The sequence below is a fragment of the Hypanus sabinus genome, chromosome 22 (assembly GCF_030144855.1).
Source record: "Hypanus sabinus isolate sHypSab1 chromosome 22, sHypSab1.hap1, whole genome shotgun sequence".
Taxonomy (NCBI): domain Eukaryota; kingdom Metazoa; phylum Chordata; class Chondrichthyes; order Myliobatiformes; family Dasyatidae; genus Hypanus; species Hypanus sabinus.
In genome coordinates, this window is record NC_082727.1 from 52254635 (window position 1) to 52541781 (window position 287147).

At 40.6% G+C, this 287147-nt stretch overlaps 4 protein-coding genes and 1 long non-coding RNA gene across 16 annotated transcripts; 2 read left to right on the top strand and 3 right to left on the bottom strand.

The window, feature by feature from the left end:
* Positions 1–7681: 7681 nt before the first annotated feature.
* Positions 7682–21032, bottom strand: LOC132379614 (uncharacterized). Of its 2 annotated transcripts, none has more exons than XM_059947739.1 (2): positions 20874–21032; positions 7682–12438 (listed from the first exon to the last, which is right to left on the bottom strand). In XM_059947739.1, the coding sequence occupies exon 2, from the start codon at positions 10164–10166 to the stop codon at positions 8874–8876; it is 1293 nt and encodes a 430-aa protein (XP_059803722.1). In that variant the 5' UTR covers positions 10167–12438; positions 20874–21032; the 3' UTR covers positions 7682–8873. The 2 variants fall into 2 exon arrangements, with proteins under 2 accessions (XP_059803722.1, XP_059803721.1); XM_059947738.1 differs by lacking the exon at positions 20874–21032 and adding an exon at positions 14603–14812 and having other exon boundaries at positions 7682–12469.
* Positions 21033–26544: 5512 nt separating this feature from the next.
* Positions 26545–138151, bottom strand: lhpp (phospholysine phosphohistidine inorganic pyrophosphate phosphatase). 7 transcript variants are annotated; one of them, XR_009507490.1, is made up of 8 exons: positions 137994–138151; positions 110693–110880; positions 105667–105820; positions 103158–103221; positions 98532–98624; positions 72692–72783; positions 33695–33781; positions 26545–26985 (listed from the first exon to the last, which is right to left on the bottom strand). XR_009507490.1 is itself a non-coding variant. In XM_059947741.1 (8 exons), the coding sequence occupies exons 1-8, from the start codon at positions 138119–138121 to the stop codon at positions 26889–26891; spliced, it is 885 nt and encodes a 294-aa protein (XP_059803724.1). In that variant the 5' UTR covers positions 138122–138151; the 3' UTR covers positions 26545–26888. The 7 variants fall into 7 exon arrangements, 5 of the variants coding, with proteins under 5 accessions (XP_059803724.1, XP_059803725.1, XP_059803727.1 ...); XR_009507489.1 differs by having other exon boundaries at positions 33695–33802; XM_059947741.1 differs by lacking the exon at positions 33695–33781 and adding an exon at positions 70716–70784.
* A 4318-nt stretch (positions 138152–142469) lies between these two features.
* On the bottom strand, positions 142470–166673 carry LOC132379619 (uncharacterized). 4 transcript variants are annotated; one of them, XR_009507494.1, is made up of 4 exons: positions 166582–166673; positions 144107–144194; positions 142878–143929; positions 142470–142608 (listed from the first exon to the last, which is right to left on the bottom strand). It is a non-coding gene; the product is annotated as an uncharacterized LOC132379619 (long non-coding RNA). The 4 variants fall into 4 exon arrangements; XR_009507492.1 differs by lacking the exon at positions 142470–142608 and adding an exon at positions 146777–146890 and having other exon boundaries at positions 142729–143929; XR_009507493.1 differs by lacking the exon at positions 142470–142608 and adding an exon at positions 162563–162703 and having other exon boundaries at positions 142729–143929; positions 166582–166667.
* Positions 142495–158852, top strand: nkx1.2la (NK1 transcription factor related 2-like,a). The gene is made up of 2 exons (XM_059947748.1): positions 142495–142723; positions 148040–158852. The coding sequence occupies exons 1-2, from the start codon at positions 142495–142497 to the stop codon at positions 148654–148656; spliced, it is 846 nt and encodes a 281-aa protein (XP_059803731.1). The 3' UTR covers positions 148657–158852.
* Positions 166674–166891: 218 nt separating the features above from the next.
* oat (ornithine aminotransferase) lies at positions 166892–190026 on the top strand. Of its 2 annotated transcripts, XM_059947747.1 has the most exons (10): positions 166892–167111; positions 171160–171358; positions 172319–172543; positions 174429–174524; positions 174786–174913; positions 175006–175128; positions 176884–177012; positions 177552–177665; positions 178644–178788; positions 188209–190026. In XM_059947747.1, exons 2-10 carry the CDS (start codon positions 171160–171162, stop codon positions 188367–188369), a joined length of 1320 nt encoding a protein of 439 aa, XP_059803730.1. In that variant the 5' UTR covers positions 166892–167111; the 3' UTR covers positions 188370–190026. The 2 variants fall into 2 exon arrangements, with proteins under 2 accessions (XP_059803730.1, XP_059803729.1); XM_059947746.1 differs by lacking the exon at positions 166892–167111 and having other exon boundaries at positions 171154–171358.
* The last annotated feature ends 97121 nt before the right edge of the window (positions 190027–287147 follow it).

Genomic DNA, 287147 nt, shown 5'->3' on the forward strand with positions numbered 1-287147 from the left:
GTTGACGGGGTAAGAGCAGAATCGTGATGCAGACAAGTTGTAGAGATCATACAGTTGATGGGTTAGTCAGAGAGTAAAACCACTGTCCAATTAACTTAATTTCATAGCCTTTAGCTTTTCTCTTTCCACATGGTATTAACTTATTGTCTGGATGAGGGCCACAGCCTTGGTGCCAGAGGCCTGGATTCAATCGTGACCTCAAGAGCCATGTGAAGTTTGCTCATTCTCCCAACGGTCGTGTGAATTTTCTCCAGGTTTTCCTGTTTCCGCTCACATCTGAAAGAATCTTGGAAGAGATGATAGGAATGTAGGGAGAATAAATCAAATGGGATTTTAACAGTATGGTATCGCTCTGAGTTGTACTGACTGTGTTTGTGTCTTTGGAACGGCAATATCTTTGTGTTTGGAACATGATCTACTGGCTGTAAGGTGAGTGGTGTCACCAAGTAAGTTGCAGCTGAAGGAAATCAAAGATCTTCTAGAAAAGAAGATTTTTTTTAGAAAACAAGGTAAATATTCTTAACATGAAATGGGCTCTCGCTGGTTTTCTTGCTTGCTATACTTGAGTATCTCTTTGTTGGTTCTTAATTTGATTTAGTGTCTTGTAGGTTTTTTCCACTAGAGAGGTTCATGACAGAGAATACTCCCAGTGGTTCAGCTAAGGTTGGGAATTTGTTATGTGGTGTAACTGGGAGATCAAACCTGCAAGATAACCTAACTTTATTGGGGACTTTGAAGACCTATAATGGAAACTGAAATGGAAGGAGCTGTGTTTATAGAAACTGCATACCAGTCAACAGCTTCGTGGTCTCTTTTTTGAAACTACAAACTGGAACTTGACTCTCTAGTTTTACAGCTCTGTCTTATGCCAAGTAGAAACTATTATTTTGGTGTTACAGTAACTTAAAACTGAGCTGGAGAGCAAAGTGATTGGGTTGTCTGAATTTTATTTTTTATTTCTGGCTTCAGTAAATTTATAAATGACCCTTTTACAGTACAATGCAGAAGTCTTAGAAATACAAATATATATAGGGTGCCTAAGACTTTTGCATAGTACTATATTTATCAATGTGGAGCGGAGAGTGATTTTGTAAATCTGGTGGGAACAATTGATGTTGGGAATGGTGAGGGTGGAGTGCCCAGGAGGGATGTGGGTCAGGTGGCAGAGAAGGAGTGCCATGGTGAGGGGGCGGGTAGCACAGGTGCAGACACACCCAGCCCTGAGACACCAGGCAATGTCACTTGATTCCAAACAGTTGGTTTACTGATCATTAGAAAAGTCTTTCTGTTGCTTCCCACTCTCTCCCCTCTCCTTTGCCCTTTTCACAACCATGATTCCCCTCTCCCTGCTCCTTTCCCACTCTCTGTTCACAATAGAGAATATCAGAATCAGGTTTATCATCACTCACAAATGTCATGAAATTTATTCTTTTTGATGCAGCAACACAGCGCAATACATAAAATTACTACAGTACTGTGCCTAAGACTTTTGTACAGCAGTGTACATTGTGAAGCAATGTGATTGTGTAACTTCAATAGAATATAACCTGTTCAAAATCCTATTGAATTACTACCATAGTGAACTGAAGAACTGTATGCAAATAGTATTGCTGGACTTCATACCTTGTGATCACTGTATATGCTTGTGCAGAGCTTATTTTTAAAAATTCTTATTTTACCTTGCAGAGCAGATTCAATGGGCCAAATGGCCTGTGTCTTTTGGTCTTACATTAATTAGTAAAGTAAGAATGTAAATAATTAACTTATTTTCATTCACAGCTGTGCTTAAGTTTGTTACACAACCTAGAGATTGGTCTACCTACAGGCAGCCACGAAACAGAGAAAGCCCAAAAGAACCCAATAAAAGCAAAGAAACGTTCTGAACTGGTGCCACCTGAGCAAAGATTTATTTTCCGATATCTGGCTTCAAGTGGACAAAACTACTGGAACCATTCATTGTAAAATGGGAGGAAGTGTGCATGTATGGATTGGCCCTCACACAATAAGTTTCTCTATTCGGAAGGAAAGCAAACAGAAGAGATATGTTATCTCTTCAGAGGAAGGGGTGGATAGTCTTGGCTAGCAGGCATTCCTGAATCTTATAAAGCCTTCCCTTTGAGCAGAAGTGTCTGTTTAAGATTTCGCTCAGTGATTATTTTGCAGTAGGTCAACATCATTAGACGATTGAGAGTCACTCCACAGATTCTGACTGCATTATGTAATTAAGAGTGGTGGACAAAGCTAAGATATCCCACTGAATGATGGAACAGATTAGCATTAACACTAACATCAACCTGAATTCTTGCAGAAACAAGCCTGTGCACAGTAACATTCTGATAATTTGGGACTTTGGTGGTGCCAAGTGAGCTGATGTTCTGGACCATGGGATACTGTGGCTATTGATACACAAAACATTTTTATTTCTCTTTTTAACATTTTACACCTCAGTACAGTGTACTTCGTGGGAAGGCAGTGAGTTTGAATAGAGTGGCAAATAGACAGGCACCCTTGACCCCAGCTCCTGGAGCAGCCTAATCCACGATGATCCCGATTCAGACCGTGACCCTGACTCCAACTCATAGCCAGAGTCTAGGTCCCAGCACCGACTGTACCTCCCCTGTACTCTGGATCCCAGCCCACAAGCTGTACTAATGAGGGAGCCAGACTGCCTATCACCAGAATTTTTGAACAACTGCTTGTTAGATTATTATATTCTACTCTACTGTGTAATCTGAGAAAAGATACTTACAAAACACACTCTGTCTTGCTTGTGAAACAAAATCATAACAGTCTATTTGTAACAAGTAGATTTTCCCCAGGTATAATACTCTATCTGCGGCTGTTACATTTTCAAATTGTCCTTCTATTTCAGATTGCATCTTCTGTTTTCCTTGCCTATTTCTATAAGCTCGGTTAGGTGTTTTTCTCGACTGTGAGTGTCTATTTTGATTTTTCTTTCCACTTTTATTATTCTCTCACCTCAGGCCAGGTTTCCCTGCTTTTCAGTAATCCTCAACACTTCCCGGCTGAATCTCAATGAACATCACATTCCTGGTTCTCCCCATCGATAACTTCCTGCAATAATTCTTCCCTCTCCAGTCTCTTCCTGCTTGTATCCAAGGAGTTAACGGTAACTCTTTGAAGACAGAGTCTTGGACCTAAAGCATTCTATCTGCTTCTCTTTCCACACTTGCTGCTTGACCCAAATGAGCATTTTCAGAATTTTCTGATTCTATTACAAAAGTAAATCTTGCTTTCATGCCATCCTGCCTAAATGCATTTTTTGTTAAAGTTCATGTAGTGGAGATGCATAGGCACAAAACAAGTCTTTTGTTGGTTGTAAGAAAAACCTATTCTTCTGCAGGCGTTTGATCCTTGGCAGCATGGGATCACCTGGGAATTACAGGGGCTGACTCTCATGATGCTCCCTGCCTTGGAACTTGGATGGATACAATATACAGTACTGTGCAAAGTCTTAGGCACATATGTATGGCTAGGGTGCCTAAGATTTTTGCACAGTACTGTATTTGTCAGCACAGAGCAGAGAGTGAGTTTGTAAATCTGGAAGGAGCAAAGGATGTTGGGAATGGCAAGGGTGGAGCATCATGGGACAGGTGGTAGAGAAGGAGTGCCGGGGTGGGGGGGGGGGGGGGGAGTTGGCGCAGGTGCAGACACACCCAGTCCTGAGGCACCAGGCAAGGTCATTTGATTCCTAACAATTGGTTTATTAATCATTGCAGAATGTCTGTCTGGTGCTTCCTGCTTCCCATTTTCTGAACTATGATTCCCCTCTTGTAGTCCCCTTCCTTCTCTCAGTCAACAATAGAAACTCATATCAGAATCAGGTTTATCATCACCCACAAATGTCATGAAATTTGTTTTTTGTTGTGGCAGCAGTATAATGCAATACATAAAATTACTACAGCACTGTGCAAAAGGCTTGGGCACCCTAGCTATAGATATGTGCCTAAGAGTTTTGCACAGTACTGTACCTCAGGCAATGCAATGAACACTTTAAGGCACTGTAGGTGAGCCAATGCAAGTGACCCTTCCCGTTTTATACTCTACTGTTACCCAGTGAATTGATTATCCCTAACGACAAAGACTAGAAAAAATAACACCGAATTATTTTAATAGCTGTTGAATTCCTATGATTGCATATTGTGGCCATTATATTAAGTCTCTAAAGATCCAGTGTTAACAGCTTGAATATAGTTGGTGTTTAATAGTACCAAGTATGAACAAGACCAACTTGATTCTGTACAACAAAAGGACAAAGAACTGTTATCATTAAAAAGGTAAATTTCTGATTATTTTTTGAATATTTTTAATCCTAGAACATTACAGCACATTGAGCCTTTTGCCCATGATGCTGTGCTGACCTTTTAATCTACCCCAAGATCCATTTAGCCCTTTACAACCATATAACCCTGCATTTTCTTTATTGATGAATCATATTGGATACATTTCCACAGATAAATTGTTGGATTATATTTGGCTGTAAAACAAGTTACAAATGACTTAATTCCGAATTTGAAGTTTATTGAGTTTTCCTGACCTTACCCTGGCTTTGGAGGGGTTTGTATTTATTTCACCTATCCTGGAAAGAAAAGAAAAATTTGCAAAGTTTCAGAAAAGAATCGTGTATATAAAATGCCCATGTTCGAGTTCCTTTTTAATGGTTTTTTTTTATGTTTTAGGAAACAAAAAATCAATGATACCAATTTCTTTGGCAATATGTGATTTAGTCAAATAACCTACTTACCAGAAAAAGAAGTGCACAGTAGAAATGGTTCTAAGATTAATGGAAGAAAAGATGCCTCTGGAGTTACCCGGCTAAAGATTCGGATTTTTAAAAAAACGGAAGTGATCTCTAGTTTCACAATCAGATTTGTGAAAGGGAAGCTCAATATTATTACATTCCAAGCAATGGAAATTCTGTGATTGTAGTAACATCCTATGTATTTGGTTAACTTATTCTTCCCCTATGGGGAACTTATCCAACTGACAACAAAGCCCTAAGATAATGCCAACTCTTGTCAGGAAGTGGGCAGGTGTTGCCTTCCCAGTCCATGGGACTTTTCTAACACTTGTAGGGATCACTGGGTGAGCACCAGTGTGCCAATAGCTACTTCACACTTCAGCACAAATGCTTGATATATCTTGGCTCCTTTGGGTATTTCCATAGCAGGCAGGCTGAATGATTAATTCACTCAGTGTAGAATCTTAAGTTCAAGCCTTCATCCTGTGATTCTGTGGTACAGGGCAGCACGGAATAGCATTTCTGCTGCAAATTGTCAACAAACGCTGGTCTGTTATTTTTACAATTATTGACATTTAACTGAAAAGAACTGGCGAAAAACCTGCATTGGTATTAATTTCTATCTGTCATTTATTAAGAGTTGTTAATACCCTTGCTATATTCTTCTGTAATAAAGGTCATCTACCTTCCATTCTAAGTGAGTGAAAAGTATGATTAAAATCATATTCAAATCATGTGGTTTTGATGCAAATAGATTTTCATTGAATTGCATTCAAAAATACAGCTCTTAAATGTCAGCTGTTTGGCAGCTGATCTAGGTGTGTCCATGACAACTCGGCCTCTCCATGCTGAGAGAGCTGGAGTAGAAATATTTCTTTTACAATAGCTGTAGAATTGGACTTGGAACATCCAGCATAGGAAATTTCAATGAGAATTATTTTAAAATACATAATAAAAACTAAGATATCAAATTCATCCACAGATATCTGAGCCAAAGTGGAATCAAGGGGGAATAACGTAAAAACAAACATACAAATTAGAAGTGGGAATTTCAGTTCCTCAGGCTTGATCAGGTCTTTAATGGCTGCTCTTACTGTAACTGTTCCTGATGTTTACAGTTACTGTTCTATAGATTTGCTAAGTACGCCTGCAGAAAAAAGAATCTCGGTGGTACGTGGTGACATGTATGGAATCTGATAATAAATTTTACTTTGCACCTTTGAACTTCAACCACAATGTCACATTCCCATTTACCCACTGTAACCTTTCTCTTTTTTGCTAACAGTTAACTATCCGTTACATTTTTGAAATATTCAAAGACTGAGCACCTTCTGCACAAAGACTCACAGTCGTCTGAGAAAAAACAAAGATGCCACCAGCTCAGTAACAGATTGGTGATACCTTGTTTTTTAAAGCACCTAATTCCAGATTTTCCCACGAAAAAATCATCCTCTCCTGTCCATCCTCTGAGTGTTATTACTCAGGTCACTCGCAGCTTCTAAACTTTGCCATATATGAGTGTTTAATCTTTCCTGGTATGACAACCAATCTGTTTGTGGTATTTGTCCAGCAAACCCTCTCTGAGCTACTCTCAATGCAGTAATGCATTGTGATTGCTGGGGAATTGCTCAGCTACCAGAGAGGGCAAGACTGCCATTCGATCGCTGGAGGAATCAACCCCCTGCCGGAGAGGGAAAGTTCTGCCACTGTCCTCAGGGAATGCTCCCCAGGTTTTCTGCATTTTGGATCATGGGCTTGGACTATAAACTTTTTTAAAGTTTTTCTGTTAATATTCTGTTTTTTTTGCCACATCTTTCTCGTTTTTTGTGTGTTGCGGAGGGGGATTTGGGGGTCGATGCGCCTGTTCCATTTTTGTTCATTTTTTATGTGGGAAGGAGGGATTTGGAGGTTGATGATCATGTTGCCGTTCTTTTTCTTTCTTGGTTTTGTGGCTATCTGGAGAAGAAGAATTTCAGAGTTGTACACGTTGCTAATAAATGAACCTTTGGAAATACTAACCTTACATAAATTTAATGATATGCACACTAATGCAGATATACTCTATATAACTGATGCATAACTTGTCTAGCAATAAATGATAACCATTCTGTTTGGTGCAGCTTCATAGTAGTCTGCAGAAGCTGCTCAACCCACTGAGTTCCTCCTGCAGCTTGTCTGTTGCTCTAGAAAATTTGTGATTCATGCACGCAGATCTCAAGACTCCTGCAATCTCTCACCATTTAAATAATATTCTGAAACCACTTTGCCCACCAAAACAGGCACGTTCACGTTTTACACAGAGAATGAGTGCATGGAATGCCCTGCTGCAGGTGGTGGTAGAAGTAGATACATTAGGGAGATATAAGAAAATCTATGATATATACATGGATGATAGAAAATGGAGGACAGTGTAGGAAGAAAGGGTTAGATTGATCAAACCCTTGGATCTTAGGTTAAAAGGTGGGCACAACATTCATGTGCTGAAGGGCTTGTACTAAGCTCCAGTGTTCTATGTTCTAATGTAAATCAATTTCTGGAACAATATTGGAAGGCCATTTCTCAAGCTTCATTTCCAGACACTGGAAATATGGAGATGTTCAATTTTCTGATTTACTTGCTAAACATGCTTCAGAAATCGCTTTTTATGTAGCTCAGAGAAATTACTTCATGTGTAGTTGGGCTGTGCAGATTAGAAGGGTTCTTGTCAATCGATTTCAGCCAGTGCAGAAGTAAGGGCAATAAAAATGATTCCAGCGTTTCTAAGTTTAGTAAAGGGAAAAGTGGCCATAGGTTCTGCTTGTGTTTCTTATCAGTGTTGCGAATTCCCGTAATTGTATCACTTACCAGCAAAGATAGAGAGGTCCATTGAAGTCTGATGGTACTATTTTTAAAAGTATTTATTGATAAAGGGCACAAAAATAAGATTAATGCAAACATACAGGTAATATACGTCGTCAATACTAAATCTAAGCGCAGGTATAATAATAACCAATTAGAAATAGCTCTATCATTGTCTAGGGGTTAGTGTATTGTCCGATGGAAAGATAACAGTCACTATCAGTTCGTTCAAGCTGCAGCGTTGCTGGGTTTAAAAATGATGCGGTTTAAACTTGCCCCAGGTCTTTTAAGATGCTGATCCATTGAGTCAGGGGAGCGGGCTTCCCCGTTGTTAGCTAAAAGCTGTTTTCCCGTGGTTCCAGCCACCAATTCCAGCCACGGAATTGAATGCACGTGGCTTCCTTCAGATGACTTCCTGCTGGTACGTGGTCGCTTAACGTTTTTTTCTGGTGCATCTAAAGGAGTTGTTCCCCAGACCCTCTTTTATACTTCCTCACGGGGTCTCCGATGTCAATCAGGTTGGGATGATGCAAGCCCTCAACCAGCCCACTCTGGTCATCCCCTGAGGGGCTTCAATGAATAGTACAGTACTCAATACACAACTGGGACTTCCAGAGACAATAGCCATGTCCCGTAGCTTTACATCGCCGGGGAAATGAGGCATTTTGCACGTTCCGTTCTCATTTCTTGGGCCCCTTGACCCAACCCACCAGTGATCTTGCGATTCTCACAAAGGAGGGGGCTATGGACGTCACACCCCCTTTCTTCAAGGCGTTTTTTACCATCAGAAAAAAACGAATACAGAGTCTCACAGGGTGTTAGAATCTAACCAAAGTTTTTTTTTCTAGAGTAATACAGTGATACATTCAATTCAGTATCTAAACAGTTAACGAATACAGTGTCACTTTCTTCAATATCTTGACATCGTATACCGTACTAAAGTCTTGTAGCATCAGACTTCAATTTAATAACCGCCTATTTTTATTTCTTTCCTTCAGCAACAACTCTAAGGAGGTGTGATCTTAGCTTCCGTGCATCTACAAAAGTTTATGGAACTACACATTTTCGGTCATTTTCAAACTGAACAGGCATGCTTCAAGGGGGTTGTCTTTATTATTCACAGGCTGTGTCGAAATCCCGTACAACTGGCTTTGCTATTTAAAAATGGCATCCCCATTAACCGTCGCCTCTTTTCCGGGTACTTCCCATGTGGGGAGTTGGCGCACCCTGGCGAACTCGGCTTTCATCCGCTCCTTCCAGAGGAGTAATTTTATCAACAATGTGTTTGGAAACTTAGCCCATTTCCCGAATTTCCACCCAATTCCTTAATTTTACTCAAATTGCTAGTTTTCTCTTCAGGACCCCTGAGGCTATTGGGTCTCGATACTAGCGACCCCTCTTTGTTCAAACAGCATTTCGAATTCTGCCTCTTTACACCACATTTTGGAATAATAATAGCGTGGGGGGCCCCGTCACCTTCCGGCTGAATCGGTAAGCGATCGGCAGAGTTTAAAATTTCTTCATTCGATTTGGGAACTACAGATTTCCCGTTTCCTTCAATGATAATATTTATCTCCCCATTTGTGAACTCCGCATTAACTTTCAGCACACCTTCGAGCACAAACACCTGGAAACTCTCACTTCCCACTATTACCAAGGTTAACCCTTTCTTCACTGAACCAAGTCTATCTGATCCACCAGGACGGCCATTCCGTTCCACTGAATCAAATACCTCAGACTTTTTCTGAGCTCCGTTACTAGGTTCAGTACCACGTGCATCCCCATCTTGGACACACTCAAACGGGACATTGGCCTCTTCCAGGCTTTCAATACCCGTACCCTTTTCAAATTCTACGTTTTCCCGATCCTCCCAGGTACTCTCTGGGCAACTCCCTTCCGGAGTAAACTCAACCCCGCGGGCTGAAACAACCTCATCTGCCAACCCAGCAGACTTCTTCAAGGCCAGGGCACCCTTTTCATCTAGGACTGCCCTCTTTTCATTATCGGGAACACCTTTAGAATTTTCAGCTTCTTCAAACAGTTCTGCCAAACCAGACAGATCATCCCTGTCCAACTCTGGACCTCTTAAACGCTCTATTGGTTCCTCATCTTTATTTCCTTGCTCTAGGGCCTTTCTCCTCGCTAAGGGCAGGTCTACCTCCGCTCCCTTACCCTCTTCCACTTTACTACTCTTCGTTTTACCACCCTCTAAACCCTCCTGGTACAGGGTCGGTAGAAACGTCTCGGCCAAATCAAAACTGGCCGGATTTAAACTGCTCTCATTCTCAGCTGCCTCTCTCGACATGCTGCGAGTGACTGCGCATGCGGGGTAGATCTTGGAATCTAGGGGCAGGGCCACCGCACTCGCTGGTCGGCGGGTCGGCAGCATTGCCGACCAGACCTTACCACCTGCTAAATCGTTACCGAGAAGGACGTCCGCGTCAGTTCTCAGGAATTCTGATCGCACTCCTATTTCAACTGGTCCAGATAACAGCTCACAATCCATAATGACCTTATGTAAGGGAACCATTTCTGTTCCTTTACTTATTCCCTTCACAGCTACCATCTTCGTCTTGCGACCAAACTCTAGAACCTTACTGCTGATCAACAACAGCTCAGCCCCCCGTGTCTCTCCAGATCCGTACAGGAACTGGTGTGTCCCCCTCCCTCACTGACACGGTTCCGTGTGACAGACAAGTCTCAGACCCTTCTCGTACTCTTGTCTACCCGGGGCTCTCTTGACGATTTACTGATTACCACGACACATCTGATAGGGACTGCTGCTTTCCCTTTTCCTGTCTCTTTCCTCGGAGCAAAGAACCTAGATGCAATATGTCCCCCCTTTCCACAATTAAAACAGGTCAAGCCCAGAAATCTCTGGCCGTCTGGCCTCTCCCCCTCAACCTTACCACTAGCTTCCGGCGGGACCTCTGCCTCAGCCGGCGGACTTTCTTGATCGTTCCCATGGTCTCTCTGGGAGCTTTTATTCGAGGAAAACTTGGTCTTGTGGGTTAGGTCATATTCATCTGTGAACCTAGCAGATGAATATCTCCAGAGAATGGCCGCCTTTACTTTGTCATAACTCTTCTCCTCTCCCTCCTACTCGGCCAACGCCGTATATGTCCGCTGTGCCTTCCCCTTTAACACACTTTGTAACAGCGCCACCCACTGACCTCTGGGCCACTTCTGATTCATGGCCACCTTTTCAAAAAGCAAGAAATAACTATCAACATCCGTCTCCTCGAACGGAGGTACTAACCTCAACTCTTGACTAACATTGAACCGCTCCTCTCGGTCTGACCCTGGAACTCGTGGCTCCTGCCGTAACTTCTCCATCCCCCAGTCATGTTTCCTCTGTTTCTCTTTCTCAGCTGCTTCCAGCTGTTTTAACTGAATTTCATGCTCTCGTTTCACCTCTAACTCCTTCAGCTGGAGCACATGCTCCCTCTCTTTCTCTCTCTCAGCCCTTTCCCTCTCTTGCTCTCTCTCTCTCTCTCTCAGCTGCCTCCAGCTGCTTTAGCTTAATTGCATGTTCCAACTTTAATTTCTCCAACTCTAACTGAGCCGTCCCACTAGCTGGTGCCTCTTCAGGGATATTTTCCAATACCTCAGCTGTAAACACATTCTTCCCAATATAATACTGAGTTATTGCCCTTCGCACCTCCCGCTTTTTCATTGACAACCTCACCCCTGCGAGGTTTAACACCTTCGCCAATTTTATCAAGTCCGATTTTTAGGCCGCCTCCAGCGCCTCCAGATTTGGGTTTTCTATAAATTCACCCACGTCCATCTTTGCTGGTTTCCCGTCTGGCTACCCGCGTAACCAGATCCAAGTTTTGGACTTACAAGCCCGATTCACTGGCCTCCCAATTCGGTGTCAAATCCCGGACGAGCCCCCAACTTTGTTACGAATTCCGTAACTGGAATTCGTAACTGTTACGTAACTGGATCACTTACCAGCAAAGATAGAGAGGTCCGTTGATGTCTGATGGTACTATTTTTAAAAGTATTTATTGATAGAGGTCACAAAAATAAGATTAATGCAAACATACAGATAATATACGTCGTCAATACTAAATCTAAGCGAGGGTATAATAATAACCAATAAGAAATAGCTCTATCGTTGCCTAGGGGTTAATGTATTGTCTGATGGAAAGATAACAGTCACTATCAGTTCGTTCAAGCTGCAGCGTTGTTGGGTTTAAAAGTGATGCGGTTTAAACTTGCCCCAGATCTTTTAAGATGCCGATCCGTTGAGTCAGGGGAGCGGGCTTCCCCATTGTTAGCTAAAAGCTGTTTTCCCATGGTTCCAGCCACGGAATTGAACGCATGTGGCTTCCTTCAGATGATTTCCTGCTGTTACGTGGTTGCTTAATGTTTCTTCTGGTGCGTCTAAAGGGGTTGTTCCCCAGACCCTCTTTTATACTTCCTCATGGGGTCTCAGATGTCAATCAGGTTGGGATGATGCAATCCCTCAACCAGCCCACTCTGGTCATCCCCTGAGGGGCTTCAATGAATAGTACAGTACTCAATACACAACTGGGTCTTCCAGAGAAAATAGCCATGTCCCGTAGCTTTACATCGCCGGGGAAATGAGACATTTTGCACATCCTGTTCTCATTTCCTGGGCCCCTTGACCCAACCCACCGGTGATCTTATGATTCTCACAAAGGTGGGGGCTATGGACGTAACATCAGTTAACTCACTCTGGAAATATCCTCAGGTCAGTCTTATAGGATGAGAGGTTCAGGTTGAAATGTCATTCGTTTATTGTGGAATAGCATTGCCACTCACAAATCTTCATCTTCAAGTCAACATTGCCACTCACAAGTCAACATCTTCAGGAGAGGAGAAAGTTCATGAGCAGAACTGAAAAAACACACGCACACAGCTGTTCAGATTTTGTACTGGATGTTGTCTGAAGATAGAAGTACTTACAGTACTCAGTTTAGATCGTTATCACCTGAAATTTCCAACCCAACAAGTGGTTCTGTGGTTAGAAGCAACCCTAACCCTCTCGCAAGTAGAGGAGCATAGTTTCTGTTGACACATGGGTAGCATTTCCGCTGCTTTTGTACATTCTTTGGTCATGCTCCATGAAGGATATTTGTTTTTAAACGATTGCAACAAGGTCTACTGATTTTGGATCCCTGTGGACACACTGTTTGTCATCACAGGTGATCTATCACTCTGGCTTTTAAACCACGATTGTAATCAGAATCAGAATCAGATTTAATATCACTGGCATATGTTGTGAAATTTGTTAACTCTGTAGCAGCAATATATGGTAATCGAGAAAGAAAAGAAAACTTTGAATTACAATAAGTAAATATACACAGAGTTAAATTAAATAAGTAGTGCCAAAAATAGGAAATAAAAAAGTAGTGAGGGAGTGTTCATGGGTTCAATGTCCATCAAGAATGAGGTGGTAACTATGAATAAAAAGGTACTGTACTCTGTACAGGGGCTCACAGTTTCCAGAGGGCACCTTGCTCCAACTATTGATGTAGGCGGGAAGCACAGCAGTGGGCAGGACTGAGAATGGAATAAAATTACGGGAACATAATCAGCCAGTGAACGTAAAGGGCAGTGAGGGAGGTAAGAGAAGCTCTGAACGGAAAGTCAGCAGCTCTGTGCCATCTGGCATCACCACTAACGGAATAAAAGGCAAATGATATGTCTCAGGGTCACAAATACTTCAAATTTAAAGTCTTAAAGGCTGCTGACGGTGTCTCAGTGATAACCCGAGGACACCTAAGTCATTTTATTTCTCTCTGCTCCCAGAAGAACCAGATTCAACCAAGTCATCACACCAACAATACCACCTGAGCTCACACAGTTCTCTCGGATGGGATGAGCCAGTGTGTCTAGAAAGAAAGTTGACTATGAGGCTCATGTGATGTTGAATTTGAATGCATGAATTAGTAGACTCTTAATGCATTTAATTTGTTAGTTGTAGATCAGCTCCTCTGAATCTCTCCTGTGAATCAAAAGTTGTAAAAATGAGAAGGAAAATGTTGAAAGTAATAATGGACATTTGGGCTTTACTCAACACCCTTCTTTTGTCAACCACTGACCTGTCATTTAGTCTGCAATACCCTTTTGGACCTGGCTGGCCTGCACAGGTGCAGATAAGACCTTTATAAACCCCAACACAGAGAATCTCGGGCAAGAACATACTTCTCCCCCAGTTCCCTCTAGGATTGTTTCATTCCCCTTTCCTTCACTTCCATTGGACCAGTTGATCAGAAAGCGCAGGTTAGAAGAGCACAAGGGATGATGCAAATACTGGAAATTCAGAGCAAACCAAAGACAAAATGCTGGAGGAACTCAGTAGGTCAGGGAGCAGCTACAGAGAGGGATAAAGTGTAAATGTTTTGGGCCAAGACACTTCATTAGGACTGAAGGGTCCTGGCCTGAAACCTAGAAATCAAAAGCAACAGAAAGAAGTTATGGTTTGATGCCCTGCCTGGTGACTTAGAGTGCGTTGCACAGCATTTTGTGTGTGCTACAGCTTCTTATAGTTATAATTATTCCCTTAGAATTCATACATATGCTGTACTTTAGTGGGTTTTTTTTGGTTTCTTTGGTAAGACACTGAATGAACATCTGGCTTGCCCACAAAGGGAATCATTTTCACCTCCACTCTTGTGCGTGTATGAACAGAAGCCATTATGTGGTGTGGAATTTAGAGCTGCTGACAGAACTTAAGCTGCGTATCAGCGAGCAGGTTATTCAGAAGTACCATTAGTTGTTGCTTCTCTCACTCAAAAGGTTTGCCAATACTTAGTTTGAACCAACATGCTGCCTGAAAGCAGCTACCTTCCTATATTTTTGGAACTAACTTTACAGCACTGGATTAAAGAAACTTGATATTCTTAAGTAATATGTACAGCAGAACATCCTGCTGAAAACCAAGAAGCAACTGTCAAGATGGAAAGACTACTGTTACCCATTTTTTTCTCCTTATTATATTTTTCTGGAGCATTCTGAGTTTCTCACCTTGCCTACCTTGTTCTAACTATTGTATCTTTTTTGAGTCCTTGATATGACGTGTCGGTGAGCTATCTTCTGGGATGTAGCTACCTTCTTCCATAATGCTCTGTCAAACTTTTCCTATTTCTGCCACAGCAATGCTCATTCTCAGGAACTCAGCCTATAGGTCCTTGGTTCCCAATATTTGCAAACTTCTCTTCCAGTTCTTCTTAAAACATGCCCTGGAAGTGGGAAGGTAATGATATTAAACACTTTAAAAAATAATTTCCTACTAATTACAATATTAAATAATTGGAAATACAGTGCTGTGCAAAAGTCTTAGGGATATATATATATATATATATAGGTAAGGTGCCTCAGACTTGTGCATAGTACTGTAGTAATTTTATGTATTGCACTGGACTGTTGCCACAAAAAAAAATTCATGATGTGAGTGTTGATAAACCTGAGTCTGATATGGATATTGTGGAGTGACAGTAGGAAGAAAAAAGGGAGAAGGGAATCATGATTGGGAAAGAGGGAAGGGAGAGGGAAGCACCAGAGCGACATACTGTAATGATCAATAAACCAATTGATTGGAATCAAAAGACCTTGCCTGGTGCCTCAGGGCTGGGTGTGTCTGCACCTGTGCCACTCCTCTCCCCGGCACTCCTTCTCTGCCACCTGTCCTATACCCCTCCTGCGGCACTCCACCCGCACCATTCCCAACATCCTTATAGCCGAGGTATATGTGCCTAAGACCTTTGCACAGTACTGTAGTTTCAAGTTAGATTGAAAATTATCAACCATCAATTATCAATTAGTTGATCATCAGTTATCAACTTACAAATAATATGCTCTCCCTAGTGATCAGTTTGAGGTCTGTCAGAACCTCTAAACTCCATAGTACCTAATGACAATCAATTGGAAATTTGTCAGTATTTATGAAGGAGGCGAAAGATAATTGCTATAAGAATTGCTGCAAGACTATGTCTAAAAGGTATTATTAGGCACAGATGACTGAGCTTTAAGTCAGAAGTGACCTGGGAATGCTGACTGAGATTTGTAGAGGTTAAGTTCTGCCCAACTAACCCAATCTGAGTTTTTTTTTGAGAATTAAAGTCAGGTTATTAATTTCAAGTCTACAGGACCCAACCATTGTATAGTTTGGATCTTTGGGCTTGGATCAATGCAGGACAGTAAATGTTTATTTTATAAATGGATGTACTGTTCTTTCTCCAAACATCTCATTGTACGAAAGCCAATGCTGGAGGAACTGGACAGGCCAGGCAGCATCAGGACTGATGCAGCATCTCGACTGTTTACCCTTTTCCATAGATGCCACCTGACCTGCTGCGTTCCTCCTGCACCATTTGTGTGTTGCTTTGGATTTCCAGCATCTGCAGATTTTCTCGTGTTTTTGCTTCAAAGCCAAGTCTTTTACATTAAATAAAGTTATATCATGGTGATGCTTTGAGAGGGTTTGGTATGGACAGCATGAGGCAGTCCTTCAGGATAATGTACCTCTACTCCAGCCACACCTCCTAGAGGACCACAACCTCATCATGGTTTGGAGGCTTGCGTGCCTCAATGACCCGGAGAACTGTATTGGCTGGAGTCAGGGTTTTATGCTTTGGCTCTTGGTAGGGTCACCCATGCCAAACAAGTAAAAGGGTAGAGGTTTGACTAAGAGTGTTCCATGGGTCCTCCTGGTTCATGGGTTCATCTCAGGGCTAACAACCCTGACTGGTAAAACAAAATCATTACAGAAACAGCAATGAAGAATCTTTCTCTATCTGAATCCAATGGCATTCCTGAGTCTCTGCCATGGTCTTGCGTGACTGACAGATGTGTAAACAGAGAGGGAGCTACTGACACGATGAAGGAAGCCCTGAACACCACCAGAAGTGGAGAACCTTCATTGCTGCCCTTAACGCCAGCAGTGTAACAGGCAGTAAGTAAGTAGTACTCCAGACACAGACTAAATGTCTAATCAGGGGGAAAGATGTTGCTGACAGGGAGAAGGGACCTGGCTCAGACCCATGAGGACACTGGGATGAGGAGCTGATGACCCTGACTGGAAGAGAACGGGGGGGGGGGGGGGTAAAATTAACAAGCTCATGTTGAAGGGTTCTGCGTAGTGGCCAAGTTGTGAAGGCTGTACAAATATGGGAGCACGGCTCGACTGAATGGCTGGGATGTGCTTTGGCCCTACACCAAGACAGGATTCTTAGCAATGGTCCAGACTGGTATCAACTCCATGGGTTGGCTTCGGTTAGGGTTAAGTATAATTTTAAACCCAATCAAACCTCTAATCTCATTGGACAATATTTATTGGATTTTCAGAAACAATTTCACACAGAGGACTGTTAGAAGCTTTGTGGCAAAGTTTGCAGATGGAGGGGTAGGTAGTGCTGAGGAAGCAATGTGATTGCAGCAGGACCTAGACAAATTGGAAGAACGGGCAAAAAAGTAACAAGATGGAATACAGTGTTGAGAAACGTATGATAATGTATTTTGGTAAAGGGAACAATAGGGTGGACTATTAACTAAATGGGGAGAAGGTTCAAACTTCAGAGATGTAGGGGGACTTAAGAAACCTCGTGCAAGGCTCCCAGAAGGTTAATTTACAGGTTGATTCTGAGGTTAAGAAGGCAAATTCAGTTTGGCATTTATTTCAAGTGGAATAGAAAATAAAAGTAGGGAGATAATGCTGGGCCTTTATAAGACACTAGTCAGGCTGCACTTGGGAGTATTGTCAACAGCTTTGGGCCCCATATCTCAGAAAGGATGTGTTGTCATTGGACAGAGTCCAGAGAAGGTTCACGAGAATGATTTCAGGAAAGAAGGGGTTAACATATGAGGAGCATTTGGCAGCTTTGGGCCTGTACTCAGTGGAATTTAGAAGAATGCAGGGCAATCTCATTGAAACCTACCGAATGGTGTTAAGGACTAGATGGGATGAATGTGGAGAGGATGTTGGGCGTATCCGGAACTAGAGGGCATAGCCTCAAAATTGAGGGGTGAATTTTTAGAACAGAGGTAAGGAGGAAATTTTTTTAGGCAGAGAGTAGTGAATCTGTGGAATGCACTGCCATAGACTGCAGTGGAGGCCAAGTCCGTGGGTATATTTAAGGCAAAAGTTGATAGTTCTCTTATTGGTCAGGGCATCAAAGGATATGGCAAGAAGGCAGGTGTATAGAGTTGAATGGGATCCGGGATCAGCTACGATGAATTGGCAGAGCAGACTTGATGGGCTGAATAGCCTTATTCTGCTCTTATGTCTTATGGTTTAATCAATGGAAAAACAATGAACTAAAGGCAATCTTTTGACATAGATGAGGAAATAGGAGGGTAGCAGACCGAGAGCACAGACTCCATTGGTACCTTGTAGTTACTGGTATCTCCCAGGTGCGGGAAGTTGCTAATATACATTGATAAGTTAAGTGGGTGAGCAGACCAAAATTCAAAGTGCATTCTCTTTTGACCTGAAATAGATTGAGGAGCATGTTGAGTTGCTGAGAGGCTAAGAACTACAGAGAAGCAGAGAGATTTAAGAGTTCAGGGTCCAGCACCAGGCACAGATCGCCAAACACAGGAGAATAAGTACAAAAATAATTAGGTGACTTATGGCCTATTAACTTCCATCCACAGGGATTGCTGTTATAGCTCCTAATGTAAATCCTGTGCATTTACATTCCGCATGCTTTGCTTCAGGTAATTTTGTTAGCACCGAATCGTGAAGGCTAATTGAAGCCATTAACCACAAAAGTCATTCAGGAACAATTCCCTAGCACACTTTTTTTAAAGAGAAAAACAATTAGTAATCAAGGAGCTACAATCTTTCACACTTTTGAAAGAAAAATCACCGCATCCACCTCATTACCTCCTACCCACTTCTTTAGGGGTGGCCTTGCTTGAATAAGTGAATGATTTGGGATGATGTTGTACAAAGTTAATAAAACTAAAGTAGTAACAAGTTAATAATACTGAATGAGCATTAGGATTGATTCTAAATTACTTAATCAATTTTGCTCTTCCACCTATTTTAAACTGATATCACTTTAGCAACCTAAGGACAGTTACAAGCTCAGGCTATCAAATAAACTCTTCTCGGGCTTCCAGCTGGGTACAGATATCGATTTTAATTGATGTTTTAATGACAAACTCTGCCACCTTCATTAGGAATGATGGCTGATGAAGGTGGCAAAGTTTGTGATTGAACTGTTGGTTTAAATCAATACCTGTACCCAGCTGGAAGCCCAAGAAGAGTTTATTTGTCATATACATCGGGAAAGCACTAGATCCTTTTTTTTTAACTCAGTATATGTTTCCAGTCCGGATCTTCAATGGTCCTTGTATAAAGAAAACAAATTAAAACAGACACAGCAGTCTCTCTACTGTAACACTGCTCTTGATTCCTGTAAGAGTGAGTACAGTGGACAGATGAAGCTTAAAACATCAGAACATGCCAAATTTGGAAAAAGACCATAGGACAAAAATAAAACCACACACAAACATAATGTTACCATGTCAGTGTAGATGCAGATGTTTTTCCCTGAATATTCCCAGCATGGAGTGTCTAATGTGGTGAAAGGTCATTGTTGATTGGAATTTACTGAAACCCTTGATCATGTTTCTCATTGCTCACTAACTCAGAGACAGAGTTTGGCTTTGAAAGCACAAATAAAGCTGTGGTTTAACCATTACAATTGTATTACCTTTCCCAAAAATATTTGTTTATTGTTACAGTACCATGCAATGCAAGTACCCATCCACATGTTCCCAAGGGGACACTGACATTTTCAGCACTGGCAAGAAAATTCACTGTGGTTACTTTGACATTTAATCTTTGAATGCAGTTCTGGGAATTTCACTTTCTAGATTTCTAGCTTTATTAACTTAATCTAAATTTTATATACTTTAAACTAGATAACTTTAAAAAACATTAAAGCCATTTAACAGATGGAACACATAAGGGCAATGGTTAAATTTAGTCTTTCGGTTAAATTTTTTTAGGAATCCATCTTAACAGTAGGCTTAGAAAATTAATGACCACCATCCAGCATGGATAAAATTATTGCGGTGGCCCTGAAGTTCCAGATAGATGTCCAGAGGTCGACAAGCCTGGAAGTAGAGGCCTGAAGATTGAAGGCTGGATTTGAGGAATCCAGTGGTAGAGGCTCGAAGGTTGAAGCCCCTGGGTTGGGTTGAGAGGAGGTCAGAATCAATGTCTACGAGTCATCGGGCCAGGATTGGAGGTTTGAGACCCAATGTTTGCCAGTCTGAGGCCAAAGACTGGAGAGGGAGAGAGAGGAAGTGGGAGAGGGGGAGAGAGAGGAAGTGGGAGAGGGGGAGAGAGAGAGGGAGCAGGAGAGAGGGAGAGGGACAGGGAGAGGGAGAGGAGGGGCTGAGACCATAAGATGTCAGAGCAGAAATCGGCCATTCAGCACATCAAGTCTGTTCTGCCATTCCATAATGGCTGATCTTGCATCCCACTCAACCCCATACACCAGCCCTCTCACCATATCCTTTGAAACACTGACTGATCAGGAAACAATCAACTTCTGCTTTAAATATACCCACGGGATTGGCTTCCACCACTGTCTGTGGCAGAGCATTCCACAGATTCACTATTCTCTGGCTAAAACAATTCTTCCATTCCTCTGTTCTAAAAGGTCACCCCTCAATTTTGAGGCTGTGCCCTCTGGTTCCAGATACCCCCACCAAAGGAAACATCCCCTCCGCATCCACCCTATCTAATCCTTTCAACATTCGGTAGGTTTCAATGAGATCCTCCGCATTCTTCTAAATTCCAGTGAGTACAGTCAAAAACCTCCCAAATGCTCCTCATATGTTAATCCCTTCATTCCCAGAATCATCCTTGTGAACCTCCTCTGGACCCTCTCCAATGACAACGGATCCTTTCCGAGATACAGGGCCCAAAACTGTTGACAATACTCCAGGTGAGGCCCGACTAGTGTCTTATAAAGGCTTTTATATTCTATTTCCCTTAAAATTAATACCAAAATTGCATTTACCTTCTTAACCACAGAACCTGTAAATTAACATTCTGGAAGTCTTGCACGAGGATTGCTAAGTTCCTCTGCACTTTTGAAGTTTGCACCTTATCCCAATTTAAATAATAGTCTGCGCTATTGTTCCTTTCAGCAAAATACATTATCATACATTTCCCAACTCTGTATTCCATCTGCCACGTTTCTGCCCATTCTTCCACTTTGTCTAAGTCCAGCTGCAATTACATTGCTTCCTCAGCACCATCTACCCCTCCACCTACCTTTGTCATCCGCTAACTTTGCCACAATTCCATTATCCAAATCACTGACAAACAATGTGAAAAGGGCTTGTCATGCTGTTGTGTTGGTGTGAATTATTGTTTTGTTGTTGCTGCTGTTGAACATCGATGCTGAAATGTGTGGTGATCCTTGCGGGCTGCTCCCAGCACATCCTCAGGCTCTGTTGGTAACACAAGTGCTGCATTTCACTGTGTGTTTCACTGTACATGTGATAGTTAAAACTGAATCTGAGAAAGAGAGGAGCTAATGGGACAGGGATAGTAAGTGAAACCACGCATGATATAAGGGATATGGTAAAGATGCTGTCAGGTGAATGTTTCATAATTTTACAAATGACTGCAAGGGAAATAATTGGCCTTTCACTCACATTTGTAAATTGCCTGTTTAACATTAATAACAATTTTAATGACCTACAAGCATCATTCTGTGGTACCAATTAATCCGATTCATCTATTTTTTTGTTTTAGATTCCATTAACAACAAAATAATCAATAGTAAGGATCATTGTAGTTTTCAAATATAACTGGATATATGCATTAAACACTCAGAAGTTGGTGCAAAATAACAAATTTCACAACATATATAATAAAACTGATTCTGATTCAAATCTTGCATTTTCTGTTTTTATTTTAGATTTCCGGCTTGTGCAGTATTTTGCTTTTAGATGATTAGAAGATTGATCTGAGATACATCAAAGCATACTGGTTGGTGGGTAACTTGTCGTGTGATTAGGTGAGGGTTAAATCGGGGAATTGCTGGGCCGTGCCGCTCAAAGGGCTGGAGGACCTATTCTGCGCTGTATCTCAGTAAATAAATAATAGAAACGAGAGGCAAGTAAGTCCCCTGACAGAAAACATGTTAAAAGTTCACACGTCAAACAAACCAATGATTTCCCCTCAGTACACACTGTTGCACAAATGTTTTCGTGTTTGTCTTTCGTTATAGAGCTACGTTGTAAACAATATATGTAATAAAAAATTAACCTGTTGTCCACTAATTTGTCACCAAGCCTATAATTCAGGTACAAAAATTCAGCTCTTGTCCTGCATAACTATTACCCAAAAAAAATTAAATCAAAATAAAATGATTATCAGAAATCGACAAAGAATTAATTTGCATGGATGTGGTTCTCTGCTAGTTTCTTCCTTTGCGAAACTATTTACATTACCTTACACTTTACTGTAGCTCACCCAAGTATAGAAACTTAGACTAGGTTTGGGGAAGAGAAAATTACAATTGTAATGGAATCAGTTCAAATTTCATCCAATACAAACTCCAGTACGCCAATGCGAGGCATCAAACAACAGGGAACAAAGCAAGTAATTAATTTCTCTTAAAAGATGCCTAAATTTGAATGGAAAATTGGTTATGACTTTAAGAGCTTCATTTGTTAGCAGTGTTGTTTTGCCCTCCATTGCAATTTTCATGTGAATTTTAGTTGAATTACATATTACAGATCTCTTTACTGAGTGAAACAAAAAATCCTGCTAACTTTGGGGAAAATGACTTACTATGGGATAATTCAACCCAAATGTTAAGGATGACTGTAGAAAGCAATGCATTCACATTCATCACATTGAGGGAATTGTTCTTTATATAATTGCTATTGCTATAAGATGTTCTAGGAATTGGAAGGCACTTATGTTTGGTGCCTAAACTAGAAATCAGCTCCAAAAAAGATGAAGGTGCTATTCACAATCCATCGGAACTTCTCATATGAGTCGCTTTCTTAATGGAAGTAGCTAGTTGAGTGGTGTTGCTGCAACAACCTTGCACTAATTGTCAGTAAGAACAAAGAATTGATTGTTGAATTGAAATTGAAAATTATAAACTCGGTCAGCTTTATCATGGGGACTAGCCACTCCCCCTCCCCCCCAGAATCCAGGACTTCTTCAAGGAGCGATGCCAAAATTTTTTTTAGCTCTGAATCCTTGCCAGAAGGGTTTAGTAGCCACCATTTATAATATGATCATGAAAATACAGCCAGAGGTATCAGAAAAAATTAAGAAGGAATGGGAAAAAGAACTTCATCGTCTTATACCCACTGAGCAGTGGGAGAAAATTTTACAATTAGTCAATTCCTCTTCTATTTGTGCTAAACATGCCCTAATACAATTTAAGGTTGTACATAGGGCTCACATTTCCAAGGATAAACTTGCTCGATTTTACTCTCATGTTAATCCAACCTGTGACAGATGTCATTCTGAAGTAGCTTCATTGACCCACATGGTTTGGTCTTGCCCTTGTTTGCAAAATTATTGGAAAGATATTTTCAGTACTATTTCAACAGTTCTGAATATTAAATTGCAACCACATCCTATTACTGCAATTTTCGGTTTACCAATGGTGGATAATATTTGTTTATCCCCCTCAGCTCGACGGATGATTGCATTTGTTACATTAATGGTTAGAAGATCTATCTTATTGAATTGGAAAGAAATTAATCCTCCAACTATATTTCAGTGGTTTTCTCAAACTATCTCTTGTTTGAGTTTAGAAAAAATTAGAAGTGTCTTTGATTCTTCAGCTAAATTTGAAGAAACTTGGAGAACATTTATCCAACATTTTCATATCAGTTAAACTGACTTCTCCTAAACCCTGCTTCTATTATCCTTAATTATTTGGATGGAGGTGCGGAGTTATTGATGCTACTGTGTAAATTTGACATAATGCAATGGCCCATGTTAGTTAGGTTTTTTTTTCTTCTCTTTTCTTTTTTGGGGATTTCTTCTTCTTGTTATTTACTCCCTTTTTTCGCAATTACTATGTTTGGGAGGTTATTATATATGGATTATCATCTATATGAATGTATACTTAACCTATTAATTATGTCCTTCCAAATTCTCTGTATTGATGTTTCATTTATGTTTGTTTAAAATTAATAAAAAGATTTAAAAAGAGAAAAAGGAGCGATGCTTCAAAGAAGTGGCATCCATCATTAAGGACCCCGATCACCCAGGACATGTACTCTTCTTATTGCTAACATCAGGGAGGAGGTACATGAACAGCTTTTTTCCCTCTGCCACCAGATTTCTGAATTGACATTGAACCCATGAACACCACCTCACTACTTCTTTTACACTACTCATTTAATTTATATTTCACAGTTTTTATTATCATGTGTTGCAATGTACTGGTGCCACATAATATCAAGTTTCATGACGTGCTGGTGATATTAAGCCTCATTCTGACAATCTCAAAGTTCAAAGTTTATTATCAAAGTACAAATATGTTACTGTATACATTTTCTTGCAGGTAGTCACAGTAGAACAGAGAAATAGAATCAATGAAAAACTATAAGGACTGACAAACAACCAATATGCAAAAGACAAACTGCAAACAAAAAATAATAAGTAAATAATTCTGAGAACAAGAGTTGTAGCGTCCTTGAAAGTAAGTCCATAGATTGTGGAATCAGTTCAGAGTTGAGGTGAGTGAAATTATCCATGCTGGTTTAGGAGCCTGATAGTTGAAGCGTAATAACTGTTCCTGAACCAAGTGGTGTGGGACCTCAGGCTCCAGTACCTCCTTCACGATGGCTGCAGTGAGAAGAATGTTGGGGGGTCTTTGATGATGATTGCTTCTTTCTTGTGGCAGCATTCTTTGTAGATGTGCTCAGTGTTGGGATAGTGAGAAGGGCTTTGCCCATGATGGACAGGGCTGTCTCCTCCACTTTCTGGACACTTTTTCATTTATGGGCATTGAAGTTTCCATACCAATCTGTAATGCAACCAGTCTCGTTCAGCGCAAGATCATTTTATATGATGTTGACAAGGGAATTACTGACCCTCTCCATCTCCAATCCCCTAATGAGGACTGGCTCATGGACCTCTGTTTTCTTCCTCCCACAGTCAATAATCAGTTCTTTAGTTTTTAAAAATTTTACCTGCACTACTACCCCTAGCGGTGTGTCCCAGAAACATACCACTCCTCTGTGTAAAAAAATCTTTCCCACACTTATCGGTTGTACTTACTCTCTTTCCCTCTAGTACATTTCAACCTTGGGAAAAAGATATTGGTTGTCTCCTCCATCTAATGCCTCTCGTAACCTTATGAACATCCAACCCTCTGCCAATTCAGAAAAAAAAAACACAAGTTTGTCCAATCACAAACAAGAGAAAATCTGCAGATGCTGGGAATCCAAGCAACACACACAAGATGCTGGATGGGCAGCAGTCCTGCTGAAAGATCTCAGCATGAAACTTTGACTGTACTCTTTTCCATAGATGCTGCCGAGCCTGCTGAATTCCTCAACATTTTGTGTGCTTTACAAGCTTATCCACCAGGTAATGCCTTCTAACATCAACGGTATCATGGAAAATCTCTTCTACACTCTTTCCTCAACATCTCGACGTCTATCCTACAATGTAGTGACCAGAAATGTATACAAAACTCTAGATGCAGCCTATCTTGAGTTTCATAAAACTGCAGCATAACTTCTCAACTCTTGAATTCAGTGGCTCCAGTAATAAAGGCAAGCCTCCATTACTTCTTCACCACTTGGATTGTCCTATTTACACCACAAATGGAAACCTGTTAGTGATTTCTTCACTTCTGACTTCACCCCTCCCCCCAAAAAATTAATTTCAACAAAGTGAGGAAGGAGTAGCGGATCTGCCAGACACAACCAAATGAAGAAGTTTTGTTGTTTATCATAGAGTGTAAAAAGGAAATAGGTCCAAGAAAAATACCTCATTCTTTGTTATTTTCCAAATACAATTATGCTTAACATCAGTCTGTTGTTAATTTTGCACCATTGTAATCACAGAATATTTGAAAATACATTTTATTATGGGTTTAATCTGTAAATATGCTTAACTTCCTGTTTGGCAATCAAAGTAAATGGTGAAAATCCCATACAAGTTCCAGAGTGACTGAATCAGTACTAAAGTAATTTTAATCCAAAGTTTGCAATCTTGAATGTGAAGTAAATGAGAGTGCTTAAGTTTCACATCATGGGGTTTGATTATCGAAGTTAGCTGTGAACACAGGAGGTGTCAAGAAACTAATTTATCAGAATTTGCTGATGCCTTGTCCACACTAAACTAATTAAAAATCGCTCACAAAATTTCAAGCAAATGTTCTCAATACATTTATTTTCCTCTACAGAACTTTAAATCATCAATTCTGCACATGAACTTAATAGCACTAAAGTTTGTATTGTAGAGTTACTCTGAACAATGCCAGTTAATTCTGCAACTATTAGCTTTTAAGATCACACCAGATAAAATTACCATGTTGTAGTTTTACCTTGTATTTCTTAAGCTAAATATATGAAAATGAATCCAAGCTGTACTAAATTACTTACTCTAGCCCAGGGATATGGCTCACTGTGTGGATTTTTGTGCCAAATTTGCTCCAGTGATTTCTGAGTTCATGCTCCTTGGGAATTAGATTTTAACAGACTGAGAAACGATTATTTTCTCCATCAGGAGTGATTATTAGCATTAGGCACAATTCAAACTCAAATCTACAAATGAAATTATCTTATTCTGGGTTATACATTATCAATTAGCTCACAGTACCACCACATAATAGATATCTTCAAAATAAATTTATATGTTCTCATTACTTCAGCATTTGACCTGATCACGGTAAGCTCCAGTTAATGCTTGGTGTGAGAGAATTTGATTGAAGTGATAAACCTGAAACTCAGGTTCAAATTATATTTATTGAATATTGCAGTAAAATTTACAGATATCTTGATTTTAGCTATCTACTTGACTGTACACCGTACATCATTATGTACTGTGTAAACACTAAACCAATTTGTACACTATTTTAATTCAAGTATTCACTGCTTATTAACAAACATGTATATTATTTCATAAGTTAATATGGTATTCACAGTAAATGCCACAGAGTAGAGCTAATTCTGTAAGGTCATAAAACCTCAACAGTTAATGTTCATTTCAGCACCAGACAGTAGATGAATTTGTCCATTTCTAATGACTTCCCAACTCTTTGCCAGATGATTCTTTGAAACCAGATTCAAATTACTGTTGTAGGTGTTTGAGAAGGATTGTGACTGCTTGTGCTAAGTTGTCTACGTACCCATCTGCCTTCACTGTTGGGTGCTGTTCATCACATTGCCTGCAAATTAAACCACACAAAAAAATAATTCGGTACCTAGACATAGTAAAACAATTCATTAAAAATAATCCATCAAGCCTGAGTTTATCATATATTCAGCATGCAAAATAGGTTGTAATTGTTGATAAAGATAGATCACAGTTAAGACACAATTTCAGCCAGTTCTTCAAATTATTCAGAAAGTCAGAAGGCATGGGATCCAGGGAAGTTTGGCCAGGTGGATTCAGAATTGGCTTGCCTGCAGACGGCAGAGGGTCGTGGTGGAGGGAGTACATTCAGATTGGAGGGTTGTAACTAGTGGTGTCCCACAAGGATCTGTTCTGGGACCTCTACTTTTTGTGATTTTTATTAATGACCTGGATGTGGGGGTAGAAGGGTGGGTTGGCAAGTTTGCAGACGACACAAAGGTTGGTGGTGTTGTAGATAGTGTAGAGGATGGTTGAAGATTGCAGAGAGACATTTATAGGATGCAGAAGTGACAGATGGAGTTCAACCCGGAGAAGTGTGAGGTAGTACACTTTAGAAGGACAAACTCCAAGGCAGAGTACAAACTAAATGGCAGGATACTTGGTAGTGTGGAGGAGCAGAGGGATCTGGGGGTACATGTCCACAAATCCCTGAAAGTTGCCTCACAGGTAGATAGGGTAGTTAAGAAAGCTTATGGGGTGTTAGCTTTCATGAGTCAAGGGATAGAGTTTAAAAGACGCGATGTAATGATGCAGCTCTATAAAACCCTTGTTAGGCAACACTTGGAGTACTGTGTCCAGTTCTGGTCGCCTCAGTATAGGAAGGATGTGGAAGCATTGGAAAGGGTACAGAGGAGATTTACCAGGATGCTGCCAGGTTTAGAGAGTATGGATTATGATCGGAGATTAAGGGGGCTAGGGCTTTACTCTTTGGAGAGAAGGAGGATGAAAGGAGACATGATAGAGGTGTACAAGATATTAAGAGGAATAGACAGAGTGGACAGCCAGCGCCTCTTCCCCAGGACACCTTTGCCCAGTACAAGAGGACATGGCTTTAAGGGAAGGGGAGGGAAGTTTAAGGGGGATATTAGTGGAAGGTTTTTCCACTCAGAGAGTGGTTGGTGCGTGGAATGCACTGCCTGAGTCAGTGGTGGAGGCAGATATACTAGTGAAGTTTAAGAGACTACTAGTCAGGTATATGGAGGAATTTAAGGTGGGGGGTTATAAGGGAGGCAGGGTTTGAGGGTCGGCACAACATTGTGGGCCGAAGGGCCTGTAATGTGCTGTACTATTCTATGTTCTATTTAAATACTATTTTTCTTTGTTTGCTTCTGAGGATATCAATTTGTATTTATGCAACACTTTGATCCCTGGGCTATACAGCTAACAGTCATAGAGTCAGACAGCAAGGATACAGGCAACCATGCTGATTATGGTGCCCACCCAGCTAGTCCCAATTTATTGCGTTTGGCCCTATATCCCTCCAAGCCCCAGCCCTCCATGTACTAATACAAGTGCTTATTAAATGGTACTATATACTGCCTCAACCACTTACATTGGGAGCTCATTTCATATGCTTACCACTCTTCATGAAAAGGTTACCTCTCAGGTCCCTTTTAAATCTTTCCACTCTCACCTTATACCTATCTGCTTACTCTTGGACTCCTCAACCCTAGAGTAAACTCCAAGAGGACCACAATCTCGCCATTGGGTTTGGACACTTGTGTGGTTCAGTGACCCAGCAGCTACGTTGGCTGGAATCAGGGCTTTATACTTTAGCTCTTGATAGGGCCACTTATGCCAAACACGCAAAAGGGAAGAGGCCAGACTAAGAGTGGTCCAACAGTTCTCCAGGTCTGTGAGTTCAGCTCAGGGCTAAGAACTTTGGCTGGTAAAATAAAACTATTACTGAAACAGCAATGAAGAGTCTTTCTACATTTGAGTGGCCAAGGACAGACAGAGACAGAGGACCTTCATTGCTGCCCTAAACACCAGTGGCACAATGGGCAGTAACTAACTAACTGTGGGGAGAAGACTGGTACCATCCACCTTATCTAGGCTTCTCATAATTTCAGATGATTCTATAAATGATCTATAACTTTCTCCAAACAATATTGGGATATTGTGTGCAATTTTAGTGGCCACAGTACAAGAGGAATGTGGTATAAACAGAGAGAGTGCAGAAGAGATTCAACAGGATCCTGCCTGAAATAGAGGGCTGAGATTCTAGAGCAGGGGTTCACAATCTTTTTTATGCCACAGATCCCAACCGTTAACTGAGTGGTCCGTTCTTTCTATGTGTCTTGTTAGTTGGTTATTGAGTGATTGAAATACAATGCAGAGTAGGGCCTTCCGGCCCTTCGAGCCATGCCACCTAGCAATCTCTCAATTTAACCCTAGCCTAATCACGGGACAACTTACAATAACCAATTAACCTACCAACCAGTACATCTTTGGACTGTGGGAGGAAACCCATTCAGTCACAGGGAGAATGTACAATCTGCTTACAGGCAGAGGCGGGGATCGAACCAGGGTTGCTGGCACTGTAAAGTGTAGTGCTAACCACTACGCTCCCCTGCCGCCCCACTATAAAATTCGGTTAAATGGGAAAGCTTTATCCCCCTCTTTGATACTAGTCGTGAAAATTGTATGTTGAATTAATATTCTAAAGATTTAATAATTATCAGGGGTAGAGATAAGTCTGATAGTCAGAGTCTTTTTTTTTCCCCCGGGGCACCTCTATTTGGAACTATAGGGCATGGTTTAAAGTGAGATGGAGAAAATTTAAAAGAAGCTCTGAGGTGTTGGTTTTTCATGCAAAGGTGGTGAATATCTGGAATGAGCTGCTAGAAGCTGTGGTAGAGACAGTAAAGATTACAATGTTTTAAAGACACTTAGACAGGGACTTATATGAGAAAGATACAGAGGGATACAGCCTAATGCACGATTAGCATAGATAGACATCAGAGTCAGTTTGGACAAGGGAAGCCAAAATACCCCTACCATGTAGGTCGATGAAGTTAATGGGAATTTTGCCAGAATAAAATGAGATTAGTGTAGGATTAGTGTCATGGGTGCTTGATTTTCAGCCTGGGAAAAGCCTGCTTTGGTTCTGTATGACAATGGGTTGAGCATTGCCAAATGGAATTTAATATCTTCAAGTGTAATGTGACATATTTTGGGAAGTCAAATATACAGTAAATTGTAGGTCACTAAGGAATGCTGAACAGGGGATCCAAGTCGTTAGTTTCCTGAGAGTGGCAACACTGATTGATAAGGTGGTGAAGGCGCATGGCACGTTTGCCTTCATAAATCAGGCATTGAAAACAGAGAGTTGAGATGTTAAGATACAAAACACTTGTTAGGCTGTACTTAGCCTATTTGTCACACAATATAGGACTGATGTGATTATGTTGGAGGGAGTGCAGAGGAGATTTTTCTGGACTGGATGAGTTTAGTTATGGGGAGAAACTGGATAGAGTAGGCTTGATTTTCTTGGAGTTAAGGAGTCTGAGAAGTTGACTTGATAAAAGTATATAAAATTAGGAGAGACCATAAGACATAGGAGCAGAATTATACCATTTGGTTCATACATTTACTCCGCCATTCAATCATGGTGGATCCTTTTCTCCCCTCCTTAACCCCTCTGACCTTCTCCCCATAATCTTTGATGCTGTGTCCAATCAAGAATCTATCAAACTCTGCCTTAAATGCATCCAATGACCTGGCCCCCTCAGCTGCCTGAGATAATAAATTTCACAAAATCACCACTATCTGGCTAAAGTAATTTGTTCACATCTCTGTTTTAAATGGGTGCCTCTCTATCCTGAGGCTGTGCCCTCTTGTCCTAGACTTCCCCACCATGGGAAACATCATTTCCACACCTTCTCTGTCTAGGCCTTTTAACATTTGAAAGGTTTAAATAAGATTCCCCCCTCATTTGTCTAAATTCCAGCAAGCACATACCTAGAGCTGTCAAACGTTCCTTGTCTGGACCTTCATTCACCCCTGCAGAACACCAGTAGTCACTGGCAGACAACCAGAAAAGGATCCTTCTATTCCCACTTGCTGCCTCCTGCCAATCAGCCAATGGTCTAACCATGCCAGTAACTTTCCTGTAATAGCATGGGCTCTTAACTTGGTAAGCAGCCTCATGTGTGGCACGTTGTCAAAGGCCTTATGAAAGTCCAAATATACAACATCTACTACATCCCCTTAAGGAAATCATGCTCACTTTGTCCTATCTTGTCCTGTGTTACCAAGCACTCCATAAACTTATCCTTAACAATTGACTCCAACATCTTCCCAATCACTGAGATCAGGAGAGGATAACGAAGGTAGATAGTTCTATCCTTATGATATTAAAAATAGAGGGCATAACACTGAGGGTCAGAGGAAGGACCGATTGATATGTGATTGAGTGGTTGATTTGTAGAACATGCTGCCATGCTGATGGTGGAACCAAATACAATAGCTACATTTAAGAGGTATTAGATAGACACCTCAAATAGTAAGGCATACAAGAATGTGGTCCTAATGTGGGAAAATGGGATTCATATAGATCAGCAAAAGGTCAGAAGGCACTCAATAGACCAAGGGGCCCTTTTCTCTAAACAGGCTTTTACGAAATGAGTACATTCCCAGTATTAGCATAAGTCTAGACAATTTGTCTTGTATGTCCATTAGTCTGAGTTGGTAGTTGAAGTGAGGAACCTACAAGTGGATGAGTGTAGACAACATCAAAGAACATGAACAAAATTAACTTTCAAGCTGAACATTATGATAGGAGTTTTGTGGTAAAACTCTCTTATAAAAGGCAAGATTTTTTATAACTTTATCAGAAATGTCAACAGAGGCAAAACTGGTTTGTGGCTTACAAAAGCATTCACAGCAACACCATCACTTGATCCCCATTCCTGTCACTGTGAAGCAGTTTTCGGTGACATTGTACTGTTCAACCATGAATATGCAATGAGAACTGAGATTGAACCATTGCCAGCCAGATTAATTTTGCCCCTTTATTGATGTATTGAGTATCCTTGCTCAGTATTAAAGGACCAATACTTACAAACTTTCACACATTTAGTATTGATAATGGTGCACTTATTTCTAAAGAACCTGTTCCCACTTTTCATACACAATTATGGACTGAAATGGCTGAAAGCAAGAGAACTGCACAGAATGCATTACCCAGCAGCAACACATTGATGACCTGACTGATTTTGTACAGTCCTAGATATCTATTTCTTGAAAGAGTATAAGTTGTACAAAGAATATGAATAAATATCAGTTCTTGGTATAACTGATGTCCATGTTGAAGAACTCGGCACATCTGTAACTGTGGCACGTAACACAAGTTCAAGGGAGATCCTCACCACCCGGGCCATGCTCTTTTCTTGCTGCTGCCATCAGGTAGAAGGTACATGTGTCTCAGGACTTGCATCACCAGGTTCAACAACAGTTACTACCCCTCATCCATCCCACTCTTGCCAAAAGAGGATAATTACACTCATTCTATTTTTGGTGTTCCCACAACCAATGACCTAATTTTGAGGACTCTTTATCCTGCTATTTCATGCACTTTTTGTTTATTTATGTCTGCATTTGCACAGTTTGTTGTCTTCTGTGCTCTTTCATTGATCCTATTTACAGTTACTGTTCTACAGATTTGCTGAGTATGCTTGCAGGAAAAAGAATCTCAGGCTTGCATGTGGTGACATGTATGCACTTCGATAATAAAGTTTACTTTGAACTTTGAGGTTTCTGAAGAATGCACAGGGAACTGTATTGGATGTTTCACTACCTATCATCTTAAAATCAAAGCATGATCACACCCATTTGCAGTAAAATAATAGAAAATCTATCCTTAACTAAGGAGCAGAATTGTCAGCAAAGACAATTAAAAATATCATGGATACACAACTTGTTATATGGAATTAAGCCCTTAGTATAGAACTCAATCCAAACAAACCATTTTCTCTCTCTGAATCGGCGGGCGGCACAGTAAACGCTGACTGCTTTGAACAAAATGCTGACGTACTTCCCCCTCTCTGATGCACTAGCACTGTGCAACTACAGTGAGTGGTAAAGAGCTTGAGCTTGTTTCGACAACAACAAAAAAAAATTGGAGTAGGTGACAGTTTCAAGAAAACCAACCAGATGGTAAAGGAAACCGCAAAATGATATTATCTAAGAGCATATACGTACTCCTTTATAACTCTTAAACAGTTAAATCTTAGATTAACATTATCTTCCAAGCAGCACCATCTCACACAACTAACTATCAGATGAGCATTTCCAGTATGAATTATCCATGATCAATGCATTGGAAGAACTGAACTAGTTTTATGTGTCCCAATAATTAATGTTACATTGCTTTCATACTAAACACTGATATATCCGATCCCATTTGGAAAACAATTGCTGCTCCAGTTCTGTATCATCTCTTGCTATACTGTAGTTTTTTAACTAACAGGGCAGACCTGCAATCAAACGCATGATGGTGTCAGCATTTGACAAGGTTTTTGGAATGCTCGTGCCAAAAGTGTTCAAGAAATTTATTGTTAATCACCAGAGACTCCAGGGCAATCTTGTAATATTGGCAGACCCTCAGCATAATTCAGTGTTATGGCCCGGTAATTGGTGGGAGTGGGGTGGGGTGGTGGGGTGTTGGGATTGGTGTTAAAAGAGGATCAGAGATCATAAACCTCATTCATGTTAATTGCATAGATCGTATGTCACACCTCACTGGGATCATCTGTCTCTCACATTCATCGGCGTCCTGGTGAAGCTCCAGACCCACTGTCAAGTTCTCACTCCCTGGAATCTAGCTGTCTCCAAGAAAGACAGACCTGGTTTCAAATTTGGCGAGTAAATTTAATGAAATAAAAATCATACCACTTAGACAGTAAAACAAAGTTAGTCACCCCTGATGTGTAAATAACTAACAAATCTTATTAACACACTTTTCTTTCCTCTTATCCCACACCCAACAATTGGAAAATCGCACTTAATCTATTTGCAAGGTACCTATAGCAGTCCATTTCATTTAATTCAACCTAACCTTTTACTTTCTGCTCAACAAAATCCCCAATGCAACCAGGGTGGATTGAATGTAATATACTTTTATCACAAAGGATACTTAGAATTGTTACCAGTTTCCATAACTTTCTGTTATGAGTTATAGTGCATATCTAGCACATCAATACTGCAATGTCACTCCATTCAATATGAGGGAATACAACAGTAAATCCTCTGAGAATAGAGACTGGAGCAAAAAGGGAGATTGTGTTTTTAAATTGGACACAAATATGGAATGATAGCATAAGATATGAAAGCAAAGCAGAAAAACGGATAAACATAAAGTGAGTGGTAAAGGTGACTTGCATTAAGCATTAAAGGGACTTTATAATTTAATTTAAGGAATAAGAATGGACAGAGAAAGGTAGACCACAATAGCAAATGATGTCTTTTGGTATTTGTGGATGTGTGAATGGCAAAAACATTCAATCAGCACTCACAAAGGAATCCAACTGTAAGATTTTACATTATTAGGGTAACTAAGGTGAATGCACAAAAGCCTGTAGTGGAGACAAATATCTCCATCTACAACTGAATACTTGACTTCCTTTGGCCCTTCTACCAAGATGGTGCTGGTGAGACACAGTGACATTTTTCGGACAACTATTCAAACTACTAACAATTAAACAAAATATATTTATTCTGGCCTACAATCACTGCAATCTGAATCCTGTAATTTCCCTTTGGAAGATGTGCCTTTGAACCGTCTGTATGACTTGGCGTTTTTGTGGTATCCTGAAATATTTGGCAAACTGGACTCTCAAGAATGCAGGTACAGCTGCAGTGGCCATTGCTGGAGTGGACTCCAGGCCAGATTTAAACCTTGGGCCAGATTGATGGGGCGTGGTCCAGGCCCGAGAATGAAAAATGAATCAATGTTTAGGCAATTAAAATACTGAGCCAGACTAAAAAGATTAAGGCGTTGAGGCCGAGGGCGAAAGACTGACTGGCATTCAGCTCACTTACTGAACCAACTCTGCAGCTATGGCCTGCTGCCATTGGGTTCCTGGACCGGCTGCAGCACTGAACTGGCCCCATGGCTGTGAACTCACTTTTGGTGACTCTGTGGTTCATGTTCTGTGTATTACTTGTTAACTATTCTTTTTTTCACCGTTTTTTTGTTTCTTTTTTTTGCATATTGAATACTTGACTCTTTCGGCTGTGGGGTTTTTCATCAATTCTACTGTGTTTCTTTGTTTTTTGGCTGCCTGCAAGAAGACGGCTCTTCAGGTTGCCTATGGCATACATATTTTAATAATAAATGGACTTTGTAATTCATTAAAACAGTCAGTGTGGATTATTAATAACATTTCCTCCTCGCTGGCAATCAACAAGAGGCATCTCAAGGACGCATGTTTAGCCCACTACTCTACACACATGACTATGTGACTGGGCACAGATCAATGACCATCTATAAATTCACTGATGACTTGACTGTTGTTGGCAGAATCTCAGATGATGATGAGGAGGTGTATAGGAGTGAGATAGATTGACTGGTTGAGCAGTGGTGCAACAACAATCTCACACTCAATGTCAGCAAGATCAAGCAATTCATTGTGGGCTTCAGGAAGGGGATTTTGCGAGCAACATAATCCTCATTTAGGTGTCCGTGTTGGAAAGGGTGAGCCACTTTCAAGTTCCTGCACGCCAGCATCTCAGATGATGTATCCTGGGCCCAACACATCAATGCATTCACAAAGGCACACCTGCAGCTCTACTTCATTAGGAGTTTGAAGACATATGGTACATCACTAAAGTCTCTTGCAAATTTCTGCAGAGGTACTGTGGAGCGCATTCTGACTGGTTGCATTGTACAGAGGGAGCCTCCAATGCAGAGAATCACAAGAGGTGCAAAGGCCTGTAGACTCAATCACTTTCATCATGGCCACAAGCCTCTCTGCTACCGAGGACATTTTCAAGAGACTGTGCCTCAAGAAGACAGTGTCCATTATAAAGAACCCTCACCATCCAGGACATGAACTCTTTTCATTACTACCAGCAGGTAGGAGGTTTAGGAGCACTAAGACCCATGTTCAATGTTTTAAGAACAACTTCTTCCCCTCTGCCATTAGATTTCTGAATGGTACATGAACCCATTAAAATTACTTCATTGTACTTCCTTTGCACTTCTTATTTTAACATAGTAATTTTATGTATTGCACTGTACTGCTGTTGCCAAACAAAAAACCACGACATATGCCAGTGATACTAACCTGCTTGTGATACCGTACAAAATCAAGTGGAAATGAGAAAAGGCACTAGGTTCAGCTAGTATACATCACAGAACACAAAAAGAAGCATTGAGGAGATAATGATCTAAAAATACAGGGTTAGTGGAAAAATCAACTATATCAGAGTGAAGACTTGAGGAAATGAGATCATCGTGCACTTTTGCACTTTTGCACTTTTGAAGGGCTCCCACAAAGGTTTTGAGATTCTGAAAGGCAGTTGCTTCAGTACTCTGGAACAGAATTGTAGAGATAGGTTGCTGAGAACATGCATGTGGGGCCATCTCCGAAATTTCAAAGTTAAGGATAGTTAAACTTTTTTCAGAGTAGCATCCTCAGCTATGTAGGCCAGTTGCATGGTATCTTTAAGGTTCATAAACAACACATTTGGTTCCAGTAACAAAACAGCAGCTTGAGATTTTCATTTTTGCAGAAATATGCCAACATGTTTTTAGCTACCTTTAAGGCAAGTTAGAACTACTCAACATTACGTGAGAGAACCTCAAAGTCGGCTGAGCTCCTAACAAAACTTCAGGCTTCAACTAAGACCAAGACAGATGGCAAACCTACCTCGGCATTTGAAAATGCTAATTTGCTCCGTATGGGTGGTTGTTAACCTCTATAACTAGACAAGATTGATTGAATATATGTCTCCATGGCAAATGGTTAACCCTTTAAAGAATCAGACTTCAAACACCAACTTTCATATAATTTTATTAGGCACCTCTTGGTTTCTCATGGCTGAAGAGGCTTAGTAGAGATCTGGGGAGAACCTTAAAGAGCAAAAAAAGGCAACAGTATCTGACTTTGTTCACCTGGCAGCTTCTACCTTCCTTTCAGCTAAAAAATTTAATTGAAAAGGGAGGATGGAGGAGACAAAAAAATAAATGGGCCTTTCTTGATAGGAGGGATACTCTTTTGGAAGAGGACAGCGAGGCTTTGAGAGGAAGTGTGGCGGTGGCCATTTTCAAATTGTCCAATTGCGTCTCAGATCGGAGTTCTGAGAGGCGGGACTGCGCAGGCGCGTGAGGAGGCCTGGGAAGGCGGGAAGATATAAAAAGAGAGACTAGTGAGGTAGTTCTCTTTTGGAAGAGGACAGCGAGGCTTTGAGAGGAAGTGCGGCGGCGGCCATTTTCAAATTGTCCAATTGCTTCTCAGATCGGAGTTCTGAGAGGCGGGACTGTGCAGGCGCGTGAGGAGGCCTGGGAAGGCGGGAAGATATAAAAAGAGAGACTGAGTGAGGTAGTTCTCTTTTGGAAGAGGACAGCGAGGCTTTGAGAGGAAGTGCGGCGGCGGCCATTTTCAAATTGTCCAATTGCTTCTCAGATCGGAGTTCTGAGAGGCGGGACTGCGCAGGCACGTGAGGAGGCCTGGGAAGGCGGGAAGATATAAAAAGAACGCAGCCTTAAAAAGCGGGCAGCTTCGTTTGCGGGCAGCGGAGTGTGCCGGGAGCAGAGTGTAGGGCTTGGGCTCAGGGGGCTTAGGCAGAAGAGGGCACAGTAGGTTTATCTTTTAGTTCTTGTTATTTTTCAGGAAGTATGAGTGTGAGGGCAGCTTGTTGTTCTCAGTGTCGGATGTGGGAGGTCCTGGCGTCTCCGAGCCTCCCGGACGTCCACATCTGCGCCAGGTGCACCGAACTGCAGCTCCTGAAGGACCGAGTTAGGGAACTGGAGCTGCAGCTCAATGACCTTCGCCTGGTCAGGGAGAGTGAGGAGGTGATTGAGAGGAGTTACAGGCAGGTGGTCACTCCGGGGCCACGGGAGGCAGATAGGTGGGGGGAAGAGGCAGGTACTAGAGAGTACCCCAGTGGCTGTACCCCTTGACAATAAGTACTCATGTTTGAGTACTGTTGGGGGGGGACAGCCTACCTGGTGGAAGTGACAGTGGCCGGGCCTCCGGCACAGAGGACGGCCCTGTAGCTCAGAAGGGTAGGGATAGAAGAAATAGGACCATAGTAATAGGGGACTCGATGGTCAGGGGTTCAGACAGGCGGTTCTGTGGAGGTGATCGGGAGTCCCGGATGGTAATTTGCCTCCCTGGTGCCAGGGTTCGGGACGTTTCTGATCGCGTCCAAGATATCCTGAAGTGGGAGGGTGAGGAGCCAGAGGTCGTGGTACATGTAGGTACCTATGACATAGGTAGGAAAGGGGAAGAGGTCCTGAAATGAGAGTATAGGGAGTTAGGAAGGCAGTTAAGAAGAAGGACCGCAAAGGTAGTAATCTCGGGATTACTGCCTGTGCCACGCGACAGTGAGAGTAGAAATAGAATTAGGTGGAGGATGAATGCGTGGCTGTGGGATTGGAGCAGGGGGCAGGGATTCAAGTTTCTGGATCATTGGGACCTCTTCTGGGGCAGGCGTGACCTGTTCAAGAAGGACGGGTTACACTTGAATCCTGGGGGGACCAATATCCTAGTGGATATCCTAGGGCTACAGGGCAGAGTTTAAACAAGTAAGATGGGGGGGGGGGGCGGGAATCAATTTGAGGAAACTATGGGAGAGGAGGTTAGTTCACCAGTAGAGCAAGTAAAGAGACAGTGTGTGAGGGAGGAAAGGCAGGTGATGGAGAAGGGATGCGCTCAGTCTGAAGATGTTGGGGAGAAGAAAGAAAAGGATAATAAATTTGAATGCATTGTTAGGGATGAAAAGAGAGGAGGAGGTGGAGAGTATCTTAAATGTATCTATTTTAATGCTAGGAGCATTGTAAGAAAGGTGGATGAGCTTAAAGCGTGGATTGATACCTGGAATTATGATGTTGTAGCTATTAGTGAAACATGGTTGCAGGAAGGGTGTGATTGGGAACTAAATATTCCTGGATTTAGTTGCTTCAGGTGTGATAGAGTAGGAGGGGCCAGAGGAGGAGGTGTTGCATTGCTTGTCCGAGAAAATCTTATGGCGGTGCTTTGGAAGGATAGATTAGAGAGCTCCTCTAGGGAGACTATTGGGTGGAGTTGAGGAATGGGAAAGGTGTAGTAACACTGATAGGAGTGTATTATAGGCCACCTAATGGGGAGCGTGAGTTGGAAGAGCAAATGTGTAAGGAGATAGCAGATATTTGTAGTAAACACAAGGTGGTGATTGTGGGTGATTTTAACTTTCCACACGTAGACTGGGAAGCTCATTCTGTAAAAGGGCTGGATGGTTTAGAGTTTGTGAAATGTGTGCAGGATAGTTTTTTGCAACAATACATAGAAGTACCAACTAGAGATGGGGCAGTGTTGGATCTCCTGTTAGGGAATGCGATAGGTCAGCTGACAGATGTATGTGTTGGGGAGCACTTCGGGTCCAGTGATCACAATAGCATTAGCTTCAATATAATTATGGAGAAGGACAGGACAGGACCTAGAGTTGAGATTTTTGAATGGAGAAAGGCTAACTTTGAGGAGATGCGAAGGGATTTAGAGAGAGTGGATTGGGTCAAGTTGTTTTATGGGAAGGATGTAATAGAGAAATGGAGGTCATTTAAGGGTGAAATTATGAGGGTACAGAATCTTTATGTTCCTGTTAGGTTGAAAGGAAAGGTTAAAGGTTTGAAAGCACCATGGTTTTCAAGGGATATTAGAAATTTGGTTCGGAAAAAGAGGGATGTCTACAATAGATATAGGCAGCATGGAGTAAAGGAATTGCTTGAGGAATATAAAGAATGTAAAAGGAATCTTAAGAAAGAGATTAGAAAAGCTAAAAGAAGATACGAGGTTGGTTTGGCAAATAAGGTGAAAGTAAATCCGAAAGGTTTCTACAGTTATATTAAAAGCAAGAGGATAGTGAGGGATAAAATTGGCCCCTTAGAGAATCAGAGTGGTCAGCTATGTGTGGAGCCGAGGGAGACGGGAGAGATTTTGAACGATTTCTTCTCTTCGGTATTCACTAAGGAGAAGGATATCGAATTGAGTAAGGTGTGGGAAACAAGTAAGGAAGTTATGGAACCTATGACAATTAAAGAGGTGGAGGTACTGGCGCTTTTAAGAAATTTAAAAGTGGATAAATCTCCGGGTCCTGACAGGATATTCCCCAGGACCTTGAGGGAAGTTTGTGTAGAAATAGCAGGAGCTCTGACGGAGATCTTTAAGATGTCATTAGAAACGGGGATTGTGCCGGAGGATTGGCGTATTGCTCATGTGGTTCCATTGTTTAAAAAGGGTTCTAGACGTAAGCCTAGCAATTATAGACCTGTCAGTTTGACATCAGTGGTGGGTAAATTAATGGAAAGTATTCTTAGAGATAGTATTAATAATTATCTGGATAGACAGGATCTGATTAGGAGTAGCCAGCATAGATTTGTGCATGGAAGGTCATGTTTGACAAACCTTACTGAATTTTTTGAAGAAGTTACGAGGAATGTTGACGAGGGTAAGGCAGTGGATGTAGTCTATATGGACTTCAGCAAAGCCTTTGACAAAGTTCCACATGGAAGGTTAGTTAAGAAGGTTCAGTCGTTAGGTATTAATGCTGGAGTAATAAAATGGATTCAACAGTGGCTAGATGGGAGATGCCAGAGAGTAGTGGTGGATAATTGTTTATCGGGATGGAGGCCGGTGACTAGCGGGGTGCCTCAGGGATCTGTTTTGGGCCCAATGTTGTTTGTAATATACATAAATGATCTGGATGATGGGGTGGTAAATTGGATTAGTAAGTATGCCGATGATACTAAGGTAGGAGGTGTTGTGGATAATGAGATGGATTTTCAAAGCTTGCAGGGAGATTTATGCCGGTTAGAAGAATGGGCTGAACGTTGGCAGATGGAGTTTAATGCTGAGAAGTGAGGTTCTACATTTTGGCAGGAATAATCCAAATAGAACATACAGGGTAAATGGTAGGGCATTGAGGAATGCCGAGGAACAGAGAGATCTAGGAATAACAGTGCATAGTTCCCTGAAGGTGGAGTCTCATGTAGATAGGGTGGTGAAGAAGGCTTTTGGAACGCTGGCCTTTATAAATCAGAGCATTGAGTACAGAAGTTGGGATGTAATGTTAAAATTGTACAAGGCATTGGTAAGGCCAAATTTAGAATATTGTGTGCAGTTCTGGTCACCGAATTATAGGAGAGATATCAATAAATTAGAGAGAGTGCAGAGACGATTTACTAAGATGTTACCTGGGTTTCAGCACTTAAGTTACAGAGAAAGGTTGAACAAGTTAGGTCTCTATTCATTGGAGTGTAGAAGGTTGAGGGGGGATTTGATCGAGGTATTTAAAATTTTGAGAGGGATAGATAGAGTTGACGTGAATAGGCTGTTTCCATTGAGAGTAGGGGAGATTCAAACGAGAGGACATGATTTGAGAGTTAGGGGGCAGAAGTTTAAGGGAAACACGAGGGGGTATTTCCTTACTCAGAGAGTGATAGCTGTGTGGAATGAGCTTCCTGTAGAAGTAGTAGAAGCCAGTTCAATTGTGTCATTTAAGGTAAAATTGGACACGTATATGGACAGGAAAGGAGTGGAGGGTTATGGGCTGAGTGCGGGTAGGTGGGACTAGGTGAGATTAAGAGTTCGGCATGGACTAGGAGGGCTGAGATGGCCTGTTTCCGTGCTGTGATTGTTATATGTTATATATGTTATATGGAAGGCTTTGATTGCAAGGCTCAGCTCCTGCAAATGAGAAAGACTTTAATCTCTTCATTTCAAAAATTGTGAATTCAGGTCTCAGAACTGCAAAGATAACATTCCAACCCTCAGTGGTAATCACAAGAATTTGCTTATGCGACCCACTGGAATTACAAACCTACTCGCTGGGATTATAAATGATTATAGGCTGTGTGGAGATAAATGTACTGGTGAGCACACATTCCTTTACTTTTGTGACCAAGACGATTAATTTTGGGACTGATGTGGATTTGCACCCAACCTGCAGATAGCCAAATCAGCTATTGGGAAATGTAATATCTATTGCCTCCTAAATCACAACCACGAGACAACAAAATAGTAATGCTTTTCAATGCAGAGAGCTTGTTTCTACCGAGCAATGCCAGGTACACGAGGCACTGCAAATGGAACTGAGATCATAGCCATACCCACAGGAGTGTGCAGCTTCTGTCAGTTTCATTCCAAGCCCAAAGTAAGCTTTCCAATGGCTTTTGTTCAAAGCTGGATGTCAATACTTTTCATTTTGAGGCATCTTCAAGCAGCAGTACCTCAACAAAGCAGTGTCCATCATTAAGGACCCCACCACCACCCACTTCTCATTGCTACCAGTCAAGAAGGAGGTACAGAAGTCTGAAGGCATACACTCAGCGATTCAGGAACAGGTTCTTGTCCTCTGCCACCTGATTTAAGCTCATGAGCAATACCTCACTACTTTTTATTTCTGTTTTTGTACTACTTATTTAACTAGTTAATATACATATATGCTTACTGTAATTCACAGGATATTTTTCTATATTATCATGTACTGCTACTTCAAAGTTAACACATTTCACAACATATACAGGAGATATTAAACCTGATTCTGATCCTTTAAAAGCTTAATCATTTGACCAACCTTTAGACAGATTTACTTTACGTCCCAGATGTTCAAGAAAAACAAATTTCAATATATGACTGTAGTGTTTTCCATCTTGACTAGCACCTTCCATTCTGTATACATAAGAGAGTGGCACAATGCCCAGCTTTGTCAGCAGAGTGTAAGGTATTTGTGCCTGTACTCAATCATGGAGTGACATAACTGTTAACAGACCAACCAGTCAAATCATGGAGGCGAGCTTCATAGAAGTCAAGTTACACCAAGAACCAAGTTATCAGATGGAAAGAAGATGACAAGCTTTTCAAAACTAGAACAGGAGCTTTTCATCTAAACTTGGCTATTACTCCAATAAAAACAGATGGAAAACCGGACCATTTTTTAAAAAAGTGGAAATTAAAAGAGGAAAAGTGGCAAAATGCTCACACTTGACAACATTTTCCCTCCTGAGTTAAAAAGAAAAACCATGTTTATTGAATGTTTTAGCTTAGGTGAACAGTTTGCAAACTAGCTGAAACTTTTGTGCAAGATTTGAGGTTTGGGGAAGCATTCAGCATTCAGCGTGCAATGGACTTGCATGGAACTGCTGTAGTTAGACACTGGGTAGTAGATGTCAGTGCATCTAATTCTCGATCTGTTGTTGGACTGCTCCTGGAGTCAAGTGGCAACGCCTAACCCAGTTTCGATTCCTTTGCATTATTCTGTGGAATCCACTACTGTGATTCTGCGCCAATCAGAGCTTGAAAGCATGAGATAAAATTGTTATCTTTTACTTATTTTACCTTATGTTTTCAGCTAGGTCCTTACAGTTTCAGTGTGTCTTTATATTTCACTTATATTTCAATTATTTCCAGCAGTCCAAGCAGTTGTTAAATGTCTCTGTATAGCAAGGATTAGTTATATTTAAGGTAGTCAGAGATAAATCTTTGATAGAACAAGGAATTAAAGGTTAGAAAATTCAGAGAATTTATATTTGAGATGTATTGAAATACCTCAGACACATAAAGATCTTCACATACAAATCTTTATTTCCATTTATATCCAAGATATACTGAACTAAATTAATGGTATGATTGTTAGCCTCCCTTTATTAATCGAGGTCAATCTCTGTCCAGAATAAGTTACTAATAATCGTGTGCAATATCAGGTTCCATGCATTTGGCAGACTGCTTTCTGTGTTAATGCATGAAAGCAGCATGATGCTTTTTAAATTTGCTTGGCAAATTTGAACACTCTTTTCACTGGAGTCACAGCCTTTATAACTGGCACTAAGCCATGGAAAATCTAACTTCTATAAGTTCAAATGGTGGAAAGAAGTTTCTCCCCCCTTATACGAGGTTAATGGTAAATAGACTGGGCTGGAATAATGAAAGACATATCAGACCCAGCGTTTAAAGATTGCCTAAATTGTGTTCAGTGTACAAGTCTTTTCCATAAGGTTATTATTGCTCATCTAACTTACACCATCAAATCACTGTAAATGCTTGCTTACTAAAAAAACTCACATCTAAACCAATTTGTCCAGAGATTTCTCTAGATTCATTATCACCCATGGGAATAAAACGTAGTATTAGTGCAGCTTAATACAAAAATAAAATTTCAGGGTCAGAAGCAAAATAAATGAACAAAATAAGTTGCTTAAATTCTAGCTGAATGAACATTCCTGGTATGGGTTCAAGTGGAAATTATATACTGAAAATACAGGATAACAGCAGGTTCAAGCAAAATCACAAGCTTGGCAGTGTCATGGCTTCTCTGGTCTCTTTCATGCATTATCTGAAAGAGCTGGCAGGTTTTGGATCCACACCTAGCTGCCAGTGGCCAGAAGTTGCCAATGAAAAATGAGAATCTTTACAACACCCATTTCATTTCATCCATAACTTAAACAAGAGCTGATTGTCAGCAAGTTTAGTTTTTAGTAGTTAACAGTGATAATTTGCTGGATATTTAAGTGTCAGGAAATGCCTGGCTGTACTACGATAAAAATTTCCTATTTGTTATTCTGTGTCCTCTCCGCCAAAATGTTGACTTTGTATTACAGCTCACACTGAAAAGATATGAGCTCCTTTGGAGTCATACAGTAAAAGCTAACTTAGAGAACAATGGGAGGATTTTAGAGGAGGGAGAGGCAATTTCCAAGGTGAGGCTGGGGTTGTTCATGTGTTGGGACAGAGAGGCTGGGCTTGCACAAATGGCTGAATTCAGGAATACAGTACTGTGCATTAGTCTTAGGCACATATACTGTAGATAGCTAGGATGCCTAAGACTTTGCACAGTACTGTAGTATATGTAGTTCACGATGTATATGAGTGATGATAAATCTGATTCTGATATGGGTCTCTTATTGTGGACTGAGAGTAGGAAGGGGGCAGGGAGTTAGGAATCATGGTTGGGGAAAGGGGAAGGGAGAGGGGAGGAAGTGAGAAGCACCAGAGGACATTCTGTAAGGATCAAATTACCTTACCTGGTGACTCCGGGCTGGGTGTATCTGAATCTACACTACCTCCTCCCTGCCCCAACACTCATTCCCTGTCCCACACCCCACCGGTGGCACACCAACCTCGCCATTCCTGTCAGATTTACAAACTTGCCCTCCGCTCCACATTGACAAATACAGTACTGTGCAAAATTCTTAGGTGCCCTACCTATATATGTGTGCCTAAGACTTTGCACAGTAATGTACATAAATTTTGAGAGCTTTCGCAGGAGGCCAAAGATAAAGGGCAAAAATAACTCAAGAGATTTTGGATAAACTACAAAGCTATAGATGAAAAGTTATCCAAGAACACTTTTGGATAGTTATTAAAAAGGCTTAAATGAAGGTTCTGCAACAAAAAAGGAAATGTTTGTCACAGTTGAATTTGGAAACTCAGTTTTGAAATGCATTGGTGTCAAAGATTTGCACAGAGTTTGAGACAGCAGTCGAGGAAAGGGTGGGTTATTATGGAAGCTGATGACACATTGCTTTCTTAATGTTGAACTAGAAAAAGACAATAGATCTCTGAGGCAGCAGATAGACTACAACATCTCAACAGCCAGCAATTCATGCACAATCTCATACCTATCTCTACCTTAAGACTGTAAATAATACATTCACTTTGCTTGTCCCAAGCCACATACTCAAATCTATTGTTGTGACCAATTACGGCCATCCTTGCTCTACCAATTAAAAATTTGATTTGCAAATATATTACGGCCACAAATAAAGAGTCAGTTTCTAGTAAAACAACGACAAGTGTCTGTATATTATACTGCTACATGGTCATTTAGTTTGACTTGACAGCCACAAAGTAGGAGACAACCCAGATGCAGAGCAGTATAAAAATAAACAGTCTACAATACTTCCCAGTACTGGGACTGAAACATGTCATCATTTACAAAATATGGAAGTATGCCCCAAACTGAAACCACTGGATATCCACATTACAAAACAGCTGCTTTGAACCATTTCTGGAGAAGATTTAAACTATCGGAGCAGCTTCTATAATTTTCTTGTTGATGAGTCCTTGTAAAAAACTGCTTAGAAAAGGAAGCAACTGTTGGATTTTGCTTAAAATACATAGAGATTCCTAACAACAGAACTCTGTCCTGCTCTAGATCAGCTGCGGTAATCTCAAAACCATGCTTAAATTGTGCCACAAAGTGCTAGATTCTTTCTGATGAGAAAAAAAACAGCAAAACAGTTGTAGCCAGCTGTAACAAGTAATTTCTGGGATTAGAACATTGAAAATGATAGCCCTGCCTGTCATAAGAGATTCTAGTCAGCATGCACAAACTAGTTTCCTAATGCCCAGCACGACTAACAGGAGTAGGGCCAAGTGTCACTTTCACCAGTTGCATGCTGCATTTGCCTCTTCACTGTTCATTCTTACCTAATGATGTGGAACACCTTGAGGCATTTTGCTGTACTAAAAGTACAAACTGTTATTGTTGACATATTGGTAATTTTGCTGACAACTTTGAATACACAATGTAATTCTTTACTCTTTCAATAAGCCAAAACCCAATTCTCCCACACCCAATCCCCAACCCAGTGCCTTACTTCTCCCACCCACCACCACTGCTCAGTCACAAAAGATATATATAATTAACATACCTGCATCTCTGGCTATTCTACACAATACACCATTGTTTGGTTCCTAACAATTAACTCCTTTGGTGATTGCTGTTCTTGTAGCCCAGAACAGAATGAGACTCAGTTCGGTCAGATTAGGAGAAGGTAGTTTAAAGAGAAAGATGAAAAATTATAAACAGACAGTAACTGACAAGAGAGGAATTTACCTGAAACAGTTATGGAAAACAGCTGCAACTGGGTTTATACAAAAGTTTCAGTAACGACCATTTAGTATATGAAGAGGCACACCTGAAACATCAGCTCTTATTATTTTTTAAGTTGTTGAATGACCCACCATGGACCTCTTCTTTTTTTTATTATTGCTCTTGTTTACCAAAAGAAAAACTCTGGAGAATTAGTGCCTCTGCAGGCAAAAATGAGGCATTTTTGATGAAGATTCAATTTGGTATTGTGTTGTTGAATTCCATCTGGTACATAATGGAAGAATTTAGTGGGTTAAGCAGTATCTGTGAAGGTAAAGGGATATTCGAGATCCTGCAAAAGGATTGAGAGTGTAGTGGTAAGGCGGTCAGTATAGAGCAGGGGTTGGCAACGTTTACCACTGAAAGAGCCAATATGGACCTATTTCCCACAGAAAACACTGGGAGCCACAAAACCCGTTTGACATTTAAAATGAAATAACAGGGCATACAATGTTTTTTTTTGCCTTTATGCTATGTATAAACAAACTATAATGTGTTGCATTTATGAAATTGATGAACTCCTGCAGAGAAAACGAAATTACATTTCTGCATGCAACAAAAACATTTTGAACTCCGAAAAAAAGACGTTGGGTTGAAGGTTACTCCATAGTTAGCCTACCTTGGATCGAAGAATTAAAAGAAAGTGCGCACTGGCGGGTGTCAGGCATTGGCAGTGGTGATGTATATTAATAGCGATAAAAAAACACGTTGTAGCGGTGTGCTACACGCAGCGCTAAAATAACGACACTGCAGTCAAAGGTAACTTTATTCGAGCTAAACAGCTTTGCTTTAAAGCCTCCCTCAATCCGTCCCCATGGGCGCGGATGCTCCAAAAGACACGTACTCACAAACCCCCGTAGGCTATCTCCCTTAGCCGGAACGGTGGCTAATTGTGAGCCGGTTCGGATGTGCCTGGAAATGGGGTCTCCACAACGTTTTATTTAGATTGTACAAGATCACCATAATCTTCAAATTTCAAATTACATTTCAAAAACTAACAAACCATGGGGAGCCGCAGCACAGAGATGAAAGAGCCGCGGGTTGCCGACCCCTGGTATTGAGAAATGAGAGGGGGATGGGTGGATGAGACAGAGGTTGATAGACGATAGGTGGAACCTGATGAGCTGGGAGGTGGATCGGAGGAGTGTTGATGCAATGACTTGAAGGAGATAGGTGGAAACAAATAATGGGAGGGGTAAGGCAGATAGGTTAGACAAATGGAACTAGGTAAAGAGGGGAGAGGGAGAGAGGGAGTGGCTGGAGATGGAGACTGGTTGGACCAGAGAATGGTGGGTAGATAGAATCAAGTGGGGGGGGGCTGGGGTGTATTGAGGCAGAGGCTAGTAGGTGAGAGACGGAAAAAGATGGGGGCTGGTGGAGATTAAGCAGATGAAATTGCGTGGTGGGGGAGAGCAGAGAAAGAGACTGTTAGGTGATAGGTGGAACCAACAAATGAGGGATGATAGACAGATAGAACCAAGTGGGAGAAGGACTTGGTAATGAGTGTGCTGGGTGGGATGCAAAAAGGATAGAAAATCTGGATGGACTGGTGGAAGTGGGAAAGCACAACAAAAGGTGAATGTTACATGTGATTGGGAAATTCTATGTTCATACCCTTGGGTATTGACTGACCATGTGGAGTACAAGGTGTTGTTCTTCTATTTTTGCATTTAGCCTGGCTGTGGCAGTGGAGAGGCCAAGGACAGATGGGTAGGTGTGGGAATGGGAAGGGGAGCTGAAATGACATGAATTCAGAAGCTCGAGAAGGCCATTGTGGACAGAGCACAGGAGCTCTCTGTCCGCAGTAGCCTTTTCGAGTTTCTGTTTCTACCAATGTTACTTAACCAGCTGAGTTCTCCAACAATCTAATTTTTGCTCCTGATTACAGCATCTGCAATCTCTTGTGTCCTTTTGTATTGTACGTGAAAGGTTCAAAGCCAAATTGGCACACAAAGGAAAAAAGGTGGCACACTTGGATATGGAACTGGTGTTTGTATAAGCAATAGAGTGACAGGAGTTACTCAGTTGAAACAAATACATACACAGAGGATTCTGGTTAATTGGACCATCAGCTAATCAGGGTATCCACTTAATTGGGCCATAACGTACTGGTCCTGATTTGTCCCAATTAACCAGAATACATTGTATTCTCTGTAATTTCTCAGATATATGCTACAATATCAATACTCTGTGTTTCTTATTTAAATCCAGAAGCTTCTAGTAGAAGGCTTACTGTGAAGATCTGAAACATTAGTGAGTCTACCTGTCTAGACTAGAACTTGGGCATTCACTGCAGTAATTCTGTGTTCAGACTCAAGGGCAAAAAGTGAAGATGAAAACTGAAAAAACCACCTCATTAGAAAATTATTTTATGCCATAGTTTTGGTGCAGAAGTGTGAAATGATTACTTTCTATTTCATGAACATAAAGTGAAGATTATTAACTGCCACCAAAATATTGTGTTTCTGTTATTATTCAATTGCTCTATTGCAGATTAATTGCTAGATGATGGAGGAACCCACTACATGCTATTCAAAACCACACCATATGCTATTCAAAACAAACAGACCCTTGAAAGGAAAAGGGCAGAATCAGTAGCTACGAAAATGTTAAAAAGGGGATTATTACTCATTTTCCAGACATACTATGGTTTTCACCTAGTTATCAGGACAAGCGAAAACATTTCAAACAAATTGGATTCATTCACTGACAGATTCTGAATAAAGGTTAAAACTGCTTTACGAAGATGTAACAAATTCACTGCTATGAAATTATAAGGAGAATTTATAATTCCTCTGCTTTGTTGAAATTATTATTTTTACAATTTTAGCTCAAATAAACGGACAACATAAATGCACACTGAGCTAATGTTTAAGAAAGAACAGAGTAAATTAAAAGGCAATTCACCATAAGACTAGAAAATATAGAAGCAGAATTAGGCCATTTGGCCCATCGAGTTTGCTCTGCCATTTCATTGTGGCTGATCCATTTTCCCTCTCAACTCCATTCTCCTGCCTTCCCCCATAACATTTTACACCACAACTGATCAAGAAGCTATCAATCTCCGCCTTAAATATGCCCAATGACCTGGCCTCTACAGCCGCCTGTGGCAATGAAATCCACAGATTCACCACCCTCCGGCAAAAGATATTCCTTCTCATCTTTGTTGTGGCATTTCTATATATATAGAAGGAAGTAAGTCCATTGAGCTGGTTATAAGAAGCTGAAGCAAGTTAATAAGGTTCAGCATGTCAGAACTTGAACTCAACCTAGAATGAATTTATAGTATTGTCTTATGAAAGGAAGATTGTGCAAGTATGTACTGTGTTAATATATCAACTGATAGATGAACACATGTTGACTCCTTGTTAACGTCATCAGCTGCACCGTTCCATTTCTGAAACTATGCTTCAATTTTAATTTCAACCTCATAATTAATGTCAACCATGAGCAGCTACTAAAGCAGTATAACCAAACTCAGTTAACTGGAGACTCATTCCACCATTGGTACCATCAGGCAGGAGACTCCAACACATAAAAACAAGAACGGCTAGGATAGGAAACGGTTTCTTCCCTCAGGTCAATAGGCTTTTGAACTCCCTGCCACGTCACATTCAAAGTGTCACTGGTTCTGTACCTTACAATATTTGATATTAATGCAGTTTGTTTATTTGTATGTAATCCATCTGTAGGTTTTATCCTTACTTTCATAAGTTATTGTGTGTTATATATACTACAGTGCTTTACAGCCTGGTTCAGAGATAAGTTGTCTTGTTTGACAATATATATGTATATAATTAAATGACAATAAACTTGACTTGATGTGATGTGTGTATTGGTTTCCAAAATATAATGTATACAATCTATAGTATGGAGTGATTCATGAAAATATGTACAGTACAGGCAATAAACAGGCCTGTTGCCTGCAGACATAAACGGTATTTCCAGAACTCTGCAGCTTAAGTTTACTTTCCAAACCACATCAACTTAAGGCTTCTTTCAATAAAGAGGAACTGCAAATAGTTTGTACTTCTGTAGCAAGCGACAGTTTAAATGTTCTATCAACCCTGCACTTCTGGGAGCAACAAATACTTTAACGACTCAATAAAAAAAAAATGAAGACTGATGAAATTATTTTGGGGAAAATGATCCATCTCACATAGAATAAGTTTGATAACATCATCTTGTTGAAGCAAACCATGTGCACTGCAATAACTAACACAGAAAGAAAAACTACTTCTAGGACCACACTTTCTGCTGCTGTTTTTTTATGTAGTGAGATTTTATTAGCTGTTATACTGAATGCTTTAAAAGGTCTTTCCTCTAAATTTATTTGGCTGGATATTGGTATAGAGTAACAATGTGGCTTATGTTGCACACATTTATAACAGGGTAAATTGGACAGAAAGTATTTTATCTGCACATGTGAATTTAAACATGAAATCTGGTAAGTCACTGTTAGAGTACCCCCACTTCTCCAATGGCAACACGATAACACTGTTCTCTGGGAAACTCAGAGCCCAACACAAGACCCATTTACATTTCAAATTTATTTATCACATGTACATCAAAACATGGAGTGAAAAGCATTGCTTGCATTAACAACCAATATGTGCTGAGGCAGCCTGCGGTGTCACCACACACTCCAGCACTAACATTGCATGCTGACAATGTTCAGCAGAACAATACAAGCAGCAACAACAGAACAAAACAAGACCAAGAGCAAAACAAGTTCGTTTGTCGCCCTCCCACCCTGCTATCCCCTCACACACTTAGCCCCCTCTCCTACGTTCACTTGGATTCACCCACCAGCTCACACTCCCCCCCCTCCATCTTTTCACTCTGAATTTTGCCCTCTATCTTTCCAGTCAAAGCCAGTCGGCTCAAAATGTCAACTCAAAATTTCCCTCCATAGCTGTTGCCCGAACTACTGTCGAGCACTGCACTTGTCTGGCTAATCCCAAGCACTGGTAAGAAATTATATGTAGGAGAATGGAGTTTGGTGGTGGGGTGGTGGGAAACCAGGAATACCTTCAGTACACAGTGGAATTTGGTTAGTGGAGGTGGGGAAGATGTGTCCATGGCAGAGGAGAGACCAAAGGCTTCCTTAAGGCTCCAGAGGGAATGCTACTGTGTTCTGACCTTACTGACTGACCTCACTCAACCAGCAAATTCTGAAGTTCCAAGCGCAGCCGTGTAGTAACTGTTTAATTTACGTTAGGCTCACAGTTTCACTGCACGAATCTGTGTGAAATAAGTTAATGAACTGACGCTCTTCTCTCTGGCTGGCAATAAATAGGTGGATTGGGGAAATATTTCCATTTAAAAGCTTTTGATTCCAATCCTTTTCTGCCTGCGGTGCAAAAGCTAATATCAAGATCGCAATTACGTGAAGTCTTTTGCAGTTGTGCTAATATACAATACACAAAAAAGGTGCAAAAGGTGTTCAGGATGTGGCAAGCACCCCACACCAGCTTCCTCTATTCGTTTATTACCACAGAAGTGAGACAGTTTGCTAACTTACTTTATGCAATACGACCTCCCATTGAAATAATCCCAATAAAATTCTACAACTTTCCAAGCTCATTTGCATTGGCAATTTGAATCAGCACTTACAATTTATGATGTATTTCTGAAAAATAAAGCTGTATATCCCTGTAACTCATTCAACACTAAGATTTAGGGAACAGAAATAAGCATTTGAACTAGACACTAAACTTTCAAATGTTATTCTCAGTTTAATTAAACATGCAATATCTTTAAAAAAAAGCATTGATGAAAACAAAAGTACGAGCTTGGTTATAAAACAAACACAAACTATCTGCATATGATTCAAAATAGAGAGACCAATTCTCGGTTCCCAAATGTCAGAGTTCAAAACAAAGCTGCTGCTTAGTTTGTTAACTTATTGATGGTAATCCATATGTTTAACACTGTAAGCCTTTGTATGAGCAGCCAATCAGACTAAGGGTAGCTGCACAGCCTCAGGGTTAAAATCATCCTTTATTAAATTAAGTGGCACATGACCCCAGATCAGTGCTTTGGTGTTGATTACACGTGTTTTTACAAATCTGGAGTATGGGTAGGGAAGAACAATGAAAGGAAAGGAAAAGAAATGTCATGGCTTCTTATTTGACAATTATGGGAGGGAACTTTCAGAGATTTAATGCCTACAATCTTGAAACATCTAAAATGCATTGGAAAGTTACTGCTTTTGCTATTAATGTTGAGTGAATAACAGATGTTTCACATATTACACAATGCCTCACATTACAAGTTGGTTAAGTGAAAGTACTGGCAAAGTTTAAGCACAATTGCAGGATTACTGTAAGTTAATAGGAGAGTGCAACATATAGAAATATCTTATTCTATGGGATTCCCAGTAACCAAAACAGTTTTCTATTACATTATTATCTCTGTTCATTATGATTTTATTGAAAGTATCTTATATAATTCTCCCCATTATCTATACATAGTTCATGCAAGACATGAAGTTAAGCAGTATAGAGGAACAGACATTATGTGGATTGTATGTCCCCAGATGTTTGTAGACAGCAGGGCAGGTAGGCACATTGCAATGCTTAAGGTGGTATATACTGGCTAGAGAACAGATTACTAGCACAGGATGGTCATGCTGAAACTGTTTAAAACACTATTTAGACCACAGTTTGCTGCTCTAGCCATCATATTATTGGAAAGATCTGATGGCACCAAAGGATTTATCAGCATGTTGCCAAGTTTAGTTACAAGGGAAGTATGGCTCAGTTGGTGTTAATATTGCTTGTAGTACATGAAGCTAACAGGAGGGTTGAGAACCTATTTTCAGAGGGGTTGATAATTAGGCAATAGACATTTAAGGTTACAGCAGAAGACCAGCATGGTTGAGATATATAAAAAAAATCACCAAAGAGTAATAGTGCTCTGGAACTCACTACTTGAAAGGCTGGATGGGGCAGAAATATTCGTCATTAAGTGCTATAGCCTCCAAGTCTCTGGACTGAGAATTAGAAAGTGGGATAAGCAGTTTTTATTGTCCAGCATAAATACAATTGGCAGAATAGTCTCTTTCTCTGCCACAGATCTTGACAATTTCCCTAAATGTTTTTTTTTCTCATGTATCCTGTTTTATTCTGTATTTGTCTATGTCTATTTTCCTTTCCCTAGTCCCAACCCCTTTTAAAAGGGAATGAGGTTTGTAATTCAAAGGTCATTAAGTGGGGCAGGGATTGAACCAGAATTACACCATTTTATGGAAAGTAGTCAATTCCTTAATGATTATTCTTTCTATTGGAGTATCTTTATGAGACTGTAACATCTACACTTGCTAATCAAAGATGCCTCAAGCAAATAAAGTATGATAAGTTATGACCTGGCTAATATTTGCTTAGGAAAGCACTGGAACATGACATCAGCAAGTAATTTATCCCCATCGAACTGCTGTTAATGCATTCCATTTGAAAATACCTGGGAACATTGAAAGTGTGACCTTGTTTTATAAAATTTACTGTTGGATATATATGACAACTAACCTTGTAATTTTGAGAATAACTCATTACAACAGATTTATTCTGCTATATACTTGTGCTATGTAATGAAGCCCATATTCACAAGATCACAGAAATGCATGGCATTTTTCAAACATTCCGACAGAACAAATGGCACATAATACTTCAAAGAATTGTTAAATTTTAATGACCAAGACTAGCTCTCAATGTATTTGTAACATCTGGAATCTTCCCATGTAAGGGTATCATAATACTTTGGGTTTCAGTGTTATCATAAATTAAATCTCACAACACTCATTTCTCAAGTCACAACAGCTCATAGAAAAAAATGAAGATTAAAATTATAAAGAAACATTGAATACATGAATTAGAAATGATTGAAGAATATGAATATGATTCACATCTGTACTTTTCAATATTTTGTAAAGACTAGTATTTCTCAGGCTTAATATATGAGAAATATGTATAACCAATGCTAGCTGACTAAATTAGCTGCACAAGTTTGCTTTAATATTTTCTTTTTTTAAAAATCATAACAATCATAATCTAACCTGAGGTTTTTGAAAGTCAAAAGAAAATGCTGAGAAAAATAGAAGTGGTTTACATAACAAAATAGAGAGCAAAATTTGAAATATGGAAAAGTAAATTTAAATCCAGAAAAAAAAATAAATTTTACCCAGGAAGGTTTCCAAACTATTTGGTGAAAGGAGATAATTCTAGTTAGTAAATTATTCCACATAAAAGCATCAATCTCTTACTCTCAAAAACCGTAAAATATCATTTGAGATCAGAATATAACCTTAGTTCCTCCTCCACTGCAAAAGGCCACTTTCATTTTTAATCACATTGATAGCTGTATTATGTCACGCAAGAGGTATCATGGAGTAGGCTGGAGGTTTACTGATGAAACCCTGCTTCAAAATCTATTTTGAAAGCGTGATACAGAACAAATTTCAATTTGTCTCAGTAAATTTTGAGTATTAGGAGTTGTAGCCTTTTAGTAATTAGAAACAATAACTTATTCTTATATATCATTTACACTACCATATCACAAGGAAACTTATATGATCATATGGGAAACTGTAGACTCCATTCTATATCTGAGGTCAGGATTGAATGCTAACTGCTACAGCATCATGCAACATTTACATTCCAGAGATGTTGTGAAGTAAATGATTGAAAAAAAAACGTTTATTTTATCTTTCCCATTTGTCAAGATCAATCATTTCCTTGATAAAAGAGAAAATTTAGGTCTCATATTTGCTGATGGTGCGTGTGAATAGCATGCTCTGGAAAAAGAACCAAACTGCTTAATCTCTCCTGCACTAGTCTTCCCTCAACCTTCAGCGAAATGGTGGAAGTATCATCCAGAATTCTCTTTTGTCATTTACCGATGATTCTGAGTGAGTTCCTCCAGATCCACTTAGCCTTTGAGCTCATTACAACCTTGGTCTGACAAGAGCTCAGCTCCAGAGGTAACTGTTCTTAATGTTAGTACCAGGTGTCCTAAGTAAGACTGCAATATGTGGGGTTCAAAGAGGTCTCTCCAGCAGTTGACATCACACGTGTCATATTTTGGAGGTCCATGTTCTTAGCCTCAGGATATCACTACAGTAGCTCTTTAGGATTGTGGGCTTGCTTGTTCATAAATGCACAGGATTCTATTCTGTTCACAACTGCTCAGATGAAGAAACAATCTGTGCTTGTATGCATGAAGACCATGATAACCTTCAGACATGAGCTGGTAAAAAGCAAATTCCATTCACACCATTCAAGTGCCAGCAATAAGTGTCTCCAAAACAGAGTCAAACCACCTCTTTTGGACATTTAACCGGATTGCCATTGATGTCTCTACTGTCAGCTTCTTGAGAGTAATCATCCAGAGAAACATCACTGGACCAGCGACACAAATACTGTTCTTCAAAAAAAACTGATCCATCTGGTCGAGTATTTTGAAATGGGCTCATTATTATAATTTAGGAAATGTGACAGCTAATTTGGATGCTGAAAGCTCCCACCTACAGGAACATAATAATGACTCAAGTCAAAGTAAATTTTAATATCAGAGTACATATACGTCACCACATACAACTCCGAGATTCTTTCTTCCTGTGGGCATACTTAGTAACCATAACAGGATCAATGAAATATCAAGTAGGGCATAGAAGATAACAACCTCTACAAATGGAAATATAAATAAATAGCAATAAATAACAAGAACATGAAATAACAAGATAAAGAGTCCTTAAAGTTAAATCACTGGTTGGGAGAACATCTCAATAGATGAATGTAGCTATCCCCTTTTGTTCAGGAGCCTGATGGTTGAGGGGTAGTGGCTGTTCATGAAACTAGTGGTACAAGACCTGAGGCTCTTGCACTTTCTACCTGAAGGGGGCAATGAGAAAAGAGCATGGCCTGGGTGGTGAGGATCTTTGATGATGGAGAAGAGCATGGCCTGGGTGGAGAGATCTTCAGTGATGGACCATAAAATCTGCTTCGATGATGCAATGACAGACATCATTATGCTTATAATGCATGTTTAGTCTGATTTTCTGAATGTACTGATTTTCCTGTCAGCATTTTTCCACAAACTCATGCACTTAAAAAGCTTTATGAGCAGAAGGTATATGGAACATTATAGAGTATCTTACCCACCTGTCTGAATCTACAGCAATGCTGCAGGGAACCACACAACAATTCCACTTAGGTTAAAAACAAGTACATTGCATTGCCGACGACAATAAGTGCTTCAGGTGATTCTGTTGGGAATGTTCCTTCCATTATAGATATATTAATATTTACTAAAAATAGAACTTGCATAATTAAGTGATGTTATAGTTTACCAATAGATTGGGCTGCTACTTCACTAAATATTGATGGAATATTGCACTGACAGAGGTACTACCCTTCCAATGAGATACTGATCAAAAGCTCCATTTTCCTTTTTTATTGGCTCAGATGCTTGAAAAAATATCCCTAAGACACAAGCAATCTCACTCCCCAACTGGCAACAGAACAAATATAATCTCCATCCATGCTATCTGCTGCTTCTGTTATCTATCTGCATATAAGCCTCATCCAATATAAAAACATTCCTGATGGGAAGTAATTCATTGAAGTGAAGCTTATTGGGTGATTATGGTGATAAAAGTATGAGTTCCTCTTTTGCCTTTAAATTTTAGATCAAGGTTACCTTTATGTACCCTTGAAGTTATTTCCTTAAAATACTACACTCAGTGGCCACTTAATTAGGTGCAGCTGTACACCTGCTCATTAATGCAATTATTTAATCAGCCAATCACTTTGCAGCAACTCAATGCATAAAAGCATGCAAACATGCTCAAGAGGTTCAGTTGTAACTCAGACCAAATGTCAGAATGGGGAAGAAATGTGACCTTTGGCTGTGGAATGATTGTTGGTGCTAGTCGCAGTGGCTCGAGTATCTCAGAAAACTGCTGATTTCCTGGGATTTTTACACATTACAATCTCTAGAGATTACAGAGAATGGTGCAAAAAAACCCAAGTAAAAAACACAACCAGTAACCAGCAGTTCTGTGGGTGAAAATGGTGTGTTAATGCAAGAGGTCAGCGGAGACTGAGTCAAACTGACAGGAAGACAACAGTAACCATGCATTACAACAGTGCTGTGCACAAGAGCATCTCTGAATGCACAATATGTCAAGCTTTGCAGTGAATGAGCTATAGCGGTGGAAGACCATGAACATACACTCGGTGGCCACTTTATTAGGTACAGCAGGTACTTTATAAAGATTGTAATCTATTTAATAAAGGAGCAAACCATCCATACCTTAACCAGCTTCACTGGGTGTCACCGTGAAGGACAACATTGTGTATGTTTGTTTTTAAGTGTTGTATCTCTACCTATCCCCTTTTGTTTGGTGTATTTGAAAGTACTGGGACACTTCCACAAAGCCTCTACACAGTTCGTTCCCTCTTTAACTTATGTTTTTAAAAGTTTGAAGTTGCTCTTCCATTTTTTTTCATCCAAAGGTTAGAGTATGGTGCTGTAGCTACTTCCATTTTTGAAATACCACAAGCTCTTTTTAAATACTAGCAGCTGTCCACGTTAAATTTTGTTTTCAACCCTCAGTTCCCTTGAGGCTTAACAACATTAATGTTTTGAGAATCAGTCCTTACAGTTGCAGACCTTTAAAATTAGTCATTGAATCGAGCTTCTGTGATAACTTGCTGAATATTTATTGATGATAAATGCTGATCATAAAGATGTGTGCTTGCTCTCAATACTACCACCATAATCTTGCACTTTAGTCCATCTGAAATGCATAAACAGCAGATTATTCTACAACAGACAACATCACAGTAAAGCATTTTCTTTTTTGCTTTTATGATCTCTTAGCAGGAAAATCCACATGGGAGCAAAGACCTACAGAGATTTTATTTTTTTCTCATGTCTGAGACTAATAGACATTTCCCCTGATGAATCCAAATGACATGACACCAACCAGAACCAACCATGGATCCTTTGCAGGAAAACACTCTCCGAACACTAGATTCCTGTTAAGAAATCCATGCGGGTTGGATTAGTAGCACCTGACATTTAAAGCTGATTAACTTGTTCTGGGTGGCAGTGTGGAAATACATCTCTACTCAAAGAGGTGTATGGCACACCCTCCCACTAGTCTGCAGGTCACCCTTTCACATGGAGTAGCACTTGCCCCTGCCCCCGATCAGGGTCACATGAAGCTATGGGAGCAGGTGGGGGATGGTCACATGAGCAGCTGGTGTCCTGGTTATGTGACCATTGACACCAGGCAGACAATCTCTGAGAGTATTGATAATGGCTGGGGAGTCTTGAAAAGTCACTTCCCAGAGGAAGGCAATGGCCTGTAGAAAAATTTGCCAAGAACAATCACGGTGAAGACCATGATCACCCATGTCATATAACACAGCACATAAAGACGATGATGAGCTTGCTTACTTGGATGCCAAGATCTCTCTGTGACGGCATAGTGTGAATAAGTCAAAGTCATATGTGTGTTAAAAGAAATTCAACATTTTTAGTAATGAAAAATATCTAAAGTTTGTGCCAAAAGTCAATATCTGAATGGAAACATCAGTTTGCATCAAGTAATGCATCCATTGATTTCTATATTTCTGTGACATTGTGTGTGTGTGTGTGTGTGTGTGTGTGTGTGTATATATATATATATATATATATATATATATTTATGTATGTTTAAAACTTAAGTAAGGTAGTCACCAGAGAGACACAGCTGGCAGATAAAAAAATCATAAAAGTCTTTATTTGGGAGATACACAAGCTGGTGGCCTCTGGTGGGGGGGAGGAGGGGAACACCCCAAGTCCCAACATTACAGCACATTTTAATATGTTAAAGAACAAAGGACAATCTCTAGAGCTACAATGCCATCATAATGCTTCTTTTGACCTACATGTAACTTTTCAAACGCCTGGATCTTCTCACCAACACAGCCGAAATGAGGATTAATTACTGTGATCTCTGAGTCAGTCACGCAATGTGGTGTTGATGCAGACTTCTCAAGTTAATTGGCTAACTCTTGTTCCGAGGTGCATTTCCCACCACACCCTCATTTTAATTGTAATCCATATTCAGATCTGAAGGTTGGTTGCTGAAGTTTAATATTTGCTATACTGCATCTCCAAAATATGCCCTAACATTAGGGTCCTTTGTTCATTATACTTGATAACAATTGACCTTCTCTTCATTTGCTAACTTTTGATTCTAATGACTTTCAATATATTTTTCCACATATTCCTACACCAGTTTATTACTGCATATTAAACAGAGGAGGTGGATGCTTCTTCAGAAAGAAGTAACATTTCTTTTGTGAAACACATCAGATTCTGCAGATGCTGAAAACCCAGAGCAACACACAGACAAAGTGCTGGAAAAGCTCAACAGATCAGGCTGCATCTATGGGAATGAAAAAAAGTCGACGTTTCAAGCTGAGATCTTCTTCTGGAATCTTCACATTTCTTTAGGTAAAAGGATTGTACATCAAAAGTAATACAATGATGGAGGAGCAGGAGGAGATGGTGTGAGAAGAAAGCAAGGGGTACTTTGTTAATTTTTTTAGGTATCATGAACCACAACGTGGCACTTTTTCTAATGCTACATATTATTTCTATTCCTGGCATATACACTGATATTTAATTCAGCCTATAAAAATTCTAATTTGGCACTCAGATCCACTTAGTGTTGCAATATGAAGAGGTTGAAAAACTTCAACACCAGGAAGGGCACAGCAAGTAAGTTTATAGCAATCCTAAAGGGCATGTTGCCGTAAAGTTCTATTGCACGAGAGGCAAAAGGCACTGAGCATAATTGAAAAGGCATCAATATATTCAAATGTAGATTTGAAGTAGATCATAAAAGCATAGCTTCTGGTTGGGGAAGGGTGTGAAGTAGGGATGGAACATCGGTGGTGAGATGGTTGTGAAAATCTGATACATGCTGTTGGCAAGGAACTGTGATTGTGACCACTGGGAAGATCGGTGGCTTCAAAGAAAAGCTACTGCCTTTTAGAACAAACCAGATCTATTTGAAGTGGGCTTTTATGCACACTTCAACAACCTCTTAACCAATTACAGCAAGACCAAGGAGGAAACCAGAAGTCCACGAGCCAGCCTTCATCAGAGGATCAGAAATGGAGAGGGTCAGCAAATTTAATTTCCTCTGAATTATCATTTCAGAGGACCTGCCCTGGGCCCAGTACTTAAGTACAATTACAAAGAAAGCATGGCAGTGCTTCTACTTCCTTAGGAGTTTGCAAAGATTCGTGCTTGACATCTATAACTTCGATTAACTTCTATAGATGTGTGATGGAGAGTATACTGACAGGCTGCTTCACAGCCTGGAATAGAAAAACTAGTGCCCTTGAATGGAAACTCCTACAAAAAGTTGTCGATACGGCCCAGTCCATCATGCATAAAGTCCTCTCTGCTATTGAGCACATTTGCACAGAACTTTGTCGCAGGAAAGCAGCATCCATCATCAGGCACTCCCACCACCCAGGTCTTGGTTTCTTCTCACTGCTGCCATCAGGAAGGAAGATCAGGAGACTCAGGGCTCACACCACCAGGTTCAGGAAGTTATTACCCCTCAACCATCAGGCTCTTGACCCAGAGAGGATAACTTCATTAGGCTTCACTTGCCCCATCAATGAATTGTCCCCACAACCTTGGGCTCCGTTTCAAGGACTCTTCATCTTATACTCTTGATCCTTACTGCTTATTTATTTATTATTATTTCTTTATTTTCTTTCTTTTTGTATTTGCGCAGGTTGTTGTCTTTTGCACACCAGTTGTCTGCTCTTTCCAACATGCTTCAAGGCCTCCATCATCGTCCCCGTGCTGAAGAAGTCTTCAGTGTCCTGCCTCAATGACTACTGTCCCATTGCACTCACATCCATCATCATGAAGTGTTTCGAGAGGCTCGTCATGAAGCATATCAAGACCCTACCATCCCCCTCACTGGACCCCCTGCAGTTCACGTACCGTCCCAACCTTTCAACAGACAATGCCATTGCCATTACCCTCCACCTTGACCTAACCCACCTGGACAAAAAAGACATGTACATTCAAATGCTGTTCACAGACTTCAGTTCAGCATTCAACACCACCATTCCTCAGAAACTGATTGGAAAGCTGAGCCTACTGGGCCTGAACACCTCCCTCTGCAACTGGATACTAGATTTCCTGACTGGGAGACCTCAGTCAGTCCGGATCAGGAGCAGCATCTCCAACACCATCACACTGAGCACGGGGGCCCCCTAGGGCTGTGTGCCCAGTCCACTGCTGTTCACTCTGCTGACCCACGACTGTGCAGCAATACACAGCTCGAATCACATCATCAATTTCGCCGATGACAATACCATGTTGGGTCTCATCAGCAAGAGTCAGCATACAGAGAGGAGGGGCAGCAGCTAACAGACTGGTGCAGAGCCAACAACCTGCCTCTGAATGTGAACAAACCAAAAGAGATGGTTGTTGACTTCAGGAGGGCATGAAGCGACCACTCTCTGCTGAACATCGACGGCTCCTCCATAGAGATCGTTAAGAGCACCAAATTTCTTGGTGTTCACCTAGTGGAGAATCTCGTCTGGTCCCTCAACACCAGCTCCATAGCAAAGAAAGCCCAGCAGCGTCTCTACTTTCTGTGAAGGCTGAGAAAAGTCCATCTCCCACACCCCATCCTCACCACATTCTACAGGGGTTGTATTGAGAGCATCCAGAGCAGCTGCACCACTGCCTGGTTTGGAAATTGCACATCTCAGATTGCAAGACCCTGCAGCGGATAGTGAGGTCAGCTGAGAAGATCATCAGGGTCTCTCTTCCTGCTATTACAAACATTTACACCACATGCTGCATCCGCGAAGCAAACAGCATTATGAAGGACCCCACACACCCCTCATACAAACTCCTCTCCCTCCTGTCATCTGGCAAAAGGCACCAAAGCACTCGGGCTCTCATGACCAGACTGTGTAAGCCATCAGACTCCTCAATACCCAGAGCCTAGACTGACACCAGCCTACTGCCCTCTACTGTGCCTATTGTCTTTACAGCACTGCCTATTATTTATTGTACTGCCTGCATTATTTTGCGCACTTTATGTAGTCCTGTGTAGGTCTGTAGTCTAGTGTAGTTTTTGTGTTGTTTTACATAGTTTCAGTGTAGTTTTTGTATTGTTTCATGTAGCACCATGGTCCTGAAAAATGTCGTCTCATTTTTACTGTGTACTGTACCAGCAGTTATGGTCAAAATAACAATAAGAAGTGACTTGACTTGACTTTTGGTGTAGTCTTTTATTCACTCAACAATGGGTATTGGATTTATTTATTCTCAGGGTTGTATATAGTGACATATAATTATGTACTTTGATAATAAATTTACTTTGAACTTGAACTTCTATGTGATCAGGCTTGAAAGTCATGGAAGTGGTCTCCAAGAGTAAAATGCATGCAACACAATGCCATTGTTTAAATCCAAGAGGTGGTGGTATCCGTCGATCTCGAGAGACCATGGATCTGCGCCTGGAGCTTCCAGGGCGCGGGCCTGGGCAGGGTTGTATGGGAGACGGGCAGTTGCTGCAGGCCTTCCCCTCTCCACGCCACTGATGTTGTCCAAGGGAAGGGCACTAGGATCCCATGCAGCTTGGCACCGGTGAGCAATGTGTTGTTAAGTGCCTTGCTCAAGGACACAAACACACTGCCTCAGCTGAGGCTCGAACCAGTGACCTTCAGGTTACTAATCTGATGCCTTGCCCACTAGGCCATGCGCCAACACCTCTAAATCCAATAACCTCTAACCATTAGTGCATCTGAGCCACCAAGACCCCAAAGGAAAATTGTGGAGTGAACATTGAATCCTGACCAAACATAATGATTGATTTGTATCACAAAGCATACATAAGCAATGGAGTTGTTCCACTCAGTGCTTTGTGGTGCATCAGGCTATTTCTTTAGCATTTATCCTTTTTTTTAAAACAAGGCCAAATTGCTAGCTTAATGCTGAGCAATGGATTATATGTAGGCTAGAGTTTCTAAGAGGGAAACACTTAAGCATCTGCATTTCTAATCATTCTTTTTTTCCCAATTTTATTTGCACTTTTATTGTGGAGATAGAAGTTTTGACCCACTATCCAAAAATTGGAATAGATTGGAGAATTCCTTTTAGTGTGCTTGCCATTAAGGATTAGTGCTTTGCCTGCTGCCATTTGTATATTAAAGCCCAAGAGTCCCTACAGAGTTTGGGCTGTAATTATGATCAACTTCAGAAAGTGGAGAGAGGAAACAGAATGGAAAACGTGGGTTATTAAATGAAGCAACTTATATTTTACAAATTCATTTCATTTTTATTTATGTCTGAAATTAAAACAGAATTTGGGAAAGCTAACCAGAAAATATTACATTCAACTTTTAATGATTTCATTCAAAATATTTCATCGTAAACCATTTCAAATCAGTCTATTGGAAAGGCATTATATTAAAATTTCTAAGAATAATTTTCTGCAGAGGCCATTAATCTTCTGGCCACAGAGTCGGAATAAGAGTCTGAATCCATAAATCTATGACTTGTATACTTTAAGGGTGCTGACACTACTTGTTCCAAGTACAATTATAAAACTGATACAGAAGTACAAACAAGTTCCCATATTTTTTCAGGTAAAACAAAGCTCTGTTGTGTCAGAGAAACTACAAAACAAATGACTTGAAAAAAGTTACAGACATAGATTCTATTGTTTCGAACAGGAACTTGACCTCAAAATAGAAATAGAACTTAGGTCAATGACTGCATGGCAGATAACTATTTGGTGTTTATGTAATGAACTTAATGAATATTTTGTAATAGCTACAGATCAAGGGAGATCTAAGATCTTTTCATGACTTCACATTGCAACAGAACAATTAAGTTATATTATAAAGCTCTTCTATTTACTGAAGTTGAAGTTCTACTGTAAAAGCTGGGTCAGTGTCCAACTTTAGGAGAAAGTCTCATTTATTTTTACTGCAGAATAAGGCAAAACTACAGCTCTGATTTACACTACAAAACATTACTGCTGGTGTAAAGTGAAGCCAGATGCTCCTACTGCACTGTGAGAGTCCACTCAGTAACCAATCTATTTGCCTTCAGTTCATGGAAAGCAGCAATAATGACAATGAAGATCTATTATAAAGGATCCTTACGGAAACCACAAAATACAATGTGGAAGTTTGCGGCAGGCATTTTAAATAGAACAATATTTTCTGAATTTGGTTATAAAAATCATACCCACATTTCAAATCTGGAAGCTCTTTCACCTATTTGTATTCACATCAGTTACAACAATGAATCTTCTGTGCCAAAATAATCATTTGGAAAAAAAATAGAATTTTTCAGTTTTGCCATTATCTGCTGTAATTTATCTGGACGTTATAGTAGAAAAAAGATACTTAAATCACTGGGCAACTTCAATACTGTGCATAACAAATGGATGTCAGAAGAACAAATAAAGTCAATGATGTATGTAATCTTCCAGTGTTTTCAGATCAAAACATAAAATGAGATCCAAACAGCCAGAACCTTTGTAATGGACCACTGACTAACGACCACACACTTAACTATGTCAGTACACACTTGGAATACCTGGACTCAATAGAGATACTTGAAGCAAAACAAACAATTTCCATGCATATTTAGTTCTTGCTTTCAGAACAACTTGTACTTAGAACAACTATAGACTAACGTAGCACTGGCAGGAAGTGCAGCAATTATGGGGCCAGCTTTGTAGTCCTATGGTTCCAGCAAAGGTCAATACTCCAAATGAACTCATTAAGCATGTCACCAAACTAATAATTTCTCATCTAACTGCCTGGACTGAACAAGCCAGGAGAAGAATGAATGTAAACTTCAAACCACTTTTCCCAATTCACTGACTGGGTTTCCTTATTTAGTAACGGAAGAGTGATTTTAAACATGATTACAATGGCAAATACACAAGAATAGGAAAATTAGGAAAAAGGTTTATTCAATTATTTAATTAGACTTTTATTAGGCTATCTTTGACTATCTCATTTTAACCCAACTCTTACGATATAAGTCTGGCTATTTTTCATAACTAAAAATTAACTAAATTAATCAGCTAAAGAATAAAAACAGCTATGACCCATGAAGGCTTGAGCATTAACAATTAAGGGACAGATTTCAACAGAAAAACATTTTCACCAGAACTAACATTACATGAAAGTGACAGAAAGTAATTATTTCATAGCCTGATTTTTCAGTGCAACAGCATAGCTGAACTATTTGAGAATTAGCTGTTCATTTTCTAAATTGACACTGGAGATACACAGTCCTGAGAAAAGATTATGACCTAGTTTCTACAATCAAATAGAACGGCAAAGGAACACTACTTTCGTTATTTCAAACAAGGGGCGTTCTTTTGATCTATGAAAACACAAAATGCTGGCAGCACTCAGCTGGCCAGACAGCATCTATAGGAGGAGGTAGTGATGACATTTTGGGCCGAAACCCTTCATCAGGAGTGAAACACCGTCACTACCTCCTCCCATAGATGCTGTCTGTCCTGCTGCCAGCATTTTGTGTTTTTATTTATTTCCAGCATTTGCAGATTCACTCGTGTTGCTTTTGATCTATGTATTTTTTTTGGTAACTTTACAACTTTATAAAGTAAGCTTCATAAACTATGCCTAATGAATGTCACTTGATGCATGTACTGATGGCAAGCAGACATCAAAAGAAAATTCATCATCACCATCATTCAGCTTAAACAGCATAAGGACAATCTAAAAGATAATGGTCCTTGTCCCCTCCCCCTCCTGGACCACCATCGATAGAACATTAAAACATACCATGCTTTAGAACTGCAAAGACCACCTGATTTCAGAGTTTGATTTCCATTCTTACGTCAAATTAGGCAATTTCATTCCGGGCAAGTTTGGAACTACAAAATTATCCTACGTTTTCCTGAACTGGGAGGTGGGCTGGGGGCTGGGGGTGGGGAGGCAATTATGAGAGAAAGGGAAATGACTGCAATATGATCATTTGGTTATATAATCTGTGCAGGGTTTAAAATTGGTTAAAATTATGCATAATAACCATTTTTCTTAACGAACATTAGATCCATCATCACTGCAAGAATTATAAAATCTCACTTCCATTAATTCTCAAACACCTGAACAAAAGACAAATCAACATTAAATAAAAATAAATCAAGTAAAATAAAATCAAACCTTATTTCTTTATCAACTGCTATTTTGTCTTTTCCTCTTTGGGGAAGCTGCAATGGTTAAAGGAAATTACTTACATAAGGAGCTACAGATTTGAAATTAAGGATTCTGTTTAAATTATGCTTTCATATTTGATTCATTTTCTCTCTCTCAAATTGGCTATGCTATGAGCTAAAATGTTTTAATGTTTGCCTTTAATGTTGCAAATTCAGATTCATACCTCCTTGCAGACTAACCTTTGTGTGCAAAGTTGACTGAAGTTCTACCAAGAATCACAAAGCAATTGAATTGATTTTATTAGTTTGGGTAAGCGAAATGTCAAAAGCATTGCATGTTGGGATAATTTAGGCATGACTCCCACCTCATTCTCCACAGATAATGCAAACATCATCAATATCCTTCCTGGCTGCTCCAATTATTTATTTTCTATGCAAAAAAATATGATGCTCGTTTTATTTCCTCTGCGTTGGATAGTAATCTTGATTAATGTCAATGGAGTTACATTAGACAACCTAACTGAATGACAGCTAATGCACTCGTTATTAAAATCAACAGCTAATCAACAAAAAGGCCAAAACTAATTAAATGAGACATTCTGCACGTTCCTTTAAAAAAGAGAAAATGCTTTATAGCACAGAACCAGTTATTTGTTGTACTTTTCTCTTGGTCATTAAAATGTTGAGATACTCTAATTATTCCATTGTGCATGGAGATTTCCATTACTGTAGGATGTAAAATCTGCACATAATATGAAAACATATGATTCACATCACTTGGTGTAGACTGGCCCACTCACAAACTTGGAGCAGATGCCAGTGTTAATGAAAAGAATCAGGCACAGTGCTGGAGAATAAGGTACCACAGAGTCCTACAGTGTAATGTGTAATACAGTAAAAGTACCTCTTTCACTGATGTTCTCAGAAAGTGATGGAAGGCTGAGGCAGCAACAACAGATAATTCAAAGTCTTGGATAAGCACCATCAACTTTGCCCCTGCTAAATCCCCCAATCCTTTAGTACAATAGATGCACCAAAGACCAGAAACCTTCAGAAGCTCTGAGCATGTCCAACCAATTTCAATGTACGGGTTACATCAACGTGTGACCTGACACAAGGCACACAAAGCAAACACTCTATTCCATCACAAGACCAACAGAGAAAATACCGGATGTTCTCAAAGTTTCTCTGAAAATCATCACCGACGCGGGGGAATCCCCGGCCTGTGACCAGCAAAAAACAAGAAGCAGCATATGGGAAAGTGTGGGGAATCTCGAGTTTCAGCAATGGAGGTCAGACACAAACACTAGAGGAAGCATACAAAATCAACCAATGCGGCAAACCAGCTGCCCAACTGTCAAGTGCTTCCATCACCTCAAATCCATTGGACTGGAGTGGAAGCAATTTATCCCTCAATCCAGTGGGCATTGCCTAAAGAGTACACAGGAAGCCTAAGCCATGCCATAAGAGTTGTGGAAAAAGAAGGATTTATCAGATTAGGAAAGGGTATTAGTAAAGATGATAAATAACCTTTTTTAATGTTTACTTCGGCAGGAACTCTCCATAGTTACTGTGTAATTGATTAATGTAAAACAAGCCAAGAGAGCCATCTAGTGAGTGTAGTTTCAGCTCAATACCTCAGTGACAACCAGATGGCCACTATTATTAAATATGGAACAGTGACAAAAATGGAGACAAGGTCAAACAGAAATTAATATATTAGTAAAAGGATGGCTTTTAAATACCACGAATGAAAACCACTTCTCCTGGCACTTCCTAATATACTCAACTTTCTGGGAGTGAAGCTTATCTCAACAGTTACCTGCACCTTTGAAAGAAAATAGCACTAATGGTTTACTTTCCCTTCAGTGTGTTCAAAACAATCCAGCAGCATATTTTTCAAAATTGTCTTTAAAAATACCTGTAACTAATTCAAATCACCAAATTCACTGGACTCCAGGACAGCATTTCATATTCGACATCCTGACTGAATCACTAACAGAAACTGCCCCTCAGGGAGGGATTTTTCTGTAAAGCCTTCCAATCCCATGCCTTAATGGGAAAGAGTGGATGAATCAGATTATACTAGCTGGAAAAGCAGTAGGTAGCTTATTGGTGTTTTGTACTGATAGGTTGCAGTGTTCAAACCAAACTATAATCAAAGGATACACATCAGCATTAGTACCTGCATTATGGGCTTGCCTGACCTAAGAAAATGGACCAGATTCCTGCAGATCCTTTGCATAGCTTTGTGGAGCTTGGTTCAATGATGTTGCCACTTCAGAAAACAGAACTTTAGTAACAACTCGGGATAATGACTTTGTTAAACTGAAGCAGTAAACAAGAATGCTGATTTTACTTTAGCTGGCTATGAATTCAATCCAGCATCTACAAAGAGTGTATTTTTCTCTCAAAATACTAAATGCCATGTTAATGCCATTACTTCATTAAATTCTAAAAACCTTAGCTGTCAAGATACAAGTTTGAAGGATTACCCGAGTATCACACATGCATCATCTTTCAAATTCAAATTCAAAATTTGAAAAAATTCAAATGACTGATATGGTTAAAATGTAAAAGTTAATACAGCACTGACAGTTTAGGACATAAATAAAAGGTGACAGTTTAATTATGTAAAATGTCAAGGCTTTATCCATTTTTATAATTATTTAGGGAAGTTTCACAAGAGCATAAATGCAGTTCATAGCACCACCTAGAGGCATTCTAATGTCTCTGGGCAGCTGAAAAGTAACCCAGGAACATAATAATAAAGAAAGGGAAATGCTTAAAGAAGGGAAAGGGAAATACCCAACAAAATGATTAATCTGAAAAACAGAAGTCATATCAAATGGTTTGAAATATATGTCTATTGGACCCAAACACCCTCAAAAGCTGTAAAAGCAATAGCCCACGTTTGGCATAATGCGGATTTACAGCATAAAAGACTGAGAAATATTACAGCGATTTTAAAAAGTATGTTCGCATTTCCTCTGTTAGTTATAGTGTCACTGAACATTTTGAACATGCATCAGGATAAGGAATTAAAATATCAAAATCTTCCAAAATTTCATTTTCTTAAACATGTTGTGATTATTAAGCTAACATTAATTAAACCTAACTAACGTTTTGATGGATTGACTTCTCAAACTTAAAAACATGCATTCTCTCTTTTCCATGGGATCCTGGTTTATTGCACTGGTTCCTGTTTTCTTTAACTTCTATTGTTCTCTAACATAATTCTCAAGATACTTGACAACAGCAGAAGCAGTATAAGTTTCACAGTTCCATTATAGAAATTCCATTTCAATAGGACCAAAGAATTAAAATGCTGCTAGATTGTAGCCTGGCATCAGGAAATCAGTGGAGCAAAAGCCAAGTTTATGTTGCATGGCTTTTAAGAAGCAATGCCATTATACAAAAGTTCAATAGCTTACCATGATATTAATTGCTGCAAATGTGACTGATTGAAGAACTGGAAATTCCGCAGTCTTAATTCAAAGTAACTGTTTGAATGATCACAAAATTAAACTGAAATTTTGTGAAATCTATTCTATTATTTTCTTTATTTAATTTGTTTCATTCAACTTATTACATAATTAGATATTTATTCAATTTTAAATGATTCAATTAATATGAATAGAAGGTACATCCAAGTGATCATCATTCGATTTTAATGGGTCTTAATTATACTGTTCAATCTCGTCACATTTTTCTTTAGTGTTAAAGTCAAGGTGTGCAAAAAGATCATTCTTCAGAATGTCTGGTAAATCATGCTGCATACTTTCTTTGAATTAACTCTACATTTAAACTGATGGTATGCTTACATGCAAATTTAAAAAAAAATACAAATATAACACACACAAATTGCTGGAGGAACTCAGCAAGCCAAGCAGCATCTATGGAAAAAGAGTAAACAGTTGATTTTTCGAGCCAAGACCCTTCATCAGGACTGAGAAGAAAGGGGAAAGATGCTAGAACACCAAATGTGGCTATTGGGGAACTATAATTTCATGCTGCAGCTCATGCAAAATAAACTCATTTTAATACGATTGGCCTCCTGGTTTATAAAAAGGCCACATGCATAAAGACACTGTACATCCAGACACCACTGTGTACTGATCCTATAGCATTATCAAAAACTTCCAGGTTAGAACAGAACAGAAGGTGGTTAAAGATCTTGCCACTCTTCTCAGCATATGGGAGTTTGAAGAAGAGGATTGACAAGCCAAGGCACATTAGAACAAGAAATGGAAAATAAAAAGTGACATTTAGGAGGGATGAGTAAAGGTAAAAGATGGATGAGAAAGTGCCAATATAGACAGCTATTTCGGTCCAAGCCACACTGAAAGACAAGGGAATAAACCACTAGCAAAAGACAAACTGGGTATGAGAAAATTCAGAATCAGAATCAGATTTATTATCACCAGCATATGTTGTGAAATTTGTTGTCTTTGCAGCAGCTGTACTTTGCAATACATAATAATAGAAAAGGAAAAACTGTGAACTACAGTAAGTATACATATAAGGTAGTGAGGTAGTGCTCATGGGTTCAATGTCCATTTACAAATCGGATGGTAGAGGAAGAAGCTGTTCCTGAATCGTTAAGTGTGTGCCTTCAGGCTCCTGTGTACCCACTTGAGCAGGGCATGTCCTAGGTGATGGGGGTCTTTAATAATGGACGGCACATTTTTGAGGTGTTCCTTGAAGATGTCCTGGATACTACTGAGGCGAGTGCCCATGATGGAGCCAACTAAGTTTACAAGCCTCCGTAGCGGTATTTTGATCCTGTGCAGAAGCAAACCCCCACGTAACAGACGGTTAGAATGCTCCTCCACAATAAATAATGGTCATGACAGCCTCCTGCATTGTGAGTTGGAAGAATATTCTGCAGTTATTCAAGAAGCAGTTAAATGTAGTGATGATAGTGGGGCCATAAGTTGTAGGTTTTATTGGAGAATACGCTAGCTGGGTGAATGGTGTCTGTTATCTACATGACCTTTGGAAAGCATAAACCATCTATTGTCTGTGTGCAGTTCACAATGGACAATAATAATCACTAGAAAAACTGACAAGCACAGAACAGTGTTATCATTCTTCTAATCCACATAATGAGACTTCAGTGCAAGAAAGACTGCCAACCTTATAATATGTTGACAGATGATTACATGGGAATAAATATTAATAAAATGTTATTTCATTTGGTTGGCCCACATCTATGATGGTGTCACAGATTCACTTTTATGATGTGCTGTAATCTTTATGGAATGCACCATTGTTCTTTCCTGCTTTAAACAGATTCCAACCATTGGAGTGGCCTATGTGGGTGGCACTGCAGTGGTTCTTTGCTAGTATGAGACAACAGCTGCTCTTAGTAAGACACAGTGAACGACAGATTTGTAAATTTACTTACCTGTACTTGCCTGTCCTCACTTGGACAGCCTTCATACCACACTTCTGGGCTCCACCTACATCATACAGAATATCATCTCCTATCATGATGACCTGTCAGAGAAAAGAAATGAAGTAAATGATATCAGCTACGATTATTTTGATGCATTTGCATTCCTCAAAATATTAAATATGAACTGTCACCAAGATGAATGGGCTGACATTGAACACTGTCATTGTATAAGAGCACACTGGAATTTATAAGACCCAGAAAACGGCAGGTTGCAAAAGGTGGGCTGCAAATGGGCGACTATCAAATCAGCCAAATGTCATCCTCTCTTCAGAAATTAAATCACAGCTGTTTTGAAAGAATAAAAAACCATCGTCAAAAAAGTAAAGGCTAAAAGCATTATTTTTGCAGTAAATTAACCTAATGTTTAAAACAAACATACAAATTCAAAACAGTTTTTAACACCACAGAATATAGCAGTTTGAGAAAGTTTAATGTTTTTCCAGATATTTGCCAGACTGGAGTTAAATGCCGCAAGTTAAGAGATGACTTGCTGGAACAATCAGAGAACTCTTGGCTCCAGTGTGATTAGATACCAGGTTGCAAATTGACCAAGAGTTATACCTCTACTTTCTATATTTATAAAAATTTAAAACCACCAATGTAGTTTTTGTGTATGTAATTTGTATGGACAAGTCATCAGCATTTCATATCATAGCTACAAGTTTAGACTGCTTAACTCCAATTTTCTTCAAAAGGTTTCACAATAGGTACTGTGCTCACGGAGGCTCAGAATTCTTGAACATTTTCATCCCTCTATAATGGAAGGCTCCTAGGAAACAGCAGCATCAAGCAAACGTTTCATCCTATCATGAAACTTTGTTCAAATTCTTCAGGCTCTTGATTAAATCCCTTTCTCAGACCCACCCTAGCCAATTGACGGCACACTCTGGAACGCATGGCAGCGTGCCTGGGTGTTGCTCGTGGGCTGTTACAATAAGTGAACTGATGACCTTATGAAGGGACACATTTATGCACAGCAGGTTCTGGACATTGACAAAATTTAAGGCTGTCGGTAGGTGCCACAATGATCTCTTGTCGCTCGAATTTTCATAATACCTCTATTTCAACCACTCAGCTGGATTATAGGTACCTGGACCAAGCTGTCATTATTCTCTTCCCTGCCATCTGTCAGCGTAACATGAACAGGACTCTCTGCTCCTGATAAAGTGGTGTGGCAGTCATGGGGAGGTGGCGTACCACTGTTCCTGCTATCCAGGCCACATCTCGGAGAATAAAGAGAACGCTTAAAGAGTTCATCCTAGTGCTCATTGAGGACACCAATCTGCTCATGTGTGGCATTTCTCTGTTCATGGAGAACAGCCAGCAGCTTATAGGTAGCATCCTTCTGCTCCATCAGGATGTTAGGTTGGTCCCTGATGGCATGGCACTGTTCCCAAGGAATTTCAAGCTGCTCCCTTTGGCAGACACTGAATCTCAGCACAATCAGGGTGGCCTTGGGAAGTGCCTCGACACCAGCTGATGTTGTGTGATGCAACTGTTGCCGACTCTTCCCAAGAAATACAAAGACTTCCATTCTGGAAGTCAAAGTTCCTCAGCTTGCTTAAACCTGCTATAAGAGCATCAGAATCAGAATGTGGTGTATTATCATTGATATACATTGTGAACCTTGTTGCCTTGTCATAGCAGCTCAGCGTAAGGCAGAAAAAAATCACTATTTAGTTACAATAATAAATAAATAACTTGTGTGAAAGAAGATTAATGAGGTGGTGTTCATGGCCTGTTCAGAAATCTGAGAAGAAACTGTTCCTAAAACATTGAACGCGTATCTTCAGGCGTACCTCCTCCCTGAACATAAAGATGAATTTCCCCCATGCTCCTATTAATCTCCTGCGTTTCATCAGACAGGGCTGACAATGTATCAAGAGTGTATCAGACATGCAAAGATGGCATTCCAATTGTGTTCCTCGTTAAGAGTCCTCAAAAGCAGTGTGGATGTGTGGTCCCAGGCATCACACATAAAATGCCAGAGGAACTCAGCAGGACAGGCAGAATCCATGGGAAAGAGTAAACAGTTGACGCTTTGGGCTGAGACTCTTCATCAGGACATCATCAGGTCTCGGCCCAAAACGTTGACTGTTTACTTTTTTCCACAGATGTTGCCCGAGTTCCTCCAGCATTTTGAGTGTGTTGCTTTGGACTTCCAGCAACTGCAGATTTTCTCGTGTGGTACCAGACCATAGTGATTGTCTGCACCAGATTCCTGCATCTTGTGCCAGGCAACATTGTCCTAGTGCCTGGAGCACCTTGCCCAAAATATATCTCTCTAACTCAGTGGATCCAAAGCTAGTGTGCATTATCCAAAATGGAGAGGGGGAACTGCAAAGAGTAAGTTGGTCTGTGAAGTTCTGGTGAGGTAGTTAGAGATTTCCCAAAAAAAATAAACTCATCGTTGCCAATGTACCCTCACCCCATGCACACCTAGCAATCCATGGAAATCTCCAGGACAGCCAACCACATCATAAGGCACTTATTGGAGCACTGTTTCTTGTAAATATTGAGAAATAGTGCTCTGAATTATTTTGCATTTCACTAATGACAGCATTTTTTGAACTGGTGTGGTGTAGTGTCAGCTATCTTTCTCCTCCTATTATATACCTCCTGCACTTCTAGGAAGGGGTAAAGAGGGGACCTCTACTTCCTTCCCCAACCTACAAAGGCAAAGATGAAGTGAAATGCACTTCTAAGCTGCACCAAAACACTGCAGGTGGCAATGAATACTGCACAAAAAATGATGGAGCAGATGAAATATTGTTGACAAACACTGATAGCCACTCTCCTCGACCACAGAGTTGCACCTAGGTAACCTCTCTGCCCATGAAGAGAGGCAGTAGTAATCCAAATCAGAATTTCATTAGAAGGTGGAGGAGAATTGGTATGTCACCAAAGGCACTCACAAATTTTTATTGAAGTACTGTGGAGAGCATCACCGCCTGGTATGGAGGAGCAGATCTCTAACCCGTTGTTGGTGAGCCATTGCATTTGAGAGGACTCTTTCCCATTCCTTGCTTCCTTTAACTCAAATGTAGAAGAATAAGGAATGGGAGCAGATGTAATCATTCTATCATGTTCTCGATACCTATGTGGGATGCTGGACAGATGGACAGAGTGAAATGGCAATAGCACAGTGAGGAGTGATCAGAAGCAGAATAAGGTTTAACTTCACTGGCATGTGTTGTGAAATTTGTTAACTTAGCAGCAGCAGTACATTGCAATACATAATAACTAAATTACAATAAGTATAAATGAATAAAGAAAATTCAATTAAAGAAGTGCAAAAACAGAGGAAAAATATTAATGTAGTGTAAACAACACACACAAAATGCTGGTGGAACACAGCAGGGCAGGCAGCATCTATAAGAAGCACTGTCGACGCCTTCGTCCTGAAGGGTCTCGGCCCGAAACGTCAACAGTGCTTCTCATTATAGATGCTGCCAGGCCTGCTGTGTTCCACCAGCATTTTGTGTGTGTTGTTTGAATTTCCAGCATCTGCAGATTTCCTCATGTTTGATGTAGTGTACATGGGCTCATTGTCCATTCAGAAATCTGACAGTGGAGGGGAAGCTGTTCCTGAAACACTTTGGACTTTTGTACCTCTTCCTTAATGGTAGCAATGAGAAGATGACATTTCCCAGGTGATGAGGGTCTTTACTGATGAATGCCACCTTTTTGAGGCATCATCTTTTGAAGATGTCCTGGATGCTAGGGAGGCTAGTGTCCACGATAGAGCTGGCAGAGTTTACAACTTCCTACAACTATTTCTGAATTTTTGCAGTGGCCCCTCCATATCAGACAGAGATGCTCTCCAAAGTACATCTATGGAAATCTGTGAGCATCTTTGGTGACATACCAATTCTCCTCCAACTTCTCATGAAATTCTGATTCTGATTACTACTGCCCTTCCTCTGGCTGAGTTTATCCTCATCGTTTCTATGTATTTGTGCATGTAGTTTCTTGGCCAAATCGAAGACTTTGAGGGCTACTTGATTTGGCAACAGAAGCAAATGCAGCAGCAAAATACTGAGAGCTTTACAGAGATTTGCAGAGAGATTTAGGCCAGTTAGAAGAGTGGGCTGAAAGATGGCAGATGGAGTTTAATGCTGATAAGTGTGAGGTGCTACATTTTGATAGGACTAATCAAAATAGGACATTCGTGGTAAATGGTAGGGCATTGAGGAATGCAGTAGAACAGAGTGATCTAGAAATAACGGTGCATAGTTCCCTGAAGGTGGATAGGGTGGTGAAGAAAGCTTTTGGTATAAATCAGAGTATAGGAGGTGGGATGTAATGTTAAAATTGTACAAGGCACTGGTGAGGCCAAATTTGGAGTATTGTGTACAGTTCTGGTCACCGAATTATAGGAAAGATGTCAACAAAATAGAGAGAGGAAAGAGAAGATTTACTAGAAATTTACCTGGGTTTCAGCACCTTAGTTACAGAGAAAGGTTGAACAAGTTAGGTCTTTATTCTTTGGAGTGTAGAAGGTTGAGGGGGAACTTGATAGAGGTATTTAAAATTATGAGGGGGATAGATAGAGTTGAAGTGGATAGGTTTTTCCATTGAGAGTAGGGGAGATCCAAACAAGAGGACATGAGTTGAGAGGAGGCAAAAGTTTAGGGGTAACACGAGGGGGAACTTCTTTACTCAGAGAGTGGTAGCTGTGTGGAACAAGCTTCCAGTAGAAATGGTAGAGGCAGGTTCAATATTGTTATTTAAAAAAAAAAGATTGGATGGGTATATGGACAGGAAAGGAATGGAGGGTTATGGGCTGAGTGCAGGTCGGTGGGACGAGGTGAAAGTAAGCGTTCGGCGCGGACTAGAAGGGCGAAGATGGCATGTTTCCATGGTTATGGTTAAAATGTACATCAAAAAGTTGTGACACAAGTTCTCATCAGAGCAGCTTACCCTATGAAGAAATAAGATCTTTAGGTTTGAGTACTTACTTGGAAAGAATAAAGGAAAGTCTTTACACTTCAAGAACTAAAAAATGTTTCTTTATGGAATTGCTTTCAGAATGGCTTTGGAAACTTCCTCTTCTTAACAGGCAAAAAAAAATGTTAAATTTTGAAGAAGCAAATGTACAAAGACAGAACAATTTCTACTGCATCAGTTCTGCGTCAGTGAGATTTGATTTCAATGTTAGCAATTTTATTTAAAGTAATACACACAAAATGCTGAAGGAACTCAGCAGGCCAGTCAACATCTTTGGAAAAGGGTAAACAGTCGACATTTTGGGCCGAGACTCTTCATCAGGACTGAAACAGCTCACTATATTGGCTCTTTCTAATCCACCTTTTGTCTTCACTCATCCCTCCTAAATAATACTTTTTATTTTCCATTTCTTGTTCTGAAATGCCTTGGCTTATCAATTATTTTCTTCAAACTCCTATCTGCTAAGAAGAGTGGCAAGATCTTTAACCATTACCTATTCTAACCTCCAGAATTTTCTGTGTATTACTTTGATTTCTAGCATCTGCAGATTTTCCCTTGTTTGAGTTTTATTTAAGTAGCCGGTCTCAACAACAATGCCACAATAAGCAGAATTGAGAGGACAACTGTTAACTAGTTGGAAACTAGTTACATTTTTGCCCAGAATGGGGACCTGAAAAATTTGGAATTTCTGTTAATCTCCAGTGTTAGTTTGATGGACCATTTTTACCTGGTGAGAATGAACAAGAGGCAAACAATCTGATGGGAGGCTGTTCTGAGAACAGCTGATACCTCACTGGTTGTAAGGAAAGGCTTTATGATATGCATCCCCAAGCTATATTTAGCCTGTTTCTTAATTCTTTCTAGTTCTCCACAGAGCCACTAACATGAGGGGAAAGAAGTTTCTACTATGGTTTTCTGTTCAGCTGTAGATAGTTGAACACTACTTGAAGACTGCCCATGGATGGAAATCTTCAACTCCTCTTTCAGGCTTGCTGGACTACGCTAATAAAACTTATCTATAATTGCAATAGGAAACCCTGGAAATACTTAGGAGGTCAGGAAGCATCTGTGAAAAGATTACAAACTTGCACTAGAGGGTTGTTGATCTGACCTGTTAACTTTGTTCTTCTCTCCATAGGTCCTGCTCTAATTTTGAAGAATGTTGCCAGCATTTTTCGTTTTCATTACACATTTCCTGCATCTCTGTAGTATTTTGTTTTTCTAAGATACTGCAGAGGTGATAGGACCAAGGCATGTGGGGACAATTTGTGTAAAGCAAATCTGTTAAACAGAAATTCACCAGTTCTGATTTTCTAAATAGTTTAATTTGAAGAATCTTAAAATGACAGGTGTCAAACATCTGCTTGGCCAAGAAGAAGAAAACCTAACGTATATTGATGCTGAGGACCATGAGCAAGTTGGAAGCTTAAATTTTCATTTCAGAACCTTAATAAACATTCATCTCTATTAATGCTGCCTGAAATCATAAAACTCATATTAACTCAGAAACCTTTTTTCTATTTGATAAACTAATCTGAAGATTCTTCTTGAAAGCAAAAGATAGAAGACAGAAATTCATCAATACAAATTTTATGATTTGCAAGAACTAGAAACTAGACTCATAGTTCACAGCATTTTAAATAGGGAATCCATTATTGACTTCTTGTTGTTTGGTCGGAAACTGAACATAAACCAGCTGTTAATAAACTTTGGAATTTGTTTCTTTATATACATGTCAAAAAATGTCAGAACCTGTTTGAAGATTGGGCCTCAATATCAATTGTCAATTTGAATGTCTTCCATGAACAAAAAATTGAGCATCACTGCTCTAATGCATTTTGAGAAGAATATCACTGCAGAATATTTAAACTAATTTGGCAGGGGGATGGGAACTGGAGTGATAGTGCTGAGGATGAGGTAGTTAGTTTACAAACAAAGGCAATGTGTAGTGTGACTTCTAGCAAGGAGAGGCTGATGATGGAGCCTAGGAGGACGATGGCATCTAACGGCAACTCCTTTGCTTGCATCTTCGGAAACAGCTCTATTTCCATCTTTAATATCTTGATCTTTCCCTTTCAGGGTTCTTTTGAAGACCCTGACCTGGAGTTACACGCAGGCTTCGGTTCTTCACAAGAATGGGACCTGCTCTTGGGGTTCCATGACTGGCCATTATTCGACATGCTAAGGGTTTGACCTGAGAATCTCGATCGTGTTCATAAGCCTAAGATCTCGGGGCTCTGAAGACGGGCAGATCCAGAGTCAGTGTCACAGGAGATTCGTGTGTCGTCAGGGAGACCGGAAAATCTTTTGCTGTGGGCCCGAAGAAACATAGAAAACATATAGCACAATACAGGCCCACAAAGCTGTGCCGAACATGTCCCTACCTGAGAACTACCTAGGCTTTACCCATAGCCCTCTATTTTTCTAAGCTCCATGTAGCCATCCAGGAGTCTCTTAAAAGACCCTATCGTTTCCGGTTCCACCAGCAGCCCAATACATGCACTCACGCTCTCTGCAAAAAAAACCTACCCCTGACATCTCCTCTGTACCTTCTTCCAAGCACCATAAAACTACGCCCTCTTGTGCTAGCCGTCTCAGCCCTGGAGAGAAGCCTCTGACTATCCGTACGATCAATGCCTCTCATTATCTTATATACCTTTATCTGATCACCTCTCATCCTCCGTCGCAAGAAAAGGCCGAGTTCACTCAACCTCTTCTCATAAGGCATGCTCCCCAATCCAGGCAATGTCTTTGTAAATCTCCTCTACACCCTTCCTGTAGTGAGGAGACCAGAATTGAGCACAGTACTCCAAGTGGGGTCTGACCAGGGTCCTACATCGCTGCAACATTACCTCTCGGCTCTTAAACTCAATCCCGCGATTGATGAAGGCCAATGCACCGTGTGCTTTCTTAACCACAGAGTCAACCTGCGTAGCAGCTTTGAGTGTTCTATGGACTTGGACCCCAAGATCCCTCTAATCCTCACATTGCCAACAGTCTTACCATTAATGCTATATTCTGACCAGAGATCTTTGCGATCTTTGGACACAGAGCTCAAAAAAAGTGACGAAACAGACTTTTAACATCATAAACCAGTGGGTTGTTGTTATGTCTCCTGCTCACTGTGAAAATGGGGGGCACCTCCCTCTCCCTTGCCAGGGTGAGAGAGAAAGAGATCTCGTGGTTTGTTGAATTTCGGATGAAATGCGAATCCTTTGGGGTAACTTGGTCTGTGTCTTTGCTATTGCAAAGCACACGCTTGGGTTCGGTGATGGTAGCAATGCGCGTTTTTTTTGCTGGTGGGGGAGGGGGGATCGTTGCTCGCTGCCGCTTATGCGTGAGAGGGGAGCTGCGAGGGGGACTTTGGGGTTCTCACGTTTAACTGTCGTTCATTCTTTAGGGCACTTCTCTGTTTTTGTGTATGTTTGCGAAGAAAAAGCATTTCAGGATTTATATTGTATACATTTCTCTGACATTAAATTTGATCTTTGAATCTTGGATGGGGCAAAATTGCAGTCAACAGAATGAGTTGCAATGTTAAAGATGAGCGTAATCGAAAAGGGTGAACACAGGACAGAAGGTGTTATATTTAAATGGGTGCTGTCTGCAGAATAAGGTAGATGAACTGTAGATGAATAATACGGATTGACATGTATTAAGTTGTAGGAATCACTGAATCATGGCTGTAAGATTATAGCCTGGAGCTTAACATCCAAGGAAACACATTGTAGTGAAAGAACAGGCAGGAAGGCAGAGGGAGCGACATTGCTCTATTGGTAAAAAAATGAAATCAAATCATTAGAAAGAGGTAACATAAGGTCAGAAGGTGTTGAATCATTGTGGATAGAGCTAAGGCACTGCGAGAGTTAAAAGACCCTGATGGGAGTTGTATACGGACCCCGAAACAGCAGTAAGGATGTTGTCTACAAAGTACAAAGAGAAATAGAAAAATCATGCCAGAAGATCAATGTTACAATAGTCATGGGGGACTTCAATATGCGGGTAGATTGGGGAAAATCAGGTTGGTAAGGGATTACAGGTGGGGGAGTTTCTAGAATGCCTTAGGGATGGCTTTTTAAGAGTAGTTTGTGGTTGAGAAACCTATTCTGGATTGGGTATTGGGCAATAACAGAATTGATCTCAAGTAAAAGAACTTCAGGGAAAAATAATCATAATATGATCAAATTCATCCTGAAATTTGAGGAGAAGTTAAAGTCAGATGTATCTGTATTACAGTGGAGTAAAGGGAATTACAGAGACGTAAAAGAGTAGCTGACCAGAACTGATTGGAAAAGAACACTGGCAGGTAGGATGGCAGCGTAGCAATGACTGAAATTTCTGGAAGAAATTCGGAATGCATAGGATGTACACATTGCAAAGAGAAAGAAATATTCTAATGAAAAGATGGCACAACTATGTATAACAAGTAAAGTCAAAGCCAACATAAAAGCCAAAGAGAAGGCATATAATAGAGCAAACATTAGTGAGAAGTTAGAGGATTGGGAAGCTTTCAAAAAACAACAGAAGGCAACTAAAAAAGTCAATAAGAAGGTAAAGATGGAATATGAAAGTACACTAGCTAATAATACTAAAGAACAAACCAAAAATTTCTACAGATACAAAGTGTAAAAGAGAGGCGAGAATCGATATCAAACTACTGAAAAGCGAAGCTGAAGAAGCGGTAAAAGAGGACAAAGAAATGGCAAATGAACTGAATAAGTATATTGCATCCACCTTCACTGTGTAAGGTACTAGCAATATGGTGGAAGATCCAGATATTGGGGTCATGAAGTGAGTGAAGTTACTACTACTAGGGGCGTTCTTGGGATGGTATACACCTCAGGGTTCTGAAAGAGGTGGCTCAAGAGATTGTGGAGGTATTATTAATGACCTTTCAAGAATCACTAGATTACAGAATAGTACTGGAAGACCGGAAAATTGCAAATATCACTCCGGTCTTCAAGAAGGGAGAGAGGCAGAAGAAAGGAAATTATAGGCAAGTTAGTCTGATGTTAGTGGTTGGGAAGATATTGTTGATCTCGCCTATTGGAATTCTTTTAAGAAATAACAAGCAGGATAAACAAAAGAGAGTCAGTTGATGTTGTGTACTTCTGTAAGGCCCTGGTTCACATTTTTACTGCAATGCTGTAGGTATTTCATTTTAGCAGTTCGGTAAGAGCAGTCTGTTCTGCTTTCAGCCAGTATGAGATTGTTGAAGATAAGGGATGCTGAGTAATGTGAGTCATCCAATCAGTATGGTGGAACTGGGAGAAGCTTCGAGAGAACATTTGGGGGAGGTTTTGTGAGGGACACCAAGGTAGGTCTTGGTTGTTTTTGGTTCAGCAGGAGATGAAGAGAGAAGACACTGGAGAGAATCGGTCACAGAATTCGACCCAGTGGGGGACCGTGATTCAATGAAGCCAGGTGCTGAGATGACTAAGGATTGGTGAATATCGGTGAAGTGTTGAGCTCCAACTTGTGCACATTTGACCACTTAATTAAAATGGGACCTTTTTTGTTTTCTTTCTTTTCTTTACTTTACTAACCCTTTAGTTAAATTAAGATTTATAAATATAATTCCTTTAATCATATGCAGTGAGCTGTCTGTTATTTCGTGGCATAAAGTTGGATAAAGGGAACCTTTTCTGGTTGGCTGCCAGTAAGTAGTAGCGTTCCACATGAGTTGGTATTGTGACCAATTATTTTTATTTGGATGATGGAATTGATGGCTTTGTTGGAAAGTTTGTAAATGATACAAAGATAAGTGGAAGGGCAGGTAGTTCTGAGGAAGTAGAGAAGGTACAGAAAGTCTTAGACAGATTAAGAGAATGGACCAAGAAGTGGCAGATGGAATATAGGGTCGGGAAGTGAATGGTCATGCACTTTGATAGAAGAAATGAAAGGGTTAACTATTTTCTAAATGGAGAGAAAATACAAAAAAACTGGAACTAGGGAGTCCTTATGCAGGATTCCCTAAAGGTTAATTTGCAGGCTGAGTATGTGGTGAGGAAGGCAAATGCAATGTTAGCATTCAATAGACAATAGACAATAGGTGCAGAAGTAGACCATTCGGCCCCTCGAGTCTGCACCACCATTCTGAGATCATGGCTGATCATTCACTATCAATACCCAGTCCCTGCTTTGTCCCCATATCCCTTGATTCCCCTTATCCATCAGATATCTATCTAGCTGCTTCTTGAAAGCATCCAGAGAATTGGCCTCCACTGTCTTCCGAGGCAGTGCATTCCACACCTCCACAACTCTCTGGGAGAAGAAGTTTTTCCTCAACTCTACTTTAAATAGCTGACCTCTTATTCTCAATCCATGTCCTCTGGTACTGGACTCTCCCAACATCTGGAACATATTTCCTGCCTCAATCCTATCAAATCCTTTAATTATCTTAAACGTTTCAATCAGATCCCCTCTCAATCTCCTCAATTCCAGCGTGTACAAGCCCAATCTCTCTGCGTAAGACAGCCCTGCCATCCCAGGAATCAACCTAGTGAATCTACGCTGCACTTCCTCAATTGCCAGAATGTCCTTCCTTAAACCTGGAGACCAAAACTGTACACAATATTCCAGGTGTGGTCTCACCAGGGCCCTGTACAAATGCAAAAGGACATCCTTGCTCTTGTACTAAATTCCCCTTGTAATAAAGGCCAACATTCCATTTGCCCTCTTCACTGCCTGTTGCACTTGCTCATTCACCTTCATTGACTGATGAACTAGGACTCCTAGGTCTCTTTGCATTTCTCCCTTACCTAACTCTACACCGTTCAGACAATACTCTGCCCTCTTGTTCCTGCTTCCAAAGTGGATAACTTCACATTTATTCACATTGAATGACATCTGCCAAGTATCTGCCCATTCACCCAGCCTATCCAAGTCTCCCTGTATTCTCCCAACGTCCTCTTCACATGTCACACTGCCACCCAGTTTAGTATCATCAGCAAACTTGCTGATATAATTTTCAATGCCCTCATCTAAATCGTTGACATAAATCGTAAAGAGCTGTGGTCCCAATACAGAGCCCTGTGGTACCCCACTAGTCACCTCCAGCCAGTCCGAGAAACACCCATTCACTGCTACCTTTTGCTTTCTATCTGCCAACCAGTTTTCTATCCATGTTGAAACCCTGCCCCCAATGCCTTGAACTCTGATTTTACTCACCAATCTCCTATGTGGCACCTTATCGAATGCCTTCTGAAAATCTAGGTACACTACATCCACTGGCTTACCCTCGTCTAACATCCTTGTTACACCCTCAAAAAACTCCAACAGATTAGTCAAGCATGATTTGCCCTTGGTAAATCCATGCTGGCTCGGCCTAATCCTATTACTGCCATCAAGATATGCCACTATTTCGTCCTTAATAATGGACTCAAGCATCTTCCCCACGACTGACGTTAGGCTAGTTCTCCGTTTTCTCCTTCCCTTCCTTCTTGAAAAGTGGGATAACATTAGCCACTCTCCAATCTTCAGGAACTAATCCTGAATCTAAGGAACATTGGAAAATGATTACCAATGCATCCGCAATTTCCCGAGCCACCTCTTTTAGAACCCTCGGATGCAGACCATCTGGACCCGGGGATTTATTAACCTTCAGTCCTATCAGTCTACTCATCACAGTTTCTTTCCTAATGTCAATCTGTTTCAAGTCCTCTGATATCTTATGACCCTGGCCCATCCATACATCTGGGAGATTGCTTGTGTCCTCCCTGGTGAAGACAGATCTAAAGTACGCATTAAATTCTGTTGCCATTTCCCTGTTTCCCATAACAATTTCTCCCAATTCATTCTTCAAGGGGCCAACATTGTTCTTAACTATCTTCTTTCTCTTCACATAGCTAAAAAAGCTTTTGCTATCCCCTTTTATATTCCTGGCTACACTGAGCTCATACCTGATTTTTTCTCTCCGTATTGCTTTTTTAGTTAAGATCTGCTGTTCCTTAAAACTTTCCCAATCATCTGTATTCCCACTCATCTTAGCCCTGTCATACTTCTTTTTCTTTAATGCTATACAATCTCTGACTTCCTTTGTCAACCACTGTGGCCCCTTCCCCCTCTTTGAATCCTTCTTTCTCATTGGAATGAACTGCTTTTACATCTTCTGTATTATCCCCAAGAATATCTGCCACTGCTGATCCACTGTCTTTCCTGCCAGGGCATCCGCCCATTTAACTTTGGCCAGCTCTTCCCTCATGGCTCCGTAGTCTCCTTTATTTAATTGCAACACTGACACCTCTGATCTGCCCTTATCCCTCTCAAATTGTAGATAAAAACTTATCATGTTATGATCACTACTTCCTAATGGCTCCTCTACTTCAAGATCACTGATCAATTCCTGTTCATTACACATCACCAAGTCCAAAATAGCCTCGTTCCTGGTTGGCTCAAGCACAAGCTGTTCCAAAAATACATCCCTTAGACACTCCACAAACTCCCTATCCTGGGGTCCAGCACCTACTTGATTCTCCCAGTTCACCTGCATGTTGAAATCTCCCATAACGACTGCATTACCTTTAGCACATGCCAATGTTAACTCCCTAATCAACTTGTACCCAATATCCACGCTACTGTTTGGGGGCCTGTTCACAACACCCATTAGGTGTTCCTCAGCTCAATCCACACAGACCCTACTTCCCCTGTTCCTAAGTCACCCCTTGCTAAGGACTGAATCTCATTCCTCACCAACAGGGCCACCCCACCCGCTCTTCCCATAATTCTGTCTCTACCACAGCACATATACCCTGGTACACTCAATTCCCAAGCCTTATCCCCTTGCAGCCATGTCTCCGTTATCCCAACAATATTGTAGTTCCCCATTTTCATCTGAGCTTCAAGCTCATCTGTCTTATTTCTGACACTACGCGCATTCAAGTATAGAATTCTTAGCCCATTCCTCCTCTCTTTGCTTAAAACACTGTCTATTGTACCTAACCCAGCTCCTTGAACTTCCATCGGGCTAATTGCACCTTGAATTTTGATGACCTTCTCAAGATCACCCAAACCTTCTACACATTTAACCCCATGCTCCTTCTGACCAACCCTCTGTACATGTAACTTTTCCAACACATGTTCCGTCTCACCTTTCTCCTTTACACAATTAATATTTGGGAAATGTGTATTCCCCACCTGTCCCTTATCCTTCATCATATCATATTCTGGATCCCTGCCCCCTGCACATCTAGTTTAAACCCCCCCGAGCAGCACTGGCAAACATTCCTGCAAGAATGTTAGTACCCCTCCAGTTCAGATGTAGACCGTCCCTTCGAAACAGATCCCAACGTCCTTGGAACAAAGACCAATTATCCAAAAACCTGAACCCTTCCTTCCTGCACCATGCTCCCAGCCTCGTATTAATGTGCATAATCATTCTATTCTTCGCCTCACTCACACGTGGCACAGGTAGCAATCCCGAGATTGTCACCCTGGAGGTCCTGCCTTTCAGCTTCACTCCTAACTCCCTGAACTCTCTAAGCAGGACCCCCTCACTCACCTTACCTACATCATTGGTCCCTTCATGGACCACTACATCTGGGTTCATGCCCTCATTCTCAAGAATAGCCTGCACCCGATCTGAGATGTCCCGGACCCTAGCACCAGGGAGGCAACATACCATCCAAGACTCCCGATCTGCCCCACAAAATCTCCTATCTGCCCCCCTGACTATAGAATCCCCTAAAACTATCACTCTCTTCTCTTCCCTCCTCCCCTTTCTAGTTGAGGGTTCAACCTCTGTGTCAGAGGCAGGACCACTACAACTCATTCCTGGTAGGTCATCCCCATCAACAGTATCCAGTACGGTATACTTATTGTTAATGGGATTGGCCACAGGGGTGCTCTGCTCTCTCTGCCTGCTCCCCCTGCCTCTCTGGACCGTCACCCATCTGCCTACTTCTTGGATTTTTGGTGTGACTACCTCCTGATAACTCCTATCTATCTCTGCCTCCCGAATGATCCGTAGTTCATCCAGCTCCCGCTCCAACTCCCTAACTCGGGCTGATAGGAGCTGCAGCTGGACGCACCTTTTGCAGGTGTGGTCATCAGGGACAACTGTGTTGACCCTGACTTCCCACATACTGCATACAGAGCACACCACTGCTCTGACTGTCTCCCCCATACCTGAACTGGATTGATAGAATAAGTCTAAAAAGCACCTAGCGACCTTACCTTCTTCCCCTCAACGAGCAATCACACAGGCTTACCGATTCATTTCAAGAGGACTAGAATATAAAAGAAGGATGTAATGTTGAGTCTTTACAAAGCACTGGTGAGGCCTCACTTTGAGTATTGTGAGCAGTTCTGGGCCCTTATCTTAGAAAGGATGTGCTGAAACTGGAGAGGGTTCAAAGGAGGTTTACGAAATTATTCCAGGGTTGAACGGCTTGTCATATGAAGAACATCTCATGCTCTGGGCCTGTATTAACTAGAAATTAGAAGAACAAGGGGTGACCTCAGTGAAACCTATTGAATAGTGAAAGGCCTTGATAGAGTGGATGTGGAGAGGATGCTTTCTATAGTGGGAGAGTCTAAGACCAAAGGACACAGCTTTAGAATAGAGGGGTATCCTTTTAGAATGGAGATGAGGAGGAATTTCTACAGCCAGGAAGTGTTGAATCTGTGGCTCGTTGCCACAGGCAGCTTTGGAGACCAAGTCTTTATGTATATTTAAGACAGATGTTGATAGACTCTTGAATGGTCAGGGTATGAAGGGATACAGGGGGTTGAGGGGAGGCAGGAGATTGGAGCCGAGAGGAAAAATGGATCAGCCATGATGAAATGGTGGAGCAGACTCAATGGGCAAAATGACCGAATTCTGCTCCTATATCTTATGGTCTTTTGGTCTAATGCACTTTGGGAAGAACGTCACTGCTTTAATGCATTCTGGGAAGAATTGTAGAAATATGTATCTGTTCAGCACAGGAAGTGACTATTTGGCCCATTATGCCAACTGCTGACAGAGCAACCTATTCAGTCTTTTTTCCCCAGAGCCCTGCAAATGACTCCCTCTCTGATGCATACTCAATTTAATTTTAAAAGCTTTAATTAATCCCTCTAAAAATTAATCGAAGATACGATTAAGCATAGACTGACAAACCACTTGAAAATCAAATAGCAATAATGAGCTTAAATTTGTAGCTGATATCTACTCCAAGACACCTGAACACATGTTAATTTTAAATTTGAGAATGAATTATATTAACAGGTATTGAGCAATGTGGGAGAAAGCTGAATGTATTGTGTTAGGTCACAGATGATGTACGATTGCATGGAGTTGCAGAACAGGCTCAAGTGGTTCAATAAGATATTCCCGCATCTATACTCTAAAATAAGGCAGGTCATCAACACAAGTCATTTTAAACCTTTAAAAAAGTTCCCGTGCTTTCAAAGATCCCCATGTTGTTTACTCAATTGAATTTAGAGGACGTCGTTCTACTTTCAAACTGTGTAGCATAATAATTTTTAACAATATCTGCACTGTGTGGTATTTTTTTTAAATCAGTGTGTATACCAGTGTCGCAGTGTAAATTTTTTTTCTGTCCTTGAGTTGGAAACAAGACTATAGTCATGTTTATATCGGGACCTGGGTACAGACTTTATGCAGACAAACTGGATCTGCCTAGTTTACAATGCTGATCCTCCAAGGAGCCGTAATTACTTTCTATGTGTACATATTTGATGGAAAACTTAATTATTTTAAGAAGCAGCATCTGTAAAAAATCTACGCTACTTTTCTTTGCATGAATTGGCACAAGTACTAACAGAGAGGTGGACCTAATCTAAAATGGCATGGATTCAACATTCTTAAGCTTTCGGTCTAAAAACACATTCTGTGTACATATCAAACATCAACTTTACAAAAAAAAAATCAAATGGAAATAGAATAAGATTAGATTAAAAGTATTCCAAGAAGGAATCCAGAAAATTCCCTACAACTGAAAAATCAAGTACAAACTAGACACTGAAGAAGTCTTTGGCACTATGTGACTACCAAATCATTTTATAATAGGTTCCAGATGATCATCTGACATGATAGCATTGTCCCACTTAAAACTGATCTCCTAAGAAATGAGGTAACTTGCACACCCAGTTACAATGGTAGTTCTTCTTGCAACCTTGCTGGTAATGCTCCTTTGTGCTTCTCTTGTTAAAACTCATCAATTCCACATCCTGCTGCAGTGAACAATGTTCTGAGGCATTTAATATTCACCCATCCTGGAACTGCCAGTTTCAAAGAATCTTAAAGACTAAGAAAGCTCCCAATTTTCCAGAATTCTCTTGTCAAATGTTTGTTGGGTGAAAGCAAGACATCATCTATTAACAAAACTAACTGGGCAATCAGAACTTTAAATGATCACATCAACCTCTGGTTCAATCACATCAGTGTTTCGCCAGAGCATTCACGAGCTCCAGATAAAACATGGGAAAAAATTTTAAAGATTAGAGTGATCCAACTCTTCATTCAAAAATTACCATCTCAAAACAATACTGTTTTACTGCAATTAGTATCTGCCTGCTACATTTTCGAAGTTTAGCAGAGGTGACTCATACTTCCAAACATGCTTCTTTTTTTTAAAAACACGATCCTCCAGGTTTGGGGATTCAGCTCACGGCTACAACTCTGACTGGTAAAACAAAACTGTTACAGAAACAGCAACGAAGAATCCTTCTAGACATCTGTGTACGATGGCATTCCTGTATCTCCACCTGTGACTTGTGTGACTGACAGGAGGGAAAACCAACAGGAATCCCTGAGCACTGCCGTAGATGGAGGACCTTCATTGCAGCCCTAAATGCTGGTAGCGTAATGGGCAGGTCTCTCTCTTTTAACCCTGAGGTAAAATCTCTTAGGCTGGGAACAGTGGTAACACTAAAAGTTGTTCATTTAACCTAATATCTTATTGTTGTTCCTTTCCAGACCTTGTGGCACACTGAGTGGCAACCTTGATGTTTCTATAGCATTTGCCTGTTTTTATTACAAGGCCGAGTTGCTAGCTTGACGCTCAACCCAGCAGAGGTGGGAAGTGGGCAAAGAGACGGCTGGACTCGAACCTGGGACCAGTCACCTTGAAGTCCGGTGTGGATCCCACTACACCACCAGTCGTCTAAAGAAGCATATCTACTCATATCCAAATCAGTCATTATAGAGAGAAATTATGGGTCAAAATTATTTTTAAGTTTCCATCAGTATTGCAAGCTTTATGCCAATGTTATCAGATTAAATTCATGTGCAGTACTTAAAACTGGGTGCAATAAACTAGAGAGTACATGCCTTAGAGAGAAGACAATATGATGCCCACAACAAAGTTGGATCTTTAATGTTTAATTATAAAGAGATCTGAAGATTATAAAGAATTATAAAGAAACCTTAAACCTAGATGAAATAACTTCTGTATACCCTTGTTCAACTGTGTTATTTTGTACCCTATGCCAGCCCAGAATGGTGCAAAATTGCTGTCAATTTGTTTACTGCAGCAAGTCAGGAATGACGTATTTGAGGAATATATAAATCGCAAACCAGTATGAAAAATAGCAAATAGTTTCTCAAAAAATAACATGTGGCTTTATATCTTGATTTGCTAAATATGTCAGCTCTGCTTTGATGTGTATTGAAATACGTTTATTTGGGATATATGGAAGCTTTAAATTGGTTTCATGGAAAATAAAATGCAATGTTGTCAGAGGTAAGAAAGACACTGAAGCAGCAGTTGTTCCACTGGTGGGAATGGCAGTGTATCCCACATAGGCCTCTTCAGGCACTTTATGGAGGGCTGGGTGATTGCAAATAGTTCTGATTTCCTTTGTGATTAGTTTGCGGTCAGACTGGTCTGTGTGATTTTTCTTCAGACTGCTGACTTAAATACAGAGCTAGAAATAGGGTGGGGATGTTTGGATGACCCAATTCCAATGAGTCTGAGACAACAGCGAAATTAACAAGAAAGCCACTAACAAATAGGGTTTCTCCTCTTGATCACATACGCCCAAGTAAGGTCAGAGATCACCTGACAGTAAAAGGCAAGTCAACACTGAGATGCGGACTGACAACTTGGATGAGTTACAAGAAAATCAGTAACAAATTAATGTACAATTACTTCTTCAAGCATATTTACATTGAACTCCACTCAAAAAGAAAACAACAACACACCACTAGATAGTCACGTTATCAATTTCCCTTAAAGCGCTCCTAAGGTGCAGTCTGTGGTCTACACTGTCAGCTATTAGCAGGTTGGGGAAGAAGCTGAAGCTGTGTAAGGATGTAAATGCTATTAGTCCTTATGGATCAAGGAAGTACTTTTGAATGGAACTTTTCCTTTCCAACCACTGTTAAGTATCCTTACTGGAAATCTCTGCATTTGATCAGCAGCTTAAGCAGATGGAAATAAAGTTTCGCTTCATTCACCATTTCGCTGAACACCTACGCTCTGTATGCCAGAGAAAGCAGGATCTCCCAGTGGCCACACATTTTAATTCCACGTCCCATTCCCATTCTGATATGTCTATCCGTAGCCTCCTCTACTGTCAAGATGAAGCCACACTCAGGTTGGTGGAGCAACACCTTATATTCCGTCTGGGTAGCCTCCAACCTCATGGCATGAACATTGATTTCTCTAACTTCCGTTAATGCCCCTCCTCCCCTTCTTACCTCTACCCTTGTTTATTTATTTATTTATCCCCCTCCCTCCCCCCCCCCCCATCTCTCTGCCCCTCTCACAATCATTCCTTGCCTGCTGTCCGTCTCCCTCTGGTGCTCCCCTCCCCCTTTCTTTCTCCTGAGGCCTCCCGTCCCATGATCCTTTCCCTTCTCCAGCTGTGTATCCCTTTTGCCAATCACCTTTCCAGCTCTTAGCTTTATCCCTGCCCCTCCTGTCTTCTCCTATCATTTCGGAAATGAACTTTTCTTCCAGTTAGTCCTGATGAAGGGTCTTGGCCCGAAACGTCGATTGTACTTCTTCCTATAGATGCTGCCTGGCCTGCTGCACTCCACCAGCATTTTGTGTGTGTTGCGTAAATAAAGTTGAATGAGTAGAGAGAAAATTTACAAGGATGTTGGCGGGTCTGGAAGCCCTGAGTTATAAGGAAATGTAGAATATATAAGATTATGAGATTTGATTGAGGTATACAAGATTGAGAGGTATTGTGGTGAACTACATATACCCGTCTGGACACGCCCCCTGCTGACTGCTCCTGTGGCTCCTCCCACAGACCCCAGTATAAAGGCGATTGAGGCCTGAGCCCGGCCTTCATTCTACAGGATGTAGTATGGTGGTCAACTACTGCTTGTTCTTTCTTCCAGTCAATAAAAGCCGATATCTCAACCACGTCTCAGAGAGAGTTATTGATGGTGCATCAGGTATAGATAGGGTAAATGCAAACAACCAGGGGTAATGGTGGAAAGTGAAAAGTTTAAGGGGAACCTGTGGGGAAACTTCTTCACTCAGGATTATGAGAGTATAGAATGACCTGCTTGCAAAAGTGGTGCTTGCAAGCTTGATTTCAATTAAGTTTGTATAGGTACACTGATAGTCGGGTAAGAAGGGCTATGGTCCTTGTGCTTGCTGATGGGAATAGGCAGTTTAGATTGATTCGGCATGGCCTAGATGGGCCGAAGACCCTGTTTCTGTGCTGTACTTTCCAATGACTCTGTAATCTAACTGATGCAGCTATAATGCCTTCTGCAGTTGAATAAGCACCTACACTCTCCTCACATAAATCAATAAGACAGTTAGTTATGGTGAGACGAATCTCTCCAGAAAAATATAATACGTAGTCAACAGTAAGCACTGCAAAAGCTGAAGATAAAGATTATTCAATGAAATTACTGGGGAAGAATTTCCGTGGAGTTTCCCGATTCCCTGCAATGCTTTGAGAAGAAACTCCAGAGACATTGCAGATGGGTATAATCACTTATACCTCAATCTTTGTCTTTGTCATCTGTTGATAAATCACAAGAAACCTCTCAGAAATTCTACTCTTCTGATTTGAAATAGTTTTCAAATGAAGTATAAATGATTGATGTTTAGCTACATTTTCAAACTCATTTTAGCAGTACCACCAATAATTTCTGAACAGGAGCAATGGTGCTCAACTGAGAAAATTAGGCATTATTTTCTTGCACCAACCTCAGAAAGGAAGGACAAATACATGCAGATGCTGCTTAAAATACAACTGCATGTGAGCAGTGGTGCTTGCAGAAGCAGGCAGTGGCAGACGCGTGTAAAAATGGACTCCGGCCTCAAGGGAATTTAGTGATTTACTATCAGTGAAGGGTAATAATCACTAAAGGCACTGCAATTATCCCCAAATCATTTAGGATTTAAAAAATCATTGGTGAGAAGATAGAGGTCAAAAGGTCTCATGTCAGGGGAAATAAAAAGCTCTGGTCATCAAACTCAAGGTATAAAATACTTTTTTTTCAGGCTGACAGGGTAGGTGGGAATATCTAAGGGGATGAGCATCTGTGACAGGCAGTGTGACCAGCCTATAATAAAAGCAGTAAATGAGAAAAGTAAACTGCAGTTATTTTGATTAATAGAAAGCAGAAATAGCCACTGCAGGAGTTAAGAATTAGTGCTCTGTGACAAGTAGTTGATGTCAGAAATATGACAGCCATCCTCCGTAAATTTAGTCACCTAGAAATACATAGCAAACTAAGTGCATAAAAAAATCAATCACATTTCAGAATAATAGTTAAAAAGTAAATAGTACTTCAGTCACAAATATTCTCCAACAGCCAATATTCCAAGATAAATTTCCACATTTTCTTGTATATGTAACCTGTGAAAAATGCTACAGCAGCTAGTTTAATAGTCTACAAAAATCCATGTTCAAGCTTGATGCAGCCATGTCTAAACTGCAGCAATCTCAAGCACTCAGGAAGGAGCACCAAGAATCCCCAGTCTCTTGATTAGGTATTTGGGTTATTCTATGTGCATGTCTCCTGAGAGACTTTCAACCATTTCAGGTTCCAACACAAACGCTGTTGCCCATTAAATGATAATTCCTATGTGTGATTGTTATTGTGTTGTAGAGATAAGTGTGAATTATCTCCCAGTAAAGTGACGGCTTGTGCTGAAATAAACCATATCAAACAAAAAACATGATTTCTAATATTACAATATTTTCTGCAGGGCAATTCACAAATCATAGAAATAATGGTTGATATTTTTCAGCTTTTTGTTATTACTTTCTGCTAAAATGATGTTTATTCCCTTCACTGGCAAAAAGTACGCGGTTGATAAATAAGCCAGTAATCAAAAATGCAGACCCAAGAATTAATTAAAATCAGGAAAAATCTTTTTTATTATGCCTCTCCATTGAAGGTAGCTAACTTGCTACTTAGACTCCTCCACTGCTTTTGCTTATATGGGTAGAGTTACGGATCAGACTTTGACATATATACACCACAAATCAACCAAACATCGCAATTCTACATTAGTTTAAATTGTGAGGAACAAATAAGGTCAATAGTTTTCAGTGGATTTTATGATAAGATTAGCTTTATTTGTCACATGTACATCAAAACATACAGTAAAAGGTGTTGATTGTGTCAATGGTCAGCACATTCTGAGGGTGTGCTGGGAGCAGCCCGCAAGAAGTAGCCATGCCTCTGGCACCGAATTCACATGCTCACAAATTACTAACCCTACTAACCCACGTCTTTGGAACGTGGAAGGAAATCAGAGCAGTGAGAGAAAACCCATGCAGTCACAGGAAAGGTCTACTAACTTTTTACAGACAGCAGCATGAATTGAACCCCCTTTGCTGGTGATTTAAAGTATAATGGATGATGCTACACCACCATATCATTCATGTTGTCATTGTACCAGTGACTATTAATCTCGCAATCACAATCTCGGTCAGGGGATTCACAACATTTGACAAAACAGAAAAATAGGAACCAACTTCCAGCAAAAACCCTGCTTTCATTATCTCATGTGCAGAACGTCTGCTATTGTTGGAAACCTGTGGTTTTGAAATTTCAAGTGGTCATTCTCATCAACAAAAACTACTGCATAGCTTCAATAATTACTAAAGATAAATGGCAAAAAGAAACTAGTGTGGTAGGATTTCAGTTTGAAACAATAGGAAATCTATTTCTTCATAAACTTTTCCATTTCTATTTCACTCTTTGGATGTTACACTAAAGGAGAAGATGAATAGGCCCTCTCCAACCCTATTGCATTCTTTTATCCCCAATGTGTGTATCTTTCTAATAAATATTCAAGAGACCTTACCACTAATAGCAGGAGTTGTTCTCCAGATAATCAGTTTTTGTATCCTATCCTTTGCATTAGGCCTGAACTTGAGTTTTTTAAAAAAAAATACAATTCATACTCGTATGACTCATATTGTGCTCAGGATTAATAGTTTCATGCAAATACTTCTAGATATTCCTGTAATAAATTCTGTACTTATTTATCTTCTTTCAAAGCAGAGAAGTCAGCATTTCTCCAAACTTCCCTTATAGCTGAGTCTGCTGACAATTGAGTAGGTGCTGAGGGTGAGTGGTGCACAAGGCTCAGGGTTTCGTTTCGATCATGGGAGACCACCACTTGCCCTTTTGCTCGAAAGCAATATGCAATTTCCAATTTCCAAATGTGTTACACACAAATTAGAGATTATTCAACCAAGAACAAATCCCCTACAAGTAAAATAAGAATGTTGACAATGCTTCCAACCAAGATCAGAAAGTGACTTTTATAAGGTAAGATTAGCTTTATACGTCACAGGTACATCAAAACATACAATGAAATAAGTCATTCATTTGTTTCAATGACCAACACAGTCCAAGGATGTGTTGGGGGCAGCCCTCGAGTATTGCCATGTTTCCAGCACCAACATAGCATGTTTAGAGCATAAAAATATTAACTCTTTCATTCTGGAGGAACCCCACAGCGTCACAGGGAAAACGTACAAATTCTTTACAGACAGTGGCAGGAATTGAACCCGAGTCACTGGCGCTGTAAACCATGCCACCTTATTTTTAACACAGCTTCTAATTTTTGTGCCCTTAGAATGTAAAGTACACTGTTAACATGATTTTTCATTCTCTTCTTAAAACCCGTTACTCTAAGCAGCTTAACAAAATTACATAATCAATAGCAGAACAGTTCTGTCGAAGAGAAGCAAAAGAACGAGAAGGGTAAAGAATTGTACTTGATGGTAATGAGCAGGGAAGTATTATGTAATTAATCTTACTTGGAACAGTCAGCACAGGAAATAATGATATGTTTTTAGATTTTTAGTTCCTAACACACAGTCCCAGAAATGCAGAAGTCCAAATTCTGCTCTCCATTCCTGAATATGTGGGCAGAAACTCAAAGTTGAAAGAGGACATTTTAACATGCTCAGCACAGTAATAATGCTATATCAAAAGCTTGACATTAAATGATTCCTAAAATGATTTACATACCTCATCTTTTACAGCACACGTAAGTTGCATGGCATGTTATCTAGGGCATGGAGAGGCATTTTATCACATGAAGTGAAATATCAGCTGCATTTCAGTTGCAGTGTATTTAAAATAAGTGCATTGAGTGGATTCTTAAACTCCATTGAAGCCCAGTGCAGAGTACATAGATTGACACATGAGTTCAGAGTGTTATTTATTTAAAATTTCTTCATCTCCTTCCTCTGGAATCTTTGACAAAACACTGTTACAACCCAGAAAGCCAGGTGGCCACATAACAAAATACTTAAAGGGCAGACTGTCTTACTAAGAATTACTGTTCACAACCAATATTCCAAATACCGTAAGGCAGGGGCTCCCAACCTTTTTTTTAAAATGCCATGGACCCTTACCATTAACCGAGGGGTCTGTGGACCCTAGGTTGGGAACCCCAGCTCTGAAGGATGGAGACAAGTGGAAGGTCACCTATTATTCTGTTAGGTACTGATAATGGATACCTCTCTCCCTAATATAAAATTGGAGTGACTTGTATCCTCAAACTTCAAAAAAATGCAGGTCCACAATCCCTTATCCAAAATTCTGAAATCTGAAAAGCTCCGAAAACCAAGCTTTTTTTTCCCGTGGAGGGTGGAGCATGAACAGTCTCAGACCCCAGTTCTCCTTCCACAGGTGCTGCCAGACCTGCTGAGTGGTTTTTAGTCTATTGTTTTGTAGCTGGTTACGTCTGTTAACTGAGAAATTAATCTATGAAACTCCATAAGTAAACTAAAGGGAAATCCCAATATTTATTGAGTCACTATACTTTCAAATAAGAAAAATATACCTTTACGCAGAGTAAGGTAAAAAGTTGTAAATTTTAGACCACAGTCAATGCTCAACCAATCCACCTTTGGAATACCAGGTCAGGATATGTAATTGCCTACCACTCTTTTGGCTGCAGTCCTCAAAGCAGCAAAATACTGTTCTTTTTAAAAAAAAACATGATTTCTGCTGTTAAAATTCTCTTATATAATTATATAGGCTGGTTCTGTAACCCCTCCTTTGCAAATCAAAAATAATGTCCATTTGTTCTAAACTTCTTCTGTACAACACAATTAAATTGTCATTATTATTTCTCCAATTACCAGACAATTCAGTTTAAAACCATTTTATTGTCACATGCATGAGTAAATGAATTGAGGGGTGAAATGAAAAACTTACCGACAGCAGCAACATAGCATCAGATACACAACTTTTGCAAGGAAAACATGAATTATACAAAATTATACAAAAAAATGACACTGTAATATAGTAAAACTACTCAAAGAAAAATCGGTAACCATTTGTAAGTCTGAATGAGTGAAAACCACCGGAAACAGTCCAAACAAGGTTTTTTTTTCATACGAGTGACAATACCAATACCTTGTATTAAAGATTAAGCCCTACCTGATCTGATTTCAATCCCATATCTGATAAAGCAGACAAGAAGAACATTTTTGCTGGTTTGCCAACAACTTCAGCTTCAATATCACAGGCGTACTGGTGGAAGCAATAGAAAGAATATCAGATTTACATGCTTATTGTTAGAAAACTTTAAAAGCAAAGTTGAAGTTTAGAATTGCATTAAAATAAATAAGAGACAAGGAAAACAAAGAGAAGTAATACGGTTGCACATTATTTATGTATTTATTCGTTAAGATGTGTCAATTCTAATAAGTGGCTTGTGCAACAACTAAATTAATAATTATTCACTCTTCAAACTAATTTGATGCATTTTTCATAAGGAGTTTGCCTTTTTGGGAAGAAGCTATGCTGACCCACTAATAGTATTTCTGGACAAAAATTATTAAAATAACAAGCACCCACTTTAGATATTTTGCATGGCAAAAACAAATGCCATTGCCCCTGATTTTGCAATCAATGGCAAGACCGTCTGACTGCACTTTTCATTAATCCATGAGAAATGTTCTTACCTCCCTCAAGTCGCAGGAACTTATTATGAGAAGCTGGCCTGTGGTCTGGATGCTTCAGAATCAGACCAAACCTGCTGTGCAAAAATTGACAGCTGGCTAAGCCATGCCCCTTGGCTTATTTAGGTGTCAAAACTGACTTCTAAAAATATTCAAAAACTCATTAAAATGTAGAAAAATGAAAATAATAAAATAAAAATAAGCATTCAAATATGTTAATAGTCACCTCACTCTTTTATTCACTGACATTCTGGGCCAAGTCTGGATCCTTAGATCTCCCGTTGTATCTGATAGGGATCAGAGATGCATATATGGAAATTCCCACAAATAACTATCAGTAACTTTGAGACTTCTGTCTTTTCACAGAGATCTTAAAGTTGCTGTTAGTTAAGAGAGGAAATGCTGCACTCAATGTGTGAAATATTTCCCTGCCAAATCTGCGCCATCACATCTCATGCATCACAGAGTACAGAAAAGCAGCCTTCAAGTGTTTACACTTTTGTACTGACATTCAAATGTGTTATATTATACTATATCCATCACCTTATAAGTTGTATGTCAAGTACACTTAAAAAACTCAACACCCACACACACTCCTAATGAAGGGTCTTACCCCAAAATATCAACTGTTTATTTCTCTCCATAGATGCTACCTGACCTGCTGAGTTCCTCCAGCATTTTGTGCGCTTTGTTCCAGATTTCCAGCATCTGCAGAATTCCTTGTGTTTAAAAGCTCAACGCCTCATCAGTGGAATGCTCAGCACTGTGCTGTGTAATACAGCGCACACCCAGCAGAGGGAGGGAGATTTTACAAGCTTGTCTAAGATGCATTGGAATGGCAAGGAAGGCAATATGCCTGCTCCTACACTTAAAAGCTTGAGGATTTGCAAGGATTTCCCATCTTTTACCCACTTAACCAAGAACCCTGTGTGTAATGCCCAGACACCTGCTTCAGCTGAGGGCTGCTCACACAAGAGCTCTGCTTTCAGTCGATTCCAACAGTACAGACTTCACTAGATTTGCCTGCACATAGCCCAGGGAATCAACTCAATGAGCTTGTGTCAGATCCTCCTTCGTGCAAGTCCAGCAGCCCTTTGCACCCTATGGGAAGAAATGCTTGTGGACAGAGTGATAAGTAGAAGTTAATTTGCTTTTTATTTGATACAATTCATTTGATTTAAATAACATTCACTTGCTTTTAATTACACGTGTTGCATATAGTTTTAATTTGGTATTAGAAGGCAATTTAAATCATGCTTCTAGTTTTGCACAGCTCATACAGCTTTGATGGTGTATGCGCATTTACATTAAGCAGGCAGTTTCCCATCAGTGGGGTACCAATTTCCCAGTAGAAAACTGGGCACATTGATAGAAAAAGTAGGCTCTGAGGGCAGGTGGCCAGCAATGATGGTCAGATGTAAGATCACTAGCTTTAACATTAACCCTGTCCTTCTGTCCACTGATACTGACTAGCCCATTGAGTACTTCCACCACTTTCTGTATTAGTTGGATAACGTGCAGCTGAAATGAATAAACATACAAATCTTGTAAAAGCATTGGCTTCTCCAATATTCAAAGCAAATCTAGTTCACATATATCATAACCTCATTACTGAATTAACATAGAACAGTACACCACAGGAATATGTCTGTGTTGGTCATGATGCCAATATAAAGTAACCCAAAGTGTTTGCATGTGGTCTAGGTCCCTCCATCCCTTGTCTGTCCATGTGCCTGTTCAAGTGCCTCTTAAATGTTGCTCTTATATATGCTTACACTACCTTCGCTGACAGACAGACCGGTTCCCGGCAGCCACCACTGTGTAAAAAAACATTGGGCTCATAATTCTCTTTTAAACATCGCTGTTAACATTCAGGCTCTGCCTTTGAAAATTCGACATTTCTATTCTAGGGAAAAAAAACTTTGATCGTCTACCTTACTGTAGAGGAGCTAAGGAGCTTCTCATCTCCTTACCTTAAATTACTCTAATATTTGCCATTTCCACCCATTTGCTATTTCTACCCTATCTATGGCTTCCATAATTTTATATACTTCCCTCAGGTTGCTCTTCAGCTTTCAACATCCATAGAAAACAATCCAAATCTGTTCCAACCCTCCTTACAACTAATACACTTTATTCCAGGTAACAGCTCTCCAAAATCCCCACATCTGCAAGCCTACTATATACATTTTGTCCCAATAGATCACAGCACTGATCCCTGAAGAACATTGATGTTGCGGATATTCAGTCAGAATAACACCCCTCCTCTACTACCTTCCGTCTTCTATGGCTAAGCCAATTTTGAACCCAGTCTACCAAATCTCCATGGACCACACGTACTTTAATTGTCTGGATCAGCCTACCACTAAGGAAACTTTTCCATGCAGACAACATCCACTGCTCTATCCTCAATCATCTTTGTTAACTCCTCAAAAAACTCAACCAAGTTTGTAAGATATGACCACCCTCCACAAAGCTATCCCTAATAATGAAAAGGCACAGCATTCATCATTCAAGACCATCGCACCAGGGACATGCCCTCTTCTCATTAGCAATGCCTGAAGAATCACTCAGCATTTTCGGAACAGCTTCTTCTCCTCTGCCATCAGATTTCTGAACTATTCCTCTTCTGTATTATTTTTTATTGTAACAATTGTATTGTTTTATGTCTTTTCACAGTACAGCTGCCAGAAAAATAACCAATTTCACTGCGTATGTCGGTGATAATAAACCTGACTCTGCTTTAGTTTCTGATTCCACTTTATCAGTAAATCCTATCTTTGAGAACCTTCAGCAATAATTTCCCTGCCAATGATGCAAGGCTCACTGGCCTATAATTTCCTTGTTTGTACTATAATTTCCTTGCACTTCTTAAACAAAGGAACAATATTGGTTATTCTCCAGTACTCTGGGATCTTCCCCATGGCCTTGTGGAAAAAGGGGGGGTACAAGAATCTCAACGAAGGCCCCAGCAATCTCCTGAAGCAATAAGCTGGGATAGATTCCATTGGGACCTGTCGACAGAGCCACATTAATTGTTCTTCAATGGATCCAATACCCCCTCCTTCTTGATATTAACATGCAATAGAATATTGGCAGATTCCTCCTTCTCTCACTAGCCTTCATGTCTGTCTCCATGGTGAACAGCAATGCTAAGTACTCAATTAGCATCTTGCCGACTTCTTCAGGGATAAACCAGAGTTCTAACCATGGGGCCTTGCTGGATGAAGCCTCTGGAACATCCTCTTTAAGAGCAGCTGTGTCATTCTTCCTGTTCAGGTACTGTATCTTTACCTACATCCTCTACATCCCTTCCTATCACCATGGAACATCTAAATTCTGGAAGTCCTTCCTTTATCTCAACCATGTCTCCAGCATGGGTAAACATTGTAGTTCTATGCATTAATCCAGGCCCTAAGTACATCTATCTTACCTATAATAATCGGTGCTCATTAACTTGGTCCTGCCTGTCCTTCCTCTCAGAGTTACTTGACCTAACCTCCACATTATCTCTTCAATCCGTCTAATTGCTGATCTACTGCTTTGGTTGCCATCTCCTTCCAACATGTTGCTTAAGTCCTCCAAAGTATTGGTGACCTGTGGTTTAAATGCATTCCGCCTTTCTCATATAGATCCCAATAATCCAGGCATCTGAAGTCCTGCCCCTCTGCTCCAAATCCTATGCCTTGTATTCAACTGTACCATCTTTCCATGTCTTACCACACTTGCATGTGGCACAGTCAGTAATCTTGAGATTACAACAATAGAATTCCATTTTCCTAAATTTTTTAACCTTCTCCCTAAATTCTCTATGTAGGACCTCATCTCTTTTCCTGCTTATGTCAATTTGAACCACGACCTCTGGCTGCTCCCCATCCTCTTTCAGAATGTCCTGTGCCCACTCACAGACTTCCTGACCCTGGCACAAAAGTCAGCTAATTAAATTTATCTCCGGGAATGTGCACAATTAGTGACATCTATTTATAGAAACACAGTATCAATTGCACCACTCTATTGTAATATTTCTCATGTAACATTATATTAGCAATACAGTAATAGTCTAGGAAGAGAAAGGAAGATTTGGTGTACAAATTACTCATACCTCCAAGGCCTTCATGTAAGCTCCAACATCAAGTTTCAAACCATCTGTTTCTTTATAATAGCGCCTAAGGTATGTAAACAATAAGTATAGAGATAAGTATATATAAAAAAATAGAAGGCATGTAGAAAGCTTGGTCACAGCATCTTGCATATTTAACATAGCATTTTTTATAATTCCTCCTTTAATGAAGAACCAAATAATTGATGACAACCACAATAGTAGTACAGTGGTTAGCACAACATTTTACTGTGCAGGTGACTGGGGTTCAATTCCCGCCATTGCCTGTAAGGAGTCTGTGCAATCGCCCCATGGTCACATGGGTTTCTTACGGATGCTCCGATTTCCTTCCACAGTCCAAAGACATACTGCGTGGCAGGATAATTGGTCATTGTAAATTGTCCCGTGATTAGGCTAGGATTAAATTGGGAAATTGCTGGGCACTGTGGCCCAAAGGGCTAGAAGGACCTATTCCATACTGTCTCTCAATCAGTCAATCAATCAATAATCAGATAGTAAGACAAAAATAGACATGGATGCAGCTTATTCTTGAAGACCTCCCTTTAAATTTTTTGAATAGCAGTTAATATCTTTTGCTGGCACAAATAAGCTACATATTAGAGCTAAAACTAAAAGAGAACAGGCCAAATGGCTTTCCCCAGAACACTATATCAACTAAAGGTGATCAAGCCCATTAAGTACAAATCGCATATTGTTCTGTAAAGTTTTTTCAAAATAAGCCTGCACTGGGGCAAAAAAAGTCAAGAAAGTTGAAGGATAAAATTTAAAATGTCTCTCAGTTGAAACTACAATAAAGTTGTAAAGAAATTCATTTTCTCCTCTCTCTTAAATATAATTCACTTTCACTCAAGCAGATAATGTCAGCTGAGTGACAGAATTATTGAGCAAATAATTTTTTCTGAACTATTTTTGCTCCATGCCAGATGGACTGCATTAAGGTCCCCGACAGCAGATGAGAAATGTGCAACATGGTTGGACATGGTTTTATAGCTTATCTTTCTGCCATTTTCAATTATACACCAAAGCCTCTCTTTCAAATGACCACTTGACCTTTGCTTGAGCAGCCATTAACCTTCCATCGCCTAGCGCAAGCTTACACTGGCTTGACCGGAGACATTACACTACCAGTTCCATTTTCTCACCTAAAATAGATGCTGAATGTAAATCAATATATTTATTCTAGTCTCTCTGAGTGATTTCGCCACTCTGGCATAACTTTTTAACTTCCCATGTTCTGATGAAAATTCAGATCCACCTTGAAAATTCTGAGTTTCCTCTGGAGTCTCACTGTATTCTTATCAATCTAGATCTGTATCGTATTCATAGCTGCACAAATTCCTTCTCAATGCACTGCGTTTTAAACATTGCAATTGCATTTCTGAATATAAGAATAGAATTATAAATCTTACTTACTTTATAATAAAATTCTACATTGTTTCAGTTGTGTAGTTTGTGAGCAACCATCTGGTCCTGCCTAGCTGCTTTTGCACGATTTTTGCTTGTTTAGAATCACAGAGAAGTACAACACAGATACAGGGCCTTCGAGCCATCTAGTCCATGCTGAAGCTACTTAAACTGCCTACTCCCATCAAGCTGCACCGGGACCATTGTCCTCCAAATTCCTACAATCCATGTACCTACTCAATGCACCACTTGTGCTGGCAGCTCATTCCACATTGTCACAACCCTCCAAGTGAAGAAGTTTCCCCTCATGCTCCACTTAAACTTTTTACTTTTCATCCTTAACCCATGACCTCTGGCTGTAGTCCCACCCAACCTCAGTGGAAAAAGCCTGCTTGTATTTACCCTGTCAGTATCCCTCATAATTTTGTATACCTTGATCAAATCTACTCTCAATCTTTTACATTCTAAGGAATACAGTCCTATCCTAGGGCTTACTTTCCTTGATTTAATTCAAAGCTTAATGATTGATGGAGATTTCCAGGTTGTTATTGCTGTTCTAATAGCAGCTTGCCACGAGAAGGTGCCAAGCTGCACATGGATGTTATTCTTCCCATTCTTAACAATGAAGGGAGTTCTGACCTAACCCAATAGTGGCTCGCTTGCGTGATCAATAACAGAGCACATTATACTTTCAAGCTGCATCCACCATTACTCTCTGACACTTTGTTAAAGCTTTATGCCTTTGAGATTATCAGTAAAACCCTTGTGCAGCACACAAAATTATATCTGTTTGGTATTTCCATTTTAAAGTTACTTTAACATTATTATCCAAAGCAACACACACAAAATGCTGGAGGAACTCAGCAGGTCAGGCAGCATCTATGGAAATGAGTAGACAGTCAGACATTTCAGGTAGAGATGCTTCTTCCGGACTAACAGTCTTGTTTATTAATTTCTCAGAGATTTCATGAAGGGAACCTGTTTTTTCCTCCATTTACATAATTTAAAACGGAATCATGTATATAGCAAGAAAACTTGCAAGCTTTAAGCTTTAAGCCATTCATCTTCAACAAAGAAAGCTTCTTACCCTTTGCCAAGAGAAATCAAGATGGGCTTCTCTAGCCCCATCAGAACTTGAAAAGCTTCATTGATGTTTTGGTATGTAAAATACTCTGCAGCATCTCCAATCACAACGCAGGTGGGGTTGGACTGGTCAATCTGATTAAACTCTGGTCGAAGATCTACAATTAAATTGAACAATAGCGATACATTACGTACTGTGTTGCCAGTTCTATTATTTCTTCTGATTAACTTTGTGAATATTTTTGGGATCATACAGCATTGAAACAGGCCCCTCAGCACCCAAGTCTATGCTAGCCATCAACCACATATTTATACTATTCCCATCAATTCCTCCCAAATTCTACCACTCACCTACAAAATATTCAAAATTTACAGCAACCAATTAGTCTACTATCTTGCATGCCTTTGTGATGTGGGAAGAATCCACAACACCCTAAGGGAAAAAGAAGAACTTGCAAAATATTTCAATAGTTCAGCTGTAAAGATGAATTAGCAACATGCAAGCCGCTTTCTCTTTTCTAGCAAGGTTTCAATAGTGATAGGAAAAAATAACTCTGGCTACAAAGAATATGGTACAGATAGAGGAAGGCAACATATACACACACAATCTACCTCGCTAGTGAGCAGGATAACAGGGGTGCTGTACAGTTACAGACTAACATGTGAAGTGGACCCCCTGCTCCATGCTGCGGCCTATTACAACTGCTAGGGGAAGCGGTGTGAGAGGATGCAAAAGCGCGGTAAGCTCACCTGTATTTGAGCGAGACCTAAAACGGTTCCATGCAGGAACTCGCTCTCGACTATTCTACCCGCTAACGTTCCATCACCAGAAAATAAACTGGACTGCTTGTGTCTACATTTGAATCAGTGGGAGATGAGGTACTGCTGCACACTCTTCCTTGTGCAACTGGATCCTTGATTTTTCTCCCAGTCAGTTTAGATTGGCAACAACACCTGCTCCACAGTTTCCACTGGCACAGGTGCTCCACAGGCTCTGTGCTTAGCTCCCTGCAGCCAATATCATTCCAAACCCAAGACAGTCTTCAAAAAGATTACTAGCCAGTAGTACCGACTTCAACAATCATGAAATGCTTTTGAGCATCTGGTAATGGATCATATAAAAACCCACCTTCCTGTTATATTGGACCGTTTCCAGATCACCTAATGCTCAAGCCAGTTCATTGATGATGCCATAGCCTTGGTCCTCCGCTCTGTCTTGTCCCTCCTCTACCAAATAATACCTCATACAGCAGGATGTTGTTCATCAACTTCAGCTTAGTGTTTCTAAGATCCCTCAGAGGTTGTTGGGTAAACTGTCCTCATTGGGACTCAACACCCCTCTTTGTAACTGGATCTTGGCCTTTCTGCCAGAAAGACCCAAGTCAGTCTGAGTTGGCAGCAACAGCTCAAGCTCCATCACACTGACCGCTGGTACCTCCCAGAGCTGAGTGCTCAGCTGTTCACACTGCAGATTCACCACTGCACTGTGGGATTCAGCTCAAACCACATCATCACGTTCACTGATGATACAACGGTGGTTGGCCTCATCAGCAACAGCAATGAACTGGCATAGAGAGAGGAGGTAGAGAGGCTTTCAAATGGTGTGAGAACAACAACCCGAGTCTCAAAGTGGACAAGACAAAAGAGGTAACTGTGGACTTCAGGGAAGATGCAGGTCAACCACTCTCCATAGCTCATCAATGGCTCAACCATGAAGAGTGTTAAGAGACAAAGTTCCTTGGTGTGCAGATAATGGACGATCTAAACTGGCTCCACAGGGCTATGAATGTCAGAATAGGTAACAGCTTCTTCCCTTAGGTTGTGAGACTAATGAATACCCAGCCACCACTGAGGTCTTGTCACGAGGACAACCAGCTGTTTACCTGTGTTTCAAAGTGTATTTTAAATTATATTTTATTAATTTATTTGTAGTAATATTCTGTTTTATGCATGTGTAATATATATTTTGTTTGTGGTGTGATCCAGAGCATTGTTGTTTCATTTGGTTGAAAATATATACAGTTAGATGTCAATAAACTTGAACTTGAACACGCACAAAAGAAAAAATAGAAAGTGCAAAATTTGCTAATTTTAATGGTATAATTTTGATGACACTAAGGATGAGGGTGTTGTGGATAGTGTGGAGGGCTGTCAGAAGTTACAGGGGAACATCGATAGGATGCAAAACTGGGCTGAGAAGTGGCAGATGGAGTTCAACCCAGATAAGTGTGAAGTGGTTCATTCTGGTAGGTCAAATATGATGGCAGAATATAATATTAATGGTAAGACTCTTGGCAGTGTGGAGGATCAGAGGGATCTTGGGGTCCGAGTCCACAGGACACTCAAAGCTGCTGTGCAGGTTAACTCTGTGGTTAAGAAGGCATATGGTGCATTGGCCTTCATCAATCGCGGGATTGAATTTAAGAGCCAAGAGGTAATGTTACAGCTATATAGGACCCTGGTCAGATCTCACTTGGAGTACTATGCTCAGTTCTGGTCACCTCACTACAGGAAGGATATGGAAACTATAGAAAGTGTGCAGAGGAGATTTACAAGGATGTTGCCTGGATTGGGGAGCATGCTTTATGGGAATAGGTTGAGTGAACACAGTCTTTTCTCCTTGGAATGGCGGAGGATGAGAGGTGACCTGATAGAGATGTATAAGATGATGAGAGGCATTGATCGTGTGGATAGTCAGAGGCTTTTTCCCCAAGGCTAAAATGGCTAACACAAGAGGGCACAGTTTTAAGGTGCTTGGAAGTAGGTACAGAGGAGATGTCAGGGGTAAGTTTTTTTTTATGCAGAGAGTGGTGAGTGTGCAGAATGTGCTGCCAGCTACGGTGGTTGAGGCAGATACGATAGGGTCTTTTAAGGCAGTCTTGGATAGGTACATGGAGCTTAGTAAAATAGAGGGCTATGGGTAACCCTAGGTAATTTCTAAAGTAAGTACATGTTCAGCACAACATTGTGGGCCAAAGGGCCTGTATTGCGCTGTAGGTTTTCTATGTTTCTATGTATTTTGCAATAGAATGGTTAAAGTTGAATGTTTTGGTTAATAAAGAATAGATAATCTATTCCGCAACGTTAAAATGTCCAACACCTCCTACTGACTTTGAAGAGTAGTCCAGTTCCTCAATGTTAGTATCTCACAGCAATGTCAATAAACCAGCATGCACAGAGCTGCAATACTGCTCGCTGATCTTCCTGTGGTCGGTGCAGAGCTCACAACAGGCTGGTGCAGCTGCAGCATTCAGTAATTTCAGCTGGGACAAAGCAGCTTGTTTCCCTTGCAATGTACAGTCAGTGGCCAATTTATTAGGTACCTCCTATGTTAGGGACTTCCTTTATTTGGCATTTTTCCATTTGTTAAAAACAATAGTGATAATAACAATAATATTTAGGAAGAATATCCAATGAAATGAAGATAGACGTTTCTGACTAATGGTGAAATCAGCCTACAAACAGCTCTCAGGAATGGAATGCTTCTGTAACTCAGACTGCCTGAGCGTAACAGCTGAAAATATCCTCTTGTTGATCAAATTACTGAAGCAACTTAAACTATTTTAAAAGTTCTATGAACAGCAATGTGCTAGAGAGGCACTGAACTACCTACTGGGTTTTTCTTTTCAGATCCTGCACAATCCTATGATCTACACATTTTACTTCTCAATGGTAATGGACTCCTGGAATTAACCATCAGAGAACGTCTTTAAATATGCCTTTTGCAATTTTGTCACAGAGTATTGCATAAAGATCTGGCTTTTACAACCTTTCTCCCATTAACCATACATAAACTATATTCCCAGTTCATCAAGTCACATTATCTGGTTTATGATAACAATTTAGCTAATGAAAAATCTGTTAATGGTAACTAAACACTGCTTCACTTTTGCACCATATAATTTTCTCTTTCCAATAAAGACCCAGCAAAATTATGAGACACGTTCTGAGAAACATAAGAATGGGAGCAGGCCAAACTACACAAGCAGGTTCAATTAGATCATAAGCAATATACACACATGCTGGAGGAACTCAGCAGGTCAGGCTGCGTCTATGGAAATGGGTAAACAGTCGGCATTCCAAGCCGAGACCCTTCTTCAGGACTGATAAATGGGAAGATGACAGAATAAAAGAGTGGTGGGGGGGGGTGGCGAAAGAGGCGAGATGGAAGGTGATAGATGAAGCTAAGTTGGTGGGAGAAGACAGGTCAAGGGCTGGAGAGGGAAGGATCTGATATGAGAGGAGAGTTTATCATAGGAAAAAGAGGGGACCCAGGGGGAAGTGATAAGCAGCTGAGAAAAGGTAAAAGATCAAAGCAGGGAATGTGGGTGGTGTAGAATTTGTTTACCCAGAAGGAGGTATCAGTAATGTGCCATCAGGTTGGAGGCTACCCAGAGGGAGAATAAAGTGTTGTTCCTCCACCCTAAGGGTGGCCTCAGCTTGGCAGAAGAGATGGCCTTGGACAAACACATCTGAATGGGAATGGGAATTAAAATGTTTGGTCACCAGAAGGTCCCACGTCCAAAAGCTCAGCAAAGTAGCCCCCCAATTTACAGCGGATCTCACCAACGTAGAGGAGGCTGCATCAAGTTAGCACCGGCTACAGTAGACAACCCCAGCAGAATCACAGATGAATCACCTGGAAGGGCTGCCTAGGGCCCATAATGGAGGTGAAGTAGGTGGTTTATGGACAGGTGTAGCACTTGGGATGCTTGTAGGAATGTGCTGGGAGGGAGATTAGTGGAGTGGGATGAATGGATAAGGGCATCATAGAGGGAGAACTCCCTGTGGAAAGTGGGGGGGGTGGTGTGGAGGTAAAGATATGTTTAGTGGTAGGATAGTTTTGGAGATGGCAGAAGTTGCAGTGGATACTTTATCATTCCCACCCCACAAAAACCTAGTAATGTAATTTTTTGCAAAGCAGTATTGTGCTGTACATGAAAAAGTATTATTTATCCAATGAAGGTTTAGTAAATTCAACAGCAACAAACTGTTTGAATACTGAGAAAGGATCTAGTTTGAATACTAACCATCGTGTACAAGAAGATGAGGTCTAAGTCCTCGTTCCTTCAACACTCGACAAACAGCAGGGGCAGGAGCAAAGACTTCATCCACAGTGATATCAAACCCCAGATTCTGCAACTTTTTCACAAACTTTTCCCGGGTAGCTTGTGTTTCATTGGTACAGAAACGTACTTTTAAATTGGCTTCTTTGAGTCTGCACAAGATAGAAAGTAAACCTTAAAAGTTAAGTCTTTAAAAGAATGAAAGAGATCAAAATAATTAATAAATTTATTCCCGTTAGCAACTTGGGAGAACTCTTCGTACCATAGTATAATATACCAGCATTATACATGCTGAGATGTTGGTCATTACATTATTTCCAAAAGTTAAGCAGCATAAGGCTTAATAGCGTCAGAAGCTCCACAGCAGTAATTCAAAACTAAATTTATATTACCAACAGTAGAAAATTGAAAGCATGCTCATTCTTTAAAGTTGTAATAAAATATCCAAAACAATCCAATGTTCTATAGTTTCCACAAGTAATGACAGCAAATTGTTACCAGTCATGATCATTACTCTGAAAAACTACACGACTTATATATCTGTACATATACTGATTTGATGCGGATCAAGAATCAGGAACTATTTTCAGTGCAACTGCTATTGCAAACAATGTGCATACTAAATTAAATTAAAAATGGCATTAACTACTCTTGAACAACCCACTGACTCTGAAAATCTGCCATAATGCATGTGAATTTTCATTCTCTCAAGTAACACTTTCAAAGTGGTAGAAATAATATACTACAAAATAATTAATTTTGTCATTTTACCTCATCCCTTGTATATGTCTGAATCTTTATTTTCCTTTTTCATTAAATATTAGTAAGTTAGAAAGCAAATATGCTTAGCTTCCTTTTTGGAATCTATGATAACTACTTGAAATATTATTGACAAAATCAAAAGAATTTATAGTGCCGAGTGGCCATGAAAAACTGACTTGAATTTTAGCGAAAATAAATGAGGACATAACTTCAGAGAGCTGCTAATTATAAACCTTGAAGATGTTGGAACTCTAACCTAAAAACCAAAAGAAGTGCTAGAAGTACTGACCAGGTGTCAAAGAGGTCAGAGTTCCTTCAAATTTCAAACTTATAATCAAAGTACATATACGTCACTATGTACTAGCCTGGGATTCATTATCTTGTGGGCATGCAGTAAATACAAAGAAACACAGTAGAATCAATGAAAAGTACACACAAAGACGGACAAACAACTTACATGCAAAAGATTCCAAATTGTGCAAATACAAAAGAAAAACAAAATAATCATCATCATAAATGTATTGCTCTGGTTAAGATTTGTACTGCTATGTTATGAGGTGTGAAGTATTCTATTTCAGCAGTCTTCTGTAGAAGTAATGTGTCTTGCTGGAAAGTGTTTTGGCTTCAGCTAAAGATAAGGAGCCATATTGTCCATAATATGAGTGAGTGAGAGAGAGAGGGGGGGAGGAGGGGGGGGAGAGGGAGAGGGCGAGGGGGGGAGAGAGGGGGGGAGAGAGGGGGGGAGAGAGGGGGGGAGAGAGGGGGGGAGAGAGGGGGGGAGAGAGGGGGAGAGAGAGGGGGAGAGAGAGGGGGAGAGAGAGGGGGAGAGAGAGGGGGAGAGAGAGGGGGAGAGAGAGGGGGAGAGAGAGGGGGAGAGAGAGGGAGAGAGAGAGGGAGAGCGGGGCACAAGGGAGGATGCCGCAGAATGTCGTTGGAAGGAGAGGCCTCATTGCAATAAGTGCTTTGTGCAGATGAATGGATCCAATGAGGAAGGGTCAATACCCCTGAGAGGAGAGCCAGATTGTTTGAGATGGTCTTTGAAGTTCAGAATGTGTCAGGTGCTTTCACACAGACTGTGGGTCCAGGGTGTGAGTAAGAGATATACCCCTGAATACTCCAGTATACTGGTTTAACTGGAATGGCCCTTTTACTTTTCTTTTCTTTTATTGTCCTGTAACTGTTTGCTAAAGTTGAAAATTTGGTAAATATATTTTCTTTATAATATTATGCAGTTGTACAATCTGCCATTTCTAGGCGACTGATAACTATGTGCAGACAGTATTTACATATAATTCGGTCAAATCAAAGTTTCTTTAATCAGAACATCATGATGTTTCTGTTTGGTTGAACCCCAAATCATACCAACCCTACATATCCATCGTTTATGGCAGGTGGTCGTCTCACCACTGAGTCACAAGCTGTTAGCAGGGTTAGCTAACGAGCCAAGTCTATATACAAGCTTGGTGAGAGGGTGACACAAATAATAAAAACATTAGTGTAGAGTTTTTATAACTGGGCCTATAGGAATCAATTCAGTGCTGGAGTGAATGAAGTTATTCACTCTGATTCAGGAGCCTGATGGTTGCAGGGCAAAACTCTTCCTAAACTTGGTGGTGTGGGACCTTAAGCTCTTGAACCTCCTTCCCAAAAACAAGAAGAAAGCATAGCTGGAAGGTGGGATCCTTGATGATGGGAGCACTATTACAAAAACATAGCATCTTGTAGATGTACACAATAGTGGGGAGAGTCTTACCTGTGATGGAGTGGACTGTGTCCATTTCTTTTTCTAGGTTTTTCTGTTCAAGAGCATTGGTGTTTTCATACCAGGCTATGATGCAACAACCATGCATCTATAGAAGTTTGTCAAAGTTTTAGATAACATGATGAATCTTTGCAACCTTCTAAGAAAATAGAGTTACTGCGGTGCCTTCCCTGTAATGGCAAGGAAACGATAATGCCGACTAATTTATAGTTACTGACCCTCTCCACCTCTGATCGCCTAACGAAGATTGGCTCATGGACCTCCGGTTTCTTCTTTCTGAAGTTAATAATTAACCCTTTGGTTATTATTTGGTTATTGATTACTTATAATCAATAATCAAAAGGGAAAGAATAAGAATATAATTTTCTGTTGCAGAGAAGTTGGCAAGGACAGGCAGATTGCAGTAAGAAAATACCTGTGATATGATAAGATCAGACCAATTGATTTGATGGGGGAAAGAGCGTGATTCTCCTTTTTGTGTTACATGTAACAAATAGCAAGGCTGTAGACTATGCCCAGCAGGTCAAGCTGTAATTTGTCCTGTCTAGGAAGAAACAAGGTTGAGAGGAGGTGTTGGAAATAGATGAGATACAGTCAAGGGGCTCTGTCTTTATGGTTGAGGTGAAGGTACATTTCAGGAAGAAGGCATATATGAAAGATGTCACCATTAGAACAAATAAAACAGAGATGGACAAACTTGCAGAATTGACTCCTTCCTAAATGTAGCATGGGAGGAACTATATTGAAGAACAATATGGGAGCCTATAGACTTGTATGGATGTTCATGGCTGGTCTTTCCAGACTGACCGAAAGATCCAGAACAAAGAGACGGACCATTTGAATATGTGAACTGAGAATTCTTCCAATATAATATTCAACATTCATAGGTTAATTACCATTTTCATCTCTCTTTCCCATTGTTTTTATTTCTGTCAAATAGAGTCCTAATACATAGTTCAATTGTATTGAAGTTGACCAACAACTCAGCTTATACTTGCTGCAATCACTAATCCGATTATGCAACTGCTGCATGGATCCTCCAAGCACTTATATCAAGTCTGAAAGATGTTCCAAAACAGAGCGGCGCACTTGCTAGGCACCCTTACTAGCCCATCCATCACAACAGAGAGGCTGACAAGAGATCTGTGCCACTCATATCCCTAATTGGACTGCTATTTTTGACGAGAAGATTACTACAAATAAAAAATAATAAATCCAATTCACAGCTAAAACTCAATATATATGATTGTTTGGGAATGGTAAAGTGTACCGCAAGGGTTCCTATGTCATTATTAAGCACAAATGTGAAAGAAAGGTAGCTTTGTTTACCAAGAGATTTCTAATGGACTGAACTCTTGTTAAACATTACCAGTTGCAATAAACTGTTTCATTACAAGCAAATTGTTGGTTGCAAAAATAACACCACGCCTCCAAAAGATAATGAAGCCATTGAGCTTAATCGATGTCCGTGCTGGAAAATACAACAGACTCCATTCAGGGCAGCAAACGAAAGTGTATGACTTGACAAGTCTTCTTAATGAGAATGATGATCAGTTTCTTTAGCACTATTTATCTTTACTAATTGTGGTTAGTGTGAATTATCAATTACAGTTAGAGGTAATTGCCCTTCATACAGAAAGCTTTTTTAGTTCATTCAGGGCCATTAATGTAATGCTACAATTAACGGTCACATTTACATTACCAATATATCTCCATTGTTCTAAATTGTAAAGTAATTTCATTTTTCACAGGAGAGCCTCTCATAATTTACTGATGCAATTGACTGAATAAGTAGAGAGACTGCCATGGGGCTAATCAGTGATAATGAATTATCATTTGACCTTGTAAAGGTAATGCACAACACATGCTCTCTTCAGATAACTAGAGATGACATCTGCTGCAACTTTGACTTCAGTAAAGTTTGTGTTCAAATAGGGAATTAAAGGCAGCTAAATATTTCAAATATATAGTATAACATTCTACCGGGCTTATGGCAGGATATTTTCCCTCTTTTCATCAAATTGGTAAATGAACAAAATATCTGATTCAGCATAAAATTAAAAAGATAATCTGTATTTTTACTACTGAGAGATTTGAAAGGACAGGTTGGCCCATCAGGTGAAACCAACATTCAACTAATTTCTCCCTCGGCTGCAGGCTAGTTTAAAATATTTTCCATCAATACGAACCCTATAGTGCAAACATGCCAACCTTCTGCACTGCAGGTCATGATGCTCTGAAAGAAAATATTTCCATATAACAGAGACCATTGGGACATGGAAGAAAACCGAGCATCTGGGAGAAATTCATGTAGTCATAAGCAGAGTCTACAAAATCCATGCAGACAGCACCAGAGTTCAGAATTGAACTGGATTGCTTGAGTTGTGTGATACCTTGATGCGGGACAAAAGGTAATAATTACTTTAAAATTAGAAAACAATTTTACAATGCTGTATATACGTTACATTAATCATGAAGCAATGTAATCATTTACATTACTTGTATTAATTGCAAAATACTTGTATATTAAGCATTCGAGTAGTTTAAGAAATTATGAATGCTATTTCCAGCTTTTAGCATGGTTCATCTTCAAGTTGGAACTGTACCAGTTTGCTTCTTTCAATCTCACAAATTAAAAAGCAAGTAGGCATTTGAATTAATTTTTAGTTTCAATAATAGCTACAACTAAATCAGAGTATATATGAATCTGACATTTCTTCCCCAGGTATGTCAATGATTGAAATACTCTACTAAGTGTCCATAAACAACTGGTCAGTCACCTTTAAAAAGCTGCATTTTAAAGCAATATGTATAGCCAAAATTATGCAATGTTTTGCTAACTCAGAGTTTTGTTGTAAGATTGGTTTGGGTTTTTTTCCCTCCTCCTAATTATTACAATAAAAAACTGCAAAATCTGAGGCATGTTTATGGACAGAGACCACAGCTCAAGGAAGTTCAAACAGTATGGCAAGAACCAAGTGAACACAAAATTTTCAAGATTGGGATTCAGATTTATTTATCACATACAGTGAAATGGGCCACTTACATTAACAATCAACACAAGGATCTGCTGGAGGCAGCTCCAAATGCAACCCACACATTCTGCCACCAGTATAGCATGGCCACAATGTTCACCAGAACAGCAGCAGAATCCTTTCCTCCCTCCCATCCATCCATCACCACACAAGCACAGTCCTCCAATGTTAGGACAGGCTTCCTCTGTGCCTCCAGCCTCCACTGGACTCACGGACATTGAGCCTCCAACTTTCCCAGAGCTTCAGCCACTGGGCCTCAACATCCAAACTTCCGACTGATATTCAGGCTTTAAGCTTCGGTATTGCCATGACTTGACGATGACAGGGCACCAGACTACAGGCCTTGAACTCTACACTCACCAGCTTGCATATCTAAGGGGTCACCAGGCTCTCAAGCCTCCTGCCTGCACAGATCTCTGATCCTGCTGATCCAGCAGGGGATCATCATCCCTGCTAATCTTTATCCAGAATACTTACCAGCTTGGCATCCATCCATGTCCTTTGTCCACGTCATCGCTGGCCTTTGAATGCAGATGACCTTTTCTCGTCATGCAAAGCAAATTTTGCTACAACTTGCAAAATGCTAAAAGATTAGCCATGGAACAAAGTGCAAATAATAGATTTTGTTGTTTGAATAATATAGCAAAAAGTAACACGCAGATTGAAGTTTAATTTGTATTTACTTGCCAAGTTGTTAATTTGAAACCTGGAATGATCTACCAGGTCATGGGCATTTAAGCCTCATGAATTTGTAATCTCAAGAATTACAAATTATAATTTAAAGTTGTCCTCTAGCTCATTTAAGAAAGAAATCTTACTAACAGAAAAAAATATCAACTATGAGATTGATATCAAAGATTAAAGACTCTTCGTTTCATGTTTTTAATTATTTATTGCTCGTTTATTATTCTTTCTTTTTGTATTTGCATAGTTTGCTGCCTTTTGCACATTGGATAAATGCCCAAGTTAGTGCAGACTTTCATTGATTCTATTATGGTTATTATTCTATTATGGATTTATTGAGTTTGTCCACAAGAAAATGAATCTCAGGATTGTATATGGTGACATATATATGTACTTTGATAATAAAATTACTTTAAAATTTAGTGGGAGAAGGTAATTTTGGAAATTTGAGGAAGCTCTCTTTGCAATTAATTTTATTAAATGTGGGTTCAGATTCGTTCCCCATCTTTTGGCTTCTACAGGCCACAGTGGAAAACCCAGACCTAGAGCTACTTCAGGCTGTAATGGCGGGTTAAGTTTGAAATACATAGTGGGGAAAAATAATATATTTTTCAATAAACCATGACGGTCATGAGTAAGGAGTGGATTATCTTCATGCCTCCTATCTTTAGTATACACAGTAGAACAGGTGAAATAAAATGGCAGGTTGCAGGTCATGGGACAGAATGAACCAGGGAAAGGATGCAGATCACCTTGTGGGGCTGTTTGAAGTATTTATGTGAAGCAAGGTTTTAATCGGTAGCAGAGAGTTGATTGGTACCAGTGGGATGTTGGTCATTGTAACAAGCTGGAGGGTGAGGGTAAGGGACAGTTCTGGAGCTTGAGGAACAACAAATGAGAGTGGGAATTGCTTTATTTAAAGTGAGCCAACCTAAACAAAGTTCCTAGTATTGAATTCAACAGGCTGGGAGACCAGAAGGCCTGCTTCTGTATCATCCACAGGGCATACATGCACCAATTAAAGAAAGCAACTTCCTGATGTGCATTGTATGCCATAGTTTGTCCTCCATTTCTCAGCAACTCCGGGTATAAGCATATCATATGCACTAGAAGATGGGGAATGAGGGGACTTCTGGTCTCTAATGTTTTCCAAAGCATCTCAGGCCACTAAGAAGTGTTGGATTGTGTTTTTAACACTGAAGTATAACAGCAGTTCAGTTATTAACATTTTAGCTCTAGGTCCCAGAATGACATTCAACCATATTGTTGGGATGGAAACATACTGAGCACAAACAGGAATTTCTCTATAGTAGGGTTTCCCAACCTGGGGTCCACGGATGCCTCAGCTAATGGTAGAAGTCCATGGCATAAGAAAGGTTGGAAAATCCCTGCTTCAGAGAATTCATATCCAGTGCTCAAACGTTGCCTTGGTGGAAATCACACTGAGTCACAATGGGTTGAAAGTTGAATAATTCATTTTCACTGGTACAAAAGGTGTGCATTTTTGATAGGAACTAAGACACACTACTGGCACATAGTAGGAGTTTTGTAAGATTGGCTGTGTTAGACCTGACCGAGGGATCACAGATCTTAACCATGATGTATTGTACTTGAAATGAAAGCTGGCCCATTGGCTTGCATTAATTTATTGCTTTTCAATGACTTAAAAATATAGTCATTATGATTTACGATGGAACCCCATGGACTTGTGTAGTTCTTTGGAGAGTTGACATTTAGATCAGCATTTTATTTTGGGAGTTGAGATGGTTGGAGGGAAGGTAAGGTGAAAGAATGCCATCGTGATGTTACCTATAGTTCCTAGATAGTGTGCATATTTGTAATTTTCTCCCAGGATCGTCACTTTGTCATTGTGGAGAGGCTTGTGAATTCCTGAGATCCCAAAATCAAAGGCATCTGGAGCTTGGGTCCTGGTAGGATCACCCATAATGGCAAGGCCAAGGGAAGGTTCCTGACAAAGAGCAATCCAACCAAGACCTCAACAGTAGAGCTGGTGGAAGGTGATGATGACACATCACAATAGCAGTGAAGGTTGAGGACAGCTGCAACAGTGAAAGATCTCTAGTTATCTTGCCTTCCATATCACTGTGTCCTTAGCCTGATCTGTCAATGACTGTGTGGTGGCTGCTATGCATCAGCCTCCCCCTGTTAAACAAAGTCACACACAGGAGTTCTACATTAAGAGAATCCACCCAACATCCCAGATTAAGTAACCCACCAACAGACAGCCCCTTAGAAGAATATCATACTTGACTTGAGTGATTGCATTACAACATTTGCATTGCAATCTTTCATAAAAGTTTCAAAGTGCAAATGGTTTGAGGACTAAATTGGTTATGAAGAACATTTACCTTAGTGATATTTCTGAATGGATAATTTTCCTTTCCTTTGGGTTTTCTACACAGAATTGATTTCTTATCCTAGCTGATAAGGATAACTCATGATGATTTCTTAGCCCGGCAGAAGGGATAACTGAGAATCCCGCTGCCATGGCCCAACCATGTTACTCTATAAATAAGAAAATTCTAGAAATAATCGATGGACAATGTGCAAATATGCATTCAATGTTGACTAGCTGTCCTCGTCTTCCCAAGGCTGACTCAGATTTAAGAGAGTAAGCAAGCACAAAGTGATCTAGTCTTTCTGAAATCATATTTGATGCAGCGTGCTAATCTACTGAAATGCTGTAAAACATGCTTACACAGATCCTCGTCATTACAAGATGAAATTCTGAACTGTCAGAGGAGTTAAAAGTTGGTTGAAGATCAGGAGCTTAGCCACTACAGGGCTGCTTTGAACTGACCTTTACCTCGCCCTAACAGGTCAACAGTCTGATGATGTCCCACAATGCAATTACCGAGTGTCAGATGTGCAACTCCTTACAAATCACCCAGAATTCTACACATCTGCTGGCTGTCAGCATCTGCCAGGCTCAGTCATGTGCAAATAATGAAAAGCATTTGTTATTGCCCCAGAACAGGTAAGCATTATGACAATTAATGTACATCCCAAGTGACCTTGTATAAATCTAAATTCCAATGACCCCTTTAAGCCACGGATATGTGGATGTTGAAAGTGATCTACATCAGTGAATGAGGTTTGAAATTCATTCATTCACCTTTCAAATGCAAGCTGAAAAAAGAAAAGATATTCAGAGTTTTTACTTGATGTAAAAACAGCAACCAAAAATTGAAATATTTATCTCACCAGCACTGTGCTTAGCATAAATTTCAGAATAAAATTGCTTAAAAATATCAAGACCAACTCGAATTGGGACACTACTTTCTGCTAGTGGATAGGTCAGAAACTTTTACTATATTAACGATAAGCACAAAACATTCACAGTGGGAAGAGTGAAAAGGCTGGGTTAAGTTCATACTGCAGGCTTGAAATTTTTCCTTTGCTTACAAGGATCTTGCTTAAATCAGTTAATTATAGGTTTAGGATAAACTTATACCCAATTTACCAATCTAATTCAATAATTTTGCAGAGTAATTGGGTAGAAATGGGAACAAGTCACAGCAAAGACAGATTCAATAAAGAGGTAGACTACAGGGAGCTGCCTTCAGTTATGTCTCTTTTGGCAATATTTAATTCAAAAACACAGTTCAGATAAAGGAAAATGTATAAAATTCCTTTAAAGATCTCAGCTAACATTTCCTATTTTGTAAAACAAAACCAACTCAAAGATTGCTTTTCAAATTGAGCATTTTTGATTTTCATCTCCACATGCTTTCAGCAGCAACAACAAAGCAAGCTTGCATCTATATCTGAGAATATCCCCAGACACGTCACTGGAGTAACATCAATCCAAATTTAAGACTGAGCCACATCAGGGCAGATGACTTAGAACTTAAACAGGGTTTAAAAAGTTTCCTCAAGAACAACAAAGAGGCACAAAGGTCTGGGGATAGGAGGATTCCAGAATTCCAGCTGCAAGGACAATTGTAAAAGTTGAAATGAATAAATTCAGAAAGCAAAGTTCTACAAGAATAGATGAAGAAATTTTTAGTCTTAAGGGTACTCCAGATATAGGGAACAGAATTTGACATAAGTATTTTTTAATTAATCTGTTGCTAAAGTAAGAGTCAGTATAGACAAGGTAGCACAAGGTGAGATGAATGAACACAAACTTCATGTTGATATGGGCTAAGATAGAGGTAAACATCTTGTATGGTGGCACAGGAAATTGTGTAGGACGCTGATCCAGAGTGCCACAAATTTGAACCACAAGATGATTTACAATCAGGTTATACATCATATTAGACAATAGACAATATACAGTAGGTGCAGTCGAACCACAAGATGATTTACAATCAGGTTATACATCATATTAGACAATAGACAGTAGGTGCAGGAGTAGGCCATTCAGCCCTTCTAGCCAGCACCGCCATTCACTGCGATCATGGCTGATCATACACACTCAGTACCCCATTCCTGCCCTCACCCCTTATCCCTTGACCCTGCTATCTATAAGAGCTCTATCTAACTCTCTCTTGAATGCATCCAGAGACTTGGCCTCCACTGCCTTCTGGGGCAGAGCATTCCACATATCCACCACTCTCTGGGTGAAAAAGTTTTTCTGCATCTCTATTCTAAATGGCCTACCCCTTATTCTTAAACTGTGACCTCTAGTTCTGGACTCACCCATCAGCGGGAACATGCCTCCTGCCTCCAGTGTGTCCAATCCCTTAATAATCTTATGTTTCAATCAGATCCCCTCTCATCCTTCTAAATTCCAGTGTATACAAGCCCAGTCACTCCAATCTTTCAACATGTGACAGTCCAGCCATTTCGGGAACTAACCTTGTGAACCTATGCTGCACTCCCTCAATAGCAAGAATGTCCTTCCTCAAATTTGGAGACCAAAACTGCACACAATACTCCAGGTGGGGTCTCACCAAGGCCCTGTACAGCTGCAGAAGGACCTCTTTACTCCTATACTCAATTCCTCTTGTTATAAAAGCCAGCATATTAAATCTAGTTTTCCTTGGCACTATTGTAGGAAACTGGGGCTTCCTCAATAATTTGTATAGTAAATTCCATATGACCTTGAAGACTAAGCACAACAGAAGAGCCAATCTCTAGGCTGACCTGCAAGAGGACTGTCATCCATGCCCAGTGAAATGTCCTTTGCTCTGGCACAGATCCAAAGCACAACAGTCTGGATTTTGAAATTTAATTTGATATCAACTAATGAAATCAATTTTCAATTAAAAATCAAGTTTGTGCTTAATGGGTGAAAAGTGGATGAATTACATTTCTACAACTAATTTTCAAATCTATCTTCTCCACACCTCATAACACAAACGAGTTTTAGGTTATGTAGATTACAGATTCTCCTTTTCCAACCAAACTTATTTATTTATAGTTAGTTATCTATTGAGATTCAGCACAGCAAAGGCCCTTCCGCCCTTTGAGTCGTGCCAACCAGCAATCCCGACTTAATCCGAGCCTAATCACGGGACAATTTACAATGACCTACTAACCTACCAAACGGTACATCTTTGGACTGTGGGAGGAAACCAAAGCACTCAGAGGAAACCCACGTAGTTATGGGGAGAACATGCAAGCTACTTACAGGCAGTGGCGGGAATTGAACCTGGGTCACCTCTACTGCAAAGCGTTGTGCCAACCACTACGCTACTGCGCCACCATCAGTTTTTGTACTGATATACTCCTTCAGTTTCCTTCTCGTTACCCATTTGATGATATCTATTGCAGGCTTTTTCTACTTCCCTCATGGTTCACTTTTGTAGTTGTTTTTCTAATATTAGCAAACTTGGAAGTGTTACACTTTGTGTTTTCATCTATACCATTAAAATAACTCTGAATGGCTGAGGCCCTATTATTCCTGAGGCACTAGACATGTAAGAAATATGTCAACGGTGAAGGCATTGTTTTAGAATCCTGAAAAGGGATGTTAGGGTCATTCCAGTGAAGAGTTCTAGCTTGATGGCAAATATGGTATTACTTTGATTTTAAAACATTGGAAGTCAGCCAAAGAACATCCTTCATTCTTTTGGTCCAAGGTAATTTTGTTGCCCAGTGAACCACTGGACATTTGGGTGTCACCAATTTTTGCAACAATGCCTTGTAAAAGCATCCAGTCCCCAACCCTTTGTTCACATAAACGAGTATTATAACCAGTGATTTTAATCAATTTAACAGAGAATTTTTATTTGTGAATCACATGCTCCTTTTTTCCAACAACAGGGAAAATTTTAATGCATGAAAAACAAAAAAAAAAATTCAAAAACTATAAATGTCAGCAGTTCAAAATTATTCATTCCCCTTTGCTCAGTACTTAGATGAACCATCTCTCGCAGTTATTACAGCCAATAGTCTTTTTGGATAAGTCTCTATTAGCTTTGCACAATGTGATGGAGGAAGATTTGCCCATTTCTCCTTGCAAAATTGCTGAAGTTGTGGCAGGTTAGTTGGGGAGCAGCGGTGGACAGCAATCTGAAGGTCTTTTCAGATATGTTTGATCAGGTCAAAGGTAGGACTCTGGGGCACTCAAGAACATCACTTGTCTTCATTTGAAGGCACTCTGTGGTTGCTTTGGCAAGATACATAGGGTCATTGTTCTAGTGAAAGATAAACTACCCCCCCCAACCCCCGTTTAAGATTTCTGGCAGAAACAAGCAGGTTTTTATCCAGGATCTCTCTGAATTTAAGCAGCATTTATCTTTCCATCAACCCTGACCAGATTTCCAGTCCCTGTTACTGACTAAGATCCACATAGCATTACACTACCTCCACCATACTTTACAGTAGGGATGGAGTTATCTGGCTGATGCGTGGTATTAGATTTATGCCACAAGTATCACTTAGTGTCGAGGCTAAGAAGTTCCACTTTAACCTCATCTGACCAGAAAACCTTCTACACATTTTTACAGTATTTTCTAAGTGATGCTTTGCAAAGTCTTTACAGGCAAGGATATGCTTATTTTTAAAGCTAGGGCTTCTTCCTCGCACTCTTCCATAAATACCCTTTTTGTTCAAAGCCTTGTGGAGCCATGAACTTCAGTTGCAGCCACTGATTTCTGCAGAGTGATTGTTGGCACCATAATAGCCTCTCTTACAAGTGCCATTCTTCTCTGGCAACAAGGTTCAGAGGGTGGCTTGACCTAAACAGTCTGGCTGTGGTTTCCTATTTTTTTCCCCCAATGTTTCATGATGGACAGCACTGAGCTCAAAGGCATGTTCAGTGCTTTTGAGATGGTCTTGCACCATTTCCCAGTTTTACACTTCTCTAACACCATTTCCCTGACTTGCTTTAAATGCTCTTTTGTCTTCATTTTGGTTTGGTCTGTTGAAAATCTACCATACTGTTGGACCTTACAGAGAGAAGAGTTATTTATTCTTATGAATTCATTGAAAACAGATGATCCTCCAATTTTCTACATCAACATATTGGGAGAGTTGGAAAGGTAATATACAGTATTACACCTGAGGAAAGTTAGCATAGTAATCACAAAGGGGATGAATTCTTTTTCAGCTTCACAATTTTAGTTTTTAATTTTTAGCAAATTGTTCACAGGGTTTGGAATTCCTTTTTATTTGACATGATGTACAACATTTTGTAGATTAGCTCAAAAAAAACCTACTTCAATATATTTTAAATTTAGAAAATGAGACAGTAAAATGTGAAAGTAGTTGTGGGGCTGAATACTTTTTCAAGGTACTATAAAATGTTAGATGTAATAGCAACACTATATCACCCTAAGGCAACAAATGTCATTCACAATACAAAGCATGATAAATAAATTATATGCCATTGAATTATGCAGTTTTAATGTGAGAAAACATTTTTCCATCCAAAGTAAGTAGTAACTTTTTGCAAAATGGTACCCAGAAACATTAGTGGCTTATGGGGCATTGCATGTCTGACTCATGGTAGCTGAAGTCACCAAGTGTAAATGTTTCCACTTTCTAATTGCTGGCATTCCACACACATAAAACAAAAATACTTGCACACCTTTGCGAAGCATGACATTCAATCTGTACATTCCCTGTCAGTCTAGGGCCATTAGTGTTTTGACCCAATTTCATAATTGAGGTGCAAGGTAAGTAGGGTAAGGTAAGGTGTGTGAGTAGGGTAACTGGGTAGTCATAAAGGTCTCCAAGTTTGAAAACAGTGTGTAAATGTTGAAAATTAACATAATGAGAATTTAATATATAGTGGATTCTGGTTAATTGGGCCATCAGTTATTCAGGGAAGTTGTTTATCTAGAACAATTCTTAAAGAACAAAAACTAATTGAGAAAATAGCCAGGATCATCTTAATTTATTTGGGACACTATGCCACTTAAGCAGGACAAAAGATTGTTGCCGAACAGTTTCTAACCAGCATCGGTCATGTGCACTTGTGTGGTCATTAGACACTACACCATGCTTAGAGTGAACAGTATTTAAAAAGCATCAGTTGCACGTGTTTCTGTTCAAAAAGCAGTGATTTTTGTCTCTGGTCGTTGGCAAACAAAAAGCAGTGGACTATTCAGAACTGTTTTGCTCACTGCAGTTTTAAGCATTTTGGCCTGGAGATGCCAGAAACAGCCCGGAGTGAAACTAAAATAATTTCAGAACTTCAACAAATTAGGAACTATGAAGAATTTGAAGGTACAGACAATCATTTTGAATGTTACAATCAAAATGAAAACTTGGAGGATGCAATCATCAAAAGCATTGTATGAAGGCAGTCCATACTCTGCACTAGCTGTCTGTGGTGATTTTGTTCATTTACAGTTAATCAAAACAACATGGCAGCGTAAACTGATGAATTGCTCCATCGCTAATTATTAGGAATTAATACAGAGTTTTATAGTACTATAGTGGTATTATAGAGTCTCCTCCTCCTGTCAAGACATAGGTATCAACTTACCCAGCAGTGGCAGCTTCACCTACCTGGACAGCATTACTCAGCACAATGGTGGGACCAAGGACGACATACAATGCAGATTTAGCAAAGCTAAAAATGTCTTCAGATCAATAAGCAACATGTGGAGATCAGACAAGTATCAGAGCAGTGTTCTGTCCACACTCTTGTCCAGGCCAGAATGCTGGTGCATGATAGAGAATGATCTTGCCAAGCTGTCACCATTTCATGCCACGAGCCTCCAGAAGATCCTCTGCATCTTCTGGTCAAGAAAGATCTCCAACCATGCCCTGCTCCTTCAGTGTCATCAAGAGGACATGGCCACAATCATCACGAGGAACCACTGGAGATAGATTGGACACATGTTGAGAAGAGAGGCCAACTCCATCATCAAAACAGCTCTTCACTGGATCCCTGAAGGACAGAAGAACTGTGGGAGACCAAAGATAACTTGGAGCCATACAATAGAGGCAGACATGAGATTCCTGAACCACAATAGAGAAGATGGTAAGGACAGAGATAGAAAACCTTCATTGCTGTTCTAAGCACCAGCAGCGGAACAGGCAGTAAGCAAGTGGTTTGGTAGGGGAAAAGGGTCTAATGCTTGCCTGACGTGTAAGACGAATAAACTCTTCTTGGGCTTTCAGCAGGTAAAGGTATCGATTATAACCAATGTTTCGATGACATACTCTGCTACCTTCACCACGGATGAAGAACCCTGGACTAGATAAGCCCAAGCATCATCCCTGATGAAGATGGCAGAGTTTGTTATTGAAACGTCAGTTATAATTGATACCTGTACTCAGCTAGAAGCCCGAGAAGAGTTTACTGGGCATCGGTAGTGGTAGTGTTCTAATTTGTTCTATATTTTATTTAAATACTTAATTTGTCACTCAGTTAAACTGTAGTTCTTTTTTTAATGTACCTTTTTAATTTTTTCCATGAAACTTCAGTTAATTGGGCAGCCACTTAATGTACTGGTCCTGATGTGTCCCAATTAACTGTACCTGGATCAAATGCAGCATTTTCTGAGAAGTGAGGAGCTTGAACTAAAAGGAGAAAACAAGTCTACTGAAATGCAAAGTCATAAAGCTGCAGTTTCACAAAACAGTAAGTAGAGGAATGGAAATTTTAGTTGTAAAGACATTAGACTACCAAAATATGCAGCAATAACATAGAAGGCAAACAAAATCTTTGGATATACAACTCAAAGAAAATGGCAAGTCGTAGTTGGTCTGTAGAATTCACACTGCTTTGTTGTACATGACCCTGTGATGCATACCTAGGGAGCAGCAATTTGAGCACCTAAAGAATGCACAAAAAAGAGATCAGCTGACAAACAGCAACTGAGTGTCTGAGCCATATGGAAGTACCAAAAGCATTCAGAATGCCCACATTTGGAAAAAAAATATTCAGCTAATTAAAGTGATAAAACATAGAAGATCTTTAGTGAAAAGAATGGACTCCTGAATTATAATGAGACAAAGGGATGGATTATAATTTTTAGATTAAAAAATAAGTACCAAGTTAAGATACAAATGTATTTTCTAAGGGAGGGAAATGCAATAGAATTCGGAGACATGGTGAAATAAAATAACTGGCCAACTGAAATTTATCAGAAGTGTATGAACTACATAGAACTGATACAGTCCACACTCCAACACAGAAGAGATGGTGTGGAATGAGGAGGAAGGAATTATTGTATAATTTGTGCAGACCATTCCCGGGTAACAAGTTCATCAATTTTGACTATAAAATCAGAAAATACTCAAAGTCATTCAATATGAAACCACACCTCCACTAATAGGATCAAAAACACATGACTGATAAGAAGAGGGGGGAGGAGAGGGAGAGTGGGTAGTTGTGAGGGGAAGTGGGGGGAGTGAAGGGAGAACGAGTAAGGGGAGAAAGAAAAAAATTGTCAAACTTCTGAATTAGATAATATTATGGAAGCTCATTCTATGAAAGGATGTCCATTATGTCAAGTAATTTTAACTCAGGAACAGCATCCCAATTAAAAAAAAACATACCTGACTTATGGAAACCCCTAATGGGTAGGTGCTCCCAGTAGCTTGCGTGAATACTTTCAGAAACATTCTTCCCTGACCTGATATTGCCAAAGGCTCCTTTGCCTCTACAGTTAGCATTAAGAAATGTGTACAGCTTGAGAGAAAATTGGCCATAGAGTTTAAACTAGCTAACAGCTTCAACAAGCTTGAATAGACAACTGCCAAAACAGGCAGATGCCCAAGGGGGAATATTATCAGTTCTTAGATCAGCTGTCATCATTGTTTTTGAAGAGAGGTGGATGTATAAGAAACTCAGGAAGTACAAGTACACAGTTATTCTTTCTAACCATTAACACATAAAGATTCTATGGCACAGAACTAGTCAACTAGGGGAGTATGAGGATAGAGAACTCAGAGAAGCTGATGACATTCCAAGGAATTTTTTCCCTCATCTAACCAATGGTTTCTACTGTAGCCTATTATGGCTCTCAGCTGGTTGTTAATCGCCAGTAGCATTCCCATTCCGAATCTTCAATTAATCCCAGGATTGGATATCTCACCCACACCAACAAACAACATCAAACTCATTTCACTCCTCAAAGGTGACCCTGCATTTCCAGAAATGAACAGAAATATTTGCTAAGTAATCACCCATAAGGATGAAAAATCTGCAGATATTAGTGATCCAAATCAACACACACAAAATGCCAAAGGAACTCAGCAGGCCAGGCAGCATCTATGGGAAAAAAAACAGATGATGATTTGGGCCGAGACCCTTCTTCAGGACTGAGAAGGGCCTTGGCCCAAAATGTCGACTGTTTATTCTTTTCCATAGATGCTGCCTGACCTGCTGAGTTCCTCCAGCATTTTGTGTGAATCATCCATAAGTACTTGGTTTTCCAATGGAGTCACATTGCGAATACCAAATAGAATTAACTGCTGATTCACCTGGAAGTAGCGTTTGTGCCCATAAACATCATGAAAAAAGGAGTAAAAGGACATCTTATTTCTCCAACAGTTGCATGGAATGGTACACAAAAAAAGGAAGTTGGTGTTGGCGGACATGAATAATAGACCATGAAGTTGCAGAGAGAATAGTCTCTGTGGATTGCTATAAGGGAGGAAAGATGTTTCTGGTGCTGGTATTATTTTGGAACTGACAGAAATTCTAGAGAAGGATTTACTGAATGTGAAAGTTGATGAGGTGGTAGGAACGTGTTCCTTTCACTGGGTGAGTGATGGGGGAGAGAGAGAGCATTAGTACAGAGAATGGGACAGACATGGTTGAGAACCTTGATAATCAAAGTAAAGGGGAACATATATTTGAGGAAAGGACATATTGGCTGAAGATGGATTTTAAAAACATTAGGAAGATGGCAGTTTGAGCATCTAATCCTAAAGAAAGGCTTTCTGCAGGAAATAACTTTAAAGCATGTTATAAAAAGTTCATTTACATTGATTAAACTCTCATTCTACAGAAAAAGGACAACATCTATTGAATCATACAGTATTATTCCATTAGGATAAACTTTACGTTTATCCTTTAAGATGTATTGCTTATCATACAGCACAATAGAAACATCTGCCATTTGAGATTTTAATGCCAAAGTTCACCACTAAATTAGTGAATTTTCCATATAAACTAGTGAAATTATGCTAATCAGAATTATGTTCTTTTGATCAAACAAAAAAATGATTTGTCATAGGTATGTTTGTACCTATTTCTGGAGAGGCTTACAGGAAAGAAATAGCATCTGCTGAATCCGATGGTTTAGGGTCAGCTTAGGTTAAAAAGGAGCTGAAGAAGATTCAGTCATCTTTTCTTACCAGTAAGAATGTTTTCGACTTTGCAGATAATTAACAAATGTGGGGCTCCCTGGTGGTAGATTGTTTTATGGGTGTATTTGTAGAACCAACAAACCCCTTGCTGGTTTTCCTGTGATCTTGGCACTATTATGGCTCTACAGGGTTTTGTCTGGCCACATATTGGCCAGCTGCTCCTGCTGCCTTCTTGTGGATAGGACTTGCTGGTCCTTTGTTAATATCCCATGTTTCTTGTTTAAAGTTCTGCTAACAGATGCACTATACCAAATCAACAACAGGATGTCGTAAAACTCCTACATTTCTTTGCTTTTCATATGGAACTGCTCTCAATGGGCAGGCGATGAGGATACAAATGTAAAGTACGGGTAAACAGAGCTAAGAATGAATAGAGATTTCAGACATGTCACCTTCAACAACGTCATAACTCACTACAGTATCCTGCTGTTAATGCAAAATGTATGCTTCCTATGACTAAATCCACAATTGTACTATTGTTAAATGCTCTGTTCCAAACATTAAACTGCAGACTATATTATGTATATTAAGTGGTTGTGGTAAAGACCACCACATTTCAATGGTAAATAAGGTAAATATTTGAAGTAGAAGAAGAAAGTGGGAAATGGGAGTAGTTTTTGATTACTCTGGCAAAAAGGAAACATCAATCCAACCACCTAGTACTGTTTAAATTTACTTATTTTTCATTTATATTTTACAACACGGTAACAGGCCCTCCCAGCCCAATGAGCCCATGGCACCCAGTTACACCCCTGTAATCAATTAAGTTAAATCATTGAAATATGGGAGGAAATCAGATTACCCAGAGGAAACCCACACGGTTACAGGGAGAATGTACAAACTCCTTACAGACAGCAGCAGAATTGAACCTGGGTCGCTGCTGGTGCTGTAATAGGTTACACTTTTAAAGAGTCAGTTAATGCATGTTGAGAAACTTGGAAGTAACATTAAGAACTACAGCAACACACACACAAAGTGCTGGAAAAAACAAAGCAGGTCATGCAACATCTAATGGAAAAGAACAAACAGTCAAAGTTTCAGGCAGAGACCCTTCTTCAGGACTGAGAAGGAGGAGGAAGATGCCAGAAGAGCGGAAAGAGACTAGCTGGAAGATGATTGGTAAAGTCAGATGGGTGGGAAAAGTCAAGGGCTGGAGAAGCAAGAACCTAATAGGAGAGGATAGTGGACCATGGGAGAAAGGGAAGGAAGAAAGGACCTGGGGAAGTAACAGACAGGTGAGAAGAAGGAGAAAGTCAGAGTGAGGTATAGAGGAAGGGAGGGAGAATCTGTTTACCAGAAGGAGAAATTGATACTCATGCCATCAGGTTGGATGGTACCCAGAGAGAGTATAACGTGTTGTTCCTCCAGCCTAAGGGTGGCCTCATCTTGGCACAACAAATGGCAGAACTACAATATACTCAGTATTTCTTTAGAGCATTCTATTTGTTGAAATATATCTCAAAGAGAAGTACTTTTGAGAGAACAAAACAGCAAAAGCTCGACAGAAAAGGAATAAGTCTGGTCTAGAAACTGGATTGTGTACATCTGTTTCATTCACCATTATACAATAAAAAAAAAGTTGATTTTATTTGAATGGAATCATGCTGCCAGCAAAACTGGTCCAGACACTTCTGGCTTCAATCCTCATTAGTACTGTCAAAAATTCCTGCATTAGGTTGAGTATCTAAAAACATGAATCGCCACATATATATAGATCTCAAAGCTGTACCAATCATTCTTAAAAACTGTGATGTCTCCATCATCTGGATTTAATGGACACTTAGAGGGAAATGACAAGAAACCCTCTCAGCTGTATCAAAACTACATGTACTGAGGAATAATACCAGATGGCCCTCACAATATTGACCAAGGCATCAGATACAGGCACATACTGCCCTGCTGACCCTATATAATAAGGGTCATCAATGTCTCTAGATCAGTGTCGAAACTGGGGAAATTTCATGCAACAACCTTTCAATCAATGCTCCATCAACCTCTTCTCAATCATGACTACAACGACAATGTCATCAAGAAGCTACTTAATCTACTAACCACTCTCCTGTTTGGATTCTTCTAGGAGGTCTTGATTTGAGATCTCATTATGGCAATGATTTAAACACAGGCAAAAAAGCTGCATTCTGCAGATCAGGTGGCTGCCCCTGACAACAAAAACTACTTGACCAGGTATGACATTAAGAACCTTTAAAGTTACTGTGAAATTTAAGTCAATTGAATTGAATTGACTTTATTTCTTACATCCTTCACATACATGAGTAAAAATATTTACATTATGTCTCCATCTAAATGCACAATGTGTAATCATAATAATTTATAATAAACAGAAGTCAACGTAACATAGAAATACACTCAAATCAGCGTGAGTTAATCTGTCTTGGTGGACAAAGCTGTCCTGGAGCCTGCTGGTCCTGGCTTTTATGCTGCGGTACCATGTCCTGGATGGTAGCAGCTGAAATAGATTGTGGTTGGGGTGACTTGGGACCCCAGTGATCCTATGGGCAAGGGAGTAAACTGTAGTCATATGTCTCTTAATGGTTATTGGAGGTCACTTATCTCAGCCCCAGGACAACGGTACTGGTGTCCCCAAGTTCAATCCCTTTTGATGGCGTCAACTATGAGTTTTCTTTCAACAAAAAAGGTCAAAAGTCAGAATATTTGTTGATAAAGCAGTGTTCTGTTCTATTTGCAATTCTGATGAAATGCAAGCAGTCCATGCCCATACACAGCATAACGTGGGCAGCAAACAGGCCGAGCTGATACGAAGCATGTTAACATTCATACTGTGTAAGCAGTGGTACAATACAATGACAATGTCCAGCAAACAACAACCTAATCATCATTTCCTGGCATCTGACAGAATACTCCACCTACACACTCCAGTGAGGCGTAGGAGGTGTTTGGAACACCATCACTGATCAGCAAAAAACAAAACTACCCACACTGTTGGGGGATTTTAGCAGATCAGGTAGCATCTATGGAAGGAAAGGGATAGACAGCGTTTTGTGTCAGAGCCCTGTATCAGGCTTTTTGCTCCAGCTTCCAGCATCTGCAGTCACTTGTGTATCACTTAAATAGTACGGGCATGGGAACAGATCCAAAGCTTAACACTCTGTGGCAAGTGAGTCACTACCTGACTCCCCACCCTTTTCACTATATGGATTATGCCATGTCTCTGCTTGCAATGATAACTGGAATTGCACTAAACTCAAATCACTTGACACTGTTCAAGAAAAAAAAAACAACTTACTCATTGTCAGTCCATTCATTAACCATCATAAAGGCTCACTCCTGGAGATAACAAGGCTCATCAATATAATGCACCGCAGTCATTCCCTAATGCTATCAGATACAAGGGCACATTGAGCAGGCACAATGGAAACACCACCACCTTCACTTTCTTTGATGCTCTGATGTGGAAATTCATCACTACTTCTTTATTGTCATGGGGTAAGAATCAGGGGAAGTACTAGTTAACTGGGAATCCTTTCAAGTTAAGACGGCAGACATTCTAGAAGACAACTCAACACAAGCTTATCAAGGCTGCTTAGGCACACTGGAGACACAAGAGACTGCACATGCTGGAATCTGGAGCAAGGCGCAATCTGCTGGAGGAACTTAGTGGGTCAACCTGCACCAGTGGGAGCAAAGAACTTGTTAGTGCTTTGGATCAACCCAAAACGTCTTCAATTTCTTTCCTCCCACCAATACTACTCAACCCGCTGAGTTCCTCCAGCAGACTGTGTGCTGCTCTTAAGGACATGGCACAGGATGGTGACAACTAGATGGAGGGAGTTTTCACTAAAAGATAGAGTATTTGACATTGCATCAACTGAAAAGTATATTATTTTTGGACATAAATGACTATTATGAAATAAGGAAGTTGGCAGAATTTCAGCTGGTGATGAGGAAGTGTACAGGAGTGAGACAGATCAGCTAGTTGAGTCATGTCACAACAACAACCTTGCACTCAACATCAGTAAGACCAAAGAATTGACTGTGGACTTCAGGAAGTGAAAAGTGAGGGCATACACAACTGTCTTCATCAAGGGATCAGAAGTGGAAAGGATGAGCAGTTTCAAGTTCCTGGGTGTCAACATCTCTCCTAGGCCAACATACTGATACAATTACAAACATGCATGACAGCAGCTATATTTCATTGGGAGTTTGAAGAGAATTGATATGCTACCAAAAGAGACTCGCAAATTTCTACAGAGCATTCTAACTGACAGCATCACTGTCTGGTATGGAGGGGCCACCGCATAAAATCAAAAAGAAAGCTGCAGAAAGTTGTAAACTCAGCCAGCTCCATCATTGACACTAGCCTCCCCAGCATCAAGGACACCTTCAAAAGGTGATGCCTCAAAAAGGTGGCGTCCATCATTAAGGACCCCAACATGCAGGACATGCCCTTTTCTTGTTGTTACTATCGAGGAGGAGATGGTGAAGACACACACTCAATGTTTTAGGAACAGTTTCTTCCTCTCTGCCATCAGATTTCCGAATAGACAATGAACCTGTGTACATTACCACACTATCTTTTTCCTCTTTTTGTAATACATATTTTGTGTGTGTATATATATTTCTTACTGTGATTTATAGTTTCTATTATTATGTATTGCTGTGTACTGCTGCTGTAAAACAAAAAAAATCACAATATATACCAGGGACATTAGAAATATGAAATATTCTGTGCTTCTAGATTTTTTTAATGCTCAGTGGAATTGTCAAAGTACCTTACAATCATTGAAGCAAAGGGGCATATTTTTCCTTGCCTTGAGACTGCTGACCAATATCATAAACACTCGGGTTTCTTCTCGTGTGTCATCAGTCCTCTAACCAGCTTCCTGAACTTCAACATGATAAAATGCAACACAGCACTCACAGGATTGCTTTGACAACTGTCCCATCCACAAATTCAATAGCTGTCAAAGTGATACTCACCTCGTCCACATCAAAAATAATAGTAAAAATATGATTTAAAACAATTGTATTTGAAAGATCAAAAAGCATACATTGAAAAATTGAGGTAACATTTAAATCCAAACAGATCTTAACTCAGCTTTTTTCTGACAAATTACTTCTTTCATTTATTTATACAGTGTCTATAAAAAGTATTCACCCCCCCAGAAGTTTTCATGCTTTATTATTTTACAACATTGAATCACAGTGGATTTAATTTGTGTTTTTTTGACACTGATCAACAGAAGGACACTTTCTGTGTCAAAGTGAAAACAGATCTCCACAATGTGATCTAAATTAACTACAAATATAAAACACAAAGTAATTGATTACATTAAGTATTCACCCCCTTCAAGTCAGTATTTAGTAGATGCACCTTTGGCAGCAATTACAGCCTTGAGTCTGTGTGGATAGATCTCCATCAGCTTTACACATCTGCACACTGCAATTTTTTTCCCCATTCTTCTTTACAAAACTGCTCAGGCTCTGTCAGATTGAATGGGGATTGTGAGTGAACAGCCCTTTCCAAGTCCAGCCACAAATTCTCAATTGGATTGAGGTCTGAACACTGACTTGGCCAATCCAGGATATTATCTTTGTTGTTTTAAAGCCATTCCTGTGCAGCTTTGGCTTTATGCTTGGGGTCATTATCCTGATGGAAGCAAATCTTCTCACAAGTTGCAGTTCTCTTGCAGACTGCATCAGGTTTTCCTTCAGGATTTCCCTGTACTTTGCTGCATTCATTTTACCCTCTACCTTTGCAAGCCTTCCAGGGCCTGCTGCAGTGAAGCATCCCCACAGCCACCACTATGCTTCACAGTAGGGATGGTGTGTTTTTGATGACGTGTGGTATATGGCTTAGACTAAGCATTGTGTTTTAGTCTGATAGCCAAAAAGCTCTATTTTGGTTTCATCGGATCACAAAACCACCTTCCAGCTGACTTCAGAGTCTCCCATGTGCCTTCTGGAAAACTCTAGCCAAGATTTCATGCGAGTTTTTTTCTGAACAGTGGCTTTCTCTTTGCTACTCTCCCACAAAGCTGTGACTGGTGAATCACCCAGGCAACAGTTGTATGCATAGTCTCTCCCATTTCAGCCACTAAAGCTTGTAACTTCTCCAGAGGTGTCAGAAGTCTCTTGGTGGCCTCCTTCGCTAGTCCCCTTCTTGCACGGTCACTCAGTTTTTGAGGACAGCCTGCTCTAGGTAGATTTACAGCTGTGCCATATTCTTTCCATTTCTTGATGATTGATTTAACTGTACTCCAAGGGCTATTCAGTGACATGGAGATTTTCTTATATCCATCTTCTGACTTGGCCTTTTCAAGAACTTTTTGCAGAGTTGCTTAATGTCCATTTGTCTTCATGGTGTAGGTTTTGCTAGGATATTAACTCAGTAGCAGTTGGACCTTCCAGATACAGGTGTATTTTATAACAATCAATTGAAACACCTTGATGGCACACTGTGATCTCTATTTAACTAATTATGTGACTTCTACAACCAATTGGTTGCACCAGTGATAATTTGCTGTGAGATATTAAAGGGGGTGAATATCAATAATTCAATCAATTATTTTGTGTTTTATATTTGCATTTAATTTAAGTTACTTTGTGAAGATCTGTTTTCATTTTGACACGAGTGTCAAAAAAGCCAAATTAAATCTACTGTTGTAAAAAAAATAAAACATGTTAACTTCCAAAGGAGTTGAATACTTTTTATAGGCATTGTATGTACCAATTTTACCAGAGGGACTAGACAGGCAACAGGAGTGTTGTTTGGGGGGGGGGGGGCTTGTGGAATAAGGCAATAAATGTAAAACACAACAAGAAGTTTGAAAACAAATAAAAGATGATGGAATTGAAAACAATTACACTCCCTTCTGATGAACGGTCACTGGCCCCAGAAGTTGACTAGTTTCTCTTTTCAAAGATGCCACCTGCCTGAGTTCTTCCAGCATTTTTTTTTGTTACAACAGAAGTTTGTACAAAACCATTCAAAATAGATGAACAATATTGATGGATAGAATTAAGAAGCTGTTCTAATACTCAACAAACATTTCATGACATATTAAACTTCTGGCTATACACTGATGCATTTTCAGAAGTTACCATTTGGACTGATGCTCAGTGGATAACCAACTTATATCCATAGTTTATTAGTTTTCTATTCATTATTAATAGATCTGAATTTAAAATTACTTGTTCTCTTTCTCTTTATTTTTATTTTCTTATTAATCAAAGTGAATTCTCAATATAAAATGAAGGAAATAAAACCCAGTTTGAATTTCTCCACAATAATACTAAGACTCACCAGCTGTAAAGCTGACTGGTTCAGGATATTGTGGCCTCATGACCCACTCCAGATATTTGGGAAATAATCCATATTAAACCTAATAGTTAACAAGTCACCACTGCAGTCATCACCCCTTTAGTACCTATAGTTGCCATATGACTAGCTATGAGAAGTCATAACAACAATGATAACTCAATGAGAAGTCACTGATATTATGACTTCTCATAACCACACTCTTGTGGCGTTTTATTTCAAGAGTTTACTGAATTGTATACAGGTTTGTTTACTTATTTTTTAGTTTCCATTAGGAAATTGTATGGTCAATGATGCATACTGGTGGCCCAGTGCAAATCTATGTATCAGGAACAGTTAGAAACAGAGCATAAATAGTGGAAGAAATGCACTACCTACGAAAACTAAACCCCCCCCCACCCCCACTACTCCTCCCCAAACACTCATTTCCCCAACTACGGCAAGGTCTGCAGCTTCCATTCTGGAGCAAAAGCAAGTCGCCCTGGAACTCCATAGGGTACTTGTACATTCAATGAAGGAGGTTCACCAAGATAGATAAACTTTCTAATCGCATGATCTCGCCGTAACATGAACTGCTTTAGAGCTACCTGTGAACAGTACCAAATATGCAGCAAATAAGCCATCAAGGAATTTTTATTTAGATGGACTTAAACAAACAAAGTCTCTCGAGATACTACCCATGGAAGGATTTTCAAAAAAGAAAATCTGAGCATACGTTTCATACTTCAGTATTTCTGCTTGATTGATAGACTGTATACATTGTAGATCACTAATAAACCGCTAAAGAGTTGCAGGCGGTTGCCTTCCCAAGAGGGTTAGTAAAACGCATTAAGTCTCCACACGACCAGTACTTGATCACTAGGTGTCACGACAAAAAAAAACAAGTCATGTCGTTTAACATCTGCTACTCACAGAGCCGCGGAGTCTATCTACCCCGCTGAGCGAACAGACTTCACTTGCAGCTTTAACACTCACCTTTTAACCGCATCCACGGAACCTAGAATGGGAACCCCTCCTCCATCCCCGCTGTCATACAGAACCCCACTAATATCTAACAACACTCCCCTTACTCTACCCGCAGGCTCGCACCATTCGGCCATCATAAAAACGAAACAAGATGCATTATGGGAGATGGAGTTTACTAGGAGCTACTGGATATTAAAATAACGACAAAATGAACTACAGTCGCCAGTGCACTGTGCGTTCTCGCTACCTCCCAAAGCCCTAATCAATAATTGGAGCATAATTATAACTGGGCCGATTGTCCAATCATATTTCACGCCATTGGGCGCTTCATGTACAGGATTCTGCTGCGTGTGTAACAACCAGTGATAATGTACTGATTTTATTTTCAGTGCATTTCATTGTTCAGTTCCAACTATAAGATAATGTGAGTAAGAACTATACTATCATACATTTTAAATAAATCCAATAGTAATTCAATATTGTTTATGACAGAACAGATATGTTCGATGTTAAACTCATTGCTGTCTAAGAAAGATCATGTGTATAAACTTCAGAGGTAAAATTGGAACAAGAAATAGTTTGTTATTAACAATTAATAGATCAGTGTAATATTCCTATGACAAGCGGACAATGTCAAGATCCCTATCTCGTGAAACATTAGTCATCAGCGTAGCATTTATAATAACTATATATTACGATAAAGAAAATGGTAAGTGAACTATAGAAGATACCCGCCAAAAAAGGAAGGAATTTTCAACTCATTTCACTATAAATACGTAATCGATTACTTTTTTGGTAATTAGCAACATTTATAATTTTAATTAACGATCTTTGCCTAGAATCACGAGCAACTATATAGTTATTAACTGAATAGCTACATGCACAATCTAACCAAGTTGAGTCTATATTATATTGCAATGTATTTAGTCGCTGAACAATTTCTTATAGAATCTTCGAATCGTAATTCCTACCTATTTCACCTATTGCTGTTTGCAAGGGTTCTAACTTCTCGCAGATATAATCTATACTGTAAAACTCATTTAGCAAGAATTGGAGATTGAACAAGTTATTTAAAACAACATCTTTAATAGTGTAATATCTCAACTGTCTACTTTGATAGTGAACATTGTCTTGGACAGTCTTATCAGCAGAGGACACCCGCTGTGAATATTGATTCCAGCTTGTTTCAAGCCATCAGCTGCCATCAGGACAGGTCAGGTCTGAATCCCACCTGGCGTCAAAGCAATTTAAAGGCAGCACTCACATTGAATTCTAATCCTTTGCCATAGCAGAGCTAGTTAAAACGGTCAAAAGGCAGGTTATTTCGCGACGACCCTGTAGAAAATAACTTCAGGAAACAAACTAGTTTAATGTTTTTAGAGGCCTCATTGCAGAACAACAATTGTAATTTGGTCTGATTGAACAAGACAATCTACAATGCAAAGGCTGCAATAAGGAAATTATTTTATACAGCATTACAGTACGGAAACAGGCCCTTCAGCCCAACTGGTCCATGTCAGCCAAGATTCCCATCTAAACTTACCCATTTCCAGCGGTTGGCCCATCTCCCTCTAAATATTTTCTATCCATGCACCTGTCCAAATCCTGTTCACGTACCTGCCTCAACAGCTTCCTCATTGCATAAGTGCACCACCCTCTGCGTGAAACCTTTGCCCATCAGGTTCCTATTAAATTCCTTCCATTTCAGTTTAAATCTATGCCCTCTAATTCTTGATTCCACAACCCTTCATGAAAGACATTGCATTACTGTAGACAAACTGAGAAGAGAATTAACATAGCATTGTAAAAACATATGAATTATTCTCCTCTAAAATGTCTACTTACATTGATGTTTAGTTTTCGTTCTTAAGAAAATTAAATTCAACAGTTGAGAAGACACATAATACAATTTTCAATCATATCAAAATCTAATGTTGAATCGTGTACATCGTATATTGATAGAATTTTTGACAAAAAACCCAAAACTACACATAAAAAGTGAGAGTCGTGAAGTTGTCGCTAATGAAATGGTTGTTTGCATGCACGTAGGTCATACAGCGCTTAAACCTTGAGACAAAGCTTTTTTTAAAAAAACTAGAGGATAATACGGTTTTTAATTATACTTAAATGTTCACTCGATTAACGGATTATCGTTTGGTCCAGAATGTCGGAGATAAGAGTCGGCTATCTCAACTTTCAATGTTTATGTAGATTAACAGTTTAACATACGATAGAGACTCGAAGAAATAAAAGTAGAAAAGTAAGGGTCCTAGAACAAAATATCACACATAGAGTGAACCATCTCTTGTCGATAATAACAGCATTGACTTTCATGTTTGTGTTCATTAACTTTGTAATTGAACTAACCTTGTTAACTATACTTATTATAACTGCCCTAAAATCCTAAATTCTGCTGTGAGAGATCGTTTCACTTTCACTAGCGCCTTTTCTTTGAATACAGCGTTGGGTAGTTTTATAGCCACAAACCGCCACAGTCCAAGCCTGGAGTTAGAAACACTGAATGCGCACATGCGAGAGCATCTGGAGCTTATATTCTTTTCAGTCCTTGAACTTTAGATTTTCCCCAACATCTTGAAAGTAAGAAATTAAATCCAAATAAAGTTTGTATCCCTGCCTTACTCTGAAGCATTTAATGATATTGTAGAGAGGTATTCGTTATTAGTGTCGCTGCAATAATGAATCATCTACAGGAGTGCAGGAGGAAACGACCAGGTCCCGAATATCGCTGGCACTAACATTCAATGAAATCAATTCGGACATTTATGTTTCTTCAAGTTTCATGCTGCATAAATACGCGCAAATGAAAGTTTGTAACATTACTGTAAGAAGTAATATTTGTAGCAGGACTTAAAGAAGTAGTACCTTGCAAAAATAGTTTTAAACATATGCAAGACTGTGTTTTAAGTTTGCCACGCCAGCTGGGTGCTGGATGGTTACAGCGCTGACATGCGATATATTGTCTAGCTCCCTGCATTTCCATCAGTTTGGTAACGCCTCTTAAGGCATTATCAGATGCAAATGATTTGATCTACATAATGTTTATAAAAAGATCCATGTAATTACGGCGAACAATAGAGTATAATTGAAGTACCGGATGGACGGTTAAAGTGCAACACGAATTTGTTCCGCTGATTTGCAAGATGTTCCAAATGGGCTGGATCCAATGGATTTAGTACGTTTCTACACAATGTTTAAGACGTTATCCACAGGTTATCTCAAAGTACTTCAATTCAATAAAAACGGAGGTTATCAACAAAATAGTTTTTATGGTTATTTCGAAAACAGCTTTGTCAAACATACATATTAATTTACAAAAGGTTAAAAAGAACAGTGGATACAAGCATTGTGTTTTTTTTATGTGGCAGAATACACCATTCTCTTGCTTCGGAGAGAGTCATTTGATGTCCATCCATTAAAGATTGAAGTAACATTACACAGGTGAATGGTATACAAAGCAGAACGTCCTTGGCGCTTTGTAGAAATAACACCTTACTGTGAGCAAAGTATTTTCCAAAAGGTCTAAAACCAAATAGTAGCAAAGCTAAGGTCGGGTGTATATATTTCCAAGTGTTTGCCTTTGGAGTACATTATCGTACCCACAACTCAATTGCCATTAGATTAAATGCAATACTAGATTTGGAAACACAGTACTTAATTGCAAGACGTATCCATTAAAACTGAATTTATCTCATTGAATTAATTGATTTTTTCATGCCACACTTGTTTTACAATAGAAAATTCAAACTGTCAAATATAATTATTAGTAAATATTTGATGTATGTTAAACGCACCTATTTGCAATTTAAAATGTAACTTCTCAAATGACATTGAGAACTAAATATTCACTCAAACATGATTCTGCAGTATTAACAAAAATCCACAGCACCAGCAAGTAATTTTCCGTTGCATGTTTTCACACAATTGTCCTTTACTGCAGCGGTTAGTTGAAATTAAGTGTCCGCAAATAAAAACATGCCATTGTTTTCCAGCTATTGTAATGGCAATGGTTATCCCTTTGAAGTTCGCCTAAACTATTATTGTAATCACGCGTACGGAACTTGTCCATGCATATCCAAAGGCCTCTATAGTGTTAATAGCCGAGATTTGCTTCTGGGCTCTGTACCACGTGCACCGCCAGTATTAGTCTCTGTCACGAACCCAAGCATTCATTCAACAGACCAGCTTCACACTCGGAGAGGAGTCCCAGGATATAAGCGCAGGAGCAGAGGTTGCACCTTCATGTCGAGGCACCACAATCTGCTTATAAAGGCAAACAGACGAGCAGCCCTAACATCGGATCAATTCGTTGTCCACTGATGGTCACAAACCTAAAGCATTAGCTGGTGATTGTAGTGTCAGGTGTGCACTGTGAAGTGCGAGTATCTTGAAAACCTATTTTAGTTCCAAACTGATTTCTAGTGTGTGCCAACTTGTGTCAAAATCGCTGTCTTCTCTGCCTACTGGGTAGATTCTAAAGTGGAAGAGGGCGATGTTCGAGTGTCCGGAGAGTGGGGAAGAGATGAGCCCCACTCACAAGATATCCTTCTCCATCATAGATATTCTCGACCCCCAAAAATTTACAGGTAAATCTCAGGCGCTCGAGCTGCAAGACAAAGAGCCAAATGAAAACAGTGTACTTACTAGTACAGTACAGACCTTAAAGGAGACGGTAAAGCTAAGTGCTGAAAAGAACAGCAACCAAGTCGGCACCGAATCTGGTGAGTAAATCATGCATAGTCTTATTTTAATCAGCCTCAGGATCTTATAATAATAAAACAATTTCATCAATAGCCTTTTGATTGTACCAAAGTTACTCGATTTTTTTTATTAGGCCACTTACCGGGTTTGTATTGGAACTTATAAACAACTTACATAGTACTTGTTTGGTTTGTAATTTTCGTCGGGAATTTCCAGTTGGCGGACGGTCTCCCTCCACCGCTCTGTCCCGACACTTATCCACAACATCCCTAGTCTTGTCCAGCTTGGTCCAAACCTTGATGTTATCCAGCCACGTTGTTACTTTACCCGAATTATCAACCAAAAGAAACGTGATTAACGGATACCCAGGTCGTATACTATGTACTTCTAAACCGATCCACTGTTAAAACTCATTGAGTTTATGAAATTGACCTACTGCTTCTAAAGGAAGCATTGTAACTTTATGGGCAAAAAGTCTTCATTTATTCCATTGTTCATGGGGAAAATCACGTCGTGATCAAAAGAAGCAATAAATTAATTAATGAAGGGGTAGATACGTAACCTATTTACTCAATTATATATATTTTTAAATGCAGAGATGGTTAAGCCTACGGAAAATGTATCTTCTTGGATGCTTACATAACCACATCTATTGTGCGAGTGTATTGAAATGAGAGACAAAAAAGCTATTTTGTTCCATTTAAAACATCAGACCATCTCATGATTAGTGCATAGTAATTTAATATTTTCTCCCTTTTTATTCTTATCGTGAAATGCACTGAAATCATAAATATGACACACACTCCTTGCCATATCTTGAAAAACAATTACAGTTGTTCAATAACAGCTCTTTGCAGTGTGTGATTGGCACTGGGAGAAGCCTGGGTAATTGTTTAAATCGTCCCACAGAGGATGCCGCTGCTCAAATGATCGATATCCTATTACTGACTTGTGCATATCTCCTTCCAGCAGCTTGCAGGTACAGCAGCGAAAACGCGAGTCTGAAGCAGATCGAAGGTCCAAATATTTTTCGATTAAAACTTACCTTTAATAGATGGTTTTATCGATCTGTTAAAATCTGAAACTCTAATTGCACATCGTGGCTAGTGTAGATTTGGACACCTTTTTGTGTATCCTGTCATAACTCTCCATCTGCTTGAAGCAGTGCTGGGTTTTGTCCCAATCAGGATGCGATCAGTGCTGTTGACCACGTCTTTTTTACATTCCTTTGAAAACAAAATCAAATACACTCATGATCTATTATTAGGTCTCAAGTCGAAGGTTCGCCAATGCAACTTGCGAGAAACTACGTCAATAACAAAACTTTACTTTTGTTACCCGGGAGAGGCGTCACTAAATGACGCTCAAGTGTCCCTACTATAGTATTTGGATTTACAATTCACCTGTAACAGACAGAATCAGCGCTGGCCACAATCCCGAATTTTGACCACCGCTCTCTCACGGTATAGCTCTTGTTTTGTAATTATCTTCCTGTAATTCACAAAAATACCGTTTCAGGTTTTAGATGAATTCTGGTACACATTTTGCCAATTTAGTTGATCTATGATATCTGAGCGCATGGGTGTGATTTTTCAATGGGACAGTCATCCGTGCATCGTTGGACAATTTCATACTTTGAAAAGAATTTATGAAAACCCTGTTAATCCAGGACAGCATGAATCTATATAATTTCTAATTCCCTGTAACAATTTTTTTAAGGGCAAGGGATGGGGGGCACAAATAGAGTAGGCAGTCTATGATTACTGCCGTGTTTTGATTTTGTTCAGACAAAACTGATATACAATCCCGAGGTAATTGGCTGATAAATAAATTAATAATTGCTATAATAATTACTATTAATAATTAACTTTACGATCAAGGAATACAGATCGACTCACAAAGTCTGAACGAAATGAAGAAAAATAGGAATAATATGAGTGTTTTGTTTTAATGGTAAATTCCATGCATTATAAGTTATAGTACTTCGCAAAGATTATATACAGTATATCGTTTTCAAGACAGCCAACCCAACCCGCATTGCTAGTCCTTAAAACATACTTGAAGATTTCAGAACAACGTTTTAACTACAGTATAAAGAAATTTAAAGTTAGTGTCATTTCTCAAAATTGTTCACTTCTATGAATTGAGCTTTAAAATGGAATTTATTTTAGTATTTGGTCAATAAAACCTGTCAGGGTTGTGTACATAGGAGGTAGACTTATACAAGGTATGTTGATTCGAGAGGGATAATGAAAGTATGGAAGCGTTGATTATACCGTATTTGCAATTTCCAGCAGTACCTCATGGTTGATAGTATATTTATTGGGCTATTGGGCACTACTCTCACAATCAAAACGTGTTTGTGCATGTCTTCCCCCACCCCCCATCCCCGTTTACAGATCACAATGTTTAGAAGCACAACCAGTGGCTAACTTTACTTTTTAACCATTTAAAAAAAATCTTTGATATCAAGGTTTCCAACAGTTTTTAAAAATTTGATCTCTCTTAGGGTTATGGTTATGTAGTTTCCTTATTTCTGGCATACACACTGTGCTATCTGTGTGTGATAAATGAGTGTAGTGCTTTACAGTTTGGGATTCCCCTTCGTTTTGTGTTATATTAATAAATCAAAGTTCAAACTTGTTGCATTTATAACGCTGAAAAGGGTATGTTACGTACCCCGTAACTGGGTGTCTCACCAGTAAAGATAGAAGTATCTGTTGGAGTCTGGTACTATATTCAAAACAGTGTTTATTAATAAAATATACAAATCAATATCAACAATGCAAATATACAGATAATACATGTTAGCAATACTAAACCTAAAAGTGTGGGTATAATAATAATCAATAATAAACAAGCTCTATCGTTGTCTAGGGGATAAGGAATTATCATGGGAAAGTCTAAAGTTCAGTTCAGTTCATGTAGGCTGAGGTAGGTGTTCGTTCTTTTGTTGTAACCATTGGAGAGAGAGAGAGAGAGAGGGCAAGCAAACAGTGACAGCTATAGTCAGTCAAACCTTCCTTTATTTTCTTGATCTGTTGATATGTTGTTGTGGTCATTCAGGTATGACCCCTCTGTCCTTTAGCTAGACCATTCTTCTATGGTGGACTCGTCACCCAGGCAAGGGTGGACACACACACAAGCCCCCACCGGCCTCGCTATAAACACTGTGAGTTAAAATTGACCAATCCTTTGTTCAGTCTCCGATGCCCCACACTTTTCTCGTGGGTTCCAACACTTAAACAGTGCTCACTACTGTGTCTCTTGGTTCGTCTGAGGGGTGTCTCCCCAGACCTCACTTTTATCCTTGCTCACGGGGTCTCAGGTGTCAATCAGTTTTGAATGGCTTAGTCCATCAAACCAGCCCACTGCGGCTGTCTACTGAGGAATTTTAATGAACAGAATAGTACCAAGTAAACAGCCCTCTCCGGAGCCGTGAGACTTACAGGAGTCATAAATATGGTCTCTCTCCCCCGGTGTATCTCTCCCTTGTCTGAAGCAAATGTTCCAGTCCCAATATGTTTTTGTTCCATCTCATTCTCTCTCATTAGCAGCCTGGCAACAGTAACAGTTTGTGATTCTCCCAGGGGAGGGGAACAGGGGCAACACTGTACCCTTCTGCCCATTAGAGTTGTTCATCCTTCATAACAGGTATAAAAGGTTTATATCTACTAACTTCATGTAACAAATAAACTTTGAATTATATAGCAGAAATGGCAAGAATATAAAAACAAACTACGCTCAATGTTGATCCATGTCAGCAAGACTAAACTACATGAAAAGCAAGAAAAATTGCTCTAGCAGCCATGACAAAAAGCAGTTTAAGGAATTTAGAGGAACACAGAGACACTACATGGTGTAGGTCAGAACACCTTCAGATTGCACAGTACCAATGGGGGGAAGGCGTTGGGTTGGTGGGAATGGAGTGGGGCCAGAGGTATTTCCATATTTCCTTCTGATATAGAAGGATGCCATTTGGCCCATTAAGTTGATATTCGCTCTCAGTGCATTCCCATTGCCCACTAATTTTCACTGTAATCTATTTTACCCATATTTGCACCTACACTTACAGGGGAAAATTTGCAGTGGTTCACCCAAACATCTTTAGGATGCCGGAGTATAGCAGAGCACCAGAAGAAACCAATGTGATTCCAAAAAAGATGCAGACTTCGTACAAATAATACCTGAAATCAAAATTGAACGCAGGTCATTGGCACTGTGATGCAGGAGGTCTATAGTTCAAACTAGTAAGATACTGAAATAAACATGTTATTACACTATGGGTGTTGGCATAAGGTATAACCTGAAATCACTGAGTTAAATGATAACATAATGAAGATATTGCAGATTTCACCTCCCTGGAAGTTTGACTGAATGGCCTTTTACACAAGTAGCATTGTGCTCCAATCTATACTACAACCATAACTACCTATACAATATTAATGATCCACAACTTGGGTATATATGTTATGAAATACAAGCATAAGTAGAAAGTAATAGTTGTATATAATTCAACCCTCAAACATCTTTTTCAATGGTACCAAGGTATCTTAGTGAAGCAGACGCAGAACTTGTTCTGCTTACCCACTCCAGTTTACTATAGAATATGCATTTCTCCTTTTACATTTAGGAGATATAATTCCAGCTTCAAGAGAGTGATGCAAATACCTGGATAGGTGTCAATACCATTTTACTTTTACCCATGCCTTTGCCTGTTTGGAAATAGGATACTGTATCCTGAAATTGGCCTGTAATAATCTAATTTTACACTAGTAAAAATGGTGAAACATGGTCCAGGATATTCAGTTCTAAATTCACTATTAAGTATTGATACTATACGTGTTGTATTTTAGTTTCAATGTTTGGATGTATTCCTTTCGACACTAGAGCTTTTAATAGCAGTGTATCTGGCAACTTTTCATGTAATTCTATTGCATTAAGATAACACTATAATATAATAGATGGAAATATTTTAGAAGGCTGTTCTTTATTCCAGTCGGTAAATCTACTGGACATAATATGGTTTACTTTTATCCTTTGGGAGCAGTTCAGTGACTTATAGCTTAAAACAAAGTGCATATTGATACTTGCACTGAAGACTGAAGATTATTTTTTTTAAATGCCAATTATTTTACAATAACAAAAAAGAGATTGCGAATTAACCACATATGCTCTTAAGTTCATTCAGAAAACATTCAGTTTGAAACCCAATTACTTCAGGATGAATATATGTTTGACTATGGTAGTAGAGAAAAACAAATGGTTAAATATTATAGTTTCAACTGCATTCCAAAACCTCTAAGGCTGATATCTTAATAACTGCTTGTTTGCAGATGGAAGGGAACAACACAGACATTCCAATACTAATACTTCAAAAGAATTTCCAGAATCCCATGGAAACCTTCAGCTATTTCAAGGGGATAATAATTCAACACAACCTGAATTCCACAAAGACCAGAATGCCTCCACTGAGTTGGAATCCAGGTCTGATCACATTGCACCCAGGCAAAAACGTCGTCGAGCTGAACCAGGCTGTGCTAAACCAAGACGAGCTAGAACTGCATTCACGTATGAGCAACTAGTGGCTTTGGAGAATAAATTTCGCTCAACCCGCTATCTATCAGTATGTGAACGCCTTAACCTTGCTTTGTCCCTCAGCCTTACAGAAACTCAAGTTAAAATCTGGTTTCAGAACAGACGCACAAAGTGGAAAAAACAAAACCCTGGAGCAGATAGCACAATTCAGTCTGGACCAACTAGCCTGTCTCGAGTCAGCCCGAGTCCTCCTGGACCAAGTGTACTCAGCTTTCCAACTTTTCAGACTTATGCTGCAGGGAATGTCATTTGCCAGACGGCAACACCAGTCCCTTTAGTATCATGCTCTACAGGATTAATGTCTCCCTTCCTGAGTTCTACTTACTTGACACCATTTTATGCACCACATTTGTGAAAATGTATACCTTAAGTAATGATTTACACAGAACAGATTTACAACATTTTTCAACTGTCTTCTAATAATGTAAGCATCCCTCTTAAAAGAGCTGAGCGGCTCTACAGAGGTCATTCATTTAGAGGAAGTGTTTAAAAGCATTAAACTGACGTTTGAGTTTCAACAACATTAGAAATACGCCGATTCTTCATCTGAAACTAATAACAAACAAATAACAATCCTGATAGGGTCAGAAGAAATATACCTGCTTTTGGATTCTTATTGAGCGTTAAATCTAGGATTATAATTCTTAGATTATGAACCTAGAGACTAGCTGCACCTGTATGTTCAGTCTATTGGTGCTAAAAATACAGTGGATTCCAGTTAATTGGGCCATTAGCTAATTGGGACAGCAATTTATTTTGGACACCATGCCATTTAATTGGGGCAGGGGCACGGTGCTGAACAGTTTCTAGCTCCCATCAGCCATGTGTATTTGCGTGGCTGTTAGACACTACACCGTGTATAGAGCGATCAGTTTTTAAATAGTAGCAGTATTTGTGTTCAAAATGCAGTGAATGTTGTCATTGATTGTTGACAAGAAACAGGCAGTAAGGCAGTTTGGAACTACTTTGTTCACCACAGTTTCAAGTGTTCAGGTTTGGAGATGCCAGAACAGCTGGGAGTGAAAATGAACCGATTTTGTTACTTTAACAAGTTAAGAATTACAAAGGTATTGACAACAATCATCTTGAACGTTACAATGAAAAAAAAATTGGAGAGAGGATGCAATCATTGAAGGCATTGTATGAAGGCAGTCCATTATCTGCACTAGGTGTTTGCACTGATTTTGTTCATTTACAATCAATCAGAAGAACACAGCAGATGAATTCCTCCATCGATAATTATTAAGAATACACAGCTTTATAGTACTGTAGAGTTATTGGTAATGTTCTTATTTGTTCTGTATTTCATTTAAATATATAAATTGTTACTTTGTTAAACAGTGGTTTAACTATTTACATGAAACTTCTGCTAACTGGGGCAGCTGCTTAATTGGGCCAAAATGTACTGGTCCCAATATGACCCAAATAACCGGAATCCACTGTATATTCTTCAAAATCTTTTAACTCTACCTTTGTAGATCCTTAAATGTTATTCCATATTAAGTGTTATCAATCCCTTGTGGCCAGAATTATCAGAAAAAATGAAAATTCTTTATCAAATATAACAAATGACAGCAATTAAATAATAGGATGCATGAGATGGATAAGCACTGAGACACAATTGTTAACAGAAAATGAGGCAAGAGAGGAAGTTGTCATCCAAAAGTAGTTATTTTGTTATTCCAGATAAGGGTTTATGATATCAGGTACAGTATTTTACAGTTTTATGTCGCCTTCACTACCACAAGAGAATACAGCTTAATTAGAATGAGTCTATATCCTTTTATAACAACTTAAATTCGGAGAAGCATCATTACTTATTCTTGGATTCTTAAGGGAATTTGGCTTTGACAATCAATACATTTCTTTACAAAAGAAAAATAAGTTTTTGACCTAACAGAAATGCAATAATTTTCATGAGCTGGTGTTGAACTTTGTGACTCCCAAAGTTTGGATTTTGAACTGCCAGGTTCACCATAAAAGATTAATAAAGAAGGTTACTGCAGTTTTTAATGTTCATCATTTATAGCTCCATAGACAGAGCAACTTACTTTCATATTTGTTTAATTCCTATTAGTTATTGCAATGCAATTATATTACATGTCCTGAATATTTGTTAAAGATATTTTTTGATTAACTTTGATTAACTTGATATCTGTCAATGTTTCTAGATGTTTGACACAGCCTTAGCTTCAAAAGAAATATGAACTGATAAATGTAGGATTATGGACATTCTAAAAGCTGGTTTTGAGGTTGTTTGAACCCACTGACACACTTTAGCTGTCAAAAAATAAAATCAGAATATTTGTGTATTAAAGAGATTTAGATAAAGCAACACCTTTAATCCTCACCCAATGCTAACCATGATTATAAATAATACATACCCACCTCAATTAAATATAATGCTGATAATATCTGTGATAATCCATGAGAGATAATTATAAAAATAGCAAGTTATGGGTATAACTTTAATATTAGGGTAAATATTTTTTCTATAAGTTTGCTAATTAATTTCAAATACAATGTGCCCCATGTTTGCATATGTATTATTCAGATAAGTGAATAACACAGAATATGAAGCTCAAGGAAATAGCAAGGTGATTGTTCATGCTTCATCTAATGCTTTATGCTATTTATACCACAAATTTTGTATCTGTACATTGCAGAACATAATTTTCACTGCTCAAACATCGAGCATTGAATCTAATTTTGATGGTTTGAATTGAGGGCTAAATTGTGTCTAGGAGAATTGAAAAACTTTTATCTTCTCAGATAGTGGCTTAGTATCTTTTACAGCCACTAAGCTTCCAATAAATAATAAAAATAATTGAAAATAAACTATCGAAGAAGTTGGGTCAGAAGAACATGTTTAAACTATATACAACATATTTTTGAAGATATTGTTACCTTCCTCCGTGGTTTTTCTGTATTGTGAAGAAATATTAAAGCACAATTTGTAAATAAATGAAGTATTAAATGATAATAAAATGTTACTAATATAGTTATTTTCTTTTGTTTTTGAAGTATATTTAGTGGTATTTCCTTCCACAGAACAAGCATTCTCAATGCTTGACTTATGGTATGTTACATATATTTTTTGTTGTGATACGCACCTGACTGCCCCAGCTTCTGAGGTTGAGACACTCCAACTCTCTGAAATATATGGATAGCTGGCAAGGTCCCTTTAAAGACTCAGGCAACCCCACTAATTGGTGGCCATGTTTTGCTGCCAAGATTTCAATATTTAAAGAACATCTGAACTGTGGTTCAGTGCTCAATTGTTAACTCAACTTCAGATTCTCATTTAGTTTCTAGTTTAGATCCCTGTTCTCACCTCTGTTTTGTATCGTGACTCAGTTCTAATCTTGGATACACCAGCACTTGGGTCCTCGGTCTCTCATTAATTTTCCTCATTGGTTTGGAGATTTCTGTGAACTGATCTAATTTTGGGCATAGTACTGTCTTATAGGTTCCTGAACTGACTTCACCAGTTTGTGCAAATTACTGTGGTGGGTTAGAATATCAAGGTGGAGATACAGGAGACCACAGATGCTGGAATTGCAGACGGAACTCAGCTGATCAAGTAGCATCTGAGGAGGGAAGTGGATGGACTAATGAAGAACCTTGACCTGAAATGTCAACTCTCCGCTGTCTGACCAGTTGAGTTTCTCTAGCATTTTGCTTTTTGCTCTCCAATTCTAAGTATTTTGACGATCTCTTTTAATTTGTAGTGGGAAGGTATGGTTGGCAAAAAACTAGTCACACCACACTATTTTCGCAAGATCAGTTTTGTTATCATAAATAAAATCCAGTGTTTAAAAGTGCATTTAACTTGCAAATCACATAGGTTGTACCTTATGCAGTTATGCAAATAGAAATTAGGAATAGGAAAATAATTTCTGTTTTTGCAGTGTTATCAAATGGTAGTAAAATGAAACATCATGTAATATATAACATCACTACATGCATTAGCTAACCTATAGAGACAGCATCTTCTTGGGAAGGCATGAGTTGATTGTTTATACTTGTACTGAATCTTAAAGGCACTGTGCAAAAGTCTTAAGACACATATATATACCTAGGATGCCTGAGACTTTTCTACAGTACCGTGGTAATTTTATGAATTGCACAGTACCACTGCCACACCAAAAAAAACAAATTTCATGACATATGTGAGTCATGATAAACCTAATTCCAATGTGGGTCTCTGTTGTGGACTGACGGTGGGAAAGGGACAGGGAGAGGGGAATCATGGTTAAGAAAAGAGGAAAAGAGAAGGGAGGCAGTGGGAAGCAGAAAGACATTCTGTTATGATCAATAAACCATTTGCTTGGAATCAAATGACCTTGCCTGGTGCCTCAGGGCTGGATGTGTCTGCACCTATGTCACCACCCTCCCTGCCCGACAGTTCTTTCCTGCTACCTGTTTCACACACTTCCTGCAGCCCTCTGCCCTCATTACTCTAAGCATTCTTTGCTTCTGCCAGATTCACAAACTTACTCTGTGCTCCACATCAACAATTATAGTATGTAGTGTGCAAATGCCTTAGGCGCTCAACTATATATATGTGCCTTAGACTTCTGCAAAGGGCATGCCCTTTTCTCACTGTTGCCATTGGGTAGGAGGTACAGAAGCCTAAAGGCACACACTCAGCGATTCAGGAACAGCTTCTTCCCCTCTGCCATCCGATTCCTAAATGTACATTGAACCTTGGACGCTACCTCACCTTTCTTTCTTTATCAATCTTCTTTATTAAGTTTCAAATAGATAAACATAACAATGATAGTGATACAAAGAGATCAGGATTACATTAATAATGGTTAATATATACATAAACATACTCCGAGTAAAATGTGTAATCTAAGCCTCCCAATCTCTTAGTAACATGAAAAAGGTTCAAAGAAAAAAAATCCCCCTAAACTAACAAAAAAAAACCAATAAAAACAAAACAAAAGCTGGGCTGCCTTGGTTCATTGGTTAAAATCATTATTTGATTTTATATTTTATATAAAATCTATTTTATAGAGGACTCCGCTCCTCTATACACAAACAAAAAGTTATTAAGAAGGATTCAGAAAAGGTCAGTTTACATCATATGAAAATGTTGAATAAATGGTCTCCAGGTTTCTTCAAATTTAACCAAAGGATCAATAGTGCCATTCCTAATTTTTTCCAAGTTTAAACATGTTATAGTTTGGGAAAACCATTGAAATATAGTAGGGGGATTAGAATCTTTCCATTTAAATACAATGGATCTTCTGGCTATTAATGTAACAAATGCAATCAAACGGCAAGCTGTAGTGGATAATTGACTGGTGTCTATCACTGGTAATCCAAAAATTGGAGTAATAGGATGAGGTTGTAAATCAATATGCAAAACTGCTGAAATAATATCAAAAATATTTTTCCAATATTTTTCTAAAAGAGGCCAAGACCAGAACTTATGTGTCAAGGAAGCTACCTCAGAATTACATCTGTCACAGACAGGATTTATATGGCAATAAAAATGAGCTAATATATATTATATATTTTCTAATATATAATATTTCTATTTTTTGCACAATTTTAATCTATTCATTATATGTATACGGTAATTTATTTATTATTATTTTATTTTGTTGTTCTTCTGTGTTATGTATTGCATTGAACTGCTGCTGCTAAGTTAACAAATTTCACGTAACAGGCTGGTAATAAACCTGATTCTGATTCAGATTCAGTACTATATAAAGGTGAATTTCATACTGTTTAGTATGAGTGACTTGTCTATTTTTCTTTCAAATGTTTTTTTGGCTTGTATGAACATTTATTTTGATTTTGCTCAATTGAGCATTTTGTTTCAAAACACCGTGTCAAGCGGCCTTTCTTCAGTCAATCTTCCTGTTCTCTACATCTCTGTTAACGGTCAGAAACCTTTTAGATTTTTTTTATCTGATTCAACATCTCAGTTCCCCTCCCTTTCTCTAGCTGCTTAGAATAAATCGCCCTGTTGCATCTTGGGACACCTTGTACATTAAGTAGATTCTGAAATTGAAAACAAAATATTAATATTGTTTATTCTACATCTGTTTATACTTTTGTTATGGTTAGCAAAATGCAGAATTTTTTCCCTAGCTATTGGAAGCAAATTATAGTAAGACCTTCTTTGAAAATAAAAACATTCAAGGTAACATACAGGTTAGACAAAGGAGAGCCAGTAAATGTTATTAACTTGGATTGTCAGAAGGCCTTTACAAGATGTTGCACATGAGGTTACTAAAGAAGACAAGATCTAGCATGGATAGAAGATTGGCTGACTGGCAGAAGGTAGAGAGTGGGGCTAAAGGGCTCTTTTCAGAATGGCTCCAATGACCAGTGGAGTTCTGCAGGGTAATCTGCAGGACTACAGCATTTCAATGGATGATCTGGATGAAAGAACTGATAGCGTTATGGCCAAGTTTGCAGACAATACAAAGATAGGTGAAAGGACAGATAGTGGAGTCTGCAGAAGGACATGGGTTGGGAGAGTGGACAAAAAAGATGGAATACAATGAAGGGTTATGTAGTTTGGCAGAAAGAATAACATGCAGAATATTTTCTATATTTTTAGTTTTTCTTTAGAGACAGCACGGTAACAGACACTTGAGGCTGAAAAAGACTGCACTACCCAATTACACCTATGTGACCAATTAGCATACAAACCAGTATATCTTAAGAATGTGGAGAAAGCTGGAAGACCTGGAGGAAACCCATGCATACATGGGGAGGACGTATGAATTCCTTACAAGCTAGCTGTGGAATTGAATCTGAGTCGCTGGTGCTATAATAATGTTAAGCTACGTAAATGCTGTGCTACCTTGCCATCCAATGCAGAGAGAATTCAGAAATTGGAGGGGCAAAGATACTTGAGTCCGAGTTCAGCATTGCCTTAAGATTAATTTGCAAGTTAAATCAGTAATAAAGAAGGCAAATGCAATGTTGGCATTCATTTTGAGATGACTAAAATATAAAAACAAGGATGTGCTACTGATGCTTTTTAAGTTTTGGAATTTGTAATCAATTTTGGGCCCTTTCTCGAAGGAAAGATGTATTGACTCAAGAAATTCCAGAGGTTTACAAGAATGATCCCAGAAATGAAATGCTTAACATATGAGAAGTGTTTAATGGCTTTAAGTCTGTACTTGATGGAGCTCAGAAAGATGAGGTGGGGGATCCCACTGAATAATGAAAGGCCTGGATAGACTGGATGTGAAGAGGACATTTTCTTTAGTAGGAAAGTCTAGGGTCCAAGAGCACAGGCTCAGAATAAATGGATATCTCCGTAATTCTTCAGAAATCCAATTTCTTCAGCTATGAAGGTCAGTTCATTGAGAATATTTAAGAGTTTGATCTTGATTGTTAAAGTGGTTAAAGTTTACGGGGAGAATGCAGGAGATATGGTTAAAAAACAGCCATAATTGAATGGCAAAGCAAACTCGAATGGTCAATTGAAAGACTAAGAGACTGCTACAAGAAACTAAATGGTTGAACTTTAAGAACAATTTCAATTCGTGAGAAAATATACAAGAGACTGCTAATCTCCAACAAATATATTGACAACTGCTAGTTATTTATTAAGAGCATTTGTGCAGATGTGTAACATAATAGAGATAACAGTTAATTATAACAAATGAATTTTGGTTTAATTAGATCTCCTGATTGACAATTTAAAAAATGCTGTTTAGTGTTACAATTATTCAAAGTTGTTATATTCAACTAAGTTAAATCAAATTATAGGCTTAAATGAAAAGAATTTTAATCTCCAATTTGATTACAGAACACATTCTGCACTATTTTGTTCTTTATGAACAAGTGATATTCATAGCTCTTCTTGTAAAGCTGAGAATGAACACACCTTCAAATGATTCTGAAGTCAACTGAAAGTAACTATAGCACTAATGATCAGAAATCAATTTTTCTGCAGTTGCAAATCTTCAGTGTGTTTACTTTTAAAAACTGCTATTCCAGATTTGCATGATCCAAAATGTGGCAAAGTATATTGTGGACTCAATTCCATTTGAGAGACACGACCATGAAAATCAGGTTGACGTTCCTGTTAATTTTACTGGTGCCAACTTTTGGATGAGTAATGTGTGGGTGATCTGTAAGTTTTTGTGTGTGAGAGAAGGTGTTGGTGGTTAAATGGTATTGTTGCTGTTCTTTTCTGCAAGGGTGGGGTGTTGGGGGTTTGATGTTATTGTTTATGGTCTTTTTGCAGGGAGGGGGTTAGGGGTTTGGGGGTTTTGATGTTCTAGCTGCCATTTTTCAATTGGGAAATCTGTTAGTTTTTATGCGAGGGAGGGGTTGGAGTTTGACGTTCTCACCACCATTTTCCTTGTGGATGATCTGTTAGTTTTTATACGAGGGAGGGGGTTGGGGTTTGGACTTTGAAGATCTCGACACCATTTTCTGTATAGATGATCTGTTAGTTTTTATGCAAGGGAGGGGTTGAGGTTTGGAGTTTGATGTTTCAGCTGCCATATTCTGTGTGGGTGATCAGTTAGTTTTTGTGTTTGTAAGTGGGTAGGGAGGTTCGAGATTTGCGAGTTTTGCTTCTTTTTCTTTATCCTGTGTGTGTGTGGGGGGGGGGGGGGAGTGGTCATTGATGCATTGATGTCTTTTTTTTCAACATCTCCCATTTTTTGTATTTCACGGCTATTTGGAGAAGATGAATATCAGAAATAGCAAATGAACTGAATAAATACTTTGCACCAGTCTTTATTGTGGAAAACACCAGCAGCATGCCAGAAATTCGAGAGTATCGGGGGCCGAAGTGAATATAGTTACTTTTACTAAGGAGAGGGTGCTTGGGGTGCTGAAAGGTCTGAAGGTAGATAAATCACCTGGACCAAATGGATTACAGCACAGGATTCTGAAAGAAGTAGCTGAAAAGACTGTGGAGGCAGTGGTAGTGATCTTCCAAGAATCAAAAGATTCTGGAAATGTTCTAGAGGATTGGAACATCGCAAATGTCACCCACTATTTGGATTTTCAGAAGGCCTTTGACAAGGTGCCAAACATGAGACTGTTAAAAGCTCATGGTATTACAGGAAAGATACTAGCAGACAGAAGATTGGCTGACTGATGGAAGGCAAAGAATGGAAATAAAGGGTGCCTTTTCTGGTTGGCTGCCATTGACTAGTGGTATTCTGAAGGGGTCAGAGTTGGGTCTGGTAATTTTTACATTATATATCAAAGATCTGGATTACAAAATTGATAGCTTTGTGGCCAAGTTTGCAGACAATACAAAGGTGGAGAGCAAGTAGAGTTGAGGGACCAGGGATTTTGTAGAAGGACTTGGACAGATTAGGAGAATGGGCAAAGAAATGATAGATAGAATACAATGTAGGGAAGTGTAGGATCATGTACTTTGGTAGAAGGAAGAAAGGTGTAGACGATTTTCTAAATGGGGAGTGAACTCAGCAGTTGGAAGTGCCATGGTAGCATAGTGGTTAGTGCAATGCTATTACAGCTGAGGCATTCCAGAGTTTCGAGTTGAATCCCGTCACCATTCCGTACAGAGTTTCCGTACATCCTCCATATGGAATACGTGGGTTTCCTCCAGGTCCTCCAGTTTCCTCCTAAAGGTCGGGCAGGTTGATTGGTCATTGTACACTGTCCAATGATTAGGATTAGGTTAGGGTTAACCGGGTTTGTCAGGGGTTGCTGGGGCAGCATGACTCGAAGGGTTGGAAGGGTCTACTCCGTGCTGTATCACTAAATAAATAAATAAGCACAATGACACTTGGGAGACTTAGTGCAGGATTTCCTAAAGGTTAACTTGCAGGTTGAGGTGGTAGCAAGGAAAATATATGGAATCCTAGTATTCATTTCTAGAGGACTAGAATATAAAAAAAAATCAAGGATGTAATATTGAGGCTTTATAAGGAATTGGACAGACCATGTTTGGAGTATTATGAGCAGTTTTATGCCTCATATCTAAGAAAGGATGTGCTGGTATTGCAGAGGGTCCAGAGTTTTACAAGAATAATCCCAGGAATAAAAGGGTTAATGTGTGAGGAGCTTCTGATGCCTCTGCCCCTGTACTTGCTGTAATTTAGCAGAATGAGGGGTTGTCATCGAACCCTATCAAATATTGAAAGTCCTAGACAGAATGAATGTGTCGAGGATGTTCCAGTTGTGGGTCTAGGACCAGAGGACACAACCATAGAAGGACATCCCTTTAGAACAGAGATGAGAAGGAACTTCGTTACCCACAGTGTAGTGTATCTGTGGAATTCATTGTCACAGATGGCTGTGGAGGCCAACTCATTGGGTATATTTAAAATGGAGGTTGATAGATACTTAATTATTAAGGGTGTCAAAGGTTATGGGGAGAAGACTGGAGAATGCGATTGAGAGGGAAAATAAATCAGCCATGATGGAATGGCTGGGCCAACTCAATACACTAAATAGCTTAATTCTGCTCCTATGTCATATGGCCTTAACGTAACAAACAAAACATTTTCAGTGAGAAAGAGGTAAACACGTTAGTAACAATTTTCTGACTGTATTAACTGTATAAAATCATTACTGAGGGCAAACTTGATATATATATATATATATATATACACACACACACACCCTGTAGGTAAAAAAAAGGCACAGAAAGGAGAGAGAAAGAGAGAAAGCCAATAATCAAAGTCATTAATTCATGTCAGAAGGAAGTATTGGAATAAAGCCCAATACCCCCTCAGGAATAATCGCCTCAGGATGTTGAATCCTTTCACATGTAAATATTTTCTTTCAGTGGGTTACATCATCTCTTGTACAATTAATTAGGGATGATAGAAATGTTACTCATGCAGTCAATGGTTTTATAGAATCAGGGGGTTGTACAACAGAGAATCAGGCCCTTCACTCCTGTATCTATGCTGACCATGATGCTAACTATATTAATTCCACCTGACCGCTTTATTTCTATATCTCTCTCTATGCACTACTTATTCAATTATCTGTCCAGGTGCCTTTTGAGTCTATTCACTTTCTTTAAGAGTTATCCGAACTCACAGAATCATGGAATTTACATGTCAGCACCATGTATCTCGGGAAAAGGTAATTTAGTCTATTATGCCTTGTTACGAATGTGCCACAACTCTGAGGGGCTGAAGGGTGCAAAATAGCCCCCTCCTTTTTGAGAATCACAAGATCACTCTTAAGTCAGCTCAGGAGACCCAGGAAATGAGAGAAAGACATGCAGAATCCACAAAGAGTTTGGAATGTGTCCTGGCCTCCAAAAGGCGGAACCATTGATACCGGCTTCGATGCATCGTACAGGATTCAATTGTGTATTGAATCCTGTACGATGCATCGAAGCCTGCAGGCAATGAACCGGTGGGTGGAGCAATTGCATCATCCCAACCTGATTGACGTCTGAAACCCTGTGAGTCAGGATAAAAGAGGGTCTGTGGGAACAGCCTCTCAGACGCACCAGAAGAAACGCTAGAACCCCTGTAAAAGCGTAATAGCAAAAGCCGGTGGAAACAGCCCACGTGCGTCCTTTTCCATTTACCTCGGAATTGGTGGGTCTTGCCATAGAAGAATGGTTTTAGCTAACAACAAAGGAAAATTCAGCCCCACCGACTCTCGAAGGATTGACCTCATAAAAGGAATGGGCAAGTTTAACTCTCTCTCTTGACTCCAACCAAAGGCTGCAGCCTACAGCTTAAATGAACTAAAGTGACTTTTATATTTCCATCGGACAATACATTATCCCCTAGACAACGATAGAGCTATTTCTTATTGATTATTATTATACCCGCGCTTTTAGATTTAGTATTGATGACGTATATTATCTGTGTGTTTGCATTGATATTATTTTTGTGTATTTTATCAATAAATACTGTTAAAAATAGTACCATCAGACTTCAATGGACCTCTCTATCTTTGCTGGTAAGTGACCCAGTTACGGGGTACGTAACAGGCTCTACTGGTGTTTTCAGATTTCTGAATAATCCCAGTTTCCCAATACCTGTAAATAAACTGGGCAAAAGCAGTGATAATGGAATATTGCAATGTCAAAATTTGAAAACCTTTCAAATGAGGGTTTAATCTTCACATTCAGGTGAACATTAAAATACTATAGTGCTATTTGAGGAATGGTAGGGATAGTGGCGAGTTGTAGTTTCATCAGCTTCATGTATCCCTTAACAAATGCCTCAAACTGATGGTCTGGTTACTTCTTCCTTGCTGTATAGAATCATGGCTATAAAACACAGAAAAAGACCCTTTGATTCAACTGGTCTATGCCAACAAAGATCCCCAGCCTAGAAAATTCCATTTTCCAGCATTTGGCCCAAAATTAGTCCATATACCTGTCCAAATGCCTTTCAAATATTGTTATTGTACCTGCCTTATCACTTCCTCAGGCAGCACATTCCACATACATACCACCCTTCAGGTTACAAATTTGCTCTTCAAGTTCATATTAATTTTTTTCTCTCTCATCTTCAACCTATACCCTCTAGTTCTTGTTTCCTAAGCCCCAGGAAAAAGACCAAGTGCGTTCACTCTATGCCCCTCATGATGTTAAACACATTTATAAAACCATCTTTCAGTCTCCTACACTCCAACAAATGAACTCCTAGCCTCTCCAACCTCTCTCGATAATTCAGTCTCTCAAGTCCTGGCATCATCCTTGTAATTCCTTTCTGTATTCTTTTCAGTTAAGTAACATCTTTTCAAAACCAGTGTCCAGTACAACTGCACCATGACCTCCCAATTTCCTGACTTATGAAAATCAGTGTGCGAAAAACTTTCTTTACCACCCTATCTGCCTGTGAATCTACTGTCAGCGAATCATGTAGTAGTGCTCCAAGGTACCTCTGTACCACAACACTCCCAAGGGGTCTGCCATTCACTGAGAAAGTCAAACCAGGATTTGACTTGCCAAAATGCAATACCTCACACTTACCTGAATTAAACTCCATTTTTCCACAGCCCACTTACTCAGCTGATCAAGAAACACTGTTACTTTTGATAGCCTTCTTCAATGCCCTATGTTAACTTTATTGTCAAAAATCCATTCGCATGCCCTCTGCTAACTCTTACAGCCTTATTTACATCCTTCCTGTAGGTCGGTGACCAAAACTGCACAATATTCCAAATCAGGCCTCAGCCACATTTCATACAACTTTAACATAACATCCCATCTCTTTACACAATACTTTGATTTATAAAGGACACATCATCAAATAATTCAATTGAATTCTGAAGACATGTTCTCCCACGCACACATTCATGCTGACTTGCCCATGCTGACTTGTCTTCCCAGATGCACGTTTATTTTACTTTCACAAGACTGGATCCTGTCCACTAACTGACTCGGCACATATGTTCAAATAATAGTTGTCAGGTTTTTTTGTTTTTCTTTGCCACCCTTCTTAAATAAAAGCACAACATTCGTTCCCCTTCATTGTACTGGCAGCTCACCTCACCAAGCAGTGCAAAGATTAAACAAGTTCCAGGAAGCTACCAATCTGTGTTTTAAAAAAAACTTGCCTCACACATCTTCTTTGAACTTAAACCTATGCCCTCTCATATTTCACCTTTTCACTTTACTCAAAATATAGCCTAACCACATTTTTTACAGCAGCTTCATAATTTCCCAAAGGTGAGCATGCCATATGCCTTCATTGCCAAATGGTGTTGCCATTTTCAGGAGCTGTGGAATTCCTTGTCGCAGACAGCTGTTGAGGCCAAATCATCGACTATTTTAAAATGGAGGTTGATAGATTCTTGATCAGTAAGGATGTCAAAGGTTATGGAGAGAAGGTAGGAGAATAGGGTTGAAAGAGAAAACAAATTAGCCATGATGGAATGCAGAGCAGACCCGATGGATTGAATAGCTTGGTTTTGCTCCTATGTCTTATGGTCTTTTCATGTGGCTTCCAAGGTGAAGCAGTGATTTTTGACTTTGTGCTTTTGCTCTGAATAAGTGACAGAAAATCAGCACTCCTGGTTTTTATTTTCTTTTACTATTAGAGTTTTATACTCTCTCCAAGTAAATTTCAGGCAGATACTCCCAAAGAAGTTAGGCCAGAAATGGAAGGTCAAATGATAATGGAAGGAAAGAATTTATTTGAGATTGTTTGGATCTGTGTGAAATGGACTGTTCAGCACTTATTACTCATTGCTAATTACCATTAAATTACTAGGGTTCTTCTGGTGAAATTACTCCAACCATGCTCTTGGATAGGATTCTTCAGGATTAAACGCTAATGACAATGAAGAAATAATATACTTACAAGTCCCAATAGTGTGTAGCTTGAAGAGAAATATACAGGTAGCAACATTTCTATGGCAAAGTGTTTGACAAGGTCCCTCCTGGTACGTTGGTCCAGATGATAAATCACATGCGATCCAATGTGAGTTGGATACACAGTAGTCTGGATTATAGGAGACAGATAGTGGTGTGAAGTGTAGTATTTTTCTGAGTAATAGTCTGTGATTGCTGTGTTTTTGTTTATATATAAATGAATTGGATGAAAATGTAAGTGGTTTGATTAGAAAGTTTGCGGAAAGTCCATCCAATGGCTAGAGAAATTCCTTGTCATCTCTGATCTAAAGAGGTATCCTTCTGTTCTGAGCCTGTGCCTTCTGGTCCTAGACTCTCCCATTATTAGAAACATCCACTCCACATCCACAGAAAATGACTGATAAAATAAGGATATAATAAAATTGATAGGATGCAGAACTAGGCTGAGAAGTGGCAGATGGAGTTCAACACAGATAAGTGTGAAGTGCTTCATTTTGGTAGGTCAGATTTGAGGAAAGAATATAATATTAATGGAAAGATGCTTATCAGTGTGGAGGAACAGTGAAATCTTTGGAACTATGTCCATTGGACATTCAAAGTTGCTGCACAGGTTTAATGTTGTTAAGAAGGAGTATGATGTGTTGGCCTTCATCAACAGTGGGATTGAGTTCAAGAACCGTGAGGTAATGCTACAGGTATATAAGACATTAGAGCCCACTTGGAGTTCTGTGTTCAGTTCTGGTCACCTCATTACAGAAAGGATCTGCACACTATAGAGAAAGTGCAGAGGAGATTTACAAGAATGTTCACTGGATTGGAGAGCATGCCTTACATTGAGTAAACTTGGTCTTTTCTCCTTGGAGCGATGGAGGATGAGAGGTGACCTGATAGAGATGTATAAGATGATAAGAGACATTGATCATGTGGATAGCCAGAGGCTTTTTCCTAGGGCTGAAATGGCTAACATGAGGAGGCATAGTTTTATGGTACTTGGAAGTAGGTCCAAGGGGGATGTTAGAGGATGGTGGGTGCGTGGAATGCACTGCCAGCGAAGATGGTAGTAGTGGATGCAATAAGGTCTTTTAAGAGCCTCTTAGATAACAACATGGAGCTTAGAAAAATAGAGGGCCATGCAGTAGGGAAATTCTAGGCAGCCTCTAGAGTAGGTTTCATGATTGGCACAACATTCAGGGCCGAAGGGACTGTAATGTGCTGTAGATTTTCTACGTTCTAAAAATTTAAATACTGCAAAAGCTTAGGTCACTACATTGAAGGCACTGCCCATTTGAAGAACCAGCACAGTTAGTCACAGATTCTTTGAAGAAATAATGATAGTAAAAAACAACATAATTGTACTGTGCAGTTGGGCATAATCATAAATTACAGTTTTGGATAAGTTAATAAATTCCTTAATAGATTAATTTACAGAACAGATCTAGATTACATTTAAGTTCCCCTTGAGAAAAGTGTACTGATAAAAAAAACAGCCTGGTCTTAAAAATTAAACACAAGTGGCCTACTGATTGCAAAATACATGTGGTCAAAACCTGATCCTGGTGTGGTATGAATGTTGCTTGCCACTTACCAGCTTTTGCTTGACTACACTGCCAATAACACCCTCCACTTTGACTGAAAGTAGACATGTTACTACAAATTGGATTGAGGTTGAAGCTGCATTTTTTCAGCACCATGCAGCTTAATATCTATTTAACTTAGCATCATTCCATGTGAAATTGCATCAACTTGAAAGGTGGACTTGGTACTTGTGGATGTGATCCGCATTAGATATTCCAGCCAGGTTCCTGAATCAAATTAATTGTCAATGCAGATTCATAAATCAAATGTTTGAAAACTGAGGAATACCTGTGATTGCTAAACAATTTTTGTATACTTGAATTACATTTTTATTTATTGAGATACAGCACAGAATAAACCATTCTGGCCCTTCAAGGCAAGCCCAAATTTAATCCTAGTCTAATCACGGGACAATGACTAATTAACCTACCAAATGGTAGGTCTATGGACTGTGAGAGGAAACCAGGGCACCCGGAGGAAATCCAAACGGTCATGAGCAGAAAATACAAACTCTTTACAGGCAGTGGTGGGAATTGAACCTGGACCTCCTGTACTATAAACTGTTGTGTTAACCACTATGCTACCATACTGCCCAACATTTTCATAATTTTTTTGAGGGACTCAATTTGGTACTGGCATAAAAATGACCAAGTCAAAAAAACTAAAAGGTGTGATCTCATGAAGATGAAATTTTCATCTATTAGATAAAATTGATTTGTCCTGCTTTTTGTAGATATAGTTCCAAGGGAAGAGTGCTGTAATGGAGCACTTTGACTAAAGGCACAATTAGTTCTATGCATCCGTCATCTTTTACTTCTTTGACCTTTCATTAAATCCAGTGTATCCATGTCTTTCACAGAGAGTGAATCAAATATGATGAAAATTAGCTTCTTTAATGGTGAAAATCTGAATCAGATTTATTATTACTGACTTTTATGATGGGAACTTTGTTGTTTTGCAACAGCAGCTTCAAAGACATAAAATTACAATAAATTGCAAAAAATAAATAAATAGTGCAACAAAAAAAGGAGTAACCAGGCAGGAAGGAAGTTGTTCCTTAATCACTGAACGTGGGCCTTCAGGCTCCTGTATCTCCTCCGCAATGGCAGTAGCATAAAGAGGGCATGTTCCAGATGGTGAGGGTCCTTAGTGATGTATGTCATCTGTCATGTTCTTGAGTAACCACAATGTCCTCGATAGTGGAGGGGGTTCTGCCCGTGATGCAGCCGGCTGTCTATAACCCTCTTGTGATCCTATGCACTGGAGTCTCCGCGAGAGTCAGAATGCTCTCCACCATACTATACATCATTGGAAATCTTAACTGAATCTCTTCAAACACCTAATGATGATGCTGCAGTTATTAGATGGATATTTCTCTACCAAAGGTGTTTCCCTCTGCCAGCCAGCAAGTCACCCTCAGGCAAGGTGTAGCACCTGCTTAGCACCCCCCACCTCCCACCGATCGGGGTTATGTGAAGCCATGGGAGCAGGTGGTGGATGGTCATATGAGCAGCTGATGCATATCACAAGTCTTGATTATGCAACCACTGATACCAGCAAGACAATCTCTGAAGAGTACTGATAATGGTTGGGGTCACAGTCTTGTAAAGATACTTCCCAGAAGGCAATGGCAAACCACTTCTGTAGAAAAACATGCCAAGACCAATCATGGTCATGCAAAGACCATCATCACCCATGTCATATGGCACATGACAAACAAATGATTTCAGCTAAATGTCTGGTCAATGATCCCAGCCTGTTAACAGGTGTTGGATTTGGCAACTGCAGTATCACTGAATGCGTATAAGCAATGGAAAGACATTGGATATGGTTATTGCTTAGCTCTTTTGTGGCACAAATATGGCTGAATTGAATAACCAAATGGTAAAGGCCCTTAGTGATGGATGCCTCCTAGGAGAAGGTGCTGCCAGGACTAGAGCACCCGAGTCACAGGGAGAATTGGCCACATTGGATCTTTATTTCTTGGGAGTGCAGGAGAATGAGATGTAACCTTGTAAAAGTTTATCAAATCATGAGAGGTGTGGATAAGTTGGAGAGTAATGGCCATTTCCCAGGGCTAGTGGGTCCAAAACAAGATGGCATAAATACAAGATAAGAGGGAAGAGATTTAAAGGAGATCTGAATTTTAACTTCATTACATAGAGGGTAGTCAGTGCCTGGAATGTTCTGCCAGTGGCCTCCACCCCTGGCAGTTAACTGACATCACACAGTACATAATCTCTATGTCCAAGTACATCAAGGCTTGGAAATAGTGACATTCCTTCATCTTGACTGCATTTAAATATTGCAACACCTTTCTGAGCAAAATTGTGGGGCATATTCAACAACCCCAGTTCAGTAGTTCAAGGCAATGCCCGACAACTTTAACATTGTCACTGAAAAAAATACAGTTTGTTTTAAATTCGATTTTACTTGATGATCCACTGGTGAGATTCCTGGTCAAGTGGGTAGCTTTGACCTGAAAGGTGTCAGTCTTTGAACATTGCTGCAGCTCCAAGCATTCTGAGAAGTAAAAAAAATATTTAATCAAGTCACATTCATACTACATAAAGGCTAAACAATATCTATCTTTAATAAGGCAGTTTCACACCAATTCTGGCCAAATTAAGGATTGTGACATTACAAAATGGCCATATTGCCAGTCTGTCTGATTGAAATACGTGCCTTCATAAACTTCTTACACCCTCACACACGTAAAGGAGGGAGGAGACTCCTCCGAGGAGTTATTTGCTCAGATTGCTGAATTGTGACTCCAGCACAACCGGCGGCGAAGCGGGGAGCCTCCGCGCCCCCCGAGCGGCCGGTTTTCCGTCGTCCTTCCGCCGCCGGCCAGGCGTGGTGACGCGCGCCCGTCACGTGAACGATTCGCGCTCGTACCGTTTAAATAACCGTGGTGCCAGTGCCGGCGCCAGCAGACGGCGTGGTGGACGGAGCAGTGACTGGTATGAGGAGGGGGGAGCGCGGATGGGGATGAGGAGGGGGGAGCGCGGATGGGGATGAGGAGGGGGGAGCGCGGATGGGGATGAGGAGGGGGGAGCGCGGCTGGGGGCTCTGGGGCTCTGGGGCTCTGGGGCTCTGGGGCTCTGGGGCTCTGGGGCTCGGGGGCTCGGGCTGGGGCCGGCGCCGTGACACGAGGGGACAGGCGCCCCTGGGCTTCAAGTGGGTAGCACCGAGCGCATCCCGACCTCAAGCCGGGTTCATTTTGCAATTGGGCCGGGCTCGGCCACCGCCTTTGCCTGTTGCCTGAAAGGGTATTGCCGACTCGGGCATCTTGCATCCTCAGCCGCCGCCATCGCCTTGGAACGATTTGGCAGCCGCCCTCTGCGATTAGTGGGCCAAGCACAGGTAGATCTGTGCGTTGTGCCCAAGGAAAGTTAATCGCCTTCGCTTTCCGCTGCAGAGCGAGGGTTACGTGGCAGACCTGCCACGCACCTTCTGAAGAAAATCACGTTTCCCTACTTCTTGTGGGCATTGTTTCTAACTGAGCTGCGGAGGTATTTTTTTAATTGTTGAGGTTGATGTTAATCGCAGTTACTTAGGAAAAAATGTCAAAAGGGCACAATTGCACTCTGACTTGTATATTTGTGCGGATAGCATCTAACATTCATGAGTACGAATTTAAGCCGTTCATTGGTCCGCATGGCTCCGGCCTCCCAGCTGTTAAATAACTAAAAATACTTGTACTGGCAAGACTTGTTACCCGTCCTAGGATTGATTTTCCCCCCGGCCCCCCCGACTCAATTACATGCAGTCTAATTATGTATTGAAGTATTTTCAATGCTAATATTCAAATATTTCAAATGCTTATAAATAAATCTATTTCAAATATTTATAAATGCATTGATCTCGTCTGGTTAGTCACAGTTGTATGTTGTGCATTTCAATATCATATTGTTGAGCTGAAGAGTTAAAATATAGAACATTGTACATTACCTCATAGTACTAGCCATGATATTTAAACTACAGTACTCTTAAGATCAATCTAAAGCTGCTCACCATTTTTTTTCCAATCATTCATCTAGCCATAGGATACCATGGTGCAGAAATGGGCACTTCAGCCTATGCCAAGCTATTAAACTGTCTAGTCACATCAACCTGCACCTGGACCACTGCCCTCCGTACCTCTCCCATCGATATACCTGTTCAAATTTCAGTTAAAATGTTGAGATCAGCCAGTCCAGCTCCTGTAGCAAGCTTTGATAGTCTTTCTTGGTGTCCACTATACCCCCAATCTGGGTGTCAACTGCAGATTTACTGATCCTGTTTACCACATTATCATCCAAATTGTTGCTATAAATGACAAGTGACAACAAACCCAGCACTGACCCTTACAGCACATTGCTAGTCACAAGCCTCCAGTCAAAGAAGTACACATCTGCAAGATGATTCCAGGAGACAGGCAGTGTGCAGGAACTTTGTGGTGAGGAGTCTGTGGGACTGGGCACAAGCCAATGTCCAACACCATTTCACCAATTCAAAGCTTCATTTGTTTGCTAATTAAAGTGACAAGTGAAATTGAGACTTGAGGTCAATGCAGAGGGTGAATGCCAGCTGCCTGCCTTTTTATCACTGGGCAGTCACTCTGCTGCCTGAGAGGGGAGACTGCCAGACTGCCTTTTGATTGCTGGTGGGATGGCTTGCTGCTGCAGAGGGAAAGACCTGCCACTGTTTCTGGAGAATGTTACCCATGTTTTCTGTGTTTTGGATGTGGCCTTGGACTAGAGATGACTTTTTCCAGTCTTGCAGTTTTTATATCATGTGTTTTTTTTGTGTGCAGGGGAGGGGGATTTGGGGGTCAATGTGACTACTGTTTTTGTTTTTTTTTGTGGGGAGGAGGGATTTGGGAGCGGATTATCATGTTGCGGTTCTTTCTTGGTTTTGTGGCTATTTCAGAGTTGTATACTTTGATAATAAATGGGCCTGAGACCTATTACTCTGGTTCCCATCCCTTTGTTAAACCAGTTAAAATCCTCCCTAGTAGCTCTAGCAAACTTGCTCAGAAGCATATTGGTACTCTTCAATTTCAGGTGTAACCTGCCCATTTTGTACAGTCATATCTTAGTCAAAAGAGATCCTAAGCATCCACATATCTGTCATGTATTCATCTGCTAAATCATCCTATTCCCCTCACTGGACATGGCACAGACAGCAATTCAGAGATTATTACCTCTGAGGTCCTGGTCTTTGTGATTTTGATAAACGAGAAAGTGTAAGGTTAAGTTTTCAGACACAAAAGTGGTGGTGTTATGGATCGTGTAGAAGGTTACATTGGGACATAGATACGATACGATGCAGTGCTGAGCTGAGAAGTGGCTAATGAAGTTCAATCTGAAAAAGTGAAGTGATTCACTTTGGAAGTTTGAATTTGAAGACCGAATACAGAGTTAGTAACAAGATACTTAACAGTAGAGAAACAGGGTCCACATTCATAGATCCCACAAAGTTGCTGTGCACATGGTTACGGTGGTTAAGAAGGTGTATGGTGTTGTTGGCCTTCATTAATCAAAGGATTGAGCTCAAGAACCATAAGATAATGTTGCAGCTCTATAAAACTCTACTCAGACCACATTTGGAATATAGTGTTCAGTCTGGGTCTTTGGAGGAAGGATGTGGGAACTTCAGAGAGGGCTTTTCTCTCTGGAGTATCGGAGCATGAGTGGTGATTTGACAGAAGTGCACGAGGTTATAAGAGGCATAGAGATTCAGCCAGAGATTTTTTTTCCCTCAGGGCATATATGGCTAATCTGAATGGGCCTGACTTAATGATGTTTGGAGGAAAGTGTAGGTGGTATTTTTAGAGATTTTTTTTTAATACACCTAAAGTGGTAGGTGCATACAGTGTGCTGTCGGGTGGTGGTAGAGGCAGATACATTGGGGACATTCAAGGGACTCCTTGGATAGGGATTTGGCTGAAAATAGAGGACTATATGGGAGGGAAGAGTTAGATTGATCTTATGGAATAGGTGAGCACAAATACAATGTTGCACTATGCCAGTAAGACCAAAGAACTGATGTAAACTTCAGAAAAGGTAAAATGAGGGAACACACACCAGTCTCTGAGGGAGCAGAAGTAGAAAGGATGAGCAATTTCAAGTTCCTGAGTGTCATTATTTCTGAGAATCCAACCTGGACCAAACATATCAATGCAGTTACAAATAAGGCATAGCAGTGGCTATATTCTGAGCTTGAGGAGATTTGGTATGTCATCAAATACACTTGCGAATTTTGACCTACTGTGGAGAGCATTCTGACTAGCTGCATCACCATCTGGAATGGGGAGGGAGTGGACTACTGCACAAGAGAATTGTAAACTTGGTCAGCTCTGTCACGGACACTTGCTTGCAAGGTATCAGGATATATTTAAGGAAGGAGCGATGCCTCAAAAAGGTGGCAGCCATCATTAAGGACCCTCATTACCAAAGTCATGCCTTGTTCTCATTGCTACCATCAGGACCGAGGTCCAGAAGCAAGAAGGCACACACTCAAATGATTCAGGAATAGCTTCCCCTCCCATCTGATTTCTGAATGGACATTGAACCCATGAACACTGCCTCACAACTTTTTTACTTTGGTTTTTGCAGTATTTCTTTAGCTATTTAATATAGATATACTTACTGCAATTCAGTTTTCTCTATTATGCATTGCACTGTACTGCTGCCACAAGAGGTAAATTTCACAACATATGCCAGTGATATTAAACTAGATTCTGGCAACATCATGGGTCAAAGGGCCTATACCGTGCTGTATTGTTCTATAGTATGTTCTACTGTCTGATTAAGCAAATTATTGTGTAGTTCTCATTTTCAATATTAAGTAGAAACAGGACCTCTAGAGATGATACCAGGAGTTCTAACATCAGAAAGGATGAACTGGCTGGGTCTGCCTAGAAAAGAGATTTAGTGTCTTACAGCTAATATACTACTCTTGTCTGTTTTCTTTTCCATGAATTGCTTAAAATTTAACAAATAATTAACTTTTTTTGTCATGCAGATGATGTTGTCCCGATTCTCCCGTTACATAAATTCCAGTGCTTCAGTTTTGAAGCAAAGAATCAAGACGTATTCTAGTGCCATAGAAACTTCATTAAAAACTGAGAAGTCAATCACTTCTGAAGAAGTTTTTGCTCGTGAAGAAAAATATGGTGCCCATAATTATCAGCCCGTCCCTGTTGCTTTGGCTAGAGGGGAAGGTAAGCATTCCAAATACTAGATCCTAAACTAAATGGCTGATTTATATCAATGTATAAATTGAATGAATCTATAAAGTTTGAGTTAAATACAATTATACATTAAATTGATGGTTAAAGTGGATTTAATCAAAAGGAAACACTACTGTAGGGATATTCTGATTCAATAATTTGTTGCAAGATCTCATTGGATGCAATTTTACTTAGTTAATCATGATAGCCCAAAAATGCCACGATGTTCCTCCTGCATGCACTTACAAATTTTGTATTTTTCATCCTTTTTGTATTTATTGCTGTGTATCAAGAATTCTGCCAGGTTCTTGTGAAAATTTCTTGTTTTAAACTTCAAGATTGTCACCTCTCCTGAAGCTTTGCAATGTAATTTCTAGAACTCCTCTACTGTGTAGTTAACTTGTGCACAGCCATAAAATCTTTTGCTAGATATTCACCGCAAAACTAGAATTGACATGGTCATAAGTAAAATACTGAACGTTGTATAATATTATGACCTTGGAGTTTCCTCTGATACGTAACAAGCTACTTGGCAGACTATTGGTTCAGACTTGCTGAGCATAATCTTCAATTGTCTCTAGGTTTCTTGGTTTCTTTCTAGCTTTTTAACATTTGTTGAGTGTGGAACTTAATTTTCTTTACATATTTAATAGATCTCCAAATTCTGTGTGCTCCTTTTGTGGCCACTCATTTTCAGGGTCTCCTTGTGTAATTTTCATGCTTTTTCTTTTGCTTTTTAGCTTGATATTATCTGCAAGTTCAGCCAGATTGTATTGAAACGTTATTAGATTTCATTAATTCATCTTGTAATAGAAATGTACAGTGCAGGAGGACTTATCCCTTTAGCCCCTAAAGCTTGTTGCTGAATTGAAAATCTTTTTTAACAGTAAAATAATGGTCTTCAAAAATAATTAAGTCAAAATATTTAATTAAATTGCTTTGATTTTTCAGGTGTTTATGTGTGGGATGTGGAAGGCAGGAGGTACTTTGATTTCCTAAGTGCTTACAGCGCTGTGAATCAGGGACATTGTCATCCAAAGATTATTGCAGCACTTAAATCTCAAGCTGATAAACTGACTCTCACTTCTCGAGCTTTCTATAATGATGTACTGGGAGAATATGAAGAATATGCCACTAAGCTGTTCAACTACAAAAAGCTGTTACCAATGAATACTGGTTAGTGCTTAATAGATTTTTTTATTTCATAGAAAATAGGTGGATTTCCCCAAGTCTAAATTTGTTTCTGGTGTCATCTTCATTTTGCCAGAAAATGGCATCTTAAAAATAATCCACGAAGTAGAAGCTTGTCTCCTGTTCCGTGTTGATCAGCAAAGAATTAAGAACAAATATAATCTTAATTAAATTTCTTTAGCTTTATAATGCATCTGTTGATGCTACAGGTTTTGATGGATTTCAATCTGTCGTACTCTAAAAGTTCGAGATTTCTTTTAATAAATTAACCCATTTAAATGCCTTGCAAATGTTGTGAGGCTTGTAACCCACGGATTCTATTTCATTGCTTGATCTGCAGCAGGCTACTTTATTGAATGGTTCAAAGAGAAAATTCAGATTTTGGAAATTAGCTCATCTTTTTACTTGGGAAATTCTGACTGATAGTGCAACACAGCAATGAGACATGTTGTAAACTTGGAATTCCAAACTGTCCCAAATTTGCACACCTTCAATCTTCAATTAAGCCACCAGGAATTGTGTTGAAGACCTTTGATTCATTCAGTTTCTTGCTGCTGTTTGCAGTAATTTGAGTAGTGGCCTGGTTTTACAGTTCATTGCAAGATGCACAATACTACGTATGGTGTTTCTCAAATATGTACTTGAACATATTTCAAATCGGCCATAAAATGTTCTGGAATTGCTTTAAAAGGAAAGCAAATTATCTCAGACACTCATTGTTCATTAATTCAGTTAGATTGTTCAAATATATTATACCATTTGACTGTGGTTTACATATTGCTTAGAGGATTAAAATGAGAATTATTTAAGCATTGGACATAACAAATTTTGAACTAGCTGAATTGTTTAAGTTTTCCTTTGGTTGTTATTGTGTGAAGGTCCTTGACCTGCCAATATTGAACTATGGATTTTGTTTGCTGATTCATATCAACTTGCTGAAGTTCATAGTATATACTGGATTTGTGTATTTTATTACTCCAGTAAACTCTTTGTTAGTGATTTCTGATAAAGGTCCAGAATCTTTAATGCCTATATTTATGATAGTATGAAAATGATGCAGCGTCATTATGTAAAAGGAAATGTATGCAAGCTCCTGAGACTAATGTGGGGAGAAGCTAGAAGTTGTCTTCAACTTCCTCTATGAAACTTCAACTGATAATTCATTTACCTTGGATTGGGAGGAGTGGTTTGGAAGAAGAGGAATGGAGACAAATCAATTCCTATTTAAGATTTAATTGGTTGCTAACATGATTTGCATGGATTCAATGGCAATTCATTAGGGACTTGTTACCCTCTGAGGAGAAGGACATTATGGGATAGTGTAGCAGTTAATGCGATACTGTTGCAGCTCATTCCAATCGGGAGTTCAAATTCCGGCACCATTTGTAAGGAGTCTGTACATCCTCCTCTTGGAATGTGTGGGTTTTCCTCAGGTGTTTTGGTTTTCTCCCACAGTCCAAAGACATACCAGGTAACTTAATTGGTCATTGTAAATTGTCCAGTGATAAGCTTAGGGTTAATCAGGTTTGTTGGGGATTGCTGGAGAGATGATGCTTGAAGGATCTGCTCCACGCTGTATTGCTAAATTATTAAAATAAAAAAGAGCATCCACCAGATTGGGAAGAGATCATAAACATGGAAGATTCTCCAGATGCTGGAAATCTTGAGCAACATCCACAGTGCTGAAGCAGCTAGCAAGTTGGGCTTGAAATTTGGCAATTTTATTTTTTATTCAATCATTTTCTAGTTGTTGCACTTTAGTTTCTCTTGTTTACCATAGTAATGTAATTTGTGCTTAAATTGGCATTTTTGATAATTGTTTTGAAAATTTGATTTATTCTAAGAAATCAACTTATACATTTTGCTTTAGGTGTAGAAGGAGGAGAAACTGCGTGCAAATTAGCCCGCAAGTGGGCATATGAAGTTAAAGGAATTCCTAAATATAAAGCAAAGATCCTTTTTGCAGGTAAGATTTAAATTAAAATCCATGTAATGTACATTAACTTAGAGGAATGTAATTGTTATTTAATCATTATTCAGATCTCAAAGGCCTGTACGAAATTGTAGGGGCTGTGTAAACTTAATACTTGGCGTCTAGAAATTAAGTTTCATGGGATTTGGTTCTCAAATCAGCATCATGATACAAATATTTTCATTTTTATTTTATTTACATGTTTGATTCCTATACAGAGAAACTCCTTTAAACTCCTTTTCCCCTTTTCTTCAGCTGGTAATTTTTGGGGCAGGACTATTTCTGCGATTTCCAGTTCAACAGACCCCAGTAGTTATGAAGGATTTGGCCCATTTATACCTGGGTTTGAAATTGTTCCGTACAATGATCTACCAGCAATAGAGGTATTGAAAACATTTAAATTGTTTTGATTCAGTTAATATTTTGTTTGATTTGGTTTAAAATTACTGTTAATTAATTCTAGCTCTTTTTTTAGCGTGCATTCCAGGACCCTCATATGGCAGCCTTTATGGTGGAGCCAATCCAGGGTGAAGCTGGTGTTGTAGTTCCAGACCAAGGTTATCTTCAAGGAGTGAGAGAATTATGTACAAAATATAATGTGAGTTATAAGAGGTTGTATACTAGTTTAAAAGTCTACTGAGTTCGAACAGGAAGGACTTTTTAATTTTTTTTTATTTTTTATTTTTTTTATCTAATAAGTAATAAAGAAAAAAGAGAAAAAGAAAAAATGGAAGAAAAAAGGGCTGTTTATAATATCTCACAAAAATACAAAATCATCAGTGTAGTCAACTCCGATCCTCTCAACATATATAAAATCGAAACTGGAAAAACAAATGGGCTTGGAACAGGGTCATATTATATCATATGAAAATATTGAATAAATGGTCTCCATATCTTTTCAAATTTAATAGAAGTATCAAATACAACACTTCTAATTTTTTCTAAATTTAGACATAACATAGTTTGAGACAACCAATGAAATACGGTAGGAGGATTAATTTCTTTCCAATTCAACAAAATAGACCTTCTAGCCATTAATGTAAGAAATGCAATCATTCGGAAGAGGATAAATGGAGTGAGTCCATCATTGGTAGACCAAAGATTGCAGTAATAGGATGTGGTTGTAAATCAATGTTCAATACAGCAGAAATAATATCAAAAATATCTTTCCAATATTTTTTCAAAAGCGGACACGACCAGAACATAGGAGTTAAAGACGCTATCTCAGAATGACATCTGTCACAAATAGGATTTATATAGGAATAAAAACGAGCCAATTTATCCTTGGACATATGAGCCCTGTGCACAACTTTAAACTGTATTAATGAATGTTTAGCACATATAGATGATGTATTAACTAATTGAAGAATTTTATCCTAATTCTCAATAGGGATAGTAAGGTTAAGTTCTCTTTCCCAATCATTTTTAGACTTATAAAAGGGCTCTGAACCTACCTTCATAATTATATTATAAAGTTTTGATATTAGCCCTTTCTGAAAAGGATTAGTTCAAACAAATTCTCCAAAATACCTGAAGACACAAAATTTGGAAAAGTAGGAAGTACAGTATTTAAGAAATTCCTAATCTGTAAATATCTTTAAAAAAATCTAGGCAAATTATATTTATTAAATAATTGCTCAAAAGACATAAAACTATTATCCAAAAATAAATTGGAAAATCGTAGTAATCCTTTAGTCTTTCAAGCTGAATAAACTTGGTCTATAATAGGAGGATAAAAAAAGCAATTGGATACAATAGGAATATTTAAAACAAACTGAGTCAACCCAAAAAATTTCCGAAATTGAAACCATATACATAAAGTATGTTTAACTATCAGGTTATCAATTTGTTTTGGCAATTTAGAAAGAGCAAAAGGAAGAGAAGTCCCTAAAATAGAACCCAATGCAAAACCTTGTACAGATTTAATTTCCAGGTTCACCCAATGAGGGCTAAAAGATATATCCCAATCCTTTAACCAACATATCAAATATCTGATATTAACTGCCCAATAATAAAATCTAAAATTAGGCAATGCCAATCCACCTTACTTCCTTGCCTTCTGTAAATAAATTTTACCTAACCTAGGATTTTTTTTCTGCCATATATGAGGAAATTTTTGAATCAACATTAGCAAAAAAATTTCGGAATAAAAATAGGTACCGCTTGAACTATATATAAAAACTTGGGTAAAATAACCATCTTAATAGCATTAATCCGACCTATCAGATAAAGATAGTGGTGACCACTTAGTAAACAAACGTTTAATCTGATCGATTAAGTGTAAAAAATTAACCTTAAATAAGTCTTTAGTTTTTTGTGAGGAAGGACTTTTAATTTGATTGTGATTGAATAGGTGCTATTCATTGCGGATGAAGTGCAAACTGGACTGGCTAGAACTGGTCGTAGACTGGCATGTGATCATGAAGATGTTAAGCCAGATATCGTTGTTCTTGGAAAAGCGCTCTCTGGAGGAGTGTATCCTGTGAGTAATGTCTTGCATGGCTTCTAGATCTGTTTCCTGTCACGAGTGGGCAAAGTTAAGAGTTTAAGAAAGATGAGACATTGAAGTCTGTTGATATAGTTTATCCACTTGAACAACTATTGAGAAATTTTTAGAATCTTTGATGGTGTCTGAGTTCCCTAAATTCAGTTGACTTTGAGAGGGGCAACATGGTAATTTGACCATATGATTTTTTTTTTCTGAAGTGTGATTAAGTAGACTGTCCAAGATTTAACATTTATGATGAGTTCCAGAAAGCAATCATTGGTCTTTCATAAAAGATTGTGATCTAAAGTTAGTTTGTTATATTGAAGGCAAATTAATGATACAAATGGAATGAAGGACAGTAAAGATAATTTACTTAAAGAATTTTGGCCAGATGTGAATCTGAGCTACGAACCATTCACTGTTTATGAACTTTGGTAGCTGAAAATTTGTATTGATTTTGATCATGTTTATAATAAAAGTTCCTTTTAAGAAAGATGTAGCTGGTAATTTCAAACTAATAATTTCCTTTGCAGGTTTCAGCTGTTCTATGTGATGATGAAATTATGTTGACCATCAAACCAGGTCAGCATGGGTCTACATATGGTGGCAATCCATTAGCATGTCGTGTTGCTATTGCTGCTTTAGAGGTATGTCCAAGAAATGAAGACTGCGGTCAGTTACAGCATAAGTTTTAAAATCAATGCAGGTCCAATTCATGCAGTAACTTCTATTTCCTTTATTTGATTCCTGTAACTTGTTCTGGATAATAGTTCCAGTGAATAAGGATTAAAGAGTCAATTATATTGTAAATTTAACTAGTCTATATTATGACCAATTGGCCCACTGTTCCTAACAAAGAGCTAACTCGGTATTTGATTCCTAATCCAGTTTGTCATAGCTCTTGACATCTAAGCCCTTTTTTGAATACAGTGAATGATTCTGCCTCTATTGCTCTTTTGGCAAGAAAACCTAATAATTTTGAAAACTGATATCCTGTTTTCAACTGCAATGCCCCCAGTTGCCTGTGCCCCCCCCCACTACCTTCTGTGTTCTAAAATCTGATACAGTAAATGAAAGCTTCCTTGTAGTTTTCAAATTCACAAGATTAAATGCCTAATTTCTTTATGGTTTTAAGTAAATTCTTTGGAGTGCTCACTTAATCATTGTTATTCACAGTATGGTTAGCATATTTAAAAAAAAAAAACAAAAAACAAAACTCCAGCAATGGAGTGTGCTTAGGCCTTTGGTGCCAGATGACAGTTTTTGGTCTGTTGGAATTTATTACTACTAATAATCCAACACATTTATTCATCTTTGGTTTTACTCTGCATTGTAATGAATTATCCAGTGAATCTCAAGTTAAAAGGGAATGTGGGAGTCATAGTCCTAGTGAGGGGATAGGAAAAGTGGTAAACATCTGAGTCAGTACAGAATCATCTGGTTTTCTGAAAGGTTGGGTGGCATTTATTGGATTTACTATATTTGATAAGATGGCATCTTACCTTCTTTGGCTAATTAGACAATTTTCATTACATGTAATAGAATTAAAAAAAAATGACCGACCAGGGTAATCTTGTAATTTGATATTTTTCTTTTGCTGCATTTCTTTGATTTGAAATACATAGGTCCTTGAAGAAGAAAAATTGGCAGAAAATTCTGAAGAAATGGGAATGTTACTGAGAAGAGAGCTAATGAAATTGCCATCAAATGTTGTGACTGCTGTACGAGGAAAAGGATTATTGAATGCCATTATTATTAGAAACACAGAAGGTACAAAATTTCTGAACTCTCAAATATTGACTTATTACTGTATTGTGTCCTGTGGGGGGAAGAAAATGTTACTCTGCATGATGTTGCATAAAAACTATGTTGGTCACTAATCTACAGCTGCTCTCTTGGTCCTCCAGATCTCTGATCTAATGACCAGTCTAGCTTTTTGCCTATGTTTCACAATGCAACGGTTATTGTTATCTCGCAAACATGAGGAAATCTGCAGATGCTGCAGATTTTGTTCACACAAAATGCTGGTGGAACACAGCAGGCCAGGCAGCATCTCTCGGGAGAAGAGCTGTCGACGTTTCGGGCCGAGACCCTTCGTCAGGACTAACTGAAAGGAAAAATAGTAAGAGATTTGAAAGTAGTGGGGGGGGGGGTGGGAGGGGGAAATGCGAAATGAAAGGAGAAGACCAGAGGGCGTGGGATGCAGGGGGACCTCATTGAAACCTTTTGAATGTTGACAGTACTAGACAGTAGATGTGGAAAGGATGTTTCCTGTGGTGGAGGAGCTTTGGATGAGGGCACAGACTTGGGATAGAGGGACACCCATTTAAAACAGATACGGAGAGATTTCTTTAGTCAGAGGATGGTGAATTTGAGGAATTTATTACCACAGGCAGCTGTGGATTTGGGTGTATTTAAGGCAGAGCTTGTTTCTTCAATGGACTTGGCACCAAAGGTTACGGGGAGAGGCCAGTGAGTGGGGCTGAGAAGGGGGCAAAAAAAGGTCAGCCATGATTGGTGGAGCTGATTCGATGGGCCAAATGGCATAATTCTACTCTTGTGTCTTACGGGCTTATCTTTCAAGAGTCAGAGCTGACATGGTTCTGGAGAACTGGAAAATTACAAATGTCACTCCACTCTTCAAGAAGGGAGGGAAGCAGAAGAAAGGGAATTACAGGCCAATTAACCTGATCTCAGTGGTTGTGAAGATATTGCAGTGGATTGTTAAGGATGTTATTTTGGGGAACTTGAAGGCACATGACAAAATAAGCCAAAATCTGCATGGTTTCCTTGAGGGAAACTTTTACCTGACAGATCTTTTTTTTGGGGGGGGGGGGGAAAGAGATAACAAGCAGGGTAGACAAAGGAGAATTGGTGGATGTTGGTGTACTTGGCTTTTCAGAAGGCCTTTGGCAAGGTACGACACACGAGGCTGCTAAACAAGATGAGAACTCGGGTTATTACAGGAAAGATACTAGCATGGATTGAGCGTTGGCAGGAGGCAGAGTGGAAATCAAGGGATCCTTTTTGGATTGGCTGTCGATGACTAGTAGTGTTCCACAAGAGTCTGTTGGGACTGCTTCTTTTAACATTGTATTTCAACGATTTGGATGATATTGATAGCTTTGTGGTCAGGTTTGTGGATGATACAAAGCTGGGTGGAGGGGAAGGTAGTGTTGAGGAAACAAAGCTGCAGAAGGACTTAAGCGGATTGGGAGAATGGGTAAAGAGGTGGCAGATGTAGTACGGTGTGAGGAAGTGTATGGTCATGCACTTTGGTAGAAGGCATAAAAGCATAGACTATTTTCTGAGGGGATGTGCAAGTCCTTTTGGAGGATTCCTTGAAACAGGGTTTCTCAACCAGGCTTCCACAAGAGGTCATGATTAAGAAAAATATATAGTTTTTAAACTTTGTGTGATGCACATTGCTAGTATTTTCAGTGTAGTCAGTGACAGAGCAGTCCTGTTCGCAATCTTGTTGGCGGTTTCTCAGCCGGTATGGCAGTGTGCAGTAGGACCTTGTTTATTTGGTCCCTCCCATATTACCTTCCCCAATTTCCAAAATCAATTTACAACCTTTATTTAAATTAAATCTACCGAGCCTACCTTTAGAACTTAAATCTTTTTTTTGCTTAAGTAAGTTACTTACCCCGTGAGTTTTTAAAATATATCAACAGGAAAGAAAGGGATTAATTTCCAGAAAGGTAAGCTAAGCTTAACTACCTGTTTTTCTCCTCCCCCCCCCCCCCCCCCCCCCTCCAAGAAAGGTTGGCAAAAATTCATTCTCTACTCAAAAGAGAATTGACAATTATTTTTGTATATCTACAACTTGCTGATCACGCCATCTACTGTGAGCTGTAGATATAATTTTGCGCAGGGGTTCCCTGAGACCTGAAAATGAAATAATAGGGTTATTATTAGGGTTCATCCTAGGCAAAAAGTTGAGAAAGGCTGCCCTGAAGGTTGATTTGCACGTTGAATTGGTGGTGAGGAAGGTGAATGCAATGTTGGCATCCAGTTTGGGAGGACTCTAATATAAAAGCAAGGGTGTAATGCTGAGGCTATATTAGGCACTGGTGAGGTCTCACTTGGAGAATTGTGAACAGTTTTGAGTCCTTTAAGAAAGGAAGTGCTGACATTGAAGGTTCAGAGGAGGTTCATGAGAATGAAAGGGTTTATATGAGCAGTGATTCAAGGCTTTGTGCCTGTACTTGCTGGAATTTAGAAGAATGGAGGGGGGAATTCATTGAAACCTATCGAATGTTGAAAGGCCTAGATAGAGTGGATGTGAACAGAATGTTTCCTTTTGTGGGCAGTCTTGGACCAGGGCACACCCTCAAAATAGAATGCTATCCATTTGGAGCAGAGGTGAAGAATTTCTTTAGCTGGAGAGTAGTGAATTTGTGGAATTTGTTACCATAGGCAGCTGTGGATGCCAGAGCACTGTGTGCATTTGACACAGAAATCGATAGGTTCTTGATTTGTCAGGGTGTGAAAAGTTATGGGAGAAGGTAGGAGAATGGGGCTAAGAGGGAAATGATAAGCCACAATGAAATGGAGGAGCAGACTCAATTGGCTGAATGGCCTAATTCTGCTCCTCTGTCTTTTGGTCTACTTCAGCTTTGGGATGTATCTTTCATGTGCCTTCAGAATTGATCCCAGAAACTCCAACCATTGCTGCCCTGCTGGTATTGCCTTCCACTCAACCTTGGCCAGCTCTTCTCTCATGCCTCTGTAATTCCCTTACTCCACTGTAAAACTGATGCATCCAATTTTTTAGTTTCTCTTTTCAAACTGCAGGGTGAATTCAATTGTATTATGATCACTGTCTCCTAAGGGCTCTTTCATCTTAAGCTCCCTTATCAAAACTAGGTCATTACATAACATCCAATCCAGAATTGTCATTACCCTAGTGTGCTCCACTGTAAACTGCTCTAAAAAGCCATCTTGGCATTCTACAAATTCCAGCTCTTGGCATCAGGCATCAACTGGATTTTCCCCAATCTATCTGCGTATTGAAATCCCCTATTTTATCATAAAAAGGGGGCAATGTTGCATACCTTTTCTAACTCTCATTGTAATTTGAGGCCTACATCTGGCTACTGTTTGGAGTCCTGTATATAACTCTCATCAGGCTCTTTTTACCTTTGCATTTCTTTACCCAAAGGATTCTACACCTTTTTGTATGGGGAAAATGAAGTGATAGGAGCTACAAAAAGGTAGACACCTGGGTGACTGTCAGAAGAGGGAAAGGGAATAGGCAGCCAGTGCAGAAGTACCCCTGTGAATGTTCCACGCAATAAGTATATTGCTTTGGATACTGTTGGAGGGAACAAGCTACCAGAGGGAAGCTGCAGCAACCAGGTCTCTGGCACTGAGTCTGGTTCTGTGGTTCAGAACAGAAAAGGGGTGAGACGAGTACATTTGTGCGAGGGGATTCCATAGTTGAGGGACCAGAAAACAGATTCTGTGGATATGGAAGAGACACCTGGATGGTATGTTGCATCCTAGGTGCCAGGGCAGGGATGTCTTTGATTGTTCCAAGGCATTCTAAAGGGAGGATGCATATCACTGTAGGTAGAAAAGTGGATGAGGTCCTGAAGAGACAATATAGGGAGTTAGAAAGCTAAAAAGCAGGACCTCTAGGGTAGTAATCTCTGGATTGCTGCCTGTGCCATATGCCATTGTGGGTAAGAATTGGATGATTTGGCAGATGAATGTATGACTGAAGAGTTAGTGCAGTTTGCAGGATTTTAGGGTTTTGGATCATTGGGATCTCTTCCGGTGAGGGTATGATCTCTACAAAAAGGACAGGTTACACCTAAACCAGCTGCACCTCCAGTTCCTTTACACAGTCTCTAAGGAGCTGCAGCTGGTGTACTTCATGCAAATATAATCTAGAGGCTTCCCAGTGTGCTAGCTATGTATTAACAGAAAAAAAAATGTAGAAACCTGCATACTGAAAACCTCTGTCTGTTCTTGCCCATGCCTGTTGAGCCAAAAGTTGACAGCTTTTAACATTGGCTCTCTCTAGCAATGGCTGCTCTGCTTACACCTCCCTTTTCATTGGCTTTGTTGATGCAGACGGTGAAAAGAGCCAAAAGCACTGGAATTATTTTTAAACCTCACACTACCTCACTAATGAATGACAACCGATGTATAATTTCTGATGTTTGAGAAGGGTGGCATGGTAGCATACTAGTTAGCACAAAGCTTTACAGTACAAGTGACCTGGGTTCAATTCATTCTGCTGCCTGTAAGGAGTTTGTACATTCTACCTGTGACAGTGTAGTTTTTATACAGGTGCTCTGGTTTCCTCCCACGGTCCAAAGATGTACTGGTTAGTAGGTTAATAGGTTAATTGGTCATTGTAAATTGTCCCTTGATTGGTCTTGCGTTAAATCGCAGTGTGGGGGGAGGGATGATTGCTGGGCAGCATGGCTTGAAGGGCTGGACAGGCCTATTTGACACTATCTCAATAAACAAAAAAGTAAATAGATTGAAGTGGAATTGTACAAATTGGATTTAGTGCTGTTAATGGGCAGAGTATGCCAGGGTGTTTTTTTTTCCATTTTAAGTTCCGGTAACTATCTTGGAATATTGTAGCAGTGTTTGATCCTGGGCTGCGTGGCGCAATATTGTCAAAGACGGCCCTTTTTTTTTATATCTTTGATTTTAATCAAATTAGCTGAAAAAATTGCCAATATGACTTGGAAGTGGCAGAGCTGGTGCTTTTCCTGCAGGTGCTTCCAACTGACCTACATCAGAATCAGATTTCATATCACTGGCATATGTTGTGAAATTGTTAACTTCATGGCATCAGTACAATGAAATGCATTATAAACAGGTTTTAAAAACTGAGTTACGTTAGGTGTGTGTATATGTATTATATAGTTGAAATAAGTGTGAAAAGCAGAAATAAAAATAGGTGGTGTTTGTGGGTTCAATGCCCATTTAAAAATTGGATGGCAGAGGGGAAGAAGCAGCTCCTAAATTGCTAGTGTGTACCTTCAGGCTCTGTACCTCCTTCCTGATGGTAACAATGTGAATAGGGCATGTCTTGGGTAGGTGGGAGTCATTAATTATGGACACTGCCTTCCTAAGCCACAGTTCCTTGAAGGTGTCTTGAATACTACGGCTAATACCCATGACAGAGCTGACTCGTTTTACAAGTTTCTTGAAGCCTATTTCTATCTTAATGTTCAAGAAAATATCACCTGGTTCTATCTTCATGCAATATGTGGGAGTTTAGTGTGATCTAATTGAACATCTTGTTGCTTGTATAGTACAAATGGTTTCAAGTGAAATATCTCACTATAAAGTGTTTTGGGAAGCATTGGAACTGAGAAAGGTATTATATAAGTGTGAGCCTGTTTTTATTTTGTCTGGATGACATGGTTTGATTTTGCCCCTTATTTCATGCTATAGATGCTGAAAATGTAGTTAGTAGGAAATGAGTGATAGTTATACAGAATGGAAATTTGTCACTCTTCTACCTGAGCTGGTCCAATTTGCCTCCTTTTAGCCCATATCTATAACCATATAACAATCACAGCACGGAAACAGGCCATCTCGGCCCTCCTAGTCCGTGCCGAACTCTTAATCTCACCTAGTCCCACCTACCCGCACTGAGCCCATAACCCTCCACTCCTTTCCTGTCCATATACCTATCCAATTTTACATTAAATGACACAACTGAACTGGCCTCTACTACTTCTACAGGAGGCTCATTCCACCCAGCTATCACTCTCTGAGTAAAGAAATACCCCCTCGTGTTTCCCTTAAACTTCTGCCCCCTAACTCTCAAATCATGTCCTCTCGTTTGAATCGCCCCTACTCTCAATGGAAACAGCCTATTCACGTCAACTCTATCTATCCCTCAAAATTTTAAATACCTTGATCAAATCCCCCCTCAACCTTCTACGCTCCAATGGATAGAGACCTAACTTGTTCAACCTTTCTCTGTAACTTAAGTGCTGAAACCCAGGTAACTTCCTAGTAAATCGTCTCTGCACTCTAATTTATTGATATCTTTCCTATAATTCGGTGACCAGAACTGCACATAATATTCCAAATTTGGCCTTACCAATGCCTTGTACAATTTTAACATTACATCCCAACTTCTGTACTCAATGCTCTGATTTATAAAGGTCAGCGTTCCAAAAGCCTTCTTCACCACCCTATCTACATGAGACTCCACCTTCAGGGAACTATGCACTGTTATTCCTAGATCTCTCTGTTCCTCGGCATTCCTCAATGCCCTACCATTTACCCTGTATGTTCTATTTGGATTATTCCTGCCAAAGTGTAGAACCTCACTTCTCAGCATTAAACTCCATCTGCCAACGTTCAGCCCATTCTTCTAACCGGCATAAATCTCCCTGCAAGCTTTGAAAACGCACCTCATTATCCACAACACCTCCTACCTTAGTATCATCGGCATACTTACTAATCCAATTTACCACCCCATCATCCAGATCATTTATGTATATTACAAACAACATTGGGCCCAAAACAGATCCCTGAGGCACCCCGCTAGTCACTGGCCTCCATCCCGATAAACAATTATCCACCACTACTCTCTGGCATCTCCCATCTAGCCACTGTTGAATCCATTTTATTACTCCAGCATTAATACCTAACGACTGAACCTTCTTAACTAACCTTCCATGTGGAACTTTGTCAAAGGCTTTGCTGAAGTCCATATAGACTACATCCACTGCCTTACCCTCGTCAACATTCCTCGTAACTTCTTCAAAAAATTCAATAAGGTTTGTCAAACATGACCTTCCACGCACAAATCCATGCTGGCTACTCCTAATCAGGTCCTGTCTATCCAGATAAGTATTCTTAGAGATAGTATTAATAATTTCCATTAATTTACCCACCACTGATGTCAAACTGACAGATCTATAATTGCTAGGCTTACTTCTAGAACCCTTTTTCAACAACGGAACCACATGAGCAATACGCCAATCCTCCGGCACAATCCCCATTTCTAATGACATCTTAAAGATCTCCGTCAGAGCTCCTGCTATTTCTACACAAACTTCCCTCAAGGTCCTGTGGAATATCCTGTCAGGACCCAGAGATTTATCCACTTTTAAATTTCTTAAAAGTGCCAGTACTTCCACCTCTTTAATTGTCATAGGTTCCATAACTTCTTTACTTGTTTCCCACACCTTACACAATTCAATATCCTTCTCCTTAGTGAATACCGAAGAGAAGAAATCGTTCAAAATCTCTCCCATCTCCCTCGGCTCCACACATAGCTGACCACTCTGATTCTCTAAGGGGCCAATTTTATCCCTCACTATCCTCTTGCTTTTAATATAACTGTAGAAACCTTTCGGATTTGCTTTCACCTTATTTGCCAAACCAACCTCGTATCTTCTTTTAGCTTTCCTAATCTCTTTCTTAAGATTCCTTTTACATTCTTTATGTTCCTCGAGCAATTCCTTTACTCCATGCTGCCTATATCTATTGTAGACATCCCTCTTTTTCCGAACCAAATTTCTAATATCCCTTGAAAACCATGGTGCTTTCAACCTTTAACCTTTCCTTTCAACCTAACAGGAACATAAAGATTCTGTACCCTCATAATTTCACCCTTAAATGACCTCCATTTCTCTATTACATCCTTCCCATAAAACAACTTGACCCAATCCACTCTCTCTAAATCCCTTCGCATCTCCTCAAAGTTAGCCTTTCTCCAATCAAAAATCTCAACTCTAGGTCCTGTCCTGTCCTTCTCCATAATTATATTGAAGCTAATGCTATTGTGATCACTGGACCCGAAATGCTCCCCAACACATACATCTGTCAGCTGATCTATCACATTCCCTAACAGGAGATCCAACACTGCCCCATCTCTAGTTGGTACTTCTATGTATTGTTGCAAAAAACTATCCTGCACGCATTTCACAAACTCTAAACCATCCAGCCCTTTTACAGAATGAGCTTCCCAGTCTACGTGTGGAAAATTAAAATCTCCCACAATCACCACCTTGTGTTTACTACAAATATCTGCTATCTCCTTACACATTTGCTCTTCCAACTCACGCTCCCCATTAGGTGGCCTATAATACACTCCTATCAGTGTTACTACACCTTTCCCATTCCTCAATTCCACCCAAATAGCCTCCCTAGAGGAGCTCCCTAATCTATCCTTCCAAAGCACCGCCAGAAGATTTTCTCGGACAAGCAATGCAACACCTCCTCCTCTGGCCCCTCCTACTCTTTCACACCTGAAGCAACTAAATCCAGGAGTATTTAGTTGCCAATCACACCCTTCCTGCAACCAAGTTTCACTAATAGCTACAACATCATAATTCCAGTTATCAATCCACGCTTCAAGCTCATCCACCTTTCTTACAATGCTCCTAGCATTAAAATAGATACATTTAAGATACTCTCCACCTTCTCCTCTCGTTTCATCCCTAAGAATGCATTCAAATTTATTATCCTTTTCTTTCTTCTCCCCTACATCTTCGGGCTGAGCGCATCCCTTCTCCATCACCTGCCTTTCCTCCCTCACACACTGTCTATTTACTTGCTCTACTGGTGAACTAACCTCCTCTCCCATAGTTTCCTCAAATTGATTCCCGCCCCCCCATCTTACTAGTTTAAAGTCTGCCCTGTAGCCCTAGCAAACCTGCCCGCTAGGATATTGGTCACCCCAGGATTCAAATGTATCCTGTCCTTCTTGAACAGGTCACGCCTGCCCCAGAAGAGGTCCCAATGATCCAGAAACTTGAATCCTTGCCCCCTGCTCCAATCCCACAGCCACGCATTCATCCTCCACCTAATTCCTTTCCTACTCTCACTGTCGCGTGGCACAGGCAGTAATCCCGAGATTACTACCTTTGCAGTCCTTCTTAACTGCCTTCCTAACTCCCTATACTCTCATTTCAGGACCTCTTCCCCTTTCCTACCTATGTCATAGGTACCTACATGTACCATGACCTCTGGCTCCTCACCCTCCCACTTCAGGATATCTTGGACGCGATCAGAAACGTCCCGAACCCTGGCACCAGGGATCATCTCTAAATGTTTTCTTTCCATGTTCCTGTCCAAATGACTTGAAGTTAAATATAAAGCTAAATGATAAAATACAAACATACTAAGATGGTTTTGGACAAGCACAAAAAAGAAATCTTAGTTTATTGAACCTTTTGTTTCTTATTTCAGCTTTTGATGCCATGGATGTTTGCCTTCGCCTACGTGATAATGGTCTGCTAGCTAAACCAACTCATGGGGACATCATTAGACTGGCCCCGCCTCTTGTGATCAAAGAGGATGAAATAAGAGAATGTGTTGATATCATTCAAAAGACCATTTTGTCTTTTTGAAGAAGATGGAACCTGTTAATATGATGAGTTGTTTCTTTTCAACAAGATGGTATTTGTTGCTTATTTTACCAGTAGTTTCTTTGAAATTGTCAATATTCATCAATCTTGTCTCAAATAATCATACTGAACTCTAATTTCAATTAAGTAATAAATACTTAACTGATAATACAGTGGATTTTTTCTGAATTACAAACCAAATTTAAATTCTCTATGAAATTGAAATCCACTTGCTGTCATTAAGTTCTGTACATCGATCACAATGGAAATTCTTTTGCCTTGACAAGATGGTCAAAATTTTGTTGTAAAGTTAGTTTATTTATTTTTCTGGCATAATACAAGGTTAAATCATCTCATAATTTTTTGCTTTGTCCATGTTGCTAAAGTATTGTAGAAGACAAACATCTTCCCATTTCTAACACTGAAACAGATTTTCATTTCTGTGCTCCCAATCTGTAATCTATCAACAATTAAAATTAATGGCATGTTGAGGACATCCTTGATGTAAGAAACTTGTATTTGCTTGTAATTTATTATTTCATAATATGATATATAATTATACTTTGAGGACATGGTCTCAACATGAAGACAGTTAATTTTTGTCTGAATACTGAAACAGACTCCTTATTCTTCAACATTATCAAATAATTTTAGGTCAGAAAATGGTGGGTTGGATGAAGTATGATTTAATACCCATATTTGCCATCTTGTAACTTATAGCCTGCATGCAATTAAGCAGTCTAGAGTTTGATCCTGGATATGACACAAATCATATTCATAGAAGACTACAGCACAGAAACAGGTCTTTTGGCCATCAAGTCTGTGCCAAGCTAATAATCTGCCCATCCCATCAACTGGCATCTGGATAGCTCTCCATACTCCTCCCAACTATGTACCTATTCAAGTTTGTCTTAAAAGTTAAAATCGTGCCTGCATCCACTATTTCCACTGACCGCTCATTCCACACTCACCACCCTCTGAGTGAAGTCCCCCTTGTGATCTCCTTAAACATTTCACTTTCCACCTTTAACCCATGATCTCTAGTTCTAGTCTCACCCAACCTCAGTGCAAAAATTATGCTTGCATTTACCCTATCTGTGCTCATAATTTTGTATGCTTCCTATCAAATCTTCCTTCATTCTTCTATTCTCTAGGAAATGAAAGTCCCAACTAATTCAACTTTTCCCTATAACTCAGATCCTCAAGTCCCAATAGCATCCTTGTAAATTTTCTTTGCAGTTTTTCAATCTTATTAGCATCTTTCCTGTAAGTAGGTGACCAAAAGAGCACAGTGCTCCAGATTAGGTCTCTCTAGCACAGGCATGGGCAAACTACGGCCCGCGGGCCATATGCGGCCTGTTAAGCTTTTTAATCTGGCCCGCAGAACTTGATGAAATTATATTAATAAACCTTGTTAACGTTTTTTCCCCACAATTCTGGCGTTTTCCCAATAGATGACGCACTCTATATACATTTGTGGCGACCCATTTCCTGGCACATCCGAACCGGCTCACAATTAGCCAGCGTTCTGGCTAAGGGAGATAGCCTGCGGGGATTTGCGAGCACAGAGCTTTGGAGCCTCTGCGCAGGGGGGCAGGTTGAGGGAGGCTTAAAAGTGAGGCTGGGGATTTCGAATAAAGTTTTTTTTTCTTCGACTGCAGTTACCGACTCAGTGTTGTAATTTTAGCGCTGCATGTAGCACACTGCTACACATTGACCTTTGTTGAGGGGCAGCGTATTACTCCACATTTGCGCTTTACTCTTTGTTCGGCTCGACCTATTTGTGTGAACAGGCGTTCAGCATCATGAACATCAACAAAGCCAGCCACAGATCCAAGTTAACTGACCAACACCTCAGATCCATCCTGAGAATCGCCACAACAAAACTACATCCAGACTTTGATGCGCTGGCTAAAAAGGGAGACCAACAACACTGTTCCCACTGAAATTAAGAAATAAGTTTCTTCGTTGTGTTATGTAAAAAATGCATTTGAAAATATTTTTTTCAATAAGCCTTACATGTTACATGTCATTTCTGTTAAGTGATGGACATGAGTAGTGCGCAGGTGCACGTACGTTCTCAAAATAAAAAATGCGCTCCAGATCAAATAACGCGCTCCGCATACTGGCGCGCTGTCACTGTTCTGTCTTTGTGCTGGTCGTTGTTGAGTTTTGGCACAGGGGACAATTGAATAAGAAGGAGCAGGACAAGTAGACCTGCATCTCCTACCGTTTTTGAAATAAAGACAGTCAGGAGGAGAGTGATGATGATAATATCTTGAAGCTTAACAGAATTTTCAGTGCTTTAAAATAACTCTTTACTATTAAAAAAGCTGTATTTTATTCATTTAATTTTCAGTGTTAAAAATCATTTCAATAAATAGCTAAATACCATGGGACTTCAAAGACAGATATTTTGTTGTAATGCATTTGTTCATTTTCAATTGAAATTAAAGCACATGTTTTCTACATATCCCATGATATTTTATTTTCTCTTGTGAGGTGTATTACCAAAACACTCCGTCCATCTGCTCCTGGTCCGGCCCCCCTGTCAAATTTTAGAACCCTTTGTGGCCCACAAGTCAAAAAGTTTCCCCACCCCTGCTCTAGCATCTTTGCAACTTTCAACATAACATCCTAACTCCTGTACTCTGATTATTAAAGCTACTGTGTCAAATCTTTAGGACCTGCTACCTGTGATGGCACTTTCAAGGAATTATGTATTCCTAGATGCCTCTGTACTTGGCTAATATCTCTGCAGCTGATTTCTCATAATGTGTGGGGAGAAAAGTTATTAGAAAACATCAAAATGATGCTAAATTCTAGAAATATTGGACCTCATGACAAATGTTAATTTACGCAAACAGGAGGAAATCTGCAGATGTTAGTGAATGTCATTGACGTGAATGTAGGTACAGTAAGGAATGCTCTTCTGTTTTCTTATTGACTGGGCAAAATGTAACTTGCTACTTTCTCATTGCTGGTAGCTGGCAGATTTTTAGGATGTTTGAGATTTGGTTACATTATACTATAGAGTAATTGCAATTATGTTGCACTAATTGAACTCAGTAGAAAAACCCTGGGATACTGTTGTGACAGTGATTTTGCTTATCTACAAGAACAGGGGGTCCATTATGTAGTATCCTTGGATTAATAAAGGTTTGCTAACTAGGGCACTTTTTATTATGCAACCATGTAAGACATTTAATTGCTTGTGTAGACATACTTTGTAAGAACATCTGAGGCACAAGTTTTGAATTTTCTGGTTTAATTTTAAGTAACCTGTAAATGCTCACAAGATTAAATTTTGAGTTTTGATATTTGCAATGTAATCAATGGTTGAGATCTTCAAAATTGAATTGTCATCAAATGTAGTTAGGCCTGGATTTGTGATTGGTGATGTCGTGAGTATTTTTTGGTATAATGCAGCACAAGGTGAGTTTTCTGTCTTGCAACACTGAGCTTTTGATACTGCTACGAAGTATGAACAGCTCTGATGGGCAGAAGGGTACAAAATCACCAATGCCCCCCCCACCCTTTTTTTTTTGGAGAATCGCAAATCGCTACTATTCCGATGCTGTTATCAAGGAAGTGAGAGAGAGACAGGACTCTGCCAGGGCAGTTGTTATTGATAACAGCTCATGCAAGTTAATGAGAGAGAGGCACAGCTAAGGCGGAATGTCTCTTCCTAACAAAAGCGGAATGGAACCACTGATTACTGCTATTGTCTTTTGGAGAAGGATTGTGTACTTGGTACTGTTCTATTCATTGAAACCCCTCAGGGGCAACCAGAGTGGGCTGGTTTGATGGGTTACATCATCTCAACCTGATTGACACCTGAGACCCCGTGAGTGGGGATAAAAGTGGGGTCTGGGGTAACACCCCTCAGACGCAACAGGAGAGACGTTATGAGACCAGTGGGGGCTTGTGTGTGTGTCCACCCTTGCCTGGGTGACGAGTCCACCACGGAAGAACAGTCTAACCTCTCTTCCCCCCAGTCAATGATACAGCGTATTTCTTATTGATTATTATTATATCCGCACTTTTAGGTTTAGTATTGATGACGTATATTATCTGTACTGTGTATCTGCATTGATGTTTTTGTGTCTTTTTACTAATAAATACTGTTGAAAATAGTATCACCAGACTCCCAACGGGGTTCGTAACAAATTGGGGGCTCGTCCGGGATTTAATACCAAATTGGAGGGCCAGTGAATTGGGCTTTAAGTCCAGACTTTGATCTGGTTGCGTGGGAAACCAGCAAAGATGGATGTAGATGAATTTACACAAAACCCGACTTTGAAAGCGCTAGAGGATGCCACAAAGACGGACTTGGTAAATATTGCAAAAGGACTAAATCTCACAGAAGTGAGGTCGTCAATGAAAAAGTGGGAGATGCAGAGGGCCATAACTCAGTATTAAGAAGGATGTGTTTTTGGCTGAGGTATTGGAAAATATCCCTGAAAAGGTACCAGCTATTGGGACGGCTCAGTTAGAGTTGGAAAAATTTAGGCTGAACGTGGAACAGAAGAAGGGGGAGCATGAACTCAGCTGCTTCCAGCTGTTTTAACCTGAAAGGGAGAAGGAAAGAGTTGAAAAACAGGGAGTATGAGGAGAAGGAGAAACAGAGGCAGCATGAGCTGGACATGGAGAAGTTAAAGCAAGAGAGAAGGGTTCAAGGGGCAGACCGAGAGGAGAGGTTTAATGTTAATAGGGAGTTTAGGTTAGTACCTCCGTTGGAGGAGACAGATGCTGATAGTTATTTCTTGCATTTTGAAAAAGTGGCAGTGAATCAGAAGTGGCCCAGAGATCAGTGGGTGGCATTGTTACAAAGTGTGTTAAAAGGGAAGGCACAACGGGCATATGCGGCATCTGTGGAGGAGTCTGAGATAGAAATTAAGTCGGGAGCTAGTGGTAAAAGTAAGGAGGAAGAAAGGCAGGCTGGCAGGAGGGTTCCTGGCTTGACCTGTTTTAATTGTGGAAAGGTTGGTCATGTTGCATCTAAGTGCTTTGCTCCGAGGAAGGAGAAAGGAAAAGGGAATGCAGCAGTCCCTACAGGGTGTAGTGTGCTGATCAGCAAGTCAACGAGAAAGCCCCAGGTAGATAAAATATGAGAGGGGCATGAGAAATTTATTTCAGAAGGGACCGTGTCTGTGAATGAGGGAGAAACACCAGTTCCAGTGCGGATCTGAAGAGATACTGGAGCTGAGTAGTCATTGATTTTCAGTAAGGTACTAGATTTTGGTCCTGAGACTGGAGAGGTAGTTTTGAGAGGCATAGGAAAAGGGACAGAAGCTGTATCTTTGCATGGGATCATTATAAATTGTGATCTGGTATCTGGACTAGTTGAAATAGGGGTATGGTCAGAATTACCAAGAGACGGTGTGGATGTCCTTCTTGGTAATGATTTAGCAGGGGGTGAGGTGTGTTCAGCTGTGAAGCTGACGAGCAAGCCTGTAAGTGTTGAGGACCCGCCCCTAGATTCCAAGATCTATCCCGCATGCGCGATCACTCCCAGCATGTCGAGAAAGGCAGCTGAGAAAGAGACCAGTTTAAATTAGTCCAGTATCGATTTGGCTGAGACATTTTTACTGACCCTGTACCAAGAGGGGTTAGGGGATGGTAAGACGGAGAATAGGGAGGTGAAAGAGTAAAGGACAGGAGGTAGACCTACCCTTAGCCAGGAGGGAATTTATAGAGGCACGGAGTAAAGATGAGAAACAGATAAGGCTGTTAGAAGGTCCAGGGTTGGACATGGATGATCTGTCTGGCTTGACAGAACTGTTTGAAGAAGTTGAAAAATTGAAATGTGTTCCCGATAATGATATAAGGGCAGTCCTAGATGAAAAGGATGCCGTTACCTTGAAGGAGTCTGCTGGATTAGCAGATGAAATTGTTTTAACTTGCAGGGTTGAGTTTACTCCGGATGGGAGTTGCCCAGAGAGTAACTGGGAGGATCAGGGGAATTTAGAATTTGAAAAGGGGATGGGTATTGAAAGCCTGGAAGAGGCAGATGTCCCGTTTGGGTGTGTTCAAGATGTGGATGCACATGGTACTGAACCTAGTAATGAAACTCAGGAAAAGTCTGAGGTATCTGATTTAGTTGAAAAGAAATGCAGTCCTTTTGAGTTAGATGGACTTGGTTCAGTGAAGAAAGGGTTAACCTTGGTACCAGTGGAAAGTGAGAATTCTCAGTTGTTTATGTTAGAAGGTGTGCTAAAAGTTGGTGAGGAGATAAAAGGTGGTGATGTGAATATTATTGAAGGAGAAGGGAAAAGTGTAGTTCCTAAATTGACTAAAGAAAATTTAAAGTCTGGATTGATTCCAGAAGCAGTAACCAGACTGAAGGAATAATGGCTTGTTAACAAGGTGCCTGTGAATCAATTACAGTTTGTTTTGGAATTTAAAGGTAAACACCTTGCAGATGTTAAACTGAAAACTAATAGAATGAAGGGTCCTGAAGATAAAACTAATAACTTGCTTAAAAATAAAGAATTGTGTGGAAGTTCAGAAGATGGGCTAAGTTTGGAAAACATTGTTGATAAAATAACTCCTATGAAAGGAGTATGCGAAAGCCTATTCCACACTGGTGAGCAAGCTAACCACGTGAGAATTAAGTGGAAAAGAGGCAAAGGTTGACAAAATGCCACTTTAAATAACAGGATCTGGTTTTGAGGGATTTCGACAAAGCATGTAAATAATAAAGACAACACCATGGAAGATTGACTGTTAAGTTTAAAAGTAAGATAAAGATTAGTAATTGCATAAAATTTTGTAATGTATGACAGAATAATTACACATGTATTGGTTCACATTTTGTAATATATACTTAAGATCACATCTCTAGTTTTGTTTTTGCTGAAGAAAAGGAATAGGTGGTTATTAAATTGGAGTCTGATACTACAGGAATTCATTAAGGCACAAATATTAAGATATTAAGGAAGTGACCATGTAATCACTAACTGTTTAGATGCTAAGTTGAATGTATATATGTATTACTCTGTAGTTAAAAACTCTTTTGTATTGTGTTAGATTCTGTAATTCTGTAAGACTCGGTATTAGTTAATTTTCCCCTTTGGTGAAAATTCTTAGAAAATTCTTGGGGGTGTTACGAAGTATGAACAACTCTGATGGGCAGAAGGGTACAAAATCGCCAATGCCCCCCCCCCCTTGGAGAATCGCAAATTGCTACTATTCTGATGCTGTTATCAAGGAAGTGAGAGAGAGACAGGACTCTGCCAGGGCAGTTGTTATTGATAACAGCTCATGCAAGTTAATGAGAGAGAGGCACAGCTAAGGTGGAATGTCTCTTCCTAACAAAAGCGGAATGGAACCACTGATTACTGCTATAGTCTTTTGGAGAAGGATTGTGTACTTGGTACTGTTCTATTCATTGAAACCCCTCAGGGGCAACCAGAGTGGGCTGGTTTGATGGGTTACATCATCTCAACCTGATTGACACCTGAGACCCCGTGAGTGGGGATAAAAGTGGGGTCTGGGGTAACACCCCTCAGACGCAACAGGAGAGACGCTACGAGACTGATGGGGGCTTGTGTGTGTGTCCACCCTTGCCTGGGTGATGAGTCCACCATGGAAGAATGGTCTAGCTAAAGGATGGAGGGGTCATACATGAATGGCCACAACAACAACGGATCAAGATTGTAAAGGAAAGTTGGCAAGTCAATAGCTGTTACTGTTTTCTCTCTCTCTCTTTCTCTCCCCTTCCTCTCCCCCCACCCCCACAAATGCAACACAGCGACCAACAACTACCGCAGCCTGCATGGACTGAACTGAACTTCATATTTCCATCTGACAATTCATTATCCCCTAGACAACGATAGAGCTTATTTCTTATTGATTATTATTATACGCACACTTTTAGGTTTAGTACTGATGACGTATATTATCTGTATATTTCCATTGATATTAATTTTGTGTATTTTTACTAATAAATACTGTTGAAAATAGGATCACCAGACTCCAATGGACACTTCTATCTTTGCTGGTAAGACACCCAGTTACGGGGTTCGTAACAATACCTGTCTGCCATTGTTCAGTGACAAAAAAAAAATGCTGAAATTTTTCAACATGTCAGGCTGTATCTAGTGGAGAAAGTATTAGTTTTAGATTCATGCCTATTTATCTACTGAAATGTTAATTTATAACTTCGTTCTTTCTCCACAGAATGTGCCTGACTTGAATAATTCTGATTTTCTGTGTTACTTCATGGGTTTTAGATGAGAGGTTCCCAACCTGGGGTTCATGGATCTCTTGGTTCATGGTATGGTATGGTATGGATTTTATAGTGAACTCCTGATCCGGCTTTAAAGTTCGAAGGCTAGGGAGTTGTGTTTTGCCACATTGGTTATCAAACCAATTTCAAAATTGTCTGATTATTCATTGTGTGAAAATATTCCTGTATAAAACAGTGAATGTATGAAAGGATGCCAATTGTCCGAAGTTGAATTTTTTAATCATTCAACTGTTGGACTCTGGCTCTGCCTTAAGAAGGCTAACCAAATGTGCTCAATCATTGACTTTTGTATTGGGTATACCTTATAGTTAGAAATTACACTGATTATTCTTGATTTGTACTGTCCCTCTTGGCACTTGTGAGATCCTGAACTTGATTATTTAACACATTTTCTAGTGTCCAATGTGACAATAGTTTGAAATGCAGATTCCAAGTGTCATTATTCTCATATAAACGTAAAAGGTGTAACTTTTACAATTGCATCTCATTACCCTGAATGTTTACTGTTGAGCTGACAATATCCCGTAAGTTTGTATTTTGCAGATCTATAATTAGAATAACAAGGAAAACTGCTGGTTCAGAGTTAGCAATTGACAGTGTTGGCAAATTTTGATAAGTAGAACCACGGAACTTAGCAAAGCTAGATCTGCTTGAGAAATAACTAAGCACATAATGTAGACTGACTATTAATAAACAATTTCTGTATTTTTTTAAAGCTTTGAAATTGTTTTCATTTTAGATATGCTGGAAGCTCAACTGCAGGTTCTGATTCTGCCTTGAGCTATATTTGTTTAGCAGAAATGTTCAGGTTTAAGGTTTACTATCCTTTTAAGTGTAACCCTCAGTTTGACTAACAGCTTAATCATTCTAGGGGATGATAACCCCCAGCCCAGCTAAACTTAAGAAATCTCGTTTGGGTGGATGCTACGTGATGTGTCCCCTGTTACAAATCAGTACCACAAAATAACAAACAGTACACAACATGCGATTAAACGATTGAGCTTTATAATTAACTAGACAACTGGGTGATCTGTTGGGGCACCCTTTGAGAGAAAGGTAGTGCAGTCTAATGTGATGTGCTTTGGAAATTAAAGAAGAAAAACTTGGTTTATTAAAGAATAAAGATGCATAGCAAGACAAATATAGCTCCTCATTTAATGAAGGACACTTTTGATGACAACATTTCTGGTTGATCTGCCACCCTTCAAGAATACTCTAACGTTTTCATTTCTTTTTCCCTGGCCTAAAGCCACATACAGCTGACCATGCTGGTTTACCGGTTTCTTCAGATAAATCAACACATTCTCCATGGTTTGGCCTTGCGCCTTGTGTATAGTCAGAGCAAAGCATGACTGTATCGGGAACTGGCACCGCTTGAAGAGGGACATCTTCCCCTTCTGATAAATTGAGAGTAATTCTTGGGATCATGACAATGTCATTAATGAATGCACTAATGTTTATCTTTGCTACGATGAGATTGTCGTGCAGTTCTTCCACCATCATTCGTGTTCCATTGCAAGGCCTTAGTGGATCCAAGTTCCTCATTGAAATGATGGGAGATCCCCTCTTCAATTCGAGTTTATGTGGTGGCAATCCAGAGAGTTCGACGGAATCAAGGAATTCTGTTAGAAAATGAGTGGCGTTAGCTCCTTCACTTACGGCATTGAAGGAACAGTATTCTTTCATGATTCCCGGGAAGTGTCTAATGCATATGAAGTTTATTTTTCACATTATTTTATTGAAAGGAACCAAGATAGAATTCCTTAAACAGTTCTGCAGGATTGTTGAATGTCGGATAGATGAAATCAATGCATTCTTCCATAGTTTTTGCTGGCAGAATCATATCTTCAGGTAATCAATTTCATCGTTTTTTTTTCATCGAACTCAGAATATCATCCCTCTCCCTCAATCGTATGTTTCTCTTCAATTGAAACTTGATGAAGCTTCTCCATAAGTAGGATTTTTTTAAATACATGAATTCTCCACATCAGCATTACTTCCACATTTCACAACTGGTAGAAGCTGACAGAAATCGCCACAGCAAATGGTTAAAGTACCCCTGCGCAGGCCTTATTCCTGCTGCATACATCAGAGTCCAGTCCACGGTTTTGAAGCTCTCCCTCCTCATCATGGGGCACTTATCCCAGACAATGAGCCTCGCATTTTGGAGTAAATTTATTTTTATCAATGTTACAAAAGGCACCTCCATTGACTTTGAGGGGGTATTTTGAATCTTGAATGCGCTGTCCTACCACCAGGCATCAATGTTGCTGCAATACCTGATGATACTACAGCAGGGGTGTCAAACTCATTTTAGGTCACGGGCTGGATTGGGCAAAATGCAGCTTCATGCGGACCGGATCAGTCGGGCGCGTGCAAACGCAGCTTTCATTGCCTCGGTTTTTTTCAGCCTGTTCTCATGTGTCTCAGTCTCTGCTATAACTACAAAGTGTTTCACTTCACAAATTCCGTTTCTTATGAAGAAGACTGCTGAGCAAGCATTATTTTTATGATTGGTATTAACTTACAATCATAGGCTTCATATCGCTGGGCCATTAATAATTAAAATAATAGATCTATCTAAAATGATCTCGCGGGCTGGATATAATTGTACGCCAGGCCGGATATGGCCCGCGGGCCTTGAGTTTGACACCTACGTGCTACAGCAATAGCAACACCTCCATCTCCCCTAACTTTAGCGAGGATTGTTGATGATAAATGACTTGCCCATTCCTCTTGGTGCATCAATGAAAATCATTGAAGAGAGATTCCTTTCCAAGCAGTCGCGCACACATTCATATACTCCTCTTCGCTCATACTTCAATAGGGGCTCCTGTGAAACAAATTCCAGCTGTTCCTCTGTTGTATTGCAGTTCACTAAATAATTCCAGATTGAGTAATTGTACTGTTTTTTGGTGTTGGCAAGTTATATTTTTCATGTGTTTTGCCCATGTTCTCAAGTTTCTCTTGGAAATACAGAAGTGCCTGTCCATGATGCCTCTCATCAATCATGATACTAGGATCATTGATAGTTCTCTCCATTTGTAAGATCTTCAGACATTGCTTTCTTGAACCAGTTCCATAATTGCTGTGGATTGTTGATTTCAATGTTTGTTAGTAAGACAACAAACAAATCTCTGCTCTGGGCACTCTTGTTCTCTCCTTCCATAGTTTGCTGCCAGTGATTGTCAGCTTGCAGCAATCCTCTCTCTCTGCAGACGTCTTTGAATGATGGAAGGATATCTCCATCATGTGTTTTCAATGATTCAAAAGATACCTTTATGTGATGAAGAAGTTGTCTCAAATAGTACAGGTCACCTCTTCGTGGAGAAATGGTATATGCTCGACCCAGAACATTTGTTTCAAAAATCCCAGAATACTCCTCCACTCTTTTCCCCATTCTCCTTCTTTCCCATCTCTTATTAGTCCAGGTGTAGAACCTGAGAATATCTGCATAGTAAATAAAAACACAAAATGCTGGCAGAACTCAGCAGGCCAGACAGCATCTATGGGAGGAGGTAGTGATGACGTTTCGGGCCGAAACCCTTCATCAGGAGTGAAGTAACATGCGGTGGTTGGGGGTGGGGGGGAGATAAGAAGTGGGGGGAGGGATGAAGTAGAGAGCTGGGAAGTGATAGGCTGAAGGGAAATGGGCTGGGGGAAGGTGGAGAATTATGGTAAATAAAAGAGAAAGAAAGGTAGGGTTGGGGGGGAGTCCTTCCAGGTGAGGTGACACTTCACCTGTGAGTCGGCTGGTGTGGTATACTGCATCCTGTGCTCCCAATGTGGCCTATTATATATTGGTGAGACCCGATGCAGACTGGGAGACCATTTCGCTGAACACCTACGCTCTGTTTGCCAGAGAAAGTAGGATCTCCCAGTGGCCACACATTTTAATTCCAAGTCCCATTCCCATTCCCATTCTGATATGTCTATCCATGGCCGCCTGCTCTACTGTCAAGATGAAGCCACACTCGGGTTGGAGGAACAACACCTTGTATACTGGCTGGGTAGCCTCCAACCTGATGGTATGAATGTTGACTTCTCTAACTTCTGTTAATGCCCTATTAACAGAAGGTCCGATTAAACCTGTCTGGCTGGGGATCACCCTATGGATGATGGGGCGTGGTCCTCGACTTCTTGACTCCAAGCATACCCAGTAACTCATGGATGAGTCTGCTTTCAAAATCCTATCCCTGATCACTATGTATCCTGGGAAGGCCGTAATAGATAGACGCCCACTGGTCCTTGGTAGGAAAAGCCTGAGCATATCTGGTGTAGTGGTCTGTGATGACTAAGACATTTGCTGTGTTGCTGGCATCGGATTCTATGGACAGGAAATCCATACACACCAGGTCCAGGGTCCCCGCACTCTGCAAATGGGACAAGGGAGCTGCCCGCCTTATGCGTTGAATGCACAACTTGCAGTATTCTTTGACTGCCACCTTCATTTGGGGCCAGTAAAACTGGTCTCTGAGCATTGTCCCGTGCTTGCATGTAATTAACAGCTGCCGCTATGGGATACCATAACTGACGGCTCTCACGTCAATAGCCCACTCATTCAAACTTTCAACCGATCTGTCGCTTTACGCCATCAGAGCATAGCCACTCATCTAACAACTGCGAGGTCTGCTCTGCCCAAGTCTCATATTCCTCTTCCCCTTTAGGTGTGGGTGTTATTCCAGAGAATAGGCAGAACCTACCATAGCAGGGACTTCAAACCTGGGCATTTTTCCGTTTTTGGCTAGGGAGGTAAGGGCAGATACTAACTCAGAATTCTCATTCTTCCCTGGGGGGGTGGAGACTAACTAGACATTTCCAAGTCTAGCCACTCCTTCCCCTCACTCCTCAAATGATAGAACCCTGTCTTTGAAATCTCTGCCCCCGCCCCCCCCCCCCCAGCTACTGCTATGTCAGCGTTGGTCTGCATTAAAATGAGAGCTGTGCCTGCCATTTTATCAAACCTCTGCCCGCAATCACAACTTTAACAGCACGTAACAGGCCAATTAACAATTCATTCGAAGTAAGAATATCTACCCCACTGGTTCAATTCGCAGGGTAATCACACAGCATCCAACCTTATAGTACTGGAAGCAAGATTCACTGGAACTGATGAATCTTTGCTCTCTGGATTTGTTAGGTCATTTCTCATTACTAAAATTTAGTGAGACTTATTTCAGCTGTTGAATATTTAAAAAAAACAACAACAAATGGCTCTCCTTCACGTCATTAGCTGTGAACAGCCAACTGAACATTTTTAAGTATGATCTTGCAGGGATCAGTGAACCTGCATAAGTTATGATGGAGTAGTGTTTTCAATGGAGTAGTGATTTTGATGGCTGAAATTGGTAAGTGAAAGAGGGGAAGTGAGGAATTACTGGCCTTTGGGTCTAATGTTGGTGGTAGGGAAGTTTTGAAAAAGCTGAGGGGAAGGAGGAATCTACATGTTGAGAAGTACAATTAATCAAGATACGCCTTCATAAAGAGCAATCTTGCTGACTAACTTGATTGAAATTTTTTGAAGTAGCAGGATGAATTGTTAGTGTGGTTGACGTAGATTGCAATTGAGACAAGCAATTGAGTAAAATATCACATTGCCCAACATGGTAGACTGTTGCAAAAGGTTAAAGCTCATTGGGATCCAGGGCAAAATGGATTCAAATATGACTTTGTAAGGGAGGCAGAGGATGATGATGGTGACTTAAATGTGAATATAGCAGGTATAATTTGCAGATGGCATAAAAATTAATGGTATTTATAAGAGGCTAGTTAGGCTACTTGGTGATATTGAGTTGATAATATGGTCTGAGTGGTGGCAAATGAAATTTAATACTAATGTGTGCATTTTCCAGTCTTAGTCTGGGCAATGCAAAGTAGTACTGAGGAAGGGGGAGTGGTGTTCTTGGTATACAAGTCCAAGAGTCGCTGAAGGTGGCAGTATAAGTAGATGAGGTATTTGAGAAGTTACACAGGATTCTTGCCTTCAGCTAGGAAAAGGATAGGATACTGCTATGGATCCTAAAGAATTTTAACACCCGGGGTGGTTAAATCTGAAACTGCTGGAGAATGCTGTGGATGCATTTTAATGTGTACTTGAATCACCAAGGAGAACCAGACTGTACTGAAAAATATTTAAATAGATGAATGCTCTGGTATTTCCAGAGTAGGCTGAACAATCTTTCTGTTTTGTCACTTTGTCTTTGGGTAGGAGAAGCTTGCAGTAATATAAATTTCTGAATTATTAGGTATGAATGCAGGAGGAGCCAAGGTTAGGTTCTGGGAATATCCATTTTGAGATTTGGAGGCATAAGATGGTAGATCTATGTCTATTCAGTAAAGCCATAAATCTTTCAATTGGCACGTATAATGATACAGGTTTACGTAGTCATTCATAATTGTAGGATGGGCAGTCTGAAAGACTCCTGGTAGGTAGGATCAGATTACATTACCTCACCACTGCCCCATTACCCTACTGGCTGCTGTGTCCTGAGATGCATCTCCCTGCCAGTAAAGTGGTAGTGAGAAATTTGGTGACAAGGAGAAGTGATGAAATGAAGGGGGAAGTGAGGGTAAAGATAAAGAAGGAAATAAGGTTGCCTTGAGCATTGCTTATGAAGCTCAAATGAGTATTTTGGCTTGCTGGTCTTCATTGCCCTGACAACAATGGCCTAATACTGAAGCCACTATTCTCTTGTGTGTTGTTCAGACTTTACAGGTCTTCATCTGTGGCTTTGTTAGAACACCAAATACCTCTGAACTATCTTTTCAGATATTGAGTTTCAAAGCTTGGCCATTCCTTATACTTAAAATCTTTATGCCTTCATTCCTTTTACCAGTTTCCTATCAACTGGAGAAAAACTGTTCCCTTCAGACCCGTTCTGGTTTTGTACATGTGATGCACCATCAATAGCTCACTCTGAGACGTAAAGGCGAGATATTGGCTTTTATTGACTGGAAGAAGGAACAAGCAGTGGTTGACCACCATACTACATCCTGGAGACAGAGAGGCCGGGCTCAGACCTCAATCGCCTTTATACAGGGGTCTGTGGGAGGAGCCACAGGAGCAGTCAGCAGGGGGCATGTCTAGACAGGTATATATAGTTCACCACAACATGTACACAGATTTGATTAAATTTGTCTCCAGGGAAGGTAGTTTGCACTCTTGGTTTGCACTGCACTATCACCATGATAGGAGCAGATAAAATAGCAACATTTAAAAGATAAAGACATGAACAGGTAGCGAACAGAGTGATGTGAATCATGTGCAGCAGATCGGATGTTAGAATGGCATCTTGTTTGTGTAGATATGATGGGCTATAGGGCCTGCCCCTGTACTATTCTATGCTCTATTTCTCTCAACTATGTCAAACAGCTTTAACACCTGACGTGTTCACATTTAGGAATGGAGCAAGCTATTTCCATGTTGGAAGGAATGGGTTCCATGCTCCTGCCTCCACACACGTCATTGATCAAAATCCCCACTTTTTCTCCCAACATTTTTGGACTGCCTTGACTGCTACCTGATGTTGTAGCAGTACACTTGAATCTAATCAGGTAGAAAGTAGACACTAAGATTAGGCCAATTAGTTGTATAGACTGCATGGTCAATAGGTTTGAAATGGATTTATTTAGGTTTCATTCACCAACCTTGTTTAAGGTGATCAGCAACAGGATGAACACAATGTTAGAGTCATTGGAATGAGAATTGTTCCCTAAATAAAAATTTTAACAGGCCCTCCTAGCCCACTGAGCCATGCTGCCCAGTAACCCAACTAGTTACTAGAAGGTAACTAGTAGCCTCATCACAGGACCATTTACAACGATCAATCAGCCTACTAACTGGTGCAGCTTTGGACTGGGTGGAAGCCCATACATGCATGGGGAAAATCGTACAAACTTTCTTCCAGGGGACATTGGAACTGAACCTTACCCTGAGCTTTAATAACAGCACTCTAACTGCTACGCTGCTGTGAGCCCTATATATTCACCCACTGAATGTGGGCATTGATGGAGTGACTAATTGGTTATTTCTAATATCACATGAAATGGTGGCATATTGCTACCACCTTGACCTGCCACAGTCCTTGTAGTGAAATAATATCTTCTATACTTCCCTAGCACTGTAGTGCTATGGGATTGTGAGTACAAGACTTAGACCCAACATAACAGAGCATTGGGGTATTTGAACTTGTTGGGTGTTCCAGAGGGATGAAAGAGGTTTAAGTTTGCAGATGCTACTGATGAGCTGCCATAATGCATTGTACAGATTGGACCAATTGTGTGATGGCAATGGAGGGAATATAGTTTGGAGTGCTGCTCACACCTCTGCTTTGAAAATAGTTAATTTTAAACATAACTGAATTTAAAAGAAAGTGATTGAGCTTAATTTGATGGAAATAGGTGTTGCTTTTCATTTGTGCAACATAGATGTAACTTGCTGTCTTGGTATTTCTTTGTAAGAAATTGGAAAGTAATGATTCAAACTAGTACCTAAAAGATTGTTCATCAATTCAAATAGAAGTTTAGAGTATTGAGCATCATTGTTTCCATTTGGCTTTTCCCCCCACAGAGTTACAAAGGGAATCTGGAACTTTTCACTCTGAACAGTGTATGTTAGCTGTTAATTATGTAACATTCTTCTTAAGTGATGCAGCCTTAGTGCAGCTGTAATTATTTGTAATTGTTACATTTGGCAGATTTGTTTCACTTACCACTTATTAGCCCAAGCTGAATGTCCAAATCCTGCAGCATTCAGCATGACACATTCAGCATGCATAAGCAATCGATCTTAAACAATTTATCAGATATCATGAACAATGTTTCGTGTGTACTTGATTAAAACTTTAAATTGGAAATAAATAGGCATCCCTGGTAATGACAGAATTGACTCCCAGATACTGCTAAAGCAGGCTGTGAACGTTCAGACCATACCTACATTGACCCATGTAAAACTAGTTGAACGTGCTGGTTACTGCTGGGAGATGCTGATGAGGAATGATCTATAGCAGTTGACCAAGCGAATGTGAGGAAGACTGAGGCCATATGGCTCATATGGCTTTAGGCTTTCCCCTGTGCCTAAAGGGGAAAGCCTTGTTGCCTCTATAAGAAGTAAAAAAAAACCATCTGTGGATTGTTTAAAAAAAAATAAATTGCATTGACAAATTCTTTCACTGGTTTGGCCAGGCAAGGAAATTAAAAATAAACCTATGCATGTCATTGGTTAAAATTTGTAAACTGACTTTCATGTGTTGTGTGCTTCATTATGCATTTATAAACATTCCCAAATGGTGTCTGCCTGGCTTTCATCACTGTTCAGAAGAGAAAATTATGATTGAAGTCTGCTTGAAGTATTCAAGATTAGTAGTATGACTTAGTTCCCTACCCAGTGTACCTGGCTCTTCAGCTAAACTGATCTGTTTACAGACTCCCCAAAGGAAATAAAGGCCAAATGCATACAAGGGAGCAGTGCTTAAAAGCCATTGGGTTTCAGTGATGCAGTTTATGGAGTGTACAATACTGTAGGGGGGGGGGGTCAAAGGAACCAATTATTCTTGCAAGTGGCAATGTGCAGATGTCCCTATGTAGTGGAATGTCATGAATGATGGCATAAAAGGCAAATCATTTTTTGGATGAGTAGATTAATGTTTTGTGTAGAATCAACATAATAAGGGTCATAAAACAGTTTTTTGGCACTGCAGTTTCTAGGAAAGATTCTGCTGTTGCTGTATACAGCTTCTTCAGCTCCATCTTTCATTCCTTTCCTATCAACCAATATTCATTATGATTTAATTACTCCTGCATCTTATATTTCACAGATCCTCTCTCTCCCACCACCACCACTCCCACCCATTTCATTGTCTGCCTTTCTCCTAACTTAAGAAATGGTAAATTGGAAAATTCCTAATTCCTTCCAGTTCTGGAGAATGGTTGCTCCTCTTTGACCTCCAGTTCCAGCACTTTCTGTTTTCAGTATAGCAATATGGATAATTATCATTGATATTGAAGCCACAGGATTTCCCGGTTATTAGACAGATGGTTTGAGAGGGATGGAATGTCCCATTTAGTAACTTGGAAGAATGAGAATGAGAATAGCAGTTTTACTAATGCAATGCAAATTGGTGAAGAAGATAAATACTGTACACAGAAACACAGAAAACCTATGGCACAATACAGGCCCTTCGGCCCACAAAACTGTGCTGAACATGTCCTTACCTGAGAAATTACTTGGGGTTACCCATAGCCCTCTATTTTTCTGAGCTCCATATACCTGTCCAGAAGTCTCTTACAAGACCCTATTGTATCCGCCTCCACCACTGTCACCGGCAGCCCATTCCATGCACTCACTACTTGCTGCATAAAAAAACTTACCCTGATATCTCCTCTGTGCCAACTTCCAAACACCTTAAAACTGTGCCCTCTTGCCTTTTCTGCCTGGGGGAAAAAGCCTCTGACCGTCCACATGATCAATGTCTCTCATCATCTTGTACATCTCTATCAGGTCCCTTCTCATCCTCCATCGCTCCAAGGAGAAAAGGCCGAGCTCACTCAACCTGTCTTCATAACACATGCTCCCCAATCCAGGCACCATCCTTGTAAATCTCCTCTGCACCTTTTCTATGGTTTCCACATCCTTCCTGTAGTGAGGTGACTGGAACGGAGCACAGTACTCCAAGTGGGTTCTGACCAGGGTCCTATATAGCTGCATCATAACCATTACTTTGTCATAACTATTGCTTTGCTATCTTTTTTCAAAAAAGTGAACGGGAAAACATTTCTGTAACACGTTCACTAGAGGGCACTCTCGTTATATACTAGCAGTCTGTTGCAAGTTAGGCTACAATCAGCTTTGTATTAAAGACCTGAAATGTCTCTGATCAGTTGACCACCACTTGCTTATTCATGTGACACGTAGGTCACTATTTTAGCAATAACATTGATGTTAACTATGGAATAAAAGAATGGCATATGAATAGAAATTACAACATGGATTCTGGCCTTTTAACTTGTCTGTTTTGGCGTTTACTATCCATATAAACAACTAGTCATAATCACCCCAGACTTTGTTCTAATATCAGTTCACAATTTTAAACTTGACAGTGTTTGCCTCATTTTGATGTACTATATATAGTACAAAAGTCGTGTGCGTGTGTGTGTATATATATCTCAGTACTGCAGCAATTTTGTTTTGCACTGTATTGCTGCCAAAAAAAAAACAAATTTCATGACATGAGTGATGATAAACCAGATTTTGATGTGGTCCCCTATTGTGTACTGAGAGTGAGAAGGAGGTAGGGAGAGAGAAAGGAGCAGAAGCTATAAGAGAGATATTCTTTGATTATCAAAAAACCAATTATTTGGAATCAAATTGCCTTGACTAATGCGTCTGCACTTTTGCCACCTCCTCCCCGGCATTTATTTACCACCTATCCACATCCCTCCTGCGGTGCTCCACCCTCGCCATCAGTGGATGTCTGGAATTGGAGCTACTTCCTTATTGTCACATGTACTGAGATACAGTAAAAGGTGTGTCTTGTATACTGTCCATACTGATCAAACCATTACACATTGAATTGAGGTAAAACAACACAATACCAAATAAAGCGTAATAGATGCACAGAGTACAGTGTAGATAAATAAAGTACAAGATCATAAGGTAGATTGATTCCGGTCCATCTTATCATACTAGGGAACCATTCAATGGTCTTAACAGTGGGGTAGAAGCTGTCCATCTGCCTGGTGGTACATGCTTTTAGTCTTTGGTATCTTCTCTCTTCCATTGGACAGAAGAGACAATATTTGGGATGGGTGAAATCTTTGATTATGCTGGCTGCTTTAATGAGGCAGCAAAGAGTCAATGAAGGGAGTCCAGTTTCTGAGATGAGCTGAGTCCACCACGATGCAGTTTCTTGCAGTCACATGCACAGCAGTTGTGCATCCAGATAGGAGGCTTTCTATGGTGCATTGATAAAAGTTGGTAAGGGTTGATGGGGACATGCCAAATTTCTTTAACCTCCTGAGGAGGCAGAGACATTAGTAACCTTTGACTGTGGCATCTGAAAGGTTGGACCAGGAGAGACTTTGGTGATGTTCACTTCTAAAAGTTTGAAACTTTCAGTCTCATCTCAGTAAATAGGAGCATATGTACACTTCCTTTCCTGAATTAAATGACCAGCTCTTCTATTTTGCTGACATTGAGGAAAATGTTGTCATGATGCCATGTCTTTATCTCCTTCCTGTACTCCAGCTCAGTTTTTTAGACATATCTCACTATGGTGATATCATCTGCAGACCTGTAGATGGAGTTAGAGCAGAATCTGACAGTCTTACCAATTAAGACTTACCAATAGTAGAGTAGAACAGGGGGCTGAGGAAACAATCTTGTGGAGCACAATTCTTAGCTGTGGCAGCTAGCACGATGCTGTAACAGCTCAGGGTAGTGGAGTTCAATCTCATCATCCTCTGTAAGGAGTTTGTACATCCTCTTAATAGAATGCGTAAATTTTCCCTGTTGGTGTGTGGCCAAGTGGTTAAAGCGTTCGTCTAGTGATCTGAAGGTTGCTGGTTCAAGCCTTGGCTGAGGCTGCGTGTGTGTCCTTGAGCAAAGCACTTAACCACACATTGCTCTGTGATGAATCCGGTGCCAAGCTGTATGGGTCCTTATGTGCTTCCCTTGGACAACATTGGTGGTGTGGAGAGGGGAGTTTTGCAGCTTGGGCAACTGCCAGTCTTCCATTAAAAGAAAACCCTGCCCAGGCTTGCAGCCTGGAAACTTTCCAAGGCACAAATCCATGGTCTATTGAGACTAATGGAGGCCTACACACAAATTTTCCCTGTGTGCTCTGGTTTCCTTCTACAGTTGAAAGATGTACCAGGTAGGTTAATTGGTGACTGGAAATTGTCCCATGATTAAGGTTAGGGTTAATTCAGTTTTGTTGGGAGTTGCTAGGTGGTGTGGCTTGAAGGGTTACTGGAAGGGCCTATTTTGTGCTGTATCTAAATAAAATAAAAATGGCAAAGATGTTGCTGCCTGTCCTTAATGATTGCAGTCTGTTGATCAAGAAGTTGGGAATCAAGTTGCAGAGGAAAGTGTTGACTCCAGTAATCTGGAATTTGGTGATGAGTTTACTTGGAATTACAGTATTGATGGTGGAGCTGTAGTTCACAAACAATACTCTATCATAGATGTTATTACTGCTAAGGTACTTCAGAGATGAAGAAAGGGCCAGGGCTATAATATCACTGTAATTTGTTTCAGTAGTAGGCAAATTGCAAGGTCAGAGTTGATGTGTAACATGACTAGCTTCTCCAAGTGCTTCATGATGGTGGATGTCAGCCACACTTGGTGCCTTAATTCAATGCCTTGTTTTTGTTTCATAATCTTCCACTGGACATTATCCAATTCACACCACAAGGTGCAAGGCCATGACCAACATCAATAAGAGAATGTATAACTACACACCCTTGTCAGGACTAACACTGCCATCACGGAGTTTCACTCTACAAACTTCACTTAAATAGCATGTCTACAAAAGAAGGTCAGAGGCTGAGATCTTAAGGCAACATTCTGACTTCCTGCCACCCCAAAGCCTTACCACACTCTCAAAGGCACAAATCACATTCCAGTTCTTACTTAGAGCGATTGTAAGCAAGGTGGGAGATTGGAAAACTGATTGGATGAGGACTAACCCATCAGGAGGGACAGAATATGGGGGCATAAGTACCACTGGACTTGACCTGCCCATGCATCATCTTTGAATGTGGCAGAGTTCATCATCGAAGCATTGGTTATAATTGATATTTGTACCCAGCTGGAAGCCCAAGAAGAGTTTATTTGTCATATATGCTGGGAAAGCATAGATCCTATGTCAATCTTGACTTTGAGTATACTCAACTAGAGCAGCCATAACTCTTTGGGTAGCGAATTCCAAAGATTCACCATCTTAATGAAGAATTCTTTCCTCATCTTGGTTTCATATTTCTCAGTCTAGGTTTTAAAGTTCTAGGTTCTCTAGCCTTTTGCTATCCACCCTTGTCTAGTTGTCTTAAACAGATTACTTCTCATTCTTCTAGACTAATGATTTTAGGCTCATCAGACTCAGATTTATTCTTGTGGGACATTCCTGTCTATGATAGTCTATGACAGTCACTGTACAGGTCCTCCAGCCCATGATGTAACAACCTTTTAAATTGCTCCAAACCCTTCTTTTCCACATAGACCTCCGCTATTCTTTCAGCTATGTGCCTGTCTTAAGAATCTCTTAAATGTTTCGAATGTATCTGCCACAACCACATCTCTTGCAGCTCTTACCATGCACCCACCAGACAGTGGGAGAAGAAACATACCTCTGACATCTCTCCTATGCTTCCTTCCAATCATCATAAAATGACGCCCTCTTGTATTAGCCATTTATATCTCACGACATTGGCTGTCCACTCTATCTACGGGTCTTATCATCTTGTACAACTCTATCAACTCACCTCTCACCCTGTTTTGCATTATTTTGAGGATATTTGTTATTTTACCATAAACTATCAAATTTCTACAGATCTACCATGGACAGCATTCTAACAGGTTTCATCATTGTTTGGTACGGAGGGGCCACTGCACAGGATCAGAAAAAGCCTCAGAGGATTGTAAACTCAGTCAGCTCCACCAACCGCCTCACCACTGAGGATGTCTTCAAAATGTGATGCTTCAAAAAACAGCATCTATCATTAAGGATCCACACCACCCAGGACATGTCCTCTTCTCATTACTACTGTTAGAGAGGAGGTACAGGGTCAGTAGTTCAGAAGCAGCTTCTTCGCTCTGACATAAAATTTCTGAGCAGGCAATGAAACAATGGAACTACTTTTGCTCTCCTTTTACTCTATTTAATTTCGTATGCCACTAAACAACAAATTCCACAACATATGGCAGTGATAATAAACATGATTCTGATTCTGAGATGTTTTCTTTACCTCTGCTAAAGAAAATAATAAGTGTTGTTTCTGCCTGGATTAGAGAGCATGGTCTTAAGAGGAAAGACTGAGCAAGCTATGGCTTTTTTTCTTTGGTGTGAAGAAAGAGAGTTGAATTGACAGAGATGTAAAAGATGGTAAGAAACTTAGATCCAGTAGATAGCCAGAAACCTTTTCCCAGGGAGTAAATGGCTAATATGAGGGGAATAACTTATAAGGTGATTGAAGGAAAGTATAGGGAGATAACAAAGTTAAGTTTTTTAAACAGAGTCAAGTCAAGTCAGGTCACTTTTTATTTATATTTCGAACATAACTGCTGGTACAGTACACAGTAAAAACAAGACAATGTTTTTCAGGACCATGGTGCTAAATGAAAAAGTACAAAAACTAAACTAAACTACGTAAAAACAACACAGAAAAAAAATACTACACTAGACTACAGACCTACCCAGGACTGCATAAAGTGCACAAAACAGTGCAGGCATTACAATAAGTAATAAAAAAGATAATGGGCACAGTAGAGGGCAGTAAGTTGGTGTCAGCCCAGGCTCTGGGTATTGAGGAGTCTGATGGCTTGGGGGAAGAAACTGTTACATAGTCTGGTCGTGAGAGCCTGAATGCTTCGGTGCCATTTCCCAGAAGGCAGGAGGGAGAAGAGATTGTATGAGGGGTGCGTGGGGTCCTTCATAATGCTGTTTGCTTTGCAGATGCAGCGTGTAGTGTAAATGTCTGTAATGGCGGGAAGAGAGACCCCGATGATCTTCTCAGCTGACCACACTATCCGCTGCAGGGTCTTGCGATTCGAGATGGTACAACTTCCGAACCAGGCAGTGATGCAGCTGCTCAGGATTCTGTCAATACATCCCCTGTAGAATACGATGAGGATGGTGGGGTGGGAGATGGACTTTCCTCAGCCTTCGCAGAAAGTAGAGATGCTGCTGGACTTTCTTTGCTATGGAGCTGGTGTTAAGGGACCAGGTGAGATTCTCCGCCAGATGAACACCAAGAAATCTGGTGCTCTTAACGATCTCTACTGTGGAGCCGTCGATGTTCAGCGGTTGGGGGGGGGGGTCACTTTGTGCCCTCCTGAAGTCAACAACCATCTCTTTTGTTCATATTCAGAGACAGGTTGTTAGCTCTGCACCAGTCCATTAGCCACTGCACCTCCTCTCTGTAAGCTGACTCGTCGTTCTTGCTGATGAGACCCACCACGGTCGTGTCATCGGCGAACTTGATGATGTGGTTTGAGCTGTGTGTTGCAGCACAGTCGTGGGTCAGCAGAGTGAACAGCAGTGGACTGAGCACACAGCCCTGGGGGGCCCCCGTGCTCAGTGTGATGGTGTTGGAGATGCTGCCTCCGATCCGGACTGACTGAGGTCTCCCAGTCAGCAAGTCTAGGATCCAGTTGCAGAGGGAGGTGTTCAGGCCCAGCAGTTTCAGCTTTCCAATCAGTTTCTGAGGGATGATTGTGTTGAATGCTGAACTGAAGTCTGTGAACAGCATCCAAAAGTATGTATCTTTTTTATCCAGTGGGTTAGGTCCAGGTGGAGGATGATGGCAATGGCGTCATCTATTGAGCGGTTGGGATGGTACTCAAACTGCTGGGGGTCCAGTGAGGGAGGCAGCAGGGTCTTGATGTACCTCATGATGAGCCCCTCGAAACACTTCATGATGATGGATGTGAGTGCAATGGGACGGTAGTCATTGAGGCAGGACACTGAAGACTTCTTCGGCACGGGGACAATGGTGGCAGCCTTGAAGCATGTTGGAATGATGGCGCTGCTCAGGGAGATGTTGAAGATGTCAGTGAGAACAACTGCTAGCTGGTCTGCACATCCTCTGAGCACTCTACCAGGAATATTGTCTGGTCCAGCAGTCTTCCATGGGTTGACCCTGCACAGGGTTCTTCTCACATCGGCCACGGAGAGACACAGCACCTGGTCATTTGGAGGAGGGTGGACTTCCTTGCCGCCATGTCATTTTCTGCCTCAGAACGAGCATAGAAGTTGTACAGTGCATCTGGGAGGGAGGCATCAACTGCACAGATGTCCTGTAGTTGGTGATGTCCTGAATAACCTTCCACATGTGCCGTGTGTCACTGCTGTCCTGGAAGTGGCTGTGGATTCACTGGGCGTGTGCACGTTTTGCCTCTCTGATGGCCCGGGACAGTTTGGCCCTCGCTGTTGTTAGGGCTGCCCTGTTGCCTGCTCTGAATGCGGAGTCATGGGTCCTCAGCAGTCGCCATCATTTGCAGCCTCCCTGAACGTGTGCCAGTCAGTGTGCTCAAAGCAGTCTTGAAGAGCAGAGATGGCTCCTGCTGGCCAGGTTTTCACCTGCTTCTGAACTGGTCTTGGTGAATACGTGGAACACCCTGCCAGGGGTAGTGGTAGAGGCAGAAATATTAGGGACATTTATGAAACTCTTAGATAGGAATATGAATGATAGAAAAATGGAGAGCTATCTTGGAGGAAAGAGTTAGGTTGTTCTTACGGTAGGTTAAAAGGTCAGCATTATGGGCTGAAGGGCCTATACAGTGCTGTAGTCATCTATGTGACGTGATCCTTTTCCAATTACTTGCTGCTCCTCTGTTCTATGTCAGTAATTCACATGGAAGGATGACCAAGTCCTTTTAAATTCTGTACTTAGACCCATCAATCTTTTACCATGTTAAAAATACTCCTAGTTATTTTATCAGGTGTTGTGACCTCTCATTTTCTGCATTATACCTTCCCCATTCTCACCTTGCCTGTCTATATCTCTCTGACACCCCTCTGCGTTCTCTCACCTCCCTTCTTTACAGCATCAACAATGAAGTTCCAAGGAATTCATCCAATCTTCTGCTGTATCTTTGAAAATTTTGGCAATATGTTCCATCAAAGGGACATTAAACAGGGAATCTATGTTTATGTCTGCCCAGGAATAGCACTAGGGGGAGCCAATGAATTAAAGTTACTTTTGGATCTTTTGATGAAACTGATATGCTGGCAGTTTCACCATGTGGTGTGTGGATTTCATATATTGCACAAAGGAATTTGGTCACAAGCCTTATAGGTTAAAAAATAGCTACAGGTCTTCAACTTATTTGGTGCTGTTATTGGAACAGAGACATAAAGATATACCTAACTGGGATTTTGATATCACTTGCAGAAGTGCATTTGTGCCTTGTGGCATGGAAAATTTGTTTAGAAGCAAACCTGCACAAGACAGATGAGGTCTGCTTTTGACATATTCAAAGGAACTAGCCAGATCTGGTTTGTGGCCTTGGGCAATGACGCGTGGAACCTTCTGCAGATAGTCATTTAAGATCTTTTACTCACTGCACTCTCCATCCCACACTTCTATCTTGATGTGAATGTTCTTTGGGCCTTTTAGTACCTGATCTACATACATTCATTCCCCAAATTAAAAGTTCGACTTTTTCTATATTTCTGTCCTTGGCTAGTGTTGGAGAAGAAGAGAAGAGACTTGTGGGAATTTGTGTACATTGGGCACATGTCAATTGCACAGGGTGCACAGGCCAGAAGAGGAAGAGAATATTGTTGCAGGAGACTCAGATGTAAAATATACATGACCTGTTCTGCATCAGCAGTTCAGTGTATCTTTTGAGAGTAAAACAATTTATAGACTTTATGAAGAGAACTTACGAAGTACTAGTGTAGAATATTTATTTGGTTTTTTATTATTACTGAAAGAGTAGAAATCAGTATTTTATTTAACTTGAATCTAAATAAAGAACTTGTATGTTTTGAAATGCGTGAAATATTAGCTACTGAGTAAAATGCAAAATTTGTAACCACATGACTAGTACAGTCGGCGCTCCTTATCCGTGAATTCCACATGCGCGAATTCAACCAACCGCGAATCGCAAAAACCCGGAAGTGCTCTTCCAGCACTTATTGTTTGAACATGTACAGACTATTTTTTCTTGTCATTATTCCCTAAACAATGCAGTATAACAACTATTTTACATAGCATTTACATTGTATTAGGTATTATAAGTAATCTAGAGATGATTTAAAGTATACGGGAGGATGTACCTGGGTTATCGTAGATCGGGATCGGAAAAAAATCGGAAGTTCTCTTGCTAAGTCAGTCGGAACAGGTACACCCGATATTATTTAGCGTCAGTCAAACGTTTGTCTTAGTATATAGTATATATTTTACCTTTCTATGCATATGAAACACTTGAAAACATTTGTTTCAGCGCCGGGCTCGGGAACGGAATTTCCCGAGTGACAGACTGGTGACAGACCGCTCTCCACTGTGCCGGGTTGATGTGGAGGATCAAAAACCCCAAACCCCAAAACCCAATAATTAAACTACTTTGTTGCTTAGTAATAATTGTAGCTTTCATCGGGGCAGAGCCTTTCTCACTTTATCCTTTAAAATAGTTCCAATCGTTGACCAATGTAGCCTAACGCTTTTCCAATGACCGATGGCGTTTCACCCCTTTCCGATCACTTTATTACTTCCACTTTATTTTCAATCGTGATCATGATTATTTTCATGAACAGAAACACTGCGGATTCAGATCTTTGCCGCTAGGTCCTAATGTCCACCGCACTGAGACGGGTTAAATAAGGTCTGGGGTTCCGCTGGGTCCTAAGGTCTAGCTAAGTGAGACAGGTTGAATAAGGGACTTGAGCATCTGTGAATTTTGGTATCCGCGAGGGGTCCTGGAACCAGTCCCTCGCGGATAAGGAGGGCCGACTGTACCCAGTGTTCTATGGAAGACCATAAGACATTCTAGAGAATTAGGGCACTTGGCCCATTGAGTCTGCTCTGCCATTCCATCGTAGCTGATTTATTATACCTCTTAACTCCATTCTGCTGCCTTTGGTCCATGATGTTGTGCCGGGTCTTTAACCTACTCCAAGATGAATCTGTCCATTCCCTCCCACATAGCTCTCTATTTCCGTTTATCCATGTATCTATCTAAGACTATTTTAAATATCCCGAATGTACCTGACTCTATTACCACCCTGGCAGCACGTTTCACACACCTGCTCTCTGTGTAAAAAAGCTTCCCTTTGGCACCTCCCTATACTTTTCTCCCAATACCCTAATTATGCCCTCTCGTATTAGCATTTTCTGCCCTGGGAAAATATCTCTGACTGTCCACTTGATCTATGCCTCTTATCATCTTGTACATCTCTGTCAAATAGTTACCTTTCATTTTCCTCTTCAAAAAGAAAAATCCTAGTTGGTTCAATCTATCCTCATAAGACATGCTCGCCGATTCAGGCATTGTCCTGGTAAATTTCCTCTGCATCTCTATAAAGCTTCCACGTCCTTCCTATAATGAGGTGACCAGAACTGAACACAATGTTGTAATTTGTTGTATTTCATTGATGTTGCTATTTAGTTTTACATGCATTTGAGAAGGGTATTAGCTTAAAAACTTAATAGTTATTTAAACTACGTTTAACTTGGGAGATAGACTTCAGTATGCAATTCACCTCAATACAGTACTGTGTAAAAGTCTTAGGCACATATATAGAGTGAAGGTGGCTAAGACTTTTACACAGTTATTGTTGTTCAGTCATTAAGTCGAGTCTGACTCTTTGTGACCTCATGGATCATATGGTCCACAGGGTTTCCAAGCAAGATATGGAAGTAGATTGCCAGGCTTTTCTTCCACGTGTATACTGCTGCTGCCTAGGTTAGGACCCGGCTGGGTTTGAACTCAACACCATCTGCCTTGAAGTCCAGAGCTGATGCTACTACACCACCAGCTAGCCCTTTGCACAGTACTGCACTGTATTCATCAACATGGAGTGGAAAGCAAGGTTGTAAATCAGGCAGGAAAAAAGGATGTTGGTTGGGAATGATGAGGGTGGAGCACCACAGGAGGGGTGTGAGACAGGTGGCAGAGGAGTGCAAGGGCAACGAGTGGCAGGCGTGCAGACACACCCAGCCCTGAAACACCAGGCAAGGCCACTTGATTGCAAAAAGTTGGTTTATTGATCATTACAGTATGTCTCTCTGGTGTTTCTCATTCCCTCTCCTCTCCCTTCCCCTCTTCCCAACCATGATTCTCCTCTCCTTGCCCCCTTCCCACTCTCAGTCCGCTGTAAAGACCCATATCAGAATCAGGTTTATCATCATTCACATATGCCATGAAATTCGTTTTGATTTTTCAACAGCAGTACAGTGCAATACATAAAATTACTACAGTACTGTGTAAAAGTCTTAGGCACCCTAGCTATATATATGTGACTTTTGCACAATACTTGTATATGTTTTCCTGGTGGCAAAGAGCATACAGCAAGTTCGTACACGAATCAAGCATCCACTTTTACACTCATCCTACCCCAACCCATTTTATTCTCCCAACATTTACCATCAATTTTCTGACCCTGAGATTCCACCACTCATCTATTTTCTAGGTGTAATTAGCTGACCAATCTACACATTTTTGGGATGTGAATGAAAACTAGAATATCTAGAGCAGGGGTTCCCAACCTTTTTTCTTCTGTGGACCCTTAACATTAACTGGGGGGTCTGTGGACCCTAGGTTAGGAACCCCTGAAGAGGAAATTCATGTGGTCACAAGGAGCATGTGCAAATTTAGCACAGATAGCTCCTGACATCAGGACTAAACACAGCTCACTGGAGTTTTGAGGAGCAGTTTTAGTTGTCTCACTTACTTATTGCCTGTTACACTGCAGGCATTTAGGGCAGCAGTGAAGGTCCTCCATCCCTGAAACACACAGCCGTAGAAGCGGTCTTAATTGCTGTTTTCATAACAACTTTACTTTACCAGTCAGGGTTGTTGGCCCCAAGCTAAACTCCCGAACCTGGAGGACCAGTGAACCGCTCTTTGTCTGGTATTTACCCATCGACCTGTTTGGCATGGATGAGCATATCAAGAGCCAAAGCATAAAGCTCTAACTCCAGCCAATATAGCTCTCTGGGTCATTGAAGCATGCAAGCCTCCAATCCTGCGACAAGGCTGTGGTCCTCGTGGAGGAGTGTTAGTTGTCATTCGCTCCTATATCCATTAACTTTGTGGAAAGAGGAATATAGATTCATAAAATAAAATAGACAAAGGGGAAATATTTATATAATACACATCGAAGGATATTATATAAAAAGAATTTAATGATAGATAAAGTGCATGCTACAAAGACTAACACAGTGAGCATTTAGTGTTTGCAATCCGACATCATCAAGGTTGCAAGAGTATCAATATTAAGTTCATCTATCCAAGTAACATGAGGAAAACATAGTTTTACAGACTGAAGCAAGTGAACCAGACGACTTGAACTCCTGTTAACACCTGAAGGAAACAACAAACCAGCTCAACTCTCAGCCAGACTAATGGTCTAAAGACTAAACTTTTTTCACCTTTCTATCAGCAAAAACATTACACCTATATTTTAACACCTAAGCTGCAAAACCAAGCACACACAGCTTGCTAAACCAACTGCAATATTCCCCATATTGGACTAGGAACAACTATGAAGCCAAAATAAAAATGTAACTGTGTTTTCAATATGAAATGAGCTTGCTGTGTGTCTTTGAAGGATCAAAAACAATTTGTGAAAACATGAGGGTTTATCATATACCTAATAAAGTCCTGATTGAAGCAATACTGGTCATTTTAGGTCGAGCACCTCTGCTCCACTCGCCAAAAGCTAAAAGGTGGCCAAACAATTTAATTCCAATTCCCATTTCCATTATGACATGTCAGTCCATGGCCTCCTGTTGTGCCACAATGAGCTCCTCCAACCTTCAGGGCGGAGGAGCAACACCTCATATATCTCATATCAGGTAGCCTTCAACCTGATGGCATGAATATCAATTTCTCCTTCCAGTAATTCCCCCCTCCCTCTTCTGTTTCCCACCTTGACCCTTTGACCTCTTCTCACCTTTCTATCACCCTGTCCGGGTCCCTTCCTCCTTTCCTTTCTCCTATGGTCCACTCTCATCTATCAGATTCCTTCCTCTCCAGTCCTTTACCTATCATACCCACCTGGCATCGCCTTATCACCTTCTAGCTACCCTCCTTCTCCTCTCCGCACCATTTTATTCTGGCGCCTTCTCCTTTCCTTTTCAGTCCTGAAGAAAGGTCTCAGGCCAAAATGTAGACTGTTTCTTCATTTCCATAGGTGCTGAGTTCCTCCAGCATTTTGTGTGTGTGCTTTGGATTTTCAGCGTCTGCGGAATTTCTCATCTTTAGGTCATTTTCATTGATGTGAGTAGGGGAGATGTTCAGTCATTTCATCATAGTAACCTGCCTTGTTCAGTTAATATTGGCATCATGTTAAACATTTGTGTTTGAATTGATGGGTGGAAGCTTTTGTGGACAAAGGAACATCTAGCTCTCAACAGAATAAACAAATACAGGTGTTGATTTCCAAAAGCAGATTTCTCTGCCAAATGCACTTGGAAAATACACAATTCCCAGGAGTGAAGGAGAAAAAAAATTCCAGAGACTTGTGATGCTGAGTCTTAACACCTTTAATGATGACACTTTTGCTGGAAAGATGCAAACACACAAGAGCAGGCCGGTTTTGAAGAGGGAAGAAGAATTACCATTCACTATCTAAAATGCTGGCTTCTTGAGATGTGTATAAAAGTCTGGCGAAGGATTGGAGTGGGAGTGGGAAGAAACACCATATGGTATGCGTTTCTTCTTCCATGGACAACGTTTTTGGGATTAGATACTGAGATCTTCTGGACGCTAACTCCATGCTTCAGCCAGAGGACCTGAAAACAGGTTAATTTTACTGCATCTGAACCTGTTGCAAGGTACAATATCCTAGGATGGATGGGCTTTTGATATGTGCTGCCTCCCTACCTAATTGTCTAAGCCTGCAAGTAGTTTGCAGTTTGCAAAGGCTCTTCCTGCCCTTAACCTAAGGAATGTAACTTTACCATCATATTTTACACACAGGTGGTAATGTAGTGACACTTCCATTCAGAGAAGTCATGCATTATTAAATTCAAAGACAGGATGGATGCAATATTGTAAACTTTTTTGCTGGAGAAATACTAAAATGTTTGTACAATATTGAATGAGGATAATCTGAAAGCACACAAAGAAAGTGAGTCAAAGATTTAGGAGGGAAAGGATCAAAATCGAGTCATCACATTGGATGAGCGAGTCTCTTGAGCCAGTCGGTCCTTTGCTTTTTAGTGATTTATAAGTCGTTTAATTGTCATTCGATCATACACGTGTATACTGTACAGCTAAATGAAACAGTGTTCCTCCAGGACAAAAGAGCACATGCAGTCACACACAGCACATAGCAAATAGCAGATATAGTTATGATAGCACATACAGTCACAGAATAATATTGAAAGGTTGAACAAGTTAGGTCTCTATTCATTGGAGCGTAGAAGGTTGAGGGGGGATTTGATCGAGGTATTTAAAATTTTGAGAGGGATAGATAGAGTTGACATGAATAGGCTGTTTCCATTGAGAGTAGGGGAGATTCAAACGAGAGGACATGATTTGAGAGTTAGGGGGCAGAAGTTTAAGGGAAACACGAGGGGGTATTTCTTTACTCAGAGAGTGATAGCTGTGTGGAATGAGCTTCCTGTAGAAGTAGTAGAGGCCAGTTCAGTTGTGTCATTTAAGGTAAAATTGGATAGGTATATGGACAGGAAAGGAGTGGAGGGTTATGGGCTGAGTGCGGGTAGGTGGGACTAGGTGAGATTAAGAGTTCGGCACGGACTAGGAGGGCCGAGATGGCCTGTTTCCGTGCTGTGATTGTTATATGGTTAAGTCACTGAGTGGCATGGCCTGAAGATTGATAATGCATGGGATGTTTTCCTGGAGCTACGTTTCTGTAAGAACAAGAACGTAGCAGTTCCTCATCTCACGTTGGGTCATCAGCAGGTGAAGGGAACACAGCTTGTTCAAAGTTACATTTAATGTCAGAGAAACGTATACAATATACATCCTGAAATGCTTTATCTTCGCACACATCCATGAACACAGAGAAGTGCCCCAAAGAATGAATGACAGTTAAACATGAGAACCCCAAAGTGCCCCCCCCCCAGCTTCCCCCTCCCGCACATAAGCGGCAGCGAGCAATGATCCCCCTCCCCCCAGCAAAAAAAAACACACCCGCTACCAAGCACAAGTGTGAGCTAGGCGATAGCAAAGACACAGACCTCGCAGTTATCCCAAAGGCGATCACTTTTCATCCGGCATTCCACAAACCTCAGGTTCTCTCCCTAATAATGGGAAGTGTTCCCCCCCCCATTGTCTTATATTTACTGGTTTATCACCACTCGCCTCTGAGGATTTAAATACAAGCAATAAGAAATGATTGTCAACTAAGGGTAATAAGCAGAGTGGCAAAATAAATTCAATTTTGTCAATTAAATGATACTTTATGAGAGAATGTGATTGTTTATCATTCAAATCCATTATCTAAGGAGTTGATTGTGTTTCAGTAAATTCAAAAATCATTCTGCCGAACAACACACATCACAGAGCAAAGAACTTTAAACTCACCTTCAAAGACCGTCCCACTCACCCTATGTATAGTCACTGGTCTTTACAATATCAAAATTGAAACCACATTTGGAATTGTTTCTAATTGTGGTCATCTGGTGTGATCAAGAGAACTCATACAAGTGTTCATACAATTGAACCATTGTGTTTTTTTGTTTGATGATGTGTCTCCTAACTTTCAAGTCAACTAATTCTGTAAATATTTTACAGAAATCGATTAAATACATATGGAAAAGCACAATAGATTAGAATGTATACTCGATGAATTTGATTATTAGCTGAAGTATATAAGGACATTAATTTTTATGGATAGATTGTAAATTCTCATGTGATGTGAATATAATTAACAAACACACTTTTCTCCATTTTTCATGAGCTTCCTTACTGTTTTCTAAACTGCATCACACAAACAGTAAAACACACAAACTTCAGTCTGAAAGTAACCAGGGAATCACTAAAATTATATGATAAAGTGAGTTTAAAAAATAGAGCTTATTTGACAGTGATTTGAACTTTTATAACATTTAATACTTGTTTATTTGCATAGCTTCCAAACATGGAAACACTGGAATATTTTGGTCAATTCACGTGAGCATTCAAAAAAAAATCTGGAGTGCTTTCTGGAAAAATTCTGAAAATACATTCTTTGAGAAATTTGTATTAGACTGGAGCACTGCTTTCCATTTTCCTTGCTTCCTGAGCAAATTAAGCTGGTACAAATGTAGAAATGACACTCCTTGTATATAACATCTGGGTTCTCAGCAAGCAGAGCGTAAAACAGACTGGCAGCCACACTATTAAAAGGCAGGAAGCCCGATAGATGGTTTATCTGACTTACTTATCCAATTACTTTTGTACTTTTAGAGTAATTTCATTCTTGTTTTCATGTCATTCCTAATGTATTTATTAAATTGACAAGCACACATGAAAAATATCCCTGAGCAGTTTGGCTTAACCGATATTTAGTGGTTGCGTACTTTCCTTAAACAGCCAGGTGGATCAGCTCAGAAATATGACAAAAAACAGCAAAGTGGAATCTAATTAGATATAAAAATCTTAATTATTAGGGATCTTATTAAAATACTTCAACAAATTCTATGCCAGAGTTTTCAGGGGCATCATCCGATTATCCCTGTTCAGATGAACAAATCAGTGCAGTTAATATGGTCCACTGAAAAATAAATACTGGGTATAGTTAATTTAAAAGATGATTTGCCAATCAAATTTTCTTAAAATAATATCCTATTTCATAGTTTTTCTCTAGCTTTTGATACTATGTCTACAGTTTATTAAACATATTCCCACTGATACAGTATTTGCTCTGCTTGGCCTGCCTTATTTACCAGAAACATACATCAATGACTCCTTCAAATACCCAGAATTGCATTTCAAAACTTCCTCTCCCTCTTTAACACAAATCTTATGTCTATCCACTCTACATTTGAATAGTTGAAGTCCTCCATCATCACCTCTCTAGTCTGCATATCTTTGCAATTACTCTGCAAATTTCCCCATCTACACCAATTCCCTCATTGATGGTTGAAAGACTAATTCCAGTAGGGCAATTACATCCACATTGTTTCTTAACTCTGATCAAATTTATTGATCTCTCTTGAACAGCATTACTTTCCTTCAATACAACAGCCAGCACGCTGCTTTCTTCTTTACCATACATTTCCTGAATACTTGCATCCAGGAGTATTAAATATCCATTCTAACCCTGTTTTAAACATCCCTGATATTGTTGCAATATAATTTCCAGTGTGCCATTTGAGCCTGCTGCTTTGCTATCCTTGTTTAATACCCTTTGACCATTTAACTAAAGTGCTGTAGACATTTTGCATTGATTTACGGACTAGCGTCTTGTGCTATCAACTTCTCACAATCCTTTTGCACTTGTCCTCTTTTTCATTGCCACATACTGGTATCCACCCCATTTGCCGAAACCTAATTTCTTCTCAGATCTGCATCCATCAGGGAATCCTCCTCTTAATAACCTAATTGTGGCCCAAATGAAATCCTTGCTGCTTAATATCAAGATGTGAGATTGTTAATTTTCCTTTGTGGTATCAAAGACAATTTACATGGTTAAGAGGAATAGCAGAAATTGCCTTCTCATGCTCTAAAAAGCAAGATCAGTTTCTGAGAATGCAACATGTGCTTAATTAACATCAAAGATGACTCACAAGTCCCAAAACTGCAGTCTTTTATAATCATGAGTTTTGACATAATTCTTAGAACCTCTTGAAGATAATACCAGACGGTTATTGCATCAGCAAGTACTATATTTATTGCATCTCTTCACAAACAAATTACAGAGTGTTGATGTGGCTCCATTTTGTACTTTGCATTATTCATCTGGGTATGAATTTTCAGGGCCATCAAAATCAAAAGTGACTATAGGAAACTTAAAAGAATGTTCATAAAATTACTTGCCTGCAAAATAGCGAATCTGTTATATTAAAAGGGCATTGTTTGAACACATGCAAACAATAAAACATAATGCTATTGATTTATAGAAGGAAATAGCCTAATTGAAAGAAACATGTTTCACATCTTACATAAATTAAATGTGAGTTATGCACGACAATTTATAATTTCCCTATGTATATTATCAAGGTTAAATCACATAGGAAATTGCCTCCCTTTTCTCTAAGGAACAAGGTAATTTGTGGAGAATGCAGTGGAGAACGCAATCTGAGTTTGAATAACTATGAAGATGATGACTCACAAGTTGTGAAACTGCATTCTGAATGGAGGAAGACTTATGTTAGCCAGTTACTACAGTTTTAGTTTTGTGAGCTCACTTGTTGTAATCTTCCAAATTTCGATTTACCCAGACATTCCTGACTTGTTAAGAGCTTTGATGAATTTATGAAGTAAAATATCTAAGTTGTTAATGTTACTTCTGTGAATCTTTACTTGATGTCATGACTTGACCGTTTTTGTAAAGCTGAAAATGGGGTTGTGATGTACCACATAGTAAAGTCCTCATTGTAGTTCAGAATGCACATGAAAGTAAGCGAGACAAGGGACAGCTTTTTAATTGCTTGTTTTAAAATTAAAAGTCTGGTGATTAACAAAAGAAAATGAAGAGGACATCTTGAAAATTGAGATTTTGAGGAGGATTCTAAAAAGAAGAAATAGAAACAAAAAAGATCTTGACAATTCTGATGAACGATGAATTGACCTACTATGTCGACTCTCTCTCTCTCTCTCTCTCTCCTGACGTGCTACCTGACATGCTGAGTGTTGCTGGCGATTTTGCGTTTGTTCGAATGTTTGACCACTTTGCTAACTTCAGGTTTCCAGGTCTCAGCGGACGTCCAGTCCTTTTTCATCTTTAGCTCACACCAGGATGGCGTGAGGGTCCTTCAGTCCTTCCTTGAACAGAGACCCAACCACATTCATCCTCCAGCACCACATTCCCTCACCTGCCTGATGTGACATTGAGCAACTCCTCTGTTAACACCACTCCAAGTCAAAAGCATAGCCACTGGATCACATTCTGCCTGGTTCTTTACAGAATAAATGAAACCATCCTTGTTTCATTCCTACTCAGATCGCTTTCTCTCCTCTTTCCTTTTTACAGGTATCCCCAGGTTATGATTATGGTATGGACGCCTATGCATAAAACGAGCTCCCATAATATTATTAAATTCAAAAGTCTGAATGGCACACAGAAGTTTGGCCCTGGGAACAAAAGATCTAGTTTCTGCCCTCTGACTCTACATTTAGCCATTGTTCTTTCAAATCAGATATATGTGCAGTACTTTTGATGCCATTCATTACAATATTGTGGAAAAATGGTTACCATATTGAGTGATTTTTGTGTACTTTCCAATTTATGGACAAAATCAACCTAAGGATGTCCATGAAGTTAGATCCTATCCATTATTCAGAGGATGGCCTGAACACTAATAACTGTATTAGTTTCCTGTACCTCACAAAAAAACATTTTGTCACCTTTATTGCCAATTTTTGCCCTCTATCTCTTCCTTTCTTGAAATCTCTATCTCCAACTCAGGTTAAATGTGTATATTTACCTTCACAACCAATACTCCCCTCTTCATTGCACCCTCTGCCCCAACCTTCCCCACTGCATTGAATACTGAATATGAAAATCTGACAGTCTGACAGTTATCAAGCCTTGGAAGTTTCACATTAGCGTTTCTCAGTATTTTAAGGAAGACAGGAGATGGGGTGCGAGCCCATGATCGACTCCATCTCTTGCCAATCTCGCTAATTAAATCACAGAGGAAGGTTGAGATCATTGAGGCCATTGCGGAGGGCAAGCGAGTGCTCACTGCCGTCTACCAGCTTCTCATTCGCTGCTGCCGGAGAAGATGTCAGTGTGTGGTGGAATCTTGTTCTCTCTCGCTCGCTGCTCCAGAGGGAAGACCCTTGCATTTGAGTGATCTCTCTGTCCCTTGATGATGTCAGCAGATGGGGCTGGAGCAAGTTTTAATTGTCACAGATTGTAGCTTTGCACTCTTTTATGCTGTGATCTATTTCTAGTTCTAGTTCTGTCTGCTCTTCTTTTGTTACCACTTCTGGGTGACTTCTGAATCGTGCGGCCTGCAGATAATGAACACTGAGCTGAACTATACTGAAATACTCACTTTGTGTTTTATATTCTGTGTTTTCTCTTGCTTTTTTGTGGCGTTTGTGCATTTTATTTTTGTGGGTGGGGTAAGTGGGGTTTGATGTTTGAATGTTTCTCGTTAAATGGGTTGGTTCTATGGTTTGTTTCGTGACTGTAGTGCAGACGAATTTCAGGGCTGCATGCTGCATACGTACTTTGATAATAAATGTACTTTGAATCTTTGAATATAGTGTAAAGCAATTAAACTTATAATTCGAGCCTCTGATATTTAGGGTGATTTTCCTTTGTAGCACATTGGTTGGTACTTGCATCCATGCCTAAGGACGACGTTTGTGATCAGCAGCTCAGGCACTGTGAAAGTCAGCAAAATCCCCTTTTCCTGGGCCAGGACCCAAGGTACCCTGGTAAGCAAAGGAATTAACAAGTCATTATGTGAGTTAGGAAATGAACAGCAAAGTTCTAGAGGAGCTGAAATTCACCAGGTATTTAAATGAGAAAGCCACCTCAGAGAATATTAAACTAGTCAGCTTGAGGAACAATACATCATCTTTCATCTTTGCAAGTTACAGCTGCCTGGAGTCAATATGAACTTCTCTAGCTTTTGTTGAAATTTCCCACTCTCTTAGTATTAGAGCTGAATATTCTGTGTGTCATCATTTCATCTCAGGTTCTTTTCTATTAGTATAGCCTGGCCTTGCTAGTAACACAAAGAATCATATTATGCCAAAATGATGCCACCCCCAGGGTGGAGAAGCAGCACCTTATATTCTGTCTGGGTAGCCTCCAACCTGATGGCATAGGCATTAATTTCTCCTTCCGGTAAAAAAAAATCCTCCCCTTCCTCCCTCCGATTCATCACTCTGGCCTCTTACCTCTTCTCACTTGCCTATCACCTCCTCCTGGGTTACCCCCCCTTCTTCTATTGTCCACTCTCCTCTCCAATGTTTCCTTCCTCTCCAGTCCTTTACCTTTCCTACCCACCTAGTTTCATCTATCACTTGATAGCTATCCTCCTTCCCCTTCCCCACCTTTTAATTCTAGTATCTTCCCCCTTCATATCAGTCCTAAGGAACAATCTCGGCCTGAAACGTCACATGTTTATTCATTTTCATGGACACTACCTGACTGTGGAGTCCCTCCAGCATTTTGTGTGTGTTGCATTGGATTTCCAGCATCTGCAGAATCCCTTATGTTTTTAATGTGTTGGTAACTGCTGCTTTAACCTTCCGTTTATCCATTTGGTCATTGTTCCTTTTATCACAGATGCTGCCTGACCTGCTGAGTGTTTCCAGGATTTTCTGTTTTTTACTTTAGATTCACAGCATCTACAGTTTTAATTTTCTTTAAAATGATCAGGTCTAAAGAGTCAGAAAATGACAGGAAGCTTCAAATGCAGATTGACTGAAGCGGACGTATTCACAATGTGAATGGGGATATTTTTTTGATGGGGATTCTTAAGCCCTGCTGGGCATAGGTCGCCTACAACAGCTCGCCAGATTCCTCTGTCCTGGGCCAGTCTTTCAAGTTGTCCCCAGGGTGTAGTCCATCTTCAAAGATCCTTCCTTTCTCAGGGATGATGTCTTTGGAGATTCTGTTGGCATTTCTGGGATTTTATGGAATGGGGTTGCTAGCGCCCTGCTGAACAATTCCTCCTTTCCATCTGGGCTTGGGAACATCCGTGGTGGAGTTGAGACAGCTTCTATAATGATTAATACATTATTCTACTTCTTTTCATAACCTTTGAGCCCAGCTTATGAAACAGACATTTATGTTTAATAGAAATAATAATAGACTAGGTTGTCATCAAACTATTCCAAAGAGCTTGATATCCAATTGTATTAGATATCTTTGCCATCAGCCAAGAATTCATTCTGTAAAGGTTAGCCCAATTAGAAAGAACTGGGGTTGAGGCAAACCATCCTTGTCCCAAATTGCACCAGAAGGTTTCCACCCAGAATAAAAACCCTGGGGAATATTGAAAAAAAGACCTACTGTATATTTATTGTAAATAATATATTTACAATAAATATACAATAAATTGTATATTTATTTGCATATTTACTGTATATTTATACTGTATAATGTTATTTCTAGTTTCTAAACATCCTGAAGCACTTTCCACTGTCTCACACTTTGAGCTCTAGTAAAGTTTTAAAGAAGAGGAAATTGAGCACAGAAGTCGCAAAATGCCATGTCATTATTACCACGCAGTTTATTTTATTTACATTGCCAAGATGCTGTTCAGAACTTGCTTGCTCTTTCTTAAAAATGTCTCACGGAGTCTTCAACATTGACCTGAGTGAGGGCTGACATTGGCTTGGTTTAACCTATTTGACAGCTACTATCCCTGACAATGGACCATTTCCTTGGTTAATAACAATAATGTCAACTCATTTCATTTGCACTCAGGTCTGTCACACTGGAGACAGCTTTCTGATTCAGTTTCCAGACAGCAGTCACTGGGCTAATACAAAAGACGAGTTTTGGGACACATCAAATGCGATGGTACAACCAATGCCTCTGAAATTGTTCAGTGATTCTGTTTATAGTTACTGTTCTATATATTTGCTAAGTATGCCCACAGTAAAAAGAATGTCAGGGTTGTTTGTGATGACATGTATGTACTCTGATAATAAATTTTACTTTGACTTTGAAACATGTAGACCCAGGAAGTTCTCTTTCTAGTGTTTTTGATATTGATGCCAGCTTAGAAACTACATGGATATTGCAACGAACCTCACCTTTCCTGTTGAATGGGACAGGTTGGAATGAAGGGAGAACAAGAAGCCATTCTTCTTCTTATCTTTGTAACTGAAGTATTAATGGAAAGAGAGAGAGGAAGTTTGGCATTAAAAGGCTTGTGGGTAAAATTTGATGGTGGAAGCAAGAGCGTTGTAATTTTTAAAAGGCATTTTGATAGGCACGTAAACAGGCAGGGGTATAGACCCAGTGCAAGGAGATGTGCAGCTGAAATTGCCATTGTGGTGAACACTTACACTGTAGGCTGAAGGGCTTGTTCTTGTACTGTACTGTCTGATGTTCCATTAATCCCTCAGAAATACTCAAAACTGCTTTCTTACACACTTGTGGACAAGGTATTTCTTGAGAAATTATTTTATACATATTGGAGATTTCCTCGAACATCAGGACTGGGGGACATATTGACAGCCTTAGAACGTACCCCAAACAAAGACACATCCAGGCACCAGTCAGCTGTTCAGAAATCTGCTTCAGGATTGCTCTCCAGGACACTTCTGCTTGGTTTGGTGCTGGAACGGAGGCGCCTTTGTATCTCTTTGATTGGCAAGGCCAGTGTTTTTACACGGCGGTGCTTGGAACATGCTCCAGGAGAGAAGGTAGAAGCAAAATTTTAGAGGCATTTGGACAGACGTATGAACAGGTAGGGGATTGAGAGATACGGACAGCATGCATGCAGATGGGAGAAGTTAGATTGGCATCATGGCCAGTGTAGATGTGGTGGGCTGAAGAGCTTTTGTTCTGTGTGTTGTTCTATGTATATTCTATGGATCTGCAGCATTTCAGAATTCATCCTAGCTTGTAAATATTCCACAACAGACTTAATTATGTGAATTTCAGCAGTGACCAGACCATTGATAGCGGCACAGTAGTGTAGTGGTTAGCACAACGTTTTACGGTGCTGGCAACCCGGGTTCATTTACCACTGCTGCCTGTCAGGAGTTTGTACGCTCGCCCCGTGATCGCTCTGCTCCCCCCCCACACGGATCGCTGGGCAGCAAGGCTCACAGGGTCGGAAAGGCTTATTCTGCACTGTAAGTAAATAAAATTTATCAACAGTGGAAGACTCTTCAGGGGGCAGTCCTCAACAATGGCTTAAGGTATGAGGGTGGTTTCTGTGTTTGTCATAGATGCTGTTCTCCAGTACAAGAGCCCAAGCAAGGGAAACTTGCTCCAGAGTTGCTGAACTTCCACTCTTTCTGTGTATTGTACTGCAGGGAATGCCCCTTAAAGGTAATCTAGTCATGCCATACATCAAGTTCCACCATGTAATTGGATGATTAACAGAAATTTAAGGGGTTTCAAACACAAATAGGAAAACTCCGCGGGTGCTGACAAATGAAAAGTCTCCAAAAATAATTTCATATTTTGAATGCATAATTAAGTTTCATAGCTAAGTCTTGATGATTATTTAATTACAAGCCAATTCTGCATTATTGCTATTCCTATTATGGAAATATGTCCTTATGGGATTCACAAATCATTGCCCAAAAAGTCTAAGATAGAGAATAAAAGTCCTTCATGGAACATATAGGGGTGTGGGGATAAACATGAAATACAAAAGAAACAACATATTTTACCGATTTTTTTTTTAAAGTTGCATTTCTTCGATACATGCACACAAATAATATTGAGGTGTTTAGTTTGTGTGCTGGGTTCATTTTGTTGATTAGCAGCTTTTTAATATTCGCTACCCTCTAGATATCTGAATCAGGGCCAGCTAGTTTAAGTGCAAGTTGCAAACCTAAGTGATGACTGTTACCTTTTTTGGAATTACATCATTAAATCAACTTAACAATATTTGATATGCAACTAAATGTGTATGATTCCTTTCAAGTTGAAGGCTGGGAGGCAATAAAGTCAGTTGCATCTCCAAATGCAGCTGCTGGACTCTTAAGAGATTGCCTCCAGTTTCCAAAGTGAATCTTTCTAGTTACCCTCCTCCCATCACCACCTTCAGCTTGCAGCTATTGTACTCAATGTTACTTTTGAGGGAAACACATCTCCACCTATATTATGAGATTCAATAAGAACTGGGGTTTCAATTTGTAGAAAATCACAATACAATGGTGTACTAGGAACATAATAGTTTTGAAATGCTGATGTCGCTCGTATAGGTTATCTTTATGTATTAAAATAAGAAAAACAATTGGAATATTTCATATCCCACTACAGCTAACTATCTCTTCTGGTTTCTTTTCTCCACGCTTACATTATTAAGAAGGTGGAAGGCAGCCATTTGGCCCATCTTGTCTCTGCCTGATGGTCTGAAAGAGCAATCCTGCCAAGGGTGTCCACAGCAATTCTGTTAATGCAGTAGTATTGTTTATCCAATGATTCTTTTGATTCATTGGATAAAACCTCAGGGAACATTTTATAAACTTGTGTCATCAATTACAAAATTTGCTCCAATGGGAAAACACATTGGGAAATGGAAGTAAGCAGGCAGTGCACAATTCGATATTGTGAAGACTGAGAAGTTGTTATCTGCTGTCTGTATTAATTTCCTGAAAGGCAATTTTCCTTGTTGTTTCTTTGTTGTGCAGTCATAGTGCATTCTCTATATGGCATGGTTGTAATTGCACTTCTACGCAATTCATCAATGCATGAGGCTTGTTCAGTTGATACCTTGAAGCTCAAAAAGTCTTCCTGGGTATTTATCCTCAAAGATGAAGTACTGTAACTGTTGAACTTTTCAGCTTCTATGAGGCTAGTTTTAATAATGTGCAGAAGCCGAATTACTACATAAACAATACAAATAGCTGTGTTACATACATTACATTTTATAATTCCAATTTTCCATTCATTGTACAGAAAAAAGTATAATAATGTTTATAAAATTCAATTGCAAAATATTTAGTAGCTATAAGGCTAGAGCCAAAAATATAAGATCAACAGATCAACAGAACGATTGTAATATAAATTTTGGGATTCTGAATCTAAAACTGGATCATGCTTGTTTCTTTTATGAGTTTGCATTTTAAAGTAAGATCTTGGTGAATGATGTTTGCCATTTAATTGTGCCTGTGTAAGTAATCAGATTGAGTTAAACTGCTGCAGGATCCTATAATGTGTTAGATTGTTTCTGGTTTCTCTTGGTATTTTCTGCATTTATCATCTTGAATTTCTTGGTCTTTTATTATATATTTTTGATATTTTTGTGTTAAATTATTACTATTATTCCCACTGTGAATGTGGATGAGCTGAGAAGTTAAAAAATATCGCTCTGTCCCTGACCTACCCCAGCCAGAAAACAAACCACGGTTATTAAAATTTTAAAAGACTAATCATGTCCAATTTTTGTCTTGCTGGCATTGGTTTTATAACCCAAGTTCATTTCACGGTGCAAGAAGCCAAGAGAAACAGAAAACACTTCTGTATAATATAAATAAGCTAAAAGACTGAGACAAAGATTAACAAGTAAATCCCAATGAAGTCCATGGAATTAAATGCATACATAGTTATCTGTACAGTGTGCTATTGATTCTGCAGTTATGCTGCCATGTTCAGACCAGTGAGCAACAGATGGTATTTGCATTGACATGGAAGTACCAGCATTGGAGCAATTTTCCTGCCTGAATGTTAAATAGGTGAAGCATGTCTTCATTCTAATATCATTCAAGGAGTGTTAAGTAGCCCACACAGAGTGCAATGAAGGCCTGCCCTAGGTAGACCCGGCACAAATGTTAAAGTCCAGAGATCCTGTCAGTGGTGCTGTAAAGGGACAGAAGACTAGAAGGCCGACGTTTGGATAGCGGAACGTTCAGACAGAGGGCTGAGCCTGTCTGTCTATCTGATAGGATGGAAGGTATAGGAGAACAAATGATAATTTCCTTTGGGAGTTCGGCAGGCTTGTGCTCCATGGTTGTGGTGGCCTACTCTGGCCAGAGCACCTCCGCTACTGTTGTAATCAGTTGGAGAAGAAATCTCTGGACTCTGAGATCTCTCCCACAAATTAATCCAGAACCATAAAGTGAACACAGCAGAACAACTCGCCAACAGGCGAACTTTGTTGCCAGGAGCCTGTTCTCTCTCTGTAGTCTTCAGTCATTTGATGGCTGCAGATCAAAGCTCCAGTGTTGGGAGTGAGACACGGTCTGGCAGGTCCAATAAACGTGTTAATGGAGTTTGCCTCCAATTGCTTGCTGGGAAGAGTGGCCTTCAAGAAGTATTCAAAGCCTTACATCATTTTATGCCAGATTCCTTGATGCTGAATGACAGTGAGGTCAGGTTTACCAACAGGTTTGCTTATGCTCAAGCACTTCATGGTGTAAACCCAACAGCCTTCTGCTGTAACGAAGAAGAGAATACTGGTGCAACTCAGTAGTTCAAACACCTCCTGTAGAGGCAAAAGGAGCAAGTTGATGTTTTGGGTCGGGACTTGATCTGCTTCGTCTTCAACATTCTTCCGTAACTCACTGGGCACCCTTGCTCCCTGGTGACCTGGGATTTTGTTGTTCTTTCCTATTGCCTTAGTAGCATAGCATCTGTGTCCAATATCATTCTGTAGATAGATCCTGCCTCAGTGAAATCCTCTAACTTACATGAAATGTTATTACCCAAGCTTGGAATATAACAGTGCACAGTCAACCAACCATAGTCCATTGTCATCTTCACAGTTCCCTTCCTGGTCAGGCTTCACTCCTTAAGAGAAAGGCATGATGACAACGTACGGATAGGATGAGATGGATGGAGGGATGTTAAAGAAAGGGCTTACACCTTCTGTGGATTGGAAATCAGAAGAGCTTAAATTATTCTGAAGCAGTCGGGTTTAGGAAAACAAATTAGATTTGTGGATAGTATCATATTAAAATGATGCATCCTCAACACTGGTCACTGCCTTAGCAAATGTCAGTCCAGCACAGCCGGCAGAATTTCCTCTGTGAGTAGCAAAGGTACAGTATGCATTGCTTTGCCTTGTGAGAGAAATGCAAGTGCTTAGATTGTAGCTCCCAAAAGAGATCTGATGTGGGCATGTGTCTTGTAGTAGTGATAAGTGTGTGAGGATGTGGTGGAGAATATGACTGATCAATAAATTTCCTGTTTGAAAGAGATGGTAGATAAGTGAGCAGAGAGTGGTGGCCTGAACTGTGTTTGACACGGATGAAGTTATGAACTTCAAATGAGACTATATGCAAGTCCTTGGGACTTGACTTTCAGCATGAATTCCAGAACCATCTGCTCTCATAGCCTTTAGGGCGTAAGATTGGAGTACATCATGAGGTTACAACACATCATTTTCACTTTCCACCAAAGCTTCACAGCCTTCTGAAAATCCAGGAAATTGCACTGTTTCATTTCTGACCACTCATTCTCTTTTCCCGTGTCATCATCACTTGTAGAGCAGGTTAATCCTTCAGCTGCAATGCAAGTCTCTTTTAAGAGGTTTAGGTTGGCTTTATTGGGTTCTTCCAGCTGGGATGAACTCCCATTTTAAATATGCAGTTTTACGTCGTTATCTGCCTACACTCAAAATGTAAAAATAGGTAAGTGAAGCTGTAACTAATTGCTTATTATTTTCTTTTAAAAAGATGTTCTTTAAGGTTTTCATAGCTGGGGAGGTATTGGGGATAAGCACCAGCAATGTATTAAATGTTCCCAGTGGTCTGTGTCTCAAACACCCTCTGGCCACCAAGTTCAGCTGCTGGCCTTCATGTGTAACTTAGCTACTAAACCTGGAAGAACCATTTCTACTGACAGGAGAAGGAGCAAAGGCAGGTTACTGGCTCTTTAAAATCAGTCACCTTTGGACAGATGGTGCTTATTGGCCGTGGTTGGCAACTCACCTGGGAGAAGGAAAACTCTGATCTCAAGCCTCTGCTACCTCACGGCTAAAAGGCTTCAGGAGTAAACCCTGAGGAAAAATCTGGAGATTGAGTTCATTAGGCAGTCCTACATTGAGTTCAATGTGGTGCTAAACTGTATCGGTCTCTGCTGTTTATTTGGATTCATCAGCTGTGTGGAGGGGGACCCTGCTACATGGGAACAACTTGCTCTCCATATTGTATTACCCTGGCTAGCTTAGACAGCTAGGATGCAACAACATGATCAACCCTGATCAACGGAGGACCTAATGTATTTAAAGAGTATAACACATCACTGTCAATTGAGTGTGGGGAGTGGAGAAGTAAATTCTCCGGTAGGCCTGTTTGTGATAAATAAAGACCTTTTATAAACACGAGCTTTAGTGTCTTCTGTGACTTAGTCCACAATGACAAAGGTAACGAAGATGTCCTTCAACTCCTTATGTCTACTACTATGAATTTGATGGCTAAATTTATTTTAACCTATAAAAAATATAAAGATAGGCATTCATTAGCCCTTGCAGTTTACCTTCTTGCGTTTAACAATGAATAAAATGTACCTGAGGTGTAGTTACTGCAACACAACAATCTACTTGTACACAGTAAAATCTACAACCAGGAATGTCATGTTCACCAGGCTACCTGTTTTAATGATGTTGGTTGAAGAATAAATATTGGGTGGGCACAGTGAAAAGTTCCAATATCCTTCTTCCAGATAAAGGTATGAGTTCCTTTACTTCCACAAGTGAGCTCACACAACTGTATTTTCAATTGTCGTGCAGAAACATAGGAAAAAAATAATATTCTGATGATGATTTTGGCTGTATTCAAGGCTACTGGCCTCTTGGGCTTTTTTAATGAAGAGCAACTGATACTGCATATAATAGCAGTTATGACTTTAATGAGAGTTAGATTGAATTTGAACAAGCATAAAAAACTTACCCCTGACATCTCCTCTGTACCCACTTCCAAGCACTTTAAAACTATGCCCTCTCATGTTAGCCATTGCAGCCCTGGGGGAAAAGTCTCTGACTATCCAAATAGTCAATGCCTCTCATCATCTTATACACCTCTATCAGGTCACCTCTCATCCTCTTCTGCTCCAAGGAGAAAAGGCCAACTTCACAATATCTATTTTCAGAAGGCATGCTCCCCAATCCAGGCAACATCCTTGTAGATCTCCTCTGTACCCTTTCAATAGTTTCCACATCCTTTTTGTAGTGAGGTGACCAGAACTGAATACAGTACTCCAAGTGGGGTCTGACCAGTGTCCTATATAGCTGCAACATTACCTCACGGCTCTTAAACTCATTCCCATGGTTGATGAAGGCGAATGCACTGTTTGCCTTCTTGACTAGAGTCAACCTGCACAGCAGCTTTGAGTGTCCTATGGACTTGGACCCCAAGATCCCTCTGATCCTCCACACTGCCAAGAGTCTTGCCATTAAAACTATATTCTACCATCATATCTGACCTACCAAAATGAACCACCTCACACTTAACTGGGTTGAACTCAGCCCAGTTTTGCATCCTATCAATGTCTCGCTGTAACCTCTGACAGCCCTCCACACTATCCACAGCACCCCCAATCTTTGTGTCGTCAGCAAATTTACTAACCCATCCCCCTACTTCCTCATCCAGGTCAATTATAAAAATCACGAAGAGAAGGGGGTCCCAGAACAGATCCCTGAGGGATACCACTGGTCACGGACTTCCATGCAGAATATGACCCGTCTACAACCACTCTTTGCCTTCTGTGAGCATGCCAATACTGGATCCACAAAGCAAGGTCCCCATGGATCCCATGCCTCCTTACTTTCTCAATAAGCCTTGCATGGGGTACTTTATCAAATGCCTTGCTGAAATCCATATACACTACATCTATTGCTCCACTTTAATCCACATGTTTAGTCACATCCTCAAAAAATTCAATCAGGCTCGTAAGGCACAACCTGCCTTTGACAAAGCCAAGCTGACTGTTCCTAATCATGTTATACCTCTCCAAATGTTCATAAATCCTGCCTCATAAGATCTTTTCCATCAACTTATCAACCACTAAAGTAAGACTCATTGGTCTATAATTTCCAGGTCTATCTCTACTCCCTTTCTTGAATAAGAGAACAACATCTGCAACCCTCCAATCCTCCAGGACCTCTCCTGTCTCCATTGATGATGCAAAGATCATTGCCAGAGGCTCAGCAATCTCTTTCCTTGCCTCCCACAGTAGCCTTGGGTACATCTTTCCCAGCCCCGGAGATTTATCCAACTTGATGCTTTCCAGAAGTTCCTGCACATCCTCCTCCTTAATGTCTATATGTTCAAGCTTTTCAATCCACTGTAAGTCATCCCTATAATCGCCAAGGTCCTTTTCTGTAGTGAATACTGAAGCAAAGTATTCATTAAGTACCTCTGCTATCTCCTCCAGTTCGATACACACTTTTCCACTGTCACACTTGATTTGTCCTATTCTCTCATGTCTTATCCTCTTGCTCTTCACATGCTTGTAGAATGCCTTGGGGTTTTCTTTAATCCTGCTCGTCAAGGACTTCTCATGGCCCCTTCTGGCTCTCCTAATTTCATTCTTAAGCTTTATTCCTGCTAGCCTTATAATCTTCTAGATCTCTATCATTACCTAGTTTTTTGAGCCTTTCTTAAGCTTTTCTATTCTTCTTGACTAGATTTTCAACAGCCTTTGTACATCACAGCTCCTGTACCCTACCATCCTTTCCCTGTCTCATTGGAACATACCTATGCAGAACACCACTCAAATATCCCCTGAACATTTGCCAGATTTCTTCCGTATATTTCCCTGAGAATATTTGTTCCCAGTTTAGACTTCCAAGTTCCTGCCTGATAGCTTCATATTTCCCCTTATTACAATTAAACACTTTTCTAACTTGTCTGTTCCTATCCCCCTCCAATACTATGGTAAAGAAGATAAAATTGTGATCACTATCTCCAAATTTCTTCCACTGAGAGATCTGACACCGGACCAGGTTCATTTCCCAATACCAGATCAAGTTCAGCCTCTCTTCTTGTAGACTTATCTACATATTATGTCAGGAAACCTTTCTGAACACACCTAACAAACTTCACCCCTTCTAAACACCTTGTTCTAGAGAGATGCCAAATTTTATTTTATTTGGGAAAATAAAATCTCCCACCACAACAACTCTGTTATTATTACACTGTAATGCTTAGGGCTATTGGCTTGTGTTTGTCTGGGGGAAAATCCGTCCACTCGCCAAACCATGCTCCCATTTGCGTAGATGCTGTGTAATGCACACTGGTACAAACTTGCACATACAATGTCAGACAGCACACAATGTACGTTTTACTGATTACACTTTTTAAATCTTACTGGAACTAGGTAATTAATAGCAATACAATATAAAAAGAAAGAAAAGGTGCCAAAACTTATTAGAGTTCAATCAGTTCATGCACAACCGTTGGAGCTCAATTATCGAAGCTTTCTGTCCACCATTCTTTTCCGATCTCCTCGATCCGCCGCCTGGGACCAGCCTCGGTGGTTGGCCAGAGTGCATCCAGCACATCCTTCTTCGGTTCTCCGCCTGAAAATCCCGCCACTGACTCCAGGTTCCCACACGTAGAGACAGAACAACATTGCTACCATTGGTTAGTTCCTCCATTATCAATAATTATAACCAAACATTTCAACTAAACAGAGCATTACCTCATCAGTTACATACAAAGAAGCCATTTCATTACAACGCTACAGAGAAGCCATTTTATATAAACAGTTAACAGTTAACATTACAGTTAATAATCCGAGAACCCTGCAACACCTTTCCAGAATCTGTCTCCCTATCTGCTCCTCAAAGTCCCTGTTACTATTGGGTGGTGCATGAAAAACACCCGGTAGAGTTATTGACCCCTTCCTGTGTCTAACTTCCACCCCCAGAGACTCAGTGGACAATCCCTCCATGACTTCTCCTTTTCTGCAGCAATGACGTTATCTCTGATCAGCAGTGCCATCCCCCCACTTCTTTTGCCTCCCTCCCTGTCCTTTCTGAAGCATCTAAAGCCTGGCACTCGAAGTAACCATTTTGCCCCTGAGCCATCCAAGTCTCTGTAATGGCCACAACATCATAGCTCAAAGTACTGATCAGTGCTCTAAGCTCATCTGCTTTGTTCATGATACTTCTTGCATTAAAATAGACACATCTCAAACCTTCAGTCTAAGCGCGTCCCTTCTCTATCACCTGCCTATCCTCCCTCTCACACTGTCTCCAAGCTTTTCCTATAGGTGAGCCAACCACCCCTTCCTCCGTCTCTTCAGTTCGGTTCCCACCCCCCAGCAATTCTAGCTTAAACTTTCCTCAATAGCCTTCGCAAACCTCCTTGCCAGGATATTGGTCCCCCGGGATTCAAGTGCAACTCATCCTTTTTGTACAGGTCATGCCTGCCCCAAAAGAGGTCACAATGATCCAGAAATCTGAATCCCTGCCCCCTGTTCCAATTCCTCAGCCACACATTTATCCTCCACCTCACTCTATTCCTATTGTTACGTATTCAGGCAACAATAAATATATGAGTTCGGCAAGGGTTTCTTATAACAAACAACACGTTTATTAAACACAGAAAACAAACCTCCCAAAAGTAAACAAACACTAACGTAACCGGAAACAGCTGCTGAGTGGCAGCCCTAACAGTTCTTAAAGTGATATTGCAAAAACAGTTCTTAAAGTGATATTGCAAAAACAGTTCTTTAAAGTGGTATTGCCAAAAGTTCGATATGCTCACGGTCCATTTAAAAGGGAGAGACTTTATAAGACGATTCAGATTCTCTTTCACGTCGCTTGCTTCGATCCCCGACGTCGAACTTCCCACGAAGAATTTACGAAACAAAACGGCTTAAAGGCACTGACCTTTCCTTTTTCACTACCTTCAATCCTTTCTGGTTAAACCCAGGGATTAACGAAGATAGTCAACGAAATCCTTCCAAATAACGATCAAACAAAGGTCGCCCCCATTTCACCGTATAAAGCAATTCTCCTCGATCTTTAACTTCCGAACTCTGATCTTCACTCTCCACTAATTTTCTTGAACTAGCAGAATCATAAAGAACCTGCTGGCAATGACCTCTTAAACTTTAGGCATTAAATAAAACTTCATCTTTCAACTAAACTGCGTCATCACTTAAAACATGCAGTGGCATGAAGTCAACTTGGCAAATCCAGCCACGAACTGCCCCTCCTCACAGGGTGGGGTCTACCTTTTATAACCTGTAAAAAGAACCTGTCACATGATCTCTACTGGCGGGAAAATGATGTCATTCCACCATCACAAGACCATCACCTCAAGTCCAGTATAGCTTCAACCCCAGTCACGTGACAAGGGCACCACTGTCATGTGTCACGAGTACGTAACACTATACTCACTGTCACGTGGCACAGGCAGTAATCCTGAGATTACTACCTTTGAGGTCATGCTTCCCAACTTCCTTCCTAACTCCCTGTAGTCTGTTTTCAGGACATCCTCCCTTTTCCTACCTATGTTAATGGTACCAATATGTACCATGACCTCTGGCTGTTCTCCCTTCCACTGCAGGATATCATGGACATGATCAGAAACATCTCGGACCCTGGAACCTGGGAGGCAAACTACCATCCGTGTTTCTTTCCTGCGTCCACAGAATCGTCTGTCTGACCCCCTAAATATAGAGTCCCCTGTTACTGCGGCCTTCTTCCTTTTCCTACCCTTCTGAGCCATAGGGCCAGACTCTGTGCCAGAGGCGCGGCCACTGTTGCTTCCCCCAGGTCGGCCATCCCCCCCCCCCAGCAGTACTCAAACAGGAGCACTTATTGTTAAGGGGGAACAGCCACAAGGGTACTCTCTAGTATTTGACTCTTGCCCTTCCATCTCCTGACTGTTACCCACTTATCTGTCTCCCAAGGCCCCAGTGTGACTACTTGCCTATAACTCCTCTCTATCACCTCCTCACTTTCCCTAACCAGGCAAAGGTCATCAAACTGCATCTTCAGTTCCCTAACGTGCTCCCTAAGGAGCTGCAGCTCGATGCACCTGGTGCAGATGTGGCTGTCTGGGAGGCTGGGAGTCTCCTCGACATCCCACATCTGAGAACCAGTACAGAAGACTGGCCTCACAGACGTACTTCCTGTTTCTAGTCCTCACAGGTAACTGACCTCACCTGGACCCATTATTGCCAAACCCTGATTGAGCCAAAGCCCTTCCACTCTGCCTCAGATCACTTGGTCGATGACCGCTGTGCTAGGCAGTGTCCCGCTTTTATGCCTTTACCTTCCCTGCTATCTAACTCACAATTGGTGCTCCGTTTATAGCCGCTGATAGACCACGTACAATGGACAAACACTCTCGAAGACCCCTTTTTAAATAACCGCCGCCAACCTGTGAGAAATCTCTCTTGATAAAACTCTGTTGACACCACTGATAGGCCACTTATAATATCAGATAATGCATGCAGTATGCAAACTGAAATTCTTATTCTTCACAGACATCCACAAAACAGAAGAAAAACCATAAAGAATGAATGACAGAAAAAAAATCTTCCTGCCCCATTGCACACACTAACAGCAGCAGGCAGCAACCACCTCCCTTATTGTAGCAGAAAGCATCAGCAAAGCCCCAAAGAGAGACCATGGTCTACAACCCATCAAAAACTACAGTTCATCCCAACAGTATAACATCCCTCAGGTCTGTCTCACTGACGAGGGAGAGAGATATTACTTCTTCCACAGTAAGAGGGGAAGCAAACAGTCACTGTTTCGATGCTACAGTCTGCCTTCAGCGCTGCTTTTATTTCGCGTTCCCCCGACTCCAACAGCCTCCCTCGCTGTCTTGATGTTCCAGCTCCCCACGACTCTTCAGTTCGCGACGCCAGTGAGAAATCTGGTCCACGGGGCTGCACTAGGCCACGATCCAAAGGCACCTGTCTTCAGGCCACTCCTGGAGATATCAAGAGCGCGGCCGATTGGCGAGCTCCAAGAATGGGAACACGCCACACATCTAGACCTCAAAAGATGACAAACTTCCTGTTTCATTCACGGCTTTTGGTTTGGGAACGTACAGCAAGTTTTTGTAGGCACACACTCATCCACACAGGTTTAATGAAGTCAGTTACAATGCCGGCATACTCATCCACACCTGAAGATGAATTCCTGAATACAGTCCAGTCCACCATTTCAAAGCAGTCCTGTAGGTGCTCATGTGCTTCCCTTGTCCACACCTTCTTGGTCCTCACTGCTGGTGCTGCAGTCTTCAGTCTCTGCCTATACTCAGGGAGTAGAAGTACAGTCAGGTGATCAGACTTCCTGACGTGAGGGCGTGGAATAGCACGGGAAGCACTCTTGATGATGGTGTAACAGTGGTCAAGTGTGTTGTTTCCTCTGGTACTACAAGTGATTTATTGATGGTAATTATTTAGTGACTTTTTCAAGCTAGCCTGGTTAAAATCCTCCAAAATAATGTTGAAGGAATCAGGGTGTGCTGTTTCGTGCATGTTAATCCCATTGCTCAGATCATCTAGAGCCTGTTTGATATTGGCCTAAGGTGGAATATACACCGCTACCAAAATGATAACTGAAATTTCCCAGGGCAGGTAAAATGGATGACACTTAATTGTGAGATATTCCAGGTCTGGTGAGCAGAATTGGGACAAAACTGATACATTTGTGCACAAAGAGGAGTTGATCTTGAGGCATACACGTCCACTTCTGCTTGTGAGAGACTTGACAGTCTTATCCTGACGGTGTACAGTGTAGTGAACCCGTCAATCTGAATCGTTGCGTCCAGTATGGAAGGGATGAACCAGGATTCAGTGAAATAAAGGACACAAGCAGTCCTAATTTCCCTCTGATACAGCACCCTGGCTCTGAGATCTTTGATTTTATTTACTTGGGACTGTACATTTGCTAGCAAGATAGTTAGTATTGGAAGTTGAAAACCCCATTTTCTTAAATGCATCTGTATCTGTGACCTGCAGCCACGTTTCCTTTGAGAATTCCAGCGAAAAGTATGGCCATCATCGCCAATGTTTCCATCAGTTTTAAGCAATTATGGATTATTCAATTGCATTTAAACATCTTTATTAACTGTACAAACCTTGGCAGCAGTTGTGGTTCTCAGCTGTATCAGGCTGAAACGGGAATATTTAACCGTATCCATTGAGCTGTGCTGCATGAGGTTGCCTTCAAGATTGCCGGAAATTGGGGATCTGTACCGAAACAGTCAATGATCTGACATTAAGCAATGGAAAGTTAATGCAGAACAAATTTTCTGCTGAGATTTGGGAGTAAGTGCATTAGAACATTTTTATTATATTTTGTTATTTCTATTTGAGAAATACCTTGTTTCACAATTGAGGACCACTGAGAACTTTTTTAAAAGGTGGTGCATCCATCACTCAGGACCCTCACCAGCCAGGTCATACCCTCTTCACCATCTGGGCCGTACCCTCTTCTCATTACCGCTATCACGGAGGTGGGACAGGAGCCTGAAGACCTACACTCAATGTTTTAGGAACGGGTTCTTCCCCTCTGCCATCAGATTTCTGAACAGCCCATGAACATTACCTCATTATTCCTCTTTGGCTCTATCTATCTATCTATCTTTTTTAACATAGTAATTTGTTATACCTGTTCCCTATTACACTGTGCTGCCACAAACCAACACATTTCAGGATTACTGCCAGGATAACAAACCTGATTCTGATTGAAGTTTTAAATGCCATATTTTCCTCAAATGCTGGTCCATGAGCAAGGGTTTCAAATCATAGATTAAAGTGACAATTGTTAAAAGTAAGAAGGATCATTGGGATAACTGGACACTGTAAATGGGCCAGTGTGTAGGTGAGTGACTAAGGGAGTGTGAATGTGACAAGATTAATGCAGAATTGGTGTAAAATGGGTGGGTGATGCTCAGCATGGGCCAGAGGGCTGCAGTCTTTTACCGTATAATATCTCTCTATAACTCCAACAATGGCTGAGTGAGAAATATCTGAACGTGTAGGTTATGTCATTGGCTAAAAGCATAAGATGGAGAGCAGAAAAACTAACAGGAGAAGTGCTGACTGAGGCAAGACAGCTAGCCAGGAAAAGCATTTAAATGTTGGTTGCTGGGTGCATGAGAGAGATATTTTATAAGCAATGTTCCCTCTATTTTTTTAAACAGCTGCACTGACCAACCATTGCTCTGAGCAGGAAATTTTTATTTGACCGGAAAACATTGGATGTTTTTTTCTGTAGAGGTTCAAATGTTCCTTTTATTGTCGAAGTATGTATGTACAACACAACTCTGATGTTTGTCTACTCCAGATATCCATGAAATACAGAAAGCCCATGATCGTTGTTGAAAGAAAAGATGTCAACTACCCTCTCCAGCATGATACAGAGAAGGGAAACAAAACTCGCAAACCCTAGAATTCCCCACCTCCTCCCCCGCAGAAAAAAACAGCGACAATAGCACCAAATCCCCAACCCCTCCCAGCAGGAAAAGTACAGTGACAATAACTATCCCCAAGCCAGAAAAGAACAGAAAAGAACAGCTATGTAGCATCAAACCAACCCCCCCCCACACACTGGAAGTTAGCAGATCACTCGCCCGCCAATCGGCCGCGAGAAAGAAAACACTGAAAAACTGAAGGATACCAATATAAAGTTCCGTCCAATAATCACATGAACCTCAGAATATTGAAACATCTTTCTGCCAGCGTATGAGAGTGGCCACACACACTCAGTCCTTCTGTGAAGAGTTACTGCCACACCAGACCCAGACGCTGCTGACCGTTGTCACTCCGGTGGCCTCCCTGGGGAGCGATCGGTGACCCTCTCCGGATACACTTTGACGTTTCGAGATGGAGACATTCGTGGCCCTGTTCCCCATCTCTGTTCTTTTCCAGGAGTCAGCTCGTGTTCTCGGTCCTTCTCGGGCGCCCATGAGGCAGCTCTCTGGACATTTGATCGAGTTCCAAACTGTATGTCACAGTCTTCAGCAGTTTCCCTAACACAAACAAGACAAAAAGAATGAGCAGAAGGTGTAGAAAAAGTGAAAAAATTGAAGAGATTGGAATCTTTGCTCAAGGGTGCCATCTTGACTGGATAATATGCATATTTTGAATATTTAGAATGAATATTGAAAAACCACAATTTTGATTTATTTATTAATGGAAAGGTGTAATGAAATATAGTACAACAAAAAATCTTTCACGTTTCATAAACTCTTAAACTTAGATGGCACTGGTGTTCAACAGTTTAACAATAGAAACATAGAAATATAGAAAACCTACAGCACAATAGAGGCCCTTCGGTCCACAAAATTGTGCCGAACATGTCCTTACCTTAGAAAACACTAGGCTTACCCATAGCCCTCTATATTTCTAAGCTCCATGTACCTATCCAAAAGTCTCTTAAAAGACCCTATCGTTTCCACTTCCACGACTGTTGCCGGCAGCCCATTCCATGTACTCACAACTCTCTGAGTAAAAAACTTACCCCTGACATCTTCTCTGTACCTACTCCCCAGCACGTTAAACTCGTATCCTCTTGTGGCAACCATTTCAGCCCTGGGAAAAAGCCTCTGACTATCCACACGATCCATGTCTCTCATCATTTTATACACAACAACGAGCTCCAAACTTCCATTCTGTGTTTATTTTTAACAGTGTTGTAACTGGAAACACTGACAATTTAAATATCTTGAAGCTATAAAATGTTTCAAAATAAAGCTTGTGGTACATTTATTATTTAGAAAATTGATGGATTATATTTAATGGATTAAAGCCTTTATGGTTTATAATTTATTCATTAACACATAATTAATTATAGGGTATATCACAATTATATTAACATAAATTTCAAAATTATATTAGCATAATTTCAAAATTATATTAGCATAATTTCTAAATTATATTAGCATAATTTCTAAATTATATTTGCATAATTTCAAAATGATCTTAACAATTTCTAAATTATATTAACAATATATAAAAGAAAATTCCAGCTGCGTGGTACCAAAGGCTCCATTCAGTTATTGTACAGCCGCACACCCGTGCAGCTGAGAGCCGGGCACTGAGAACTGTGCTTAGAAAGTCTTAAAGAATGAAAGTGGAGCTTCAAAACAGGAATGAAGCTGCATCTTAATGCTGAAGAAGCTGATCTAAAGTCCTAATAATGCGCGGCCATCAAGTATTCTGGCTGTATCCTAAAAATGGAGAAAATTCTTATATATGCTTTTTATTGATATTTGAGATCCTGTGTTACAAACTGACAGAAATGTGTTTTGATCACAATATCACGTTCTGCATCTCAGCATGTGGGTGGGGGGGGGGATGGAGGTTAGGGGCAGGAACTGTCGGGAAGTAGGGAAGGGGATGTAACATGCCGTAAGGTTTCACTGCTAATGTAATGGCTTCTCTGTATGTTCCACTGCTGAGGTAATGGTTTCTCTGTAGCAGCAACGCTTGGGTTATGGCTGGAGGTAACGGGGCATGTTGGCCAATGAGCGGGATGTTGTTCTTTCTTGTGTGTCTGGGAGCCGGGAATTCACGGGTCTTTTGCCGGGGAGAGATGAGGAGAGACGGCGTGAATGGAGAGTTGGTAGACCGCCGGATGGAGTGGACTTGGAGTGAGGGTCTGAAGGTCAGTGACGATCGGAGGACGTTGATGGTGGATGAACAGTCTATCAGTGAGCTCCAACATTGCGCGTTAGATGGTTTCATGTGAATGGGCCCTTTCTCTTTTTTTGTTTTCTTTGCTAACCATATAGTCAAATGAAGAATTATAAAGCTCAATCATTTAATCACACACTGTGTACTGTTTCGTGGTACTGATTTGTAACAGGGGACACATCGCGCAGCATCCACCCAAATGAGATATTTTTAAGTTTGGCTGGGCCGGGGGGGGCTATCATACCCTATATTAAGCTGCTAGCCAAAGTGAGAATTACAATTGTGCGGGCTTGTCCGGGATTGATTCCATTGGATGCTGTGTGACTACCCTGAGTGGGGTAGATTTTCGTACTCCAGATGAATTGTACTGTCAAAGTTGCGATTGTGGGAGGAGGTTTGATATAATGGCTGGCGCAGCTGTCATTTTAATGCAAACCAGCGCTAACGTAGCTGTAGCTGGAGATTTCAAAGACAGGGTTCGTTCGTTTCTGAGGAGTGAGGGGAAGGAGTGGTTGGATTTGGAATGTCTAATTACCCCTGTCCCCCAGTGAAGAGTGAGAATTCTGAGTTAGTATCTGCCCTTACCTCTTTGGCTAATAAATGGAAAATGCCCAGGTTCAAAGTCTCAGCTATGGCAGGCTCTGCCTATTCCCTGGAATAACACCCACCCCCTAAAGGGGAGGAGGAGTATGAGATGTGGGCACAGCAGGCCTTTCAGTTGTTGATGAGTGCCCGTGCTCTGATGGCGTAAAGCGACAGAGATCGGTTGAAAGTTTGAGTGAGCAGGCGGCTGACATTGTGAAAGTCGTCAGGTTGAAGCATCCCTAGCAACCATAAGCGGTTACCTGCGAGCACGGGAAAGCTCTTTTGGCCTGACACGAAGCCCTATGGAGCTCCTGGTGGGGTTTCAGAACATACATCAGGAGAAGGGGGAGAAGCTTTCTGCTTTTATTTTTTCGGCTAGAGAGGTAGCTAAATTGCTTGTGGCGCAGAGGGGTCATTCAGGTGGCTGATCTGGATCAATGAGGAATGGACCAGATAGCCAGGGGTGCCCAGTCCCATGACCGGATTGCGTAGGGTCTCTGACAGTCTCATAAGACACACCCCTCTCCATCTTTTGTTGAGCTGATCAGAGAGGTATGGGAAGAACAGAACACGGCGGAGGCGCAGGAGGACTCAGTCAGCAGGGTACAGTCCTTGCTAGTAGACACCTGCGGTGAAGTGACCACAGATAGCCTACCCCGGGGGGCGGCAGAGGAGATTGTAGCAGAGTTGAGAATGGAGGTATGTCAGCTGTTATCAGCGGGTGTGACTCCCCCCATATGATGGAGCTGATCGGGGGGGGGGGTGTAGATTCCCCAAAGGGATGAACAATGCTGAGGGCTGCTGGCAACAGGTGTCATGCCAGAAGGAGAGTGAGCCCCCGGGTACCTCAGCAGGGGGAGTCATTGGGAAAACTTAGTGAGGGAATGGCCTACTGTCTCTGGGGGGGGGGGGGCGACGACACACATTCCCAGCAATATACCAGGGAACTCCCGAAAGCAAAAGACCCTTTTCCCGAAGGCTTAGTGGGACCACGCTCCAATGTGTCACTACGGATAGAGGGTATTTACACTAAAGCCATACTCGACACCAGGTTGCAGGTCGTGTTACTGTACTGGTCGTTTTTCAACCAGTATCTGAAGCATTTACGCTTGACACCATTCAATGCACTGGAGATTTAGGGTCTCAGTGCTGGAGATTATCCATACGACAGTTATTTGTCAGTGAAACTGGAGTTCTCGGAGGCCGATGTGGGAGTGTCTGAGGTTCTTGAATACAGTGGTGCTGGTTTGTCCGGACCGTGTTGAGATGGCTGCGTTTCAATTCTGGTGGGGACCAACACCCCTCTTGTGAGGAGGCTCTTGGGGGCCTGCAGGGAAGAAGGCTGGCGAGAGCTTTCTGGGAACATTGTCCATGCACCCGGTGTTTTGAGCTGCTTTCGAGAAAGTGCGTGGCTGCATTGGCCAGATACCGGATTTAGATGAGGAATGGTGTCATACACCCAGTTGAAGCCAATGGTGGTATGGCTCAGGGAAGTGGTGAGAGTGATGGGGACCCCCAAATTTCCCAGAGTGCCTGAGGGCGAAGTCCTCTTAGTGGATGCTCCATAAGACCACGAGGGGGAGTCAGAATTTCCTGCTGGGCTATTGGTGAGGCCTGAATTACAGAAGCTCTTGGTTGTACAGGCGAGCAGGATGGCAGTGGTTGTCAGGAACACTACGAAGAGGGAGGTCACCTTCAAGTGGGGCATGCCCCTGGCGCATTTGTTCCCGGTGACAGTAATGTCTAGTGCCCCTGTGAGACCAGCTGACAAGGAACTATTGGAAAAGGGGTGAAAGTTGACCACTGGGTCATTCAACATCGGGGACTCCCTGGTTCCTGCGGGTTGGAAGAGGAGGTCGATCGAAGATGTTGAAGCTGGAAGGTGTGTTTTCCACTGAAGAGTTTGATGTGGGTTGTTCCAAGAGCATGCATCACACTATCCCTGTTCAGAGAAAGGTCATGGCGACTGGCCTCTGCAGAGGTGGAGGAAATTCGACAGCATTTGTGTAAGTTGAAGGAAGCTGGGATCATCATCGAGTCCTGAAGCCCCAATGCGTCCCCAGTAGTATTGGCCTGAAAGAAGAATAGGAAGGTATGAATGTGTGTGGACTATAGGACTCTGAACTGGCACACCGTCCCTGCCCAGTATACTGTCCCGAGGACTGAAGACATGCTGGCCTGCCTGAGTGGTACAAAGTAGTTCAGTTGCTGGACTTGAGGAGTGGATATTACCAGATCCCCATGAGTGAGGCTGACAAAGAGTAAACAGCATTGAAATGTCCTCTGGGATTTTTCCAGTTCGAAAGGATGCCCCAGGGCATATCAGGAGCCCTTGCAACCTTCCAGCGGGTCATGGAGAAGACAGTGGGGATATGAACTTGATTGACATATTGGTATATCTGGATGACCTCATAGTATTGGGATCCATCTTGGAAGAACATGAAGCAAGGCTGCTGAAGGTTCTGGGCCACCTGAAAGCCGAAGGGTTAAAACTTTCCCCGGACAAGTGCCAGTTCTGCAAGATGTCTGTTAACTATGTTGGGGACATAGTTTCATGGGATGGAGTAGCTACAGGTCCAGCTAAGAAAGAGGTGGTGACCACCTGGCCAAGGTCTCAGACTGTGAGTGCTCCACACTTGTTCCTTGGGTTCTCTGGTTACTATCAGAGGTTTGCGAAGGGCTACACGAAAATGAGTCACCTGTTGAATCAGCTTCTGTGCGGTTACCCTCCCTTGAGGAAGAAAGGGAGGGAGAAAAGGACAGGAGGGTGGAGAGTATCTTTGCTCGTTGGACCAAGATGGGATGCAAAATGTGAAGAGGCCTTTCAGTCGCTGAAGGAGCTGTTGATTCAGGAGCCAGTGCTGGTTTTGTGGACCCCCGTACTGCACATGGATGCCAGCTGAGAGGGTTTGGGGGCATCCTGTATCAGGATCAGGGCACCAGGTTGAGGCCTATTGCGTTTGTTAGCCGGAGTCTGTCGCTCTCTGAGAAAATCTATCCCATGCACAGGTTGGAAGTCCTGGCATTGAAATGGGCAGTGGTGGATAAGTTGAGTGACTACCTCTACGCGGCCAAGTTTGAGGTAGGGACGGACCACAACTCCCTAACTTATGTCCTGAGTTTGGCGAAACTGGATGCCACAGGCCATCCATGGTTGGCAGCGTTGTCTGCCTATGATTTCAGCCTGAAGTACTGGCTGGGGAGCCAGAGCATTGATGTGGATGCTTTGTCATGATGGGTGCATGAGAGACTGGACAGGGACGAGGAGTGGGAGAGCGTACCTGCCCTGGGGTGAAGGCCATGTGTCACTTTGCCATCATCATGAAGGCAGAGGGAACGGAGGGGCAGGATCGAGCAGTGGATCAATTGGGGGCTTCTGATGACACCATACCCCAAGTTTACTGTAACCTGACTGCTCTGAAGACAAATCAGCTGCCGGAATTGAGTTCTGGGGAAGTGGCAGCTGCTCAGAGAGATGATCTGGGCTTCGACACTATTTGGTCTGCGGTTGAAAAGGGAGATATGGCTCGGGCAGAGAAGGCAAAACACGTTTTGGTGCCTCCATTACTGAAAGAATGGACCAACCTGGACCACCCCCGGACCGACCTCGGCGTTGTCAGCTGGTTCTGCCTGAAAAGTACTGGAGGATTGCGTTGAAGTCACTTCATGATGCTTCTGGACATCTGGGGGTAGTAAAGACCTATGGATTGCTCAGAGACCAGTTTTACTGGCCCCAAATGAAGTTGGAGGGTGAAGAATACTGAAAATTGTGCATTTGATGCATACAGTGGAAGACATTGCCTACGCAGGCAGCTCCTTTGTCCCACTTGCAGAGTGCAGGGCCCCTGGACCTGGTGTGTATGGATTTCCTGCCCATAGAATCCGATGCCAGCAACACGGTGAATGTCTTAGTCATCTCAGACCGCTACACCAGATATGCTCAGGTTTTTCTTACCAAGGACCAGTGAGTGTCTATGGTGGTAAAAGTGTTATGGGAAAAGTATTTAATCTATTATGGTCTTCCCAGATGGATACGTAGTGATCAGGGACAGGATTTCGAGAGCAGACTCATCCATGAGTTACTGGGCATGCTTGGAGTTGAGAAGTCAAGGACCATGCCCTATCACCCACAGGGTGATCCCCAGCCAGAGAGGTTTAATCAGACCTTGCTAGACATACTCGGGACCCTGGAGATCAGCAAGAAGAGCAGGTGGAGTTTAAATATTGGGCATCTGGTTCACAGTTACAACAGTACACAAAATGAAGCTACTGGGTACTTGCCATATTATTTGATGTTTGGGTGTGAGACGAGGTTGCCCATTTGTTTTGGGACTGACGGGGATGATTTACCCCTGAAGACTTATCTGATGTATCTGATATGAGAAGAGAGCTGAAAAGGGCTTATGAATGAGCAGGGGTCCCGGTTGCCAAGCAGAATCAAGGAAATAAGAGGAGGTATGATCAAAAGGTGAAGTTCTCCCAACTTGTGCCGGGAGACCGGGCCCTCATAAGGAATTTGGGGCTACCTGGAAAGCACAAGTTGGCTGACCGCTGGATGTCTACGCCCTATGTGGTGGAGAGTCAGATGCCAGACCTACCAGTTTTGTGGGTGAAACCAGAGGAGGGGAATGGGCCTGTCAAGGTTCTCCATTGGAACCACCTGCTGCCTCTGGGACAAGAGTTGCAGGTAGACCTAGAACCCAACTTGGTGCCTACACCTAGTAAGGTGACTCTGGGCCCCCAACAGATGAGATTATGCCGGCTCCCACCCCGAGAGGGATACCGATTCGGAGGATGAGGACCTGGAAGTGTGGTATATGCTGCCTTTTGCTAACTCCCCATTGATTGAGGAAGAGATTCCCAGCCCAACTCCCACTGAGTCAGGTGAAGTCGGGGTGGGGTGGGGGGCTATCTATGGGCAGTCTGAGTTGCAGTGGGACCCTGCAGGGGAGGAAGTGGGTCTTGGCCACAGGACAGAAGGCCCCGAGTTGCAGGTGGGAATGAGTGATAGGTCAGGGGTGACCTTGCCAGGTAGATTGGAACTATCCCCAGTAGTGGCTGAACCTGGAGAGTTAAATGAGGGGTTGCGGAGGTCTCAGAGAAAGGAGACCACTGGATAGGCTGGCCTATGTAGCACCAGGGGAACAGAGAGTGACCCCTACCATTTTGGGGAGCTAGGACTCTGCCTTGTGTGCCAGGATTGGACTTTGTGTTTTGCAGGAAGGGTTAGCGAATTATCTCAATGTCATGAGGACATGATTAAATTTGGCGGGGGGAGAGTGTAACATACTGTAAGGTTTCGCTGCTAATGTAATGGCTTTTCTGTAGTGTTCCACTGCTGAGGTAATGGTTTCTTTGCAGCAACAATGTTTGCATTATGACTAGAGATAAGGGGGCATTTTAGACAATGACTGGGATGTTGTTGTTTCTTGTGTGTCTGGGAGCCGGGGATTACAAGGATGTAGGCAAATTGATTCTAAGATTCACTTCACTCCAGTGGCTCCACTTTCAAGATATTAAACTTACGGTTCTGTTGAGTGGCTGAAGTATCCAGTTGCCATACACATGGGCTTGCTGTGGTCATGCAGTAGAAACGGGCAAGCTCAAGTTTCAGCCATTTAGGATACAGTTTCTTTCAGACTGTGAGTCAGGCTGTTAGCGCATGGTACCCTTAAAGTGAGTTTTGTGTCTACTGGGGATGGACATGTTCTGCTGCTACTTTCTACTGATAGCTGCATTGTAAAGAGAGAAATATCAAATAATATATTCACATTAAGAGTTAAGTTTGAACTACAAGATTGGGCAATTTCTTACCAACTCAGAGAAATGGGTCTTGGTTAATCAACTGTATGCTAATTAACTCCTGCCCCATCTTTACAGAATGCTGTCCAATTTAGTTCTCACGAGGAGTCCCACTTCTGTTATTTGCATTGTTACAAACATTCAATATTTAGTCCACATCAAACAAGTTCATGTGTTTTGAGACTTTGGGGATCTTCTGATAAGTGGCAAGCACTAGCTTGCTTCAGGAAGCTGATATTTGTATTGGACATAAATAAAAAGAATCGAGAAGAAGCCCTCATTGTAATGATGACATCTTGAAACAATGTATCAAATACGATTTATGAAAGTAGTACTTGGCCACTTAAGTTTAAAATAAAATCCATTAATTTTAAGCAGAAAATCAATGATTTTTCATTGTTAACAAAGTCGATGTTGAAAAGTTGAGTGATTATTCCACTTAAATCAATGATCTTGCTCACATGAAATACTACTTCTGATTTTACTTCGCAGCTTACACACAGTAAACAATTAGCTCTTCATCTTAAAGATTCTGAGATGAGTTACTGAAAAATTGCCCTTCTTTCTGTAGTTATTATTTTATTCTTCAAAAATAAAATAGAGGCAAGAGAAATGTTCAGTTAAAGCTCCTGGAATTTCTTCTTTATTCTATCCAATCTCAATAAACTATTCTTACCTCCCAGCAAGAGAGCCTCCAAAATTTTGGAAAGTTTGTTGGAAGCTAGCGTGTGGCAAGACAGAGAAGGAGCAGCTTGCGGTGTAGTCTGGAAAAGCTATCCTATGAAGAGATTTTAGGAAATATTTCTGTAATCAGGATGCCAATACATGGGAGTCAATAAGGGAGTCAAATGCCAGGTAGAATCCAAACAAGGAAAATACATTTATTAGGCATTAATTTCAAATGATGAACACTGCAACAAAAGACATCTCCAATAGTTATACTCTACTTCTAGAAATTCTTACTTTTTCTTGAATTGGCACCGAATTCATTCCTTTGGGAGATCTTTCTTCCTGCCTCATCATCCTACATCCTGTTAACTACCTGCTCCCTAAGATCCACAAATAGAACATTTATATATGCCTGTATAAATAAAGGCATAAATTTATACCTTTATGGGTATAAAGGCCATCAGGGCATTCTGCAGCATGACCTGCCATCTGAGGCTTCGCTGTCATTTGAAGGCCGGTTTGCTTCATAGGATGATCCTTGTACATGCAGGGTCAGCTTATCTAAATCAGCCTAATGGGGACAGATGGACATCCTTCTTCTTCTTCTTCTTTTATGCTAATGGTGACTTGCACCTATCAGGAAGGAGCATTACCACCACCTACTGTAGTGGAGTATGATGGGAGCCAGGACAGGGATCAGATCCTAACTCCAAAACCCTTTCACCAGGGCCCAACACGACTTAACCATCTCTGCCTCGGGTGCCAGAATATCCTGCAAACTAGGCACCCCAGAACTACCTAATAATTACCTAAACAGCTTCCCACATTTCAACGAATATCTGTGGCACTCCATGATCACATGTTCCACCGTCTTTGGGACCTGACATAAATCACACCACCCATTCCCATATTTACCAACAAGTGCCAAAATTTGTATGCCCAAAACCCTATCTCGGCAACCACATGTTTTCCCTCGTTTTCCTTCCCAAAAGGTACCTACCCTGGAATGATGAGAACAAGTTGTAATACCATCTCCCTATTCAATCTCTATCCCACAACTTCTGTCCATTTTCCAATCCCAGCCAACCTAATACAAGATTTGGCTTTGTACTTTCCCAATTAACTATCATATCTACCTCAGATTTATTAAGTGCCTGTTTTGCTATAACATCTGCCCTTCCATTACCCGATACACCCTCATGTGCAGGTACCCAACAAAACTGTACTCCTATTCCCACATTCACCAGGCTAGGTAGATTATAATACACTTCTATCAACTGATCAGGCCTCATTGAACAATTTTATTCCAAGCTCTGCAGTACCAAGACAGAGTTTGAGCAGATCATCACCCTGTTTGGCCTTACTTGTTCAGCCCATTGCAGACTAATGATTGAAGCACCATCAATAACTCTGAGACGTGGGTTAAGGTAGGCTTTTATTGGCTGGAAGAAAGAACAAGCAGCAAGTGACCAACACACTGCATTCTGGAGACTGAGGCCGGGGCTGTGTCTCCAATCGCCTTTATACCAGGGTCTGTGGGAGGAGCCACAGGAGCAGTCAGCAAGGGGGGGGGGGTGTCCAGACAGGTATATGTAGTTCACCACAATGATAATAGTCGTAAATTCTGCTGTATAGACAGACAACCCCACCCCCACCCCCACTGTCAGCCTTTTCCCCATCTCAACATTAAACGAGGGGATAAATATGCCAGAGCCCACCCGATTACTAACTGGATCTTTAAAACCATCTGTTAAGAACAAGGAAAAAAGGAAGTATACTGCTGTTGTAGATGACCAGCCACCCTCTCACCACCTACAAGACCCTGTCTATACTCCAGTAACATCCAATCTATTCCCATATCTATGAATTTCCATGGTGGAACTTTTGGCCAGGCCACAGTTGGGCCAATACGCAAATCCCCAAGACCGTATCCCTGAACATATTCCCCAATTATCTGCCCAAAACATTTACAAATTCTCTATATTCCCAGCAATCCAATAGAACAGAGCACTTCAAATGGAACACCTCCCACCCCACTAAGGAAGTCCAGTGTTCAAGGCTTAATGTTTCTCTCTGCAAGTTCAGAAGGCATCTTGCCTAGTTCAACTCCCAGTGCATCTCTAGCTGTGGTGTGGAGTGCCCCATCACAGATTCTAAGTGCGCTGACCTGTAGAACATCCAGCCTTTATAAAACTGACTGAGCTGCCTCTCCATAAATCATACAACCATCATCCAGATAAAAATGCATTAAAGTGCAATAAATTGTCAACAGCACACCCCTAGAAATGCTCTGGTCATACTCAGCTAGGTTAATGGCCTGCTTATGTTTATCCTCTAAAACATTATGTGTTCTCCATGTCAGTCTCGCATCCAGCTGTAACCCCATATATTTAACCACAGGAACCTAGGCCGTGAAAACCCATACAAAGTGAGGCGAGTATTATCCAGTCCATGTTTTGAGTAAAAACCATATATTTTGATTTAGAAACAGAAAATTTAAAACCCCAGTCCAAAGACCATTCTTCCATCGCTGATAACGCTGTTTGCACAGACCTCACCACATAGGCAGTATTACGGCCATTTTACCACAAGAGTCCATCATCACCATATAAAGCCAATCCAGAACCCAGGCCCAACACCACCAAAAATATCATTAACGATCAGATTAAACAATGTTGGACTAACAACACTACCCTGGAGGGATCCCATTATCCACCGAAAACTCAGATGGTAGTTCTTCACACTCTAAATGGTGGTAAAACAAAATATGCAATATCCAGTTGTAAACTCTACCACCGATACCAAGCTTACTGAGTTTAATCAAAAGCCCTCCCTCCATAGCATATATAAGCTTTGTGAATGTCCAAAACCATTGCAACAACTTTCCAAGTATCTTTTCCCAGTAGTATGACATCCTATGTAGATCTCCCTTTACGAAACCCACATTAGTCATGACTAAGTAATTCTCTCTTCTCCAAAACAAGCATCAGCCTAGTTTCAAATATTTTCTGCACTATTTTACATAGTGAAGAGGTGAGAAGGCCTGTAGCTACTCGGCAGCATCAGATCCTTCCCAACTTTATCAATAGGCAGCATCACAGGCCTTTTCCAGTCTCCTGGGGCCATTCCTAGCTTCCAGACATTATAAAACTCAAACAACTTCTTTAGGGCTGCCTCAGGCGGATGCTGGAGCATCTGATAGCTAACCATATCCTGTCCTGGGGTTGTGGTACTCCGCTATTGACAGCAAGTTCATCCAACGTGAAGTCATCATCCATGGCATTCTCAAACATCTCATGTTTCTCACAAGTCTTCCCAATGTCCATCAAAATACTCTGTCATCTCTTAATATATTCACCCCTAACTTGTCTATCTATCTTTGCAAACGTGTTTCCCAAACATTCTGCCTTTTCTTTGTCATTGCAGCCAAATTTCCGTTCTTCACTAACACTGAAATCTGCTTATAATCTCTGACATCATTCATTATCCTTAGCATTTTGCACACCACTGTCAGACCAGTTTCTCTCCCAATCGATGAGTAAAATTCCCGCCAAGCCACACTTGGTGCATTCCTAATAATTCTTCTCTATTGCTCTTTTCTACTGAAAGTTCAGCAAGACTTCTTGCATTAGCCTATTTTTCAGAACATGAAATGCCAGTCTCTGGTCTCCAATGGCCTCTCTACATTCTTGTGTCCAAGAAGGAACACATTTTTTTAACCCCACTCTTCTAGACTAAAGGAATGGCTTGACAGACTGCCTCACACAAACCAGCAATTATACTCTGATAGTCTTTTTCTATGACACCACCTCGAGACAATTGGTCAAACAATTTCTCACACTCAAGAGAAAAATTTTCCCAATTTGCCCTCTTAAGACACTAATCAAATTTTGGCAGTAAACCTTAATCCCTACAATATACAAGACTGGGAAGTGGTCACTCTCCATACAATCAGCCATTACATCCAGCTACTAAGTCCAGCAAGTGGAATAGAGATAAGAGTCAAGCCCAGACAAGAACCCCCACCTTTGGCAATATCCCATCCTCATCACTCTTCCATCAGTCAAACATATTCTTCCAGAGTACTCCACTACTGCTGTCCCATTAGCATCTGTAGTCTTACTGCCCCACAAACTTTGCTTTCAAGAAGGAGCTAGATAGGTATCTTATGGATAGGGGAATCAAGGGATATGGGAACAAGGCAGGAACCGGGTATTGATAGTAGATGATCAGTGATGATCTCAAAATGGCGGTGCAGGTTCGAAGGGCCAAATGCTCTACTTCTGCACCTATTGTCTATTGTCAAACTACTAGGTGTTTTAAAGTCTCCACAAAAAATAATTTTACCAGAATAAGTTTCCACCATTTTCCCTAACCCTTCCACAGATGGATCCTGTCCTGAATTATAAATGTTCACAGTTCTGATCCTGCCCTATGAAAGTAATAATTCAATAATTACGCATTCATTATTCTCTGGAGAAGGCAGAATTCAAAGCAATAAACCCTCTTTCACAAAGGCGGCACAGATTAATCCCACAGATACATCCATCATATCTCACAACCTCATAACCCAGAATCTTAAACAATAAATGTGATCATAACCAAATTTCTTACACACAAATAGAACTCAAGGGAACACTAAAACCTAAAATATACATGCTTTAAATTTCCATCAGTTGGCAAACAGACTTCTCACATTCCAATGAAAAACTGTAAATTGATTGAAAAATATCAATGTGCAGCACCCGGTATAGAATCACCATCCATCACCAGGCCAATCCCTCTACTATCATTCCACAATCACCCTCCATCACCAGGCCAATCCCTCTACTATCATTCCACAATCACCCTCCATCACCAGCCCATCCCTCTACTATCATTCCACAATCACCATCCAACACCAGCCCAACCCTCTACTATCATTCCCCAATCACCCTCCAACACCAGCCCATCCCTCTACTATCATTCCCCATTCACCCTCCAACACCAGCCCATCCCTCTACTATCATTCCCCAATCACCCTCCAACACCAGCCCATCCCTCTACTATCATTCCCCATTCACCCTCCAACACCAGCCCATTCCCTCTACTATCATTCCCCAATCACCCTCCACCATCAGCCCATTCCCTCTAATATCATTCCCCATTCACCCTCCATCACCAGCCCATTCCCTCTACTATCAATCCCCAATCACCCTCCATCACCAGCCCATCCCTCTACTATCATTCCCCAATCACCCTCCACCATCAGCCCATCCCTCTACTATCATTCCCCATTCACCCTCCAACACCAGCCCATCCCTCTACTATCATTCCACAATCACCCTCCACCATCAGCCCATTCCCTCTAATATCATTCCCCATTCACCCTCCATCACCAGCCCATTCCCTCTACTATCAATCCCCAATCACCCTCCATCACCAGCCCATCCCTCTACTATCATTCCACAATCACCCTCCAACACCAGCCCATCCCTCTACTATCATTCCCCATTCACCCTCCAACACCAGCCCATTCCCTCTACTATCATTCCACAATCACCCTCCATCACCAGCCCATCCCTCTACTATCATTCCCCAATCACCCTCCAACACCAGCCCATCCCTCTACTATCATTCCCCATTCACCCTCCACCATCAGCCCATTCCCTCTGCTATCATTCCACAATCTCCCTCCACCATCAGCCCATTCCCTCTACTATCATTCCCCAATCCCCCTCCAACACCAGCCCATCCCTCTACTATCATTCCACAATCACCCTCCAACACCAGCCCATCCCTCTACTATCAATCCCCAACCACCATCCAACACCAGCCCATCCCTCTACTATCATTCCCCAATCACCCTCCATCACCAGCCCATTCCCTCTACTATCATTCCCCAATCACCCTCCAACACCAGCCCATCCCTCTACTATCATTCCCCAACCACCATCCAACACCAGCCCATCCCTCTACTATCATTCCCCAATCACCCTCCATCACCAGCCCATTCCCTCTACTATCATTCCACAATCACCCCCCACCATCAGCCCATTCCCTCTAATATCATTCCCCAAATCTTCTCTCCGAAGTACTTCATGTACCTACTCTGCAGTAATTCCCATTATTTCCAAATACTTTGATGCTATTCTATCAGATTTCTTTCCATCTGTACTGTTCCATTAACCACAATAATGCAACAAAATCTAATTTTTTTAAAAGAATCAGTATCTCACTCGATGCTTCACCTCCCACACTCCGTGATCTCCCTCCATCTGAAACCCTGTAAGTGTCTGTTTTACTCCAATGCCCATATGATGGAATCAAATCTTCTCACAGCTTCAGCATAAGAAATAATATAAGCTATCTTCACCTTCTGAATTTCCTGATCTTTTGTAAAACAGAACAAACTAAATGAACAGCACTATGAGTGCTCCCCCAGTAGCAGCATTTTGCCTCAGTGCCAACATTACAATTCCCATAATCAAGTTTACCTCTGCATTTTGCATGTCATAATGTTCCCCTGCAAGAACCAGAAACATGTCCCACTTACAAACACTGCAATGGTGGAAGGTCATTTGCTCTGACAAAATAATGAGTACAACTGAAATTTTGATGGTAGCAATTCATCAGTAAAACATAACTGATCAGACCAACTATTAAGTTTTTCCCTTCTCTCCAAGTCTGTAACCTCTTAAGCAAAACTACCTTACCCCCTCTCAGATACACAGAGGTACAGCTGAAATAATACCACAAACTTTCCTTTCTCCCTCAACTAATGTACTAATAATTTTACTCCCATTTGCTATTCAGTTGTTAAGTTGAGTCCGACTCCTTGTGATGTATTGCCAGGCCTTTCTTCTGCTGCTGCCAAGGTTGGGACCCGGCTGGGTTTGAACTCAGGAACATCTGCCTTGAAGTCCAGTGCTGATGCCACTACACCACCAGCCTGCTCTTACTCCCATATAGAGTCTTAACTATCAGTATTTTCTCCTGTTGTTTTAAATCAGTACGAGTAATCAACACTTTGTCTTTGCTAAGATATATTGCTGACTCTACCAAAATCTGTCTGAGTAGTTTTCGTTAATCTAGCCAGATGATATTTATCAGATTTAGATGTAAAAGTATGATCATTACCTTTCACGATCATTATCTTTCATCCCAGTCCTAATGCCCTTCTCAATCAAACCTGCCCCCCCATGACTCATTTTCCTTTATTTCTACGAAATTCCATTCCATACCATCCCTTAACTCCCCACCATAGGCTGAGCGCACAACCCAGTGGCCTCTTCCACTTCAGAATTGCTCCCCGCCATGAGAGCTCGCTGGCCTATTGCTCAATACCTAGCCTGTAGCCACTTCCAGGCTCACATCCCAGCTCATAAGGGCAGCCTTATCCAGGCCAAACCAGCCCAAAATTCCTTCTAATTATAGTTCACAGAACACCTGGTGAACTTACGCAGTTCCAATTAATGGGTGAGGATCTCACCTTCAGAGAAAGAAGATCATTCCATAAAAAGCTACTAAAATCTATGGTTAAGTTTACAATAGAATTTTATCAAGCAGCTTAGTGAATACTAATAGACTCTTTTTACTAATTTATTTGCTGAGAATGCAACGGAGGATTATGTGCTTATAGTGGAAACAGAAGAAATGTAATAATAAATCAAACAAGTTCTTAGAAGGACCAATTATTGTGCACAGTGGCAGCACCACATGTTCTGAATTAAGTTAGCAACGAGTTAAATGCAACAAGTAATTAAGTCCCGCTCATAGGAGGGCACATTGTTTCCCTGAGCCGACTGTCATTGAAATTGCTCTGAGCATAGAATTCATATTAGTGTTGCAAAACCCAATTAAATCTATTTAACCCAGCCAAGCAGGACATTATTTGACCTTGCTGCAGTATTAATTTCCTTCTACTTTCTTTCTAAAATATTATTGTTTTTGTATTGTAATAAATACATAAGGTGATTGCAGCTACTATTATGACAGCAGTTAAAACGCGATCATTTACCAGTTTGTCTATTATGGTGTCTTGCAGTGTTAAATAGATCAATGTTGGTTTTACTCAAGCCGTATCCACTGGCGTTCTATCCATTTTGTAAGTGACATACTCTATTTTTCTTTTTCAGTTTCTTGCTAGCATTCCATCATCTGAATGAGGGTTGAATAAATGCACCAGAACACCGTGCTTAGAGAGTTCAAGCAGGGATTAATGTGGTGGCAAATTGAAAAAGGCAGACTGCTGTCTGACCAGACCGCTGTGTGCTGATTCTGATACACTCATCAATACTTTTCAATCTGCTTCACGCCAAGTAATTTCAGTGCTGACACACGCAGGCCAGTAGATCAGCCTACTGCAGGGATGTCATATTGGAAGTGCCCTGATAAATGATTTCTTTATTAGACTTTATAACACTAATAGTTTTTGCAGACCATTCTGCTTAAGTCTCTGTTTAACTGTGATGACCAACAATGAGATGTTTTCTGAACGGGAGTAGAGTTGATCGTTTAGTGGCTTTGCTAAAGTTGCAGTAGGAGTGGGACGAGACACAAATTGTATCAAGTTTTTAATCTCTGACTGAAAGCACTGGGTCTCTGAGGGTTATTTCTCTACATCCTAAAATTTCAGTGAATCATAAATAGGAGGAAGTCTGCAGATGCTGGAAATCCAAAGCAACACACACACAATGCTGGAAGAACTCAGCAGTTCAGGCAGCATCTATAGAAATGATGAGCCAAGACTCTTCTTTAGGACCTAGAAGAAAGGGGGTAGATGCAAGAATAAAGATGTGGGGGAAGGGAAGGAGGGTAGCTGGAAGGTGACAGGTGAAGCCAGATGAGAAAGGTCAAGGGTTGGAGAAGAAAGAATCTGATGGTAGAGGAGAGTGGATCGTCAGAGAAAGGAAGAAGATGGGGACCCAGAGGAGGTGATAGCTAGGTGAAGGGAAGTAAAAGGTCAGAGTGAGGAATAGAAGAAGAGGGATGGGGCAATTTTTTTAATGGAAGGAGAAATCAATAGTTGTGCCATCAGGTTGGAGGCTACCCAGATGGAATATAAGGTGCTTCTCTTCCACACCAAGGGTGGCCTCATCTTGGCACAAGAGGAGCCATGGACCGACATGTTGTAACTTTCATTTTCAGTGATTTTATGCTGCTTGTACGATCACACAGCTGATTTGCCTTGCAGCTTAGTGTTGAGAATTTTATAAATTAAATCCTTGAAAATACTTGTCAAAGTTTTCAAGCTGCAATGTTTGTACATAGGAATAAATAAAAATATAAAATATTAATGTGATTTTTTTAAACTACAGATTTTGGAAGCAATTTTGTGTAAACCTACTTGATGCTAGTACCCTAGTTTGATTTTAACTGTAACTTACAGAAAGGATAGTTTACAAACTACCCCTGATCACATTGCTTTCTAGTGTGGTGAAAAGTTATGCTCTTGCATAAATCTATGATGTATAAAGGAGGCAACTAATTATTTATCTAGGAAGCGAAAGGAATTCTGCATGTCTCCGTTAACTCTTTCCAATTATTATCGATGCACCACCGAAAGCATTCTGTCTGGTTGCAACAATACCTGACATGGCAACTTCTCTGCAAGTGACCGCTAATTGTGGACACAGCTCAGTACATTGCAGGAACCAGCCTCCACACGGCTCACGCTGCCTATACTTCTCGCCAGCTCAGAACGCAGCCAGTATAATCAAAGATAATCCCCCACCCCGGTAATTCTCACTCCCATTGGGCAGAAGATATAAAAGTCTGAAAACACGTACCACCAAACTCAAGGACAGCTTCTATCGGAATCAGAATCAGGTTTAATATCACCGGCATGCGTTGTGACTTTGTTGACTTTGTGGCAGCATTACAATGCAATATATAATAATGGAAAAATTACAGCCAATATATATAATGGCTAAATTAAATAAGCAGTGCAAAAATAAAAAAAAATAGAAAGTATTGAGGTAATGTTCATGGATTCACTGTCACTTCAGAGGGGAAGAAACTGTTCCTGAATTATTGAGTGTGTGCCCTCACTGTTAGGAGACACAGAACAGACCTCATGTTTGATAAGATGCACTCTTGGCCTCACAATCTACTTTATTAACATCGTGCATTTTATCATTTTCCTGTACTGCATATTTTTTTTGGGAGCTTTTACACTTTATTCTGCATTGTCATTGTTTTATCTTATTCTAGCTCAAAGTACCGTGAAACGATTCGATCTGCATAAAATACATGCAGGACAAGCTTTTCATTGTCTCGTGGTCCATGTGACAATAATAAACCAATTCCAAACATAGCCCTTAAAGCATTCAGGTCAGGGTACTTAGGTTCCAGCTTCCTGGTTCAGTTCCTGGCCGTCACCATCTCAGTGGACCTACCCTGTGACCAACGTAGTAATGCAATCACGAGGAATGGACCCCAGTTCATTAGGAGTTCGAGGAGATTCGGTACGTCTCCAAAGACGCTTATAAAATCTTACAGATATACTGTGGAGAACACTCTGACTAGTTACATAATGAGACCGCAAAGGGCTGTGGACTCAGCCAGTTCCATTATGGACACAACCCTCCACAACATCAAGGACATCTTCAAAAGGCAGCATTCATCATTGAACATAACATAAGAACAGAAGAAATAGGAGCAGGAGTAGGCCATCTGGCCCATCGAGCCTGTCCCACCATCAATAAGATCATGGCTGATCTGTCTGTAAACTTAGCTCCATCTACCGGCCTTTTCTCCATAACCCTTAATTTCCATACTATGCAAAAATCTATCCAACCTTGTCTTCAATATATTTACTGAGATAGCCTCCACTGCAGAGAATTCCACAGATTCACCACACTAGGAAAAGCAGTTCCTTCTCACCTCCATCCTAAATCTACTCCCCCAAATCTTGAGGCTATGTTCCCTAGTTCTAGTCTCACCTACCAGTGGAAACAATTTTCCTGCCTCTATCTTATTTATCCTTTTCATGATTTTATATGTTTCTGTAAGATTTTCTCTCATTCTTCTGAATTCCAGTGAATTACAGGCCAGGCGACTCAATCTCAGAATCAGAATCAGACTTTAGTCAGCAAGAGCGGTGCTCGCCCACGCCATCAAGAAGGGAAAGTGAGAGTACCCGCAGAAAATCCACAGACACCAGGGACATCCCAACATGTGGCAAGGTACAGAAGCCACATCAAATTACAAGTCCACCCTGCGTATTCAGGGCAGTGACCCTCCTTTCCTGATAAGCAGAATGCCCTCTGTGCATGATTTGGTGCAATGAACGACCTGACATCAAGGAAAGCCCCCTCTCCCCTGAGGAGCAGGCACTCTGCCTGGCCGCAGCTGAGGTGACAAGGATCCTAGTCAGGGTAAACCCACGCAAAGGTGCAGGGCCAGCAAACATAGCTGGTCAGGTGCCGATGGATTGTCCCAGCTAACAGAGGTCTTAACGGATATCTTTAGCATCTCTTTGCAACAGTTCACCATCCCTGCAGGCTTCACGTCAGCCACCATCATTTCCGTGCACAAGAGCACACCTGTAACTGGCCTAAGTGATTACCCCCCAGTGGAGCTGACATCAATAATCATGAAGTGCTTTGAGTAGCTGGTAATGGACCATATAACATCCCACCTTCCAGTTACATCGGACCCTTTGCACTTTGCCTACCACTCAAAGCAGTCCACTAATGATGCCATAACCTCGGCCTCCATCCCCGTCCTATTCCACCTTCATATGCCAAGATGTCGTTTATCGACTTCAGCTTAGCATTTAACACTAAGATCCCTCAGAGGCTGTTGGGTATACTGTCCTCATTGGGACTCAACACCCCTCTTTGTAACTGGATCTTGGCCTTTCTGACAGAAAGACCCAAGTCAGTCTGAGTTGGCAGCAACAGGTCAAGCTCCATCACACTGACCGTTGGTACCTCCCAGAGCTGAGTGCTCAGCTGTTCATGCTGCAGATTCACCACTGCACTGTGGGATTCAGCTCAAACCACATCATCAAATTCACTGATGATACAACAGTGGTTGGCCTTATCAGCAACAGCGATGAACTTTCATACAGAGAGGAGGTAGAGAGGTCTTTCAAATGGTGTGAGAACAACAACCCGAGTCTCAACGTGGACAAGACAAGAGAGATGACCGTGGACTTCAGGGAAGCTGCAGGTCGACCACTCTCACTGTCCGTCAATGGCTCTGCTGTGGAGAGAATGAAGAGCACAGGCTTCCTCGGTGTGCACATAATGGACGATCAAACCAGGACACTCACCATCTCCTCATTGGTCAAGAAGGCACAGCAGCATCTACACTTTCTGAGGAGACTGAGGTGTGCAATGCTTCCTTCCCCCATTATAATAACCTTCTACAGGAGCACCATCGAGAGTGTCATGTCTGGCTTCAGCATTGTGTGGTATGGAAGCTGCAAGGCATCAGATCGCAAGACTCTACAGAGGATAGTAAAGACAGCCGAGAGGGTCACCGGGAACTCCCTCCACCCTATTTGTGCCATTTACCATGAATGTCACAGACGAAGTACCTGAAGTATTGTTGGGGATCCCTACCACCCATTCCACTATTTTTCTGACCCACTACCATCAGGAAGAAGGTACAGGAGCATCAGGATTAGTTAGCACTGTCAGAATAGTTAACAGCTTCTTCCCTGGGCTCCAAGGGTCTACGTTTAGGAGCTTTTCCCTTTGACGGGACCTGGTGACTGATCCCTTAGGCTTGGCTGCTAGAGCACCAGACTGCTTGGGCACCTTCTTGGCTTGCTCCAGAACTAGATACCCTTTCTCTCAAGTTCCAGCACACCTCCGGCTATGGGTCCGATTGCGAAGCACAGTCTGCTGTTTGGGTAATTTAAACGCTGGCCCAGATAGGCTGGAAAGGCAGGATGTCAAGAGTTGGACGAGGCTGGATTGCTCAGGGTGCCGAGCTGACTTGACGAGGTTGAGAATGGCAGTGAAATCTAGGCCTGGAATGATTTTCCGCTGCAGAACCCGGGTCCTAATGGTGGTACAATCCATTGTTCGGACAATTGAAATGTTGGCCGAGATTGACTGGGGTCTCCTCTCTCTATGACACTGACGCTATGAGACTGCCCCCGGTTGCTGTGTTATATGTCTGCGAACTTTGAGGTGATTTTCCTGCTAATACGATGAAATGAGTACTGAGGCTTTGGGCCTACCCCATTGTCTCTGGGCATTTGGATCTAAGGAGTCAATTTGGTTTGGAATACTGCTTCTATTTGCATGATTTGTCTTTTTTTCCCTCTTTCCCAGTACACGATGGGGGTTTGTCTTTATTCTTTTTAATTTGGTTCTTTTGGGTTTCTTGCTTTATGGTTGCTTGTAAGCAAACAAATCTCAATATAATTTATACATTCTTTAATAATAAATGTATTTTGAATATTTGAACCTTTGAATCACTGAGGTCTTGTCACAAGGACAGCGAACCGTTCACTGCTTATCACTGCTGCGTATTTCACACACATTTTTGAATTATATCTTATTAACTTATTTTGTTTTATGAGCTCTGTACATTATATTTATTGTGGTGCTCGGAGGGGTGCTCAACAGCTCACCCTTGTATTCCTAATGACCAGAGCTATTTATTGATCTTGTGTTAAAATGCTTTCGCAGGATTATAGTGGGATGTTCCAGTTCATTTATTGTTACGTTTTAGCCTGGGTTATTCAGTTTGGCTTGTGAGTTTGTGGGTCACCCTGATTGTAACCGAGGTGTGCAATAATCATCTCCCCTGTCTGACTGTGACTGAGTGGGTTCTCTCCCCAGCTCACAGCGCCTGGTCTGTTTTTGTGCTTGTTACAATAAAAACAGTTGTTGAGTTAAACGAGTTTCTGTCATCTGTCGTCATGGACCAAATGCTTGCCACTGTATTGTGGGTGCACCGTGGTCTGGAGAAATGATGTTTCGTTTGGTTGTATATATGTAGTCAGACGACATTAAACTTGAACTTGAACTTAATAAACTCAAAATGCTGGAAAAGCAGCAAGTAACAATAAAAACACAAGAAACCACAGGTGCTGGAATCTGAAGCAACAAACAATCTGCTGGAAGAACACAGTGGATGGAGCAGTATCTGTGGTAGGAAAGAAATTGTTGACATTCTGGGTGAAACCCTGCATGAAGACTAATACAGAGTTTCAGTCTAAAATATTAATAATTCCTTTTCACCCACAGATGCTGCTCAACCTGTTGAGCTCTCCCGGCAGATTCTTTGTTGTTAGGACAGCTAGCATATTTGAAAGAGAAACAATGAATGTTATTGGCTGGAAATGTTGATTTTTCCCCTGTATTTCTGTTTAGTTTCAGATTTCCAGCATCCGGAGATTTCTGTTTTGATAATCACTTAATGATTGTACAATCTTCATTGTTTCCTTATGGCTTCTAAGCAGCAAATGTGGCTTGCCCTACTGAAGTTTTTTGTCTTCTCCTTGTTATATGATGCTGCTATTGAACCTCTCTCTCAATGACTCCCAGTTGCCTTGGAGGGTTTGTTTGAAGCCCCAGTAGTGAGCTTCAGCATTTCTCTTGAAATCTGACTGTTGGCCAGCTACTAGTTCAGGCGGGAGATTGTCAAAGTGCAAAGCATATTTATTATCAAAGTACGCATACGTGTATGTTACAATATATTAGCTTGAGATTCATTTTATTGTAAGCACTTACAGGAAAAAAGAAATACAATAAAATCTTACAAAAAAAATATATATATAAACAGACAAAGATTGACAAATAACCAATGTGGGAAAGAGGGTAAACCATGCAAATACAAAATAATATTGTGAAACTGAGCTATAAAGATTCCTTGTTTGTGAGTCTGTAGGTTATCGATCAGTTCAGAGTTGTGGGGAATGCCATGCCATTTGAAGAACCGGATGGTTGTAGGGTGATAATTCTCCCTGAATCTTGTGATGAGGGATCTAAGGCTTCTGCACCTCCTGTCCAGTGGTGGTAGTGAGAAGAGAGCATGGGCTTTGTATGGTGGGGCCTTTGATGATGGATGATGGCAGCGTTCCACTGAAATGTCCTCAGTGGTGGGGAGGGTTTTGGCTGTGATGGGCTGGGCTCTGTCCATCATTTTCTGCGGCCTTTTACACTCCTGCCAATGGTCTCCACTGTGCATCATAGAAGTTTGTCAAACCTCTTGGTGACATGCTGAAAATACGATGTCTAAGAAAACAGAGGCGCTGTTGTACCTTCTTTGTTACAACCCCTAAGTGTTGTCCCAGGATAAATCTTCCTGACCCTTCCCTTCTCTGTTCTGCTAAAGAGGACAGGCTCATGGGCTTTCTCCTCTTGTTGATAATCAGCTCCTTGGCTTTGCTGATGCTCACTGAGTTGTTGTAGTGCCACCGTTCCACCAGATTTGCAATCTCCTTCCTATACGCTGATTCATCACCACCTCTGATTCAGCCAACAGAAGTGGTGTTGTCAACAAGCTTCAGTATGGCATTGGAACTGTACTTTGCCACATAATGATAACTATTACGTGAGTAGATCAGCGGCTACTATGATTGTCAGGAACTGACCTAATAAACTCAGGAGTTTCATGCTGATGTGGCTTGGAAGACATCCTATCTTATTCAGCCACCACCTGCACAATCCCACTGAGAGTTAAAGATCATTCCTGGATCAGCAACTGATGATTTGTTCCAGAAATTCAATGCAATTGTTGTTGTCATGGTAACCATGGCTTGATTGCAGCTGGCTAACTAACTCCTGAGGAATAAGTTTTCAACCTTAAACTTAAGAGATTCGGCAGATGCTGGAAACCTGGAGAAGTGCACACAAAATGCTGGAAGAACTCAGCAGGTCAGGCAGCATCTGTGGAAGGGAGTAAACAGTCAATGTTTTTGGCTGAGGTCCTTCATCAGGACTGGAAAGGACGGTGGAAGTAGCTAGAATAACAAGGGGAGGGGGAGGGGACGGGGTACAAGTTCCTAGGAAGGACATGTGGCTGTGTTGGTAAGTCTGGGTGAGAACATGATTGAAGAGTTGGAGTCCAGCAGAGACACAAAGGGAGCAGTGGGAGAAGGTCTCACTGAACTCCCATCTTCAGGATGGGCATCCCTCAAAATCAGAAACACAAGTGATTCTGCAGGGGCTGGAAATACAGAGCATCCCACAAATGCTAGAGGAATTCAGCTGGTCAGGCAGCATCTATGGAGGGGAATAAATGGTCAATGTTTTGAGCCAAACTTCAGTGGCTCCAGTATGGTAATGAAGGACTGGATGTGGGTGAGAGGAGAAGCACTTGAGTTTTGGAGGTTATGAGGTCCCTGACTTTTCAAAGCTGGCACATGCAAAGTGCTTGCAACAGGAAGTGCTGCAGTCACTCTATTTGCAAAAGCATCTAACGGCTTCCGGGAGCTCCTCAAGCAGGCAGATCATGAAGATGATTGGGACGTGTTACTGAAGACCTCAGCATTGTACCACGACTGATCCTGGGGATTAAAGGCACACAGCTTGAAAGTAATGGGCAGATTAGAATATCAGACCTTCGGAACTGAGGACATGTGGGAGAAGGACCAAACTGAGCAGGACAAGCTGTGGGAAGGGGAGGTGCGGAGGGAGGATTCTCAGTGAATGGAGAACAAGTCTCTAACGTGAACTTCAAACTTCAGCAGCAACTGTGACATCTGTTGCACAGAATTCAGTTGTGACTGAAAACGGTCTGCTGCTGCAGACATAACTCTAACCTCAGAGAAGGCCAAGTGCTGTACTGCTTGTAGCTTTGAAAATACCTGTGGTTTTAGATTCTCATGCCTTTTGCTCTTTCTTGGCTGCTGCCGGAGGTAGAAAGTACATGTTGCAAAACATTGCACAAAAGAGGTCAGAGAGACTCCCTGTCTACAGGATCACAAGACAAAGGAGCGGAAGTAGGCCATTTAGCCCATCGAGTCTGCTCCGCCACTCCACCATGAGCTAAACTATTCTCCCGTCTAGTTCCAATTTCCGGCTTTTTTCCCCATATCCCTAGATACCCTGACTAATTAGATACCTGTCAATCTCCTCATACACTCTCAATGATCGGGCCTCCACAGCTGTATGTGGCAACGAATTCCATAAATCCACAACCCTCTGGCTGAAAAAATCTGTCCTCATCTCTGTTTTAAATGGGCACTCTCTAAGACTGTGACCTCTTGTCCTGGACTCACCCACCAAGGGAAGCAACCTTTCCACATCTACTCTGTCCAACCCTTTCAACATTCGAAATGTTTCTATGAGATCCCCTCTCATTCTTCTATACTCTAATGAATACAATCCAAGAGCTGACAAACGCTCCTCATGTGTTAGTCCCTGCATTCCAGGAATCATTATTGTTATTGTGGGCATACAGCTGTTTGTTCTGTGAGGTATGGGTATGGAGACTGCAATAATGCCAAGAAGGAGCCCTTTGATCTTTATCTAGCAAGAAATGGATTGATGATTAAAAATAGAAACATTTATGAATGAAATAAAATGGAGAGAAGGAGAATGCTGGTGATTGTTAGAGAGTGTTCTGGAGTTAGGGTATATAGCAAAATATTAACTTAATTAACCAATCTTAAGACCTGAACATGGGGTGTAGATTAAATTTAAAATGCAGCTCAGGCAATGGATTCCTAGAACTGATCTTGAACTGCAGTTAAATGAAAAACCAGACAATGCTGAATCACATTCGTATTGGGTGTCTGGAGTGTGGGTGTGAAAGTTATATGTGTAACCCTCAGGTTCAGCTGGCGACGTTGGTCTCTGGCCCCGCCAAACATGTGAAATCTGAGGTGCAAAACCTCTTGTTTGGGTGGATGCTGCAGGATGTGATCCCTGTTATAAGTAAGTACCATGAAATAACAGACAGTACACCATATGCAATTAAACAATTTAGCTTTATAATTCTTAATTTGATGAGAGGGCTAGTAAAGAAAACAAAAAGAAGAGGGCCAGTTTTAATGAAACAGTCTAACGTGCATGTTGGAGCTCACAGTTTCCTGTCCAATAGTCCTCCATCGATTTCCCCCGGGCATCGTTGACTCCCAGCCCCATTTCAAGTCCACTCCTTCCTGCAGTCTATGATCTATGACCTCTCCATTTTGGCACCTACTCTCTCCTTCCTCTGTCGAACAAAAGACCTTGAACAACTCGCTCTCAGGCACACAACAAGAAAAAAACACTCTCTTCATTGGACGGTGCGCATTCCAAAGCCCTGTTATCTCTAGTCATAACAGAAACACTGCTGCTGCAGAACAACCTTTATATTAGCAGTGAAACCTTTCCCAGGTTGTTACATATGTAATTCAAAGGAAACTTTGTAGATACATTATAAATATAGAATTATCCTTTGATCTTTAGCATATAAAATGTCATGCAATGTTGGATTGAATAGGACTCTTCCTCTGAAAGGGTCTCAATATGATGCCTGTTGTGTCTCTTTTTGTTGAATAAAAGACTACCTCATATGTACCAGCTGCATCTCTCCAGTGGCTTTGTACACATTGCAACAGAAACTCATATTGCTTTTTGATTTCATTGTGCTACTCTTTTGTCAGGAGGTGAACAATATCTTATAATCCATATCCGAAGAGTAATTTTACATTGAACATGAGGAATAGAAGTCTGAAGACCCACACTTCATTCCCTGTTATCCGATTTCTGAACAGTCCATGAATACTACCTCACTATTCCTCTTCTGCACTATCAACCAATCTATCTATCTATTCACAAAGCCATAAGACTTTCCATACACTATGGAACCATGGAATCCTCATGAAAACATATTTCAACCACAAATATTTCACCCGATGTTCCCTTGGATATAAAGCTTGGCCTTCCTACAGTGAAAACCAACATCAATAACCTTCAGATACTATTTTAAAATTGGAAACAAAGATATTCTGTGATATCTTTGCAAATGATAACAGATTTCAGTTTAGGAATATTACAAGTGCCAGGATGGATGGAGGTGCTTTGGAATGTTGTTAGCAACACAGCATGTGTTCATTGTCACTGTTATAGAGAAAGAAAATATCCATTGTTCTCCCTGGTCTTCTTGCCATTATAACAGCAGCTATGCTGCCACAGTAAGATTAATAGGCTTATTAAGCTGAGCAAATTCCGTTTCTCATGAGTTTAACACAATTCCCAGTTGAAATTGGATGTCATTATGAAAAACTGTAATCGCATACATTTTGAAAACTGAGTTCATTTTGAAAATAGTATACACACTCATTTAGGAGTTGAGAATGTTACATGTAGAGGGCATAAATAGACCACACTATTGAGAACATTGCCATAGGTTAGGCATAATAAGTCATTTTTAATAGGCCTCCTGTAAATGGAGAGCTCTTGTGTTGAATTTGCACTCATATGAGGCTTTGATATTTGTCTGCATATAATTTATGTGTGTCTCTTCCTGTGAACAGGCCTCGTTGTGTCGTTTACTTCCAGGGGTGCTATTGACTTTCTGGTGCCTTGTCCAAAATAGTTATTTTTCACATGTGCCTTCAAAGGGAGATTTAAGGATCAGCTGTATTTGTCACATGTACATTGAAACATTGAAATGTACAGTTAACTGTATTGTTTGTGTCAATGACCAATGAAGTCCGAGGATATGCTGGGGGCAGCCTGCAAGTGTCTCCATGCTCCTGGTGCCAACATAATGTGCCGAGAATTTAATGACCCATATGTCTTTGAAAAGTGGAAGGGAAGCAGATCACCTGGGGGAAACCCATGGGGGGAATGTACAAGCTCCTTACAGACAGTGAATTGAACCCCGATTGGTAGCACTGTGAATCATTACGATACCTGTTACATAGCATACCCTAAAACATTTGCATACCCTCCAGTAGGCACCAAAGTAGAACAGTTAAATATGGTGACTCTACTAACCTTCGTAATTTGATCAGAATCAGAATTAGCTTTAATACCACTGGAATACGTTGTGAAATTTGTTGTCTTTGCAGCAGCCGTAGAATGCAGTACATAATAACAGAAAAAAATCCACGAGTTACAGCAAGTACACATATTAAATAGTTTAATTAAATAAGTAGTGCAAAAATCAAAATAAAAAAGTATTGAGGTAGCGTTCATAGGTTCAATGTCCATTCAGAAATTGGATGGCAGAGGGGAAGAAGCTGTTCCTGAGTTGTTGAATGTGTGCTTTCAACCTTCTGTATCTCCTTACTGATGGTAGCAATGAGAACAAGGCATGGCCTGGGTGTTGAGGGCCTTTAATGATGAATGCCACCTTTCTGAGGCATCTATCCTTGAAGATGTCCTGGTACTATGGAAGCTAGTGTCCATGGTGGAGCTGACTATGTTTACAGATCTCTGCAGCTTATTTCAATCCTGTGCAGTACTTCCTCCACAGCCCCAATACCAGACAGTGATGCAGCCAGTTAAGATGTTCTCCACAGTACATCTGTAGAAATCTGCAAGTGTTTTTGGTGACATACCAAATCTCCTCAAGCTCCTGATGAAAATTAGCCGCTGTCATGACTTTTTTGTAGCTGCATCGATATGTTGGGTCTAGGATACATCCTCAGGGATATCAACACCCAGAATATTGCTCACTCTTTCCACTGCTGACCCCTCTATGAGGACTGGTGAGTGTTCCCTCACCTTGTCCTTTCTGAAGTCCACAGCCAGTTCTTTGGTCTAACGGATACTGAGTTCAAGGTTGTTGCTAAGACACCACTCAACTAGGTGATACATCTCACTCCTGTATGCTCTCTTGTCACCAAAGAAAGCTGCATGCATTTAAAGAGGGCCTATTGCAAACTGGTAAGCAAACATTGCAGGCTGTTTGTAATAGCGAGCTTGTGCATATGTAATGATCAGATTTCTGATTATTAAACTGGTGCAAGCTAAAGTTTATCTTAACCTTCTTCTTTGAAATCATGCTGAGGATCTTATACAGTATGTTGATGTAATACCGCAACTGAATGAGGCTTCAATTTGACACCTCATCCAGTCAACCAGAAGAGATAGCAGCAGAAATAGGCCATTCAGCCCATCATCTACTCCATTCCATCATGGCTCATTTATGAGCCTTCTCAACCCCATTCTCCTGCCTTCTCCCTGTAATCTTTGATACGCTGATTAATCAAGAACTAGTCAACCTCCGCCTTAAATATAGCCAATGAATTGGTCTGCACTTAGTCAATGGCAATGAATTCCCCAGATTCAGCACCCTCTGGTTACAGAAATGTTTCCTCATCTTGGTTTTACATGGACATCGCTCACTTCTGAAGCTGTGCCTCTCATCCTGGACTCCTCCACTATAGGAAACATGCGCTTCTTACAGTGGAAAGCTCATTTGATCTTGCACTGGAAAAGTGAGAGGCATTTGATGTTCTCAACTCTCGAGCAGACTTCAGACTTTTTGCTTAGAACCCATGGTTGAAACTGTCAAAGTAAGGAAGTAGGAGGGCAATGAAGAATGAGCTCTGGGAATGATTACTTTTACTACTGGATTGTAGATTTGCAATGATTTATTTAAATAGATATTATTGAATCAAGCTCAAACAAAGTCAGGAACAAAGGAGAAGGGGCAAAGACGGGTTACTGACACCTTAGAATCAGTCGCTTCGGGCAGGTGGGGTTTGTCAGCTGTGGTTGGCAGCTCATCTAGGAGAATGAAAACTCTGATCTCAAACCTTGTGGCTATACCCACTCATGGAGAAGGCTTTGGGAGTAAACTCCGAGGGAAAATTCTGGAGCTGGAGTCCCTAAAGGCAGTCCTACGTTGAGTTCAATGCTGACTGGCAACTCCTGCATCACTGCTGGTATCAAACTGTATCGGTCTCTGCTGTTTCTTTGTGTTCATCAGATGTGTGGAGAGGGAGAGCTTGCGATATGGGCAACAGCTTGCTCTCCATATCGTACTGCCCAGGCTTGCGTATCCACAAAGCTTGGATGCAATATCCATGATCAACTCTGACCAATGGAGATTCTCACTGTTTCCAAAGATGAATTAATAAATTGGAGGCTTTTAGGGACTATCAAAAATAGGGCTGAGTATCCATCTGCAAGTTTTATGGACAAAATATGTTTTCCTTTCCATGGAATTCTAGCAAAAATGCTACATTTTTAAACCAGAGTTAAACCAGAGTAACTTAGCTTTGGTACTTTTGGAATTTCTAAATTAGAAAAAACTTTAATATATACTGCTCCTAGAGGACCGCGATCTTGTCGTGGTTTGGAGGCTTGTGTGCCTCAATGGCCCAGAGGGCTGTGTTGGCTGAAGTCAGGGCTTTACGCTTTGGCTCTTGGTAGGGTCATTCATGCCAAAGGGTAGAGGATATACTGAGAGTGGTCCACCAATCCTCCAGGTTCGGGGGTTCAGGTCAGCAATGAAGAATCCTTCCATGTCTGAGTGCGACGGTATTCCTGAGTTGTCATCCAGGACTTGCATGATTGACCATAGTGAAAATCGAGAGGAAGCTACTGACACGATGCAGGAAGTGCTGAACACCACCAGAGATGGAGGAGATTCACTGCTGCCCTAAATCCCAGTGGTATAATGGGCAGGAAGTAAACATATACCAGAAATTCAAAAAGAGCACACAGATACTGGACATCTGAATTTTTAAAAATGCAAATGCAACCAACACTCAGCTGGTTCACCAGCAACCGTGAAAATGAAAATTGAATTACTCTTTCATCAGACCTCTCATCAGATCATATAACCTTACCCATTTTTCTCTGCCAGTTGCCTCATGGTTCAGGTAATAATCTGGAATCCACTATCTTTGTGTTTCTGTCAACAGAGCCCCTATGTTAATCTTATTATGTGATTGGAATGAAGATGGATCACTGCTATTGGATCATCTGTCTGCCACTCTGCAGCCTAGAGGAGATGTCCTTTATCCCAGCTGAAGCATAGCCTTCAGGTCTCATACACCCTCTGGCCAATTTCCCCAATTAAATGTTGTGTCTATTCCCTTAAATAAATGTTGCCTGCTACAATCTTCGACCTCCAGGAACACTCAGATAAAAATGCCACTAGCTGAGAGACCTTGCAAGATCTCATATGTGATTGCGATGTGAGTGAAGTGACATGTTTTGGGGAGTTCGACATGATGTTTTACTTGAGAAAAAAAAACAGCAAGCTAAGTGGTGCCCGCAGACCTCATCTTAAAATCTATTTTTTTTTTCATATTCACAAACAATGAAGAACTACTACAAATTTTAAAATAAAAAGAACCTTAGAAACCTAATCTAAAAGCAAAATATGTAGGTTCTGGAAATCTGAATTAAAAATAGAAAAAAAAATTCAGTAGAGGGGAAAAATGCCCAGAAAGCCTCACCAATGTTGAATGAGGATCACAGAGCAGTCTGCTATCCAAAGCTAAATTGCTGACAGTACATTTGAGAATTCAATATTTGCACACGTATGTGTGGAATCCCTAGACTCACTTACATGGGGTAATGTCAGTAGTTCTGTCGGCCTTTCCTATGAAATCCGGGTCATTAAAAATAACACATTCTGCAAAGTGTTTATGTTAAAATTGTTATTTTTGTAAATGCATGTGACTGGCCAGTTCTAAAAAGCAGGCATCAGGCAAACACCACATTTGCCCTGCAGCCCTCGCCATCACAGAGCAGTCTTAACAAATCCCTTCCAGCATCCTGCCCTTCAATTCCATCAGGGCAGGAGATCCCTGTGGAGTGTTGGTAAAAGGTAAACGATCCAAATTGATTTCTGCTTGTCGGGGCTAAAAACAGCAAAAGACAGGCTTATTACTTGCATGAACAACTACAAACAGTGGCCTCTTGTTTAAGTTTGCAGATTAAGGCAAATTGTTAAAAGTCAGAGAGGCCAGAAGGTGGTACCATTCAGTTACTCTGTTAATTGGAGCACCATGGCCAACATACTTTCTTCCAAGAAAACGTAATATCATAATTTAAATTTAAAGTGAGAGCAGCTGTTCATTATAGGGAGGGTGAGTGACTTGCTGTCTTAGAGACATGTCCATGTTGCTAGCAACCAATTTAAAGTGCTTTCAGTGCATAAACCCTACCATCTGCTTGGTTTCTGGTATTTCTACATCTCTATCACAGAAAAAGGAAAGGGTGCTATTCATATTTTTGCCACCCCCATCGTGTGAAGGGTGAGCAAGCATCCAGTGAAAGCGAAACACAAGCAACATGGAAATAAGATAATCAAGATTAATTAAAACCATAAATCAGTAGGGAGCGACAGTCAGTATTATTTGATGTAAGGCAAGGATATCGCGATTAATATAGTATAAATTACACAGTAGACTTAATATTCTAATAATTCTGAAGAAAATTAAGCCGAACTTGCTCTGCAATGCTCAATTAAGTTTTAATTACACCTCTGTCACTTTGTTCTATTGGTCTTATTTGTGTTGGAGATATGAGCTGTAAACTTTAATAAATTAACCTTGACAGTTATTGTGGATCACTGGCATAAACACTAATATTTATTTATTTTTCTATTTATTTAGGCTTTTCCAGACCTTTGAGCCACACTACTAAGTAATTCCCTGATTTAATGCTAACTTCATCATGGGATAATGTACAATGACCAATTAATCTATCAACTTGTACGTCTTTGGACTGTGGGAGGAAACTGGAGCACCCGGAGGAAACCCATGTGGTCATGGGGGAACGTATAAACTCCTAACAGGTAATGGTGAGAATTGAACCCGGGTCACTGGTACTGTAAATCATTGTGCTAGCCACTAGTCAAATGCATGCAGCTCAGTGCTACAGCTAGCTATGACGTTGTTCTGCAATCCCAGAATGATAGTTAACCTCTTCTAACACTGACCAGCAGCTACTACATTCTGGTAATCCTTTCGTGGCCCACCATGGAAACTAAATGGATCATTTCTAAGGCATGCTGGGCCGAATTTGCCTGGCAAGTAGAGTTCCTTTAAAATCATAGCAAATATTTCTGAGAAATTTTGAGAGGGTTGGTTGTTTCTCAGTTTGTTAGTTACCACGGCAGATGACAGGGATCAAAACCTTCACTCAAATTCTTGGCAATGGCAGTGTTTTTTGGAGTTGATGCTACAGGACTAGATAAAGTGGGAAAACCACTACCAGTTCTGATTTACGATTTACTCAGAAGTATTTGTTCTTACGAAGGGAATTTCAGGCCTGAACCTAGTTTCTGTCACAAAATAATTTCTGCTACCTGAAACTCGGCAGCTAGAATGGAATTCTCAGCCGCCCAGAGAGTCCGTCTTGTGGCAATTTGTAGGGAATGAAAGTGTGCCTCAGATGCTTTTGACTAGAGCAGCACCATATTGCTCTGGTGGGCTACAAGGGGTCTATAATTGGGCTTGTATGAGTCAGGCAGCTCAGTGCTACAGCTTGCTATGAAGTTGTTCAGCAATCTCAGAATGGTAATTCGTCTCTTCTAAGATTGACCAGCAACCTCCACGTGTGCTGAAGTCTTTTCAAGGCCCATCATGGAAACAAAATGGGCCAATTCTAAGGCACGCTAGGCTGAAATTGCTTGGGAAGGTCAGGACCTCTCCACGTTCCACCACTTTGAGAAAGGACTAAAATGCAGAAGATGCACTTTTGCCCCTCCATAAAAATCTTCCAGCTTCTCTGAGCATGTAATAAATCTGACAGTCCCAAATTCCACAACTTCCATGGCCTTACAGTGTTTGCTATGGAGGGGTGTCTGGGAACAGGACTGCAATTTCTAGCAGAAAGTGAAAGATTTGGAGGATTAGAGGATTGTTGGTGGGTGAGTGTTGTTGGATATGCTATTTTAACAAAGGTCCAGCACAGATTTGATTGGCCAGTCCTTCTGTGTTGTAACAATTCTTTGATTCTATTCTAAACAATTGCACCTGAAGGAACATGTAATTGGGGACTGGGGGTAACAAAGGGGTATGAGTTAAACTCCAAGAAACCTTCCCCACATCGCTCCCTTTATTCCATGGTCCACCTTTCTCTCCTATCACGTTTCATCATATTCAGTCTCTTCCGCCCTTCATCTTCCTAAATCGCTGCACTTGGGTCTGGTTGTCACCCGGCTAGTCTTGCTCCACCCATTCCATCCAGCTTTACACACTGACCATCTCACTTCTATTTCTCTGTCCATATTTATTTAGTTATTTGTTTATTGAGATAGAGCATGGAACAGGCCCTTCTGACCCTTCAAGTCATGACAGCCAGCAAAGCTCAGCTTAACCCTTGCCTAATCATGGGTCAATTTACAATGACCAACTAACCTACCAACTGGTATACCTTTGGACTGTGGGCGGAAACCGGGGTGCCTAGAGGAAACCCATGCAGTCACGGGGAGAATGTACAGTGGAGGGAAATGAACATGGACTCTGGTACTGTAAGGCACTGTGCTATCCTGCTGCTCCACGTGAAGGGTCTCAACCTAAAATGTTGACTGTCCATTTCCTTCCATAGATTCTGCCTGCTTTCCTAATGCATGATTCAGTGCCAAATCAAAACATATTTAAAAAAACTACTCTAACCCATTTGTTAAATAAGGAAATATCCTACAGTAATATTAAGCTATATTATAGAAAACAGCTTAATGCCATTGATGACCAAATTAGCTTAGAGTGAAGACAAAGAATGGGCTTTCCTGATATTTGAAGTATTCAGGTGGCACTGTTATCCATTATGCTCCTGAAGCAACAAGACTAAGACCATGCAATGTATAACTAAGGAGAACTGCAGAGGAGACCTACCAGGATGCTATTAGATCTGAGGACATGAGTTATAAGGAAAAATTTGACTAATTTGGGTTGTTTTCTCTGGACCAGTAGAGGGTGAGGGGAGGCTTGATAAACACTGATAAGATTATGAGGGGCATAGATAGATGTGCCATGTTCTGGTCACCTCACTACAGGAAGGATGTGGAAACCATAGAAAGGGTGCGAAGGAGATTTACAAGGATGTTGCCTGGATTGGGGAGCATGCCTTCTGAAAATAGGTTGAGTGAACTCAGCCTTTTCTCCTTGGAGTGACGGAGGATAAGAGGTGATCTGATAGAGGTGTATAAGATGATGAGAGGCATTGATTATGTGGGTAGTCAGAGGCTTTTTCCCAGGGGTGAAATGACTAGCATGAGAGGGCACAGTTTTTTAAGGTGTTTGGAAGTAGGTATAGAGGAGATATCAGGGGTAAGTTTTTTTATGCAGAGAGTGGTGAGTGTGTGGAATGGGCTGCCAGCGATGGTGGTGGAAGCGGATACAATAGGGTCTTTTAAGAGACTCCTGGATAGGTACATGGAGCTTAGAAAAATAGAGGGCTATAGGTAACCCGAGGTAATTTCCAAAGTAAGTACACATTTGGCACAGCATTGTGAACTGAAGGACCTGTATTATGCTGTAGGTTTTCTATGTTTCTATTAGGCAGCTGGTATCTTTATCTTAGGGTAGAACTATCAAATTCTAAAGGTATGAATTTAAAGAGAGTTCGGTAAGTTCAAAGGAAATATGTGGAGTAAGTATTTTACACAGCAAGGGTGGGTTCCTATAATGCACTGCCAGGACTGGTAGTGGAGGCAAATGTGAGGCTCCATGGGGCATTTAAGAGGCTCTTAAGCAGGCAATTAAATGTGGAGAGGATGGAGGGATATGGAAATTTTGTGGAGGTAGACTGGGGTTGTTTAGTTAGGCATCAATTACCAGTTTAATTAGTTTGACACAACACTGTGTCCCAAAGGAATTGTTCCTGTGCTGTACGGTTCTATGTAGGAGGTAGGCAGGAATCCTTCCTTCAGTGCTTTGAATAGAAGTGAGGTGATGAATGCAATGGAGAGCACTGATCCTGAAGAAGGATTCAGAGGGAATTCGTCTTTGCCACTTAGCAATTTAAGGTTTTAACCCCAGCCATATTTATACTGAAATAGTCTACTGTTGTAGTATTAGCCACTAAGGAGTACCAGTCCATTAAATTAATATGAATATTTTACAAATTCCTACTGGGACAGACCTTGTGCTTAAAAGCAGCCGATCAGAGTGCTGCCATGCTCTGCTGGCTTTTAAGCACTTAACTATGTAGCAGCTTGGGATTTCATTTCAAATTATTATAAGTTTTAAATTATTTAATGCAATTCTTCAAAAATAAAGCTCTGGAAGCTGCATCATGTCAAGCCACATTTTTGTGTGCTGTTTAATTTAGTTTCAATAGAAGCTAAATGAAAATCAGGTACTTTATACAAATAGCATAGTGACTGAATTTTGTTCCTGGTCACCAATTGCACCAACTGGCAGAAAGAGTCAGACGGCCAGATTAAACCAAGGCAAATTCATAATGGGACCGTTATGATCCATGAGCCTAGCAGGGAACTTTTTTTAAACTTTTCTATCACTGGCTTTGCCTCTGCCAAACACAGAACTCCCTCCCAAATACTTACTTTAACTGCTAGAGTTCGGCACCCATCCAAACACCATGGCATCAAAATGAAAACCAAATACATTATCTTCTTAATTTGTGTGTGTGTGTGTGTGTGTGTGTGTGTGTGTGTGTGTATATGGGTATAGAAGTGAGTTGAGATTTTTTTTTGAAGTTGTTGGTGAGGTCTACTTTGCAGTGTTGTTGAAAGTTTTTGTCACCTACCTACAGGAAAGATGTAAATAAGGTTGAAAGAGTACAGAGAAAATTTACTGGGATATTGGAGGACTTGTGTTACAAGGAAAGATTGAATAGGTTAGGACTGTATTCTTTAGAAATGTAGAAGACCGAGAGGAGATTTGATAGAGAGATACAAAATTATGAGGGATTTAGATAGGGTAAATGCAAGCAGGCTTTTTCTGCTGAGGTTTTGTGAGACCACAACTAGATTAAGGGTGAAAGGTGAAATGTTTAAGCAAAACACGAGGTGAAACTTCTTCACTCAGAGGGCGGTGAGAGTAGGGAACAAACTGCCAATGCAAGTGCTGGATGTGGTTTTGATTTCAACATTTACATTTTGATAGGTACATGGATGGGAGGGGTGTAATGGCTACGGTCCTGGTGCAGGCTGAAGGGAGAAGGCAGTTTAAATAGTTTATAATGGGCTAGATGGGCCAAAAGGCCTGTTTGTGTGTGTGTGTGTGTGTATGGATGAAAGGGAGAGGGGGAGGGAGGGAGGGGGAGAGGGGGGGAGAGAGAGAGAGAGAGAGAGAGAGAGAGAGAGAGAGAGAGAGAGAGAGACAGACAGACAGAGAGAGAGAGAGAGAGAGAGAGAGAGAGAGAGAGAGAGAGAGAGAGAGAGAGAGAGAGAGAGAGAGAGAGAGAGAGAGAGGTGGGAGGATTGGAAGTGAGTTAACCTGAGGAAATGCTGGTATAAAAAATGATCCCTTTAAAATGCAGAACCAGTCCTCCCAAATCCTGTAAAAAAATTGTTCTGTGCAAGTAGCTTCAGTGAGTGTGCACCATGTACACGTCAGTAAAAACTACAGAAAGGACAGCCAGACTTCACCACACACGTATGAACAGCACATATGCTGCTTCTGTGCAATTTCCCCGTGGAATGCCACTGAAATTCCTACGTTCTTCCTATGCTGGTTCCCAATTTGAGACAAATGACTCTCCTGGAGAGAGGGTGGTTGGGGATGACACAAAAATTAAAGCAATCTCTGAGGTTTTATTTACCATTTAGATAAAAACTCTTAAAAAAGCAGTAAAAAATGTATGTATTTGTCAGATAGAGCTACCCCAGCATTAGGACAGCCCGTGGTCACCAGGAATCGCTGACTCTATCAGCACCTCCATCCCTAACATAATCAGGTATTTAATGGGGGAGGTTGTTACACTTTACTGAAGGTGAACAAATGGGGCCATTAATTCAGAAAGGTTGGGGACCTCTGACCTGGGGGTATAGAGGACCTGCTATTTACAAGTCCTGTCAAAGAATTCCTGGTAAGGTGCTGCTGTGCAACTTGTGCATGGTCTGTCTGCACCACACCCTTGTTCTGCCAGCAGTGGATGCAGACAATCCTTAACGTAGTGGTAGGGTTGTTTTCCCCAGGATGCTGTCAAGCTGGTTGAATGGTGCGTGAGTGTTCAGAATATATTGTCACATTCACGGCCTTTGCTATAGGTGGTGGGAAGACCTTGGGAAGTGAAAACGAGAGCAACTTGCTGTAGAAGAGCCCTTCTCTGGTCCTCTCTCCTAGCCTTGAATTCGGGGCCTTTATCCTTTTCTCATCAAGTGGCTGCAAGAATTGTGCACACTTCTCCGAGCCTGAGTTAACAAAGGTTCAATACGATTCAGCAGCTCTATTGTCCGAGGCACAAACCCTTGTGTTTGGTTTGGCTTATTCACCACTGCACCACTTTCAGTGAAGTGTATTTATTCCCTGCGATATGCTTGTTCCCTTTGACATTTGTCCTTGTTCTCATTCAGACCCTGCTGCCACTTGAAAAGCTTCTACCCACAGACTTCTACGCAAGCGAATGTTGGCTTCTGCTGCACACCAGTGAAACGTGCGTGCCTGCACACCCTTGGTGTTGGTGACTGGATTAGTTGGCAGTAACTTTGTTTGAGTTTCACCAGCTACCATAACTAATGCCCACTTGCTGAGAAGAGCCAGCAAAATTTTGGGCTGGTAGGGGAGAGGGATTGGCTGTGTTGAATTGCATGTTAGTGTTATTATACAAAAAGATAGAAATAGTTTAAAAATTATGAAATCATATATTCACACAACCATATCAAGGGTCTGGAATGGTTCACACAGCTCCAAAACCACCCCCACCACAGCAGTTGGAAATTAAAAGCTCAGAGAAATTAAGATGGGTACATAAATATGAGGGTTTCAGAGGGATATGGGCCAGATGCTGGCAAATGGGATTACTTTGCTTGGCACCAGGGTTGGGATAGATGGGTGGTGCTGAAAGTTTCTATACTGTATTACTTTATAAAGTATGACTTTATCAGAGCAGCCATGCAGACTTCTGGGTGTCTTATTGCTCATTGGGAAATGCATTTCCTCTTTTTTTAAGTGGGACTTTCATTCCCCTGACAATGAACCTACCCCAAAAGATGTTAGCAGTTATCTAACATGCAAAGTTCATTAGCAGAGAAACTTCCGATCTGAATGGTCTGAAGAACAACAGTTTAATTAGTTCAAAAGTGCTTAGGATGTAACCCAGCTCCATATTCCTGAGCAACACATACACATTCAGAACTACTTTTCTTTTCGATTGTCAAGTATCTGTCTATCCTTGTTTTGAAAATAAGTTCTTTGAGAAAGGGACATCCAAAAGTTTAAGAATCTCAGAGAGAGAAAAGTGCCTCAACTCTACATCTAAAATACTTTCCAACAATAGCTCCTAGATTTTTTCACAAGAGAAAAACCTCTTCTGATCCACCCTGCTAAGATCCCTTGTGCCTTTATATTTCAGCCAGTTCAGCTCATCAAAATTCCAGCAACTCAGTCTAACCTAAGTAACCATCTCCCAAGAGACAATCAACATACTGTAGATCACAGTCTAATAAATCTCCTCTGAACTGCTTTCGATATGTTTATGCTTTTCCTTAATACCACGCAGAGTATTGTTGACTACTGGGAATCTCTATCCCATGAAGGAGCATTCAGAAAGGGCTTGAGAATTCTGAGGGCAAAAACAGTCAGGAGCTCTTTTCAGGATTGCATGAAAGGATAGTGCCACCTTACATAATACACCCCAGTCTGCCACATCAGACACCTTCCACCAATTCAGAGGAAGAATCTGTGGTTTCCACATTGGTCTCACCAACCACCACAATAAACTAAAATGGAAGCAAATTATACACAATCATGAAAAACTGCCTATTAATAGTAAGAAAAAACTGAAGCATAATCTTAATTTTTTGTATTCAGTCCCCTTAGCAATAAACGATAACATGCTATAGGCTTTATTAATATTTACTGGGTATAACAATCGCTAACTGCTTGTCCTTATCCAATTATATAGAAGCTATGGTCAAGAAAGGACCATTGCCTCTATTTCCTCAGAAGGCTAAGAATGTCCCAGATGACTCTTAGCAGTTTTTATAGATGGTCCATAGAGAGCAGGTTAGCCAGACACATTGTGGCCATGCTTTGTTGGCACCAGAGTGTATGGCAACATTTGTAAACTGCCCCCAACATTGTGAATGCACTTCTCTTTATGTTTCAATGTACACGTGACTCTGAATCTGAATCTGAGATGCATCACAGTTCGGTATTTTAACTACAGAGATATTGCAGAGATTTGTGAATTCAGCCTGGTCTATCACTGAGCCAGCCAAGAACTCTGTTTGCATTTCCCACTGCCTCAGGAATGTAGCTAACATAATCAAAGGCCCCTCTGATGCACCATCAATAACTCTTGGAGACGTGAGGTGAGATATAGGCTTTTATTGGCTGGAAGAAAGAACAAGCAGCAATTGACCACCACACAACATCCAGGAGACTGAGGCCGGGGCTGTGCCTCCAATCGCCTTTATACCGGGGTCTGTGGGAGGAGCCACGGTCAGTGGGAGGAGCCACAGGAGCAGTCAGCGGGGGTGGGGGGGAGTGTGTCCAGACAGGTATATGTAGTTCACCACACCCTCCCAAGCTGATCATTCTCATTTCTTCCCCTTTCCATCTGGCAGAGAATATAAAATCTAGAAAACATGCATCAGTAGGCAAAAGGACAACTTCTATCCTACAGTTATAAACCTCTTGAACAGTTCTCTTGAATGATAAAGATGATCTCTTGATCTCTCATCTACCTCATCATCACCATTGCACCTCATTGCCTACCTGCACTGTACTTTCTCTATAACTGTAACACTCTATTTTGCATTCTGTTTTTGCTTTTCTCTTTGTATTACCTGGATCTACTGATATCTGGATAAATTGCAAGACAAAGTTTCTTCACTGTCTCCCAATACGTGTGACAGTAATAAACCAATTATCGCTAATGACCAAATAATTTGCTGTACTGCAAAGTAACCATTTGTGAATCATGCAGAAAGCGCACAGATTCCTCTGCAACTCACAGTCTGTGCTCTCTCACCACCAAGGAAATATGCTTTTCATAGAGACATAGTTTGCGGAGGACATGAAGATAGATGGAGGGTTAGGTAGTGCTGAGGAAGCAATGTGATTGCAGTGGACTTAGACAAATTGGAAGCATGGGCAAAAATAGTGGCAGATGGAATACAGTGCTAGGAAATATATGATAATGCATTTTGCTAAAAAGGAACAATAGTGCGGACAATTATCTAAATGTGGAGAAAATTGAAACATCAGAGGTG

What these genes read in the sequence shown, in the direction of transcription:
- LOC132379614 (XM_059947739.1), bottom strand. Translation starts at nt 10,166, where the DNA reads ATGGTAGCTGTGAAGGGAATAAGTAAAGGAACAGAAATGGTTCCCTTA.
- lhpp (XM_059947740.1), bottom strand. Translation starts at nt 138,121, where the DNA reads ATGATGGCCGAATGGTGCGAGCCTGCGGGTAGAGTAAGGGGAGTGTTG. An exon ending in TCCGTGGATGCGGTTAAAAG is followed by an intron (nt 110,881 to 137,993) that starts GTGAGTGTTAAA and finishes TATCTTGTGCAG; the next exon opens with ACTCAAAGAAGCCAATTTAA. An exon ending in TCATCTTCTTGTACACGATG is followed by an intron (nt 105,821 to 110,692) that starts GTTAGTATTCAA and finishes ATTTAATTGTAG; the next exon opens with ATCTTCGACCAGAGTTTAAT.
- nkx1.2la (XM_059947748.1), top strand. Translation starts at nt 142,495, where the DNA reads ATGTTCGAGTGTCCGGAGAGTGGGGAAGAGATGAGCCCCACTCACAAG. An exon ending in CCAAGTCGGCACCGAATCTG is followed by an intron (nt 142,724 to 148,039) that starts GTGAGTAAATCA and finishes GCTTGTTTGCAG; the next exon opens with ATGGAAGGGAACAACACAGA.
- oat (XM_059947746.1), top strand. Translation starts at nt 171,154, where the DNA reads ATGCAGATGATGTTGTCCCGATTCTCCCGTTACATAAATTCCAGTGCT. An exon ending in TGCTTTGGCTAGAGGGGAAG is followed by an intron (nt 171,359 to 172,318) that starts GTAAGCATTCCA and finishes TTGATTTTTCAG; the next exon opens with GTGTTTATGTGTGGGATGTG. An exon ending in TTGCTATTGCTGCTTTAGAG is followed by an intron (nt 177,666 to 178,643) that starts GTATGTCCAAGA and finishes TGAAATACATAG; the next exon opens with GTCCTTGAAGAAGAAAAATT.